This window comes from Anguilla anguilla, chromosome 5 (assembly GCF_013347855.1).
Source record: "Anguilla anguilla isolate fAngAng1 chromosome 5, fAngAng1.pri, whole genome shotgun sequence".
NCBI classification, from domain to species: Eukaryota; Metazoa; Chordata; class Actinopteri; order Anguilliformes; family Anguillidae; genus Anguilla; species Anguilla anguilla.
In genome coordinates, this window is record NC_049205.1 from 44,924,489 (window position 1) to 45,212,462 (window position 287,974).

Sequence of the window (287,974 nt, forward strand, 5' to 3'; positions counted from 1 at the left end):
TACTGACTACTTAGATGTCTTATTGTTCTCGCGAGAGCAGTACGTATTCTGGGAAAGGAAGTTTAAGCTGAAAAGTGGAACGGAGTCTGTTCTGAGGTTCTATTGGCATGAACCTGTTTTTATACGGTCTATGGCCTGAACCAAAACTGTAGAAACGTCTAAACCAATGACTCTAGTGGCAGTGTAAATGTGTAAAAAAAGAGAAAAGAACTGGCTGAAAACCATACCAACCTTTCACCAATCTTGTGGTTATGGAGATATATATTCCAAGAGAATTACGTGTTTTCCAGGACATTTAGGCAATTTTCTCATTTTCCATGACTGGAAAACTGTATGAGGAATTCCAGGTTTTCCAGGACATGTGGAACCCTGCATATTCATCCCTAATCATTTAAGTTAGTAGTTGCTACACATACCAGGGACTACGTCACAACAAAATAGCAAGCTGCACACACTCACATAACACACCTGCCATTTTCTCACATATTTCCCATGTTGTGAAAGAAAGCAACATTGACTCAAAAGACTTTATACATGTCTGTTTCTGTGTACACTGAATCCGTCATTCAACAACCTACAATTGTTTTGAGACATTATATCCCATATCGTATCTGTATGATTTATGTGATGCCAAAATATATATTCATACGCTCTAGAAAGTGAAGTGAAATAAACATACTGACTACTTAGATGTCTTATTGTTCTCGCGAGAGCAGTACGTATTCTGGGAAAGGAAGTTTAAGCTGAAAAGTGGAACGGAGTCTGTTCTGAGGTTCTATTGGCATGAACCTGTTTTTATACGGTCTATGGCCTGAACCAAAACTGTAGAAACGTCTAAACCAATGACTCTAGTGGCAGTGTAAATGTGTAAAAAAAGAGAAAAGAACTGGCTGAAAACCATACCAACCTTTCACCAATCTTGTGGTTATGGAGATATATATTCCAAGAGAATTACGTGTTTTCCAGGACATTTAGGCAATTTTCTCATTTTCCATGACTGGAAAACTGTATGAGGAATTCCAGGTTTTCCAGGACATGTGGAACCCTGCATATTCATCCCTAATCATTTAAGTTAGTAGTTGCTACACATACCAGGGACTACGTCACAACAAAATAGCAAGCTGCACACACTCACATAACACACCTGCCATTTTCTCACATATTTCCCATGTTGTGAAAGAAAGCAACATTGACTCAAAAGACTTTATACATGTCTGTTTCTGTGTACACTGAATCCGTCATTCAACAACCTACAATTGTTTTGAGACATTATATCCCAGTACAACACCCCTGACCGAAATCACCTCTCAAATGTACCTAGAGAACAATAGAACATGCAAATGTTGAAATTAGTAAGGAGTTACTTAAATAGCCTATATTTCCCAGTCATGCATGTGTTTCGATGAACACAACATGCATCTCTGTAAGTGGAATGTGAAAATCCTCTATCCACATGAAATGGATATTTATCTTTCTGGGGTTTTTTGACATGATTTTAGTCAGAGTGTATGTTTTGTCTGAGCCAATTGCCAGAACTGAAATATTATAAAATTTTAGCCATTCAGAGAGGTTTGTGAAGACCTTTGAGTTTCTGAAGACCTGCAGGCAAAAAATATGGCATTCAGGGGTTCATAGTCTAAAGCAAGAAAATAAACTTTAAAGTAGGCGGACTCCAGAGCAGCTTGTACAGCAACATACAGGAGTAACACAAAGTTATATTTAATATGTTACAATTTTCAAGTAAAACCCCAACGCTGTGCTAATGACTGCTTTCTACCCAAAACATGGACTTGATTTTCTCAAGAAAAGTGACACGCTTATCCTGAGTGACTTGTGCAACTTTATTTTTTTCACACTATTCATCTATAGCTGAAGTAATTTGGGTAAAGTATCTTGCACAAGAGTAGAACACAGGACATCTGGGAATCAAATCCGCAAGCTGAGAGCTGCAAGCTCCCCTCCCTAACTATTATTCAGTACTGCCACAAGTACCACAAAACTTCGACCCTGGTGACCGTTATCCCGTTAATTTTGCTTTAAAGAGCTTTGAGATTATGCAGGTTGCATTTCACTGTAACTGTACTCACATCTGTTTGAGAACCAGAGTTAACGTAATTGCAATTATTGGATTAAATTGTATTCATGTTTTTATTTTTTGGCTATATATTCATAAAATTTATCTCCCTAAATGGTAAATTTGAATGTCATATTTTCATTGTGCATATTGTATATTCTAACCCTTTCACATCTGTATGTTGTTTGAACTGTTATTTCACCTTGCAGTTTGCTAAAAAATACATTCATGCATTTATGCTGCATTAATGAAATGAATACCAGTAAAACATAAAATAATGCAATTCCATCTGTGTGATGACACATTGTTCAGAATTCTAGTTAAAGGTAAAATAAACAAGGTACTAAATGTAAGACAAAACCGCATCAGTCAACTGAATGACTTTTCATCTCAGAGCTCATTTGCACTTGTCTTGTGACATAACTGAATCCTATTGCACTTATTAAAAGGAGAGGAAAGAGGCTGGTGATCCAGAGACAGACAGGACACAAATAAGAGTTACCTAACTTTATTAATATTACTATTTTAAAACTAATATAAATCCCTCAGAAAGGCATCCTGGGGCCAATAAGTCTATGAATGCATGGACACCTGCCATAAGTACTGCATTCCAACACTCCAAAATTATTACAGTTTTTCAAAATTCTGAAATTCAGAGCAACGGATGGCCTCAATACACTTTTAATTATTCACAGACCTCCCATCTTATTCCTTTCACCTTTTTGATGTGCAAGTATATGCAACTTAGCTATTTGAGAATAATATTAGTGTTAAATTCTTCATGACAGCAAATAAAAAAACCGTTCTGCAAAGATACACAGAGAAAAAAAGATTGATAATAAATGGCCAAGTTCATAGAAATAACTGGATGAGCTGGCCATCACACAGAGCTGTTATTCCAGGCAGTCCGAGTACAGAATCAACATTTCAAATGAAAAAGAAAACATAAGTAGCTCAGGCTGCACTTATCGCACAATAAGCACATTTTCAGATTGCAGATTGGCATGAATCTTAATGTATCTGTTGGCCTGAGATCAATCGCCGTAGAAACCAGTTCCCCATGTCAAGCCCACATGAAGGTGCGAAGCATAAATAATCTGTATGCTAAGACCTTTTGCCGTGTTTCCTCCCCAGAATTCGGCAATTCGCTCCGGTAAAAAAGAACAGTCAAAACACAGAAAAGTGACATTCATAATTCTTTTTTTTCTTCTCAGACAGACTTGATGAAGTGCGTAAAGTCTGTTGACATCAAGGGCCGGAAGATAATCTGTGAACCAGTGTGCGCATGTTCCTGGTAGGACATGCGTATGGTTCTCCTCTTCAGGGGATACTGCACAATGGTGTACACAGACTAATACAGCAGCTCTTCACTGTGTTTTATACTCTTCCCCCCTCTAATAAAGGAATGTCTTGATTTTATCCCCTCCCCCCCTACCCTGCACAAAAACATCTTCCTTGAATCTAGCTGAGCACATAGTTTACACATAAACAAATCAAAATCATGATTATTTAAAATGAATCCTGCAAGGTTAGGAAATGGAGGTGAACATTCTATTCCAGTAAAGCACAGCATCACAAAAATGCTTCTTTACTACGGCAGCTATTCTCGCCTGCAAGTTGTTTGGCCATGATAAGGCCGTTTCATTATATGTGCAAAGAAATGCATTACGAAGAACCATGCAAAACAAAAAGACACTTAAGAAAATCAAAAGCTACATAAAAAGCTTCATAAATACAATAAAATTTAAATCTTTAACAAAGGTGTAATTTCTAGCAGTGTTGGTACTGTGTGACAGCTGGCACTCTAGGTTCGATGCTCCTTTTTGTTTTGCTTTTTTTTTTGTTTTCTGTTTTTTTTTTTCCATTTTGAATCTGCACAAGGTATTCATGCCATCTTTGGTTTGCCCGCAGTACTGAAGGGAAAAAAAGACGAACGAAACAAATAGAAACAAAACGAAAGGGCTGCTAAAAAAACAGCATCAACTCTCTGCCGACAGCTGGGCCTCGATGTCCACTCTGCAGATGGGGCATTTCTTGTTGGTGAGAAGCCACTGGTCCACACAGAGCTGATGGAACAGGTGCATACAAGGAAGCCGTCTGAGAAAAAATAAACAAGAAAAAAAGAAAGAAAATGAGACTGAAAAACAGTTTTAAAGACTAAAAGCAACAGCATCAGATAGCTCATTGGAGCCAATACAGCTGCAGGATTGGAAAATATCAACAGAGAATGAGCCTTTCTGTTGATAGCTTTTAGCCCAAACCACTTAGTGTTTCAACAGGTATGACTGTCAATGCATCATCTCCATATAAACCTGCTCACCCTTCTTTGTCATGCACATAAGAGCATAATTGCTAAACGACACTGTTCTGTAGTTTTCATAGGCAAATAACCAATTTGATGTTCGCACAACACAGAATTCAAATATCTCCTTTTAACATAATGACAAACACGCAAGCCTTATAGTGATGCCACAAGGGGATAGGACGTTTTATACTGAATTGAATATACTGAATATTTGATATCTAAATAGAATATTTAAACGAACACAGAAAAAGGAAAAATGTCAACGTTAAACATGCTTGTCTACTCGTGTTTCATGGAATTACATGCATTTCCCTACTTTGACACCAGGGGGCAGAAGAGTCAGAAGCGACGAGACCACACGAGCAGAAACACTCAACTCTAGCATCTGTTATGTATGGTCATTTCTGCCATCAAAGCAGTGTCTGGGTCTCTCCTATGCTGCTGAATATTATCCTTACAGTTTATTTAGATTCTCCAAAACCTAGCTGCACTTTCTTTAAACCGGCTACATATTATTACCACAAAGAAAAGTACAACAGCCTGCAATCTCCAGCAGTTTCTCATCATAAATATTAAAGTACTGCTACGGGAGGTCCTGCTTATTAACAGGGTGTGCATTAGAAGGGAAAAACAGGGAAAGGAAACCATATATTGGAGAAATGACTTATGAGTTTTACACAGTCAGAGTGTTTGCATATGTGGTGAAACTGTTCCAGGAGCTGACATAATTAATTTGCACATTTTGAGCGTTCTTGGGGAACAAGCCCATGTTCTATTTTGAGAGCTGCAGTCCGCACTCCCGACCCTTCACAAATACCATTTCACTAAGGCATGCATTTGTCGGCTACGTCTGGCGAACGAGAGAAAAGGTAAATCTGGGTAAAGCAGCGCATTGCACACACGGGCGGCTGAAGTGACACTACGGAGAAGCCGTGAATACAGCCGGGCTGTACCTGACGTCTTCGCCTTCCTCGAGTATCGACAGGCAGATGGTGCACTTCTCCTCCGTGTCTTCCTCAGCACCTTCGTCTTCCTCCTGCTTGCCGTGTAGCTTCCTCTGCTCGTTTTTAAAACACAAGGAGACAAGCGGGTTTTATGGTCGGCTGTACGAAATGACAACTCCGTTCAGGAAGAAAAGCCCATTAGGTGCGAGCTGACGGAACGAGACCATCTTATAGCACTTTCTGAGAGGTGTATTTGATGTCAGCTCTTACGCAACACTAGATACACTATATATTTCTGCATAGAAAACAGCAAGAGAATGTGAGAATGCTTATATGCACGTGCCTTTATATGTGTGTGTGTGTGTGTCTGTGTGTGTGCGTCTATGTGCATGCGTGTGTGTTTGTTGTGTGCATGTGTGTGTTTGTATGTGTGTTTTGTGTGCATGTGTGTGTGCGTGCAGGGAGAGTCTAAATGGGATCTTTGTCCTTGCTACAGAGAATGTTAGCCGTTAACTGCGTTTCATAAACCCTTGGGGGAGGGGGGGGGGGGGGATTGGTTTAAATCATTTCTTAAATTTGTTATTTTTCCAGTACATGTTTCTGCCAGTATTTCTGCGTTTCAGTTATCTGTCATTTTAACTAGCCAGCAGTATCTTAATGGGACATGAACAGACATGTTTCCTCACAGATTTATTTCATTTGTTTCTCATGGAATTTGAGGGTGCACGTGCACATATCAAACCGCAGTAGCTGCCCATGACAGTGCAGTAAACCTTTCTGAGTGTCACTCTCCTGCTTTTTCTTGCGGTGTGGGCTGTGCATATTTTTCCTTTGACAGCTCCACTGATGATGACTCTGTTTGAGGAACTCCACAAACTGGGATCTGATCTGGGTATATACCGGATGTTACACCAGGCTCAGAAGACTGTAAAACTAGTAGTCCTTGTAACAGGGACCCACCACCATCTCTGCACCAGAATGCAGTCTAATGTGATGAAGAGAGAAATGCGATTGGCCCTCTCAGCTTATGACTGGCGGTTTTGGGAGAGACAGGTGCACACACGAGCACGCAGAAACATCTGAACGGGACACACGGACGTGCAGAAGTGTGCGAGTGCACGCAGGTTGAGAGCTGACTCACCTTTTTGTACTTGTGTGGGTAAGTGCACCTCTCTATGGTTCCCTGAGAGGCACCGCGGTTCACAGTCCCCAACCGCTCCTCCAAATGGAGCAGGTCCTGGGGGGACAAACCATACAGGTAAGGCTCCACAAGATTCACATCACTTAGAATAACCATAGAGGTAAGGGACCACAACACTCACATCACTTAAAATAACCATAGAGGTAAGGAACCACAACATTCACATCACTTAAAAAGCCATACAGGTAAGGTGCCTTTTGACTCACGTCACTTAAAAACCATACAGGTGAGGCACCTCTAGATTCACATCACTTAAAAACCATACAGGTAAGGTGCCTCTAGATTCCCACCACTTGAAAACCATACAGATGGTACACCAGCTATCGGGTGGGTAAAATAATCCTCAAAATTGACTCCATAGTCATGAGAAACGTTTTTCCATACATAAAATTATTATCAATCAAATCTTACTTCATATGTTCGTCCAAATCCAGTCATTCTGGATGATATATAACGAATGTGAGGATAGGTCACTTCCGACACACCGGTGTGCTGTGAAGGGTAAAAAAATAAAATTAAATTGAAAAAATCAATGAATAAAAATAGCGCCTCAACAATTCAACTCACATTCACTTCCCCAGACAATATCTCCACATAGTACAGTATAAACATGAAGCACCAATTATTGGGTTAAGGAATATCAAATGTGAGCAATTCATTTCCAATCGCAACGTCGAGTGCTCGCTGTGAGCTGAACATACCGGCAACTCAACGCTAAAGGCTACTCACCACGAAGGGGATGGGGAAGTGGTGCAGCCGAGGGGGAGGGTGGTAGTGCGGCAGGTGCGGGTGCAAGTGTCCAGGAGGATACGGAGCCACGGTCACGCCGGCCTCGATGCCCAGCTCCCTGCGAAGAGACGGGGACGCACAAAGGGCTGCTCAGAGGACGGACATGTTCCCCGCGCGAGGGTCTCAGTGCGTACGGACGCTAAAGGCTAGCGGTGCAGCCGCCGACCGGCCCTCACAGGACGGACATGTTCCCCGTGCGAGGGTCTCAGTACGTACGGACGCTAAAGGCTAGCGGTGCAGCCGCAGTGAGGTACGAGCGAACGAGGCCTGGCCGTCTGAGGCCTACTGACCAGGTGGTCCTCTGGTCGGGCTGGCGCGGGTGAGAGGACATGGTCTGCGGCACGTGGATGTGGTGACCGTGGCCGTAGTTGGGGTGCATCCTGTGGGGGTGGGGCGGCGGCCTCTCGTGCGCTCGTCTGGAATGGGAAGCGGGGGGGGGGGGGGGGGGGGGGGGGGTCGGGAAAATTAGCAAGATTTCTCAGTAAAGCAAAAAAGAAAAAGGAAAACTGAAAGAGATCTTTCTCACGACACGAATGGCATTCAAGCACTTTATTTATCCCTCCCCAGGGGGGAAAGGTGTTAGCCCTACGCTAGCGGGTAAAACGAAGGGCGTCGGGCGGGGCTGGACTTACGTGGGGTGCTGCATCATGCGCCGCCGCTGCACCTCTATCCTCTGCAGCACCTCGTGGTGGTGCAGCCTCTGCACGGCAGGGGCCAGCGGGGGCATGTGGTGGGGCAGGGCCTGGTGCTCGGGGGGCAGGTGCTGGGGCAGGGGGGCCGCCGGGCCCGGCAGGTGGTGAGCGGGCAGGGCGGGGGGCGGGGCCGGGGGCACGGCGTGGCCCGGCGGGTGGAAGGCGTGCACCGGGTGGGGGATGACGTAGTCGGCCTGCGGGGCGGGAGGGGGCGGGGGGTTGCCGTGGGAGTGGGGGCAGGAGGACGGGGTTTGGTGGTGAAGAGACCGAGCCAGGGGATCTGAGAGAGCGAGAGATAGATGGAGAAGGAGCGGAAGAGAGAGTGCGTGAGGGAGAGAGAAGGAGATGCAGGGGATGAGAGAGAGTGTGAGGGAGAGAGAGGGCGAGAAAGAGTGAGGGAGAGATAGAGGAAGATGGAGAGGGTGAGAAAGAGAGTGAGAGACAGAGAGCAAGAGAAGGAGAAAGGGAGAGTGTGAGAGAGAGTGAAAGAGAGGGAGAGAGGAGAAGAGAGAGGAGAATGGAGAGAGGGTGAGATATACAGAGAGACCAGGAGAGAAAAGGGAGGGGGATTGAGAAAGAAAAAAAAAAAGAAGAAAGAATTTAATTTAAACTGTACCCACATTTCATAGGCCCACACAACAGTAAACGACATACAACGAAAAATATTTTTGAGCCGCTCTGCTCACAACCCCCATGCACTTTCTCAGACGTTTATTTCGTCGGCTGTGGTTTTCTACAGCCGACGCTGCAGTGCTGCGGAAACCGCGTCCGCAGGCAGCTGCCTCTGCGTGACACGCGAGCTCCCGACCCGAGTGGCCGGGCAGGCAGGTGTTTGTTACCGCGATCGACGCGGTTGTACACCACGGCAGCAGCCTCTACCGAGAATCCGCTTGCCCGCTAATTCACGCTCCAAGCGCTAGCCACGAGGCAAGTCAGCAATTAGTACCGGCATCTTTACCTGCTTTAAAATCAGTTGTTCCGCTTAAGTATCATAAGCTCCAAAATTTGAGTACAGTTTTCAGTTTTCATTCGAGCCGTGGCAACGGTCTTCCTCATGAAAAATGAATAGCATCTCAACAGAGGCACCAGCTACCGTCGTTATGCTTAATGGCTTAAGCACATAATAAAACATTCAATTCATTTAATAAACTAAACAAAAACAGGAGGACGATTTTTGCTAGCGAAATCAGATGCAAGATAAAAGCTATTTGCTTTGCATAAGGCCTTTATTTTTGCATGCTTCTCTGATGACTAACACATCACGCGATACTGCATTTGCCTAAAAAGACCGTGAACTAGGAGAAAGAAAACAGGGCACCGGGGCATCAAAAAAGAATGGAATATATATCTTACGGCAGAATGTGGTGACCGAGCCCACTCGAAATGCTGAGTGTGTACTAGTGATGCATGTCTGGGCTGATCGCGAGCAGATACGCTGGCCAGCCAAAGCAGGAAATTGAGAGAGCACATTCTCTGCAGCCCGCTGCTGAGCATTGCTTTTAAACTCCCAAAATCATAGCGTATGCTATTATCTCCCTCCCTGTTTCCACAGACCGAGCTCGGGAGACTCCGGGGACTATTCACTATTCAGCTCGAAGGACAAAAAAAATTTACATTCAACCACAAAAACATTAAAGCCCGTTTTAGCACCAAATATAAAAAAGCGAGTTACTTAAGCAGGTGCTAACTGCTGGTTTAACTGGCAGGTACTTTCACAAGAAATACATTAAAGTCAAATTTTACGAAGAAACTCAACAGGGCTCCGATAGCCTCTTTTCATCTTAGCTTTGCTTTATTACTTGGTTTCAAATGAAACGACATGAGTTTAATTAAAGCAATAATTAACTAGGCTCTAATAAAGCAAAAAGGCCTATTTAGGACACCACCAAATACCTCATTATATAGATAGAGAGAACATTCCGACCCATTGGTACTTATATAACCAGATCCGTTTCTAAAGTTAAAAAAATCTGGGTTTTTGATAATTCGTCAAGATAAGAAAGCTAAATTCGACATTATGCAGTGCACAATTTAAAAAAAGTTTCATTTCAGCATTGTATTATTATCAACTATCTACCTTTAAATGTAGAAACTTAAATCCTCTGTGTGCAAGTACAAGGCAAGTAGCTGAACACAATAACTGAACACAATGCCTCCCTTTAACAATGATGATCCCATAAACAGTAGCGCGACTTGTGAAGCACAGCAGGCTGTATATAGAGCTCATGTCAGCCGGCTAGACTGCAAAGCAGGGGACACATCATGGATGTAAATAAAAGCAGGATTTAGCAAAGACCACTGAAGATGTAACCGTCTCACAGTAAATGTAAGAGATGAAAATGCCTGATGACATTTAAAATAGCATTTGCTTCAAATGCACGCATCTAAACAAATATTTTTTTCAACACACAGGTGAAAACTTTCTTGTTGAACTGGACAGCTTCTTAGGTTCTCTGCATGGTGAATTTTATTGTTTTAAAAGTAGATTTCATTCAGTAATAAACTTGCATGTTTAAGTTACTCCCTCGAGATACACATTCAATCAAGCTATCTTTATTTTGCCTTAAACCAGTTACAATCAGAATGTCACAAAGTGCTTCACAGCAGGGAACCTTCTAGAGGGAATAAAAGACATTCAGCTCGTTTAATAGCAGGAAACGATTCCCCGATCCCGTAATAGCTGAACCAACTGGACTGAGGGTACACGATACTGAAATGAGGAAGGGTACTGCTTCTCTGTCTCCTCCAGCGGTGTGTTAGGTGTAGCCTTTGAGTACTCACAGGTGGGGAGTGTACTCACAGGTGGGGAACACTGTGTACTCACATGTGTGGTGTGTACTCTCAGGTAGGGTGCGTACTCCCAGGAGGGGTGTGTACTCACGTGGTGTGTACTCTCAGGTGGTGTGTGTACTCACTGGTGGGGGACATTGTGTACTCCTATGTGGGGAACATTGCGTACTCATATGTGTGGTGTGTGCTCATATGTGTGGTGTGTACTCTCAGGTAGGGTGCGTACTCCCAGGAGGGGTGTGTACTCTCAGGTGGCGTGTGTACTCACTGGTGGGGGACATTGTGTACTCATACGTGTGGTGTGTGCTCATATGTGTGGTGTGTGCTCATATGTGTGGTGTGTGCTCTCAGGTAGGGCGCGTACTCACAGGTGGGGTGCATATAGTGCCTGCAGGAGGAGAGCTGTGGCTGGGGCTGGTGTTGGGCCTGGGGCTGGGTCACCATGGCCGAGCCGTACGCGTCCACGCCCCCGGCCTGCCCGGGCCCCAGCGCCACCTGCGTGCCGTACGCCGGGGGCCGCGACGACGACCCCGGGCAGCAAGGGTCGAAGGCCGAGGTGCCGTGGAAACCGCCGCTCCCACTTCCCCGGATGCCGCTGTTGCTCAGATCCACCGGTAGAGTCTGTCAGAGAGAGAGGGGGCGTGATGCGGTTAATCATTACCTCTGCGTGTGGGTGCCCTTCACACCGCGGCTCATCGATAGTGTGTGGACACTGCAAGCGACCAGAGGATTTTAAAGGCGCTCGTCAAACTTGCCTCCCCATAGCCGATACATTCTCACTTGTTTGCCTATTCGATCTGTGAGTTCTCTTTGGCTTGTGTGAACATGCAAAAAAAACATTATTGACTGTCCATGGAACAAGGCGCTGGAACTGAAAATAAAAAAAACTACAACTGAACCAAGAGCTGGAGGCTGAACCTGGGGCGGGGGGGTTGGGGGGGGGGTGCTGTTGAAAGGCAGGGTTCTGAAGCGTGCTCTGAAACATTTGCGCTGGGGCACTGCGGAGGGAAACGCATTTCTAAAACGCAGTGCTTTATATTTGGATAACCTTGCAGCCGGGGCGGCTGGAAAGCAGGCCGGGGAGCACCGGCGGGGCTGGGGAGCGCCCCGCCGCCTCCGAGCTCCGCCGAGCGTCGGCGCTGAAGCCTCCCAAAAACCGCCAGGGAAGCGAGGACCCGAAAACGCCGCGCTCCGGGGCCGCGGCTCGACCCGAACGGAGGGAGAACAGAGGCGGGGTGCGAGGAGCGCTCCTCTCTCTTAACCTGTTAGCTTTAGGTGCGAGGAGGCGACGAGCCGCCCGCTCAGACACAGTGGGCCCCTCCCTCCTGAGTGCTAGCTGGGGGGCGCTGCCGCTCCTGGCCACCTCAGCGAAGGGCGCGGCGCTTTGCATAACGCGCCGAACGTGCAAACAGCAGCCTCGCCGCACTAAAACCCAGAGGCCTGCTTTTCTTCTCCCCAATGCGATCTCTCCCCTTCTGTTATCAAGGTCTCTGCGTTTAAAAAGTAACGAGAGAACACAGAAGAGCCCCAAACATCACTTTCTGACAGATCCCACCCCCCCCCCCCCCCCACACCACGATTTTTAAAAAAAACAACAAAAAAACACATTAGGCTTTAAGCCCCGCTGACACAAGTGCACTTTGCACAATGAAGATCAGCGGCTCCGACGATTAGCGCCATTCCCAATTATTCCGAACTGGCGTTCGGGCTTTGCTGCGGGAGAACGTTCCGGCAGAAATCCTCACAAGGCTCCGGCGGAGACGCCGCTCGTCTGCCAGCTGCGGTGCGCCGCGCGAGCCTCGCTTAGCGCCGCCAGAAACGTGCCGGCGTCCGGCTCCGGACGCCGTCGAAGCGCTTCGTTTTCAGACGGCGCTACGCCAAAGCTCTACCGGAACCGTTTCTGGACACAAACCTTCCGTTAATACTTCAAATTCGCTGCGCGTAGCTGCGGCCCCTAGCCCTCGTGCCAGAGGAATGACGCGCGTCCCTCGCCGCGTGTGAAACGACGTACACATGGGCACGTTCGTCTAGGTTTCAAATGTGTATAACTCCTTACTACGGTTTTACAGCAGGCATAAAGGCCATTTTACGAGCCTTGCTGAACACTTGAGTCCATTCCAGTTGGTTGGAAGTGCCTAATGTTTATTTGATAAGGGAATTCACAAAAGGGGCCCGAAAAACAGCCCAGTCTTGCAATCTCAGCTTAACGTTTGAGCATCAAAAACATCAAGCAATTAACACAGAGCTCAGGCCTCAGATTCATTAGAAACCGCGAATGTGGTCTGTTAAAATATGCACATGCTTTTATTTTAGTTTTTCTGAAAATGAACATGCAAGAATGCATGAAGCTGGAGTAACATGCACTGTTTAAAGGACCAGGGAAAATAGAACGGCATCCAAAGAACCAAAAGATTATACGGCTCTCTAAAGAGAAAGGAGAAATATATCGCTGAACAACAAGCACAAATATATCATGCTAGCTCAAGAACAAGAAGGAAAACCAGTTAAAGAATAAGGAGAAATATAACGTCATTTGAAAAATCAGGACAAATATAAAGTTGTCAAAACAGCCTGGTGAGCTTGTCAACAGCACTCCCCAATCTGTGCTGTAGAATAAATGAGCCGCATTAATGTCATTGTTCCCTTTTAGAAATGTCCCTTCTCACCTTAGCCAGTGAAGTGTGCATGTTAGCTACATTTAGCACTCGTACTGATTCTCTTCTAGGCCATTCCAGGTGAAAACATTCCCTGGAGAGCCAAAGGGGTCTGCTGACTTTTGTTTTTACCTTCAAATCACTAACTGTGTAATGAACTGCTCTCAAATGATTCGAATTAATTGCTAAGCAACAATAAAAACTAGCAGACCCTGTGCCAACTCTCTCCGTGACCAGTGCTGGGGGCTGCTGCTTGAAGGTGACTGCAGGTTGGATTGGAGGGGGGTGGGGGCGCCTACCTGGTCGAGGTACTGGCCGCTTGTGCTGCTGACCCCCCCGCAGGGCGCTGGCATCGCAGTGGGCCTCTCCAGGGGGCAGCCGGGCTCAGGGAAGGCGAGGGTTATGGGGGCGGAGGGGGCGTGGTGGTGGTGGAAGTGGTGGGCGTGGCTGTGCTGGGGCAGGGCCTGTTGGGGAGGTGGGCCCTGCATGCAGCTGGAGTGGGCGTGGCCAAGTGACAGGTGTCCTGGGGAGGGGCCGCCACACGGGGAATGCTGGGGGCAACAGGAGGGCAGCCGGGGCATGGCAGTACCCCCGCTCTCTCCCGAAAGCCCAGATGAGCCTCGTCTCGCATCATCTGAGAGGCACCAAAAAAAAACATTTTCACATGCCTTTTCATATTCATAAATTAAGTACTATAATAATAAATCACTATATACATATTAAACAACAAAAAAAACAACATTTTCAGGATACAGAATACATGACCATTTTTGTGGGTAGCATATCACCACAAGCATCATATTCTTTTAGGGGACCCTGGATTTAGATAGCGGGCAAAGAAGCTTTTTGAACATACATGATCACATTATGACCAAACACCAAAGTTGATGAGATGAGAAGTCCTTCCGCTTTGTAGAAACAAACTGAAAGCACCGGTGAGTGGACCCCAGAAACAGTTCCTTTTAGATACATTATTATTATTATTTTTATTATTATTAGTTGTGTTATATTATATTACAGTAAGTTGACATACAGAAAACTGTATACTGTATTTGACCTGTATGGGAGATTGCTGCTATTCCCGTTCTCATTTGCCGGTAAAGGTTCATTGTTAGGGGCTTTCCTTACCCCCTACTGAGGCGCCTGCTGTGCCGTTGTGCGCCTGCATTCCCAGTATGCTGTCGGGCACGGAGCCGCTGCTGGAGGGCCCGGGCCCGTCGCGGGGGGGCTCTGAGGTAGAGGCATTGCGGGAGGAAGAGGGGGAGGCGGTACCGACGAGCCGTGGGCGCGCGCTGTCGGAGGTGGTTGGCACTACTGAGAGATCTGAGCGCAAAATAAAAACAACGACAAAAAAATTAGATAAAGACAAAGAAAACACGGCAGAGATCAGGGAGGTATAAATAGACCGGCCTGCCGTCAGCACCCCACATCCCTAGCTGTTGGTTCGCGGTAACGGCCGGGTGGCCGCCGAGGAAGTCGTCTCATTTGCATTCCAGCGAGCGCTTTCAGTCTGCTTTTCTTAATATGCAGAAATTAATTTCTCCCCCTCAAAGGAATGCAAATGCCGTGTTCGTTATATTTGGGCTTCTGCGCTCTTGTATCATCAATCGTTGACTTAGGGGGAGATCATAAAGGGAAAGTACTGAAAATGAATTAGTATCGCAAATGCTAAAAGCGAAATGAGCGGGCAAGACTGCAGGGCGGGTCTCCGCGATGTGGTTTATTTAGAGGAACTGCTAAATCGCCACACCTGAGCGATGCTAAAAATAACCTCAACGGAGCTCGCTGTGTGGAGCCTGGAGGAACATATTCCATTTTTGTATCAACAGCATCTACACGGGAGAAGTGCTTCCAGATGTACCGTTATCGCAGCTGCTGTGGTGATTTTCACATTATATTAATTTAGCTAGCTTTCTTATCCCAACGGACCAACAAACGAAATATATTAGTGCAAACAATAAGGTTTTATGAGCAACGGTAACTACAGAAAACAGTATGATAGCTAGAATGGCACAGAACCCGAAGTACAGCACGACGTCCTGGAATCCTTAGGAGGCTCAAATTATTATCAGATTTCAGGACTTCAAAATTGGAATAAGCTCACATTCATTATCCATGTCTTAGCTTTTTTAAATGAAGCAGATTATAAAACTTCACCAGAGGCGGCAGATAGACTTCAGTTTATTGAAAGGAAATGGATTTTTCATTATTACTCATGCTGACGTGCACACATTTTAAATAAACTGTCACATCTGAGAAACGTTAATTGATTTTTTCAAAGAAAAAAAAAAGAAATATCAGAATGGTATGAATGTAAGTTTAATCCTGCTAGAAAATTCTGTGTTGGGGTAAATGAACACATTCAGCGCAATCCCTAAAATTTCCAAGCCCAGGCCATGCTAAACTGGAGAATCTGACAGGCATTTAACTCACTTAAATCACAAGGCGGGGAGGGGGGGTATTAAAATATTGTGTGACAGCACAGTTATTCTGTTGGGATGACTGTGAAACCAATTCCATTTTACAATGTGGCTGATTTTCCACACTGAATTACCACTAATCCGTTCCCTCTCAACGCTTCAAGTGAGTCTGACCTGGGCCCTCAGTCTCTGCCATAGAAATCACACACTACAGTAACGGTGAGAAATATCTGCGCGAAGACCTTGGGAAATGAAGGAGGTAAGAGTGTGTATGTGTATAGTGTGTGTGTGTGTGTGAGCGACTGCCCAAGCAAAGGTGTGAAAGGCATGTGTAACAACGTGTGTGTGTGTATGTGTATGTGTGCAGTGCATCTGGCTTGGCATACTGTGTCTATGGGCACAGAAGATACCTGCAGATAGCTGCATGTTCGGCTTTGTTACTGAACTAGCTAAGTGGGAATAACATGTGCAACCTCCATTGTGGCTCTTGTGTTGCAGTAGATATGTTCATTCCACGTATCTGTATTTAACAGGTCTGTGGGAATGCACAGGTAAGCTTTAACAGCATAGAATTCATGTAGATATAGTACCGCGCATCTATGTGAAATGAAGCTTATTGAAGGGATGGGATGAGTGTTCCAGAATGACTAGGTGAAATCAGTTCTAGTCTTGAAAGTCTCAGATCTTTGTATCGTATTCTACACCCGAGCCTGAGAGCAGGTCTGTGAACGTGTGCTTTTAGCCTACAGGAAGTGCACACGCGGGAAATGGCCGCCTAAGGGAGGGGTATGTGCCCGGTGTTGCGTGCGAGAGCGTTGGGCCCCGGCGTCGGCTTCTCGGCCCTCACCCTCCTCGTCCACGGTGAGGTCCACCACCTCGCCGGCGCTCTGGCGGAGGGGCTGGATGACGGTGGAGATGCGGTGGCGTCCGCGCGGCTCCTGGGGCCGGTTCTGGGAGCAGCTGGGCCCCCAGTGCATCCGGCCATGGCCCCCCACGGAGCGAGGCCTGCGGAGACAGACGGACAGACGGACGGGTGGTCAGATCAACAGGAAACCACCTGATGAAACGGACGACCAGGGACGGCCCCAGACAGTGCCTGATACCAGGGTTTACAGTGTTTCTACAGCAAGACTTCTGAGAACCTTCAAAAAACAGACTACTGAACACACTTTTCTTCACACTGTAACTAGTTTATCAGGACATTGTTGGAAAAATGGAAAGCACATTTCATAAAGTTTGGATTTTTATTGTTCATGTATGCAAGAGAAAAAGAAGGCAAGAAATTCTAAAGCGAAAGCTGCATAAACCAATATGATATTTTTCCCACACTCGAATCTTTCGCTCACGCTAACGGTTTCTCCTGTGGGAACCATGGGTTTGTGATTGCTGGGGGATGAGGCGACAAGTACGGAAACCAGGGCCAGGCATTCCAAGTCATTCTACAATCAGCCAACAGCACACCAGGTCACTGTACAATCACTGAGATACAGAGCCACCCAAAGACAAAAATCACGCTTAAGACTGGACTCAAGAAATGTGAAAAGGTTAAGCGAACTGGAAACAAGTGCCATTTTGACCAGCCAATGGATGACCGATGACAAGCCAAGATGGGCTTCACTGCCTTTTCTCCTCATCAAACATTCATACGTTCACTGATCAAAAGGATGTTGCCGTATTCCACATAACAGTAAAGAGTGGGTATCAACACACATTTAATTCAGTTCATCCAGGAAAAGGTACCCAACCAGTTCAACTCAAAAACAAAACTTAAATAGGTTTTTCCAATCAAGCTTCAGTGATGAAGACTTTCAACAGAGAAGCAAGTGGTGATGAAGGACAGCTGCAATTTCTCACACATGAACTCGTGAGAACGTTTGACAATCAGGTCAATCAGCTCAAGTAAGGTTCGTTATTTTCCTCTTTCTTAAAGCACGGCAGGCAGTCCGCTCTCCTTTCGCATGTTTTGCTCCACGCAGAAAGAGAGAAAGCGCTTAGGTTAGGCATTTAGAGGAACAGCAATCTCACAAGCAGAACAAGAGATCATTTAGGGCCTAATTCACAACTCCTGCTTGAGTATGGTTAATTCAGGAGAGCACGTCGCCTCCTGTTTAAGAACTCAAGTCAGGCAAAAAGAACTCATATTGGCCACAAATACCCATCCGTGTGAACACAAGCATTCTGTATGTGAACATGTAGTTTTTTTTCAAAAGGCTTAACACTCTGGCATTCGGGTCCAGGTTATTCCACATGACATTTCGGATTTCCGTATCGCGAGCGCAAATCGGCTCGGCTCAGGGAGCGGCTGAAAGCGGCCGCTGGAATGTAAATAACAGCCACCTGCGAGGAGAGCCGCCGCCGCCGCAGCAGATTCACAGAGGGACACACAGACAGAACCGCACGCGTGAACTTCAGTTTAACACCAGGCCACACGTCTCCCAGGCATTCAGATGGCAGCCTCTCTGGTGCGGCATTGGCTGTGACACCGACTGACACACGGATGCAGCCAATGGCAGGCCACGCCGTGCTGATCCCTCCCCCTGCCCTTCCGCCCCACAGGTACAGTGCAGCCGCAGCCGCAGCCGCGTGCTGGTGTGTAATGTGGATCCCCTCGCTCTCCATCTCCATCTCCATCCCATCCCGTCCCCTGAGGCTGTATCCATGCGCTTCCCACAGAGCCGTATCTCAGGCTGAGCTGTGGGGAAGAGCTCTGGGAATCCACCCCCCCATTCACGCTCACACACACACACACACACACACACGCACTCACGAATGCACACACACACACACACAGACACCAGAGACGCACACAGGCACACGCACGCACACACACACACACACACGCACACACACCCAGACACACGCACAACACCCACACCCCCAGACACTCACACACACTCACACACACACGCACACACGCCTCCCGGCGCCAGGCTCTAGCCCCTTAACCGCAGATTGCATCATTAGCACATCATAACAAAATGATTAACTGCCAGCGTGGCTGGCGTGGGAAGTGTGAGGGCAGGTGAGCAGATCTCCCACAAGCCCCGAGCTCGTGACACTCCCCCTCCCATCAACACCTCGACTCTTTCTTGACATTAACAATTACTGGCAGGCTGGCTAGTCAGCTGCACACGGCAATGGCAAAGCAACACAGCACACGGCTAGGCAAAGCAGAAATGAATAAAAATATTAATTAAAGTACTTACTAATAAAGAACAGCTGCGTATTCATTTCACCTGAAAATGCCACCAGGGCCACTCTCTGCTGTGCACTGAGGGGTATTAAGAAGTAGGCTACTTCTGTAGTCGTGAAATGCACCCCGTAGTAGTACACCTTTAAAGGTCCACAATTCAATTTTTAAGCAATAAATATATATTATTCCACGAGGACTACCAAACACCTAAAGGGTTTTTTTTACAAGTAAAAATGACTAAACATTAAAACATATTAAGTGAGTTTCTCCCTTGAACATGCATTTTGGGAGGGTGCTGCAGGTTTTTTTCCCCACAAGCTGTGCCTTGATTGGCTATCTGACTGGGAATGGCTCCTCCCATCTCCTGCCTACACAGTTCTTGTGCCAAGTGAGCACGGCGTCCTGGCAACCATACATCTTCAAAACAGATTCCGATCCCCTCCTTTCAACATCAGCCTTGCTTCAAAGCCAGCATTGTACTGTGCTTTGTTTATGTCTGGTGCACAGACACCACAAGATTACTGGTCCCTCAAATATAAATTGCAGCCAACCAACCCATTGACCCCCCCCCCCCCCCCCCCCACCTTTGGAATGCTGTGTATTGTGGAGTTAGCTGACCGGCAACCAGAGATAACGCATCTAATGTGACTACCAATGACATTCAACATTTCACTAACTCTCTGATGGTAGGTAGTAGTTCACTAATAATGCGATGATGCTGAGCTCAAGGTTACGAGGTGTGTGGGAGCGGTTACGTAAATACTAGATCAAAGATGATTAGCGGTTTCGATTTCTACCTCAGATCTGAAGCCAAATATAACTGGCTTTTGTCCGGTGATTTTTTCTGGGAGCAAATGTGGCGTTTTACAGATTTCATATTTCACCAGCTTAATTGGGACACGTTAGAAAATGCAAATGGCCAAGTATTTCACAAAACTACAAGCAGAAAATGATTCTCCAGTATATATCTGTGTGCTGCTCGCACCACAGCTCAGAAAAGGCTTAGAAATGTTGATATCACTCCGCTTCTCACCCTGAAAGTCTGTCAGGAAAATGTTGAAATCACTGCTTTCTCACAGCGAGTGTTGATATTATTTTTGTCCTCACACCAAAGCTGGGTGTGAGGAGTACTCTGACAATGCAGGAAAACGTCCATTTGATAGCGCTGCCAACCAGAGCTCTGACAGGCAAAATGTTGATATTTTAGCGCTGCTCGCACTAAAATTCTGACAGGAAAACGTTGATTGTTTTTTTTGCTGCTCACGTAAAACTCTGACAGGGACACGTTGACATCACTGTGCATTCAGCACTGGGTGCTTGTTCTGATCACACATCCCGTTCGGTTCCTCATTTGGACGTGCTGTGCGCGTGCTGATAGGCAGAGAACGGCTTCCTGCTCTGTAGGCAGGGCCCAGTTCGCCCCGGCGACACGCGGCGGGCGAATTGGGCGGCTGCCTGGAAGCCAGACGCGGGGGGAGCGCCGCGCGTGATTCACAAACCCCACGCCGCCCCGCGCGCGGAAACACGCTTCTCTGCGCGCCTGCGGCCTGAGAGGGGGGGGGATTCCCGTCGGCTCGGGGCGCCCTCCCCGTTTCCTGTTAAAAGGGAAAATCTAAACAAAAGGAAACAAACACAAAAAAAAACCCCACTGAGCTCAGAGAGAGGCTCAGGCGCGCCCACGTTGAGTTCAGTAGGTCAGCTCCTCCGGGCCTTTCCCTTTCCGAGAGCGGGAGCGGGAGCGGAGCCGGCGACGGCGACTCGTAGCCAGGCTCTCCTAAGCCCCGCCCCCGGCCCCCGCGCTGCTCCCGAGCGCCCAGCCGCAGCCCTAATTGGCCGCCGTTCGCTTTTCCCACCGCTGCGGCGCTGTGCCGGGAGACGGGGTGGGGGGGGGGGCACGCGGGGGAGAGGCTCCTCACGGCCCTCTGGCAGAGGTGGGAATATTTTGGAATACCTGTTTACTACAGGGGTCTTCTGAGGGGAGGCCTGGGGGGGGAAAGGTGTAAACATAAACACGCAGCTGCCAACCTTCGGCAAGCTCCACGCCGACCAGCCCGGCAAACCGTACGGGAAGCCCCCCTGGGGGTGGAGGTGGGGGGGGGGGGGGTTTCCATAGCACAGCAGTGTGAAGAAGGGAAAGAGGGCTGGGGTGGTCATGCAGAGCGCGTTGGGGCCGGGGGTTGGCAAGGCTTGTGTTTATGGACTCTCTCCGCACACGGGGGTACGCAGCGGCACCGGGGGGACCGCGGTGTGTGGCAACCGCAAGCAAAACACGCCAGCCGCTCGGGTAACGCGGGGCAACGGTGGGGAGGGAGAGTCCGCGCGCTGTTCATTTCAATTAAGCGCCAAATGCCAACCGCGCATCACTCTTGCGTGGAATTGCGTAATTAAATATGAATTATGTACGAGCCGCGTGAAATGCACCGCTGGCAGTTCCCAGACTTTTTAGAAGAACAGTTACGGAGTGAAGATGAAGAGCCCCGGATAAAGGTGGGCGGAGTTTGCAGGGCGGGACCGAGGGCTGTGGGCGTTACCCGGGCCCTGACTGACAGAACGGCGCTCCAGTCCCTCAGCTGAGTGGGCGGGACTGGGAGAGGCCCCGTAGCCCAGTGACCCTGTGCACACAGCACTGCTGCCAGAGCTCAGCTCAGACAAAACCACACAGAGGACCTCATCACGTACACATGCGCTCGTGCACACACACACATACATACACACACACACACGCACACACAGACACGCGCACACATGACCTCATATACATACACACACACACGCGCACACATGACCTCATATACATACACACACACACGCACACACATGACCTCATATACATACACACACACGCGCATACATGACCTCATATACACGCGCACACATGCATACAGGCATGTACACACACACACACACACAAACGCACACATTCACACATGCATACAGACATGTACACACACACATGCACCCCCCCCCCCAACCACCACACGTATGTGCACACTCAGATAAACACACACATAGTACGTTCTAATGAGGAACTCAATGGGATTAGTGATAAAAACAAGCGCGCTATTACTCAATGCTATGCCGACAGCCTAACCTTTGGTGAATAGTAAAAATAGCTGGGTAACAACAGACGTTTCCATCACCCAACCCAATAAATGTTCAGCCTGATGTTATCGCAGTGGAATTTATATATAATCATTAGTTTAGGAAGGGGGCAATATGAAATTTCTTTTAGGAGTGAAATGCATCATTGGTAGCGTTGGAAGCCAGCACTTTCTCCCCCTTTACGAGAGCTCTGTGCACAGACTAATGAGCAGTTTGGCTGAGAGAGGCATCTCTGCCAGCCTGGCGTACAGACTGAACCAGAGCACGATGCTGAGGCCCAGCTTCCCCATCAACCCACACCTGAAAGCGCCACACAGTCTGAAAGCACTGCGTCATCCACAGCAGAGAATTCTACACAAACACACACACGAGTGCACACGCAAACACACAGACCACACACACACACACAAGCACATAAGCGTGAATGCATATACAACTGCAACCACACACACAAGCACACACCTATATGAGCACACACGTGCACACACGCATACAGAACACACACACATGCAAACACACGTGCGCATGCATACGCAACCGCAACCACAACCACACACACACACACACACGTGCATATACACATGTACGCACAGACACACACACAGTCTCTCTTGTCTCTGAATTGTAAACGGATCTTTCAACGGAAAAACCGTCATCGCTCATCCTGTTGACCTCCGACCCCCTCCCCCCCCCCACGCCCACGGCCCCCTGGGAAAGCGGGCGGCCCCAGCCTCGGCCGCGCGGTCGGGAACGGGCGGCCGACGACACCCCTCGCCCCTCCGAGCGCACGGCGTTCATTCACGTCCAGAGCCGCCCCCCCCCCCCAAAAAAAAAAACACACTCAGGGAAGGAGGGGGGAGGGACAGAGACCCAGAGAAAACCTCATCCGATCACTATCTCACTCTGAGGGGGAGAGAGAGAGAGCACGGACAAATTAAATCCATTTATTTCCAGGGCTCCAGGATTTCATCTGTATTCATTATGAGGCCGATAGTTCCATTTAACTCCTCTAGCTCACAGAGGCATTCCAGTCCAGTCATTCTGGTTGATGTACTGCAGTCTACTTGCGTTTAAGTAACATGTTTTATCTGGTCATTTAGGGGCTGTGTAGTAAGCGGTCACGCTCTCAGGGAGTGAGTGAGTGAGTGAGTGAGCGCGCTGCCTGGCTGGCTGGCCTCTGACCGGATCGCAGGGACGGCGCCCAGAGTGGAATGGGATGAACCGGCTCCACCAAGAGATGACTAAACGCCAACAGAGATCCGGCTCCAGCAGGCCTCCCCGCCCCGCCCCTCCCCTCCCCTCTCCGTTCCTCTCCTCTCCTCTCCTTGCGTCTCCTCTTCTCCCCTCCTCTCTCCTCTCCTCCCCTCTTCTCTCATCCCCTCCCCTCTCCTCTCATCCCCTCCTCTTTCCTCTCCTCTTCTGTCCTCTTCTATCCCCTCCTCTTCTCCCCTCCTCTCTCCTCTCCTCCCCTCTTCTCTCATCCCCTCCTCTCTCTTCTCCTCCCCTCTCCTCTCATCCCCTCCTCTTTCCTCTCCTCTTCTGTCCTCTTCTATCCCCTCCTCTCTCGTCTCCTCTTCTCTCCTCTCCTTTCCTACCCTCCTCTCCCCGCCTTTTCTCTCCTCTTCTCCCCTCATCTCTCCTCTCCTCCTCTCTCCTGTCCTCTCAGCTCCTCTCCTCTTCTCTCCCCTCCTTTCCTCTCCCCTCCCCTCTCCTCCTTTCTCGTCCTCTCTCCTCTCCTCTGCCAGGCCCGCGCTCTGCCGTTGAAACCCCTCTCTCACCAGCTCTCTCACACACAACATCTGCTCCTTCTCAATTCATCACGCCCCTGCTTCGGCAGCTTTCCCTTCCCCGCTCTCAGGCCTTCTCATTATTACTCTTCCTGTCTCTGCTAACTCTCTCTCTCTCTCTCTCTCCCCCTCTCTCTCGCTCTCTCCCTAAAACACACACAGCCATATTAAACATAAGGTCAAGCTCGGTCTGAGATGGTTTCTCCTCAGATTAAGTGCAGATTATTTGGAAGGACAGAGCAGGTCTATTGGCCCTGTTCTGTGCATTCCAAAGAGAACGCAGAGCCCTGATCCGAGGCAGCTAAGCCCCCCGCTGCCGGGGAGGAGGAACCCCACAGGAACCAGCCACCACCCCGTCCCTTTTCTGAAAACAACGAGGACACGGCTCTAGCTATATTTGCGAGATGCGCAGTCTCAAAAACAAGTCTCTTCGGTTTCCGCGCTGCCGTTTCTCAGGCAGGAAGAGGAAGCGTTTGCGGGTTAAACAAACAAGTGGAAACGACGACTATCTCGTCAAGGTGTCGGTTCAGCTGCCGTGCGCCCCACTCATTGCGAAAGTCCTCTGGAGGGCGGGACAGGAAGCGGGCCTGAGTCAGCTCAGATTTCTGAAGAGCTGAAGATGCTCACGGGCGAAGCATCGAGCCACACCGCTGCCGACTGTAATTGTTGATGTCACAGAAACGCAGATTTTTCTGCAGCTTTCCGTCTCGCCCGCTCACCCCGACCCCGCGAAGGGCAGCGTCGCTCTCGGTGCTCCTCACACTCGGGGGGTGAAAACACAGCGCACCTGAGAGCGGCTAACCGTCCCGTGGGCTCAGAGCCGCACCCACCCGCCTTCGCTACGACTGCCAGTGAGAGACACCTGAAACCTAACGGGCTAGCTGGCGCGCTTCTCCACCGCTGCCAACGAATGGGGAGACAGCAGCCCGATCACGGCCCGGCTCAGGCTCAGCGCAAGCAGAGGGAAACCAAAGCCGTGCACCCGCTGTACTGCCATGGGGCAGGAGCCGGGGCCGGGGGCGGACCCAGGGGGGCCGGCCGAAGCAAGCCCCTCCCCCCCCCGTTCCATTGGCAGGAAACCGTGCCTCCGCCCGAAGTCAGAATCCCGGCGCCGCGCAAGACGGAAGACAGCGGGCACCGCAAACGGCGGGCAATTAATCTGGGTCGACAAAGTGACTTTGCTGGCAGGGGCGCGGAGCTATTTCGGGAAGCAGCGAGCGGGATAATGAAATCAAGCAGGTGGAAATGATTTTGGGCGCCGCGCACCGAGGCGCCCCGATAACAATTAAGAGAAAGGGGGAGGGACAAAGAAAAACTAACGGCGTGGAAAAGACGACAGGTGGGACTGGGAAAGCACAGATAGCAGACACCGCCGCGGAGTCGCACTGCCAATGACACGGCGGCGCGCGCACAAGGTCCCCGATCTGCTCCTCTGTGGCAGGCTCCGCCCACACTCACCTGACAGGTAGCACCGCGCTGAGCTGAGCTGTGGCCCCTCATGGCACTTAGTCCCAGCTCATGGTGGGCTTTCGTGCTAACGCTAACAGAACCCTTCACCGTACTGAGTCCCAGCTCATGGTGGGGTTTTGTGCTAACGCTATCAGAACCCTTCACTGTACTGAGTCCCAGCTCATGGTGGGCTTTTGTGCTAACGCTAACAGAACCCTTCACTGTACTGAGTCCCAGCTCATGGTGGGCTTTTGTGCTAACGCTAACAGAACCCTTCACCGTACTGAGTCCCAGCTCATGGTGGGCTTTTGTGCTAACGCTAACAGAACCCTTCACCGTACTGAGTCCCAGCTCATGGTGGGCTTTTGTGCTAACGCTAACAGAACCCTTCACCGTACTGAGTCCCAGCTCATGGTGGGCTTTTGTGCTAACGCTATCAGAACCCTTCACCGTACTGAGTCCCAGCTCATGGTGGGCTTTTGTGCTAACGCTAACAGAACCCTTCACTGTACTGAGTCCCAGCTCATGGTGGGCTTTCGTGCTAACGCTAACAGAACCCTTCACCGTACTGAGTCCCAGCTCATGGTGGGGTTTTGTGCTAACGCTATCAGAACCCTTCACCGTACTGAGTCCCAGCTCATGGTGGGCTTTTGTGCTAACGCTATCAGAACCCTTCACTGTACTGAGTCCCAGCTCATGGTGGGCTTTTGTGCTAACGCTAACAGAACCCTTCACTGTACTGAGTCCCAGCTCATGGTGGGCTTTTGTGCTAACGCTAACAGAACCCTTCACCGTACTGAGTCCCAGCTCATGGTGGGCTTTTGTGCTAACGCTAACAGAACCCTTCACCGTACTGAGTCCCAGCTCATGGTGGGCTTTTGTGCTAACGCTATCAGAACCCTTCACCGTACTGAGTCCCAGCTCATGGTGGGCTTTTGTGCTAACGCTAACAGAACCCTTCACTGTACTGAGTCCCAGCTCATGGTGGGCTTTTGTGCTAACGCTAACAGAACCCTTCACCGTACTGAGTCCCAGCTCATGGTGGGCTTTTGTGCTAACGCTATCAGAACCCTTCACCGTACTGAGTCCCAGCTCATGGTCGAGTTTTGTGCCAAAGCCATCAGAACCTAAGCAGTGTACCCATTCCAAGTTCCCACTGCAGCTCTTTCCACTGAGACACTCCCACAACCAGGCCCAGCCAATCATAAAATGCGAGGTACCTTATATCTTGGACATGATGAACAACATTTAATTATCTACATGCATAGGCAGCAAAAACTAATAGAAATTCTTGATATCCTTTCTAGGCTGTTTACTGCATTTGAATTTCTGTTTGATCAGTCCTCATATTACCCAGATAAAATATTTCCTCATAAATAGTAGATGAAAATCTGATAAAATACTAAGATAAACATACTCAATACCAGAGTGGATCCAAACACAAATTTCACAAGACATCCATTTGCGCATCTCACTACTTAAGCTGTCACCCTCGGACAATCCTCCTGCTGGGCTCAGGCATTGGTTACCTAGCACCGGCTCAGTCTTACAGCCACAGCAGCAGCAGCGGGGTCTGCATCACGTGTGCGACAGCTCCACACGCCGACAAAAAAACGCTGAAAATGAAAATCCCACGATTCCACACGTCTCCGTTTCTGACCACAGAAAGGCCCGTTTACAGCGCCGACCGGCGGCGTTCACCGCTTTCAGGCCGTTCACGCCACGGAAAGACTCACACAGGTCCACACGGTTCTGTTTCCTCCACTGCGAAAAAAAAAAATCAAAAAACCTTACCCAACTTCCCCGGTAACCTGTGAGCAGCTGGCATTTATTCAGCACGCTGAAGCAATTATATCTGTTAGCGTGACCTTGCCATGACCAGAGGATACGGAAAACGGGGCTGAAAAGAGAGCCCACCTGGATTCGGTGCCCTGAGTGTTGTTGTCGATGGCTGAATGGGAGGGACCTTTCAGTCGGACCCCCTTTCGCCCGACGGGGTGAACAGAGAGACCTCCGGGGGGAGGGTGGAGGTCGGGCAGATGAATGGGCTTTGTGCGGCGACTGTTTTTTTTAAATCCTGCGGAGAGTCCCGCCCGTGACTGCGCGGGGCTCGTCCTCAGGAGAAGGAAGCCAGAGCGACAGCTGCAGCCGCCCGGCGACGCTCAGGCTGAGCGCTGACGCTCAGGCCAGCCAGCTTCGCCTCGGCGCGGTCTGGACCCGGCTCGGCGTCGCCGCCACGTTTCCCAGAGGCCTCGGCTGCGGCTCTGAGACGTTCGCGGGACCGAAACCAGAACACTGGTGCCCTTGTGAGGCACCCTAAGCTCGTGTGTGGCTGATGTGCTATCAATACAATAACGTCCAGGTCTAGTGTGCCTCAGCTGTGCTCAGCTACACAGTTTTGGGGGGGTGGATTGTGGTCGTGGATTGGGGGTGGGGGAAAAAAATCTTTAACCTTTCTTTAGCCTTGCTAGCTTTCAACATTACACTATAAATATTTTCCAGGGCAACTAATTGCTTTCCAGCATGGCCTTAACTATGGGGCCAGTAACACCTTGGGACACAAGGTAGTTCTCAGAAAGCTCCTAAATGAGTGAATTCCAGGCCTAGAAAGAGTAGGAAACGGTTGAGTTCCATCCGCCCAAGGACGAGTAACCCAGCGCGCTCTGTGCAACACTGTCCTTGGTAGCACAAGGCAGGGGGCAGGTCTTACTGCCCGTGCTCACACACACCGAGGGCGAGCTACTGACCTGTAGCCGTCTCCAACGGTGACAATCTCTACCTCGCTGTCGGTGGAGGTGACGTTGATCTCCTCGCTGGCTGGCACCGGGGGCGCGGGCGTGGCCTCGATCACGACCACGTCTTCGTCCAGGGCACCTGGGAACGAGAGGCGACGGCGCACGCGTTTAAATCAGGCAGGCAGCGTAAACGTCTGAGAACCACCGGGATTACACAGCGGGTTCGAGTGGCAATAGGCGTGACTGAAGAAGCTTTGGTATACGGCATCATTTTAGGAATGTACACTTTGAAATATCTGTGCCAAGGTGAAAATATCTTGCTTGCAACACGATAAAAAAATCAATTTCCTGCAAAGAGCTTACTAAAAGTGTAAAAAGTGGTGTCACGCGTAGTATAGCTTTATCATATCTTTATATTTGCCACACTGTACCACTTATAACACCCTTTGAGGCTCCTTGTGATTTGTGCTCACTGGCACTCTCTTTCTTCAAAATGTACTTCTAAATGTCAGGAGTGCATGTAATCACTACAGCATAAAGAAAAAACGATTTTTGGATTTCTTTGCGGTTTTTCAGAAAAAATATGTCCCGAATGTTTGTCACTTTGGTACAAACAAGCTCTTTATTTGAGCCATGTAGTTTTGGAGATAATGGGGTTTATTTAAAGCGAGGGGAGGATTCTTACAAAAAGGTTTTAAGTGGGTTATAAGGGGTTAATATTCTGTGAGGTTTATGTAATTGGGGAACAGTGACATACAGAATGCAGTGTAAAGGAAATGCAAGGCAGTCTTGCATACCGCTTTATTTCCCAACACTCTATCCTGTGTCGTTTCCTTCCTCTTTCTCTTTCCTCTTTCAGCCTCTCCGTTATCAGCAAGACTGTATCCTCACTGTCACCTCCGCCAAACGCAACTAGCGGACAGGGCTTGGGCTGAGTCCACCACTGAATAGTTAAGTGTTGCAGGCCTCAGATTAGAAGCAAATGTAATTCACAGTGTGTGTGTGTGTGAGCGCGTGCAGGCCCTGTGCGCTATGTAGGTCAGTCAGTGCTGCGCTGTATGGGAGTTACAAAGGGCAGGCCGAGCTCTGCCTCCTCATTGGTCCCCTGGACATCACCCGCGTCCAATAGAACACCTGCATTTGGCATTCACGACCAAGCTTACGTGCGCTGTCAGGAAAAAGCACGTCGTCAAGCAGCTAAGGCGGAAAAATCCCAAAGATCTGCGTTTTTCATGGTTATACCATGAACCAATAGAACACCAGTTTGAGGAATAATCTTGGTATAACCGTGCAAACAAATCTCAGGTCTTTCAAGCCCATCCCGTTTGAAAATACAGCGATACATTTATTAAAATGAATAACACGAATAATGAATTATACAACTTACAACGCCCCGCAGAGTTAGCGCAGTATATTAGCGCTGCTCACAAACGCTGCAATGTGCACGTGTGCATGTGTGTGAGCGAGTGAGTAGGTGCCAGTGCCCCTGGAGAACACCGCTCCCCTGGGTGAGTTCTATTCAGGTGATCCATTGGGTGCTGCTGCCTAGCACCAAGAAGCAACCGGTAAATAAGACTCCGGGTGAGCGAGCGCGTGCGGGCGCACCCTTTCATGCAGCAAACGCAGGGACCGCACTCCTCTGCAGCAGAATCCGTCCACAACACTCCGTGAACTGCTTTTCCACCTGGCAGATGAAGCTGAGCTACGGTGAGCGGGAGACAAAGCAAGGCTGACCTGGTACAGCAGGTAGGACCGCCCGACGAATTACTCGCAAACTAGCCGTAGCTAAACCACGAAACCCACAGTCGGGGCGGTTTGAATACGCGACTGACTGTGGCGGCCTGGGGGGGGTCGCCGCGGTTCAGCGCCGAGTTTTACCTGCAAAACCGAGTTTTACCTGCAAAACCGAATTTTACCTGCAAAACCGAGTTTTACCTGCAAAACCGAGTTTTACCTGCAAAACCGAGTTTTACCTGCAAAACCGAGTTTTACCTGCAAAACCGAGACTCCATGTTATAATTCTGTCAACCTCTGGCTGTGCACTGTGACCTGCAGTGGCAGCATGCATTCTCCATTTCGCCACTCTCTGCTCATCCGCTCCATTTTACACACAAACATGCGCCGGAGGAATGTACCAGCGCAGCGTGCCGACTCCGCCCACAGCTTTGCTGTAAGCGGGCCAAAACCTGCAGAGCCAGTGGCCAGAGCAGATAAGGCCGCAACCTGAACTCAGCAAGCCAGCACAGCCCAGCCCAGCCCCGGCTCCGGCTCCAAAGTACAAAATAATTACTCTGTGAGATAAAGGCACTGAGCAGCTGCGCTACTCATGCAAAACACAGCACAGGAACGAAGACGCTCGAACCGTGTGCAATCCGCCGTCCCTCAACGGACGCCCTTCCCTTGATAAACACTGTCCCGTCGGCCTAACCTGCAGGGCTAAGCGCTGAACTCCTTGCTCTTCTAACAGCAGCGACCGAGCCAAAACATTCTGCGTCACTGAGAACTAACTCTTCTGAGCCTACTTTTGGGGAAAGAACACTGAGTGTGAGGATGGCTAGGAGAAATAAACAAAAACGAAATGAATTAACAGACATACCCTTTTTCCCTTCGACATGTTTAATCTTATGAAAAAGCACAGTTAGGCAAGGCAGACGAATCCGTCTTGTGCAGATTTTGGCACAGGCCTCTTGCAGACCCTCCTGACAGCTTCCTCTTCTCCAAACAAACGTGGGCACAGCTTTGGCCCCAGTGCTGCATTCCACAGGGGACTAAAGCAGAGCTCTGAGGGGGCTCATTCTCATCCACCTACCCACTTCCCAGGGCAGGCTTCTCTCTCTCTCTCACTCACTCTCTCTCTCTCTCTCTGTTTGTGTGTCTCTCTCTCTCTCTCACTCACTCTCTCTCTCTCTCTCTCTCATTCTCTCTCTCTCTCTCATTCTCTCTCTCTCTCTCTCTCTGTGTTTGTGTGTCTCTCTCTAGCTCTTTCTCTCACTCACTCTCTCTCTCTGTCTCTCATTCTCTCAGTCTCTCACTCTCTCTCACACCCATTCCACTCCTCCCAAGGCCACAGGAGCAGAGCGGCCTCCACGCAGCCAATGAACACAAAGAGCATGTTGTCTATTGTGAAGGAGAGACTGGAAAAAAAAAAGGAAGCATGTACGCCATTCCTATTCTCCCTCGCTGGCCTCGGCGCGAGCGGCAGGTGCTGGGGTTGCCGCGGTTACCGCTCAGCCAGCACAGAGCTCCACCTCGGGGGTCACGGCTGGAGCCGGAGCCAGAGCTGGAGCTCGCCCATCCGTTGTGTGAAGCGGTCCGTCCTAACCCCCCATCCCTCAGCACATCTGCTGTGCTGCTCCAGAGCGGTCTCCTCTGGCGTGAGGAGCAGTCGCCTCCGAGCCTCCGGATGGGAGGAGAAGGGGAAGGGCGCAGCCACAGGCCGGAGGGAGGCAGGGAGGCTCAGGTAACGCGCAGCAGCGCTTGCAGCCGTTTGGCGAGCGCGGTGAGGATGTGGTGTGGTGGTTCGGCCCCGCCCTTCCCACTAGCACACGCCCTCTCTCAACCGACCCCATCAGCACTATCTGCTCAGCAGGCTTGTGTAGCCTGAAGCTAGCCTTTCAGGAGGACTGGACAGCAGGTTACCGGCTAGGTTGGCAAATCAACTGCAGGTTACCCGATGTGCAATAACACTTGCCCAACGGACTGCATCAAGTGAGCTTGGGTAAAAGTAGCACTGCTGAAGAGGCCCTTGCACAAAGCCTTGCTGCATCTGTATCCCAAAAAAAGTCCTGAAGTTCTCAGTCTGGCTGCAATCCCTGTACATCAGCCACAGATTACAATTCTTTTTAAATTCATTTCCTCGACTGAGAATTCAAAGCAACAGATGACAGTTTTAAGAAACACAAATTTTTTAAATGAATTTTAAAATATTAACTCAACCAGCCCTCTGTGTAATGTTGTATCCAAGCAACGGGGTATAAACAGTATGCTAACAGAAATGCTAGCAGGCTTAACCCTGACTCTGCGGGTAAGCAGATGCGTGCTGGACTTTGGCTCAGGCCCTTTGAATGTATTCCATTGCGCTTCAGTGATGGTCAGACAATCCAAACCCCAGCAGCAACCCCCGATGCCACGGGCACCCTGAAACGGCACAGCTCCACAGGCCGCTGAACAGAGCCAGTCTCAACAAAACACTGCAGGCCCAGACTAATGTGGTTAGACATGGCTCCCACAAGTGCGTGCACACACACACACACACACACACAAATACATAGACATACATGTACACACACACACACACACACAGACACACATACATACATACACATACATACATGCACGCACACACACACACACACACACACGCACACACACACACACAGACACACATGCGCGCGCACACACACGCGCACACAGAGTCACAAGTATCCTCACTGTATAAACTCCTATTCGTCACGAGTGATTAATTGAGCTTCCGTAGAGCTGCAGTGCACCATACAATGGACCAACTGTCTGCTTCCTCAAACCACCACCAAAGAGTGAGAGTTTAAATTACTCCACGCTACTCTCTCTCTACACAAGTGGTGAACAGGGCCACCCACTACAAAAAATACAACTGTCCTTCCACAGGGCCACCAAACAGAACCACCCTCTACAGAAAATACAACTGTCCTTCCACAGGGCCACCCACTACAGAACGTATAACTGTCCACCCACAGGGCCACCAAACAGGGTAGATCGCTACAAAAAATACCACTGTCCTTCCACAGGAGGGGGGAGCAGAACTGAATGAAAAACCAAGTAAGACAGACAGACAGACTCCTTCCCCCCCTCTTCCTCATTAAGCCTGCGAGCTGCTCGCTGGAATGACCTCACACTCGCGCGTAGCACTGATGAATGTGAAGGATAACATTCGGTCCCAGACCGAGCGCCTTTCCCAGCCGCAGAGAGGCGCCCGGTGAACTATCGCTCAGGACGGCGACGCCGCCGCGATGCGCGGGGAGGACCGCGGCCGAAGGGAGCGACGGCGAAGCACAACAGCTGTCCCCGCCTGCGTCTGAAAACCCCGCCCTCGTCTCCTCTCCCTCCAGGTCCGCTACGGAGGAACAGCCGGCGAGCTCAAACGGACCCAGCAGCTACCTCGACCGGGCCCCCGAGCGGCCCAGGCCTGTCACCCGCCAACGTTTCAGAACAACCAGAGCGGCCCGACGGGGGCGAGAACCCCCCGGAGCAGCCGGGACGCGCGAGCGTGGGGGGCGGAGCATGGGACCGAGACCTCCCGGTGGCTTCTGGGAGTTTAGTCACTCGCTCCCCCTCGCTTTAAGAGTAGGACCCAGTTTGTTCACAGCGCTGTGTGTCGGTCAAACACGCACGTCAAAACCAGACGGATGCAGAAGTGTTACGCAGTCTTGCGTTGTGTTTTCTAAATATTTTATGCACGCAAATCTTATTGCGATGTCCTTCCTGTCCTTGAGGAAAAGTTTTGGCCTTCAGAAAATCCTTGCTGAAATACCCCTCGCAATTTGGGTGTGGAAACTGCCGCTCGACTTGTAAGCAAACGCTTGATTTCCACAGCGAGGACTAGTGTTAAATCCATGGGGCTGTGCTGTACGCTAGTGCACGCTGCTGTGCTACGTGCTCCTGCACATTGCAGTGCTGTACGCTAGTGCACGTTGCTGTGCTACATGCTCCTACACATTGCAGTGCTGTACGCTAGTGCACGCTGCTGTGCTACGTGCTCCTACACATTGCAGTGCTGTGCGCTAGTGCACGCTGCTGTGCTACGTGCTCCTGCACATTGCAGTGCTGTGCGCTAGTGCACGTTGCTGTGCTACGTGCTCCTACACATTGCAGTGCTGTACGCTAGTGCACGTTGCTGTGCTACGTGCTCCTACACATTGCAGTGCTGTGCGCTAGTGCACGCTGCTGTGCTACGTGCTCCTACACATTGCAGTGCTGTACGCTAGTGCACGTTGCTGTGCTACGTGCTCCTACACATTGCAGTGCTGTACGCTAGTGCACGCTGCTGTGCTACGTGCTCCTGCACATTGCAGTGCTGTACGCTAGTGCACGTTGCTGTGCTACGTGCTCCTACACATTGCAGTGCTGTACGCTAGTGCACGCTGCTGTGCTACGTGCTCCTACACATTGCAGTGCTGTGCGCTAGTGCACGCTGCTGTGCTACGTGCTCCTACACATTGCAGTGCTGTGCGCTAGTGCACGCTGCTGTGCTACGTGCTCCTACACATTGCAGTGCTGTACGCTAGTGCACGCTGCTGTGCTACGTGCTCCCACACATTGCAGTGCTGTACGCTAGTGCACGTTGCTGTGCTACGTGCTCCAACACATTGCAGTGCTGTACGCTAGTGCACGCTGCTGTGCTACGTGCTCCTGCACATTGCAGTGCTGTACGCTAGTGCACGTTGCTGTGCTACGTGCTCCTACACATTGCAGTGCTGTACGCTAGTGCACGCTCGTGTGCTACGTGCTCCAACACATTGCAGTGCTGTACGCTAGTGCACGCTGCTGTGCTACGTGCTCCTGCACATTGCAGTGCTGTACGCTAGTGCACGCTGCTGTGCTACGTGCTCCTACACATTGCAGTGCTGTGCGCTAGTGCACGTTGCTGTGCTACGTGCTCCTACACATTGCAGTGCTGTACGCTAGTGCACGTTGCTGTGCTACGTGCTCCTACACATTGCAGTGCTGTGCGCTAGTGCACGCTGCTGTGCTACGTGCTCCTACACATTGCAGTGCTGTACGCTAGTGCACGTTGCTGTGCTACGTGCTCCTACACATTGCAGTGCTGTACGCTAGTGCACGCTGCTGTGCTACGTGCTCCTGCACATTGCAGTGCTGTACGCTAGTGCACGTTGCTGTGCTACGTGCTCCTACACATTGCAGTGCTGTACGCTAGTGCACGCTGCTGTGCTACGTGCTCCTACACATTGCAGTGCTGTGCGCTAGTGCACGCTGCTGTGCTACGTGCTCCTACACATTGCAGTGCTGTGCGCTAGTGCACGCTGCTGTGCTACGTGCTCCTACACATTGCAGTGCTGTACGCTAGTGCACGCTGCTGTGCTACGTGCTCCCACACATTGCAGTGCTGTACGCTAGTGCACGTTGCTGTGCTACGTGCTCCAACACATTGCAGTGCTGTACGCTAGTGCACGCTGCTGTGCTACGTGCTCCTGCACATTGCAGTGCTGTACGCTAGTGCACGTTGCTGTGCTACGTGCTCCTACACATTGCAGTGCTGTACGCTAGTGCACGCTCGTGTGCTACGTGCTCCAACACATTGCAGTGCTGTACGCTAGTGCACGCTGCTGTGCTACGTGCTCCTGCACATTGCAGTGCTGTACGCTAGTGCACGTTGCTGTGCTACGTGCTCCTACACATTGCAGTGCTGTACACTAGTGCACGCTGCTGTGCTACGTGCTCCAACACATTGCAGTGCTGTACGCTAGCGCACGTTGCTGTGCTACGTGCTCCTACACATTGCAGTGCTGTACGCTAGTGCACGTTGCTGTGCTACGTGCTCCTACACATTGCAGTGCTGTGCGCTAGTGCACGCTGCTGTGCTACGTGCTCCTACACATTGCAGTGCTGTACGCTAGTGCACGTTGCTGTGCTACGTGCTCCTACACATTGCAGTGCTGTACGCTAGTGCACGCTGCTGTGCTACGTGCTCCTACACATTGCAGTGCTGTATGCTAGTGCACGCTGCTGTGCTACGTGCTCCTACACATTGCAGTGCTGTACGCTAGTGCACGCTGCTGTGCTACATGCTCCTACACATTGCAGTGCTGTACGCTAGTGCACGCTGCTGTGCTACGTGCTCCTACACATTGCAGTGCTGTACGCTAGTGCACGCTGCTGTGCTACGTGCTCCTGCACATTGCAGTGCTGTACGCTAGTGCACGCTGCTGTGCTACGTGCTCCTGCACATTGCAGTGCTGTACGCTAGTGCACGCTGCTGTGCTACGTGCTCCTACACATTGCAGTGCTGTACGCTAGTGCACGTTGCTGTGCTACGTGCTCCTACACATTGCAGTGCTGTACGCTAGTGCACGTTGCTGTGCTACGTGCTCCTACACATTGCAGTGCTGTACGCTAGTGCACGTTGCTGTGCTACGTGCTCCTACACATTGCAGTGCTGTACGCTAGTGCACGTTGCTGTGCTACGTGCTCCTACACATTGCAGTGCTGTGCGCTAGTGCACGCTGCTGTGCTACGTGCTCCTACACATTGCAGTGCTGTACGCTAGTGCACGCTGCTCTGCTACGTGCTCCTACACATTGCAGTGCTGTGCGCTGGCGCACGCTGCTGTGCTACGTGCTCCTACACATTGCAGTGCTGTACGCTAGTGCACGCTGCTGTGCTACGTGCTCCTGCACATTGCAGTGCTGTACGCTAGTGCACGCTGCTGTGCTACGTGCTCCTACACATTGCAGTGCTGTACGCTAGTGCACGTTGCTGTGCTATGTGCTCCCACACATTGCTGTGCGCTGGTGCACGTCGTTGTGCCGTGTGCTGGCGCATGTCGATGTGCTGCGTGCTAGCGCGCGGTGCAGCTATGTGAGGAGGTTGCTGGCCTTTCCGCCCTCGCTCCTCCTCCATAGTAACAGGGGCTGAGTGTAAACAGCTGGGAAACAGAGCGGCAGCCCTCAGCGAGGGCGCTATCTGAACCATTTCACTCCACCCTGCCAGAATGCCAAAGGGTTCCGTGCCCTCTGAAACACATCAGAGTCAAGGTGTTTTGTAATGGTAAATGGTAAATGGTAAATGGACTGCATTTATATAGCGCTTTTATCCAAAGCGCTTTACAATTGATGCCTCTCATTCGCCAGAGCAGTTAGGAGTTAGGGGTTAGGTGTCTTGCTCAAGGACACTTCGACATGCCCAGGGCGGGGTTTGAACCGGCAACCCTCCGACTGCCAGACAATCGGTCTTACCTCCTGAGCTATGTCGCCCCTTTTGCAGTTTTGTGCTGCAGTTCAGCTACTCTTGACCATTTCCCAGTACAGTGGCTAAACGATTAGCGTCCTTCCCCCAGGACTAGAGGAATGGGGTGCAGTAAATCCATCATACAGTGTATAAGTGCGTAATGATGGGCGCCATATATGACTGCGGCTCAGAGATTTGTATTCCTCTGACAGCACCCAGCAGTTTGAGCCAGATCTTTCTAGAATTAAAGCGAATGGGGCCTGCCTGATGTTGCTATGCTAACAGGCTCGTGGTAAGACCTGGAGCGGCTCCAAATGCAAAAACATCAGGGGGGTAATTTTCATCCCTGCTTATCAGAAGGCCCGGTTCGGGTTTGGGCGTTTACCTGCGGCCATGGAGGCGCTGCCGGGCTGGCTGCTGGCGCTGCTGACGTCCACGTACAGCTCGTCCTCGCCCTCCGTGGAGGAGGCGGAGGAGGACTCGCTGCTCAGCTCCTCGCTGGAGCTGCTGGTGCTGTGGAGGAGGGCGTACTTCCTGCGGGCGATCACCTCCCGCTTCCTGCGCTGGAGCTGCAGGCGCTCCTTCTGCTTCTGAGTCCGCTGGGCGCCGGCCCCGGCCCCACCCGCCCCGGGCCCCGCCTTCACGAAGCGCTTCCTGTGCGGCGGCCGCCGGGCGCTCAGGCACGGCCGCTTCAGCAGCACGGGCTCCGCCTCCGGCCGCGCCCACCTCGCCGGCCTGCCGCTCCCCCGAGTCCGGCCCGCCGCCGGGCGCAGCCCCACCCCCACCCCGCCCCCTCCCGGCACGGCCTTCCGCCGCCGCAGCGGCTCCGCCCCCTCCCCCACCACCGCCCCGCCCCCGGCCCCCGCCTCCTCCTCCTCCTCCGAGCTGAGCGTGTCCGAGTCCCCGAAGCGCAGGCTGGAGGAGGGCGAGGAGGCGCAGTCGCTGAAGGACGACTCCAGGTGGCGCTCGTCCTCGCTCCGGCCCTCCAGGGCGCCGGCCCCGCGGTGCGAGGGCGCCAGGGGCCCCCCGGCCAGCCGGGCCTCCTTCAGCGCGCAGTCCGAGGGCCCCGCCTGCTGGCTCTTGCGCTTCTTGCGGGCGGGGAGGCCCCTGTCGGGGTCCCTGCGGGCCCCGGGGCCCACCTCCCGCAGGGGCCGGTGCCGGGCCTCGCCGCAGATGGCTGCGAACTCGCTGCCCACCTTGCCGATCACGTCCATGTCGGCGGGGAAGCTCTTGGCGGCCTCCATCGGCTCGGGGTTGGCCAGCGCCCCCTTCAGGTGCTCGTGTCTGCCTGGCGAGTCAGACGGGACCTCGCTCTTCATCGTGGCCGTCCCCCGCGGAAGCAACACTCAGGACAGCAACGCCGGCTCTTAGGGGTCCATCCAGTGCTCCGAACTCCACCCCAGCTATGGGAGAACAAGAACAAAAACCAGACATCAGACAGATCACTGCAGGGTGCCTGAATTCACCTATCAGAAAAAGAGTGCAGAATGAGGAATTAACATGTCAACCAGGCCCCTGGTTATTATTAACATGAGCAGACAATGCCACAGCACCCCATACATGGATAATGCGAGCACAGGCCCCTCCCACCATTCCGGCTCTCTGCTGCCCTGTCTCGTACGGTGTGAACTGTGCTCTGGGCTTCAGCATGACTCCATGTGCAGAAACGAAACAGGAAACTCAATTTCCAAACCAGAAACAACAGCCTAAGAAGCGGCCTGAAGCTGACAGGGCATGACTCATTACAGCAGTACACTAGTAGGTCCACAAAACTCAAGAGTTGGTAGCGTGGGTGATGTGCAATGTTATTTTTAATTATGGGCCAAATATTCCACAGTACGTACTTTTTTTCTTTTTTTGTATTGTTGCTGTGTTAATATAGCACCCTTTATTGCGCTGCCACAAATAAAAATATTTCCTTCAGTCGGTACCAACTACAGCACTGTGTCATACAGCAACAGCCAATAGGAAGGGTCTGGTCTGTAGGTGATCACAGCCCTATGCAGTTGTCACACTAGCCCACAGAATGCTGCAACTTGCATTCATTACTGTATTTTTGCCATAATAACAACACAATAAAAGTATGTCAGTCATAATTTTCTTATTACACGTGCAACAGAAGTGAGATGAAATGGCGGGATTAGCTGGAAGAATTAAGATCAAATAAAGTTTTGGCGTTCTGATCAAAATAAATTTGTCAGAGGCTAATAATATATTTTCAAAAAACCGTAGGAATGATTTCTGTTCAGTTACTCATGTTGAGCAAGACAGCTAGAGAGAGACATCTCGTTTTCCACTTTCAATTCAAATTAGGCTAAGCGCTTTCTCTTTGAATCTCACAATGCTACCAACAACTGTGTAAATACTATGATCAACAAACAACATAGCCTAAATGTCAGACAGCGAAAGACAATTGGCTCAAATAAACAGGAGCAATTATTTTGTCGTGGTTCAAGTCTGGGTCATCAGTCAGACGTAATCTTTAAAACAGACCTCAGAATATCTGCGTTTGTAGTAAAAAGCAAAGAATCCAGCGTGCACGTGAACACTGCCCATGGCCAATGACTGGGGAGAAACAGAGGACAGGAAGGTTCCTGGCTCCCACCCTCCGGAGCCAAACACGCATGTGCACTTCCACAGGAGCGCGAGTCGCCTACTACTAAAACAGGTAAAACAGTAGTGGAAACATTGGGAACGTCAGCTAAAGTCTGCTGGCCTGACGTGCTAATGGTTTCTTAATTAGCTACATCGATACAAAGCCGGAACGATGAAGGCCAGCACTGAAAGCTTTTTCCATACATGCGAAATGGCCGTGTCAGTTTTTCCACACAACACACAGAACGCACCCGCATTACTTTTCCGGACTGTTTACGCACAGGAGGACTGAGGAAATGGAAACACGGGGATTTGTTATTCCATGTTGTAATGTTAAACACGGCAGACTGCCCCCTGGCCTGCACCATATCAGACAGGGAAAGCAATGTGGAGGGCAACGCCCCTGCTTCGGCACAGGTGACGACTTCACTCCACTCCAGTCCTTCCGGACTTTTCTGACATCGCCAGCACTCCCACCTCGCTGGGTTATCATCGCAAGTGAGTTTAACTGAGAAAGTATTCAAACAGGGCTTCTTCACAAACAAATGAACCACTCATACTCTCTTTTCCAAAAACTTTTTAAAACCCCAAAGACCGAATTACGGTATACTCCAAAGACACTGAAAGGTCTCAACAGAAACTACAGATGCATTAAAAAGGCAGCTTTGCAGACCTTAATACACTAAACTTTGTGCACACAGAATTACACTCTCTTGCTTATGTGCACAAGCAGGCACACAAACACTACCTGCATTGTTAAAAAAAAAAAAAAAAAAAACATCAATTTTTTTTTTTTTTTTTTTCTAAAGCCACACACTTCACTTTACTGTGTAATTCCCAGAATGGTACAAAGGAGATAAGGGTGCAGCGGCTCCATCCTCTTACCTGCCCTGTGGGTATTCCGATAGTAAAAGCACAACAGAGAGAGTAGTGAATAAAGGTCAGAGATGGTCCAAGTCGAAGGTCACTTAACCACAATTTCCTTTGCGGACTCTCTGTCAAACACTACAACTACTGTCCCTACAGAAATGATTCTCACCGTGCACCCTGTTACAAAGGTATTGCCTCAGTGAAGCCATGGTGGAGAGGCAGGGGGGTGGGGGAAAGGCAGGGGGGTGGCGGAAGGAGTTGCGTTACACAACAGCAGGTGTGTTTCTTTATGCCGGGAGACTTTGTGTTAGCAGCTGCGTCGGGGTAGGCAGCTCTGGCAGCACTAACAGACTAACAGCGCGCGCTTAGCCTCCACACCTTCGTTAGCCTTGCTAATGCACGCAGCCCATCTACGGCAAGCAGGGAGGGACATTCTGCGCGGCGGCAAGCCTGAGCTGGAGTCCCACAGACCGCAGACAGGGGCCCCCCGGGGCTGACACAAGCACGGGCCCGGCGTGCCTGTCCCCCCCCCCTGCCCCCGCCCCCGCCCCCCTCCCATCCCCCCCCCTCGCGGTGAATGTCATACCCGGGTGACCCACATACTGGCTGAGGATGGCTGAAAACGGACAGGAACAGGAGATACCTGCTTTCTGCAGGCGGCCCGTCTCTGCGAGAGTCACACAGTGAGGATTACCGACGGCTCCCTGCTCTCAGGGGGCCATTCGTCACAGCGAAATGACCAAAAAGCGCAATCCTGTTTACCCCTTTTCTGCTGATGGGACTGGGCGGTTGACGTTTTCCCTTCTTAGACCTTTTTGGCCAGACTCGCTTTAATGTAAATTTCAACAGCAAGGCTGTAACATACGACACCACATCAATTTTAATTTGAATGAGAAATATGCACCGTCTAGCCTAGCTAGTTTTTTTAAAAATGTTCGAGCCAACAGCTCAAAAATGTTCGAGCTATTGCTTGGGAGAAAGCAAAACCTGTTAGCAGTAGATTTACCACACAAATATACTCAAGCTGAGCTACATTTTATACAGACATCATCCTGCATGTGTAGTGATGGTTATCAGAATCTATTAGACATGTAGCCCGCATCCCATAACGCACAACCGTCACACTGTGCACCTGCAAATTTGTGCAATATGTTCAGGGGTGAATAAACAGTAGACCAGACCTCCGGGGCCACCACTTCCCAGACTGCTGAACAAGGACTCTCCAAAGCCAGGGGGGGCTATCAATACATTCCCTTGGTTTTAAGTTTCTTTTTTTTTGGTTTTACTTTTTTGGCCATGGATGAATAAAAACATACCTGCGGTTTAAATATCTGGGGGTTTACCTCATTTGACATACAAAAAAAAAAAAAAAAACATTACTAAGCTGAAAAAAAATAAACTTCAAGCGTATTACAAGACCCTCTCCATCAGCCCAAACATTTCAGAGCTCCATGTGCGGTGAGTGTGACAATCTACTGCCTTGCTATAAGTAGCCAACAAAACATTTAAGAAACAGCTAGCCTAATCATATGCGATGAATAAGTTGTTGCAGGTTAACGTCTGGCTAATTTGACAATGTACCGAGCGAGAGACTTTTAAAAATTCTAGCAGACAAAACAATTCCTTTTTTTTTTTTTTTTTAACATGAAGTTATTACTACAGTACCTACACATTGTTCCAGGGCTAACATTGCTGGTGGAAAAGCCATTGTGATGGCTCACTGCTCATAACGCTGCCATTAGCATATATTACGTTAATGGGCATGCATCCCAAGAGTCCATCCATATTTCTAGTAATGCTTCTATACTTTTAATTATATGTTGAAAACAAAACAGTACTTTGTGACCACCGACAACTGTATAAAGATTGAAATACAGTGCCGTGAAAAAGTATCTCCCCCCTTCCTGATTTCCTCTGTTATTGTATATTTGTCACACTGAATGGTTTCAGATCTTCAGGCAAAATGTAATATTTTTGGGTAAATGAGTAAACACAAAACCCTTTTTTTTAATCATTTTATTTAATGAAAAAAGTTATCAAACACCCATAACTGCCCCCTTAGTTACTCAATCAACCAATTAACCAAATTTAATTTGGAATAACACCCAGCTAATTGAACACAGCCAGGCTTGACTGCAGCCAGCCCTGCGGAACCTAATTTTTAAAAGATTACTGTCTGCTTTGCAGTCTTATGAAATCTTGTTTTTAAATTGTCAACTAAATTAATTCATTCATTCAACTTCACTCATACTGAACCTTATCATCAGAGTGAAGTAGTCATCACAAAGTTTCTACAAGCACACTATGCCATGATCAAAGAAAATTCCAGAAGAGATGAGGAAAAACACTGTTGAAATATATCAGCCTGGAAAGGGTTACAAAGCCATTTCTAAGGCTCTGGGCCTCTACTGAACCATAGTGACCACCATTATCTCCAAATGGAGAACACTTGGAACAGTGGCTGGCAGCCATACCACCATGCACCCTGTCCCTGCTGAAAGGCTGAAGCCAAGCAAGTGTGGGCTTGGTTAGTACTTGGACAGGAGACCTCCTGGCAAAAGCCAAGTTGGTGCTGGAAATGGTGCTGGTGGGCCAGCAGGGGGCAATCTTACCTCTGGTCGAATAAACCACAATGCCCCAGTGCAGCAATGGGGACACTGTGCTGTAGGAGATGCCATCCTTCAGATGACACGTTAAACTGAGGTCATGACTCACTGTGGTCATTAAAGGTTGCATGACACTCGTTGCAAAGAGTAGGGGGTTCCCCAGCGTCCTGGCTAAATTCCCAACCTGGCACTCTCGACCTGCCACCTAATCATCCCCTGATATATTAGGATAAAAATAGTTCCCCCCCCACATTAGCTAATGTGTGGTAAGCATTCAGGTGGGTGCTACACATTGGTGGTTGGTGAGGGGAGTTCCCCCATATCACTGTAAAGCACTTTGAGCTTCCGGAAAAGTGCTAAATAAATGCAATGATTCATTCATTCATTCATTCATTCAGTGATGAATCAACCCAGGAGTGGCTGGCTTGCAAAATCTCTCCAAGGGGGGACGACAACGCCAGGAATGTCACAGAAGATCTCAGAAGAACACCCAAAGAACTGCAGACCTCTCTAGCCTCAGCTAAGGTTAGTGTCCATAACTCCACAATAAAAAAAGAGACTGGGCAAAAAGGAGATTCATGGGAAAGTAGCAAGGCGGAAACCACTGCTCACCAAGAGAAACATCAATGCTAGTTTCACATTTGCAAAAAATCACTTTGATGATCCCCAAGCCTTTTGGGATAATGGGCCATGGACAGAAGGGGAACTTTTTGGATGACACGGCTATGATATTGTCTGGCATAAAGCAAATACTGGATTTCACAGTAAGAAACAGACAAACATGGTAATGCTATTGTGATGGTGTGGGGATGCTTTGCTGCCTTGGGACCTGGACGACATGCCATTATTGAAGGCACCATAAGTTCTACTCTGTATCAGAACATTGTTAAGGAGAATGTCCAGCCATCTGTCTCTGAGCTGTAGCTGAAGCATAACTGGGTTATGCAGCAAGACAATGATCCAAATCACAAAAGCAAATTCACATCTGAATGGTTGAAAAGAAAAACAATATAAGTTTTGGAGTCAGCCAGTGAAAGTCCAGACTTGAATCCAATAGAAATGCCGTGGCAGGGCTTGAAATGAGCAGTTGGTGCTCAAAACATTGCCTTTTGTGTTTCCTTGGGTTTCATTCTAATTAATATTACATTATGTCTAAAGATCTGAAACCATTCGGTGTGACACATATGCAATAATAGAGGAAATCAGGAAGTGGGCAAATACTTTTTCACAGCACACTAGATGGAGTTAACTAGATTAACTAGAACTCTGAGAAGAACTAATTAGATCCATGCTTCAAAGCATGCTCCGTAGAACACAAGAGCAGCCAGTAAATTTTGATGCATAGTTCATTTCATGCGCTTTGAATCTCTAACAGTAATACAATACGGCAGGCACAAACCTCTTCAATGGGTGAAAACCACTAATTTAATGCACAAAACTGTGGCATTAAATAATTAATATAAGACTTGGCAATCAAGCCAGGCAGTTGACGATCATGCCAACTAGCTAAACGTTTATTAATCTACCTTTGCTTGGTCTGTAATATTCTCCTGTATTAAAAAGCTTCATCCTCATCTGTCGCTATCATTGTGTTCCTATGATACAAAATCACATATGAAAAAAATCAACGAGTAGCGGAAATTCTGCTAGGGTAATGCTCTTTTACCTTGGCTAATTCGATCACTCATTGTGACCCATTAACAACACAGCAGTAGCAACTATTCAGTCTTCATCTGAAGAGTCCTAGATTGACTAATGTCACAGTCACATGACTTATCCTGCATGCTTACTGAAAGTGAAATTGGACTCTGGTTCACCTACTAAATTCACTCCCACAAAAACAGCATGTTCACCATTAAAAGAAAAGGTAACCAGGCAGACACAGAGGGACTCGAATGCCCACAAACTGGACGGTCTGGATTTTCAACAGCCAGCACCATACATGAGAGCCAGGAGTCAGGCTGGACCAGGAACCTAAACGGACGTGGTGCCACCGTATCCAAACCCGACAGCAGGGCGAAACGGGAACCTTCAGATCAGAAGGAGAGGAATCTAGATGCACAGAGGAGAGGGCACTGGAAAGGAGGTGTGCTGCCGAGAGCAGGCTCCGGGGAACAGGGGGGTGGGGGTGGGGGGGTGTAACTCTGCAACCGGCTGCCCGCCGGGACACTGTCAAGCAGGAGCCGCGGGCGAAGCAGAGCCCCAGCCCGGGCTACTCTGGGACCGCTCCCGTGGAGCTCCGACGAGCCGCTGCGCGGCGGCGCGAGCAGCCCAGGCAGCTTCTATGGGAAAATGTGAGCGCTAGCCTAGCGTTACAGTATCCCCCGGCATCCACGAAACGGATACAGATACGGGGAGAGAGGGGGGCGGGGTGGTTTTAATTCTGTCCCTGAGCACGATAGCCCCGCGGTGCGGGCGAACCGCTCGGCGAAGCCGGTCTGCTCTCTTCCCGCCTTGTTTGCTGGCAGCGGCGGAGCGAGGCCGGGAAGGGGCTGCGGATTCCTGACGGCTCTTCTCCTTCGCTCTGCCTGGCGGCCTCACTCGCTCTTGGCACTCCCTGGCATACATCTCATCTCGCTCCTCGGCCAAACGCACGATATGTATGTTCCTGCGTGACCTCGCGCGAGCATTGATAAAATGTCCTTCTTTAAAGGTTAAATCATATTTAAGACTGCTGGACAAAAACACACAGACACAGATTCAGACAGACACACAAACGCACACACACACACACGTTATCTTACCCAAATAATATCAACAGACTCAGCTACTCTGAAGCTTGCAGGTCATCCATATTCACACACTTTATATTGAAGGCTCGGTATCTGAACACATGGTAAATATTACAGCAAAGAAACACTTAAATAAAACTTACATTTTGGCAATATTTGATCTGATTGCCAAAAGAGCACAAAAATTCATGGACTATAGTATAATTGCTCAATGTAATAATCTTAACACAGCTTTTTGTTGAAATGGTCCATGACAGGAAGCCTGAAGCTTACAGAATCAATCAATCCTCATTATGGACAGTGACTTGTATTAAGGCAAAATTAACAGGAAAAATATGGTAAAAGGTTAATAATCTGATTGAACACCAGACTAGGTACTGCCAGTAACTACAATACAGTGTTTGCCCCTCACTGGTTCTACCCACCCACCCACAATAAGAAACTGTATTTAGTTGAATAACATCAGCCAATTTTTGTCAAATCTGATTTTTGAGATGGGTCACGCCAAATGTTATTTGAGGCAATCACTTTTGGGGGAGCATTAATTGCATGAGTAACATGCTCTTGGAAGACAGTGAAGAGTACATCCAAGGTAAAAAAAAAACAGACATGTGCAAGGAAAATACCTTCTGGGTTACAGTGATAAAGCTATTTTCGTTTTGTTTTTGTAGTGCATTTCAGGTCAGCGGGGACCTATGAGAATGAAATAAAAAACTTTTCGACTGAAAAGGTTCAATATGTGTTCTGTCCTTTGCCTCCCTTATTCTGGCGTGTACGTAATTAAAAAAATATTTTACAATGCTATGCTGTCGACATACTATCACTATCTTTGCAAAGACAGCAATCCTGACCTTGCCAGTGCACTGTGGTTGTGAATCCTCTGGGTTACACAGCAATAGCCATGGCGTGGCTGGGTTGGGAGGGTTCTGGTCCACAACCTTCCCCCCTGCTTCAAAGAGCAAAAGTATAAATGCTCAGGAAGAGCATTCAGTCTTAAAACTATATAAGATGTTGTACCATTGGGATTGGCCTTGAAAAAAACAAATGGGCATTAAAAACTGGGAAAAGGTAAGAAATAGGGGGCCTAAAATTGGTTTGCAAAACAAGACATGCCCTACTATTACAAAATGAGCTAACCAAATTTATGTCTTACTGTAACTTGAATCCCAAGTTAAACTAAATCACTCCCATTTAGAATAAAGTGGTGCTGTGAAGCCATTTTCACAGAAGTGATTGTATACATACATGTGGTCACACATTCTTGTAATGAAGAAAGCTGTCAAACGGATTCAAGATGCTCTAGTCTAGAAAGTATTGGCAAGTATATCTGCTCTTGACTGCATTATAAACATATTCAAAATGGAAATGACTGAGAATAAAAATACTGAAACATGCGCATTAACCCCTTAAGATGTAAGATCAAATATGTGATTAGAATGTTCTTAACTGAACATTCTAATGCTGATGAAACAATCACTGCTGGTAATGGAAAGCAGTTGAGTTCTAGAACACGAACTTATAAATTTGAAAAAAAAAACATTCGAAAAAAACCCTGCTCTTCAAAGGGTTAATATTATCATTATTCAACAGCTGTACGACACCAATCCGCATTATGGCATTCCTCTGGTTCCTGGGTGTTGCCATAGTTACAGGGAATGTGTATGAATACACAACGGATTCTATTTCTGGCTCTTGGCTTTCCAGTCAATCAGGAGGTTATCTTTCCATGATATTTTAGTCATTGGTTCTGAAATTATCACAGTCAATTCCAGTATTTTACTTGACCGTGATCCCTCATTTATACATTTATACAATTTAGGCTACATATTGCCCAGATTTTATTGAACCGTTTGTGGTTCTGGGCACATGCTTGGTATGCTATATCATTTGAACATGTCAAAAAGTTTCACAAATGTAACCGAATTACATTCATTTCATTAATATTTACTAGATTATGAATCATAAAACAAGTGTTGCAACACATTCCTTCCTTTGGAAAGCAAAATTGCTAAACATTTTTTCACATCTAGCAGTGATAGGCCTGATGGCTTTTCAGACAAAATCTGTAGGATTAATAAGCAAAGATACATTTAATATGATTTAGGCAAATTGTAACAGTTTAGCCACGGCAACAAACAACATATTTTCAAAGCCAGTCCCAAATTAATTGTCCACATATCGCTGCTCTCACCATTTTCAACTATCAGCACGTCGGAAATTGTCTTTAGAAGCCATTCCATTTACGAATTTGAGAGCAGAATTACAAACAATACACAAGTTATGATAACAGGAAAAAGAACAATAACAGGTCAGGATATCTGTCAACTACCCATGCGGACAGACATACACAAAATCATTACATATTTGGGTACACATGTGGTATAAACACAGGGCCAGCATACACATGTGGTACACACACACAGGGCCAGCTAGTTACCTCAATCCTTGCACAGGATTTGAACTAAACGCCCAATATATAATAATATGAAATATTGACAACGTTCAGTTCAAAACAGTGGTAACGGCAGGACACATTTGAAATAGATTTGTAAATACTTCTAGCCTCTAGCTAGCTAGCCCTTTCTGGAAACAAAGCCACGAACATACGCATCTAGCAAGTGAGGCAGCTTGTTTACATATCCAGCTAGCAAGAATAGTTGGTAGTTGGCTACATATTTCAAATGACTTGCTAGCGGGATAGCCAGTGGTTGCGAATGCGTCATTGAAGCAATAGAGCTACCAAAGAGGTTCACTACATTTTATCTAACAAAGCTCTCGTTCACTGCTAGCTAACATAAGCTACAAAACATTACGTCCATCTTTTGAGGGGATCAGACCTCGATCTTGGGCTGAAAAATACACATTTCTTTTGAGCTTGGCATCTTTGCACTTATCAGACTTGTTATCAGGTAACTAACAACTAAGTTATACAACATTGTCCATACGCAGTTTAACCAGTTATTAAATTATTACCTAGCTAACTAGTTCTCAGAATATATGGGCGCCAGAGCAGCATTCACGAAATCAAAACAAAACCCAACCTGCCCATGACAACCACTCTGCCAATCCACTAACGTTACCTTAGTAGTTAGTAAGCTTGGTTACGACGTTCAATTGTTTACCTAACGTTAGCCTTGATAGCGAACAGTCTAATGAAACACTGTCTGTTAGCTTATTAGTGACTGCGATGGGGGATACCATTGCTCGTTTGACTGATCAAAAGGGGGCGATACAGCCATCATCACAAACAATTTAACATAACTTAACTGCCTACAGCTAATGTAGACTATGGCTATCACAACTGCTGGCTAACTGGTAAGCTTGCTAGAAAACTAGCTAGTTAGCACTAACTGCTAACTGACGATCATACGGATACAGCCCTAACTGCTACCGGCTAGCTAACGCTCACAGCGATTCAGATAGCATTAACTAGCAGACGTTAAATCACACACTCACTAGCTAGCTAGCTAACTAAGAAATTACATTATCGTTACGGAGAATATGGGTTAGATAGAGAACTGTTTTCACTTCTTTAAGAGGGATATTTTGTTAGCTGCCTAGACTCCTACTTACTGGACTCGCCCTCCCCCTTCACCATCCTCGAGCTGTATGTTAAGTGAAAGAAGCCAGATGAATAGCAAACAGATCTGAAATACCAATTTATCCAGCTGGACACTATAGAAACTGATGAAAACAATGGTTAGCCGAGTAATCTGTCTGGAAAAAGAAAAGTAGCAAGCGGTAGGTAGATACGTTGTAAACTTACCACTAAAGGTCAAACTCCCCTTTCGGATAGAAATCGCTATTGATGAGCCGAAATAGGGGCACAAAGTAGTGTTACAAAAAAACGTCAGCAGCCGGGTTGTGAAACTGACAACACAATGCCAAGGCCCGATACTAACGTCACGGTGAATGGATATAGCGAGACAAGGGCTTTAAGATAAGTTCTTATTTTTATCCTGATTACAGCGAACGACTCATATAATAACGCGTTACAAAGAAGGCTTCATATATTTCCTAAGTTAAACAAAAAAAAATTCGTTTGCCACTGGGGCCCACTATCAAGTCCCCATTTCTGCCTCATCCAGACGTCCGTTTCTGCTTAAACAGGCGGGCTGCCTTCTCTCACTGCTGGCGCTCGGCTTGATCTGTTTTCCGCAAATCCCCAGAGCTTTGCCGCTGAGAGAGTGAGAACTGTTTTACGACACTTTCCGACGCTAGCAGGTACTTGACGACTTTTATGTGAAATGCTCTCCTAACAAGGCATATTGTGCCCACTAGCGGACAAAAATCGTTATTATTTTCTATTGGACTGATAAAACTAAAGAATGAGAAAAAAATGTTAGAAACATAATAATAATAATAAGAACTCAGTCTTTACTGCCGTCAAAAAAGGCGAGGGACAGTAACATCATTGTCTGGGAGCTGGTTGAAAGCTTGAAAGAAACAAAGCTTGCTTGGTCTTGGGCAGAAGATTTTTTGGAATGTTGGCTCATTTAGCCATGTATGATTTAACCATGTATGATTCAGTAGTAAAAACTATGTAGTAGGATTGTTGAGATGACTGCGAACACGGGCTAGTTGTATAGTAGCAGAGGATGTTGCAGTTTTTCTTAGGTTTGTAAATTTACTGATTGGCTATTGCTCACCATTAAATCTGTGCAACCTGAACAATTCATGTTGATAGGTTACAGGCATCAGGATGATCTTGTTAACTTCAATCCTCAGTTTTTTTTCTGTTCCAGATAACCAAATTAACTTGGACATTAACTCAGGGTCTGTTCAAATTTTAAGTCAAAATTTTCCTATGGGTTGTCAAAATAACCAGCATTGTTTCTCCTTTCTGCTTGTGATCTTGTGTGCCTTTTCTCAGGACATCGGAGGGAATGGCATCATTGATACAATACACCATTTTGCCATCCTTAAGTTATTGAACAAGAATGAATTTTACAGAGCACACATCCTGCATAACAGCTAGACTGTGCTCCATGGGGAAATATCTAATATTGAACCAATTTATGTGGACCCATCCTGGAGTGCTGCTGTCTCATGCATTATTGAATGTACCTGCAGCCCCAAAATAACTACAAGACTTTTCAAGTTGGGAAACTGGGCCCCCTGACCTTATAATAGCATTCACCATTCAACTTAGCATTGCTACAAATTTCTGTCTTTAAGAGGACACCATAACAACAATACGAAACAGGTCGTAATTAAAATGACACATTTTATAAATGGTTTGAACTCTAACAAATAAGAAAGCGGTAAATATTAGCGACAACAAATAGAATCCAATTCACTATTGCATGTAATAAACAACGATATGGCGCAAGAACCCGATATCGGGACAGTTAACCTGAACAAATGGACATAAAATGAGCACTTCATAAATAAAGATTAAAATGTTGCAAACACTACAATGTTTTCTTGGGTTAAAATATGTAACGCGTACTGTACATGATTGTATTATGCAGACATTATTTTCTGCCATTGAAAATCTACGGACTCTTGCAGGATTCAAGCAAAAGAGCACTCAAGTCAATTCTGCTGCGTAATGACGTAGAACGCTGTTTTTTCATCCGGGGCATTGCGCAGAACCATTTATGCTTTCCCCAAAGATTCTCATTCAACAAGGCAAAATGGCGTCGAGTGCCATTCCTACGGAGACGAAGAAAGTAACCGATTTACGGGTTATTGATCTTAAAACGGAACTTAAAAGAAGGAATTTGGATGTCACGGGAGTGAAAAATGTTCTAATTGCCAGACTGAAACAGGTATGCTTCTTTATTTTTAGACATCGTATTTTTAATCAGCTATGCGTGATATGAGGCCTTTATCGCATGCAACCGAATTGTCTTGCTAACGTTAGCTAATCCGTGCAGATAATTAAGACACATTTTCGTAGGTTAGTTCATCGTAAATTTTTTGTCTTATTAATATAGGGAAAAACTGTGCATGTAAACCCTTCAATTAATAGCGTTTGTTATGCAGTCCAATTGCTTGTTAGACTGAAAATTAAATTTTTAGACTGGGTAAGTTGGCTGGCTAAAAAGCCCAACGAAGGTAGTTAAGTAGCTAGCGTTAGCTTTCGAGGTAGTTAGCTACATAGCTATGTTTCTGACTTGTTATTTTCCCGAACAATCTTGCAAATACATGGTTAAATAACGTCAGCAGCTGGATTATTGATGGCAATATTGAGTAATTATATGATCAGCTAACTAAAAGAGCTGTCCGAAATAGTCAGTCTAAGGATATCTATTCGGTAAACAACATTCACGATAGTCTACATGCTGAAAAATAACGCGGGGTACCAGCTAACGCGTTAGTCGCTAAATTGACCAGTTTAGTGGATCGAAACAACCTAGCATTAAGCCAGTTGATATTAACTATCCACCAGTTCACAGTATATGTATCATGCGTTTAATAAAGACGGCATTTGTTGTTATTTTTTCAGTTGTGGTCTCAAGCTACCTCACACGGCTATTTACAACAGGATTGCTACCGAACTGATCGTTACTAATTTGGCTCCGCTAAACTATACATTAGACAAGCTACTAACTTGGCTACTTAATTTGGTTACACAGCAAAACAATAGATTATGTTAGCGGCAATCGACAAAAAATGTAGACAATTCATTTCCAGCAGATGCTTGAGTTTACTTGGTTTAAAGTTTAGCTAACGCTGGCCAGGTAACGTTAACCAACTTCTTGAATCATTAGCTAGCGAGTTTGCTTGCAAGGCGCTTTTGAATTACTGCTGTACGCTACTATAATACACTCCCGAGCTTGCGCTTAAAGCCCACTTGATAAACGTTTAAAAAATCTAAAATACAAACTTGGCGAACTTGAGTGAAAAATTGCATGAAAATATTTGCCATTGATGAACTGCAATGTAGTCTTGCACGTCTGTTTTAGGCCATTGAGGAGGAAGGCGAAGACCCTGATAACATTGAAATTCCGCAGTCGGCTGACACGCCCACCAGGAAACACGCTAAATCAAAAGGTAATTGGAGCGATGCGGCTGACTTTACCATTTGAATTGCATATCCAGTTGTGCACCATTTTAGTTAAATATTAGCCTTTCTAACGTTATTTGTTTAACAACAAATTACAAGTGTAATTGTTCCACAATAGGAAAGAAAGTGGACTCGGACACGGACAACACAATGGAAGAGGAGTCTTATTCCAAGGTAAGTTACATAATGGGTGTACTCTTGAGCTCAGCTAAGATAATTGCTGAGCTCATTATTTTCTTTTCTTACTGTGCATACATATGGCCTTAACGTCAGCGGTATTGTGCCTATTGGGACTATTTAATGTATTTTTTCATTACCTGAACATTTTGGGCTCAATAGCTTTTAGTAATATGGCTTATATTAAATGTTTGCATAAGATACAACAGGATGATCCGGTCCAAACAGATAAATGGCCAAGAAAGACTTCGTATTAGTCTTCATCTTTGGTTTAATGGGTTTTGACAGATGGTCTTCCATTTATAGTGGATAACCTAAGGATTGTCTGCACAGCAGGATTTAATGTAACAAAGTGCAATGAACTGTTCTGATGAGGCAATAAGTAAACAGATATAATTTCCTGAGAAACTGAACCAAAATTGTTGTTATATTTTCAATAGTAGTTTTCTTCTTACTTGGTCCATCAGTACCATTATGGGGTCTTTATTTTTCTTTAAATCAAAGAATAGGATTCTCTGAAGGCCTGCTATTGTATAAAATAAATGCACCTTTTGTCTTTGTAAATTGTGGACTTTTTCATTTAGCAACCTATACTTAAGTATATTTTCATTGGACAGATTACATTTGTTTCTACTGCTTCCATTTACAGGACACAGAAGAGGACGACCTTGATAAAGGTATGTTTGTTATTACACCTTGCTGGTGTTAACGTCTTTGGGTTTTGCAGGTAACAAGGTTGGAAAACCATAGCGCTTCCCCTTTAAGGCTTTTCCCTTTCAGCACCGCATGCCTCGTCTCCGCACATTCGCTCACTCAAATCGAAAAACAACGGCACAGAAATTCTCACCCCATGGAGCAACGCATGGAGGACACAGACTGGACTCTTGCCTGCACCGTGCATTAAGACACAGCCTTTTCTGCCCCATTTTAAGAAGATGGAAACGATGTAAAAGACGACTCCAGAGGGGAAAGACGGAGGTCTCGGCCGAGGCTCAGTGCCGCTCTTGCCAGTGACCACTGACTAGTCCAGAGGGCTTTGAACAGCCGATGTCCTTCACAGCTGAGGAGGCGGATGGAAGATGGCAAGCGGCTGTGGCGAGAGCCGGTCGGCTCCGTTGGATGACTGTTCAGACGAGGGCTGGAAGAGCTCGCCCATCGGGGCCCCATTCCCGACCTTTCCCCCTTCCCTCCTATCTGCTCCAGAGTGCAAGTGAACAGGGACCATTCAGCACTGAGCTCTTCTGGAACCCCTACAGGAGGACATTCGGCTTCAAATGGACAACCTTTCACAATGGACATGGCCCAACGGGGTCTCCACACACGGACTGGACAGTTTGTGGAGAGGATGATGCCTTTTTGTTTTTTGACACCCTCCCACGCCTGTTGCAAGATGAGACGTGCCGCATCGGGAGGTAAAAGATGACTGAAGACACAGTCCTGGCTTGTTGACCGTTTTCGCGAACCTGGGACAGTCACAGATGGCCATGAATTTGGACTTGATTCCCATTCATTTGGATTTTTTCCCCCTCCCCTCCAAGGACAGAGAATTTCTCACATGCACCTCCAAGTGGAATCCCCTTCCCCCCATTCAGAATCTATTTCCCTTTGCACCACCTTTTAAAGGATATGGATCATTTGAGTTCTGATGGATTGGAGCTTCACCAGACGAAGTGGGATTGCATATCCATCACTGTAAGGATTGTGATAAAAGATTTGGTGGTTAAAATGGCTTGAAGATTGTTGAATCGCACCACTTTCTCTCTCAGTGAGGAATGTATGTTTTGTGTACACCTTTGTGGTTCACTGAGCGCTTATACTAAACTTGCTTTCTATTCTACTTTCTCTAGGTCACGTAGCACGGGAATTGTAAATGTTAAACCAATGTGTTTTTTTTTTTTTTTGCCATGTTTTATCCTTGTTAAATCCCTCAGATGTAACTGATACTGATGATGGTACTCGTGAAAATTCTAAACATCTCCCCTGTGAAGATGGCCTCGCAGAGGCTGAACATGTGGCGGGGATGGAAAGCGAAGCCTCTGCCCACGAAAAAGAAGTCGAGGACGATAACGCATCCGTCACAATCCAGGCAGAAGATGCCATCACGTTGGATGTTGATGGCGATGATCTCCTGGAAACAGGTAAACATGTGAAACTTCCAGATTCAGAGGCAGGCAAGGGCTGTGACGAGCCAGAGCCCTCTGCCGAGATGAGCCTGGAGGAAGACATGAAGCTGGAAGCGAAAGAGGGCCATAAAGATGGTAAGAAAGATGACGGACTGAAGACTGACGCCACAAAGAAGGAGGGCAGAGAGGCCTCGAAGAAGGCTGAAATGGGAGACAAAGAAAAGGATTCTGGGAAGAAAGGCCCCTCATCTACTGGGGCAACGGGTCAAGCAAAGAGGTTTGTCTTTCTATGTCAGTTCTTTAAGATACTACTACCACGTTCCAGCTGTCGCTAAGAACCCTGCATTGTGCGTAGCCTCAAGATTTTTTTAAAAGAAATGTTCATTGGTGTACCTAATCCTGTCATTGGTTACTTTTCGTTTGTTTTTTGAAATTGAGTAATTTATGCCGTAAACCAAGAGATGAGAACACGTCTGTTTACTTTTCACGGTTCCTGCACTTTTATTGCCTTTTCCATTTCCCACTTAAGAATGGTTTTTAAAAAAAAAAAGTGAAAAGTAGTCCCTGTGATGTCAGAGGTTGTCAGAATCCTATGAGATGATTTGCAGAGAAGTCCGTTCCACTCCTGAGGATTTCAGTTGTCCAGGGAATAGATTGGCAGAGAACCTGTCCCACTCCTCACCTGTGGAAAAGCAATGAAAGAAGCCATTATTGGAGTTTTGTCCAAGTTCAAGCCTTGCCTGTGGGGATTATTTTTTCTTTTTTGTAAAGCACAGAAGGTTTTGGTTTTTTGTTTTTCTTCGTTTTTTTTTTTTTTTTAAATGAAGGTGTTTTATGGTGGTGAATTTGTCATTGTGCGCATGTGACTTCATGTACTGGTGCTCATTTCCTCGTTTCTGTTTTTATTGTTGCAATGTTTGCATTGTAGTTCTTCAAAAGACAAAGATGGGAAGGCTACAAAGGATGAGAAAGGTATGTCAAGTTGTTCCTCATCAAGATTCCTTCTGAACAGGTTCTGCTCCATGCAAGCAGTTGATTTGGAATTGAGCACATTATGCGATGACTCGATCTGTGAAATAATTGAAAATCACCATCCGTAATCATATGATTACTCATGCTTTTCTGGATTGTCTGTAAATTAGCCTATTAACAAATATACCGTTTTACTCTCGCCATGTTAGCTTTCCTTGATAGTCAATAAATTACCCAATTTACATATAGACCACTAACATTTACGTACATGATCTTTCAAAATATTTTGGTAGCATTGTTGTTGGCTGATCCTAAATGTAGGCAAAGCTGGCCGACTACATTTTGCTGTCTGACGTTTACGTACAAGCTCTAGGTTCTGCCAGACCATATAATCATAAGTAATTACCCACTGCTTAGTACATGCTATTCTAGCTAATAAACCTTAATAGAAGTAACCATGTATTGCTCCATTTAAAATTTTCCATTTGGCAAGCAAACCGTTGCTTCTGGTACTGTGGTCAGAATTTTATTTTGGATTGCTTGCTAGCTTGCTGTGATGGCTGGCTAGCTTGTTAGCTAACCAAATGTGAATGTTTTAATGGCTCACATGATGGCACACACAGCAAGTCCTGTAGTCTTCAAAATGGCAGACAGAAAATATCCAGTTTCCCAATTAACCTCAGTAAGGTCATCTTACGCAGCTCATGTGTGTTTTAGCCATGCGCATGACGAATCTAAGATTATAGCACTCGCACATCTTCTCTTGGCTAGATGGAACCTCGATACTGCATCCGTTTCTTCGGTGCACTTCTCGGTCTGTGTAATGTTCGTTTGCAGTGTTTGCGTTCGTGCGCGCGTTATTTTTGTAATTTCTGCACCGTTTGAGCAGGCACAAGCGGCGGAAGCACTGGGAGCTCCTCTCGCAACCTGTGGGTGAGCGGCCTGTCCTCCAACACCAAAGCGGCTGACCTGAAGAACCTCTTTGGGAAATACGGAAAGGTAGTGTCGGACTGACTGCTTTCACTAAGAGTACCGGTGTCTGTATGGAATGTGGACGGCACCAGCCCTAATGAGCATCACCCAGAGAGGGAGGGATTCAGTTGGCTGGGAAGAATGTGACTTATTACTCACCAGCGACCTCCAGTGGTTGGATCGGGTGTCTACTTGTCTTGCTCGGCATCAGAGTAATGTAGTCACACCGTGATATAACTACATGATGCTGGGTGTTGTGTGTATGCGTCTAAATTCTATTCATTTTTATGGGAGAAATTTTTAGGGCTGCCCCCTACCAAAGATTTTCCTAGTCGACTAGTCGTCGCACGTTTATGATATTAATTTAATTATTGAAATATATATTTTTTGGGGCATCAGAAAATGGTTTGAGTTCCAGGGCTGAGAGAGAATGTTATAAGTAACACTGTTAAAGGAGTACCATGGTGATTTTCACACTTTCTCGGTTTTATGTGCTATTTGCACAAGAGGCATTGAAGAAACACAATGAGTGAAGTATTAAATATGTCCGTTCTGTATTTTTGGAGAAATATGCGTTTTAAATTTATCGTCCTATTTTCAACCGGTTGAGAAAGTTGTCAACTTGGTGCGTCACGAACACAGTAACCACTCCCCTTTCCACGCCCCGTAAACCCATGGATAACTCGAGACCCATAGTTTGCGCCGCTGGCTTACGGGCAAGACAATGCAAATATTTGACTAACGTTAGGTTCACTTAAATTAGAGTGCCTTTTAAGGACTATTAAATTATTTCTGGTTATATTAATTTAGCTAGCTAGCTAGCTAACGTTAGCTAGCTAGGTAGTTTGCTTTCATAAGGCAATGTTATTGATAACGTTAGCTAGCTAGTTTGCTTTTATGAGGACGTTATAGTTGTGCTTTTATCTTAACTTGGCTAGCTAGATAGCAAAAATTATAATTGGATATAAGTCAACATCCTTACCTTAGCTATCTGTCGATACTTGATATACTACTAAGCTAGCTAGCTTGTGAAAAGTCTCCCAAAAAGAGCGCTTATCATGGGGGTAGCTATGGTAACGGGGCGCGGTCTGTCAATCATAGCTAACTGACAGTTCTCATTACCACGCCCAGACGGTTCGGGTGAACTTTTATAGTGGGAAATTTAGGCTTAGAAAAATACGTTTTAAAGTACATTGAAATGACTGAATAATAAAAAAATTATGCACATTTGTTTTGTTGTTGCCTAAAGACGACTGGGAAGTGTCACGTTCAAACACCATGTTACTCCTTTAACACTGTGCTACATTACAGAGAAATAAAAAACCGTAGTAATGAGCTGAATGATTCTGAATGTGTCGGAACAACCAGCAAGGAGACTGAACATTTTAAAAATTTATTTAACACAGTATAACATCACACAACGTATGAACTTGTAACACCAACACAATAGCTTATAAAAACAGCCTTTTGTTAAAAATCTAAATTGAAAAAAATATTTTCGTTTCTTTTTAAAATATAGTACAGCAAACTGAAACTCTTAAAAGAGAAATATCAGTGCAAAAACAAACAGACCTACAGAGAAGTAGCCTCAACATGGAGTGAAAACTTTCAATTTTTTCTGAGGTCAGAATGCAAACAAAAATGTAGCTAACACATTTAACGACAGCAATGTTGCGGTGTATGATTTGTTTCATGTTTATGGCCCTGACTTTGAAATGGCTATCGAGTCAGATAAATAGAGTACATGGCCGTAGCCCTAACTTCTCTGTCATTTGTGAAATAGATGGCCGTGCAGAAGATTACAGCATTTTAAATTCGTTCTTCTACCACGTTAAGCGCACACATGCTTTGTATGGCGAATGGACGTCCGCCAGCAAACCGGACTCCAGGGGCCGAACTAAAGCTACGAGACAGAGAGTAAAAAAATACCTACGTTGCAAACACATCTTTGCATGCAGAGTTTGCATGTTATCTTCTTGGGGTCCACACTTGAAATGATCCCACATGTTGGATTATTTCCTGCCCGACATAGTCTAATAACTTCTTAACGACAAGGCGCAGCCCCCGAATGGAGTTTGAGGGGTTTTTTAAAATTGTTTTAATTTTTTAATTTTTTTTTTTTACCTGCAACTAACCGACCAATGAAAACTTGGTCGACTAAGACTCTTCTCATCGACTAACGGTTTGGTCAACTATTAGGGAGCAGCCCTAGAAATTTTTATATGTTGTGTGTTTATTTAGTTTTCGATTCATTTTTTGGAACATAACCGTGGCATATAAGGAGCCTCCCCCTCTTACTGTTGTGTGAACAGAAGCAGCTGCTTAACATTGGGAGAGAGCAGACAAGCATGTGCTCTGTTGCAAAACACACAAATTGATAGCAGAGGTTGAAAGGTCGTGAGCAGGGCTGGTGAATGCAAGCATGGCCTTTGAGATCGGGAGGAAAAACGGTTTTAAAAGCCCAGTAGTTTCAGCCTCTGTAGAAAAAATAAATCCGCAAATGAATAAGACTTGAATAAGTTTACAGTGAGCAAGTCATCGTTCTGCTATAAGTTAAATTGAATTTTGCCTTTCTTTCCAGATATTGAACGCTTATTGGAATGTGTGGGGTGTGTGTGTGTGTGCGTTTTTCTAGTTTGCTTTAATGTGGTAACCAGCATCAAGAATTCGGTAAAATTGCAGCACTTTGCCTTAATGCATTTCGCATTCTGTTGTGGCTCATTTCAGGTCATTAGTGCTAAGGTTGTAACCAACGCCCGTAGCCCAGGAGCAAAGTGCTATGGACTTGTGACAATGTCATCCAGCGCCGAAGTGGCCAGGTGCATTTCCCACATCGACCGCACTGAACTCCACGGACAGCAGATCTCAGTTGACCGGGTAAGCTGTCGCCTTAACGCCCTTTATTTATTGAAAGAATATACATGTATTATATGTGTGTACTTGCGTTGTGTTTGGAGTAATCGGACACACCTGTAACAATAAACAGAAACGTACATGTGGTGTGCGTCAAGCTTTGATTGAGGCAGACTTAATATTGGTTCCGATATGCTGAACGACCTTCTTGATGTGCATCTGCTTTTTTCAGGTTAAAGGCGATCCGTTCAAAAAGGACTTTTCCAAAAAAGAAGCGGAAGAAAAATCGGGCTCCAGCAAGACATCGGGAGAGAAACGTTCTGCCCTCGGGATGAAGATGGCAAGCAAGTAAGTCTGAGGAAAACACCAATTCTAAATGAAACTGCCAAATCACATAAACAAAAAATAATCTTTTTTTCCCCTCTACTATCTTTTAGAACACCAGCATTCTCTAAAAAAGAAGAAAAGAAATCTGAGAAGCCGTCCGACAAGGATGGCAAGGAGGCCTCCAAGAAACTGGAGGCCAAGGGCGTGAAGGTGGAGGCGGCGTCGTCCGGGGCCGGCCTGGACGCTTCCAAAAAGGAGGAGAAGAAGCACGGACGTAAGTGGCCCCGCGACAAACCCATTTTGGGCGAACCCGCCTCGGGTGCAGCCGAGCCGAGCTCACCTGTGTTCCCGCTCTCCGTTCTGTGCAGGTCCCAAGAGTCCGGGGAAGATGGTCGTCATAGATCAGACCAAAATGGACCCGGGCTTCAATAAAATGAGACCACCGTTCAGGAGGGGGCGCTTCGATAAGGTACTGCTCACTGGTTCATTTTATTTCATTCATACCCCAAATGAATTGTCTGACAGTCGCAGGTCAACAGCAGTTACTGGTTAGAATGCGCTAACGTGCTAACGTGTTTATTTTTGCTTGTTTTCCATGTAGCCGTGTTTTCCCAACATGATGCCTCGTCGGCCCAGATCCTTCATCCCTCCCGAAGAGGTCTGTTTACCCCACGGGCTGTTACTTCAATACTGAACCGTTCCTCTGGCCTCCCGTAGCTTTACTCTGAAGCATTTCTTCTGCTCTGAAGCATTTCATCTGCTCTGAAGCATTTCATCTGCTCTGAAGCATTTCTTTGATGTTCCCTTCAGATGGAGATGCTGAGGAACAAAGGCAGAATCTTTCCCAACAAAGGAGGCGCCAAGGAGATCCTGCCCTTCGAGAAGATGAAGGAGCAGCGGATGCGGGAGCGGCTGGTGCGGCTGGAGCGCATCCGGCGGGCCATGGAGCTGCGGAGGTGAGCTTTCTTACGGACCGCCGTGGGGGTGGGGGGGGGGGGGGATCTCTGCCCTCCTGAGCCGCGGGTCTGACCGGCTGTGCCGACCGTTTGGCAGGCGGAGGGAGATCGCGGAGCAGGAGCGGCGGGAGAGGGAGCGCATCCGCCTCCTGCGGGAGCGCGAGGAGCGCGAGCACCTGCTGAGGGAGCGGCAGCGGCTGGAGATCGAGCGGCAGAAGCTGGAGCGGGAGAGGATGGAGAGGGAGCGGCTGGAGAGGGAGAGGATCCGCATCGAGCAGGTAAACCCCGCCCCGTTTGGCCGTTTGGAAATCACCTGCTTTACCCGCCATTACTCACCTGAAAGTCCCTGAGCCTCCTTAGCTACCGTTGCTATGGCTGTCGAGCTTTCCACAGAATATGTCAATCAGGTGTCATTGTCTGCTGCAATTGGTCAATTGTAGATGTCCAACCACTAGTAAGAAGACAAAGCGCAGCAAACGAAAGTTTTGAAAGGCATAAATACTGTTCCTCTCTTGCGAAGCGGCACATGCGGAGCGGTTGCCGATGGCAGCGAACGGTAACGTGTCCTCTCGCTGGCAGGAGCGTCGTAAGGAGGCGGAGCGCCTGGCCAGAGAGAGGGAGGAGCTTAGGCGCCAGCAGGAGCAGCTGCGTCACGAGCAGGAGAAGAGGAACTCGCTGAAGAGGGGGCGGGACGTGGACCACAGGTGGGGAGGCGACCCTGGCGCTCACCAGTCCGCTGAGAGAAAACCCATTACTAGGCTTTTTACACCATTTTGTTCCTTGACTCGACCTGTTGAAATACCAGCAAGGAGCAACTTTGCTTTTGTTGCATGGTGGACTTCATTTCAGTCTTCTGCTTTAGTCGGGACAGTTTGCAAGCAAACTTTTAACTACGCCAGATTGCGGAGGTATATCAACCTCCACATTCCGGCTTCGTTAAAAGTTTGCTTGCGAAAGTGTAACCACACACATTTGCCAAACCAGTTCTTTTCATGAGAACCGTGTGTGACGGATGCTTTATTTGATTGGAGGTTTCTCCAGCAGGGTTGTGTTGACAGAGTTGTCAAAATGTCAAGGTAAAGAATCTCTGAAATTTTGCTCGTCCATTTAAAAAGAGCTGCACTGCTCGCTGTCCTTCCCGCTGCCCCATCCTGATTTGACAACATTCTGGCTAGACTGCGCGTGACCTCGCGTTACTCTGGCAACCGGGCCTTTCTTTCAACGCGAGAATGCGAGTTATGCCGTGGATGCCCGACTTGCCGGACCGCAGCCCCGTGTAACGTGTGGCATGGGCTGGGAGAATGCGCCGCATGGGAGGTTCAGAGGCCAGCGAACAGGCACATTCATGTCAAGGCTATTAGGAGACAACTCGGTTACAGCCCGTTTGTGCTTCTTCCAGCAGTATTGGAGACGCATGCCATTCGGTGTCTTAATTTTAATGGCAGACTGTTTTTTAAATGACTTTCGTTGTGAGGCATAATGAGTTTGGATATCTTTTGTTGGTGTGAAGTGTGTTGTCTTGATAAGCAGAGCGTTTATTGGGCTTCACATTCTTCACATTAAAACTCGACACAATCGCCTCGTCAGATAACTGCGTTTATGTAATGGCTGTATTTTTTTTCCCTGTGGAAAATGTACGCGGTGTCACACAGACTGAGGTGGCATGCAGTCGCTGATCAGCGTGTCGGTCTGTGCGTCTTTACCCCCCGCAGGAGAGATGATCCCTATTGGAACGGCAATAAGAAGATCCAGCCGGAGTCGGAGGGCAGGCTGAGTCAGGGCTCTGACTACAGCCGCCAGCAGAACCGCTTCAACGACTTCCCGCCCAGGGACAGGGGCCGCTTCCCGGAGGGGTCCTCTGTGGAGCCCAACACGTTCGAGAGGTACGAGCCTGTCCCTGGCGAGCCCCGCCCCTTGCCCAGGCTAACGCCCGCGTTAGGTGAGCAGCTGCTGCTCTGCCCCAGGCTCAGCGTTTAACTCTCCCATCATGCTCCGCCGCTCCGCAGGCGCAACCGCTTCGACAGCGAGCCCGACGCCAAGAAGAGCCGCCCCCCGGCCCGGAGAGAGGGCTCCGGGTTCGACCGCTACCCCAAGGGGTTCGACGCGCCGCGCCGGGCGGAGCCCCCTCCCCCTCCCCGCGGGGAGCTGCGGGACACGGACCGGCGGGAGATCCGCGACCGCGACGAGCGCAGGACCGTCACCATCCCCGAGCGCTCGGCCAGGGGCCGCGGGGGGCTGCCGGGCATGTCCCACGCCCGCTCCCCCAGGGAAACCGGCCACGGGGCCTGGAAGAACGACGGCGGGATGGCGGGCAGCAAGGGGGACATCCGGTGAGTCTCATCCAGGAAGGGCGGCGCGATTCTGTTAGCGCACTGCAAGTACCGTTTGGTCCTGAGGTTCCCAACCCTGTTCCTGGAGATCTACCATCCGGTAGGTTTTCACTCCAGCCCTAACAAAGCGTGCCTCGTTGAACAGCTAGAGATCTCATTGAGCTGCTAATTGGCACAGTTAGGTGTGTCAAATTATGGTTGAAACGATATCCTATAGGATGGCAGGTCTCCAGGAACAGGGTTGGGAACCACTTGTTTTGGATACTTAAATCTGGCCCCCAAATCCAGTCCAGGTTTTCTGTTCTCCCATGCAATTAACTGAACAATTAAGAGCTACTGATTCAGCAGTCTGTCTTCATACCTGACTCCCAGGTAAAGGGAGGATGGAAAACCAGCAGTTCTCGACCCTCGAGGACCGTGATTGGAGTAAATGGGGTTTAGCCTTTGCTGAAGGAAATAAGTGTGAGGTTCAACCCCTTGCAGTAATGCCAGCCAAGCAGTCAAGGGCTCTCTCCTGAATCTAACCGGTCTGCCCTGTCTGTTGGTGTTAAGGGGAGCTGTGCGAATACGTCCAGAGCGATCGGGCAGGGAGGGTCCCGGGCCGGGACTCAGGGGCGCCCCCTCTGGCAGCCGGGGGAGGTCCAGCTTCAGCGGCCGAGACGGGGGCCGTCCCATGGTGATGGGGGAGCCGGTGAGCAAGCACAGTCCACAGCTTCTCTAAACAAAGCATTGCGTTTGTGTGAAGTTGTAAAATTTTAGCTGTGCATTGTGGGTGTTGTATTTCCCCATCGCTTCTTTTGTGTCCAGTGAAGCACATTTCCAGTCAGAGCAGATCCAGAACCCGTTTGACCGTTATCGTTTTTGCCCGCAGCATTTCAGCACGGGCCGACAGGTGGTGGTAGAGCGGCACAGCAGGGACCCGGGGCCCCGCAAGGACTGGCACTCGGGGCCCGGCTCCCATGGCGGGGACTACCACGACAGCCGGAGACTTGGAGAGAGCAGAGGCAGCATGATGGCTCCACACTCCAGGTACCTCCTCCAGCATAGCGTGTAATGGAACATGCCGCAGAGCTGGCTGTTATTGATGCTCGGAGACATTGCACTTGGGATGACTGATGTTTGCTTGTGTGTGTGTATTGGATACCGATGTCTACAGTGAAAATTCCTCAGGGGAAAAGACTACAAACATGGCGCCTTTCTTTGTGTTTGCAGCCATTCCTCGTCGGGGATGAACCGAATCGTGCAGATCACCAACAGTTCCCTCTCCGGAGGGAGCGGAGGCTTCAAGCCCTTCAAAGGGGCCCCAAGGAGGTTCTAGTGCCCACGCCAGGTGTCCAGACAGTTTGCAAAATATGACAAAAAAGTAATTTTTATATATTTCCTTTTTTTAATTTTGAGTAAGTGTTTTAGACGGCCTGATGATGGCGGAGAACGGTTGATGTAAAAAAGAAACCATTTTGTTTTGTATAGATGCGTGTAAAACTTTGTGTAGGTTTTTTTCCTAACTGTTCCTGCTGTGAAGACAAAAAAAAAAAAAAAACTGATCCTTGCACATACGTGTTATAACTTCCATTCAAGAAAGAATTGTACAGCTTTAGTTATTTGTAACAAGTTTTCATATGTAGTTTCAAAACTGCTTTCCTACCCCCGGAGGAAGTACTCTCCTGTATGTATAGTGGCTGTATTACAAAGCATTCTTTGAAAACTTGTCATTTCATTACGCTCCCCTTACAATGCTTTTGAAAGTTGTTGATATTAAATTATACATCTTGTTCCGTCTCCGTCCATTCCTCATTCAGTACAGTCAAGTCAGTGCTAAACTGAGCAAAAGGCACACACAGTTTCAGTGATTAAAAAGTAATGTATGAACAAGGAAAACAAACTTCTTTTTTTAAAACTGTCTAGGTACTTTAATGTTATCAGGCTAAATGTCCCACGTCTAAGGCATTTCATAACAAACTTAAAATGCAAGTGGAAAACAAAAAAAAAAAAAAACTGAAGAATGACCGGCATCAACATTTTCTGTGACAAACTAATGAAGGCTACATACATTATTTGGTCACATGTACATAGGTAGAAACTGGAACCCTTTGAAACAATGACCTTTTTATCTCCAGAGCTTCCCAGGTTTGATAATTGCCTTTCATCAGTAGTTAAAACATTGCTTTGTGAAGCACATTGGCATACAAAGGTTGGAAGATAGTCATGGGTTGACGGGTACCTGTCGTCCCCATGTTACATTCAGCATTAAATATGCATGCATTACATAAAATATCATTGGGGATTTGTGTAAAGAAAATGCACTCCAATTTAAGACAAAAACATTTTAAATGTCAGATTGCCATGGCACTTCCCATCTTATCCTGACAGGCAAGATGTTTAAAAGGGGAACTAGATAGTCTCAGCATTAAAACCCAGGTGTCCGCTTATTAAATCTGTAAATGTGCTGCACCCCACTCTCCTGTGAGACTCAAAATTCAGTTCTTAAACCATTTAAAGAATGTGCCTTTTCACGAGTGTATTTATGTGCAGGCTTTTCCACTGCAAATCTATCCGTCAGCTCTGTGTAGAAATTGCATTTTTCTCCACAGGCAAACTGAAGCAGGATTTTTCCCATGAGCACCCTTGGTGTGCACCTCTTATAACCCCTGCTTCTAGCTTTGTGCTCCTTTCAGGGTACCAAAGAAGTCCTTTTGAACGTCGATCTTCCGATTTTGTATAAAATGAGGTATTTCTTTTCTTCTTATTCTAGTGCATATCCATATTAACAGTGCAAAACCAATTACAAGTTCAAGGACCATCTTTGTAGTGAATTATGCCATTTTACAAAATTTGCCTCAAAACCAAAGAGCCAATTTGTACACACAAATCTTACTGATCTGATTAGAATAGGCGAAGATGAAACATTACAACAATAAATTGGTGAGCTACTGTAATTGTACATCATCTGAAAAACATGAAATGTCAAGCATGAGCCAGTATGTCTGATTGCCCAAACAGGGCTTTTGCGCCTATCAATGAGATGCTGATCGTGAGGCTTCATCCTTCATAATTACTGTAGTGACCTTTAACAAACCTTTTTGTACAATATATTAGTATAACCACGAGTTTTGAGTGGATAAGACCTCTGCACATGTGCATTGGATGCTTTGGAAAAGCTTTGTCCTGTGCTAAAAGGGTTGACTGGATTAAAAGAGAACGCCAGCACTAATCTAGAAAAATTAGCAAATTTCCTGGACATAATAAATAATAGGTGTGATGCCCATTGATTTCGGCATACCAGTATTGTAAAACACGATATACATTGGGAAATAATGTATGCATTGACATGAGGGAAGAGTTTCTCCCCCAGAGAATTACTGTTCATTTCAGAGTATATTTCGATAGTGTTCTTTCAAGCTTGGAAGGTATTTTACAGGAAGAAAAAAAAAAATGAATGCAGCAGCTTAATTGAAAATGGCAACATTTCACTGGGCTATAATCCACAATCTACACAAATGCTTTCAGGTATTCCTTAAAACCTGCATCCTTGGCAAGCTTTCTAGACTATAAAAACTAAACGTATGACTTTAACGGATGAATATTAATGGCATTCAGTAGAACAGCCTTCTGCATTTTCCTACATGAAAGTATGCACAACCTATGTGAAATGTTAGCTCCAACCAGCCATATGTAGAGGGACAGCGTTTTTCTTTTTGACTGTTGCTTTATATGCATATGCAATGCCGTCTTCAGGGGGAAACCCAAGGAATATAAGACAGTATATACAGATATACTAACAATTCTGTTGTCAAGGCAGCTATCACACACAAAACAGCCTGCAAAAAACACCCAATGCTAAGTCCCTTTTGAAAAGGCCTGAGAATATGTCTAACATGTCTACATTAAATTATACAGATTGTCTCAGTCTGATAACGTATCTACTTTGTCCTTAAAAAACATCCTGTTAAGTTGTAAGGCTTAATTTTATATACAGAGTAAGTTAGGCCTTGGGGGAACTGGCTAGGAACAGACAGGTGAAATAACGCTAACCTCCTCAGGTAATGCACACGTGAACACCCTAACATCTATGTGTGTCTAGGTTTGATCCGCTAAAAAGACTCAGTCAAGGCAGTCATTTGGAATGTATAGATAAGGAGACACTAATTGCTCGGTAAGAGGCAGTACCATTGAAGATGTTGCACACCGCTACTCGCCAGCTTCTTTCTGTTACAGTGAAACGCTGGGACATTTATAGAAATTAAGCCACAGCAAAAGCAAACCTTCAAAGTCAAACTTGGGAGGTAACCTGACGGATGTCATGCCAAAGATGATGTAAATGGATCTACAAGGGGTTTCTTAAGTCTGGTGTACAAACTGGCATTGTTGGCCAATGAATTCCCTGCTCTCTTCTTAGAGGAGCAGGAACGTCGGGGGGGGGGGAGATTTTGCCATCAAAATGACTGCACCAGAGGAAATAGAGCTGGGCAGATGGCTAAAGTCAGACATTACACGCAGTACCGTCCTCTCGCGGCCTTCACAATGGTTTCATTCACTTGCTGGCCAGTGGTCAGTCAGTGAATACCATCCTGGGCTCTAGATGCAACGCACAAGTGCTGAGGCACTTGAAACAGTCCTCTCAGGCTTAACGGCCTGTCCCACACTGGCCAGAGTGCCAACAGATGAGCACTAAATCATCATCACTACACTGTTACTCCACCATTAAGTGCTGTCAAGCCATATGCTTATGTTTATAATGCTTATAAGCAATGGCGTGCATACACACGCACACACACACACACACTGAAAGGATACAGAGAACAGAATCCCAATTGGTTCTCTGAAGTGGTGCAGGTGTCAGAGTAAGGCAAACCTGGTTCCGTCAATCTCAGAGATTAGAGTCACCAAGGGTGACATCGACGCCTGTCATAAGGGCGTCAAACGGGCACTGCAACCCCTCATAGGTTAAAGCAAGAGCAGTCCGTGGATGGAGGATATGGATATTCTGTAGCAAAGATTAATAGTGAGGGATCTTAAGATAGCTTCCCATTAGTAATGCACACCAAACCCTTAAAATATAGAAACTTGTAAACAGTCTGTTTTTGCCACACACAAAAAAATACCACAAAAAAACAAAAAAGAAACAGCTGAACACAATGGCTAGCAAGACTTTAGCCATTTGAAGAGACATGAAATCATTCTTAAGACAATGCCAAGGTATTATACATGTCATTCCCTACACCAGATTTCACTGTCAAGCAACCCACGTCTGTCCTTATTGAAATGACCTGTTTGTCTTTGCCACAAACAAAATTTTGTGGCGAGCAAGTACTCAGGACAGAGTTAATGTTTATTTTAAGTACTATTCAGATTTAAAAAAAAAAAATTAAAAAAAAACATAACCAAAGAGGAATTAATCCATATGGGTGCTTCTAAATACATGTACTGTATATAAAATAGCTTATTAACTTAGTAAAATAAAAATGAAGACGGCTGTCTTTAGAAAACAATATGGTGATGAGAACTATGTGCGATTTTACACTATTTACTTTAAGCTTCTTTTGTTTTATTTTTTTTTGTTGTTTTTTTTGTTTTGTTATAAATATTATTAATAACCCCTACGCACAAGACCCTCTGTCATAAATATAGTGCAGTGTGCGACATAGCAAAGTTTGGCCAGCTGTATCAAAGATGCTGTAGTGGTTGTAGTAGCCACCTTTCTTGTCTCCTTGTTAAAAAACAAAGGGGAAAAAGAAGATGCGTGGGAGGCATCAGGCACAGGTGGCGTGTTTCTCGCTCTCTCTCTCTCTCTCTCTCTCCAGTCTTGTCTTGTTTCATCGTCCTCTCTTCCAAGGGGGCTGTGCGTTGGGTGTCAGGTGAACATAGATTAAATGTTTTCCCTCCCCCTTCCCCCGCTGTTACAACAGGACACACTTGTCTTTGTCCTTAACCTCCTTCTTCTGTTTGCGCTCGCTGGCGCTGGGCTGTTTCCCTGGACTGGGCGTGGCAGCGGCTGCCCCAGCTGTCCTGGCTGCTGCCGCTGCTGCTGCCGCCGCCGCTGCCGCGCCTGCCTCTGCATCGCCCCCTGCTGGCTGCTGCTGTTCCTGCTTCCCCGGTGGAGAGAGATGAGTAGAACAGTGTCCATTATTCACTCATGACCTTCAATGATGCACTTTTCTAGACGGCCAGCCCTCTAAAGGATCTGTTTCTAGGTGGTATTATACAAACATATACTAGACGCTGGCCTGATATTTACCTCACTCCATTTGAGGCAAATTAGACAGTAAAGGACAGCAGCATACCTATTCCAGGCAAACTATCATTTCAGAATACAGCCAATTTCCAGGTCAGTATACAGAATCGTAGTTAGGATGGATCCTCTTAAAGATCTTTTTATGACACAGAAGGAATTTACTTCTGTCTGCAAAATCAATTCTTTTGTGGTTCAGTGGGTGACAACGTATTCTAGGTCTGTCCATTAGCAGGTTTCTGAAACCTCACAATCTTCCGCACAGGCTTGAACGGCAACTACAGCCTCTGAAAACTAGCAGAATATTTTATTATCTTATCTGAATAAAGCAGTCTCAAGCCATCTGTAAAAAGTAAATATGTTTTGGAAAATTACACACTGGTTAAGTAATGGGGTGGATATGATAAACACACCGAGAAGACAGTGTTTCTCCGCCTGAAAAAAAATCACATTAATTGATTCTGTCATTGTCTCTTGCAGTGATTTAATTGCTGCTGCTGCTATGCCATCATTGCTGATTATATCCAATATGACAAGTGTTTTCTTTTTTGTTTATACATTTGGCACCCAACATGGGGCTGAGCATCTCCAATTCCCACCCTAATTTGGAATGGCCAATCATCTGAAACCAGAACTGCGTTCGTGCTGCGTTTGGGAGTGTAGACATCCATGGTTCTCAAAAAACATGCCAACTGACTCTTTACACACTGCAGACTACACCTAAGCTTGCACAAAGTGGAGTCAGAGGAAGACCTTTCATATTTGGACCATAGGTGCCTAATCAACCAATAGGAGTCACCAGATAGTGATGCAATTGTGCATTGGCGCTATGGAGCTACTGGACAGTCAGCACTGGCATGGTCTGGATTTTATCCGAAGGCCGTGAGGCTCATCTGTGCACCACAGCGTAAGTACCTTAACCAAATCAGCCATCCCGCAGCCCTAGAGTTTTTTTTTCCACAAATAAAACGTGCTCCTGAAACACTGAAATAAAAGCTGGGATGTTGAGAGATTGAGTAAAGCAGATGGTCCAACCATACACTCTCCCAGGGTTTACCTTTTTATGAGAGTCATTCAAGGCAGATGAGAACCTTGGCTCATGGTTTCAGTTTGGCTGAGAAGTGATGCGATTCAGTAATTCTGTTGCTGTTGCTATGCGTGATGAATCAGAAGTGCGTCGCAGACTACAAACTCGCACACCCCCGCGTGTGGACCCGCGGTCCCTCACACACCTGTGCTTGTGCGGCGGCAGCCGCCTGCTCCTGCTCCTGGTAGAACTGCGAGGCTCGCCGGTCCTCCTCCTCCTGGAGCTTCTTGGCCAGCTCCAGGTCGCTGATTCCCTCCGGGACCTGCTCCCAGTTCAGCTCCAGACTCTGCTGCTCTTGCTGAAGCGACAGGGCCATCAGGTAGTCCTGTGGGGGAGAAAGCACGCCTTTACCCCCCCAGTTTGGATTCAGCAGTAAAACTGCTCTCACAGGTGAAGCGCTCTCCCCTGCACGTGCTTCAGTGGGATACAATTGGGGGTAAAGCCAGATGCGTCCCGTCACTGTTCATTTCTCAAACCAGCCATGTTTAAGCTATGGGGCTCAGCCTGTGCTTGCAGTAAAAGCCTTTACAGACCAAGCCACTAGGGAGCACCTCCATTTTTACTGCAAAAAGTACCCCTATAATCAGGACTGTTTCCAGTCCCATCTCTAGGCTCACACAATACACTGTGAGAGGAGGGGATAACAATTTTCTCAATTTTGCATGGGCTCCTCACTGTGTTTTAATATTAATGTCCGGCTAGCCCGATTGTCCTTTGCTCCACCTCCCCTGGGATAAGGGCGTCTGTCCTGGGTGCACATAATGAACGGTGATAGAGACAGAGTTTCGACCATGCTGTAACCCCCCCACTGGGCGAGGCTGGACCCTAAGCCGCGTCTAACGTGCCAGCGGAATTCTGGGACGCTGTCGGGCTGACGGAATACTCAGGGGGCTCGAACAACATGCATTATTAAAGAGCCAATCTGGCCAGAGAGGGGGGGGGGGGGGGGGGCGTCAGATGCTCAGTCTAATCCACCGGTAAGGCATTCAGGCATGCAAATCGAGAGAGAGGAGCGCGGTGAGGACGGGGTAATCCAGCGATACGCAGGGGAGGCTTTTAGCATCTATTATTGAAGACTTTTTTTTCCCATCTCTGCAGGATGTGTGCCCGGTCAAAGCTGGGACAGAGGAGAAGGGGGAAAAAAATGGCGCTGTGGCTTAGCTGCGTTCAAGGTTTCTCACAGTGCTGTATGTTCTCGAGCAAGACGTGTTTCACTAACGAATACAATGTGTCCACAGAAAGACTACATGGAACACGGTTTTTGGTTGCGTAGCTCGAATAGCAACGATTTAAAGAGCACCCAGGGCTTTTCTCCCCGGCGCTAAAATAATTGGAGCTTGAAATTCATTTGAAGTTTTCTGGAAACAGAACGTCAATAAGTATCCGAAAATGAAGCCTGGGGCCAGTGTTAAATTGGTGGTGTCCAGCGCACACCACGTAAACATCTTTTCATAGAGGCTTGCTTCATCGACCATGTTTTAGTTCTCGTCTTAATAATTTAGCAATAAATAACTGCTAAAAATAGTTAATGATATGGTTCAATCCACCACCACGCAGCACTGAAACAAATGAAAAATCTAGACCCAATTTGCTGACAATACGTAAATTTGCTGTCACTTATCTTTTTACATGTGCACTCTATATAATCTGGGCAGTCGTCTTAGATAAGACCATCTTTTAGTAAAGTGACGTAACATCCTTGCGGATCCCTTTGCACACACAGAGACAGGAAGCGACCAGCGCAAAGCCCCAGTCCGACCGCGGGGTCTGACCTGGTCGATCTGGTCCTGCTGACCGCGGTAGACCGTTTCGGGGTCGGAGGGCGGGCGCAAGCGGAACTCGGAGTCGCAGAAGTTGCCGTCCCCGTCCACGTTGTGCAGGCTCTCCCACACCACCTTCTCCTCCGTCAGGAAGCCCTGGTCTGTCACCAGCAGGTACAGCTGGCCCTGCCGTGAGGTGAGAGAGCGCCCGGTCACAAACGCCACCGAGGGCGGAGTCCGCCACCCGCCTGGGCGTGTCACAGCACACACTGTCTGACACCGCGCCACTACCTTCTCTACACAGAACCCCAATCACAAATGTGTACACTGTTCGACGGTTCTTTAAAGAACTCTTAAAAATATGGAACGTTTTCAAATGTTGTTAAGAGGTTACAGACAAACCATTCCGCGGCAAAGAAAAAAGTCAGAAAGACTTAGTTGTGGCTAGAACAATAGACAATGCATCCAATTAAAGACCAGCTTCTCTGCAGAGGATAAAAGCTTTTATCTTTGATTCAATGCCGGAGGGCATTCATCACGATGACACGTGGAGTAAGGACATGTTCTGGGAAGATGAGCGGGGGGGTAGGGGGGGCGGGGGGGGAGTGTTGTGTGCTTATCAGGGACCTGTGCTCGTCTCGTAGATTAGCTCACAAAAGCCAGAGTGTACAATGGCTGGCTCAGCACTTCCTGCCAAAGATAACAGGAAGAACCTGTCCCTGAGCCTGTGCTAATGTTTATGGAACCAGGAGGAGAGGTCGGGACATGGAAATGGCGGTGGGAGGTGTTTTGATGCGGGAGAAACATGGACTTCAGCCCCTTATAACTGGCTCTATAAAGGGAAAGGGTACCGGGACTAGAGGACAAAGCACATGATTTATTCATCAGAAAATCCATCAGCACAATTATAGCTTCCTCCTGGGAGTTTAACAGTAGCGTCTGTGGGCGTGCCCCTTTGGCCACTTGGGATTCAAACACAACACTCAGGTTTGTAGCCCAAAGCCCTAAACACTACTCGTGGAAGAGAAGTCCAAAGGTATGAGGATTTTTTATATATAGAGGTGAAGCAAGTGTTTACATGCAAACAAAGTTCAGTTAAGCCGCGTTTCCACCGCAGGAACTATACCCCGGAACTAGGAACCTTTTGAGGAACTCAGTGCGTTTCCACCGCAGGAACTAGGGTCTAAATTTAGTTCTGGGGGCTTTGTTTTACCCCCCAAAACGTTCCTGCTCGGGGGGTAGTACTTTCCGAAAGTACAGGAACCTTTTGGGTGGAGCTTGCAGCGCTGAACATTTCTGATTGGTCGAGTACTCGTAGCATTTGTGTTGTATTTATTTTCCGCCATTACCCGCCATGTTTGAAAATATGCAGCGGCAAACCAATTTATTTTCTTAATAATAACTTCAAATCAAACTTGTATGTTATGCGGCGCAGTAGCCTACTTTTGGTTATAACCTGTCAACGTCTTGGAATTATAACGTGTGCTCTTCTGTTCTTTTCTTGCGTTAGTATTCGTTTTATAAAATGCTAAGCATTCGTGCTGGGACAGCATATTACGTAGGCTACCAAAACATTCAAACGGATTAATTCGGTTGCTGAATATTTTCTTCCGGATTTTCTTTGTTAGCCCGTTGTAATTGACTCAAAACGTTTGATACAGTTATGTGAGGTATGCGGTAGTTCTGCATAATTAACATTGGTGATACAGTACAAGCAAACTGGAAATCACCTTCCGCACTTTTTATCCGGGTAAAATAACAGGTTAATTCTAGTAATCTTCGCTTTAGCTTTTTCAGACTGCCGTAATTTTACTCAATTTTACTGCCATTTTTCAATTCCACGAAAAGACCAGGAAGACTATGGACTCATTTATGGTGCATGGTTCGCATCTGGAGGGCACACTTCGCTGCTCGGCTAGCAGTAACTTCGAAGGAAAGCAAACGGTGGCTGTACCACTACTAATTTACATTTTCACGCAAGTCCGAGTTTTCGTTCTATTCTTGTCATTTTGCAACTAGCCTCTATGGAATTGACGACGAGAAAGTAATAAAACAGCAAATTGTTTACAACGTGTGCATGTTTTCTGCTGTTAATGAATGTGTTTGAGAGGATATATGAAAATCAATAAATACAAAAGTAACCATATGTAGTCATTGTTGGTAACCCGTTGTATATAAGTGGAATAAACCCCTCCGGGCTGTCCCGGTTATTAGAAAATAATGTAGGCTACTTTGGTGGTAGTATGGGGTTACAGAAGAAATCATATGACAGATGGACCGACGACAACGTCAGTGGGCTAATTTGCCTAATCTTCGCGGTACTTTAGACCCCGGTGGAAACGCAGACAACCATTGGCTGAAGGAACCTTTTAGTTCCTGGTAAAGTAGTTCCTGGGACTGAAAGTTCCGGGTAATTTTGGTGGAAACGCGGCTTTAGTGACTTATGGCTGAGGCCAACAGAAATCTTATAAGACCTACAAGCTATGTACGTTTTAACAGACAAAAGCTGTTCCCTACTGCTAAACCCTACAGTTGAAATAAAGGAGCAAAATGAAGTTAATGTTCAGCAATATCATTTAAAATCCATAATTGGCATTAACTGCTTAAAAAATAAGGTCAAAATGCATTGGTAGTTACATGTGTTCCTAGGAGACACCAAAAACAATCCAGAACAATATTAAAGCTACAATTTAATATGATATAATATATATATATATATAGATTATAAATTAAACATGTAATATAGCTACTATATGAGACATTTGTAACCCCTTCTTGTAACCTTGTGTCCACCAGAGGGCCTTTCTTATCCTTTCACAGAAAGACTTGATGTCAAATAAAACAAAGCAGTTCTCAATAGACATATTTAGAATAATCAGGTGGGGCTCCAGTGGTTCACCTTGAATTTGGTCATGGTGCTGAAGTGGTTGTTCCTGAAGAAGACGCAGAGCTCGCCCTCCTGCACGCTGGACGTCAGCTCACACAGCCCGTGGTACGTCAGCTGGGTGGCTGTGCTGTTCAAGAAATGCTCCGCCACGTAACCTGCAGGGAGAGGAGGGAGACGATGACTGGAGCAGAGACACACGCAAATATGGACAAACACACAGAACACAGAGACACACAGGCACGTACAGACAAACACACAGAACACAGAGACACACAGGCATGTACAGACAAATACACAGAACACAGAGACACACAGGCATGTAGAGACAAACATACAGAAGCACACACACACAGGCATGCACAGGTAAACAAACAGAAGCACAGACACACAAAGGCATGTAGAGGTAGACACACAGGCTCATAAAGACATATTGTGGACCCATGCAGTGACAATGGGACAAACATGAGGCTCACAGAGACTGAACATGAAAGAACCCTAAAGACAAACAACTGAGTCAGATAAACACAGGCACACAGCAGTGAACAGCAGGAAACATACACAGGCACATAAGCAGAGACAGACACAGACACCGATACACTCACAGGGTCACAGGTAGACACGTGTGACTAAGAGACAGTCGCAGACACAGACCGACACACTGAGACTGAAGGACAGAGCTCCCTCCCATCAGCTGCTCGTTCTCACAATGATGGATGTGCACAGAGAAGCCACATGCAACGAGCGTGCACACAGACCAGCCCCAGTGAGAGCAGGCCAGGGCGAGATTAGATCTGGCCAGGTCTGGAAACACGAAGGCTCCGAGAGTTAGCCTGAGCTCGGGTCCTGGAGGGACTGTGTGTCCGCAGGCCGTCCTCCCAGACAGACGTTAAACCGCCCGATTCGACTGATTACCCGCCTGATTGAATCAACGCGGTTCCCCTCTCTCTGGTCCTGAGAGGGCTTTCGCTTTAATAACTGAAAAGCCCTCCGGCCTCACGGTTCCCTCCAGGGCCGGAGCTCCGCAGCTCCTGGTTCGTCTGGTCGGGAAAACACGCGACGGAAACGGCGAAGGAGGAAAAGGAGGGGCGCGTCGTCTTTTTTTTCGTTTTGTTTTAATTCGGGCTTATCGAGGGGGCCTGCGCGCACCGTCGCTGGGAGAGGACAAAGGAAAGAGGAAGAAACAAGCGCGCTCGCAAGCCGGCCCACCTTCCCCGGCCAACTGGCTGCTCTCGGACTGCTTGCAGGAGATTATCTTCTCCACCAGCTGGTTGTAGCTGCAGTTCCCCACCGCCCTCACGATGTCGTCCATCTGCGGAGAGAAAGGGACGCAGCAACCGGTAAACAGGACCGACCTGCCGTCCTGCTGGATGTCTGCTCTTCATCGGCACCAGCGGCATGCCACTATCTGAAGGACACCGCTCTCCTTCGTCCTCCAACGTGATCTGGATTCTTTCCCCATAATACTACACAAACAGACAAGTCGTTAAGTTATAATTTATGACCGCGTGGGGTAATTCGTCCTCTGCATTTGACCCATCCTAGCTACGTAGGAGCAGTGGGCAGCTGGGGACCGACTCCAGTTCTGAGGCCAGTGCCTTAGTTAAGGAGTATACCTAACCTAGCATGCATGTCTGTCAGTGTGGGAGGAAACTGGAGTACCCGGTGGAAAACCCACACGAACGACAACCCGGGACCTCGTTCTTGTGAGGCGACAGTGCTGACCACTGCGCCACTCTGAGCCACTACACTGCAAAACGCTCTGAGAATGGTATTATGGGGTAGAATGAAAATGTTTTGGAAATGAAGAACCCCGCTGAGAAATGGAGATTAACATTGCGGACAAGGAGGCATTGTCAGAAAGAGGCAGACGCTGCAGGACTCTGTGACCCACCTGGGGGTCCACCAGCCAGCCGTGGTAGAGCGGGATGTCCAGCAGGTCGAAGACGATGCACTCCGGCGTGTACTCAAACACCCGCACCCCTGTGAACTTCACGTTGACGTCCAGGCCGGTCTGGAGCTTGTGAAGGACCGCGATGGCGTCACTCATGTTCTAGAAGGACAATAAAGAGTGGGTTAATCTTCATGAACAGATTCATTATCATCAAAATTACCACTGTTAACATGATAAAAAGTCTCCAAATTTCTTCCACTACCATGCCATGCTGACAGTCACACACAGAAGGAGAACCATCTCCCATCACAAGGAGCAGGTAATGGAGATTACAGGGCAACTGAAGGGCAGTGCTGCACAGCGAAAGCTAGCAGATGAGAAGTCGCTGTGTGAGAGGATCCATTTTCAAGCCCTGGCTCGAGGCACTGAAATACATTTCCTCTGAGCTACAACCCTTTCGCACTCCAGCATCCTAAAGAAGACCAGCCTGCATCTGACTCCTGGAGCTGTGTGTGTGTATGTGTGAGTGTGTGTGTGTGTGTGTGTGTATGTGTGAGTGTGTGTGTGTGTGTGTGTGTGTGTGTGAGAGAGTGTGTGTGTGTCTGTGTGTGTGTGTGTGTGTGTGTGTGTGCATGTGTGCATGCGTGATAGTGTGTGTATTTGTGTGTGAGAGAGAGAGTGTGTGTGCGTTAGGATTGGGCGACACGTCAAAAGTTTTCTATCGGCCATTGTCACCCCTGCAATCGGTGATTGCCATGTATTCGTCCTGTGGGTGGGGTGGGGGGTACAGCTCCATGTGGTGCAGCTCCACATCGTGGCCTATTTATTCATTTATTAAATTTGGCATCTGAAATCCCACTTGAATTTGTAATGTCCAATTCCCAAACTATTTACAAGCATACTCACACCGCCCTTGCTACCAGCTCGGAGGAGTGTAGATAGATTGCGGTTTGCCTCCGAAACGGTATTAAAAATACACCTGCCTTTGACTTAAGCTATGACATGTGATCTTTCTTTCCTGATCTTTCTTTACTGAAACAGTATTCCAGCTCTTCTCCAATTAGACAAAATAAATAACCTTGGGATCTTTACAGCCTATGGGTTTCAGGGAGCGCAGCAGGGACAGGCTGAACAGATGTCCGACACAATTTGAAAATAAGTCCTCTGATTAGTCACCTGGTTCATTTCTAAGGTTAAAAAAGCCCGTACTAGTCATTCGTGATAAGCTGCGTCCAGCTATGGGCTTACGGAGAGGTCGCAACATTCCGTTGGAAAATTCCGAAATTATTCATTCCAGACCAGTTCCGTACTGGCTCTATCACTCTGGAAAAGCTGCTGTCGGCTGTGCTTTCTTTTCGGCGTCTAGTCGAAACGCACACAGGTCCCATGGGGTTTCAGAGATAGGCAGGTACACAGTATGTAGATTAGATAGCGGCACCTCACTCAGCCAGCAGAGTCAATACTGTGTGTTTGTGCACGTGTGGTCGAACTTGAACATTTTGTACAGACTGACCTACAGAGACTGACGGACCCACAAAGTGGCTGGTTGCAGCTAAAAAAATAAAGGACTTTAAATCGGCGAAAAACTAGTAAAAACAAATGCAACATTGATGGATTCAGCCCATTGCTGATTCGCGATGTATTCTTCCAATCGCCTAACCCTTGAGTGTGTATGTGTGTGTGCGTGCATGTGTGTGCATGCATGCATGTGCGTGTATGCAATCATGCGTGCAAGCGTGTGTGTGTGCCTGTGTGCATGTGATTGTAATTGTGTGTGTGCGTGTGTGTGTGTGTGTGTTGGAGGGGAGTCTGCAGCTGCCTCCGGATACTCAGGGCCAGGGGCTAGGGGCAGCCCCTCTGGGTGGAAGCATACAAACTATTGTGTTTTTCATTCTGCGTTTTCGTATGAAACGCTGTGTTGGGAGGGCTGGGAAGGTGCAGACTGTCCCACTCCGCACCTCACCGAAAGGCTCTGTCCACAGCCTCTTACCACCACATCCGTTTTGTGTGGATCAGGTGTCAGTTGTTGGGGATTAACTCAACATGTGCCACAGGGCATCACTGCCTGCACTTGACAAGACTATCAGATGATGTCACATGAGTGGGAGGTGATCTGTAATAACTGGATGGCTCTATCCAGCTGTTTTTGCTCGGGTTTCAGGAATCAGGAGCCCACTCACCTAATGACAATGATACTCTTTCTCTTTACACATTGTGCACTCCTGGGCAAAAAAAATGGGCCAAGCCCAAAATGGCAAAAAATTAAGCTTTTAATGGTCTTAACATTAATCATTGGTCAGAAAATGAGCAAGAATTAAACAAATGCACTCCTGAGACCTCCTGTGTCACAATTTGCTCGTTTACTTTTGCTGCAGTAAACTGTTTGGGGAAAAGCTAGAAACAGGGAAATTCACTTATACAGTAGACAAATTAACATAATGTCAAATAAAAGAGTCATGTTTTGTATTTGGTTGCGTATCATTTGCATGCCATGACTTCCTGATGTCTGTGACCTATCAACATCATCAGAGTCTGGATATCTTATTTTCAGGTTGTCCTACAAGCGATACAAAAACTCTTGGATCTCTATGGGAATGGGGGGCGGGACTAGATTCAGCTGTAAATTATGCTGATACAGTACAGAACACATTTGTTGGCTAAATGGCTTTAAGTCATCAAGGGTCCAAGGTATCAAATGACCCTCAAACCACCGTGCTGCTGCCAGATATGCAGTAGATACTACAAGCATTGTTTCTCCTGATTAATTTTCCTGTTGAACACACTTTCTTGGAATGAAATGATTGCACATTCTTTAGGCTAATTAGAAACAAAATCTCAAAGTAGTCTTCTGTTTGTAAAAACTGTTTGCAATATTAGATGCATTTAAATATCAAAGCAAAGGGGAGGTCTTTATACACATCTTCTTAGGGTATTAGTTTCCAGACTTTCCAAATTTATGCTGCATATCAACAGTATGCAGCTTGTATTAACATACCATACAGAAATCTGGCATTACAGAAGTTTGGATATGAAGCAGAGTGCTTTGCCCGCTAGCTATAGCCTTCTGTATTGCATTGGTGGGGGGTAGAAAGTACACATTACAGTCCTTTTGATGATGTAAAAAGAGGCAATTCACAGCACAGAACACTGGGCTTCAGTGCTCAGCACAGTACATTGAATACAGATATCTAGTGAAGTGATTGCTCTTTCAGTTAGCGAAACCCCATCATGTTTATTTAATGCCCGTCCCCATTGTGGTCCAGCTGGCACCCAGCCTGGTATAGAAGCAAGCTTGGCACTCAGACATGGTACAGTTAAGTGGCGAACAATGTAAAGGCATATTCCTACATCACAATTTTCCGTACTTGAACTCAAACAACAATCACTAATTTATATCCAATACAGAATTTTTTAATATTAAAACAGTTTTAAGACTTTAAAAGCCGGAAGGAACAGGAGGACAGAGAGAAAGCTTTTCAGACACACGGACAGAAGCAAAAGTGTGAGTCAGGCCCAGAGCAGCAGTACCGCCAGACCCCGTCTCCACAGACGCGTGCAGTGAACTGGCTGGGGACACGACGGGCTCGGCACTAAGCAGTGTGTCCCTGCCTGGAGACACTGTGATATTGGAAATGGCTCTCCAACCATAACCCCCCCACCCCCACCCACCCAGTATTAGCCTTGACCCCCAAACCCACCCCCACCTCTGCCTGGCCTTGCTTTGTACCCACACTGGGGCCAGCTTTACTTCACAGCTTCTCTATTCTCCACCCACCACAATGCACCTCCACCTCCACCGCCCCCCCCCCACCTCCACACACAAAGTCTCTGTGCTCCCCTTTCCCGCTGATCTCTGCAAAGTGCTACTGCCCTGTCTCCATTCACACTCTAGTGGGTGAATATAACAGTCATCATTTTAAAGAAAAACATAAAGCCGGAGACACAATCCCCATGTCCCTCACCCTACCGCTTACAATTCCATGCTTGTTCGACACTAACTTTATACATGAATGCCCCAGAACTGGGCAGCCACTATATTCATGGAGGCCTGTTTTCTTCACCCTGAAGGTTTTTAGCTCTTGGCATTAGTCCAGAAGGCCAGCAGCAGCGTTAGAATTTCCAAAAAGCTTCCGTCTTCCGCCTTCATGTCCGGCCATTTTCTCTTATCGGCTATTTACTTACTGCTGAGACATCTGCAGAATACCACTGATCAGGATTCAGTGCTCAACCATGTGTATCAAGGGTGGGTTTGTTAAAATGAAAGTTGACCACAACTTGCCATTTCATTTTAAGCTTTGGCAATTTGAGCTCCTTGATGGATTTTTCAGGCCCTTCTTCCTGTCACATGTTCCTGTCTTTTTTTTTTGGGGGGGGGGGGGGGAGCAATCTGGACTTGTAGTCATCACTCATGGCTGCCAATGGAGAGTCACACACAGTCTGGGCAGGACTGGTCTGTGACTAACACCAATCTGCTCATCCAATACCCACACCCCCCCCCCCCACCCCACCAAAAACCACTTCCATACTCTGGCTGCCTAGCATTACACAGGGATTGAATGGTGTTACCCTTGGAGTTTCCCATCCAGCTTATAAATAGCCCATTAAACAAGAGGCTCTAAACTGCTGGGTTCCAGGCAAATCCTCATTTTAATGAGTTCCATAACTTCAGCTTTTCAACATCGCTTCATTTTGCCACAAAGGTAACCTGCTCCTATCAGAATATTCTATTAAAAAAAGACAAATACTAAAAACATACACGACACATATGTATGTATGCTTTTAAGGAACATGAACGCATTTAATCTATTTATTCAATTTAGGGTTGAAACTCATGAGGAATTTTCTCCTGCAAAACATCCTTGATTGAAACATTATGCAACTGTAGGGAGCAAACTTCTTTTAAACATTCTTTTATTCTTACCCATTTTTTGGTCCTGCACTCACCACTGAAAATGTTTTGCACTCAAAATGCCCTCTGGCTCATGACTGTAAACTCTGCACACATAAATACTCAAATTCGAATGTCGTAAAAACGTATATCTCAAACAAATTAGTTCATAATCTGCGATGGCTTCCTTTTATGGTGCTGTGCACGTGCAAATGGAGCCAGCAGGAGCTGGCCGAGACACACCGTTACAAAAGCATTATGCAATTTCAGTGCCTGTCCCATTGGCCCGCTGGAATACTGGTGCGGGAAACACCTCAGTGACCCGACCCAGAGTTCAGCCTGCCGCTCCGTTCCCGGAACCCCCCGAGGTACCGGTTGCAAAACACTGGAAACGTCTCGCACATTCAGACAATCGGCACTACAGCAAGGCAACAATGTGCGGCGAACACAGATTAATGCGCAAATAGTTTACACATTAGCTCACGTTCTAGAAACAGCTTGCTCCCTAGCGATACAATGAGCAATCTGTATTGGCAACGCCACTATCAGACCGATGTCATATCTTTACAATGGAAGAGCTGCTTGAACATTGTGGGCTAGGTACCCAGGTCAGTGTAGTGGCCTTTGACTGCCTTTCTGAACTGGACAGTATGCATGAGTAAGCTTCTCCTGTTAGGTTCCCAACATCATTTCCATGCCTTCAGCCCTCACCCACACACTCCTGCCCGCTGTTCCACTGCGACCCTCTAATCCAGCGCTTCTCAAATTCGATCCTGGGAGACCCCTGTGCATGCTGGGGTTTTTCCCTTACCACAACTGCACTCCCAGAATTTTAAAGAGCTGTCGTTTTTTCTTAATGATGCTTTTTGTAATTCATTTTGAGGACTTATTACTCTCTTAAACCATATTATATCATAAATATCTATGCATGGTATGAAGAATAAAATTCCCATATTCACATTTATCTTATTTTGATACATTCCAAAAGACTGCATAAAACAGGTTTAAAAATGAGTTAAATTACTGATTGAGGTAAATGAATAAACTCCTAATAAGTGAAAGTGTGTACACCTGGCCACTAAAACTAACCATTTGGAAAACTCAAGAACTCAAAGGCAAGGCAATGATAAGGAGCCAAACCTGCATTCTGTTAATAAGACGGAAAGGAACAATTATGAATGAATATAAACGCGTGTTCAACAACCTTAATTAAGCAAGAGATTGGCTGCAAAGCATACAGAGATGTCCCTCAGGACCGAGTTTGAGAACCACGGCTCTAATCGCACCCCTGAGCTACTCTACGGTCTCCTTCACACTCCCCGCCACGGAAAAGCATAGAGCGCGAGACGCACTGCGCTCGCGTCCACAGAGAGCGCCTGAAAAAAAAAAACAAGACGGAACATCTGCATCATCGCCGGTCTAATCCAGAATCCGCCGTGCAGCGGATGATTTTTTTCTGACGCTGCCATTCGGGTTTATAAATAGACGGAGAGCCAACGTTCGCGATTACTTCAATAACATAACTGCTGCAGATCGTGCTTTCCCTGACTGCTCAAATGAATAACAAGCGAAATGAAATCCACGCTTTTTACTATCCGCTTGGTTTTGTTACTCGCTCAGTTCCCGACTCCTACGAAGGCAGGCTCTGGCAGCACTTGACGCTATAAAGATACATCATCTTTCTGACTTGGCTATGCTGACGCAGGCTAAACAGGCTATGTGGAGCCAAATATCTCATAAGATGATGAGTGGTTTGTTTCTGCAACAACAACAACAGTAATAGCTTCTGCCTGAACTCTAACTACAAAAAGCATATGGTTCGACCTATATGGCCCTGGGAGACCTCTGCTATACAACACATTAGTGACTCTGAGTGTAAAGCCATTAGCCTACATCATGATGGAACAAGCAGTGTGCGAACCTTGCAAAGTTAATCTGTAACCGGGCCTCAAGTTTCATGGTCTTACTGCTTTTTTCAGCTCGTTTCTAAGCCAAAGCTCAATAAGTATGGAGAAAAGAAACAGGAAAAGCAATGCTCCCACTATCTGAACATGGAAAATGACTGACAGGAATTTTAGGCTGCAGTGAATTCTATGGTTTATGCGGGGAACATTCAGTATAATAAATATGAGTGCACATTAGCACACTTTTTTTTGTCTGCAGACTCTGACGTGAGGACAGTCACAGATGTTTCGGTTTATGCTGTAGAAACGCTGAGATTGGGGGCAGGCGGGGAGGGATTGAGCGCTGCCCCTCCCACATTCTGCTCATAAACAAGGTATGAAAGCCCAGGAACAGCGGCTGTCCCGCCCCCGCCCCCGCCCCCGCCTTCTCCCGAGCCAGGCTCCGGCCTCCATCTGAACCCATCTGTGTAGTCCTGAGCACAGGCAACAGTCTAGTATGACAATCTGAATCCTGAGTTCCTGACCCTATCTGACAAATGTTATGTAATTACGTATGTGGGGCTAAGGCCCTATGTTCCCTTACATTAACATTTCCTCAAAATGCTTCTGATCATGTTCTTTAGCTAGGATTTCATGCTGAAATGCAAACTGAAAATATACAGCGAGTTCCCTAATATTTGGGACAAATATATTTTTTCTTTATTTAGCTCTGTGCTCCACAATTGTAGATTTTTTAATCAAACAATTCACATGTGGATAAAGTGCACATTCTTGGCTTTTATTTAAGGGTTTCATACACTTTGATTTCACCGTGTAGAAATTACAGCACTTATTATACAGCACTTTTACATAGCTTACATAGCCCCCCATTTTAGGGCAGCATAATGTCTGGGATATATAAAAGTTTTGTAAATGAAAGTAGACATGTTTAGTACTGTCAAATATCCTTTGCTTTCAATGACTGCTTGAAGTGACTGTGACCCATAGACACAACCAGGTGCTGCTCTGCCAGGCCTGTATTGCAGAAATATTCAGGTCACAAACAGTACACAAACATTATGGAGCTCACAGTAGCTAGTGAAAAGTGAAAGAAACCACACAGAGCACCGGGTCCACTGGCGAAACGCAGGCTTTGCTTTAGCAAATAAGTTAGCGTTGTTGTTTTGCATAATGCTGCGAATTGCATAAGCGCAGCTACCACACGGGGAAGATGGGTGGGCAGTGATAAAGAGGGCATGATTTTCAGGGACTGTGGATGTGCTGCTCTCACACCTAGGAGGTCTCAAGATGTGCTGTCTGGCTATGAGGTAGGAAAGCCTGGTCCTGGAGACTGCAGGTTGAAGTGGCAGCAGTCTTTCTGATTTTTGTTCCGTACAGGCTCTAGAGCACACGTCTTAATCGGATATTGAGTGAGAGCCTGACTGTTCAGTCTGAACAGTGAAACAGTGAGAACCACCTGCACAGGGTCACCAGTGTTCAGTAAGCCTGATACAGAATGCAGAGCAGAGAACGAGCTTGTATTTGAAGACAGAAGAGACAAGGTCATAGCGGGTAGCTGCAGCCCCCTACCTGCTCATAGTTCAGCCGCTGAGCCTCAGAGATCTCTTTGGGTTTGGCATCTAGAATGTAGTCGCCTGCAAACAGAGAGCAACAAAGAACCACCAGTCATCAGGAGACATGGTAATACCATTCTGCGGCATTTAAAAAAAAATACAGCAAACAGGTGGTGAGGGGTGTAAACCTTGTCGCTACGCTATAATTTACAATGCCGTGCCATTATCAAACTGCTTATTTTAGCCAACTAAAAGGTGGAGGAGGGTTTTTGTTTGAACGCCTGGTAAGAAGAGCGTTGCATGGAAAACGCGGGCCAGCTGTTTGCAGGAAATGCCTGAGCTGACGAGCAGGTGTGAGCACGCGTGGGGAAGAGGGCGAGGGGGTGCCGAGAGCTCCGAGAAGCGCGCAGGCTTTGCGCTGCCAGGAGAGGCGGCGGCAGCGGCAGCGGCGGTGAGATCCGCGGCAGGAGAAAGCGGCGCTCCCGCTTAATTGCGGTTTGAGCCGAGAACAGCAGGCCTTCCCACCAGCGCTGGGCCGCCGAGTTCATCTGCATGCACCTGTCACACCCCCACCCTGATTAACATTCCATTCAACTGCCCCTCCTGAAATCAAGAGCAGAGCAGAGGCATACCCTGCTGAGAGCAACCTCACGCTGCCATAGAAAAGCTCACAGAAATATGAGGCCCATCTCCTGTAACACAGAACCTCGCTGTGCATCATGGACTATTTCCTATGTAAAATGGCGAAGGATTACAGCACATCCACTCCTCAGTGGATATGCCATATTTTTTAAAGGCATTTTTAGCATTTTGACATAAGAAAAGCGCCTTGGTGATATTTTTCAAGATTAGCGAACCCTTTCCAAAAAGCACCTTTGACGCCTGTTTCGACTGTAGCACCCATTCCAACAGCCCTCTTTTAGCTTTATCTTTGTAACACAACCTCACTGTTACATAAACACCTTCCCACATTGCAAAATAGAGAACCTCACTGTAACTGTAAATTGAATGCACCTACATTTGTGGGATGTGTAGTGAAAATGTTCTGCTCTCGCTGACGGTGTTTTATGTATTTAAATGTATTTACTTGTCAATAAAAATGCACAGTTATAACCATCAAAATGGAGATACAGCTGTATTAGAATTCAGTTCTAGCAACATGTTAAATTTGGCCCATTTGGCCCTGAAGAGGACACAGGAAAAGTCATAGTCTCACTCCCCCCTCTGAAATAATGCACCAGCAGACTTTTCAACTCACTGTTACACTGTGACTTATCACCCACAAGATCCCAGTGCAAAACATGAGAGAGGAAGTCTGTCAGCCGTTAATTCCGAGCGGCAGTGCTTCGCTCCATATCGAGCCAGACTCAGAGTCTGAACCCTGAATCGCCTGTCCGGTTTCGGGACATTTCATCACAGGGCTGGAGAACGCGGGCCAGCCACGGCGCTGTCCCGCAGCCGGGCTTGGACAGCGTCTCCCTGGCTCCCCGCTTCCCATCCAGCTGATCTGTCAAACGCATCCCCCCCGATTCTCAAAGCCCTTATTCTCCACCCACGCTGGCACCGCTAACCTTCAACACGCAATGAATGCTCTCATTTAGCCCCTCTCTAAAGCTGTCCTGTATGTGGCCCCGATTGGGTCCAAGTGACTCTTTAAACGCGGCAGAGGCTGCTGCGCCCCAAATCTCTCTGCTAATATGCCCTGCAGCAGTAGCTAATTCAGTGTCTTAAAGAGCTGGCAGTAAATATGTTCTTATGGGCACTTTTTGCACAGATCATTGATTTTTCCTGGTGAGGAAACAATAACAAGTTTATGAAGTGCAAAGTCACGGAACAAAAATTATCTGCTCCCCTGGACATTACCAAAGATAAATGCCCACGCTACACTCCAAACCATTAATTATGTCCTTTCAGCCACTTGCCCACGTGAGAGATTTCTGGCTTCACATACTCACTTAAACAGAAATTTATGGGCGCACCTTTGAGGGCAATGATATCACAAACGCCTCTCCGAGCACTTCTGTGCAGAGACGAACCAAGCCGACAGGCACGAATAAAGGTCTGCAATTTACAGCTAGACAATGGCAATAACCGTAATACCGCAACATGGAAAATATACGGTATGACAGATGCCGAAAATTGGGGAGCATTCGCAGGGGAATAAAGCTTAAAGCTCCTATTAAGTGACTGCTCGTAACCTGCGGTTTTCACTTTGAACACGGCGTCCCACAGAGAAGCCGAGGCTGGCTTCAAACGCCAGATGCCGCTTTGTCCCGAGCCGACGGTGTGGAGTGGAGCTGTAATGACGGGTTACTCAGCCCTGCCCACGGCGAGAGGACCGCGAGAAGAACAACATTAAAGTGCCCGTCACCCTGTGCAGGACAGGCAAAACCCCAAATTTGTCTGAAGCATCCACTGGAGGCTCCCCTCAGCCATGGATGTCCCAGAAACAAAGTATCTCAAGCAGGCAACTCATCATCCCTCAGTTAAATGGTTAGAGATCTGGTGGTGCCAATGGTCCTCAAAAATAAATGGGAAGGTTTGGCCCTCTCAATATTCTTATTACAGAAGAACGAGCTTCTTTCAAAGTGTCTGAAACATTATTTGGGCTTTAGTTCAGACTCTTAGTTTCAAAAAAACCTAACATTTCCAGGACAAATTAATACAGGAGAGGTCTCCTGTCTTTCGTGGCGTTTTTGGTGAAGTATGTTTTTATCCATTTGTTGTTCACAGCAAAATGGGTCCTCTTTTGTAATGCGTGCCTTTTGATTGCAATTAATTAGCCATGGGAACACTGTGTACAGACATCACAACTGAAGCTCCGCGAGTAAACAGGCACTTTCGTTCACATTAACGGCTAAGTGATAAATATTATGCGGATATTCAATATCCAGCTTGGTACATGTTTTCGATGGTTCGCCTGCTTATTTGATTGCCTCCTAAGCGATTACATTAATTGCACACTGCATAATATAATCTGTCCCACTGCATGATCTCAGTGAGAATTTGCTGACTGAATAGCCTGAGTAGGCTATATATGGCAAATGAGTAACTGGTGTGCACTGTTATTGCACACCAGAAGGTAAATGTTTATGTTTATTATCTCTAAGAAAACATTTCTGGATTTTTTTGTAACACCTGGGGAAAGTGAGGCTCCTATGATGTTGTAACTGCCTGCACATATACTTTCCTGCCACTTGTCCACTTGCGGTAAAGGCCAGTTCTATCCAGGCACACAAACCCCACCATCTTGCCACAACAGCATGAGTCTTGTCCGGCCACTGTGAAATGTTCCCTTTCCAGATGCCAAGTGTGCAATTTTACTGCCTGCTGTCACAGTAACTCGGCTTGCTAACATCCATATAATGCATCTCCACTTTCACTTGAAACTATTCACTGGTGATTGGCAGTTATTTGTGGCGTCTTGAGGAAAAGCATAAATTGGAATGGCAGTGGGTTGCGGGTTTGGAGGACGTCTACATTACAGGCTGGAACATGAGGATGGGCTCAAACCACTGAAAGTTAACAACACACTCATAGCATGACCGATCTGGATCCATTTCAGGGCTCGTAAGCTCTCGCATTACTCAACAGCCCACGCTTCATATTTCACTCAGCAACACTTGGTGGGCTTTGCTTTGGTTTGTTCAGGGAAATTCCAACTGGAAAAACTGAATGGAAATGCAGTCTTTGAGAAGCTTTCTGTGGCTTGTGGCTATGGGCAACAGTGGTTGAGGACTGAGGACCGAACTTGTACCGTCATGAACCTCGTTGAGATATGGCAGTGTGGCTGGGCTGCGCAAGCGGCCATCACTGGCGGGGGGTCTTGGGGGTGTCTGGTTGCACGACAGATGGACGTCTGCGCGGCGTAGGTGGACAAACATGCCGCAAGGAGGGGAGCAGCGGCTCCAGTTTCTCATCTGTCAGCAAGGGTTGCGCCGGGGTAGTCCCCAGGTCTGGGGCAAGGCCTCGGTCCGTGCCCCAGCACACTGCTCCCACACCTCAACACTAGGCCTAGCACACGGGCTGACTCAGCACTCACATCCCTCTGCACTTGATGCTTTCAATCAACAACGTCAACTAAACTCTATCAGGGCAGAGCTCCCCTCCCCTTCCGTCAACTTCAACATTTAAGTCTGCGTGCACGTCAGTTGCAGGCACAAACCCAGTGTTGGCAACTCGCTGATTTTGTCTGCATATGGAAAGAGTTTAACGATGCTCTAGCCTCGTTAACATTTAGAGGGCACTAGATTAGATTTTGTATCTTTACCAAGTACTCCAAAAATTAACAACCAGTTAATGTGTTTACCATACCAATGTACTTCAACATGGAGGTCATGCAGAACATCAACTTTCCTGCTGGATAACATCCAGCTGTACCCCTAGCTGCAGCCTGTATTAGGCTACTTTTTTGTTGTACATCTGGAGACTTTTTTCTCTTTTACAAAGCAATCCAGCTCCAACCAGTGACTGCAGTATTAAATAAACATTAGGAGATAAAATCAAGGTTTGTATAGGCAGGCAGCAAAATAACAAATAAATAGAATATTTCTGAAAATTTCTTTTCTGAAACATTTTACAAAATCTTGCTAAATAATAATGGCGCCAGTTAAGGGATGGTTCTATAAAGGGCTTTGTAAAGGCTGGAACAAAAGTCTTTACCTAATTTGAAAAGTCATGTAACAGAGCCATCCCCCTAGCATGTCTTTGTCATTTCTGTCCAAAATCTGTTTCCTATAATCAGCAATGCATTTGGGTGTTCATATGTCTGAGCATTAGGACAAATTATAGGAACATATTGTACCATAATCCTAAAATACAACTTATGGATGTTTAAACCTTAGAAAGGCATAAATCCTAAAAGATGTGAAAATATATTGAATTGACTGGACAATTTGAGAGCTTTAAACAAACAAAATAATAACCACTGCCTAATTAATCACGGCTTTATGCTTTAGGCTCACATGTTAGAACACTGATTTTTCTGATTTGCAAAACAGATATTCCACCTCAGTCAGGTGCTGAGAGGCAAATGGGCTTGTAGTGTTTTGCATTCACTTCTAAGTATAAATCATACTTCAGACATATAGTGTACAATTCTGTCATGTTTCTATTGAAAATATTCGAAATGATTATTAAAAATAATCTCTATTCCTTTCCTAGAGAATCACAAAAGAATGATTTGTTGTTGAAAACCTGTTAAGCTAAGAAATACAGTTCATGATTGCAGCCATGTCTTATTCAATCCACGAAAGTAAAACAAAAATTAATTTCTGGAATTAAGAACAGGTCATCATTTCACATCTTAGCAAATAGATACCCTGGCAAATCTAACCTTGGACCTTCTCGTTCAAAGTATTCACTGGTATGGGCTTTTAGTATTCCATCTGAAAGTTTAGTTTGCCAATGCAACATCAATGTAGATTTGGAATTATGAAGCTTGTATTATCACAATAAAAGCATTCATATACAGATGTACAAAGGGGAGGAGAGATAAGAATCAAATGGCAATTGATAAGTATGGGTTTAATTAAACAGCCAAATCTTGAAGATCTTAATCTTAATGCAATTTGTTTGTTTTCTTTAGATTAGCTACGTTGCTCATAATCAATTACCCATGTAGACACAAATGAACAATGTTATGAATTTATAACCAATGACAATTTACATCAACAACCCCCCACAAAAAACTCCATACAGTATAGCCAAGCTGGCTTCAACTTCAAGCAGGACTAACAAGATAAAAACCTATTTTACGGTTAGAACTTTTCCGATGCCATGTTTGACATTTGCATGCAAGTCAAAACCTCAGTTATTGTTGAAAAAAATAAGAACATTTCATGTAACAAGAGTGATCAGCCATAACTTGTGTGTCCATAATTCTCAGCCATCCTTTATTACGGCCAGACTGGGCTTACTGAGCCAGTCGGCAATCTCATTTTGTGATGCAGTAAGTAAGCTGCTGTACAGATATCTTCACTGGAAAAAGTACAGCATATTATACCTACTGTACTCTATTGAAGCTTAACACTCAGCCATGGATTTACTAAATGGAATTTATGTGGCAGGTCAGTTTTGAACTGAAACCCAGATTTGCCTACACCAGAATGGCAATCAATACCTAGCCTCACGATTGAAAGAGAACACTCATTTTTTATGGCTAATTGATAGTTACACAGTACATACATTAAAGGAATAGTTCTCTTTCTGGAGTTTTTTTCCATATTAGCCTACTTTAGTTTTAGTGTTTTCGATTGGCCCAGACACTGATTGTGTGCATTGAAAGATATTTTCCATTTACATGTTTCCTGTCGGCTTGGTGACTCGTTGGCTTTACAACAATAAGTAGGCTATAAGGCATTTGGAGACGTGCAGTCTAAGGCAAGAAAGTACACTTCAAGTCACTCCAAGGCATAGCTCCAGAAGTATGTATGTTTATTACCTGACTACTCTGCAAAAAAAACTATATTAATCTTTGGTGAAGAATAATTTCCTATGGTACATGCAACCTGGCTCAAGGAATGAAGTATGGCACAATATAAAAACTGATATTTACTTTTGAAATAGCGAATAAATACTGAATAAATACACTGTACAAGCTACTTTGATGTTACCTGAAGTGTATTTTTCTTTATTAGACCACGAAGCCCTGAATGCCCTATACCTGCTTTTGTAAGGCTGACAGGCTGGCAGGTAATCAGAAACATCTGTGAATATCTCAAATATCCTTCAATATCCTGCGCATAAAAACCATCTGGGACAATAAAAACCATACAAGCCCATAATATTTTTTAAAAAACCCAGAAGGTGAACTATCTCTTCAGTCGAATCTAAACTTGTTTTTGCCTATTTTAAATGGAGATGGCGATACACTTTGTGCACTCACCCAAATATTCCATTAGTTGTTCAGCAGTTATAATCTCCATCATTGGTGGCATCTTTACCTACAAGACAACCAGAGGCACCATTCATTGGGGTTCCATGCAAACAATGGGAAACAACAAATTACAAACAGATTAACACAACACGAAGCCAAAATGATCAAGCCACAACTGAGACATATTTTCTGTTTCTTGTTCAGGTCCATGGCATACCATACAAAACATTTGAGTCACATGCTGCCATGTCGGCATACATTTCTGTTCTGGACACTGTTTTTGTATAACTCAATTCAAATTCTGTCCTCAATATGCCATTTATTTTCACAAAGAACTGTCTGATTTAATTAACACCCTGCATGTACCAAAGACAGAGGTGCAACTGGTGAATCTGATGTTAAAGAAAAAAGATGAACAACATCAACTAACCAGTCATCCATCAAAGACTGTAATAAAAAAACTTTCTGGTGTACATAAAGGAAGTACAGATTTTAAAACACTGGCTGAAGACTGATTAGGACTTGACAACTAACAATAGGTGCTGAAAGAAAACAGCTGTCAAAATGCATGATTCAACCAAAAATTAAACATAAATTCTGATAATAATGGCTATAATGTTCCAAATGAATTTGTGCCGTATTGCCAAGAAATAAGAAACTGAATGGAGAATGTCAAGCAATTTAAATTAGTCATGTTTTCAAGATTCAGGAGCAATGTTCAAGGAAAGGGTGACAGAAAAATGATTAAGGCTACGTGTTTACAACATAAGAGCCCAAAAGAAGCTGTCCCCTAATTCTGATATCTTCCCTGTGGCGACACTCTGAGATATCTGGAGGGTCTGGATGTGTCACAATGCTGGAGAGCAGGTCACAGACGTAAAGCGGAATAAAAAAACGATCATTTAACAAAAGCCTCCTGCTCCTTACCGTTATTCAGTCACTGTAAGTTCATAGGGTTCGGGTTTAAAAAACTCATTTGTTTTCTACACATTTAGGGTGTTGTCTTAGAACTCAGAGACAACTTGTCAACTTTTCTTCTCTTCTGCGTTTTTTCTTTACTCATACAACTTGCAAAGGCCTTTCCCACTAGGTTGCTGAAAGTCAAAAGTAAAAAGCTGAGCATGACTGAACTGACAGGCTAACATCAGAATTGTGTAAATGACTCACTTATGAGTGATCTAAATTCAGCTTCACCCTATATCCCCCACTGGCAAAAACCGAGTATCTACCATAACATCTTTCACAGTAGCAAAGATTGCTGTATTTGCTGGATTTACACCTAGAGGGCAATACCTGAAATATGAACAAAAATAGTATTTACAGGACAAAAGACCAGGACCGCATCAGAGCTTCACCCTCAGGCGGCCCACTGTGCATCAAAAACATCTGACTATCCCCGAGAAGAACAACTGCCGAAGCAACGTGCTTGAGACGGATTCCATGAAGAAAATGATCATGTCACAAGCAAGAATTTAACACAACGTAACAAATCCCTTTCACTACACATTCCCAATAATTGCTCATGACCGTCACTGCCGTTTCACATCCTCCTTTTCACTAAGGAGCACCTTCACAACTAGTTTGTAAATGATTTGATTTGAATACCAGTCTAACAGTTTGGTTAATGGTACATCTGACATTGAGAATCAAACGAGGATGCAAATTACCTTTTTTTAAAGAGGAGCTTGATTCTAACAGATATCTGATTCAGATAGTTTTGAACTTTGTATTAAACCTGCTAATTATGAAAGACCACAACAGAAGAGTGTTTGGTCTTCTGGGGCTATTTAGAACTGAAATTGGATGAATATCTACACAAAATTTGAGCAGTCTATGAAGATTTGCCTCTACTTAAGGCTCCTCCTCCTCTCAGTTTGTTTCCGCTAAATTGTTTCCAAAAAGACAGCGTCACCCTCAGACAGACACAGCACTCAATATTAGGCTATACTCAATTTGAATGGCAATTTATTTTAGTTTTTTGAAAAACACACCAAGTACACCATGCCTGTATTATTAACCATACTTTCTCATTCTTCAGTGAACATCTGCAGCAGGTGAACCTCTGGTAGTACAAGCACAACTCAACAAGTTGTATTGTAAAACTAACTGAACTACAGCCGGCATCTTAAAGAACCTGGATTAAAATAAACTTGACTTTGCTTGCCAACGAATGTGTCCACTCTTCTTGGAGTGAGCAACAATGGCTCATTGCAATCTATAATAAACTAATTGGTAAAACTGTTGAGGAATGACAGAATAAATGATAAATTACATATAATCTAAATTAGGAATTTCTTTTTAACATAAAACCGTTCAGTATTGTTTTTGAAATGATTCTGAACGTGTAACATGGATAAAGTTCCATATTATCTTTCCATATAAGACCACAGTAGCTTTCAAAAATGCAGCAAATGTTGTAACCTAATGTCTGTTCATTCCTCATTCCTTTCATGATTGTACCCATTTAGCGTCATGGTGCCATCTAGACAAGTCTAATCGGGGCAATTGATTATAAATCATTAGGTTACCTACTTTCTCGTGCAGGCACGTTCCATTTGAGATGGATTTAGTTTTAAAAGCACGGCCTTGAAATCAAGGCAGGAATTCCCAATTTAAACTGAAATATAAATAAACAAAAAACAACTTATTCGTTTGGTCTTTTTAAAATTTCTTTAGGAAATTGGAGCATTAAAATTGGGAAATCGCCTTCAAATCTAACAAACGAATTCTGGAGAGTCAAAGAGCTTATATGGACATGCGGAAAAAAAATATTTGTCTAGTCATTAAGAGTATGTTTTCAAATATGATGCCCAGAGAATCGGAAGAGGCGTGTCTGTTCTATTGATTATGTTACTGACGGGCAGGTTGCTTAGTACATTTAGCCAAATTAAAGCTCAAATCCTCATCGACGCCTACTCGAATGTTTAGAGGAAATGTCACTTGACTAACTCAGTCAGCTGTTGTTTTCCACTTCCACTGCCCTAACAGTTTCACTGACCGTTATATGATTACTGCATATGTTGTTTGGATCGCAAAAGAAACTACAATTAGACCAAATTAAAGAATTAAGAACAAAACTTTACGACAATGCTTGTAGGCAAGTAGCCAACTGTATGCATAACGCTTGATATACATTTCTCGAACTTGGCTTAAATGAAGTTATCAGTTAATTGTGCCAGTTGTTTACCTTCCACGCCAGCAAAAGGACATTCATAATAGCCAGCAATGGACACGGTCCGTTCTCGTTCTGGGTAATGATAGGCGTGTTTTCTTCGTTCCATTTGATCCACTTGATGTGATATATAGATTGGCCGGCGCCCCGATCCTTGCTACATGAGACTTTTGCTTCATCAGCCCCATACTCGTCGCTTTGCAAAGCAATAGCCAGTACCCTGTCCTCCATTCCTTCACTGTTGAGGTCAGAACTGGGACATGAATTCAGATTTGAGAAGGATTCCAATGAATCAAAGCTCCGGGATTCACCCGCGGGGCTGGGGTCACTCTCAGTCGGTGGCCCCTCGGAAACAACATGATCACTGCAATCCAACCCCCCTGGTTTGGCGCTTTTCAAACTTGTTTTGTTCGGGCACAACGATGTCGGTGGAGATATCTTCGCCGGCTCCTGCGACCCACACTTTGCAACCCCAGCTTGTATCTTTGTAATCCTTGCAGTCGATTCTTCCATCATAGAAGGTGGATCGCCATCCGCTCGGTTGTTTACCAACTTTGAGGTGGCACCCTCACCGTTTCCTGGAGCCAACAGCAGGCTGTGCCCCATACCGTTGCTCAGCTGATCTCTCAGTTCCGATGACGACGTCTCAGAACAGTCGCTGGGCTTGGTGATAATATTTTGAACCGGGAGAGGTCCGGCAGTTTCCAATCCAACGTCTGATTTTGTCTCACCAGTGACAGCATTGGCAGTGCTTGCTGATAAGGGACTACTGGCGCTACTACTGACCAAAGTACTGAGCGTAGACGGCTCACTATTCTTGCAGCTATCGGTAGCTCCTTTCACTACTTCTGTAACCTTTATTCCGCCCGATTCCCCGCTTATTGTGGAGCACGGAGCACCTTCCCCGAGATCCCGATGCAGGTTTGCATTTTTCTCCATTTCGGACCCCACTGATGCTACTCTTTATCTAGATTGCGGCTCCTGCTTCGCCTCCAAAGACGCCATGACATCTCTAGCTACCTAGCTAACTGACGTCACTGTAAGTGGGACGCCTCTTCTTCAGGTCAAGGAAGGGCAATATTATGTAGAAAGTATTTTAAATGCTGCTTTCCGTTAATCTAATTAAATAATAATTTACAACTGATATCTAAGCGGTAGGAAAATCAACCAGATAAACTGCGTTGATTTTTATTTAGGTATCTTTTCATATGAAGAGGAGGTGCTTGATTATCATATTTATCTTTATGAAGTTTTAGGAACAAATTGAAAGTCTACGCGTTTTCCACAGACCAAATGATCATCACTTTTAGGATTAATGTAATTTGATAATTAGCGTGTCTTGCACTGGAAAGACTTTGCAATATTGTTACTGTCATTGATGTCAACTCTTTTCCATCATGTTTAGCTACGATAAATTAAAAAAAAAAAGCCTACGCAAGTTCCGTTATGTGCCCGTAGGCCTAGCCTACCCTTAATCAACAAATTGACAGCCCTATGATTATGAATCGGATTGCCTATTAGCCTACATGTTGTTTGCGAATATGAATATTTTAGTTTAATTGTGAATATACTATCGATAATTTATTCTCTATCTATAAATGAAAACGTGTGTGGTTGGGAATAATGATGGCTATTATCAAAGTGGTTTACATAATAAAATAGCATGCATGAACCACGCCCAAATAGGAGACAATAAAATGGGGTTTTCGTTTTCTTTTATTAAAATGACCCGTTAAGCTATTTAGAGTAAATCAAGTTATATATTTGAAAAAAATAATCTAAGTATTTCCCACGCCCAATCTAACATTAGACTCAAACTATAATCCATGTACGTAAACAGAAACGTTTGTGTGTAAGCCGATGTGTAGCCGATGTGGAGTGGAACTGTAGCCTAGTGGCAGTTCGTTTGTCTTAAAAACATACAACTATTTCCTTTTAAATATTTCAATCCTAACTGTTTAAAATACTGTTTAAAACGAGTAGGTATTTCCTCACGTGCGCCAACTCATCGTATTTTTTTTATATATATTTGAGGGTAGGCTAGAACTGCAGAAAAGGCAGTAATTACACTGTTACCTCGTGCTGTTTTAAATTATATTTACTTTTATTTAGAAGCCTACAATATATCTTATTTTTGCAGTTAAATGAAAACAGTGGATTATTTATCTACCTTAGAAAAGATAACATGGAAATATAGGGGAATATATGTCAAAATTTATATCAAACCTTTGAGGAGTAGGTTTTTTGGAATTTATTTATTTATTTTCAAAATTCTAAGTCAGTGTTCTAGATCAACTTCATTGATGTAAATTACCGGTAGTGATTGTTACATTTAGCATTAGAAAGTTCAGTTAAGAATGTTATAATCATAAATTGTGATCTCCAAAAATACAATACAAAATTAATTATAAATAGAATAGAAATATGATGTATAGCTTACTTATAGCTTAGTTAGTTCAATATAAATACAAATTCAGCAAGCACGTATGTGACGCAAATTGCAGTACTACTTGTTACCACAAAGGGGCAGGCGATGTACAGTAAAGTGGTATGTTGAAGTGGCATTTTGGCTTCATCTAGCAAGCTTTGTTTTTCTTTTTCAGATGAATATTTACACTATTGGATTTATAACACTATCATCAGACATTATTATAGGGAAAGGGTTTTAGTATAATTTTCAGCTGTGTTTTATTCTGGGTTGGGGAAAGGGTGTGAATCCAGCATGTTTAATTCCCCAAGCTCTGCATTCTATTTAACCAAAAACACTACATGGCCAAATGTATGTGGACACCTGACATCTAAAATCTCATCCAAAATGATGGACATTAATAGGGATTTGCTTCCATTCAGCCATTAGTGAGGTTAGGCACTGATTGGCCGATTAGGCCTAGCTTGCAGTTGGCTTTCCAGTTGATCCCAAAAGTGATGGATGGGGTTGAAGTCAGGGCTCTGTGCAGGCCAGTAAAGTTCTTCCACACCATTCTTGACAAAACCTCCCTGTGTACCCGAGGGCATTGTCATGCTGAAACAGGATAGGGCCTTCCCCAAATTGTTGGGGAAGCGCAGAACCGTCTGGAATGCCATTGTATGCTGTAGCATTAAGATTTGTCTTCACTGGAACTAAGGGGCCTAGCCCAAACTATGAAAAACAGCCCCAGACAAGGGGTGCCCAGATACTTTTGGTCATATACTGTATGTTAAACAATGAGTCTGATAAGTAAATAAAGGGTTTTCATTCCATTGCATGAAAAGACCTGGTGTCACCCATGACTGATAGTGTGTTTATGGGAAAAGCCCATGATGGCAGAAGAAATTACGTGACTTTTTGCCAGGTTTTCTTTTTTTGTTTTGAAGTGAAATAGGTGCTGCTGAAACACCTTACTCCTTGGGTACTGCAGGCTGCAGCTATGAAATGTAATGGAGAACAGACTTCACCAGTGACACGGTGCATAAATTATTCCTTGGCACAAATTGCTTATCTTCAATTAGTTCTGTTTTTTAAACTAATATTAAATTGTTTTAGCTAATAATTCATATATTTATTTGAAGGAATAATTTCTTAGGGAATTCCTTTGTTCTATAAGAGTATCAATTTTATTCAGCAATAAATAGGCTATGTAAATGTATAATATTCTCCCTGTGTTTCATGAAAATTTTAAAATGTACATGGGAGCATTCCTTTTCACATGTAAGCCAAACTCTGGGCCGTGCACTAATCATATTTGAACCTATATTTGCATTAACTAGGAATTAAGACAGACCGGCAAACTCGGTCCGTAATTTGTCTTAGATCCATAATTACACCATACCAATTGCATGTAATATACCTTCGCAACGAAAACTAACAAATGAAAAACGGAACACATACTGCCTTTCATCATGAACGACATCAATGTATTAAATGTCTACGACTATTTGGAGGGCAGGGACGATGTTTGGACCTATCAGCGCTCTGTTTCGTAGGCGAACCAAGGGTAGGTCTGGATGGGTTTCTTTTACTTGAGAGTGGGGGAGGGACCAACTTTGCCTGCGCCTGACGTCAGGCCGTTGGAGACAAGCGGCGAAAGGCCGTGGAGTAGAGCGAGGGAGCTGCCATAAACAGAGGGCGTCTGCGCCTTTAAGAGGTGGAAATCGAAACAATAAACCGTTCGTGGTGTCAATGTTCTAACAATGAATTTAATCGACATGGTCTTGATAAAACTCTTATTTTTGTTTCACTGCATACGAAACGCAGATGGTAAGTAAGATGTATTTCATTCTATGAACGAATAAAGTGTTTGATCCCTAATCGGATGGAAGAAACGGGATAGAGGAGGGAGGGGTGACTAGTCGGCGTTAGAACGAGCTGCCTGGCTAGCTAGATAACGCTACCGGGAACCTGCTGTTCGGAAGTAAAATAAGAACATTACTGGGACGTTTTTGAATCGCAACTTTTGCGATTGACTAAACGGCATTAATGTTATGTCTCAAGGGAGTCTGGCATATGTTTATCAGATCAAAGTTAGCGAGCTTGCTAAGTTCGACGCGGTAGACATTGCGAGCCTGCCAGCTAGTAGCATATTAATAAGATGGAGGGGACCGACTATGCTTTCTTGTACCTTAGTTGAAGCTATGACAGAACATCTAACGTTAGCTTGGTAGCTGTTTGCTGCGAACGATTGGGGTTTTGTGATTGCTTCGCGTTCGTTTTGTTTACACGTTAATCTCAAAGCATTTTCACTCAAAGAAAGCCACTTGTGTGGCTTAATTAGCACACTTTCCGTATCCATATGTATAAGCGACTAGCTAACTGGTTATCCACGATAAACAGCCCTTGGTTGCTGTATTGGATCGTCAGCCAGATCGTTTTGAATGAATAAGCTACTATTGTTAGCTAACAGGCTACCTTGTACGTCGTTGATTGCGGTTGACTATGGGACAAATCTTGTGTTAAACCAGTTAATCCATTGTCTTTGTGCGCACGTTTGTAAATAATACCTTGACATTTCAGTTACAGTGACATTTGTTTACTACCAGTTCTCTTAAGCTTACAGAAATTACCAGATGAGCTTGCGAAGCGAACTCATTTAGATATACATTCAACGGCAGCCAGCAATCTTGCCAGTTTCCTGCGAGGTGGCTTGTTTGGTCGTGGACCAAAGTCACAGTATATTCAAGCGAATGACATGGGTAGTGACCTGGCAAGAATAATGGCTAGTCTAAGGCATTCGTTTAAATTACTGTCGCACAAATGAAGTAACTTCAGCAGGCTGTAAACGTCTCGGTTGAGGCCCAAAACCACACCGTACTTTTGGGGAGACAGACAGACGTCCAAGTCAAACTAGAACATCCACCTACTTTAACGTTACCATTGTTGCGTAGCTCTATGAACAAAGAGCGCATGTACGTTGTTGAATGTATGGGCATCAAGCTAATGGTCTGTCAGTCCTGTTCGCTTTGACCTCTTTCATCATATACGATTTTTAAAATTTCTATTAATATTACCACAATTTTATTCATTTTAATGAGTAGCTAACATTTTAGTATTTGGAACAGTGTGTCGTCAATGCACGCTGAGTGAAAATTCAGTCTTTATTTTAAATACATCAGCTGAGAACACGTGCACATCTGCAGTAAACCATGTTGTTTCACAGCAGTAATTCTTGTTTTAGTTAACAAAATAGAGTTTGACTGAAAGCTGCTGCATCAAATCAGAATGAAACATTTGGAAAATAAGAAGGCCAAGTGGTGAATTTAATAGATCTCTTCATGTATTGTAATGAGCTGTATATCCTGACATTGCTCATGTGTACTGATGTAACCCTAGTCTAAGAGCAAGGTATGTTTAGTTATGATTACACTCACAGAGTAGGACGGATGACAGAAAAGTATGTGCTGGTATTTCAGTTTGAGAGAATATGTTTGCCTCTTGAGAGAAGTAGCTGTTTGCAGAGGTTTCTGAACAAGGCTCTGAGTGTATGGTCGTCTTGAACTTCCCCTGTCATTTTTGCCGGTGACCTGGGGGCGTTGAGCCCTTTAATTACAATATTCAGTGTAAATTAGAGCACAGCAAAGTTGGCAATGAAAGGTAGAATTCATGAGAGAAGCCAACATCATTTAAAATCAGGGGGGTTGTTTGCACACTGAATGAAAAAGGCAATGTGTTACATTTAGGGCATACAATATGAACAGGATGAGTGTGAGTGGCTTTTGAGTGAAATGAGCAGGGAATCTTGAGGGGCAATGAGCGCCTGCAGTCAGTGTGTATTAAGATATGACAGCTGATGCTTTGCAAACAGAGCAGACGGCTCCTTCTGTACTGAGAAAATTGGTTTGAAAATGTAATTGGAAGTGCAGTTTCCAGACAACATTGGGAGATGGAAGGGCTGTCGGCAGCCATCTTTTCAAAAGTGGTTTGTTTCTGGAACAGAAAATCAAATGAAAATGAAATCTTTAGGAACAGCAGTACAAGTAAATACCAAATAGTTTTTGCCAAAGAAAATGCTAAAAGATTGTGGGTTGAACTTTCCTGGCTTAATGTACTGTAAGAGCCATCAAAGTCGCTGGGTGTATTGCCTGTTTTCTCCACTGTTCATTGAAAAAAAAGACATCCCAATGAAGTACAACAGCTTTATTTTTCTGCTTTAAAGATCCCAATGAAAAATTGAACAGACAGACTTGAATATTTTATGCACTTTATGGAAATCAGTGATCGAGATGCTGGAATAAAAGCTAAGCCTTCTTGTCCTTCCTCAAAAATATCCACGCATTTTGCATATTATGAGTTTAAATTTTTTGTAGATCGCCCTTCTGCAGTAAAAAATTGTGTCGAAGTCTCCTTCCTGTATGGTAGGCTATAGGTGAGATGAGTGAGATTTCATTTCTTTTTGTCCCACACAGGTGTGTCTCATTTCTGTAGGGAAGCTTATTGTAAGAAAGTTGGCCTCTTTGATTCTGATCCCCCTGGAAAAACAAACCATTTGTGAGAGAAATTCCCTTAATTACTCAAGATATTTGGCTCTTGTGCCAGAAATTGTCAGTAGTGGCATGTGATCAAAAAAGGAAATGGGGAGGGTGGGGGAATGTGAATGTTTATAGCTATATAGAACTACCAAATATTATGCAGTACCTTTTTCACAAAAAACAATTGCAGTGAAGTTGGATTGCCAGTGAATTTGTTCTAATATCATTAGGTCTCTTCATTCTCTCTTCCAGGCTACATTAAAATAGTACTAACATGGTAAACAGCACACCCACACAGTGTTTAAGAGCAGCTAAGTCTTGCTGCCTAGTGAAGTAAATACTCTTAGATTCCTGGAAATTCTTTGAAAAGTGGGTTTATCCAAGTTCAAACAGAAAAGTAGGCCTATCCACATAGCTAATAACCACATTACTATATCCACATTACAAATCATTTAAGCTTGAATTGTGACCATTTTGGCTCCACTCCACATCTGCAAATGCAGGGATGGCAAAATCCCAGGTATACATCTGACTCCTGTTATACTGTAAGACTTTTCATAAGTGTATGTAGCCTATTGCTTCAGTTCTGAATGGTTTTGGTTTGTCTGATACAATATAGCATTTCTTTGTCGCCTGATTTGAATGCTGTAGCAGAAGCTCAACTCAGAAAATAAAAACAAAATGAAGCAATACCCTGTATCTTGTACTGTTCTCCGACAGTGATTGACAGCAGGCTCATATTATCTGTAGAATTTAAAAACATTTAGCGCATTCATAATTCCAAAGAACTGGGTGTTTAGTCTTGGCGTCTTCCGATGAATTCAGGTTAAGTGCATTTAAGTGGTAAGTGGACTTCTCATTTGCGCTAGTATGATTTCTGGCTTTGATAAAATTTGCAGCTAATTTAAAATGAGTGCGCTCCTAGCGTTGTTATTGTCTGCCTCCGTTGGAACCCTGGAAAGCGTTATCAAACTCCTCACACCCTGGCTGCTGGGTGGCTCGTCCCGTTAAGGCACTGTTCCTGTGCATGGGCGGGACCCGTGCCAGAGCCGATTGGGTCCAGCAGCCCCACCGGGTGGTGCATGATTGGCAGCGGTGTCACCCATGGAGGGTTTCAGCCGGGCCGGATGACGCCCCATCGCGGTTTGGGCTCCTCTGACTCACGCCTGTGTGAGCTCGACTCGGTGACTTACGTGTGAAAAGTAGTCATGAGCGTGAATGAGCTCTTTTTCCCTGTAAGTCGGGGTGTGATTTAGCAATTTCTACTAAATGTCAAGAAAAGGGGAAACGCATAAAGGAAATAGTCCACCCCACCACCCCCCCCCCCCCCCCCCCCAAGGTGGCTGTAAGCAGTAGCCCATTGGTTGTTGAAAGCATCACAAACTCAAAAACTGAGGTGATTTTCTTTTCTTTAATAGCGTAAATGCAAATCTGTTGTTTTTTTTTGTGTGCATATATGGATAAATTGCAAACTGTGCAGAATATGAATCATTGTGTGCAGTGTACCAGATGGATGCTGGAGCACTCAATCACTCATAGTGTTTTTGTTTTTGTTTGACATTCTGGCTGCGTGCACATTCTTTCCTCTTTGTTTTAGCAATACAAATTTTATGAGGGTTACAATTATGAGGGTTTTTATGAGGGTTACAATTAAGCACTAATTGTACGATTGGTTGTGTTATTGTGCTTATCCAGTGTGTCGGGCAAGGTGCTTATGGGGACCCCAGGAGGGTATCAACTGTGTTTCAAGTTAAAATTCCTGTGGGTCACATGCTTTAGGCGCTATGGACGCTAACTGATTTTTACAATCGAGATATCATTCCTGCAAAACCCTGTTCTGTTGTGCAAAGTGGCATCCAGTCAGGGATCCTCTTGACAATCATGCTGAGCTCTACCATCCATCTTTATTAACCAGCAGTCAGTCCAGTAATCAAAAATGTGACGAGGCCTTTCATTTCTGTCTCAATCATTCAGTCCACAGGGGTAAAAATACACTGATCCTGGCAAGCTGTGGTTTTGAACACTTATTAATATTCAGTCTTTGCTCAAATATTCTCTGCTTCAGCCTGTTGATAGAATCATAAGTGGGTACACTTCACTGACGTGAGGTTTACTGAGGCCAGTGCGCAGTCCCCTCTCCCCTGTCGGGTTTTCGTACAGTGATGGATTTAATGGCTTATTTTTATGGTGTAGCGCCAAGCAAAAAAAGTCCCACTGTGATTGGTGGGCGTTGAGGCAGATGTTGCCGTTCTGAAGAAACCCCTTGTCCTTAGCTAACCCACCAGAGAGAATAATGTGACCTTTGTTCATTGAGCTTTTCCTTATCTGGGAGCAGGCTGCAAGGCAACACTGGAGTGGAATTGCTCATGGAATTAGTTTTATAGATCACAGAGCATGAACGGAGTCTTATTTTTGAATGGGTGTGAGAGTGCGCGTGCGTGTGTGTGCGTGCTTGTCTGTATGGGTGCCCGTGTGTGTGTGTGTGTATATGTGTGTACCCATGCATGCATGCATGTTAGTGTGTATGGGCTGCTGGTATGAAGCTGTGCACTGACAGGGCTGTATTCAGCGGAAACTCAGTTAGCCCGGACGCGCGGGCAGCAGTGGAGCTCTTACCGCTCTGCGCCTGCTCTGCCCTGAGCCGATCGACCCCCCTCCTGCACCCCCACCCCCCGCCTCCTCTCCTGCCCAAGATCAGACGCACCTGCCGGGGCCCCGTGACGAGGCCCTCCCGCTGGCCCTGTTCATGGTCGTTGCCCAGGGCGCCACACTGCAATCATCACCTGCCTCGCTACTGCCAGGAGAGGCTCCCATATCCCCAACGGCCCCGTCCAGAAATCCCCAGGCCTGGTCAGGGGGATGTTCTCACCGCATGCGCGGCGATGGAATTCCTCCATTTGCATGCAGTGATATACTGTTTTTTTGTTTTTGGTTTCTTGTTTGTCTCTCCCCCCGCCCCCCCCCGCCTGCCATGTTTGCTAATTTAAACCTTGAGTGGATAAGCCAAGATTAACCCACAACTGCATTGCATCATTCTTTGTCAGTAGAAGTATTATCCTGGTGCCAGCGGAAATTCTAATTCCTTTTGTTGGCCGCAGCGATACAGGCGGTGCAATCTGCGTCCTGACACGCGTGGCAAAAAAAAAAACACTTCCTGCGTATTGTACAGTACGATTTCTTGGCTTGCAAACCAGTGTTTTCATTCAATGGTGAAATTGTTGGCGGTGTCCCAGGAGTGTGAGCGTGTGTGTGTGCGCGTGTGAGAGTGTGTGTGCGCGTGTAAGCGTGTGTGTGCGCGCGTGAGAGTGTGCGTGTGCGCGCGTGAGAGTGTGCGTGTGCGCGTGTGAGAGTGTTATTTAGTGATTTTCACATTTAGTGCAAGGCCACATGGCCCTTTGAACTGATTTAATTGTTTTTGTATCAGTCTCGTAGATTTGTACTTTGTGGTTATTTTTGGTTTAGCAATTCATTAAGGTCTGTTTTTTTCCTTTTTATGTCTGAGGTCTCTGACTGTGATTGGCCTCATGTCTTCTGGCAGGTTTATAACTAGTGCTGTATCACATGATTAGTCTGTAAAATGAACTTGTTGATGAGCCATGCTTTTGGGTTGGTTTATAGACTGTGGTAACCTTGACGATTGTGCGTAAGCAAAACTGTTGCACGGTAACAGTGGGGGCGGTATGGAAGGCACCATTAACTGCAATGGAATGCGACAATTGTTTTTGTTTTTTTGTTTTTTCCTTGAGTTGTAAAAATGGCCCATTGGTGTGGAAGGCATGTTAATTGACTGGTAGGCCTGCTTGCTGCAGCTCGTCTGCCTGAGTCTGGAAGTTTCTGGAAAAGAAGAGCAACAAGAGAAGACGCCCAGTTTCTCTAATGTGAAACTGCAGATTTATTGTTGTTTGATATTCCCCGTCGTATTGGTCTCAGGCTCGGCTGAGCACTGGAATATGACTAATGGTTGCATCTCTGGTGGTTTGAGTCATAGGCCATATTTAGGCATAGCCTATCTAGGCTTATCATATTTGTTTTTGAGTTTTTTGACCGTTTTCTTTTCAAGAGGATGGAATGAAATAACATTGAAATTTTTCATGTTCATCTCACCGTGAAGTTGGCAGCTAATGGAGGGCTTTGTGTGAAGGCAGAGCAAGTATACCTGCTCACATCAATATGCACTGACACCACAGCCAATTACTTTTTTGGGTGTAAAATTGTTCTCTTGAGTTTATTATGCTGCAGCAAATTACACCATTTTCCTCCCTCTGGTTCCATTTTTGACAGCAGTCAAAGGACGGTCCTATGCAGAGTTGGTAGGACTGGTGGGTAGATGCTAGGTCTGTTCTGGTCCCTCTAGCATGTGCGGAAGATACCTTCTGGTGTATGTAGCCACAAGGTAACCTGGACCGTTCCTTTGTATTTCAAATAACCTCCCCCTCTCGGCGGACTAGATGTAGATCTCGCCACCGAAGCGGCTGCCCTCACAACATGGCGCGGCTCTCCAGTCCAGCACAAACGCGCACTTGTTTCAGAGACGTCCGCTGCGGCCCGTCCGATTGCAGGCCCTTCAGAGACCGGCGCAGGGCGCCGCCAGGCTAACGGTCCAGTCCCGCGATGCCCGCGGGCGCCGTTATTCAAAATGACCGCCGGTCGCCCCCGCGCCCCGCTGGCAGGGCCGCAGCTAGCCGCCGCCGCTCGGCACGACTCCCTCGCCTGCGCGCCTCGAGATTTCGGTCGCGGATCTCCCGAGACGCCCCTGGTGCGTCGCCGTTCTGCTGGTTCCGTGCGCGAGCTCGGTTCCACTCCGCCCGCGTGACGTTTCCGTACGAGAAACCCGACGGCTTTGAAAACGTCTCTCCGTAGCCGGCTGGAACCCCGTCGAGCGCCGATGCGTTTTATGGCTTGCCGGTGACGCGGTGGCGGCTCCGTGGCCGCGCGGAAGACCGAGGCGGTGTGAAGATAAAACCCCGGGCGCGCGGTTCTCTCCCGCCGCCCGAGGTTCAGGCGTTCGTTTAGCGCGCCGCGATCACAGCAGGTCTCCGCGTGATAATGGAGCTCTTCTTAAAGGGCCCCAGGAACTGTTCTCGCTTTTCTCTTTAGAGAGGAACTAAGATTCAGCTCTGCTCGTTGTCTCCCTGCATGCTGCTCCTGAGGGCGCAGCGATAACAAGGTGTCGTGTAGGATGAGCAGCACTAGTCTTCTGAATCGTCTGTTTACGTTTTTTTTACTTGTAAAATGTAAGTGAAGTGGTCTGGGTTATCAGCTTTGGTCGGGGCCTTATTTAACCCCTGTGTGTACACAAATCCATATGTAAACAGTGCGTACATGCATCTCCACTTATTTTTCACAGAGTTGTGATTGATCTTGTTTTCACATGATTTTAACTCGAAGTTGTGTTGTACCTCAAATGAAATGAAATGAAAGATTGCACATACAGGCTAGTGACTGAAAATACTGCAGTACCGTTGCATACTGCATTGTATTCTACTGTACGGATTGTATCGTGGCACATATTGGATTGTGAGGCACTTGACAATACCCAGTCCTGATAAACACTGCATATTTATTGTGTATTTAGGTTTAAAGATATACGCCTGTATGTAAAAATGCGGAAACTAAATTTCTAGCCTGCTTGATAAACGAGGCCCTGGGTCACAGACGTTTCGGAAAGCGTCTGTCGTCGGTCTGTCTTCCTTCCGGAAGGCCCGCTTCCTCGTCCTGATCCCGCGTCATCATCCGTTCCTTCCCACCCCCCCCCCTTCGCACGACTCAACATCTGGAGCCGCGCTGTCCTGGCTTCACCTTCACTCTTCCCTGTCGACGGTTTTTTTTTCTTTGTTTGTTTGTTTTTTTTTGTTTTGCGTGAGCAGGCTCTCGTCTGCGCCTCTGAGGGAGCGGTATTTTTACTTCTGAAATAAAGCGCGGTGCTGGTATCGTGTGACGTTGCCTCCGGAGTACCGGGGCAGCGAAGCGACTCGACACCGGTGTACCCCCCCGGGCCTTTTTCGGTACCGTTTCGTAGCGCTCGCCTGAAGCAGCGGGACTCTGACTAGGGCAGAAGCGTTGTTAGTAGTCCTGGAACAGTAGTCCTGGAAGGCTCACTGTCTGCGGTAGCTGGGGGAAATGGTGGCTCTTCATAGATTGTTCTAGAAATTGAAGTAAAGGAGACATTTTGCTCGTGTTTGTGTGTACAAATGAAAGTGTTTTTGTTTCTGCTGAGATGGCAAGCATCAGATTCACTCTTTATTACGGTGGGCATCTATTGTAGTTTGGGGTGGAAAGTAGTCTAAAGACTTATTCACGCGTGTTAGACATGGCCTCCATGGAGGACAGCTGGGAGTAGATTATTACGATGATGATTGAATGAGAGAGTGCGTGATTGGTTAAATTAATCTCATATCACTGCTTCCAGTCCCACCTAAAGTAAGCTCCTTTTTTTTTTTTTTTGCTTCCTAGAGGATAAAAGCATTTGATTTAATTGTAGGTCGTACAGCTTCGCATTTTGTCTTTTTTTGACCGCAAACATTCCACCGGTTGCCATGTTGGGCAGCCTTTGTACTTGTGCCTTCCGCTCAGAAAGCATCATTCCACAGCGTAGCCGCATTCAGTTTTGCACACGCAAATGCTTTTCCGCGCGCTGCTATTCTAAGCAAATATTTGCCGTAGTGGGACGCCCTCGGAAGAGCTTTGTCCTGGTGGGAAGTGGATTAAAGCGGTGCGGGCTCTGCGCCGTCTGCCCGCGCCGCAAAACGCCAGCACAAAGGACCGCCAGCGATTCCTGACCGATTGATCTCCAGTTTATTTATTTATTTTTCTTGTCCTTGCAAATAAGGCTTGCCCCTTGGGTTTAGTGCGTTGGCACATCAGTGGTTTACAGTGCACAGAATGAGATTCTTTGTCATTTGGGGGGGATGTGGGTGTTGGCATATTTTCAACCTGACTCATTTTTTTTGGCTTGGTTGCTTTGCGGCGGCTGTTTTGGGCGTGGCCGGGCCTCCTGCACGCCGGGGCTGCTGAACCGATACAATACGCCGCGTTGTGCTGGGGTATCTGCCTCTGAAATGGGCTCTGTCTTCTGCACAGGGCCTTGTGACTTGTGAGTCTTCCTTGTTTTGTGTGTGTGTGTGTGTGTGTGCGTGCGTATGCGTGTGTGTGGGGGTGTGTGTGTGTGTGTGTGTGTGTGCCTGTGTGCCTGTGTGCGTGTGTGCGTGTGTGTGTGTGCGCGTATGCGTGTGTGGGCGTGTGTGCGTGTGTGCGTGTGCGCGTGCGTGTGCGTGTGCGTGTGCGTATGCGTGTGTGTGTGTGCGTGCTTGTGTCTGTATCGGTCTCGTTGTTTTGCTTTATACTTTCCTAATTGTTTTATGGTTTTCTGACCATTTGAAATCCATAATTCAGAGTTAGTCAGGCTTATCCTATAGTAGTACAGTACTTCAAGAACTGAAACTGCATTATGAGTTTCATTATTATTTCATTCAATCTATTTTTCTGCAGAAGCGGAACTAGAATGAAGTTAAGAAGGAGAAGTGAGGTCAAACGTGAGAATTTGATGCACCTTATGAGCAGCCCATCTTAAAAATGGACATTTGGGTCCATGCCTTGTAAGCCAATAGAACCCAACTCTTTGTTGTCTTTCGTTGTTGCGTGCCAGCATCAGAGGGAAACGGAGTGAACTGAAATAAACCAGACGAGTTAAGACTCCTACACTACGGGAGACAGCTGCAGCTGAACCAGGCCTGCCCATGCTGCTCATGGGGGATTTAATCAGGGAGAAAGACAGTGGGAGGGAAAGGGCAGTATGGGTGCACTCAGTGAGGTGACGCAGACAAAGCCAGAACAAGAGATGACGCTAGCACATTTTGTTGAAGTTTATTTACTCTAACTGAGTTTAGAACAAACAATGCAAAACTTCACTGTGACAGAAGATTAATGGTTCTGTCTGTACATGTGTAAGGAAATCATTTGATGTATTTTAACTTCTTGAGGCAGTCACTATTGATGTTGTATGAAATAAAATACTTAATTGGATAAAGCGGTTATTTGCTAGCTGGCCGAACGCATGGCGCCGTCTATAGGGCGGCTGACTGTGAGCCCATATCTGAATCCCATCTGCGTTCGATTACCCACCGTGGCTCTTTGTGCCCTCTGATCTCATCTGTTTCTCCAGCCCTCTCTGCTTTTACCCCTGCGTGAAGAGAGAGAAAAATACGCAAGGATGGACTCGTCTGCTCTCCAATAAAAACGTTTATTTGTTTGCAAGCGTGGTCACCGTCCTGTTTTCACTTCATAGGAGATTTAAAAAACCAAAAAGTAATTAAAATGGAGCCATTGCTGGGAACCAGTCAGAACGATATACTGTCGTTACCAGTCTAACCTGCCCTCATTTGTTCTCTGAATTTTGTTTGGACCTGGTTTGTTGCGCAAGAGACGGATGAGACCATAAAGATGTCAACAAAAGAGCCACATCCTGAATTGCCTGAGATATTTGAGCACTGTAAAAAAAGAACCTGCCATTGTTGCATCATGACAAAGAAAAATGAGCCGTTGGTGCAGTTTTTTCAAGCTAATATGTGTCAGACCAGGCTAAGGCAAATTTTTTGCACTTCAGTTTAAATAATTACCTAGTTCTTTAAACGCACCTAAGCATACATATTCTACCTGAGAAGCTTCAATTCTCAGTTCATTTTAGTTTTAGCACCCTTGAGCATCCTAATCATTTTTTAACATCTTTTTGGATTGTATTTTTGAAGCCTTTTTAATATGCCAGGAACCATTTTGTTTTTATAAGGCCTTTTTTTAAGCACTGAGTTTTAACTTCTAGATTTGGTCCACTGGAGAGCATACTGCTCGTGTTGCCAGTTCAGTCACGACTTTCTCACATGGTTGCAAAACTAGATGAAGTACACCGTTTCACACTTTTATTTCTTGTGGCAAGCCCCAATAAAAATGTTAAATTTGACATTTAGCGTTTATTCCGGCATATCGGGTAAAAAAGCTCTGCGTTCAGGTGTGTTTTGAGATATAGCCTACACACACTTCTAGAAGCATCTCATAGCCTACTTTTTGTATAATTGGCACAGCTCTCGATTGTACTGATGTAGAAACGAAGGCCGGTTGATTAAGCGTGTCATAAGGCCATACTCAGACGTGGTGTTTGAATCATTTCATAGTAGCTCTGCTCCAGTTTTGTTTTACGGACTGCAGAGCGTATGTGGATCTGATGCAAATGAGAGCCTGTGATGTTATTTCTTGCCGCAGCCCGAGCCTTGATCTTATCCAGCGTTACTGTTTCAGCAGGGCTCGGGTCTCTGCATTCAAACTGTGCTCTCGTACGCAGTTGCCTGGAGATAATTCTGTTCCTTTTGTCTTCGCGAAACTTAATTGAAAACCGAACTGTAGCAAGGCTCCATTTTTCACCACCCGCCTAATGCAGAAACGCGCAGATGGGTTAGGCTTTCGCGCCTTGGAGGCACGACTGCCAAGGCAGCACGTACTTACGGAAAGGTCAGCGCATATAAGAGTCTAAACGTACGCTTACTCCTCTCGTGTCCCCGTGCAAATTCGCCCGGAGTTTCCCGGGCGATGCGGGGCCGACGGCCGTGTTTTGGGATGCGGCTGGATGCGGTTTGGTGCTCTCGTCGGCCGCCGTGGGGAAATGCCAGCCGGTCTCCTTTCCATCTTCATTAACTGCGAAGGCATTGAGACGGACTGCCAGGGGGCTCCGGCTCGGCGTCTTAAAGTTCCTCAAGTGCCGCCAGAGTTTAATGGAATTGATGGGCTATGTCTAAATCTCAGCTTGTCATCATGCGAGGGAGCAGCCCCTCTCATTTCTATTTTACCTCCCGATCCTTCCTCATTTGTCTGGGATAAACTGTGACGCCACAATCCAAAGCAATGCTACGGCACCAGATGAAGGCGATTGATTTGCCCTTGTAAAGCGTCTTTGCGACAGTTCTCTGTAAAAAGCACTATACAGATAAAAATGATTTGCAATGCATTGATTGAGGAAATGGCTGATTTTTGTAAATGCCGGAACCTTGAAAGAGATCAATTTTGTCCATTTTCTTATCTATATACCTTCAACTTTTTTGTATGAAAAGACTTATCTTCTTTTTTGTTTTGGGCTTGTTTTTTGTGTTTGTTGTATCCTACTGATTTGATTATTTTTTAAATCCTACCAATCTTCAGAACTGTCTTGAGGCTGTCATTTCCAGCTTCTCAGGGAAGAAGAGAATAAAAGAAGAGAATAGCCTAGATTTTACTTCGATCCTTTATGATCTGCGTTCTCACATAAATGACAATTATGATGTGATTTGGGTTGAACTTGTCAGCAGTGACCTATTTTTATTTTTTATTGATTTATTTTTGAAAACTTCCTTTTTTCAGCATATTTCATGACGCTCAAGACGGCTAGAGCTGAAATAGCTCTGTTATTGTGCAAAACCGATTAAAGAAAACATAAAGAGAGTGTAGCGTTGCCAAGATGTTGTCCTACATGACTGCTGGATTCTGTCTTCCTTTTGTTTTGCAATCGTTGTGAGACAGCCTCTCTCCAATCTGTTGAGGTATTTTTGGAGCACAGGGGTTAGCTATTTCCTTATTTGCTTTATGAACTTTCTCCAAACAAGAGGTTATTTTTATTTACTGTGCTGTACTGTGTTATTCTTCTCCCACAAACATATTTCTCCTTCTAATCTAAAAGACATGTATCCGTGTGCTTGGATAAAGGAGTTTTTTTTAATCACATTGCCATTTCCTTCAACCATGTGGAGGTGCGAAGGAGGTTTTTGCCTGTCCAGTCCTTGGATTCACTCTTTTTACAGAAGATGGTGGTGTGCTGTTTATGATGCATTTTTAAATCGATTGGCCGGGCAGGACTGTGCAGCTCTAAGTGTCTTCACACTTGAACGTCCCGTGACTCTCTCCCATTGCTTTGCATTTATAAAAAATTCAGTCAGACCCCGCAAAACATGCATTATGCTGCAAAATGCTGCTGTATTTAATAACTGTCCCTCAGAATGAAAAAGCATCTTTTCTGCTTCTTCCTGTGGAAAAACAAAAAAATTCATCAAACGTTCTGGTGAATTGCCAGTGATAAATAGATGGATTTAATGGCTGCCTTTCACACTAGGGACCGATGCTACGTCAATGCAGGCGAATTGCCGGTGTTTTTATGTTCACGTCGCACTTGGCAGTACATCCTTTAGCCCCATCACGTGCAGTGCACATTCGTATGCAGATGGTAATGTGTACTTTAAAAACGGCAGAACCTTTTGGCTTTAATTTTCCCCCACATCGTTGCGTCTTTCAGTCTCTGTGGAAACAGTCGATGCGTTACTGCGTTGAGAAGGGTCCCTGCCAGTTCTCCCCACAGACAGCTTATAGCTTATGATGCTAGCGTAAGCCTTCTGCTGTGGCCTTTGGAGGCTGGCTTTAGCTGCGGAACAAAATGGTAAATAACAGAAAAGCGTTCATGGAACACAGAAGATTAATTTACTTAATTAACCACCCCAGTAAAAAAAGAGAAAAAAAATTAAATTCCCCTCTGGGGTCTTATTTTGAACCAAATAGTGTTGAAATAGAAGTGGTATACCTTTTCGATGCAGTTGTTGGATGGCCTAATTGAAATGAAAAGGCTAATCTGATGTGATATTTTGTGAATAGTGTTATTATGTAGCATGGTACAAGAGCACATATTGATAATACGGGGGCAGGAGTGCAGGATATCTTCAGCAGCATTATTGAGGAGGATATGGAGGTTATGTGAAGGTGCAGCTTGAGACCTTTAAATGGCTAAATCAAAAGCCTATTTTGAGGATAGGGCCCTTGTTCAGACTGTAAGGACTGGTAGTTAAGGAAGTACAGGTGGCCGAGCCAATGTTAATTCATGGGCTCCATTTACCCCCCGTATTCTCCTGCTCAGAACCAGGCACAAATCATCCCAAGAGCCCTCTTCACTAAGACAGCTTGATCTCACTGTAGGCCTCACTGATGGACAAGGGTTGCAGGCAGCACCTGTGGACCACTCTGCACTTTCAGCAAGGACACTTGCGGGTTCATTTCCTCCTGCGGCCACTTCTGACAAGGACACCAAAAATCTCTATGGCAACCAAACCAGAAACGTAAAATAGAAACAAAAAAAAACCACATCCTACAACCCCTAGATTAGGGCCCTGAACCCTGGCCCTGGAGAGCATCATGGTCGACTAATTTTTGTTGTTACTCACTTAATGTATCGATTAAAGTTGTTAATAACACAGTTCACTTGCCTCATCTGGGTCTGCATGGGTTGTTGATTTTAATGTGACCCTGTAGCTGTCTAGGATTGACACTGGTTAGAGCTCGAACCTCAAATTCAAATCCTGGAGGGCTGCAGTGTCCGTACGCATTTTCTCTGTGTTCCTGCGCTTAAAGAGATGGTTTGCGGACATGTCCCTGTACTAGCTTTTATGGATTTCCTTGAAGTGTATTTTCTTGCTTTAGATCGCCAACCCCCAAATGCCTAATAACTGTGTTTTTAAAGATGGCAGGTCCTCAGGAACTTCTCTAAATATTTTAAATATGCTTCATCACACACTGAATCAAGACCACTGAAACCCCAGAGACTGAACTATCCCTTCTAGTTCTTAGTTTGTCACTGGGCTAAAGAGACCACATATGTCCTGAGTTGTCTGCTGACTGAAAGTAAACCTCAAAAACCTGCAGACACTGTGGCCCTCAAAGACAGGTGTGTGAGACTCCTGGGTCAGATTATTGTTTTATATTGTGCCGTGAAAACGTATTCGCCCCTTCCTGTTTTCCTGTATTATTGCATATTTGTCACACTGAATGGTTTCAGATCCTTAGACAAAAATGTAATATTGTATAACGGGAAGCTGAGTAAACCCCAAACGATTTTTTTAACTTACGGTTTCATTTATTTAATGGAAAAAGCGTTCCAAAACACCCATGTGAAAAAGTTACTCAATCAACCAATTGGCATTGATAATTATATTCAACTGATTGAACACAGCCAGTCTTGATTGCAGCCAGCCCTGTTGAATCTAAACCTCTCTCTTTTAACCTTACCATCAGAGTGAAGTAGTCACCACTAAGTTTCTATGCCATAATCGAAGGAAAGGGTTACAAAGCCATTTCTAAGGCTCTGGGACTCAACTGAACCACAGTGAGAGCCATTATCTCCAAATGCAGAACAATTGGAGCAGCAGTGAATATTTCCAGGAGTGGCTGTACTGTCAAAATTTCACCAAGCTAAGAAAAGACAGTGTCTGTTTGTCCCACAAGCAGTCTCAGAGGGATCTGGACCTTAGGTAATGCTCTTATTATTGAAATTCTTTGGAGTATGGCAGCGGTACTTCTTGGGCCAACTGGGCGAGATGAGTATTATAATAATAATATTAATAATAGCTTTATTTGTATAGTACCTTTCATACAGAATGCAGCTTGAAGTGCTTAAAAGGAAAAAATAAAAGAAAAGGGAATAACACAACGATCATAGTCAATTACAGGTTAAAAACATAACACAAGATTAAGAAAGGGAATAGAATATTAATAAAGTATTAAAATGAAATAAGTAATGAACAAAATATTAGAATGAAAAAACAGCTAAATATTAAAATGAAAGTATAAAATGTGAATAAGCAATTAAACACAGAGCCAAATAAAGAAATCAGTTATAAAAACCAAATTAAAAAGGAATATTTTGAGCTGCTTTTTAAATTGCCAACAGCTGTTCTAATGTTTTGTGGGAGAGTGTTCCAGAGTTTCGGTGCGTAGTAGCAGTGGGCACTTTCACCACTCTTTTATGCGTTTAACCACAGGTACGCCGCCTAAGCCCGTTGTGGACAATCTTAAGTGCTCAAGTTGGCACATGAAATAACAGGCAGTCTTGGATATAGAAAGGTGCCAAACCATTAATAGCTTTACAGACAAGCAACGTTACAATCCGTTCTGCAAGATAGCTGTGTAGTTGCCTTACTCCATTCCTTAGTTCTTAATTTAGGCCTGGATTAACATGGCAGCCAAGGTGAGTCATTCGGAGCGTCGAGGGGAATGCTGTGTGGGAATGCGGTGTCCTCTTCCTGTTTTTTTTCCCCACACGGAGCGAGACGGGAAAACCCGGCGCCGCCATATGGTGTAGCCCCACGCAGGGGTCTTACGAGACCTGCTCTATTTTCAACGGTGGAATAAATGAATTAATTAGTGATGCCCTCTGCCTGTTTTGTTTGCATAATGCGTCGCAGTTGCCTTTTTAAGAGCCCTTCAGTGCTTTGCGTTACCCCCCCCCCCCCCGCGGTGTTTTAAGCGCTGCAGCGCCCGGGCTTCGGCTCGCACCGTTAAAACTCAGCCATACTTCACGTTAAACTGTGCGCTGGCATCCGGACGCGAGCTGAAATCTTACACTATCGGTGCTGTGAAAGAACAAGGGGGGCGGAGCAAGCCGGTATCTCGCGCTATCTGCACTGTGGGAGAAGGAAGGGGTGAGGTGAAAGAAAGCATCACTGGTATTTATACGTTGCATTAAAATGCAGGATGATGGGTCTTCCATCTTAATGAACAAGCACCGCAGCCTTATTCCCCCCCCCCACCCCTCCACCCCCCCCCCCGGCAGAGTGAGAGGAGCCGCCGGTTTATCACAGCTTTGCAGGTGGAACCCAGAGCTTCTCTGCCAGCGGGCATAAAGAATTGAAATTCTCTCTTTAAGACCTCAAAGTTCCTTTTGGGTCCGTACCGACCGTGAAGGATCTCTTTTTAGTCTTTCGGGAAGAGACGCGCGCGGGAACGTCGGATAGCGCCCCCCCCCCCCCCCCCCCCAACGAGAAGGGGTGTTTGAGGTTCACATCGCTGCCGGAGGCCGAGATCACAGGCCCATCATCAGCACTGCTTTTCCCATCATGTGGGAGCGGGAGTCCTCGTGCGCAGTGCGTACGAATTCTCCCCAGACATAAAGCATTCCAGAATTTTCCCTTGTTGCTGTGTATGCGAAGAACTGGGAATACTTTAGAGTGTGTTTGCAGGTGCATAGATTTTATTCGGGTGTCTTGTGCTAAATGCTCCTGGGCATTCTGTTGTTGTTTCGGGTTTATTTTATCTAAGTGGATAGACGCGTATATCATACAGTGCTGCTGCTGCTCATGCTTGAATTTTACTGAAGTATAGTGATTGAACGTAGGGCCTTTGGTAAAGGTTTGTCTGGCATGTTGAGTGTTTTCAGCCATTTATGAAAGTTATAAATGCTTAAGAGGTAGTTACATGCACATTAAATAGTGTGCAATTCTGCTTTTTTAGGTCACGTTAGCACAATGTGGTGGACATGTTTATCTATTGTGATGTTGCTCTAACCTAAATTACACACAGCATTTAAAAATGAGCTCAGTCTTACATGAAACGGTGGGAAATGCTTCCACCCGTATGTCTGAGGTGAGCGGTTTAGATTACAATAACCATGTGAGTTGACATAAGGGGAGATGAGTCCCAGTGCAATATTGCACAGTTTGCAGAGATGAGACCGGGAAAGTGAAGCAAACACTGAAAATTGATGCGAGGTTGTCATTTCGTTCATAAAATGCTTTGTCCCCATGAAGTCAAATGTTTCGAAAGGCAGGAAGTTGATAGAGTAACTGCGGGGTGTTCTAAACTGTGGGACGTGATTTAGCTGTAGTGTAGTGGCACGCTGAAAGAACGGAGTGCTGCGATATGGTGATTTTGAGAAGGACTGTCCTTTCCAGCACTGAGCTGCGAGTGTAGCTCGAGCGTGTTTGTCGTGTTATCGTATCACCCACCCCCTATTCCTGGGTTGTAGCTTCCCTGCAGTGGTGTACATTGTTCTTTGCTGGTTGCTGAATCGCCAGTTCAGTTCAGTGTCTGTTTCCGGAGTTTTGTGCTGGGGGCTTTGCTATATGTTGAGCTTATTAGCGTAGCTATGGGAGAGTGAGGTGATATTAACCCCAAAAGGGCTGGAGGTTGAGTTCTTTTGAGTGATCGATTCTTTTATGGTGCTGAGCAAAACACTCGATTCATATCAACAGATTCTGCATATGGTAGCCCCACCCATTGTGGGATGTCTGAAGCCTTGAGTGTAGGACTTTAAAGCCCAGGTTTCTTTTTCAAATATCAAAAAGTTCCGTAACATGTCCTGTTAAGTGAGGTAGTCACCTATATCATCATTCCTACATTCTGCAGTTCTTCGGTTGCTTAGTTCTGCAACCATGAATGCTTACGCAATCAGCCTGCAACAGTTTTCCATAGTATTCCAGTGTCGTATTCCTCGTCCCTTTAAAATGTATTCGAACAGGCCTAGTGGGGACACCACTGCTCATGTCTTCTTGTTCTCTCTTTGAACAGGTGTATACGGGAACCCTCTGACCAAGTACGTCCAGCACTATGAGGGCCTGTCCTACGACACGGATGCCCTCCACACCAAGCACCAGCGGGCCAAGAGAGCCCTCTCCCACGAGGACAAGTTCGTGCACCTCGACTTCCAGGCGCACGGAAGGTCAGTCTGACGAGTCGAGAAAAGCTTCCGGAAGGTTCTTTTTTTTGTAGTTTGTGGCTTTTGACATCATTTTCCTCACTAGACACAGTGTCAACATCCATAACGTAGAGATGGTCAGTTGTGGTTGTAGGGCTGTCGATATCCAGTGAAGGAAAGTCTCATTCTCATCTCGCAAAAGACCCGTGAGTTAGTTTATCGGGCTGCGAGTCATCTGAGTCTGTCTCCTGTGAGTTTTGTTTTTGCTTGACTGCGTCTCTCTTTGTTGTGGAGATATTGTTTTTCTCTGTGTGGAGGCTGCCTGACTCCTCCCAGCATGTGGTAGAAGCAGCACCCCACTGGGTGCCCTTGAGGTAGCTTCTGTTTAAACTTTTATTTAAGCTGCAGTTAAGAAGGCAAGTGTTGACATTTTTTTGGGAGAGGGTATAGGAGGCTGTAAAGGCGGGTGCGCCGATACCGCCCTGTTTTCGAGGCCGGAGAGCAATCGGACTGGCTCGTATTCTGTTCTTTGCTGTAGAATGTGGCCTGCCAGACGTGGAAGTGATGAAGCCCTTCAGCGGACTTGTTTGCCTGGACTTAAAACAGAGGCTACATCCCTCAGCTTCTTCTAGAAGTACCTTCTGGGATTCTGTCCAGGTTTTTTTTTTCTTTTGAAGGGACTTTATTTTATTTTTTTTTAAGTTCTAAAGCCATGTTTGGGCTGTGCTCTCAAGGCCAAGCTCCATGAAGGAAAATCAACTGGACAAAATTAGATGCGGTTCTGAGCTCTGAAATATTCTCAGCCCATATATTGTTTATGGTGGTGGACGGAGAAATTGATCAGGTCATTGCTTACACCACAGTTGGTGGTGTAATACTTCCTTTTAAGTCACTGTTTTGTTGTTTCATTTGAGAATTCTCTTTCTGAGTAATTCACTTCCTAGGCCTATAGATGATTCTGTGAATCATGAGTCACTTTTATGGGCGTATTTAGTATTTTTTCACACCCTGCTCAATGTTCTTATCGTGCTATTCACACTCGGTGTTGCCAGAGGCAGCCACTGCCACGCTTACCACACATTCCATGTGGGTGGACTGCAACAATATTCTATTTATTTCGTCACTTTTTATTAGTGCTTATGTTCTGGGTTCTCCGTTGACATGGTCAACATGGGAAAGGGCATTTTTATCATAGCATTTTACCGCCTTTTGAAGACTATGTTAAAAAGGGAAACTGATATGGTCCCTTAATGTGAAATTTGCGTGAATGTCTCGCATGACATTCCTAAACTTGGTGCTATTTGCAGGAGAGTTCAATTTGCTAAATATTGCCCTGCAGAGATTTTAACCGAGATACTGTCCCATCTGAGGTGGTAGATGCTGACTTTGCGTAGTTGAAGAAAGCTAGCATTGTGCTAGCTCTTGGGAAAATCTGAATACATTGCCTTCCATTAGAAAGAGGAGTATAGTATATTTAGCCCAATTGTATTCTAAGACTATGGTCAGCTCAGCCTGGAGGAGTTCAGCTCTTCCTTTTTTCTCGGTGGTAATAACTTTCTCTGTGTAGTGACATTTTGTTAGAATTAAATATTTACAGAAGGGAATTGGAATCGACTGAATGTAAAAGTGGTAGAATAGCTGGATAGACCCTAGCTCTAATTGGTACAGTTATTATTCTGTGGACTGCCTGGGCTAATCTGCATTTACATCTTGTTGTAATACTGTTGTATTTCCATGTTGAACCCTTGACTTTCTGGTCAAGTCCATTCCTGCTGCAGTCATATGGTTTGGGTACATTTACTCATGATGAGTGTGATCAGTATTTCTTTATAGAGGTTTCTGTCGACTGATGACCACATAAATAGTTTGAATTGTTGAGAGGACAATTGGCTTTTTTAAGCTTTTTGTTTGTTCAGACTGTTTCTTTTTGAAATGACTCTTAAATAACCCTGGTTGGGGATGGGAAACGAGAACTGGTTCCCGTTGAGAACCGGTTCCAAGTTGTCCTATTCATTGGAATCGTATGCCTCCGAGCTTATCAATTCTGCTTATCGATGCCAGCATGTTTTTATGACATAACGCCTTGGGGGAGGCACGCAGGCAGCATGCTGCCTCTCTCAGGTGTTTGTTTTGGATGGCAGCTGTCACAACAAATTTGATCCGAGCTGCAAAAATGATCCGGGTGACGTACTGACATTCCAAAACAGCTGTTATACCCATCGTGACGTACTTAAAGTTTCATTACAGCGTCCATTGCTATGCGGACACTGCCAGCCTTGATACATTCTGTTGCGATAAAGATTCTAAGACAACTCAGCAATTTCTCTGGATTAATGGGTTACTTTCAAGTCTGAAATGCGATCGTATTACTAAATGTCTACACGTCATGTAACGTGCAAGTAGTTTGCTATCTCCCTGGAAATGTAAAGTAAATGTTTTTACCAATAAATTATAGGCCTAATGATAAATGCGATTTTATCCATGGAAATAGCTATACAAAAAGGCAAAATAAATGTTGTGGTTGCGATTGCTGTCGTAGATGTCAGAAGGAAATGTCACTGACAAAAAAAAAGTTTGCTCTTTGCAGTGGTTTTGGCTGTAAACGAGCTGTAAGAGCGGGATATGCACAACACTGCCTACTGATTGTAGATAAGATCGCTGTGAGGATGCTTTCCATAGAGGATTTCAGCTGCATGCTCCCATATTACTGAAAATGCTGTAGCGGTGGCTAGCTATAAGTGCAGTGTATGACGAGTGCTGTGTGCGTTGTGTTGATAGAAGCGTACCGCTGGCTAGCGCTAGAAGCTAGCTAATTGTTAAATAGTCTACTTACACCACTATATCACAGAGGTTCAGAAAATGTAAACCTGTGTTTGGTTAATTTTATTATGCAAATTAATTTAACTGAAGGTTTCTACAACGGCGATCGTGACCACAATATTTATTTTGCTTTTGTGTATAGCTATTTTTGTGGATAAAATCGCATTCATTATTTTATTTTCTGTTAAAAACATTTAAGTCATATCCACGGAGATAGCCAACTACTTGCCCGTTACATGACATGTGTAGCCATTTACTAATACGATCGCATTTCAGGCTGGAAAACAAAGTAAGTTGACGCTGAAAACTTGGATGTAGGCCTACTCTTTTTACACCCAGAAAATATATCAGGCATCGATAAAGGAATTGATAAAGAATCGGATCAATAAGCAGAATTGGTAATGGAATTGGCATCAGTAAAATCTTATCAATTCCCATCCCTAACCCTAATTTTCTAAGCTGCATGTAGTATTGTCACATGCATAAATATAGAATGACCTAATATTTCAAAGTAGAGGCATCTTGAGATTCTGTGGCTTCCCATCACCTGGTGATGGATTTGCATGTGACTGTTGACACAGAAATGTGGTTTGTCATGCACAGTCACCCTTGTCTGCTGGTGTTTATACACACACCGCACACGCGCTCGCACGCAGATCATTTCTTGTTGCTGTGAATCTTTTTGACAGTTTTCTTCAGTCAGTTGTTCAGCTTTTTCACTGTGCGTAATCCCAGGGAGTCCATGTTGCTGGCAGCAACGTCCATTACTGCATATTTCTCTCTCTCTGTCTTTCTCTTCTCTCTCTCTCTCTCTCTCTCTCTTCTCTCTCTCCCTCCCCAGCTGGCTTGGTTTGGAAGCCTAAAAATAGCCTACATGCCTACAATTTCCCACAAGCTCTCATTCTTCGCCATTGTTCTCGCTTCACCTTCTGCTTCCCTCCTCTCTCTCTCCCTCTCTCCTCTCTCTTGTGCTGTTTGCTATCTTGGGTGAACTGAGCAGAAGGGTTTGTATGGTAACCTTTGCCATCCCCTTTGCAAACGGCGGGGGTGGGAGGGCGTGTGGGTGCCTTCACATGTTCTGCTAAATCCTGCACGTTGCCACAGCAACGGCTAATTTAAGATATTTATAAGGACGCGCCACATGTGTGATTGTCAGCCCTGGTGTATGTTTGTCTGTTATAGTCGTGTCACGCAGTTGCGCGCAACCTGTTTCTCAGTTTAAGGTGGCGGTGTATTAATGCACGCCTGGGCACAGGCGAGTCCTGTGTGATGTAAGTCCCACCTTAAAGCACTGGAGTTTCCCTTAGCTATAGCAGTAGAACTTCACCCATGGGCAAAAGCACAGCCCAGGGCATGGAGAGGGCAAAGAGGGGGCATGAAGAGAGCACATGTGGGGCATGGAGAAGGCACAGACAGGTCATTGAGAGGGCACGGACAGGGCACGGACCCGGCACGAACCCGGCACAGACCCCAGCAGTGAGGGTGACTTGCTAGGGTGATGTGTATGCCTTGCAAGCTCCATCAGCATAGATGTCTGTTTGGTTGTGTCCCCTTTTCCTGGTCTTTAGTGAGGTCTGTGGTTTTGTTTGGGAGGCTCTTTGCCCCAGGGCGCCTTGGTCGAAGGGGGCACACAGAGCCAACCACCATGAAATGATGTGAAAAATCCAGGCTATGTGCTCCTATCCTCCATTTTGGTCATGGTTTTGTGGGTTTAAACCGCCTGCTCAGAGAACCAAATCACTGCTGCCTTGTGCAAGTTTTCTATTTTTATGAACAAAAGAAATAAAAATCAAAGCAGTCCTTGGATAAATTGGTTCAAGACATGGCCATAGAAGTCCTTGTGAGTGAACCACTCACGTGACTGAATTGTGGATTTTGGAGATAAAAGTGAGAATATTCTGTAGTTATGGATATCAGAGGCTTTTTCATACAGCAACATTTCCCCCTCCGCTCCAGGCCTCCGTGCCCGCTCTCTATCTCCGGAAGACAGGCTCTGCTTTATTACTCTGGATAGATTAAATCTTCTGTGTAACCAGCTCCTTTGCCCTCCTGAGATTTCTGGAGATCATGTGACAGTGAAAAATGGTAATGATACCATCACCTGGCTGGAGTGGACATTTAATCCCAGTAGAGTAGTAGCCTACTTGATGAACGCTCTAGTTCCTGTGATTTGTGGAGGCCCCTGCCGGATACAGTTGCCCTGATTAATCCTAATGCTCGGATTCCTCTGTAGATGTAGTTAGGGTAAAATCTTAAGATATCTAAATGAGCTAAATGAGCGTGCTTCAGCCAAAAACACCACCGTGCTAGATTGCAGGGTGATATTGAAGATGTTTGGCAGCTTATTGGTGTTTGAGGTGACTGACAAGCCAATTGATATTGGGGCTGACTGATGGCCAATTGTTGGGAGATGACTGGCAGCCGATTGATATTGGGGATGGCTGGCAGCTGATTGATGTTGGGGATGACTGGCAGCCGATTGATGTTGGGGATGACTGGCAGTTAATTGATGTTGGGGATTACTGGCAGCTGACTGATGTTGGACATGACTGGCAGCAGATTGATGTTGGAGATAACTGGCAGTCTGTTGATGTTGGGAGATGACAGGCATCCAAAAGCCCATTTCCCAAAATCACGTGTGCCTGGATGCCTTTTGTCGTCTACCAGGTGCTGAGAAGAGACCTTCACCACTCAGACAACTTTCATACTGTGTGAGAGAGAGAAGTGTGTTTGTTTGACCATATTAAGCTATGACTGTTTTGATTGCAACAGGAGGAAAACCAAAAGACCACATAAAGACAAGGGAACTTGTGGTAGTGTCCCATTCATTGTTAGCTAATGGCGCTCACTAGGCCCAGCTTGTGATGTCTTGTCTGTGTGGCACCTGTGTTTGTTGAATGCCTCTTTTACCAGCTGAGCCTCTCGTGGGCCCAGATGTGACCTTTAAACATCTGTCACTCTCTTGTTATTTTCCTGGAGAATTTTGGCCGGCCGCGTTCTCTGTTTTGGAAGGGGGCCCATCAAAGGTTTCTGGCTGTTCCCCTGCCTGCGATCATCCTGGTTACCGCTGGAGCCGCACGGTTGCCACGCAGCGGCACTGCTGACTGCGTCTGTAGTGGCAACCGATGGGGAGCTCGCTGAATTATGCATGGATCAGCCGCTTCCATTCTGCGTGTCTGAACCCAGTCATTTCAGAATGCCCTCCTTTATGTGCAGCAACACTTTTTTTGTGTTCGTTTAGACTAGGGATGGGCGATATATATTTTCACATTTTATGACAATATAATATTAAATAGACATATCCTGATATTTTGCACTGTTATAACGATGTGATATCGAAATATAGACTTTTAAGAATTCAGAATCATACCTTGGGTTAAACAGAACCAAGAAGGTTAAGACAGGACTCTATATTTGTGATAATATTTTTACTGTGCAATTCTTTAAAACCTGTACCAAAGATAGCATTATTTTATTTCCTTATCCAATAAAAAAATGCCAACAGAAATGGACAAATAGTGTAAAGTGGTTAGTATAATATCTTCTCGTAAAATAAAATTTTACGGTTGTCGACTTATTTTTCAGTTCAGATTTTTGCCTCTAAGTGCGATGAATTTCTAACGAACTTGTCCGCTTCAGCTTTGAGTGCTGACTGATCATGTAACCACATTACCACCAGCACTAAAAGCCCTCTCTGATGGAGAACTTGTGGCGAGTATTTTCTTGGCCAGACAGCTTAAATGTGGTGGCTGTAGGAGTCCTCATTAGCAGACATTTTACACAAAGCAACAACAAAATTACATTGTAGCAACACACAGGACCAGGACGTGGCCTCGTATCACAATATCCGCAGCCCGTGGCAAAATCTATATTGTAGCACTGTGTTTTCACATTAATAACGGTATACCTCCCCACCCCTAGTTTAGCCTCTTATCTTTTGTGGCTCCAGCTCGGCAGTTGTGGTTTCCTGCTTTGCTTTTCTGTCCTTGAATTAGTCATGGAGCTACACTGATGTCAGTTTTGGTCCCCAGATGGACAATGGCAGGGAGCCTTTGCAGTGGAGCCTCTTGCATGTGACTTCCTGAATGCTCCTCCCACAGTGCACAATTCAGAAGGAGTGGCTTAGTAGGAAATAGTGTACAATAACACTGATATGCTCTGCTGTGAGGTTTATATACGGTATGTCACTGCAGGGCATTGTAGCAGTGACTGCTGATTCCATGCCACAGAGACTGATTAGCAGCTAAGATCTCACTGTAACTCGATCTCTGACCCTTTAAGCCTTATCCCTCGCCCCCGGACTCAGTCTGGCCCTTAACTTTGACCCTGTTCTCCGGGGCACGCGATACACTAATGAATTGCCTGAATCACTCCAAACTGGAAATGGTACTAAATTCTAAACTGACCATCCAGTTTCATACTTGTAACTGTGCTAAAGCGTGTGCTTGTGTTTTATGTAGGCTACTCCTTCAAGGAAAAACTGAAATTTAATACGAGCATAAATTAATTAGCTACCTAACTGCTAATAATGTTGGAACTGTGTCATAATTGGAAACCTCATATGCCTATAAATGTAGCCAATATATAAAATTGCAGACATATTCATCTCAAACACTGACAGCGAATGTTGAATCTTTTGCTCTGCTGCAGTGAAATGGGCAGCCAGCCTACGTCCGTAAAGCGCTTGTTTCAGTTCTGTCTGTGGCCACCAAGATGGCCAACAAATAGGCCAACTTTTCGCCATCATGACACCCCCGCAGAACTAAGGAGGGACTACCTGTGAAGTGAGCTCCAAAATGGCAGTCACTGTGAAGCTGACTGCCGCTTCTTAGCCATGGCACTCCAGAACATTCTGAAACGCTTTGGATATTTAGGACTTTCCAGGTCTCTCTCTCTCTTGTTCCCTCTGTTCCTTTCTGGGCCTTTCCCAGGGCCTACTGCTTTCTGCTGTGGGACTCCCGTAGCGCCACCAGCTGCCCCGGGACTGTCACCGCAGGCACAGTATGTCCCAGACTCCTGAAGGATCCAGTCTGCTGCGTTAGATTAGTTTCCAGTGGCTGTCCCTATAAATAACTCGATCTGACGCTATCTGGCCTGGCAGCAGCCTTCGACGGAGACGGTCCCCGATTCCTCCCGTTTTAGGTCACTGCTTTTCTGTATTTATTTATTTATTTATCGTTTATTTTTAAAGTACAGCCGCACACCTGCACTGATCAGTGCCCCGCGTGGACGCCCTTCTCAAGGATGACCCGTTTTTCGGCTGGGTGGGTGGGTGGTGCTCTCGAGGAGCTGAACGATGTAAGCGTCTCTCTCTTCTCCCTCTTATCGGTGCTCTTTGCCTAAACGGCCGCTGGTCGGGAGAGCGCCCGAGGAGTCTGGATGTGTGGCGGGTTGGCGTGTGGCAGTGGCCTCCGGCGCCTAGCCGCCTAGCCACCCAGCCCAGCTGTGTGTGGCGGAGGAAGCGGCGGCACCGCGCTGCAGTCACTGCGACTCGTCAGCTTGGCTCCTCGTGCTGCCGTCTCTGCGCGTCGGCCCTGCCAGCGCGCGCCTCCCCTTGTTGCTTAATTGATGTGGCCTGACCCAGGCTGGCTGCTGGCCCACGCTGGGCCTGGCCCGTCTTGTTATCGGAGGGAAGTGCGCGGTGCGCTAAAGCAATACTGAGCGCAGTTCTGGCGGGGTGAGCGGAGGAACGACAGACGGACGGACGGATGGGAGAAGGGTGAGCACACACCTCTGCCTCCCTCCTTCATTCCCTCCGTCTCATTGTGTGCGCTGGAGGAGTTATTAATAGGCTTCTGAGTCTCTGAGAGGCTCAGGAAGAATTACCTCTCCTTTCTGCTCGCTCCGTAGGTGTCACATGACCTTGAGTGACAGTGGGATAGACGGGTCAGTGCTATTGGCTGTGTCGCATTGTACCGGACTAGCGGGGATACACAGCTGTTCTGAGAAATGCAAAAGCTTGAAAGTACTTGTAACAGCAGTGATGCAGTATACAGGAAGACCAGGAAAACAAGAGAAGTGGTTACACAGCAAAACAACCAATGACTCTTCTCTGGATTATTACAAAAATTCCTTTGACGTGTTTGTTGTCACAAATTGCTCTCACCTATAGTACTTTTTGGTTCATCAACGCAGTTCTCGTTCCAGTTCCACAGCCCACAGACATGGTTCTGTGCCCAGTGGCTGAGACCTGAATCATTGGTTCTCTCAGAGAATAGGGTACCATCCAATTGGAAAGCAGTCTGTGTGGTCTTATAACTGACTCCACCTCTCACCTCCTACCAATCCTCTTTTGATTGGTTGCGCTCAGGTTAAAGGCAGCCGCAGGAAGACCGAGGCTGGCTACGTGAGAGGACAGTCCCTCGAATCTTCACAGTCAATAAGGCTGTTGCTGGGCAGGCTGTGACTAATCGCTGCCCTTGTGCTTGAATTACTGAGACTGCAGTGCAGGGATTATGGGATGTGAGAGGTCCCGGGGCTCAATAAACAGCACCGGGAGGGAAAACAGGAAGCAGTTTGGAAAAAAGTTCCTGTCAGTTCACAGCACGACTGCGATGGCGACGTGGCTTCCTTTGTGCGGGGCCTTAACTCACACAATGGAAACGCGCCATCCTGCGCTCGCAGGGATTGGTTAGCTTGGAGCAACAGACGTTTTCGAAACCGTTGAAGTCAGTGATTCTTTTATTCGTTTCGGATAGAGCCAGGTCCTCGCATTCATTGAGCGGCGCTGAAGTTTGGCACATGTTCAAAAGGAGCCATCATCTTTCTGAAGGACCTGTCATTTTCCTGAAGTGTAAACCAATTTAAAACAATTTAAAAAGCACTAATTTTTAAATTGCGCCCATGAAATTCATTTCGCCGCAGTAGTTGGCGGTCGCGTTTCCGAAGCGGTCGCGCAATTGAATTATGTTCTGTGTTCAGTGTTTCACATCTCGAGCAGTTTTTTGTTGTGAACTTGACTGTAGCGACACACTTCTCGGGAACGCTCAAGGGCACACAGTGCTGTGAACAAGGGCACCCTTCTTGTCATTTCCTACTTTGGGAAGCACCGATGACTCACTTCCTGGCATGAAAAAAAAAAAAAAAAAGCCTTTACTAAGACCCAGCAAGGTGAATGCTTAAAAGATTAGCACGATGTAAACCTGATAGAAAGGAGAAAGACCACTTTGCATGTCATGTAAGGAGGTGGATGTAAAATGGGTGCTGTAGTATTTCAGGTGGGGGAGGGAATTACACGTTCATATCTGGCACAGGTAACCGCGCATTTCAAGATATGTCGATTAGAAATAATATATGAAAACCGTTATGAGAGCGCGGTGATAGTGGTGTTGTTGCGCACTTTGGTAATGATGGCTCGCTTTGCCCCTAGGGAAGCATGAAATATGGCGGGCACGGCGTCTCCGCTGCTCAGCGCGCGTTCTTCCATTAAACGCTGGGCGCAGCGTTTGTTCAGGGGTATCGGGTCTTAGCAGCCGTGGCGCAGATCGACCAAATCTCTAAATCATCTGGATTTTCTGCTGCTGGGCCGAGATATAAGCCTACATTGATCTGCGGATTGGAAAGGGGCCAAGTAGCGCCTGCTAAAAAAACCGAACGGCCATGACCGGGACGTCGCCGGGGCGGAATCGACCGGATTTTCTGCCTCCCATTTGCGGCGAGGCCGCTTCGCACATTTTTATTGCGGGATTATTCTTCCCGGCGTGCTGCGCGGTGGTATTCCCACGCCCCCTCGTCTGGCACACACCACCCAAAGAACAACTCCAGTGAGCTTCAGAAGTCACCGGAAAATACAGACCAGAAATACTCCAGAAAGGATGTATGTATGTAGGAGAGGTGTTCAGTGCCACCGTTGCTGTGCAGTGCTCCCTGGAACTGTCACACTGCATCCGTATGACTGTAGTACTGGAGGGCCGAGGTAAACGCATGGCATCTGTGCACTGAGAAACAGTTGATTAATATGAGTATGTGTTTATGGGAGTGGGTATGAGGGCGGGGCTGATGAAATGGACAGGGATTGTGTGTGTGTGTGTGTGTGTGTGTGTGTGTGTGTGGTGCGTGCTTGCTGTTGCTATTGTTGTTTTATGCATTGTGTACAGCCCTCCAACAAAAGTACAGTACAGAAAAATGGATTTCGCTGGAACATTGGTCATTGGATATCTCCCCTATCAGTTACTCTTTTTGAACACGTGAGACCCACTGAAGTGTCTGTGGACACTGTGTCCCAGTCGCTGAGGTTTCTGGGAGCTGGGACAGTCACACTGCTCTCACGTTTTGTTTTCTGCTGCTCCCCCCCCATCCCCCCATCTCTTTTCTTTTTTACCGAGGGCTTTGAGATGAAGAGGATTACGGGAGAACTCCCACGTGTTGAATTACAGAACCTTGTGTTTGCATGACTGAAGAGCTGCCACCCACAATGCTCAGCGGTGGGGCCGGAGCCCGTCTCCTGCTGGGGGGGGGGTAAAGGGGACACGCCTCCCGTCCTGGCGTCTCTGCACCTGGGACAGCCCCCGCGGGACCCACACGGGGGACCTCACCTGTTCTCTGCGTTCGGGGCCCTCCCGCGGCGACGCCTTCAACTCGCCCCGTTAAAGCGGCGGGAACGCATCCGGACCGCCGGCGCCGAACGCCAGAGATTCGGCGGGGGGGGCCTGTGGGAGAGGCGTGGGGGCGGGAGCTGGAGGCACGGCAGCATGCGCACAGAGCATGGGATGCTACTCTCATGTCTCAGAACTCACACGCAGAAGTTCCTGTGTAATTCTTTCTCTCTCTTTCGGTCTTTCTCACCATCACACACACGCACATACACGCGTACACACACACGCGCACGCACACACGCGCACGCACACACAGAATCACTCTCGAAACCTAAATGGCGCCCTTTCTCCATTGGCGTGTTGACTGGACCCTACCTGCACACTTCCTCTTTCTGTAGCCAGTCAGAATGAGAGCCCAGTGCTGAGGGGAAGTTGTTTTTTCTCAGTCCTGGAGTGCACAGAGGAGAGGGAGGGGCAGGATGGGAGTAACGCTGTGGGACAGGCAGGCTGTTGCAATGCCAGGGTGGGGGGGGGGCGGGGCTAAAATAAGGGAACACGCGAGTAAGCAGCGGGTGAAATAGTCCCCCCCGCGCCGGCGTCAGCAGGGGCTCGCCGCGGCTCGACTGCACCCTGCGTCCGCGCTCGGGGCTTTAGCGCGCGGCCTTCCGGAGTCTTCCGCGCCACCGCTGTGCTCCGCGCTCACCTCCTCTCCTTTCGCAGTGGATCTGGTGGACTGTGCTGTAGTATGACCTCTTCAGCCAGGTGGCGCTGTGTACAGACACTGATGGGTTCCGGAACCCTCACAGCAGCAGCATACGTCTATGGTATAGAATAACAAGGCGTAACTTGGCGGGATGGCATACCTGCCATCCCAATACAATATGATACAGTGCATAGTGTATTGTAGCTTAATGCTATAATATAGACCTAATAGTGAATAGTGCTGCATGCTATAATTTAACAGCATGGTATGCTGTAGTGTAGGGTACTGCTGTACACTATAATAAAGTGCAACGTGGGATACTGTGGTTTAGTACTGTGAAATATTTACTGGAGAGTAGTCATGTATACTCTAGCATAGTGTGGCATAGTGTACTTACAGTTACTTAACATGGTATGCTATATTTTGAAATAATTTTGGGGTACCATATTGCAGTATTGGGGCAGATGCTTTTCAGTCTTGCCTTTCTGCTGCAAATCTAGCCAATTTTCTAGCTCGAAGTTCGCTCATTCGCCCGTACTTTGAAACGGCTGCTTTGTAATCCGTGCATTAAAATGTGAGCGTCGTATCTGCATTATCAGGCTTTTTTCCCCCTCCTTCTTTTTGAAGTGCTGCGTCACGTGATGTCAGTGTGTAAATAATGCAGAACGCCGTGGGTTCGCGGGGCCCCGCGCTGGGCTGATTGGGGCGGGGGAGGCGCGCTGCGAGAGAGAGAGAGAGAGCGGGACGGGAGATCTGAGCGGGAGGGCCGTTTGATCGTCCTCCTCAGTCGGCTGTTGGGGGGGGTTTCTGGGATTGGGGAAGGCACAGAAAGGATACGCTGGTAATGCCTAGAGACCGGTTTGAATAACACCCCGTACGCTGTTTTAGCGCGCAGCGCGTTCAATTGCGTGTACTTTCCGTTTTTTTATAGCTCGTAGTTGTCCCTGTAAGTTTTATGGTAGCCGTACAGGTGATGCTATATGGAGCTGTGTTTCTGTTGTTATTTTCACCTTTTTGGCTGGACCGCAACAGCGGGGCCAGCCCTACAAACCTGAATGTCTGTGACTGAGTGACTGAGCGAGTGATGAGGTTACACCATTGGTCGGCCGAGTTATGAGGTTACACCATTGGTCGGCCGGGTGAAGTGTGTTAGGTCCAGCCATATACTAGGTTTTGACCTGGTCCTGTTAGCTTTTTTTTTAGCACAACCGCATGTAGGTTTACACAGACACTGTGAATTGTCTGGGTCATAGCCACTAGTAAATGAAGATGTGCACAGGGAGCATTGAAGCGCCGTGATTGGAGCTTTTAGCTTTTAGCGTAGCATAGCTGCGCTGCCGTCGCAGGGAGCTGTAGCAGCGGACAGACTCGTACATCTTTGACCAGGCGGCAAGGAGGCGCTTGTCCTTTTGTTCATTCGCGGTCATTTTGCTTGTTTTCAACCCTCAGGCCCCTTCCATGAAACCTTTCATTCCCTCCCTCCCCCTCGCAGATTGTAACCTTGCTCCGTGGGCTGTGTTGTGTGATTGAGAAGCCACCTGCGAGTGCCCTCTCTCTCTCTCTCTCTCTCTCTCTCTCTCTCTCGCTCTCTCTCTCTCGCTCTCTCTCTCTCTCTCTCTCTCTCTCTCTCTCTCTCTCTCTCTCTCTCTCTCTCTCTCTCTCTCTCTCTCTCTGCATGCGCACGGCTCGGAGATTACAGAGGGGTTCGAATGCAGCAATTTAGATAAAGAGGGTCCTTTTCCTGCAGCCAGGCCTACTTCTGTCGTAACTCTTACCCAGAAATTCCTGTCTCATAACTCGTACCCAGAAATTCCTGTCTCATAACTCGTACCCAGAAATTCTTGTGTAGTGTGCGCGCTCTTTTTCTCTCTCCATCTCTCCCTCTATTTCTCTATTTCTCTCTTCATCGCTGTCTCCACCTTTCTCTGTCTCTCTTTATTTATCTGTCATCTCTCTATCTCTCTCTCTCATGCACTGCGTGTGTTCCTTTTCCAAAAAAGGAAAACAACTTGATTTAAACTTCAGTCTTTAAATCTTTTTTTAAGAGGGAAAATAATCTATTGTCCCACGCTGTTGTGAGGTCATGCAAAATCAATACGACCACCAGTCCTCATTTTTGGAGCTCGATACTTGAACCTTTACTGCCAGGCAGGTACGCAGACACCTGGCCAGGTAGGGACCGGCGGGATTTCACCGGTGGAGGCGGAGCCGTGGTGCGATGCAGGCGGTGAAAGGAGCGTCTTTTTCCAGGTTTTTTCATTCTGTGTGCTTTGGATTGTCTTCGATTTGAATGGGGACGTTTAGTGGACTCAGACTTCAGACACTCACTTCAGTGGGAGGCATAGGAGTGGAGAAGAGTGCAGTATTTCCATGGCAATTCAGAAGTCAATTACCACCCCACCCCACCCCCCCGCCCGCCACCCTCGGTAAAGAAACGATTGGATGGATGCCTGAAGCAGGCAAAGAAATGCCATTGTCCTAAATTTGAACAAACTTTAAATGGTACACAAGCCGTTTAGGGGCAGAATATCTCAGTCGCTCGCGCTGGTGTGCCTTCTGTTTGATGTGAATTACGTGTGGAATTCGTCCAGCAAGTCCTGCGTCGAGCTAAAAAAAAATAAAATAAATGGACGAATAAAACGGAACCCTGGTTTTTTTTTTTTTTTTTGTTTGGGCTGTCTCTTGCCCTCGCTGGATGAGCTAGACGCGCGGATTTGATTTGCCGAGGCGCGATGGCGCAGAAGCCAGGTGACAAGCTTAATGTGGCGTATTCCTACCAGCCTTCCGCACAGATTAAATATTAACCTCCGGCTCCCTTATTCGCTGAGAGCTTAGCGGTAAAGAGATATTTGCCGTTAAATAATGCAGATGCATTACGGCGTCTGAGCGGCGCGGAGTGCGGAGGAGAGGCGCGGAGGAGGAGGAGAGCCTCTCGAGCGAGGGACACCTGCGCCACAGAGCCCGCGGGTCAGGCTGCCCGACCGTTTGTCACATGGGCGTGCGCCAGACGGCCCTCCCTCCACGGCCCCCCTGTCTGAGCTACGGGGCCGTTTGGAATAGGAGGAGTAACAAAAAAAAGAGGGAATGCAGATGACAGACAGTAAAAGCCCTCGTTTCTCCTCCTTTTCCTTGTTCTCTCTCTTCGCCCAGGCGCACTGTTAAGTACCGCCAACTCCTGATTAACACCTTCCTTCCTCCATCCCGAAACCTCAGGCTGTGAGGGTGGGGTCTGCGCTTCTCGCTCCGAAGCCTGACGGCGGAGTGTGTGTAAACCCTCCGAGGGTATGTTTCGCACCTGAAGGACGTCGCTTTGCACGCCGGGACCGGGCGCGGCCGCTTCATACGCGGCTAGCCTCCCGGCTCCGGTAGCGCACCGCGGCGTCTGCCGTCTCCCCGCCTGCAGCCTGCAAGTCGGAAAAGCGGAGCGAGCTAAAGAGACGGAGGGGAAGGGTGGGCGGGGGGGACGGGCGGCGGTGGGGGGGGGCGGGGGCGGCGAATCAAACGGCAGCTGCCGGCGGTGATTTTTATTGCGCTTTTGTTTCCTTCCCCCGTCTGGCAGCGCCTGTTGCCGGGGTAATCCAGCGCGGCTCCGGCGGCTTCCTCCCGGCTGTCCCGCGGCTCGGCGCGCGGTAAATTAAACAGGGCCGGAGCCGGCGGCGGGCGCCGCCGCCGTTCCGCACCGCAAAGCACCCGAGCTGCGGGCACAGGGGTTGGTACCACCCCGTCGCCCCCCCCCCCACCCCCGGCGACGCCGCGTCCGTTAATGACGCCGTGGCGCCCCGCCAGAGCTCCGGAGAGGAGGCGGAGCTTAGCGAACGGCCACTCCGCCGTGTAATGGCGCGCCCTGGGCGGCGTCCCCCGCGCCTTTACTCACGCCGCTAACAGAGCGGGTGGCTTCCTCAGCTCCGCCGTCGCGGTCCGTCTCCGGTGGACGCGGAAGCGCTTCAGGCCGTCGAGCGAGGGAGCGTTCCCATGTTCAGCGCGTAAATGGAGACGCCGGAGGTCCCCTCGAGCGGCCCCTCCCTCCCTCTCTCCCTCCCTCCCTCTCTACATGAATGGGAAACCCAATGAGCGGGTGCTGTGAGGGGCGAGAGATGGCCAGATTTAATGACAGCATGCAGCCACTGTGTCTGTGTGTGACTGAGCGGACGCTCAGCTCGTGGTAGCCCTGCTGCTACTGTTCTGACCCACTTGAACTGGTAGTGCTGAGATTTCATCTCTCTCTCATTTAAGAACTCTGTAAATCAGATTTTAATCATTATTATCACCTTTGTGCTCATCCACAGAGCTCCAAACTAGCAATCTAGCTCACCTGGAATATGTATTTTTTTTCTTTATTGTAATTAAAGGGGCATCAAAGTATCAGCCTCTCTCCCCCCCCACCCCCCCTTCGCTCTCTTTTTCTCTCCATCTCTGTCTCCCTCCCTCTCACTTTATCTTTCTCTCTCCCTTCCTCCCACCTTCTGTCTCCTTCCCTTCTGGGCATATCAGGTAATGATGAGCAGTCACAAGGCGATGATGTAATGATGTATTTTGGATGCACTGAAGAGGGTTTTGCGAGCAGGAATAGGGAGGTTATTCATCTTTGTGCTCTTCGCTGTGTGCTGTCCGCCCTCCCCTCCCCTCCCCTCCCCTCCCCTCCCCGCAGGTAGCGGCCAGAAGCCTCGGGAACGGAAGCCGGGGCTTCTCGGCCGCGGCAGAGACCGCTGATTCAATTGCGCTTCCTGGCGTTCCGCGCTGGTTGTGTTTTTGCGCTGGGCGTAATTTCATTGAGTCAGAAGCACCCCGCCCCCACAATCCCCCACCCCCAAAGAGAGAAAAACAGTGTGGATAAGGATGGCGTTTATTTGGTGGGATTATTGAAAGGCTAATTGGACGTGCTGTACGCGCAGTAATTTGATTCCTCTGTCCCCGTAAGCTCGATACGTTCGCGTCGTTAGGGAAACGCTTTTTTCTTGCGTTCGCGCGGGGAGCGCCTCCGCTACGGCTTTTTCTGAGCTTTGTTGTCGAAAAAATAAAATTGTCAGCCCCCCCCCCAGACGGCGTCGCAGTTGAAAGTGGAGCCGTTTCTCGCTAATTAATCGTTGAATAAAGTCAGTTTAGTGCGGTTTTCATTTGCATGTTTCAGCGAGCCCTCTGAAGGTGTATTTTTTCCGGTTTCCTCCGGTACATTTACGCGAGTTCCTCAGGCCTCCAGCGGGTCCCCCGCCTTCAAAAAAAAATGGCCGTGTCCCTTTGCAGAAGGGTAGTCGCTCCTCTCGGGCCCGGCCTACCCTGCAATGGGCCATCTGGTGGGGAATTTGGCAGTGGATCGCGGTCCCCGGTTGCCAGTTCCCTTTCTGTGTGCTCAGATGTTCGTTATGGGCATTATCGTGGAAACGGTGTGAAAAACGAACCGAAATGGCTCGCACCAACACAAACAAACAAACGGAGAAATGGCATTTGGCGAGCGGCGCGGGGGTCGTTTGACAGCGGCATTCCATTTGTTAGGCCTTTCACCAGTAGCGGTTTCTGGGATTGGTTTACGGAGCAGAGCAGGGGAACAGCCCCTGAGGCATTATTGAGATAATTGTAGTAGCTGTGCTTTTTTTTTACATGTTATCTCTGACATAATTTGTTCTAGATGCTTTTTGCTTTTTGAAGATGGAGTGAGATAGCTGTGAAGCATGTCTGCTACAGACCTGGGTCAAATACATGTTTGTTTTGGATTCAACTACTTTTCTGTGCTCTATTGATCTTGCCTGGTGTAATTGTGCCTGCCAATATGACCAGAAGGCGGGGTTTGCACTTTCTGAGAGTATTTCATTAGTTCCAATACACCAGGCAGGATCAGTAAAACGTAGAAAAGTATTTGAATCCAGAACAAATATGTATTTGACCCAGGTCTGGTCTGCTAAGATGTGTGAGTGAACGGTAGGCCTAAGATAGTAGCTTCTGTCTCATATCAAGCACACACGCCTGGCTTGCGGCGCCCTTTTGTGTGGTTGCACTGTGGCAGTGTTACACTCCACCTCTCCACTGGCCAGCTGAAGATGTGTGCTCTATGGCAGACAGCACAAAGGTGGCGATTACTGATGTTTCTGTATCTGGGAGCTTGAGATTCAGCTTGAAATAACAGCGACTGGGGATGTGAGGGATGTGACTGACCCGCTGAGCTGCTTCGCCTGCTTCGTAGTTCAGAGCCCTCGATGTGACGAGCCAGGCTGTTCCCCTAGCCGCATCCGTACAGACCGACAGCAGAGACCCACTGCACGTGCACTTCCCCCCCCCCACAAGCACAGTAATAATGTGGATCTGTTTTTTGGTATTTTGGCATTTTTGGTGCGAGGGTTACCCGTGTGCTTCTTGTGCAAGTGCCTTTTTTCCGATTGTGCATCGTCATCTCGTCTGCTGAGCGGGAAGAATATTATTCTGCGACAGCCGTTCTCATCATTTTTTGTAGCTTACTCCGTTTGTTTGTGGGGTGTAATTTAGTGTGGATGTTATCTCTCAGGAAAGGCTCCTAGCAGCCTGTTCTGAAGAGGCAGCGCTGGGGCAGCAGGGTGCTCTCTGAGTCGCGCTGATGAGAAAATTCCACCCTTTTTTTAGCTTTTTCTCCCAGTTCCTGGCTCTAAGATCGAACACTCCAGAGGAGGAAAGCACATCTGAGATTAGTTAGATTCCCCCAGGTGAATCTCATCATTTTCAGTTTTACCTTGGTTTGAAGTTGCTTTAATCCTTTCTGACTCTCTGTCTATCCAGACACCAGCTTAGGAGGTGGTGACTCAGAGCAAGATTAAAAGTCACATCTGTTTTTACCAAAATTTTTAAATAAATCAGTTTTTTCCTGATTCAATTAATAAATGGACAGCAGGCAAAATGTAAATGTATTAGAGTTGGCTGTTTCTATACTATTTTTGTCAAGAAGCAATCAGTCTTTATATAAGTGTTTTTGTTAGTCTGAAGTTAATATGTTGTTGTTTAGAGCTAGCTTCGGCAGAACTGTGGAGCGACTTTAAGAGACGTATAGGCAGAATCGTCTTTTATCCCAACTGAACAGAAGCAAATTTGGCAAATTTTCCTTGACAGAGTGGAGGGATACCTTTCTTCAGAACTGTTCCATGCCATAGGTGAATACCTTGTGCCTTCAGAAACTGTCCTTTGAATGCAGAAGTCAGTTCGAGTCAATTAAGGAAAATCAATAGTTTCACGGACACTTGTAATATACAAACTGGGTAATTAGCTTCTGACAATTAACATGTGAAATAAAAACCAGTGAAGTTGCAGAACATTGCAGATTCAAGATAAGTTTCACATTATGATCCAAATCCAGTCATGCATATGGTGATTATTTTTATGCAAATTATCGCTATAATGTATTTTGATGGATTTATGAACAACAGCATATAAAGATTCCCACTCAAGATGAAAAACCACTGTTGGACCATTTCTTAAAAAAGACGTTTGACATTTTTATTATTTTTATGTGGCAAGCACGGGGAACAAGAACACAGACATTTTATGGATCATAAGCATAAAGAGGGAAATTTGTGTTATTAGGGTGAATACACTGGCAAAGAACTTCATAATGTCTGTGTTCTTTGAGGAATGCAGTGGCAGTTTATTTTGATAATGGCTGTTTACTGAGCGTTGTTCTATCAATTGCAACTAATTATCCCCTCCATGTGTCTGAAAAAAGAGTTTAACACTTTATATTATTATGACAAACAAAAGCCAAATAGATAATGTATGGACAGAATCTAGCTATATGTTGTGTAAATGAATGGCGTAAATGACTGACTGTTTGCTTCCCGTGCTTTTGAGAAATATATTACTGAATCTGTTTTAATTCAAAGTAGCAAAAGCTTGCCATCTGTGGGATGATAATCAACAAGAGGTTACGTTTTCCCCACATTCATGTGTATTGAGTTTAAGTTGGATGAACACAGCCCCGGTTTTGGTTTTTACTTTAAAAACTTTCTTTCCTTAATTGGTACTGATGTTTATATCTGCATAACCGTATAAATAGACCCTTAAAATAAACTGCGAACATTGGAAAGTATCACTGTATGTAACAGCTTCACACTCTTGCTTTTTGCTAACATTTGTGAACACTTGCCTTTACCCACGCACTGCATTAAGTGTCCCCTAGTTATGTAAATTATTCTGATGATGAGTAAAAGTACTTTCAGTAATGGATTCATTTACAACTACTGTAAGTAGTTTCCATCCATCCATCCATCCATTAGCTATACCTGCTTATCCTGGGGGCACTGGAGCCTATCCCAGCGTGCATTGCGAGAGGTGAGAATACACACTGGACAGGCTGTCAGTCTATTACAGGCCACACACCATTCACTCTCCATTCACTCACACACACTCATACCTGTGGGCAATTTAGAGTCTCCAATTAGCCTACCTGCATGTCTTTGCACTGTGGGAGGGAACCGGAGTGCCCGGAGGAAACCCACGTGGACTCAGGGAGAACATGCAAACTCCACACAGAAAGGCCCAGGCCGGATTTGGAGCAAGGACCTTCTTGCTGTGAGGCGACAGTGCTACCCTCCGCACCCACAGTAAAATTTTAAATCTGCATTTTAAGACTGACGGTCCTGTTTCTGATATTAGGACCTTTTTATACTAGAGGATTTCAGAGAGTAGGTCATGTCAAGAGTGTGTGTTCTCTGTTAAATGGTAAAATGGTAAATGGACTGCATTTATATAGCGCTTTTATCCAAAGCGCTTTACAATTGATGCCTCTCATTCGCCAGAGCAGTTAGGGGTTAGGTGTCTTGCTCAAGGACACTTCGACACGCCCAGGCCAGGGTTTGAACCGGCAACCCTTCGACTGCCAGACAATCGCTCTTACCTCCTGAGCTATGTCGCCCCGCCCCGCCCCGATGTTGAAGAAGAAGGATTTAATAGCCCCCATTCATCAATTCCTTCATCATGAATCCATAAATTCTTGTGTGGCTCTGTGCATTTGGAACACGTCTAATGTCACTCTTGTTTCTGAACAAACACTGCTCCTCAGAGCGAAATGTTTCCAAGCCTGCGATTGGTCAGCTCATCTCTCAGTAGTGGTTTAACAGTTCATATCGATACATTACTTTGAACATAAAGATTGTGCTGCATCAATTCATTGTTCATTTCATTGAGTTTATTTCAATTTATTGATTGTAATTCAGTGTAGTTTGGCTGCAAAAATCCCTGCTTGGACTACGTTCTATCTCCACTCAGCATTATTAATCCTGATGCACAACCCATTATCCCTGCCCCGCCTCCTCCCATGAGCTGTGAACGAATCATTTGTGGGTGAGAATGGCCAGCCCACCACCTCCAGCGATGCCCCTCCCTCACACCACAAAATCACTCGCATGGAATCATTTTGTCAAATATGTGAAACAAGTATGTCTGAAATTAAGGATTAATGTAACAAAAATGGTATGGTGATGTACGAGAGGGCATGGAACAGAATCAGCGTAAGCAGATTGCTTTTATGATGGCCAGCTTAGGCTCTTGCGCTAGATTTGGCTGTTTGTTCGTTGTGCGGGAAACATGTATTGGGCTAATGGCTGTATTTCCTTCTGAAAAAAGGACACTTGTTGAGTGTCTTAGTGTCGACCCCTTGTTCATACATCTCTTAGTTGAAGTTCAGTGATTACCACCACCAGTCATTTCATGTGGAATGGGCGTGATTCCTGGTACATTAGTTTCACAATATCAGGTCGAGAGCTAGAAATGTAGCTTTCTAAATTGCTGCCGCAAAGTAGATGTCTCTGTCAAGCAAAAACTTAAGCGAAAATGGTTGCAGTGCATTAAAACCTATGCTGTAAGATGTGGGAGTCACACCCACACTATAGGTTACAAGTAAGTTATCTCTCCAGCAGTATAGACCTGGCTATATCATGTCCAGATTGGGTAGATGTTTTCTCACATTTCAGCAGCTGTATCATCTAACAAAATTGACAGCTCGAGTTGTCATGGCAAGGTATAATCATCCATGCCCAGTAATCCAAGCAAGAGAGAAATGCATTCCCCCCCTTTGCGATGAGCTAAAGGGAGGCGTTGGGCTGTCTTACTGCGCAGCGAGAGGTGATATCGCCGCAGAATGGCAGAGCTCGTCTTCAACCGGTGCCCGGGCCTGTATGATCATAGTGTCAGGCTGAACCATGTAGAATTATGTCCTTCAAGTGCACATATATAGCATCGTAAAATAGCCCATAAAGTAGCAATATAGCCTACCATCATAAAATGGCCCATAAAGTAACTTTTGACTTTTTACATTTTTCTCTCAAATATCAAAAAATAACTGTGAGAATATATTAAAAATGAGCTCAAATGCATGGAGTATAATTTTAATGGCCAATGTTCAAATAGTGCTGACTGAATCGGTTTCTCAATCACGTTTGTATATTCTACTATTTTCTTTTTATTAGTTTGTTCCAAATTGTATTATAGTGAATCAGATCATTGTCACAAAAAATGTTTTATGAATCATATAGTTCAAGTAGTCAATATTTGATGTCATTGTGAGGTCAGAGGTTTGCTCTCTTCTTATACAGTACTGACTGAGGTATGTATAATACTGCAATGTACATTCTTCGGAAATGACTTCCGTTTAGAGCTACTAGCCCACTGTGCTCTTGTTTTGTTTGTTGATTTCAGCTCATCATTTAATACCATTCAACATCACCACTACTTATGAAGAAAAATTTTATATGGCAGTCACCAATGTTGTATTGGTCTTTGACCACTTAAGTGGGGCTGCAGCATGTTAAATTAAGCTGTACGGCTTCGTCACTGATAATTATTACCCTAAGCCATGATCCCCAAGGCTGTGTTCTATTTCTGTAATGAGTGTACAAGCCTGGACTTGATTATCACATTTTGTGAATTCTGAGACTATGCAGATAAATTGGCTCTTCAGGGTGTCCTGGCCAGTTTACCCACGCAGGAATGAATAGCATTTTTCAACATTATTTTATTTATTTTTAAACTGAAGGAATGCTGATCCGTGTCCATTCAACAGCCAGGATTGAGTGTCCTACTACTAATTCTGAGATGGTGGAGTTTTCCTTTGGTCATTAGCAGGATATTTTTAAATACCAAATTTTTAAATATCATGGCATTACAACTCATTTAACCAGCATTTTAAATCTTATGTGGACCCAGCAAATGTATGTAGTTTCTAGGCTGCGGTTTCGCTGCCTCATAAAACCTGCTGCAACCAGCTAAAACAAATTGTTTAAAATGTCCAACTTTGGGGTTGGGATTGGACTATCGGTTTGGGACGCGAGAGGTTTGGGTAAATATGTGCATGTATAAACTGTTTGCTCAAAGTGGAACGATTGGGAGGTAAATTCTGACAGAGACAGATATGCGCAGAGAGTCCGGGTGCCTTGGAGTTGCCTGTGAGATTCCCGAAACCGTGTTTGTGTTTAAACGCTTAACTTGGCCCCTCCGTCAGTATTGTGTAATTGAGGTAGGCGGAGCGTGAGATGGCGGGGGCGGAGAGCGACGGTGCGGCTGGAACACGACTGCCTCCCGTTTGCCCTCTCGACCCGTCTCGTCCTCTCCCGCGTCCCCGCCAGCTTCGGCCAACGGGGTTTATGACGCCAAACAGATGAGGATTTCCAGCCGCTTTACTGAAGATTTACACAGCTGAGCGCGGGAGAGAGATACGGGTACTGTGCGCATAATGGAAAACGTACGAAGGCTCAGATCTAGATAATACACCGCGTCCGCCTATCCATCTAAATTACTGTTCATTTCCATTTCCCTTAGACTTGTTTAAGAAGCTGTGGCGGTAACACCGGATGAGAACGTCCCCATAGCTAGTAAATAATTTAAAGGGGCAACGCCGGTTAGAAGTGCTGCGCGGTTAATTACGGCATTACAGAAAGCTGATGGATAAAAAAAAGAGGTTCTTGGCAGGAAGGCCCCCACCCCCTTTATTTTGGACCGCGTAATGAAGTGTAACTCCATTTGGTCTCTCAGCGTGCAGCGTTCGCCGATAATCGAGCTCGTTCTCATAAGCAGGTGTCATAAATGAAAGCGTTGCGTAAAAGCCTCCCAGGTCAGCGCTAAAAGACCCATTTGCGTAATATGGGCTGGAGCGATTTGGGGAGGGAGGATGCGGATGGCTGGATTGCACACGGTGCAGTTTGAGGGGTTGGCGCTGTAAGGAGAAAAAAAAGGACGTCTCTCAAACGTGATTAAAATATACAGTTCTTTTTCAATACCGGCAGTGACAAAGTGCACGAATGACACTTTGGATTCAGCAGAGTCCGACTGAACCACGAACCTTCCCAGCGGCTGCTTCTTACTCGTTTTCCAAGCTTTGATCAGGAGTGTTGAATACACGTACTAGGAAGGACATAGTCAGTCCTTTAGTACTCATATTTAAATGCTTGTGTGCACATTGACCGCGGTGGTTTGCTGATATGAACCCACGATTGCAGAAGAGAAACAATGTCCATCATGCTAAGGGTTTACCATTACTTGAAGTGGTTTGTTATTCTAACATTCCTGCTAATGATAAAGTAATATAAAACTAACTTTAGAGTAGAACAGTGTTGCTACTCTGACAGAGTGTACTGCTTTAACTTTCTAGCAATGGCTCTTAAAAGGTGACTAATTCCCCTACGATGACACAGTACGTGACAAACTTGGAGGAAATGTTGCAGTCTGAATTGTAACCTAACTTGCAGGCCATTAAATATTAATGTCTCCAAGTTGTTTTTTTCTTTCCATCTTTTTGTTGCTATAGTTTACTGTGATCAGCTTCTTAGAAAGCTATTGTGGTGGAATAGTGAATCTCTGGTACCCAAGGGAATGCAGTAGGAGTTTGGGAGGTGCCTTTTGTTCCAGGAATATCAGGAGAAAATATGTGTGTGATTTATGTGCTTTTTCAGCAGTGGAAATGGTTTTAGCTTTGATCATCTGCAATGAGCTCCACCTGCTGGTGGGGAGGTATGAGTTATAAAATGGCTCTTGTACTTGCAAATTCATCAAGAAATATGATACTGTACGCCGTGATATTTCTGCTTGCATTTTGGGATGAAGATTGTGAATACAAACTCAGTAAAAAAATGTGCCTCAGCAATATCTCATTTGCCCCTGTTCTTTTTATGAGGTCAGTTGCTGCTACCGTAAGCGTACTTACTGGTACTCAGGGGCGTGAATGCCAGGCATTGTTTTTAAGGCTAAAAGGCCTGTAAGAAGCGGTTAAGGCTCTGCTGGAGTGATCGCTGATAATGTGGCAGGCGACTGCTGGAGCACTTTTCAAAGGACGGATAATGCAATAATGCACGGCCCGATCGCTTCGCAGCTCGTGAAACGGGCCAACCGTCCGATGCCCAGCCTTCGACGTCCGAATGTCTTTTCTTAACTCTGACGCTCCTCCCCTGCTTTTTCAGAGTAGCGTAATTCTGTTGTCTGTGTGTGGCAGCTGTGCGGTTTTTTTTTCTTTTTTCTTTCCTCCTGCCTTTTGGAAAGACGGAGACGCGGCGCTAAATGGGATTGAGGTCCTGAGAGAGTCCAGATGCTCGCATGCTCGCCGGTCTGCTTGTTAAAATCCAATTACACCCAGAACACGGGGCGCAGCATCGGGTCTGTCAAGGACTGCGGTTAATTAGAGGAGCTGAAGGTGCCCCCCTGTTCCAGCAGTCACCCTGTCTGAGGACGCCCGCCCTCGCGCCTCGCCTGAAACTCCGCCCACTGTCTGCATGCGGGCCGCACAGCGATCCACCCCCTGACTCCGCCCATCCACCGCATATTTCAGTCTCGGTGGATGTGGGCTTTTTTAATGTTCTCTTTGTAAATGTGGCACTTGACGTGGGGCTGAACATTTCCGATTCCCACCCTAAACTGGAATGTCCAGTTACCTGCCACCCCTGCCGTGGACGTGCGTGAACTCCACTGCCGATTTGTAAGAGTGTAGACGTCCTCGCATTTCCCTCCAAAACATGTGGTGTCACCAGCTACTTCTTTTCACACCGCAGACTACAGCTAAGCACGTACAGAGCGGAGTCGGACGAAGACCTTCCATATGGAGCAGGAAGTTAGTTGACAAGACCAGTGGCAACGACACCAGCTTGAGAGCGATGAAACGCAGACCCCTAACCGACGTGAACCCGCCCATATCCTGGGCGATGCAACCGCCAGTTGCGCGTAGCCTGGAGCTACTGGCTACAGTCGGCACTGGCACAGTATGGATGCGATCCAGGACCTTGGGGCTCATTCGAGGATATGGGGTTTTTGTTGAAGCTTTCCAGGCCAGTCGCACCAGACCCTTTCCCATTCCGCTGTCTTCCCTTCACAAGCATACCCAGAGAACAGAACACACAACGGCAATTCATCATCCGATTGGGTCGTCACGGAGTCCGTCTCAGCAGATGCGCGGAGTGCAGTGAGGGCGGGTTAACTGGGGACAAAGGGATGATATTATGGGATGTTTCGCGTGTGGCCACAACACAGGGTTCCTTTGAGTCTGTGGCCTTTTCACACAAAGATCTTTGAAATGGAACCCACGCCCCCTCAGCATCGCTGGTATGAGTTTTGTGATTTTCAATGGCGTGTAATCCTCACTGCAAATTTGCTTCGATTTCAACAGATGATAATCCATTTGCTCTGTGAAGTGGAACAGCTGACAGAATTTGTTGATTTAAAATGTATATGAAGCCACATAAATGTAAGCCCAGTGTGCTGGGAAAAATGTAGCGTGGGAGGCATCTCGAGCAGCAGATCGCAGGCCTGGTGATGTCAAAGGATCGTTGGCACCCTGTGTGCATTTGCTGGAAGCTGATCGATTTTTCTCAGGCTGAAATCGCATTCCTCCTCCAATCAGCGATTGCTTTAATACCCAAATTGTATCGCATTTTTGGTACTGGAAATGTTTCTCTATATGTTGTGCTCAGGTGAAAACACTGAAGGGTAATTTTTTTTAATTTTATTTATTTTTTTTTTTAATTAAATGTAAATGTGTTTTAAGAAACAGTTGTTGTTTACAATCTTGTTTTTGTGGTTGGTCATACAGATTTTTACTGAAATGTTGGGGGGAAAAAAATGTTAAAGGTGGCCGAAGAAGTGCCCTTTGTGTAATCTGCTTTTCTTCGTGTTTTTTTTCTTTCCTCCCAGATATTTCAATCTCCGCATGAAGAGGGACACCACCCTGTTTTCACAGGATTTCAAAGTGGAGATGTCGGGAGAAGAAATGCATTACGACACCTCCCATATTTACACAGGAGAGCTCTTCGGTGAGTCTTTCTAACCTTCACTTCCTGCTGAGGCCTCGCCTGATGGGACTGGTGGAGACTCGTTGCTGACTTAAGCTTGTGACTCCCTCCCCCCCCCCCCCTCCCTTGTGCGGCTGGGGGAATGGCGTGAGGGGGGAACAGGTCTTCCTCTCCCTCTCACATTACCGCAGCTGATACTCAGAACCTGTCTGGTGTGGACGGGAGGGCAAACAACCACGAGGCGTGTCTGGTCACGTGACGCGCGTCTGCCTCCGTCTCCGTCTCTGCGCTAAAGAGCGAATTCCCTGCAGGATGCTGGCTGCGCTCCGCCCATTCATTTCTGCCGAATTAGAGGTGCGATTCAGGGCTGACCCAGCAGACAGGGCCGGTGCGAGTTTCTGTCTGCTGAGAGAAGGCAGCACTGAGGTCAGCTCCGCTCCTGAATTATACATGTGTTCAGCAAGGATGGCAAATGGTGGTTAAAGTTGGTTGTGAAAGTAATGTTCGTGGATATACACAGGAAGTCCAGAGTTGCAGCCATTGGGGTTACAATTTAATTGCAAAGCATCACAAATATACCCTGAAAACCTTGCATGGACCTTTGTAATTATGTGAACGAAAGTGAGAAGTAAAATGCACGTGACTTTGGTTTGGTTTCACTTGGAAGCTGAAACTGCTTATTTAAGATATCATAATAAAGATATTGTATTGTTTTTACAGGAATGACGAAATGTAAAGTGAATTTTCAGTTGCAAATTAAAATGTAGATACATTTTCAGGATTATGCAGTTCCCGGGGTGTTCATAATTCAAATTATGCTGCCAGAGTAATTATAATAATTATTATTATAATTGTATTCAGTTTCTGAGAATCCAAATTTTTTCTTGTTGGTTGATTTTTGGATGTTTTCCTTTTGAAAAATTATTAATGTGGTTGTAAGAGACAGACTGAATGTGGGTTTATGTCAAGCCTAACTCTGCGTAGTTCTGTCATTGATTATTCCTCCCCCTGGTATACCCCACCCTGGGTTGCTTGCTAGACACTTCTGTTTCCCTCCTCCAAAATGTTTATCAAAATTTCCCATCTGACATTGATTCCTATTGACTCCTACACTGTCCCTTTAAAACTTACTCTTTGGATTTTTGGGATGTTGTTCGTTCTGGTAGCCTTGACATACACCCACTCTGTCACCCACCCTCCTCAGTTCTAAAATGAAAAGCACTCCTCAGATCCTTGCATTGATAAATGTAATTGCTTAAAAGTGCTCTGAGTTAATTGCGTAATAATTGCTATTGCAGAAAAGCTGTGGAGTTCGAGTTGAATAATAGAGGAAACTTCTGGCTTTAAAAAAAAATACATCTCAGTCTTTGCTAAATTGTTTTCTCTGCTCTTAGTGAAAATATACTGCAGTTCTGTTTTCCTCTAATAGTACTCAAGAGTATCAATAGCCTTTTTGAAACTTATATTGCCTTCACGGCAAATAGTCTTTTTTGTCCCATTTTAATGCTTGAGTAGGTCATTGACAATAGTATTTCTTCACTTAATCCTCTGGAAAATCATTGAGTGGTCTTTATCGAAGAAGCATATCCACTCTGCTGCTATGAGGTATACATGCAACAATGGAGAAGTGATTTCTACAGTGGCAGTATTCTGTCTAGATGTCGAAATTCTTCCTGGGTGTCAGCCTGATTATAACATCGGCTTTTCAGGTTAAACTGGGATATTGAAAATATTTGCCTACATTTTTGCAGGAGGACTGGCTGGCCGCAGACAAGATCAAGTCAGTATTTGAGGGGCATGGGATTGAAATAGCAGTTTTCAGACAGCTAGAGTACTGTGGACAAATCAATGATTCTGATTTGTGAAAATGAGTGGAGTTAAATTCCTTTTTGGCGGGATTGAGAGGCACTCAAGCTGACCAATGAAAACATTTTTGGCAAGGCGTGCTGTGAGAAGCCATGCCGTTTCCCGCATCGCCTTTGCCTTCAGCAGCAGTAATGCAGCCGCTTGGTTCCCAGACAGCACTGTCTACATTTTGGCTCTTCTCCTCTCCGTTTTGGCTCTTCTCCTCTCCTTTCCTGTAATGACCCGCCTGCTTGTCCTCTGTTGCCTCGAGCTCCCAGTGAGCCCCCCGCACAGCTGCTGGGAAGCTAGCCTGTGAGGTTGGTCTCAGGGTACATGAGCCAAGGGTGGAGGGAAGTGCCTGCTCTTCATTTTTCAGTCAGGTAAAATTTAAATGTAAAAATGTAATGTTTTGAATCTGGTATGTGAACAAACGAAGAAGGATGTTATTAGGAAGTTCAGCTCGTTGGAAGTGTGGGGATGTTCAGGATGTGTTTGTTGTCCAGCGGAGAGAAGTGGAATCTTGAGAGAAGACCTTTGGCCTTCTTTTGCCGTAGCCAAGGGTGTGACTCATCAAGTCGAGCGAACATAGAATGGTGGGGAGGTTTCTGTGAAGCCTCTGGAAATGCGCCCACTCCCGCAGTCACACACAGCGGCTCACCAGACTTATCCGGACTTGCGTCTCTGCCAGCCCGGGATGCTTCCGGATTATGACTGGGGGGGGTGGCTTTAGGTAAAAGTGAAATCCCAAATTCCGTCCAAGTTGAATCTCATTATATGGCTCTTCTCTAAACTTGAAAGATCGCCCACTCTCTAAAGTTAAAAGGAGCTGAGTTGATGGAGGGAGGAAAGAACCATTCAAATACACGAAAAGGGAAAATTGAACCTTCCGTGATACATTGAATCCAACTCTATGGATGTAGTAAAATGACAATTACTGTCTACTTTTTATAAGATATGAGCAGCAGGACATTTTATAAGCTTAATTGCCAAATGTTCCTGTAATGGTACAGGCAGATAACTACCAATCTCACCTTGAGTCTTTTGTTCTCGATTTGAAAATGAACAGTATTTAACCATGACACTGCTCAGCAGATGCATTGGGAGCCGAGCCATATATTCACAGCATTTTTTAATATATGGTCTCCAGAATCGGTCCTCCTTGTGCACGGTAGCGAAATTAGGTGAAAATAATGTACCAGCTCTCCCCATGTCTCAGATAAGCCCTACAGGCGCTGCTTCTGTGGGGGTTATATCCCTCAGACTCGCCCTGAACCTACAGGTGGCTTCTCGCCGTTTGTCACTGCTCTGATCCCGGCCCTGATCCCGGCTCGGTTTGTTAGCGTAGCTCGCAGGCGCGCAGCGGTGAAGGCCTCTGGACTTCTCTAGCGTTACTCCTCTGACTTCATCGACATCGGCCTGCTCAGTATGCAAGTCCGCCATCACCATCGTTCCTAGCGGTCTTCATTACAAGCGGCAAGACTGCATGAGCACAGAATATTTTGTGGGTGTGATTAACTCCTTCAATCAGGGCAGATGGAGAATCCGGACGGTGGAAGCGTTCATGTGCTGCAGGAAATCTCTGCAGTCCCTCTGGAGCAGTGGGCCGTTGAGCAGAACTCAGATGGCACTGATGCTGAAGTTGAGGAAAATATCTCTGTAATCAAGCGCGGAGTATTTCCACGTGGAAGAATATAGTCGAGGCGTACCGGTGGTACTCTTTAACCAACTCGTGCCAGGACTCAACAAATTACGCAAAGATTTTTTACGGCCATCTTGAGCGGGAAGTTGGTTAGCTTAATTTAGTTGTCGACGCCGTTCTGTCAGCGGCAGCAGCGGCAGCAGCAACAGCTGAAGAGCCGTTCTGCCCAGCCTGCTGGAAACACAGGCCCTCACATGAATTTTTATGTGGGCAGGAATAGCGAGGAGGCATTAGGGATTAGCCGAACCCTATTATGCAGAGGGAAGTGAAAGGCGATGTTGGGAGGGGATCGTGCGGATGTCTCCGGAGCCGTGATGAGTTTGACTGCGGTGTGTTTTGGGCGTGTCTGATGAGGCAGGGAAACCGTATATCTGTGTTCTTCTCCGACAGCCATTCTTTTTGGTCTGAATGAGACGGTGGGTTCCTTGTGGGGGTTGGACAGGGCAGAGGAGGCAGGTCCCAGAATTCCAAGGGCCTCTTCTCTGACCACAACCAGCTGGGTGTGGTGGAGTTTGGATGTGATTCTTCTGTATCTGCGCTACTTTATGAACTAATTACAATTACCATGAGTGAAGCCACAAAATTAGTTGCAGGTACATAATGTAGGTTGGAAAGCAATTAGCAAGGACTCAAAGTCAGTATTTTATGCTCTGGTTTCTTGTTTTCTTGTTCTTTCATATTCTGGTTCTTTCTTTACTGACTCATCTGTTTAAAGAGAGTACTGTGTTGGATCTTGAATGTCTGTTTTTCTTTTTCTTGCCTGTCTCCCTCTAAGACTTCCATTGCAGTCTGACCAAATGCTCATTTTTCTCAGCTTTGCTTGGGTATTGTGTAAGGGCGCGTTTGAACCCTCTGCGGAAAAAGCCCCTTTGTTTTCCATGACCTGCAGGCCTTTGATTATTGCTAGCATTGTCCAAGTCTTGTTCTTATTAAAGAAGTAATTATTATCAGCCCTGAAGGTCAGAGTACTGGGATCAGAGAGTTATGCTTCATGGAAAATGGTAAGAGTACAATTCCTCCATGGAATGGCTCCATTTTCTTTTTTGTTTGGCCTCCAAGGAATCTTGATGTCTGCTCTGCTTTGTAAAAAAGGGTACAAAGCAGGCCTTATGTGGCACGTCCATGCTCCATGGTCCTGTGATGTGATCCCCATGGTCTGGAAGTAGAGTTGGGGGGGCAGTTGAAAGGGTCTTTGCACCGGAGTGGCTCTTCTGGTGAACTCCACCAGCCGCTTAAGAGATGCCGTCGTCCAACACAGATTGTGCGTCGGCTGGCGCTCCGCTAGCTGCATGCGTTTCTAACAGCACTCCCTCTCTCCAGCTCGTATGCTGCGGAGATGGGGTGGGCTTGCAAGTGCGACTAGGCCTGCCGAATAGGGCGAAAAGCAAAAATACGGGGTCTAATGATACCGGCCCAAACGGCGTGTTTCCCCGGCCTCGTTGCGGCGCGGTTCCCCGCCGGAAAAAAACGCCGCCTCTCTCCGTCACCTGACCTCCGGCTTCCTGTCCGGTTCTCCGCAGGCGAACAGGGCAGCCTGAGCCACGGCTCCATCGTGGACGGCAAGTTCGAGGGCTTCATCCAGACCCGGCAGGGCACCTTCTACGTGGAGCCCACCGAGAGGTACCTGAAGGACCGGGACGTCCCCTACCACTCCATCATATACCACGAGAAGGACATCGGTGAGTTTGAGCCCGCCGGCCCCTATGTGCACATCCATCATTCCCCCCCTCCTGTCCCTGATTGAATATAATGTGTTTTTCCATTATCAGTCATCTCAGATTGGACTGTTATGGGCAAAGGCGGAACTGGGTTGGGATTATATGATATTTTTAAAAGGAATGCGTTGCCAGTGTGTGTGGATGGATAGGTTTGAAGTGAGGAATGGCTATTTTTCTCAATGAAACTGCTGTGTGATGGCAGGACTTGAATCATATTCTGCAAGACTAGCTGCACTGCTTTTTTAAAACCCTTTGGATGTCTTCGCATGAAAAAGGTTATCTCTGTGCATGCATCCTGTTGCAGTTGTTTGATTTGTGTTGGCACGCACACGTTCGAAAAGGCGCGATCGGGCAGAGGCGCGAAATCTCGCGTAGCGGCTCAAAAACACGCCGTAGCGGAAGAGCTACGCTGAGTCTGCGTTTAATCACATCTGTCTACGGCCGTCAGGCGCGGTGAGTCATCGCTGCGCGCTCCCCGCCTCTTATTTCAGCCACCTGGCCTTCTCACGCACGCAGGGCGTTACGCCTCCGCCCTCATGGCCTTCGCTTCAGACGTATAATCGTGTGGAAAGTTCTCGGTTTTTTTCTTCCCGAGCGGAGAGCTTCTTTTAGCCCGTGGCCTGCTCCGCACTGTCCTGCCAGACTTGACATTAAGCGAAACATCCGCTTAAAAGATCTCCAAGAAGAGCAAGCCGCCAATTGCAGATCAGACGTCTGGGTCATCGGTGTAGAGGCAGTTCGTATATGACTGTTACGACACACCCGCCAATCAGTGCAGGTTTCCTCTGGGGAAAAGCTTGTATACGACTGTTCTGACCAACCAGCCAATCATTGCAGGTTTCCTTTGGGGAAAAGGTTGCATGACTGTTCTGACCCACCAGCCAATCAGTGCTGGTTTTTTCCTCTGGGGAAAAGCTTGTATGACTGTTCTGACCCATCAGCCAATCATTGCACGTTTCCTTTGGGGGAAAGCTTGCATGACTGTTCTGACCCATCAGCCAATCAGTGCAGGTTTCCAGTGGGGAAAGGAGTTAACTGTTGATTTTGCAACCTTTGCAGTTTATGCGTTTCAGGGCTCTTATTTTTATCCTTGGGACAGTGGCCTAAATGGTGCGTCTTTTTGTTCCTCCTTGCGCTAACAAAGGGAGTCGAGTGTGGCCACAGGGTCTGTTTGCGTCAGCATCATTCTAATTACAGCTTCTGTTCTTTTTTTTAACCTACTTTTTTTCCCCTTTGAATAGCAGGTTGAAAATGTGCGCGTGGCCAATTCATTTCACACCGCTTGAACCTTCCGGCGTGACTGCGCTCACTGAGCCCTGTGTTAAGGCTGTCTAATGTAAGCGATTGGGGCAGGGTGTTGACAGTCGTGCGCGAGCTGACGGAGGGTTTGTTTGTGCCAGATGTTCACACCCCATCGTAGCGTGACTCGAACTGAAGTGGCCCAACAGGGGCTCTTAGATATCTTTAAAAAAAAGCGCTGGTGTAAATGTTTTGAAACGTGGGTGCCGAAGCACGAGTGTTCAGAGAAAAACGGAACTCATCTGAAGCGGTTGTGTTTCTGAGGTCAAATTCATTCCACATGGCAGCTGCCAAAGCGGCAGCATCCTGTTTTTTTCTGTTTTTTTCTTATTTTTGCTTCTCCTTTGCTCTCCTCTCACTTTCAATATAGTTTTTGGTTGGACCGCAACAGCGGGGCCAGCCCTACAAACGCGAATGTCTGTGACTGAGTGACTGATGAAGTTACACCATTGGTTGGCCGGATCACATGTGTTAGGTCCAGCCATATACTAGGTTTTAAGCTGGCCCTGTTCAATATAGTATTTCCTGCAATACAATATAGTCTTTAATGCTGAACTATGTAATGGTAGCTTCCGATTTTGCATTCCCGTAATTGTGTCTGACTCGACAACAGCTATTTTGAGTGCCGGTCAGCTGGCTGTTATTTTTACCAACATCCTTTTTCACACTTTCGTCTTTGTCATCTATATGGTCTCTCATTTCTGTAGTTATGGGTAAATAAGATTACTGTAAGAGCTGTTGGTAATTGTTCGTAAAGCGGAATCTTTATTATGTACTCCTCTAGTATATTGAAGCCATCTCTGCTTACTAATGTGTGACCAAATGCACATTTGAGTATCCGGTTTTGTACAAATTTGCAGCACGGCCATACGATGCCAAAATAACGCTTCCATTTCATTTGACCGATGTCACTGTGCTCTTTAGCACCTCCTTGTGGCGAGTCAGGATCACGCCCCATGGTCCACTGAGGTTTTTGACATCTGTTCTTTTGTTCTGCCGTGTAAATCATGTTCAAGCTGACAGCACTTAATTATTGAGTTATTATGTCATGCAAATTGTTCTTCGGCATCATCCCTTTTGTCTAGACTAAGCTCGACAGCCAATCATTTCTGCTTTATACAATATTAGACATATAAATCAAGGGGAAAGGATGAAGGCAAATTGGCTAGGAAAAATATTTCTAATATGGAAATAGTATGGCTGCATATGCTCTTGTAATGAATGACACTTGTGTTATTCATTGCTGGTTGTATATTACTGTGTATCATTTCACAGAAATACCTGACGGTAATAACTTGATAATTCATGGCAGCATTCCTAGATGTATTTCTGTGAAGAAAGATCACAGTGATACCAGCTTTTAAAAATAGGTAGAGGCAAATATAGTCTATTTTCTTTATTATGTTAACCTTAGAGCCTCTATACCAGGCAGAGGAGATTAATTCAGACTTGACAGTTGTGTAGGTTGGAGAAGCTAAAAGGAGAAACGGTTGAAAGTGTGGAAAAACAGAAAAGAAAACCGAAATGGTCTCAGACCGGGGACTTGCACAGGCACTCACCACTTCAACTTTTCCCCCTCGTTTTTTCCTCCTTTTCTTTTCTTTTACGACTGTCAGCAATTTGCATCTCAATGAGGTGGCTTTCAGCGTGGACACAAAGGGAGCTTTTTGTGTGGAATCGGAGAATGCGTTGTCAGTGATGAATAAGTGCCGTTGCTGCCCGTACCCAGTCAATCCGGTGGGCAGCGCAGGGCAATTGTCCTGCCGTGACCGTTTGTAACAGTATGACCCCCCCCCCCCGTCCCCCCTCCCTCTCCCTGGCAGTCAGCCATGGCAGACCATACGCGATGAGTCATCTCTGCTCGTTAATGCAGATGAGCTCTAACGTTTCAGTGTTGTTTTGCACTGATTTTTAGGAAAGCGATCCTTGCCCAGCGCTTCTGTGCTGCCATTTATAGACACCACCTACAATTAAGCTGGTAAACGAGACAAGGCTGAGCTGCCTGTGGGTGTTCTAATTCTAGAATCTTCTCCAGGAACATAAGCGCAAAAAAAAAGAAAAGTATCTTTGAACTCCTCTCGGCGGTGGGCATGTGTGGAAGCGCAGCTGGGTACCGCCGCCCGGGGTCTCTCCCTCGCCGGGCGACCGCTCCGCGTGAATAGCGGGTGCCGCGGGGTTTCCGCCTGACCTTCCCAGGAGCGACGGCGGTCGGTGATAAACGAGGGGGGCCGCGCTGTTCGCTCGCCCTGGCAGATGGACGCGTCGTGAGAGAGGAGCCCTTTCAAAGGGAGTCGCTCGCTACGGCGACCGTCTCCTTGGCGCAGCTGCCTGCCGCCGGTGACCGGCAGGTTACTCCCGCTCTGATTCCGCCCCGCTGACCGAGCCTTCCACGACCCCCCTTTGGCCCAGCTGACCCGCAAAAAAGGGCAGGGGGTGGAGCCGGGCATTCACTACTGGAAACACACTTGGGCCTGGAGTGTAGGAAGCAGGGCTTATTTACATACAGGAGTGCGTTTGCTTGAGTGAATCGTATCGGATTGTTTTTATTTACTTTTCAGACCAGACGGTCCTCAGGATGAACCGTGTTGTTTATGTTCCTGCACAAAGCGGTGTCATTCCCCGTTCTGTCCCCTGGTTTTGCGTTTTGCCCTCAGCGTGGAACTGCTGTCGGGTCCACGGCCCTGTCGCTGAACCCTTCAGCCATTGGGCGGGCCTCGGTTGCGATGGGTGAGGCGGGGGTGCGGCGTAAGAAGACAGGGTGCGGTCGTTGAGGGAAAGAAGCCTGCCGATGGCCCTGCGTGTGGCTCGTCTGCTCACCTGGGGCCCCCCGGGGGTTAGGGGGGCACTCAGGCTGCCAGCCCTGAGGTGGGGGGGGTGACAGCACCGTCTCTGGGTGCTCATTAGCTGTGGCTGGGCCTGCAGACAGGTTTGATATTCAGTCGCATCACTACGTGCTTCCGTTTTTACTTTTGTGTGCACATTTGTGCGTGTATGCATTTGTGTAAACGTAATATATAAACGTGTTGAGGAATTTGATTAATTCACACATTATCTCAGTTCATTCCTGTTTAGGTGTTGCGGTTAGTTCCCTGTAGCAGTTTGTACAGGAAGGTAAATGGGACCGAGGTTTGTCTCATATTTCTGTGTAGCAGTACATAAGAATAAATTGTAGTACAGTATTTTTTCCACAAAGGCGCCTCCTTGGTTTTAAATCGTTTTTTTGAAAGATCATTTGATCAGAGGGCCGCAGGTTGTTGAACAGGCCTTGTATTTTACACCAGTGGATTTAAACCCAACTTGAGATTAATGGCACTTGACACTTGGCAAGTTTTAATTATTTATGTCATTGTGTTTTTACTTTCTCTGAACTTCCAGTGTTTCTCTTTGGCTTCTCTGCATCTGCTTGTTTTTTCTTTTTTTACACAAATCTTTCAGATTTTTCACAAGCTGTACCAAAACCAAAATATTTTACGGAATGCGTCTAACTTATTAAAAAAACGAGTCTGTGCCTCCAGTAAGACTAGTTTGTTCTTCTTCAGGCTGTCAGCTGAAGCTGCCAGCTTCCAAACCGTTTCTTGCAAAGTCGTCTACAATTATAAATAGCTTCAGTGCAGTGATGCAGTTCAGTGGCCTCCAGCCCTGTTTCTGAAAAGCTAGCTTCCGCTAGGGGCAATCAGGGGTAACCTGCCATGGCTCACAATACACACTGCACCATTAATTGGTGTAGAGAGCACATGTCTCAAGTCTAGGTGAGTCATAGGTAAGGTAGGCATGATTTGTGTGTGCACAGAAAGGCAATCTGAGTTCATGTTGAGAGCATTTAAATTACAACACCGGAATACATTAACACTCCGTTGTTTTGGCTGTCTTAAGACCGGTACGTGCAGGGACTGCACGTCAGGTGGTCAGCACCAAAAAAAGGCCCTGTTTCCATGCTAGCCTGTCCTGCTCGAGCAGTCTCTCAAGCTGTTTCCCTGATAAGGAATCTCAGCCTGCTATCGATTTTAAACAGGCCGAAATCACTGAGCCAGGCCGAGAGCAGGAGAGGGTGACTGGCGGTTGATTGGAAGGAAGTAAATATTGTAGCAGGATTAGTGATGGTGGAGGAAACATTTTCAGTCCTCATTTCACCTATGCTAAAATTAAGGGAAACATCTGCGGAAGATCAATCAGAGCAGCTACTCTCTGGAACCTCCTCAATTAAAGTATTGTCCTAGCAAGAACGCCTTGGTGCACTCATTTGAATTTCCCTCGTTTTTAGCTTTATCCACTTCTGTCTCTCTCTCTCTCACACACACACACACACGCACCCACACATGCAGACAAACTGTATTTTAAGCAACAGATGTACAGAAAGCTGGGAAATTCAGACGAGTGTGCCATGGAACCACTTTCTGTTTTTGTTTTATTCTTTCCTGTGTTTTTCTTGTCTGTTTGTATTTATTATGTCATTGCTGTATGATTTGCACATTATTTTAACATCATTTTAATTTTCTTTCAGTTTTCAACAAAAACAAATTGACCTGTACGGAGGGGGGGAGGTTTCTGTGCAAGCCCATTTGTTTTTTTTTTGGTTTGTTTTTTTTTTAACCTCCCCTGCACTTTTCTCTTTTTGTTCTGTATGTCTTCTGTTTAACTTGTCTTGATTGTGCAAGTAAATTAACAAAGAAAAAAATTTACCTCCAGATGAACCAGAAAAGAAACAGAGGGAGCCTCATGGGGAAATGTTAATACGGGTAGAATTGGCAAAATATACGTGTGGCTCATTGAAATGCTTTGCAGTTTGGGTCTACCGTGAATCAGGATTATGAACGCCTCCCAGCCTGATCTATGTTTTAAGCCTTCCCAAGGCCATCCTGGCCTATAAATTATAGAAATCTCTTTATCAGGTTATTTTCCCCTAACCTTTGCCGCGATCGATATCTGTGTACCAGTTGTGTGCCGGGCGGGTGTCCCCAGGGATATCTTTGCTGGAAAGGAGCTGGAGTGTGTGTGTGTTCGTTTGGGCTGCGGTGGCGGTGCAGCAGCTGAACTGTGTGTCCTTTCCTGGAGCCTGTTTGTGAGGGAGGCGGAGGCTCGGGTGGAATTGCGGGTGGTGCCATCCAGGCTGATTTTGCGCCCTCCGCCCCGGCCCCGCCAGTCACCGTGCCCCCGAGCGACCGCGCCCTGAGCGACCCCGACTCGGCTGTCTGTTCCCGCGGAGCCCGACCGGAGGGCCGGGTCTTACGGGGTCGCGCGGTTCGTCTCCGCCACAGGGGGGCATTGTTCCCGCTGAGGGACGGCCTTTGTCTCCCGCCCCCGGACCGCGGGGCCCTCCGAGGACGCGGCGCGAGCTTCCGAGGCGCGGCGTGTCAGGGCGGGTGCCGTCGGGACTGTCCACAGCGCGGGGTTTGTCCCCCCCCCCCCGATCCGTTTAACATCTCGTTACCACCGGGAAGAATATTGAAATGCGTTCAAACAAACAGAAAGTCATCGTACTGGAAGACTTCTGTGGCAATTCTGGAACAATGCTCTGTACGCTGATCGCCTACAGTATGTCCCTCCTTAACCTGTGACTGTGATGGGGCAGGTCAGGCAGTTTGCTCATCTCTCCCTCTCTCTTTGTTCTTTGCTCTCTAAGAACGTTTGGTTTGGCCGGGACTTGTCCTTCTCCCCGAGTGCCGGACGCGTTCGTGTTTGTCTGCTTCTCACCGAGGGCGAGCTGGAGATTCTCCTTTCAATTAGCGGCGGGATGAGAGAGGGGGCGGGGCAGCGCCGGCCTCCCGTCCTGGCGGATTAGGGAAATCGGCGTCGTCAGTCAGTCCCGGCGGCGTTAGCGGCGGCGGCGCCTTTGTACGGACGGACGAGACGAAGGATGAAAGAACCGTCTCATCTCGTTCCGGGGCCCGTTACGCACCTCCTAGCCGAAGGAAGCGCTTTCTCTCCTCGGGTATAATGAGCTGCGCGAGGGCTTCTGAAAAAAGGAGCTCTCTCACCGCACCGGCGAGGCTCCGCTTCCGAGTTCGAGGACACCGTATTTTTCTGTCAAGGAAATGTTCCTGACAGGGAAGATGGCGCCGAAGGGCAGAGATCAATAAGGAGAAAAATGTGTTGCGGGGGGGGGGAAGGCGCGGCGGCTACGGCTGGGTGTGCTTGAACGCTGTCCCGCTCCTTGTCTCTTGCAGTTTATCCCCATAAGTACGGGCCGGAGGGGGGGTGCGCTGACCGCTCGGTGTTCGAGAGGATGAAGAAGTACCAGGCCTCTGCGGTGGAGGAGCCCGCCAAGGTGAGCCGCGCAGCGCGCACACTGAGAGTGTGTCTGACTGTGTCACTGCACGCAGACTACTCACACACACTTACTACACACGCACACACAGACTACACACACACACACACACACTCTCACTACACACGCACACACACACACTCTTACTACACATGCACACACACACAGACTACTCACACACTCACACACACACTGACTACACACGCACACACACACACACACACACACACTCTTACTACACACACATACACACACACACACTCTTACTACACACACACACGCTCTTACTACACACGCACACACATACATACACACACACACACACACACACACACACTGACTCCACACACACACTTTTACTACACATGCACACACATACACACACACACTAGACATATGTACACACACACACACACTGACTACACGCACACACACACACTTACTACACGTGCACACACACACACACACACGCACGCACTGACTACATAAACACGCACACAAACACGCACTGACTACACGCACACACACACACTCACATACATTCAGACACACGCATAAAACAGTTGCTGAGCATCAGGGGACACTCCGCTGAGACCATGTGCATCTCTGACTCTGTGACAGCCCCAGTCAGAGGGGGCGCAGGCAGACTCCCACGCACGTTTAGCTTCCACGCGCAGCTGGTTCTGTTCCTGGCTCAGAACAGCCGCCCGCCCTCAGGTTCACCGCTTTGTTTCCCGCGCTCCGCCGCCGCATGAAAGCCGTCCTGGGGACCCGGGCGCGTTTCTGATGTTTCCGTTTCTGAAATTCAAACCCCTCGAACGCCGCGCTCCTCCGACAGGGGAGGCCTGTCAATCCCACGGCTTGACAGATGTGGTCTCCCTTCAGTAAACAGAGGAAACGTTGTCGCGTCTCCCAGCCTGAGCCTGTGGGCCGATCTGTATCTTACTCCCAGGACTGGGTTGAGGAAGATATCTGGGAGAAAAGGAAATTGAGATAAAGACGGTTAAACACAGAAAAATCTGTTACCGGGAACAAGTGAACACCACTGTACTATGCTCTGTTCTCAGCTCACAGACACGTGTTTTTGTGTCATCGTCAGCACACGTTACATTGCAGGCATTTAGTAGAAGCATTTACATTTATGCAGCTGGATATATCCTGAAGCAATGCTGGTTGTACGTTGTACCTTGCTCAGGGGTACAACGGCAGTGTCGCAGGAATCGAACCAGCAACCTTTAGGTTACAAGACCAGTTCCTTACCCATTAGTGCACTTCCCCATGTGGGAAAAAATATAATGTGGAAGTAAACCTGAAGTATACTATTTTATACTTAAGAATTTTTGTTTATTTAAGTATAATTAAAGTTTATATCAAGTATGCTGAGTGTACTATTTTTTCACGAGGCAGGTAAAGCTTTGTCCTGATGAAAACACTTTTAGAGTTTTTTTTTAAGGGAACAGGTGAATTGATTTGTTTTATCGAACAGGGCTTCCATGCTAACGGGTTTTCACTAGATTAGAAGACATGAAGTTAGCATTCCACTGTCATGGTCAATGGTGTGGTCAAGGTCATCTTGCCTGTCTAATGGAGCCTTTTCCCTGTCCTGGCTTGGCTATGTGTTCGTCCTTTGTTTCCCGCTTTCTGCCCCGCTCGGAAATCTACTCACGCCTCAACCAGACCCACCCTGAAATGTCACCGCCATAAAATGAATTTTGTTTGGGGGGCCCGTGTTCCTCGCACGGTTAACGCGCCAGTAAACACAGCCGTCCGGAGGTTGCTATGGGGATGTCACCTGCCCTGCGCGCCGACGCTGACGGACCGCGGCTCCCCGTGCCGTTGTTGAAGCCGGTGATTCACGGGCTCTCCTTCGCCGCGCTGAACGTGTTTAATGATGATGTTGGGCTGAAGGCTCCAGGCAGTAAATGGAATTCCCTCACGCCTCTCCGCCGAGGTAAATTAATGAAGCTGGTGATAATAAAACTTGTTTGTAGTATTGCGTGTTCCTCTGGTGCCTTTCCACGGATGATTACCCACTCTGTTGGCGTGTCACAGTGTAAGTTCTAAATAACAGCTGGAGTAGTGCTAATCTTTCTCAGATCGGTCGCGCGCGCGGTTTTACGCCGCCGTGGAGAACGTTGGGTTAACCGTGATCAGGTGATTACGGGCGTGCTTTCCCGTCTATTCTACCCAGCGGTCCTGAGGATCCTCTCGTCCTGTGTCTGTCTGTCCTGGTTCCCACAGTACGCACACAACATTTCTTTAGCCCTTGATTTTCCTCTTTTAAAGCTGCAGTAGGGTCCGCCCACAAAGAAAGAGACACACCCCCCCACCTCCCCTGTTTTTATACATACATTGTCATGCATGTGCATCAACATTCCTAACTACACCTGTTCGGGAAACTGGATTGCGGGACTACATATTGGCCTAGCTACACTAAAAATGTCAGCACTGAGAGGCAGCTTGCCGCGTCTAGGACGATGACCAAGAACTTGGGCCACATTCCTGATTTTAGTACTCAAAATCTGAGGGTAGGAAGAACAGTGTATGGTGCTGGATTTCTCTCACAGCAGCTGTTTTTGTGATTGCTACCAATTAACCTACTTGTGCTTTAATTGCCCCTGTAAGTTTGACAAGAGTTTCGTGGTAAAATTTGGTGTGTTCACACTCAAAATCATACCTCAGTTTAACACCTTAAATACAGTTTAACGTCCCCACAGGAGACCAATGAGGTGGTGGTGGAGGAGGAGGAGCCGTCCGACGGGCCGGTGCTTCTCAGGAAGCGGCGAGCGGCCCAGGTGGAGAAGAACACGTGCCAGCTCTTCATCCAGACGGACCACCTCTTCTTCAAATACTACGGGACCAGAGAGGCGGTCATCGCACAGGTACCGCTAACAACCGAGCCGCACTCGTACGCGGGTCAGAAAAAATAAGCCCAGTCTCCATTAAATGAAAAGTGTCCTACGAGGGTATGCACATTAGCTCTCGCTGTGGACTGGATGTGTCTCCCTGGGATACGCTCTGTTGTCTTTGGGCTTTGATGACTAATAAATCAAGAGGGCGAGGGAATCGCTGAGCTCGGCAGAAGCGGGCGAAGTTCAGCGAGCGGCGACGCCAAGCGCGGACCGAAGGCCAGCGAGGCCCACACACGTAGAGCGGCCGAACGAGCGGCCCCTTTCCCAGCAGGGGGCGACAGAGAGGAGGCGGGGGGGCTAATGATCGCCGCTGTGACGGCGGTAACGAGCATGTGCCGCACTCGGAGGCCGTGTCCGGCGGTTTCGCGTCGCTGATGTGTAGGAGGAGTTCAGGATGACGGTCGCTGATGATCCAGGTGCGCTCCGGCCCAGCGTAATCGGCGGCTTCAGCCCGTGTGACTCTCCCCAACCCCCCCCCCCCTACCCTCCCCAACACGGCCCTCGTGAATCAGCCGTCTCCATTGGCGACGCCTGGGCTGATTATAATTGCTGGGGGAGCAGCGGGATAATTGGAGTTATAGGGGCTGTGGCGGCGAGGAGGCGGGGAGCAGGCTGGGAGATGGGGAGGCCTTTTGTTTGAGCGCCGGAGAGGAGCGGGCCTGGTGCCAGGCCCGGCTCTGGAGCCGCAGAGGTGATTAATGAGAACCCGAAAAGAAAGCGCCGCTCCTGGGATATCTGTCCCCGCAGAACCCGAGGAATAAGCTAGTTCATTATCGCCTGCTGAATAAGAAGTGTATTTTTATTCTCCTCCCGTTTCGTTAGGACTTCATTAAAAGATCAACAGGCAGGTGCTTTTTTTTGCGCTGCGTATATTGCCTTTTTTTAATGATCCGTGGAGGCGGTGGGACGTCTTTATGCGTTTAGGGGTTTTATAGCTGTATATATATATATATATATATATATATAACCTGTGAGCTTTTTTCCCCTCCCGTCGTTCCAGATCTCCAGCCATGTGAAAGCCATCGACTCCATCTACCAGACCACAGACTTCCAGGGCATCCGCAACATCAGCTTCATGGTGAAGAGGATCCGGGTGAGTGTGTGTGTGTGTCTGTGTGTGTGTGTGTTTGTGTGTGAGAGAAAGAGAAAAAGAAGAAGAGATGGAACTGGAGAGACTTCCTTTCCATCTGCAGTATGCTGCGCTACTGAAAAAACTGATGAAATGCATGAATCCTCCCAGTGACTGCCTGGTGCCTTTTTACTTTGGTAGCTCTGAGTTTTCTCAGAATTCAATTTATTTCTCTTCTGAAGAGGGGTGTCTGTTGGAGTTGGTAACCGGCTGGGTTTTAATTGGAATCATTTCTCTGTCTGGCTTCTTTTTGTGGCCAGAGTCCTTTTGCAAACAACAAAGAAACGTAGATGCGTGAGTCTTGCCTGAGGTGCGATTCCTCAGCCCTCAGTGACACCTGTATCATTATTACTCCACCCCACTCTGCTCTTACTCTTTGCTCTGTTCTCCATACCTCAGTTCTGCTCAGTCCCCAGATGTGTGCTACCTTATTTACCTCGTTCCTTTGTTTATTCATTCCTGCGGTCCCTTCTTCCGTTGTTTCCAGATCAACACGACGAGCGACGAGAGGGACAAGTCTAACCCTTTCCGCTTCGCCAACATCGGGGTGGAGAAGTTCCTGGAGCTGAACTCGGAGCAGAACCACGACGACTACTGCCTGGCCTACGTCTTCACGGACAGGGACTTCGATGACGGCGTGCTGGGGCTGGCCTGGGTGGGGGCCGCTGCAGGTACCAAAACCCCTGGCCGCCCCCGAGGCCAAAAAAAATCCATCGCCTTTCCCCTTACTGTGGCTCCAGACCGCTACCGGAACTTTCCAAACCCAAGATACACTTAATGAGTGAATGCATTTTTTCGGCACCTGTGCTTTTTTAAAATAAATGTAGCCTGATGTATGTTCACACACGTAAATGAAGTGCGGATCAAAAGACATGCGTTTGCACTTGCCCCTCGACCCCTCTGAAGAGCCAGTAGCGGGTCACACACAGTTTGGGAACTCGTGCTGTAGAGCTGAAACTGCTCTCGGGTGTGGAAAACGGCAGCATCCGTTTTCCACAAATCAAAAACGAGCTGCTGACTCGTTTTTGATTTGAAATGCTCAGTAGACTATTTGGTTTTGCTGGGCTATTGCCCTTCCTCCTTACCTAAATTGGTCTGTAGTAGTGGGAGTGTCTTCGGTTCCGCTGTTTGCGGTCTGATAAATATCAGCATCGCACCCCACTGTATTTCCATTAACCCTGGAACACGACCCTCTTATTGGCCTTTCTCCCATAGCCCTCCCATTGTAATGTGCGGCTCAGACTGCCTCCTAAGTCCCAGCGCTTGTGGGGACTGTGTTTAGCGAGTGCCCGGTCACCCGCAGTTTCGGCTTAATGCACGCGCGCTACGATCAGCGCTTACGGCGTCGCGTTTTTTACCTCCGCCGCTCGTCCTCGAGCGAACCCGACGTCCCTGCCGCATTTCCCCCCCCCCCCGCGCAGCGTAGACCAGGACCCCATTAATGCAGCTTCCGTTCCTGAACGCCGCTTGAGACGAGGGAGGGAGGGAGAGAGAGAAATGTACGCGCACGGTATCGCCGAGCGGCGCTTCTCTGTTAGCGCTCCTCAGAAGCAGCCCGCGCGGCCCGCGCGGTGGTCACCCCGTCGGCGTCGGAGCGGGAGCCGCCCGGCTGAGAGGACGGGATCAACGGGACGGTAAACCCAAAGGGCTCGCTGCAGTCTTTCCTTCGGCAGGGCGTGGGTGTGCCGACGGACAACACCGCTTCACCTCGGTGTGTGCCTCCGCAGGCGCGGCTAAAACCGCTTCACCTCGGTGTGTGCCTCCGCAGGCTCGGATAACACCGCTTCACCTCGGTGTGTGCCTCCGCAGGCGCGGCTAAAACCGCTTCACCTCGGTGTGTGCCTCCGCAGGCTCGGATAAAACCGCTTCACCTCGGTGTGTGCCTCCGCAGGCGCGGCTAAAACCGCTTCACCTCGGTGTGTGCCTCCGCAGGCGCGGCTAAAACCGCTTCACCTCGGTGTGTGCCTCCGCAGGCTCGGATAAAACCGCTTCACCTCGGTGTGTGCCTCCGCAGGCTCGGATAAAACCGCTTCACCTCGGTGTGTGCCTCCGCAGGCTCGGATAAAACCGCTTCACCTCGGTGTGTGCCTCCGCAGGCTCGGCTAAAACCGCTTCACCTCGGTGTGTGCCTCCGCAGGCGCGGCTAAAACCGCTTCACCTCGGTGTGTGCCTCCGCAGGCTCGGATAACACCGCTTCACCTCGGTGTGTGCCTCCGCAGGCTCGGCTAAAACCGCTTCACCTCGGTGTGTGCCTCCGCAGGCTCGGATAACACCGCTTCACCTCGGTGTGTGCCTCATCAGGGGCGGCTAAAACCGCTTCACCTCGGTGTGTGCCTCCGCAGGCGCGGCTAAAACCGCTTCACCTCGGTGTGTGCCTCCGCAGGCGCGGCTAAAACCGCTTCACCTCGGTGTGTGCCTCCGCAGGCTCGGATAACACCGCTTCACCTCGGTGTGTGCCTCCGCAGGCTCGGCTAAAACCGCTTCACCTCGGTGTGTGCCTCCGCAGGCGCGGCTAAAACCGCTTCACCTCGGTGTGTGCCTCCGCAGGCGCGGCTAAAACCGCTTCACCTCGGTGTGTGCCTCCGCAGGCGCGGCTAAAACCGCTTCACCTCGGTGTGTGCCTCCGCAGGCTCGGATAACACCGCTTCACCTCGGTGTGTGCCTCCGCAGGCGCGGCTAAAACCGCTTCACCTCGGTGTGTGCCTCCGCAGGCTCGGATAACACCGCTTCACCTCGGTGTGTGCCTCCGCAGGCTCGGATAACACCGCTTCACCTCGGTGTGTGCCTCCGCAGGCTCGGATAACACCGCTTCACCTCGGTGTGCGCCTCCGCAGGCTCGGATAACACCGCTTCACCTCGGTGTGTGCCTCCGCAGGCGCGGCTAAAACCGCTTCACCTCGGTGTGTGCCTCATCAGGGGCGGCTAAAACCGCTTCACCTCGGTGTGTGCCTCCGCAGGCTCGGATAACACCGCTTCACCTCGGTGTGTGCCTCCGCAGGCGCGGCTAAAACCGCTTCACCTCGGTGTGTGCCTCCGCAGGCGCGGCTAAAACCGCTTCACCTCGGTGTGTGCCTCCGCAGGGGCGGCTAAAACCGCTTCACCTCGGTGTGTGCCTCCGCAGGCGCGGCTAAAACCGCTTCACCTCGGTGTGTGCCTCCGCAGGCTCGGCTAAAACCGCTTCACCTCGGTGTGTGCCTCCGCAGGCGCGGCTAAAACCGCTTCACCTCGGTGTGTGCCTCCGCAGGCGCGGCTAAAACCGCTTCACCTCGGTGTGTGCCTCCGCAGGCGCGGCTAAAACCGCTTCACCTCGGTGTGTGCCTCCGCAGGCGCGGCTAAAACCGCTTCACCTCGGTGTGTGCCTCCGCAGGCGCGGCTAAAACCGCTTCACCTCGGTGTGTGCCTCCGCAGGGGCGGCTAAAACCGCTTCACCTCGGTGTGTGCCTCCGCAGGCGCGGCTAAAACCGCTTCACCTCGGTGTGTGCCTCCGCAGGCTCGGCTAAAACCGCTTCACCTCGGTGTGTGCCTCCGCAGGCGCGGCTAAAACCGCTTCACCTCGGTGTGTGCCTCCGCAGGCGCGGCTAAAACCGCTTCACCTCGGTGTGTGCCTCCGCAGGCGCGGCTAAAACCGCTTCACCTCGGTGTGTGCCTCCGCAGGCGCGGCTAAAACCGCTTCACCTCGGTGTGTGCCTCCGCAGGCGCGGCTAAAACCGCTTCACCTCGGTGTGTGCCTCCGCAGGGGCGGCGCGGCTAAAACGGAGCTGCGCTACATCGCCAAAGGGCCGAGGCCTAAACGGGCCCCGAAGCCTGCTCTTACACGGCCCCGCCGGGGCCCCAAGCTCCGGCCCCTCCACCTCCTCCTCGCCGGACGGCCCTCCCGTTTCGTCTAAACGAGGCCGGCGGCCCCCTCTTCATCGCCGCGTCCCGACCGCGCGGTCCGGGGCTAATTTCAGGCCGGGGGTTTAATTGAGTGCAGGGACCCGGGCGGGCTCCGGAAAAACAAGCGGCGCGGAAATCGATGCGAGCAAATTAGCAGTGTTCTTATAGCGCCGCGCATCGATCCTCAAGGTTTCCCCTCTCTCCCCGATCCCGCGCGTGATGCGTTTGGGGAAAAAACCTCCCCGTGACGTTTACTGGAACCGAGCGCTAAGCTGGGGACGCCGGGGGGGTCCTCCGGCCGGGCCCCCGGTAACGGTCTCCTTATCGGATCCGGCCCGTTGCCGCCGGCACCGGGCCGCAGGGGGGTCCATTCCACACCGGGGCGCAGGGGGGTCCATTCCACACCGGAGCGCAGGGGGGTCCGTTCCACACTGGAGCGCAGGGGGGTCCATTCCACACCGGAGCGCAGCGGGGTCCATTCCACACCGGAGCGCAGGGGGGGGTCCATTCCACACCGGAGCGCAGGGGGGTCCATTCCACACCGGAGCGCAGGGGGGCCCATTCCACACTGGAGCGCAGGGGGGTCCATTCCACACCTGCGCTGTCGGGTGGAGCGCGGCGAACGGGGCGGCTCGCTGGGCGGGGGCGCTTTAGCGGAGAGTCGTTACCTTTAAACTGGCCGCCCCGGGGTGGGGGGGGGGGGGGGGGGGTGACTGGCACACTGGCGCGTGCGGGCGCGCCATCTGCTCTCTCTTTGGCACGGGCGCCGTTTGGCCCTGATTGATGGCGGGATTAAAGGCACTATTAGCTCTGCTGCCTCGCTCGTGTAGAATGTGCTGATTCATTGGTTCCTGCTAGTAAGTGTAGGAGGGCGGTTTTCCTTCTCACAGAGCAGAGCGTTAATATGACCCGCAGCGGGCCGGAGCTCTTTCAGCCCCAGTTCGGTGTTCTCCCATGACTGCAAGTTTGGACAGGACCACGGTACCAGACCCCGATGGTGCTGACTCGGCTCTCAGCCAGGCCAAATTAGGTGTACACCCACCTCCCCAATTGGATTCTGGGCTGGTCTCTTAGCCCGTGAGCGCAAAAGAGGGGAGAGTGTGATGTTTCTGAGAAGGTGAAATCCCTGATTCTGTCCGCATGGAGTTTGAACGCTCCACAGAGCCAGAACTGAGGACCCTGCGGCCTAGCGGCATTCTGCCAGTGGAAGCCCGAGAGAGAGAGAGAGCAGGGAGAGAGTGAGAGAGAGAGAATACCGGGAATGAGTGAGATAGAGAGAGAGAGCAGGGAGCGAGTGAGAGAGAGAGAGAGCCTCGTCTGAACTCAGCCAAGTTCCTCTGTGCCACTGCTCCTCTCTCCACTTCTGACTCACTCTTTCTTTTTTTTTTTCTTTTTCTTTTGCAAGTCAAATGAAACGTTAGATCGGTGTAGCTAGCTGTCCATCTTCCGAGTTGGAGCGAGCGAGCGGGCGGGCGGGCGGGTGTGCGGGGTGAAGACGCCTCCTCTCTGCACCCTCCGCTGCGCTCAGTCTGTTTCTCATTACCCGCATCGCGTATCCAGGGAGCGCTTAGCATGGGGCACCACCTGGCTCCTCCCACACACTCCTGAATGGCTGAGGGAGCGAGCAGTGGCCCGGAACTTTCTTTTGTCCTTCCCTTCCCTTCCCTGTCCTGTCCTGGCCTGACCCGGTCTCATTTCTCACGGCCTGGCGTAGAAACCGAGGACCAAAAAAAAAAAACATTAGCACGACCTCATCGTTAGCACGATTCGGAAAGCGCACCTGCTTGTCTTCCCACTCCACAGTTTATGATGTCATTGCCCTAGAGTTGCGATCGGGTATTCCAAATTAAGGATTTAAAAATGGGTCACAAATGGGGGTGTCTCGTGGCATAGCCTGTAGAGCACTATCCACGTGCTCATTGCAAGCCGCGATGTCGCCGGTTCGAGTCCATTTGACGCACGTCTCTCCCTCTCTCTTCCCCTGTTCTTCCTGTCTCTCTACACTGTTCTGTCTAATAAAAAACCCAAAAAATAAAATAAAATTTTTAAAAAATGGGTCACAAATGTAAGCAGAATCTGAACAAGCACACGGTGCTCCAGAAGCTTCCACGGAAGCTTGCCCCCTGAATTGCCCTCTGGTTGAGCCCTGTTATACTTTCCATCTTAAGATGTTCCCTCGGTAACGATGGGGCACTCTCGCCCGTGTGCCCGCAGGAAGCTCCGGGGGGATCTGCGAGAAGAGCAAGCTGTACTCGGACGGGAAGAAGAAGTCCCTCAACACCGGCATCATCACCGTGCAGAACTACGCCTCCCACGTGCCCCCCAAAGTCTCCCACATCACCTTCGCCCACGAGGTCGGCCACAACTTCGGCTCTCCGGTGAGTGCCGGGGTCTGGTGCGCCTGCGTTTCGGACGCACGCAGAGGATCCTGGGAGCTGGTGCTGATGACTCGGGGAAAACCCGCTGCTCCGTTGTGTGGGAATGCGTATTTCCGATCATTTGATATTTGAATGTTCTGTGAGTCCCACGATAGAGAGCATTTGAACACTCAAACCCTGGTTTTCCCTTAAGTGGAATTTGAAGCTCCTGTTCTTATTGCGTAAACAGCGACTGCACAGAGATTTGTGTACTCTTAAGCTTTCAGACAAAGACACGAATGATGTCAGTAAATTACGTGAAGGAGGGTCCCTGGCTCTGCCTCATGAATATTAAAGAGCAGTGTTTTTGCTTATCAATAAGAAATGGAATAATGAATAATAAGGAGTCAGTGATTTGTGAACTTCAGTTATTAAATATTCAGTTATGTATTATAACTGTGATTGAGCCATGTGCCATTCTGACCCTTATTTTATTTTTGTTGTGTGCATTTAACACAGCTTATGACAACATTATAACCAGAATCTCTAATTGTTCTGAATAGTTCTGATGGCCATCTCAGATCATGCACTTTCTTCTGGTTAGCATTAGCTGTTTGCTATTAGCCAGTGATGGCTGTCAGGAAACAGATTTGCATCCGGGCTCTTGCTTAATGTGAAGGGAAGGCAGAGTGAAGCAGCAGTCTGGCTCTGTTACTTGGACAGCTGGACAGGAAGCAGAACGCCCACCCCCCCACCCCCCCCCCCCCTCCCCATTCACCTGATTATTATTTAATTTACCCCCCTCCGCTCACCCCAGCACGACTCGGGGACGGAGTGCACCCCAGGGGAGTCCAAAAGCCAGGACCTGAAGGAGAGGGGGAACTACATCATGTACGCCAGGGCCACGTCCGGAGACAAGCTCAACAACAACAGGTTCTCCATCTGCAGCGTGCGCAACATCACCCAGGTGCTGGATAAGAAGAGGGGGAGCTGCTTCGTGGGTAAGTGCAGGAAGCCGGAGACGCCCAGTTGGCAGAAGCACCTGGAGCGTGTCGTTTGTGCTGCCGTGAGCCGCGTCGTACAGTGATGTTACAGTTATGTGCATACGTACTGTGTGAGGGTTGAAAGTGTGCTGTGCAATGGAGTCTGTTGACATCGAGCTTGTTGCCTAGTCATGAGTCACAGGATCTGAGTGAAGCAGTGTGAGGCGGAACCAACAGCTTTAGAAGTGGACTGGTGTGAAGTTGAGTTCACACTTTTGTGTGTGTGTGTGTGTGTGTATGTATGTCTGTGTTTGTGTGTGCGTGTGTGTGTACGTGTGTGTGTGTGTGTATGTGTGTACGTGTGTGTGTGCTCTCTCAGAGTCCGGTCAGCCAATCTGTGGTAACGGCTTGGTGGAGGACGGGGAGCAGTGTGACTGCGGCTACAGTGACCAGTGCAAGGACCAGTGCTGCTTCGACGCCAACCAGGCAGACGGCAACAAGTGCAAGCTCAGGCCCAACAAACTGTGCAGGCAAGCAGCCGTGCTGCGTCCGGCCCACGTTCGCACATGGAGCAGGCATGTTCCGGCATGTTCCGCACAGGCACTGGCGTAACCGACTCTCTCCCCCCACACACAGCCCCAGCCAGGGCCCCTGCTGTACCAGGGACTGCGGCTTCAAGACCCGGAACGAGAAGTGCCGGGAGGAGTCGGAGTGCGCCCACCAGGGCATGTGCAACGGAGCCCAACCCCATTGCCCCTCCTCCGAGCCCAAAGCCAACTTCACAGCCTGCCACGGAGAGACGCAAGTCTGCCTCAATGGGGTGGGTGTTGTGTGTTATATGGGTGTGTTTCTGAGTGTGGGGTTTGGGTGCTGTGTGTTATATGGGTGTGTTTCTGAGTGTGGGGTGGGTGCTGTGTGTTATAGGGGTGTGTTTCTGAGTGTGGGGTGGGTGCTGTGTGTTGTGTGTGGGTGTGGTTCTGAGTGTGGGGTGGGTGCTGTGTGTTATAGGGGTGTGTTTCTGAGTGTGGGGTTTGGGTGCTGTGTGTTATATGGGTGTGTTTCTGAGTGTGGGGTTTGGGTGCTGTGTGTTATAGGGGTGTGTTTCTGAGTGTGGGGTTTGGGTGCTGTGTGTTATAGGGGTGTGTTTCTGAGTGTGGGGTGGGTGCTGTGTGTTATATGGGTGTGTTTCTGAGTGTGGGGTTTGGGTGCTGTGTGTTATATGGGTGTGTTTCTGAGTGTGGGGTTTGGGTGCTGTGTGTTATAGGGGTGTGTTTCTGAGTGTGGGGTGGGTGCTGTGTGTTATAGGGGTGTGTTTCTGAGTGTGGGGTGGGTGCTGTGTGTTGTGTGTGGGTGTGGTTCTGAGTGTGGGGTGGGTGCTGTGTGTTATAGGGGTGTGTTTCTGAGTGTGGGGTGGGTGCTGTGTGTTATGGGGTGTGTTTCGGAGTGTGGGGTTTGGGTGCTGTGTCTTATATGGGTGTGTTTCTGAGTGTGGGGTTTGGGTGCTGTGTGTTATATGGGTGTGTTTCTGAGTGTGGGGTGGGTGCTGTGTGTTATATGGGTGTGTTTCTGAGTGTGGGGTTTGGGTGCTGTGTGTTATAGGGGTGTGTTTCTGAGTGTGGGGTTTGGGTGCTGTGTGTTATATGGGTGTGTTTCTGAGTGTGGGGTTTGGGTGCTGTGTGTTATATGGGTGTGTTTCTGAGTGTGGGGTTTGGGTGCTGTGTGTTATAGGGGTGTGTTTCTGAGTGTGGGGTTTGGGTGCTGTGTGTTTTAGGGGTGTGTTTCTGAGTGTGGGGTTTGGGTGCTGTGTGTTATAGGGGTGTGTTTCTGAGTGTGGGGTTTGGGTGCTGTGTGTTATAAGGGTGTGTTTCTGAGTGTGGGGTTTGGGTGCTGTGTGTTATAGGGGTGTGTTTCTGAGTGTGGGGTGGGTGCTGTGTGTTGTGTGTGGGTGTGTTTCTGAGTGTGGGGTTTGGGTGCTGTGTGTCATAGGGGTGTGTTTCTGAGTGTGGGGTTTGGGTGCTGTGTCTTATATGGGTGTGTTTCTGAGTGTGGGGTTTGGGTGCTGTGTGTTATATGGGTGTGTTTCTGAGTGTGGGGTTTGGGTGCTGTGTGTTATAGGGGTGTGTTTCTGAGTGTGGGGTTTGGGTGCTGTGTGTTTCTGAGTGTGGGGTTTGGGTGCTGTGTGTTATAGGGGTGGATGCGTTTCTGAGTGTGGGGTTTGGGTGCTGTGTGTTGTGTGTGTGGGTGTGTTTCTGAGTGTGGGGTGGGCCCTGTGTGCTATTTATCTGGACTGCATTTCTTCAGATTCAGCTCATATCGGATCAGCCTTTGCTCTAAAACCACTGGAGGTGTGATGTCATTCTAATTCCCAGCTATGGTGATGTCACTTGATGAAGGCTCATTTTCATTGGCTAGAACCTCTTAGTTCTCCTATTGTGTGTCTAAGGCCAGTAGACCTGGCTACATTCTGATACAGTGGTGGGGTAATCCAGGAAGGTTTGTTTTGGTTTGATTTAATTGCTGTGTGTGTCTGTGTGCGGGTTTGTGCCTGTGTGCGTGTGTGTGGGGGCGGAAGGCAGCAGGGATATTGATGTAATGAGAGTTTTGGAGACAGCTGTCCAAACCCCGGATGCGTATGGGGGTGTGAGCGTGTGTGTGTGTGCGTGTGCGTGTGGACAGATGGTGAGGATGTGTCAGGAGCAGGGCTGCAGCTTACCTCCCGTATGTGTGTGTGTGCGTGTGTGTACGTACGTGCTTGGGTGCGTGCGTGCACACGCGTGTGCGTGTGGCGTCCACGTGTGTGTCTGAGTGACTGTGCAGAGGGCGGTGGTGAACATGGTGTGTCGAGTACAGGTCACCCCTTTATCTTTATCTCTCTCTCTCTCTCCTGACAGGGCTGCTCTGGCTCCATCTGTGAGAAGTATGGCTTGGAGGTGTGCACCTGCGCCAGCTTGGATGGCAAGGATGAAACCGAGCTGTGCCACGTGTGCTGCATGGAGAGGAGTGAGTCTGACTACCCTCACTACACTACACCTCACACTAAACCTCACACTACACCTCACACTGCACCTCACACTACACCCCACACTGCACCTCACACTGCACCTTACACTACACCCCACACTGCACCTTACACTACACCTCACACTACACCTCACACTGCACCCCACACTGCACCTCACACTACACCTCACACTACACCACACACTGCACCCCACACTGCACCTCACACTACACCCCACACTGCACCTTACACTACACCTCACAATACACCTCACACTGCACCTTACACTACACCTCACACTACACCTCACACTACACCCCACACTGCACCTTACACTGCACCTTACACTACACCTCACACTACACCCCACACTGCACCTTACACTACACCTCACACTACACCCCACACTGCACCTTACACTACACCTTACACTACACCCCACACTGCACCTTACACTACACCTCACAATACCTCACACTACACCCCACTCTGCACCTTACACTACACCTCACACAGCACCTTACACTACACCTCACACTACACCCCACACTGCACCTTACACTACACCTCACAATACCTCACACTACACCCCACTCTGCACCTTACACTGCACCTTACACTACACCTCACACTACACCCCACACTGCACCTTACACTACACCTCACACTACACCCCACACTGCACCTTACACTACACCTCACACTACACCCCACACTGCACCTTACACTGCACCTTACACTACACCTCACACTACACCCCACACTGCACCTTACACTGCACCTTACACTACACCTCACACTACACCCCACACTGCACCTTACACTACACCTCACACTACACCTCACACTACTCCCCACACTGCACCTTACACTACACCTCACACTACACCCCACACTGCACCTTACACTACACCTCACAATACCTCACACTACACCCCACTCTGCACCTTACACTACACCTCACAATACACCCCACACTGCACCTTACACTACACCCCACACTGCACCTTACACTACACCTCACAATACACCCCACACTGCACCTTACACTACACCTCACAATACACCCCACACTGCACCTTACACTACACCCCACACTACACCCCACACTGCACCTTACACTACACCCCACACTGCACCTTACACTACACCTCACAATACACCCCACACTGCACCTTACACTACACCTCACACTGCACCTCACACTACACCTCACACTGCACCTTACACTACACCTCACAATACACCCCACACTGCACCTTACACTACACCCCACACTACACCCCACACTGCACCTTACACTACACCTCACAATACACCCCACACTGCACCTTACACTACACCTCACACTGCACCTCACACTACACCTCACACTGCACCTTACACTACACCCCACACTGCACCTTACACTACACCTTACACTACACCCCACACTGCACCTTACACTACACCTCACACTACACCCCACACTGCACCTTACACTACACCTCACAATACACCACACACTACACCCCACACGGCACCTTACACTACACCTCACACTACACCACACACTGCACCTTACACTACACCTCACAGTACACCTCACACTGCACCTTACACTACACCTCACAATACACCTCACAATACACCCCACACTGCACCTTACACTACACCTCACACTACACCTCACAATACACCTCACACTACACCCCACACTGCACCCCATGCTGTACCCCACACTACACCTCACAATACACCTCACACTACACCCCACACTGCACCCCATGCTGTACCCCACACTACACTTCACAATACACCTCACACTACACCCCACGCTGTACCCCACGCTGCACCTGCCTCGTGGTCCTGCTGTCTTTCACACACAGGCTCGGACTCCAGATGGCCAAGATTCCTGTGTGATGAGGCATTTTCATGTGAAGCTGTGGGTTTAAAGTACCAGAGTAACACCTGGTTGTTGCTTTTTTAAACATTGAACCCTTCCAAAAGGAAGCAGAGACATAGAGGACCTTAAAGTAGGAGTACTGTGGTGAAAGATTTGTACAGACATATAGCTCCAAGTAAAAAGTACTCTAGAGGGAAAGAGAGAATGGTACAGTCTGTAATAAAAGCAACAGGAAGTGAGAGCTTGTTTGAGTGACGGCCCTGTGTGTACCTGTACCCCCCCCCCCCCCCCCCCCCAGTGAAGCCCAACACCTGCAGCAGCACAGGCTCGGAGAAGTGGGCGCAGTTCTTCAACAAGAAAATCACCACCCTGCAGCCCGGGTCCCCCTGCAACGACTTTAAGGGCTACTGCGACGTGTTCATGAAGTGCCGTCTGGTGGACGCCGACGGGCCCCTGGCCAGGCTGAAGAAGGCCATCTTCAACCCCGAGCTCTACGAGAACATCGCAGAGTGGATAGTGGCAAGTGGCAAACCCCAAGCTTAAATGCAGATCCTCACCTAATCAGTACAGGCCTCCGATAGAATCTGTTGCCTCGGGTATTTTTATTGGAATTTAAAATGTGAAAATATCTGTTTTTGGAAGTTGGCCATAATATCGGTTTAATTTTAGCCTTGTAACTTGTATGAACATTGTAATTTGTGGCATGAATATTATGCAGCTTCATATTACACTGTCTGTCCTCTATTTTAGATAAAGCTCTTCGTCCTTTGGGTTTTCAGTATTGAGGCTCTTTCTGTGTTTTTGTGTACGTGCGTGTGCGTGTGTGTGTGTGTGTGTGTGTTTCTGTTTCTGTGTGTGTGCGTGTGCATGTCACAGGCTCACTGGTGGGCAGTGCTGTTGATGGGCATCGCCCTCATCATGTTGATGGCCGGCTTCATTAAGATCTGCAGCGTCCACACCCCCAGCAGCAACCCCAAACTGCCTCCACCCAAACCCCTGCCTGGTGAGTGCAAACCGGGGAGGGAACCGTTGTGCTAAACTGTGTCTGAGGCTGCCTTCAAAAACCTGAGTTAAAGGTGCAGTATGTAAGTTTGGAGAAGAGAGCGAGAGAGAGCTTAATTTTGAAAAAACAGGTAACATGATTGACAGCTGGTTGGTAAGCCTCCTTGCAGAGAGCTATCCTGATTGTTTGTTAAGATTCAGGCGCAGTGAAATTTTGGGGCGGCTGGGTCTGGGGCAGTCCGAGAGACCAGATTTATTTCTTAGAGCTTATAATTTATGATATCTGACGCAATGTGAAGAAAATTTACAAAAAAAATTATTTAAAAAAACATACATACTGCACCTTTAAGTCTAATTTAAGATGGCGAAAAGGTAGGTGTTCTGTCATCTACTCTGCAGAAATGCAGAAGGTGACCTTGTTCTAATTTAGAGTTAACCTGAGAAATGAACTAGGGAAAAGTGACTGAGGGAGTCTGATGATGAAGAGAGACTGAGATGAAGATATAGACAAAGAAAGTGGTCGATAAACACCATGAAAGAGAGACGAAGAGACTGGTGGAGAGCGGCGTCCGTCCCTGAAGGACCCGTTAAAATGAAAAGGGTCTTAACGTGGCCTCGCTTGTCAGGCTCTTAACCATAAATCACCGTGAGCCTGGACACAGTCAGGGACGAGCCAGCCAGCTTTTGGGATCTGAGATACTGAAAAAAAAAAACAATGGCTGCCTTCTTCTTTCTGACAAACCGTGATATGTGGAGGCAGCGATGCAAGCCAATGTCCATTGACCTTTTATATATAACGGTGATTAAACGTGCTACGACCAGTCCGATTTCAGGATGCTCTAGGGAGATTAGCTCTTAAGGTAAAACAGGAAGTAGACTGGCGGGTGGTTGAAACTGTTGAAACCTTGATCCGAGCTGACGCGGTCGGAGAAAACCAAGGCCGCACGGCAGCAGGCCGAGCTGGTGTGGGTTTATCTGGCGCTGATGACGTCACTGTGCGAGCGTCCTCGAATGACCTCGGCGTGTGTCCCCCCGTCCTTAGGCACCCTGAAGAGGAGGAGACCCCAGCACACCAACCCCCAGCCGCAGCCCCAGCGCCACCACCGCCAGCCCAGAGAGAACTATCAGATGGGCCAGATGAGACGCTGAGGCCGGACTCTCTTTGCCTTGGTTCTTCCTAGTGCCTACAGTGGGAAAACTTCACTCCAAAGAATTACCTGTATCAGTCGTTGCCCAAATCCCCAACCCCCAACCCCCCAACCCCCCACCCACCACCAAACGCCAAACCCACCGGCCGTCTCGAACGAACCGCGGCCGAATTTAACCGGAGAAGGTGAGCAGAGAAAAGACAGAACGGAACGGGCGGACGTCGCTGTTCTGAGACGGCAGCGGAGCCCGTGTCCGTCTCCCTTTCTCAGCGTCTCTCAGAGGAGCAGCCAGAGAATCCCGGCGGCCATTTTAATGCAGTCTCAGCTTCTTCTCCCAAAACTTCCCTACTTTTTTCCCCTTAATTCTGGAAATGTCCAGTCTGCAGTGGTGTCCTCGTGGGACCTTTTTTTTCTTTTTACCCCCCTCCCCTCTAAACCCCCCCTCCCCCCACTTTAAAAGGGACGACGCGCTCCTGATTGTAACATCGTGACTCGCAGGTGACAGGGGGTTTTTGCTGCTGAGTAGGGCCAGGAAGAGAGACCACCTCCAAGTGGAAGAGACTTCACATTGCCAATGTAATTAACATTGTTTAAAAACGAAAAAAAAGCGCTGGCTTTTTATTTCTAATGCATACGCGTACTTTCTGCGTGCAATTGTACAGATATCGCAATATAGTTTTTTTTTCATTGTATCATAAAAGAAAATGGATCCTTTTTTTTTTTCTTCTTCTTTTTTTTCCTGCTGTTTGATGAAGATGACTTACTGTTTTAATTGACACTCTCAGGATTTAAAAAAAATAAAAATAAAAATACAAAAACAAAGGAAGGGCCTGGAAGTGAGGGAGGGGCTGAGAATGTTCCGGGTGCTTTTTATAGCAGCTGCGAGTAAGGATGGCTTACCCTGTGGTGTTAACCAGCTGACTTTCACATGGCATGCGCACATGTAACAGCTGTGAAAGTGTAAACTGCGTTGGCTGTTAAAATAACAGGGCATGCAAATAGATCGATGTTGGCTCATGTACAGGGGCTGCTGGGTAACGGGAGGGAGGGAGGGAGGGAGAGAGGGAGGGGGGGAAGGAGGGAGGGATGATGGGATGTATAGATGATTGAGGCATAGCTCCTTGGTGACATTTTAAGAAATAAGCCTGAAAGATTGTCGAGACCCTAGATGTGGTAGTTTGATATTGTTTGCAAAGAGTACTGAGAAGCTTCTCTTCGACTTTGCGGTTTGCTGGTGAGAGCATGTAGGAACATAGGGATAGGTGCGATTTTTGTTTTTTTACTTCAGACTGCATATACTCATTTTCTCAACTGATATTTAATTGCTCCCCACCCCACCCAACACCTCACCATACCTTTATGTTACTCAACAACAAAAAACCACTAATCACAGCAGATGATGTGTCTGTTGATCAATCCCACTGTGATGAAGGGATGAGAGAGGGAAGAAAGAGAATGGGAAGCCTTGTGTCCAGCAGAGGGGGTGCTCGCATTGCACTTTCAAACGGTTTCAGCTCGTGAGGCTGCATCATATCCACCCAATCACACGATCCTGACTGGACACATGTGACTGGAGGACTAGAGATTTAGGGGGGTGGGGATTGACCAAAAGAGGTATTGAAAAAGAAAATGAGGCAACTGCCGATAGTCCTGTTCATAGACAGACTGACCATCTCCTCTCACAGGGTAGTATCTTGTAGAGTGGAAACATGACCATGCACCCACTGAAAGCGTTGTATGCTACAGTGAGTGGAATGCAGTTTTTAAGGACCAGCTATGCTGAATTTAAAAGCATTCTTAAAAAAATGTAAAAAATTCCAGTGTGGAAATTCAGCGTAGTGTAATGCATAGTGGAGTACTTTACAAGATGATAATTTCCAGACAATGTTGTTTTACTGACTGAACCTCACTTAAAATCAGTTGCTTTTTATGATTGCGTTTCTCTTTCTCTTGTTTTTGTCGATGCAGATATTTTGTATATATAGGAGATGTTATTGATGGAATGTAGAGTTTGCTACCTGTGTTTTAACTGCGGTGAGAAGGGAGAGTCCCTCAGTGGGTGTGGCTTAGATGCATGTAGTGTTAGGTTTGAGACGGAACAAGGCAGCCAGTCAAAGTCCAGACCTTTCACCCTCCCACTCCCAGTCTCCCTAGTGACCTGTAGCTCTTTCCACTCATCCCAGATAGGCAATTAGTGGATTTTAGGTAGAAAATGTGGGTGAAACCAGAGGGCTTTCTCCCCCAAAACTAAGCAGCGGTGTTCTGCTCGCGATTGAAGATGTGAACTACGTGCCTGAATGGAGAGGGGAGAGAGATACTGCCCAGAATATCCCTGCCCAACACCCCCCCCCCAAACACAAATTGACCATATGCCTGATCTGACCCAACAAAGAGTCAAAGGGAAAACCAGTCTAGCGGGTGACAAATATCCACAATGATGTATCAGTTTCTGATTGGCGTGGTCTCAGGAGCTTTGGGTCAAAGTACCGGGAAAAGCTGCTCTGTCCCCCCCCCCCCCCCCCCCACCCCGCCCCCCCCAAGTAAAAACACGCAAGGACCTGTGACTTAAGAGCTCAAACGGCTCCACAGACGGTTGAACTTCACTTCTGTTACTGCAAGACCCAGCTTGACCAAGAGGCAACCGAGGCCACTGGCCCGGAGGAACCCTTCTCTTCTCCACATTTTTCAGCCATTTTGAATTTTTATTGCGTTCTGTTCCTTTGATGCTCTACGACGTTACGCTCGTTTTAATACTGGGTTCAGTGCTTCTGAATCCTCAGGGAGTTCACCTGGAGGGGACACTTTGAAGGCATACTAAAGCCATGCAACTCCACAGGGCACTACCACCTGCATGGTTTCCTCATATCCCTGTACGGTAGTACATGGAGAGTTTGCTTTACTTTTGGAGATAACAGCTGTTTTTATACATGTGTAATGTCCGTTTTTTTTTTTTTTTTTGTATTTGAATTCCAGAGAATAATCGTTTCAAAGGCAAGTTCAGTTTACCAAATTAAAAATTCAAACAGAATGAAAAATGTATAAACTAAAAGCTCCTTTGGTTCTAATTCTGTATTTCTGTTCTGTATTGTGCTGGTTGGAATGGGGTTCGTGCTGGATAATAAAGTAATGTTTTCATCACTTTCGTCATTAGTAAACCTCCTTTGAGTGTGGTAGATTTAATATTTTTCCCATGTTTGTCCGTTTTTCCTGTGGTCAGTTCAGATTTAAAAGTGTGGAGGGTTGCCTGAAATTTTAAATTCTGTTTATGAAGCTCAGTAAAATTCTTTGAGAGAAAAGTGCACTGAAATTCCCAGTTTGAGTTAAAATGTGGTAGGTGATGTAAGCAGATGAAATAATGAAAAAAAAGTCTAATACTACTGTCTGATTTTAACGTCCGCTGTGTTTTATACAGTATCTACGTTTTTTTTTTTTTTGTTTGTTTGTTTGTTTGTTTTTTTGTTTTTGTTCTTGTTGGGTTCACTTTGGAAAATTTTTACTAAAAAAATGCAAAAAGTATTGTGCAAAGGTATGTAATTTTTTTTGAAGTACTTGAAATGCATTAATAAAAATAGAATTGATCAAAATAGTTTTGAAAAACTTTGTTCTCAGAGGTATGTATGTCTCCTTGAGATGGAATGTTTTGGCTTTTTTATTACAGTGCATAAGGTTTGCTGCTGAAAAGTCACCTGGAAAGCCCATCTCAAAGTGAACCTACCTTAGTAGGACACGTTTCCTTTCACATGAGAGGAACCTGAAGCTCTGAGGTGACTCCTCACCTATCCCCTATTTAGAATCTCACTGGTGTGCGTAACTGGGACATGCATACACACACACAAACACTCACACACACATTCACACTCACATTCACTCACACACACACTCACACAAACGCGCGCGCACACACACGCCTCTTAGGTGTGCTGCACTCAGCAGTTGTTTTCACAGATGGCATTATAGCTCCAGCCCAGCTGAAGACATGCCAGAGGAAAAAATCTGCAGGATTCTAACAGCATAGCCAGCTCTCAGGAGGAGGATCTCCTGCCTTTATTGCTGGGTTTTTTGCTTTGTGTATAAATTTCAATGTTAATGATGCAGTAACCAAACATATAGGGTTTCTGAAAATGCTGGACTACCTAAATTTTAATTTATCTGTTTGGGGGGGGGGGGGGGTTTCTCAATTATAATTAGACATCGGTGTGAATTATTGATGAGTGATATCTGTGGAAGCTTTTGTATTGACTAGTGATATCTGTGGAACTGCTTTCATTCCAGATTTATAAAGATTTCTTTGGAGAATTGAACTCCCAAGACAACCACAGATTTACCATGGCGGCTCCTGCTCATTACTCTGCCTATCTTTTCCTGTTTCTCAGCTGTGAAAAGTAATGCTGGTAACCCCTCTCTCCAAACGTCCACCCACTCTCAGCATCCAAGTAATGAACTGCTTTTCTTATTTTTGCAAATCAACATGGCATCTTGTTTTTGCAGGCGAATGCTCTTATCTTATGCTACAGGGACCGCTCTCTACAGTTTTTACTCAAATGTTAAATAGGCCTCCTTGAGCACTGAATACATTTCACTGCTTGATTTGTATATCAAAAGCTCTTGCATTTGTTTTTGTATCCTGAATATCTATTCTGGTCTGATTCCTGAGAACATTGTAATGCAGCAACGTGCAGATAGTGGTCAGAAAGATGGAAACATTTGTAAAATGGGGCATACAGAGTATATCGAAAGCAGGTGCTTTCTCATAAGTGGTACCTGAGTTAATTACGCTAGTAACATCCCATCATGCTCAGTGTCATGAAACAAATACTGGGCAGGTTTGATTGCCAATAATTATGGCTTGTATGGCTATAATACAGTGATTCTGAAAGAGGGGTGATTGTTGGAACATGTTTGGCAGTGATTAATGCAGCCCAGCATTGTCATGTGTTATAAAAAAACTGTCTAATGTGCTGTCGGCTCGAAAGTCTGAGGGCAAGATATTCTTTGGGGGGGGGGGGGGGGGGGGTGTACATACCTTCTATTGTTATTCCCTGACATTTCGTGAGTAAAAGTGTGATCCCAAATAAAAGCAATGAAATGGATGCTGGTGGTGTTAAATGGAGGGATAGATTTTTCCGCGATTTATGGCTTGTGTCCAAAATTAGTCTGCCACTGGCATTTGGAAGGGTTACTTTCTGGGCCAAATATCAGCAAATGGTACAAAATATGAAAGCAGCGACCAAATAACTAACCGATAATCAGAAGGCTTGTCAACTGAGAAGATGGTCTCCGTTTATTCACTCTGACTCAGTTTACTGGTGGTGTACGTCATAACATGTCTGTCCTCTCAAAAGTGCAATATTGGCAGTAAAGTAGACAGATATGATTCTGTTGTGGAGTCTCTGTCAAAATAAGGCGTTGCTTCGAATTTTTGCGAACTGAAACTTTTCTTAATCTGGGATAAACTATATGAAGTTTCAGGCATTAAGACCTTCCAGCACTATCAGTGACGTACAGCTCAGGTCCCACCCAGACGGTTCTCTTTGGCTGAAAATAATCACGCTGTGAAATATCATAGGTCGCATTTATAAAGCATTTAGGAACATTACAGTGGAAAAACATGCGTAAACTACATACATTAAAAACGAAAAAGGAAAAAAAAAAAAAAACCAATGACACAAAAAACGTTTAGTGGCCACAAATTAGAAATGTATTGTCATTGTCCCTAATGATGTAGGGCTAACAGCCATTGGGAAACGTACTTTATACCATATATAGTTAGTGTCTGTATTGAAAGAAAACAGTTTTCACGTTAGCTGTGTATTCGCTTCCTTTGTTGTTTCTGACGTCTCGCTTGGCAGCGCACAAATGTTATCTCCTGCGACGGTTGAAGATTAGTTTCATCGTTCGTCTTGGCACAAAATGACACCCTGCAAAATACAATTTTCAAAGAGTCAATGCAATGCAATGTCAACATGGCAATGTCAATTTGTTTGTTACGTTTTTAATTTAATCTTCATTGGAAAAAGGATAGGCCTATTACTTTGTCCCGCCATTTATGGATCTGCAATGCGAATGGAAATATAAGTGTTAGCCTACTCTCTAATTTAAGTTGCAAATCCTTGTTATCAAAATAGACAATTTGTGCAATTGTAGAGGTTATTCACTAGAGGGTGCTAATGACATAAAAAACGTGATTGTTGGTATCCTAGCTCAGTCTATTTGCCAATTGCTCATTTTAAAAGACGTGACACCATGAAAAATACGCTATAACCCTAATTGTTTTATATAATTATTTCAGGTTTTTAAATGGCTCTGTTTCAAAGTAAAATGTGACACTTTTGTTCTTATGTCAGCCATTGCGCATCAAGAGATGCACATTTGGATGAGCATTTGGATGAATTCATGCATAGATGAATTTCCAAGCTCATGCATGGCAACTAAAGGCTCAGTGGTTCTATGGTGTGTTTCATCCGTCTCTCTCTCCTCACTGGCATCTTAACGTATCCCCTTCCCCTTGTGTTTTGTTGTTTTCCTCAGCAGGGGCATAGTAACAACACTGTAGTATAACTTGTGCACCATTCAGAGGCTAATCTCATATCAGTCTTTTGGGGTTCAAAGCATTTTACAGTATATGTAACCATTTTAAATCACATTTTATAACTGAACTTACTGCCCACTGCAATAAATATTTTTGTTGTGTAACATTACTGTCCAGGGAGGGCTAAACCCCTTGGTCTTTCAAAGCTTGCTACTCAACTATCAAACCAATATATTCCCTTAATAAATCCCTGTTCCTAGCTACCCCTAGGCTACTCCTCTCATATTCATAATCGCACATTTGTGCTACTTACTTTGTCTGTGTATCCCCTGTCTTGATACGTATATTGCCTAAGTTGAGTCCTGGCCTCTTCCTGTCTCTACCCCAGGGGATAAAGGTCTGCATCGTGTTCCACACGGTGGCCAGGACTGGCCTGCCCTCCCAGTGGAGCTTGAACAACATCAGGTCACCAATATCTGAGTCCAGGGTGACCAGGAAGGTGTGTGTCTTGTTACCTGCTACCCCGTCAACACTAAGAAAGGAAAAAAGTAGACGGTGTAAGGATTTCAATGTGGTTAGCAGGTTGAGCTGGATTCAGTATTCCACACAGATGTTGGCAATAATTAAATACTAACAAAAAGGAAACAGACATTTTAAATGTGGGTGATTGGAGAGGCAGCTGACCCACATAGCCTCAGGGAAACAAGACCGAACAGACTTGCATCTCTCACTGTAGGAAGATGGGCTCTGCGTAGCTCAGTTTCTACCCTCCACTGCAGCTTGTGTATGGGAAAGCAGCTAATAGTTGGGTGGAATACTGTCTATAAGAGAAAGGGCATTCTTTTACCTACCATACTTGAATTATTAATGTTTACTCTTATACAGGAATCCTCTCATTTGCAGATGCATGAGTGCTCCATTTGCTCACGCTTCAGCTGTTATTTTTCTTTTTTTTTCTCAAGTGTGCTGAAATTTCTCCCCTTGTAATGGGGGACTACTCAGCCTCTTTCTCCAGCTGTGTGTTTCAAACGAACGTGTTAGAGGGGAGAACAGATGTGTGCCTCGGCTGTAGGGAGAGAGATCAGAGGGAAAGAGAGTCCAAGAACCAGCATCTGTCTCAGAGGGGCGATATACTCACAAAGTGAAGGGCATTTTCTCACTCTCTTCCTTGGTACCAGTGAGAGAGATGGTGAGGGTGGGTTTGATGTTCTCCACCTGGTTTATGAATTGTATCTTCAGTTGATAGTGGTAGACTACAGATGAGAAAGAAAGTACATTGGTTTTGTTTAAATAACATTATCTACCCTACTTTTAAAAAGAACAAGGATCCTATACCACAGAACCCCTGAAGTCATGCCTGGTGTTACAGATATTGGGAATATGGACATCATTCAAGCCCCGTTCTCAAACAGAATGCGTGCTCTGTCCTGGAGAACAGTGAGCAGTATTGGACGTCGTTAAGATTCAGTGATCTGTAGCTGCTACGCAGAGAATGAGTCAACAGGCTTTAATGGTAGAGCCTTTTTAACGCTGCTGCTATGGGCTATGGTCCATGGTCCACAGGGAACAGATTGTGCCTTTTTCAATCAAGAGACCATCTCAGCTTTCCAAATGCCTTTCCTTCCATCTTATTCCCATACATATTCTCAGTGAGAGCCCAGATCACTTCAACCAGAAATGCAATAATATTAAATGACTCCATTTTGAAAAGTTTGCGTTAACAGACGTCTTTTGTAGTAACAAGGCTTGCTCATGTAAAAGCATAGCTAATCCTCTTATCCCCCCCCTCCCCATTTATGTGAGAGTACATGACATTTCTATAAGTAGTTTTTGAGAAGTTTGGAGGTAAAGTGACACCCGCAACCTTTGAAAAAAATGAAATCAATTATCCAATCAAACAAACACTGAATAAGGACCACTCATGTAGGAAAGGTTTATGCAGCTGTTTCTCTTAGGTTAGGTTTCATCTGGCATTTTGACAAACATAAATCCAAATTCCATCTGCTAGCGTCACATAACGATGACTGTGCCCGCTGGTCTGTGCCAGAACCTGGGTTTATTTGGTTAGCACGGACGGTAATGACTGTATCAGGAGCATGCACTCCGCTGACCTTTGTAAGGCTGGTGGGAGCGGGTCTTCAGGTACAGTTTCTTGCTGGTCTTGGTTTGCGCCCTCTTTATGTCATGGCCCAGTCTGTTGCAGCGGTTCCTGCGGCAGTCCAGGCAGGCGCCCCTGTTGAAGGCGCTCTCGTCCTTGCACCAGTAGGCCGTGCTCTGCTTGTCTCTGTTCAACAGGGAGTCGATGAACAGGTAGACGGCTCGCTCGTGAGAGCATTTCACTGACTTTTGGAAACCTGCCCCCAAAAGAAAAGGTCACTGAGGTCAACAGGCTTGGTAGGCACTTTATTTACTGTCCTCTTTCTAGTAGTTGCAAAAAAAAATCATTAAATCTGGCAGGATAAAAGATGTGCAAAAAAACAAACAAACAAAAATTCATGTGCATTTGACATGATTCCAATGCGTATTTATATAAAAAGGCTGAATCCAGTCAAGTTGATTTTGATACATAAAAATTAATGCATTAGATATGAGAAATTCAATCAACCAAAATCTTTACATTTGTCCATGCCTAATGACTCAGTAATAGTGAAATTGAGTACATTATGTCATTTTGTGACAGCTCTGGTATACTGTACTAGGCAGAGACCAATGAAGCATCCCATCCCTTTGTAGTGGTGGACTGGTCTTTTGGGAATAGACAGGGATATATACTGGGTTCTGCTGTTTTTGTATATCATCAGTCCTTTGATCTAATTTAGATATTTTCTTTTATTAAGAACCTGTCAGAGAATACTGTCAATCTCAAAGGGAAAAGAACATTGCCTTATCTCAACGATGTGAGGACTGCCTTTCAGGCAGACTATTGTGCTCCGTGATTTCCATGATGAGATTTCATGCCCCTGAGGCAGAACGCACAACAGAAGCAGAGGAATAATCCACATAATTATCCCATAAGGATGACAGCTGCTTTTATGTGCTTGTGCCTTTATACAGAACGTGCGGTTTTGATTGGTAACATCAAACTCTATCTCTGGATTACTTTGCAAGGTTCCAATTGAAATTCAGCCCCGTACAATAATATAGTTTTATATTTATAGATTCAGCTATACTTAATAATAATATTCATAAGTACTTATTCAGCCTAGAGTATTATGCTGTAGGATACTCTGGGTGTTAGGTTAGCTACAGTTTCTAAGGCATGATACTTTTTGTGTAAACTAAAACTAAAATACTAGATTTAAAAATAAACTCATAATCCACTGTCAAGCATTGCCTGAATGTGAGTAGGAGCCCATTTTTCAAATGTGGGATTTCTCCAAAAACTCTAATTTGTGTGTGTGTGTGTGTGCCTGTGTGTGCACATGCATTGCCACTATTAGCAACACGTGTTGGTAGATGTATGCTGCTATGTGTACATTTGTTGATGTATTTGTACATTTGTGCATGTATGCGCTTGCATGTGCTTGAGCATATACATATGTGTTTGTGTTTACGTTTTCACTTGTACGTGTGCATTTGCACACTCTAGCCAACCCACCCTTTCACACGTACCGCCTAGTCCATACTGTGACAAGTGAGAAAATAGCGTGCTTATATCACAGCCCGGTTGGAAGGCTCCTCCGTTGGGGTAGAAGTCAAAGTGCCCCACTGGCTGCTGGATGCCCATGCTCAGTCCCATGTGCTGCTGGGTAAAGGTATGAATGGCATCTACAAATTTAGCGTCATCAGGAGACAGCCTATCAGTGTGGGACATCCCCTCAAACGCTGGGCCTGTAGGGTCCAGTCCTGGAAAAGGAAACACAAACTAATTAAACATGATTTGAACATTTTAGAGCTTCGCTTCCATGATTCAGCTAATTTCTGTGTGTGCTTCCTCTGGTGGTCTACTTGTGACTCTATCAAAGTAGTTACTGTATCAAATAGCTAGAGGTTAATGGTGTTGAGTATAACCAGTGTCCGGGGAGGACTCGGCCAAGAGCGCAGTGGTCCTTGTGCTCCTTGCTTCAAAGCTGTGTAAATGTAACAGTTATGTAGGCATAGTAAATATACTGTGGTATGATCAAATGGAAAATCATTATATATTTATAGTTTGGGCATTTAGCAGGTGCTCTTATCCAGTGCAACTAACACAGCTTACATTATTTTACGTGCAATCCATTCATACAGTTGGAAATTTATTGAATCAATTTAGGTTAAGTACCGCACACATGGATACAATGGCAGTGCTCCACCAGAGAATCAAAGATACAGTTTAAGATTATGATCACAGTTCCCTGATCAGAGTGCCATGCTGTCACCAAATAATTATCATTTCACCCTTATTTGATATACAGAGAGCTTCTGCAGTATAATGTCACCCAGAAGGAGTAAAAGACATGGCTCTTCCTGTCTTAAATTATTCCACTATTTCTCATCTCCTGAATCATAATCACAGAGCAAGGATAGGCAGACTCAAACACAGCAGAAGAGAATTAGAGAACTTAAGGGTACAAATTAATTTTTTGATGAGAAACTGTATATTCATACTTAATGAATATAAATAGCATAATTATGTTCAATGCTATTGAATCACATGGTTATGTTATTTAAATTAATCAAATATGAATATACAGTTTCTTATCAAAAAGATAATTTGTACCCTTTTACATCTAACAAACAGCTGTAAGTACATGAGAGACATTAAAAAGAAATACAGTATTAAGAATCAGAGCTCCTCCCACCTGTGATGCGTCCAAGCTTTCTGGATCCAGTGAAATAGCTACCAGCGAATCCTGAAGCATGAGCACCCAAGCAATATCCAATCAGATGGACCTTGTCAGGGGGAAACTGGGAAGACTCCTGCCGTGCACACAAGGAGCAGTTCAGCCTTATTGACGTCGCCCTGATGAAGTGTTATGGGTTTGTCTGAGGTAATAAGGATGCCATGATAACTGTTCAATTGGAGACATGCTGTATGCTTTCCTTTCTGTTTTCACTTTTCAGCCTAACCTTTCAGCCAGAGAAGGAAACTCAGCTAAAACATGCAAGCTTGGTCAAATTTTTGTAAGGATAATTTACATTCAAAATTCCAGAATCATATAAGAAGCAGTAGAGTTAGGGTTAGAGTCTATGGGAGAAGATCTGACAAATGTGTGCTTTGTGGCTCATACTACTTGCTCCCATGTAAAAGGACTGTTTCAGCGCTTCCTGATGTTTTCTGTTGTTTTGGTCTGTCAGTCCGTGATGAGGTCAGTCAGTGTGAGTCGAGTAACAGAGTCTCCATCAAAAAGAGCCATTAAAGATTTTGTTAACATAAGAAAAGCCTTTTCCTCTCATTTAGTTCTCTTTTAATAGGCTTCGGCAAGAGAAAGGCAGAAGGTTCAGCATTCAAACCATCATATAATATAATGAGAAAGTTCATCTTCTGATTGCAAAACCTATAACAGTTCTGAATTCAATATTTTTTTATTCACCAGTTCTCCTTTTAATCAGGTTGAATTTCTGGTCTTTGAGTGTGAGTCCCTGTCTGAGTAGTACTGAGACGCCTCCTTTGTCAGAGACAGCAGTCCTGATTGGCTGTCTTACCTCCAGCCACTGCAGCAGGTGGGCCACATCCCGCCCTGCCACCCGGGTGTTCTGTGCAGCAGTGGGGTAGTGTCGGTAGGCCAGAGTGAGCCAATCACAGATCACCACGTTGACGTCTCTCAGGGTGGACTTCAGAGCTACCGCCAGCTCGTGCACCCAGCTGTCCATCCTCCCATCTACCTGGAGCAAGAACATTGAATCATCTTGCCAACCTGGTTCAGGTAAGCAGGGGATTATGGGTCCTATTGGTGGAACTGGAACATCACATGAGTGGTAAAATGCACAGGTAATCACATGTGCAGTAGTGTGTGTGTGTGTGTGTGTGTGTGTGGGGGGGGTGTGGTTATATTGGAATGGGCAGTTATAGACTGCTTCTTGGTTTGTCTCTGCAATGCAGCAGTCTCCAGGTTAGCACACATGCTCTGATGCTCACAGCACCAAGCACCTTCTTTTGAGTCTAAAGTCATACCTACTGTATGTGTGAATATCTTTCACATTAAATCTATTGCATATTAACTCATTTATCTGTTGTTATCTGTTGTCTGTCATTTATCTCCCCAGTGGTGGAACAAACTCCCTGTCCCTCTCCGAACCTCCCCCTCACTACCCATCTTCTGCCGTGGCCTGAAGACTCATCTCTTCAGACTATACCTAGACTAACCACCACCACGCTATATATTTCACTCTAAATCCCCCACCCCCCCTTTTTCATGACACTTGTTACATGTTGCCCCATCCCAGCACTTTTTGGTAATTTGTATTTGTCCTAATACTGTAGCTTATTCTTCTGCCTAGTTGGCTTTGCAGAGGTTAGGTCCGAATAGTGTTCACTGTGTGAACTAAACTGTGTTCTTGGCTAGAAATAGCTGTACAAAATAAGTATTGTATCTTACTGAACCTGTGTTTAGTAGTTGTCTATGACCATGAAATGCACTTTTTGTACGTCGCTTTGGATAAAAGCGTCTGCCAAATAAATGTAATGTAAATGTAATGTAATGTTGTCATTAGTTGAGTTGCTTGTGCTCTTTTAACTTTGCCTACAAATATACAAATAATTGATTTCTAAGCAGCAGTACATGCAGGGTCATAAGAATATACTATATTTACATACAGTATCATTACATTTAATTCTGTGGAAGTGGTTGAGCCTATCTATAATTTAATGGAATAAGGCAAAGGACTGAATCATCCTTACCGTCCACCCGTGGATGATGATGATCAAGGGGTTTGAGGTGTTGAACCTGCAGGAGTGTAAAGACTGTGGAACGTATGGCTGGAGAGTGCAGGCGTCTTTTAGGGAGCCTCCCTCTGAATACAGCCGGAAGACAGACTGTGGAACGTATGACGCCTTCACAGTGTCTGGTTGTGAATTCCACAAAGAAACAAAAAAGAAACAAAAGGCAGGTAAAAAAAAAAAACTAGGACTACAATATTTTAGGACATGACGAGGCCTTTCATTGATATCCTCAGTGTGCATTTTGGTGATAGCGTTCATTCCCCAGTTGTATAACAGATAACAGGTGGACTAGATCTATGATACTGTAAGCAAATCAAAAACAGAAGGATCTTTTTTACACCAACCTTGACATGGGTTATGTGTACACTCCCCCCCCCACCCCCGCCAATTTCTGCCGCTCTAATCGATATTATATATTGACATCCATGACCAACGTTAATTAGACATAAAAAACTTGAAAATGTTTGGTAGACACCATGCTATGGGCACAGAATGACTCAATTAAATGTGTTGCATTTCACCATTGACACTCAGTCCGGCCTATAAATACAACACATTTTTAACTTGAAGAAAACTATAATTTATTTATTTTTGCCCTAAATTCTCCTAATTATATATAGTTCAAAGTCCAGGTTGGAGAACACATGGACTGGCTACACAATTATTTCCTTTGGTCATCTGATATTGCTAAACATTTAAGTGTCCCTGTTGACGTATTACATGCTATAGTTGTATAATGCATTGCACACATTCCTGCTTATGTAATAGTCAAGGCCATGTTGTGCAAAGAATCCGGACTGAGTCAGGATCATGACGTTCTGTTCCCTGTCTTTAATAAAGACAGACACAAGTAAGCACCCCTGCTAAAACCACATTTGTACAACACATTTTGAATCGGAAAACTTGAGCTACTGTCTTCAAAGTCACTGCTTTGCTCACTGAACACCCCAGTTCTTAGTTTGTTGGCTTATTGTTTATTTATGTTTCACGGGGAGCAAGAGATGCTTCTGCAGTGTTCTGAAAGCAGCCCAACACAAAAATTGAGCCGATGTGCATTTGATATAGGGTCATATGTGTGACCTGTCCCTCTTCATCCTGTTGTACATTTTTAAAAGGCTTATGCTCCTAGGCTTTTAATCAATCACAAATGGAAACACGTGACTAAATATTTTTTTGTCCTCATGCTGTTTTATGATATGTGGTACAGTGTGATTTATTAAACCTGATAAGTTGATTTGTTTTTCAAAATATTTTCAGCTTAGCCCAATCATGACAAATTGCTAATGTACTCAGACCTGTAAACCTTATCTTCTCTTTCATCAAACAGTCAATTTTCACAATCCACAAAGTGTCTGTACATTTCTTTTATGTACAGAAAATGTGAAAGTGCTTAGGCAATAAAATTACCTCCATATCATAGTTAATCATAGAAATTCTCTTCTGGCAGAAGTGAGGTTCTGCCAAGAAATCATAAAAAACTACGTCCAGAGGAAAAATAAAAGAACGTTCACTTACCCGTTTCCTTTCTTCCTGTTCTCTGTCCATCACTGAGATGGGAAAAGATCAGCAAGCAAGCCAGGATTTTTATGACTCCCATAACATTCGTGAGAACAGCTAAAACTTGTATGAAAAAGGAAAGAAAACGAGACAGGAAGGTGCTAGATACTTGGTATTTATAGCACTACATGTGATCAGGCCGCTGATTATCTTGATGCCTATTCAGTCCAGAGGTGAGACGTTGGGTGTCGGTGGGGAGTCTTATTGCCCGAGTGTGTGAAAGGCATGGCTTTACAGCCAGGGTAGGGGGCCCGGGGAGGGATAGAGGCACCTGGGAAATTGAAGCTCTTTCTGATTGGCTCCAGCCTTTAGTAGGGCCAATTGGATAGTGCTAAAAATGAGAAGGATAGTAAATAATAATAGTAACTAATAATATAGAGGGATAGCAAAGGGTTAACTACAGCAAGAGAAGCAAAAAGAAGTGAGATTTCTGAGGTTATGGATCTAGGAAATCTCCTACTTATATTTAGAAATATTTACTAAGTAAGAAGTAAGTAAGTTCATATACAGCCATGGAGGGATATTGTGTGTGTGTTGGCCTTTTAATTGATTAAGTCTTGATTGAACAACTAATTGAATTTCCAATCTGAAAATTGGCATCACTAAACATAATCTACCTTGAAATATCTTCGTGAGAAAGTTTCCATGGGAGGCATGTTTGTGTTAATGTGAAATGATTTATTTATTGTCGCTAAATTGTGCCCAATGAACAAATCTCAGATAAGCTAAATCAACTGTTTATTGCTTTGTCTTGGCCCCCGTGAAACAGTGAATTACTCTTAAGAAATAAAACCCTTCTCTATTATCAGTTTGTTGATATCTGGTATGACTTTAGTCCTTCACAAAAACATTTATAACAACTGATATTTACTATCACTATCCAATTCCCATTTATAATCATTACGTAGAGATAATAAAGCAATTAACAGCTCAATCGCTCCAAATTCATCTTATGCTCAGTAGAGTAAAACCAAAAGACTAGAGTACACAATATTAAATAGGAGTTCACTGTTCTTCTTGACACAGAGCAAATGTTGTTTTTGACCACATGTTACTCAAACAGACCTATGTACTGTGTCTACTTTAATGTGAATTTCTTTGCAGAAGACACAGTTTAGACTCCAGTATGGCACTGCTCTATTTTTTGGTGTTGCTGCTGTGTGTTTCTGAGGTTTAAGTAAATAGAATGTGGGACTCTGAGTCTTGCCAGACACAACTGGCCACATACTGGGCCACAGACCTCAAATGATGCTTAGGTTAGGGCTACTGCAACTGTGTGCTTCATAATTGGAACAACTGCACATATTTCTCATAATAAATGTAACTTCAATATGTTTGATTCATTTGATGTTCATTGGTAATGTTAGAACAAGCGCGAATCCGCAATAGCTGCGACCGCACACGTGCATGCATCCATGTGTGCATGCATCCACACACACACCCTCACACAAACACGTGACTTCTTCTTTGGCTCATGACCAACCTTTTCACAAATCTTTGAATCCATTCAGGAGTTATGCACCTTTTTGTGATTTATGTGGGGGCAACGCCCATCGTCACGCCCCCTCTTGGTCAATTGGTCTTGAAAGTTACTCAGCTCTACCTTCGGTCATGACCAATGCCCATGCCAAATTTCAGCCTCCTGGGGCAAAAACTGTGGCCGCTACTGGGTGGGACACTTTTTCAATACTCACTTTGTCAATATAAAGAAGATAAATTGAGTTAAATAAATGAATAATTTCAGAGATATGTTATGGCCCTTGGGAAGATTTATGTTTGTGACAGCAGTGCATAACTACCATCATGTTTTGTTAAATTATGGAATTTGATACCTTGATAATACTGCATTTGAGTAATCTGTGTATTTAGCATTGTGGCCGAAACATTGAAGGACTTACTGTTGAATGGGAAAAAGCCCATTTAACACACTACATTTAATGAACGTTGGGGTCATATCCCTGCTTAGGCACCCATTTGGTTGTGAGATGCTGTGATTAGAATGTTCCTCAAATAGTTCTAGAACATCTTTTGTCCCAAAACAAAGTTCAGCCAAAATTTCAGAAAACATTATAGGAATGTTGCATGCAAAATTAATAGTAAGCAGAGCTTGAAGTGGGCCCCGGTCCACGATAGTGGCAATACCAGTCTTGTGAATTTCTTTATTACTGGGTACCTATTGGAATTCAGCAACTAACCTTGAGAATGTTTTGCAATATTGAATCTTTTTTTTGCAAATTTGTCTTGGTTCACTGCCCGCTCACACAGTGAAATATCTGTTTGGTAATTGAGCCTTACTGTGGTTCACGAAGGCCGCACGTGCGGGTGAACAGTGCACACTGTGATCTGACGGGAGTCTGGCCTTTGATCATGAAATGCAAATATGCAATCGCCTGTTTTCCTGGAGGTCAGGTCCCAGGAAATGAAGGGTTTGCTGCTTTGGCGAAGCTGAGATGTCAACATGAATTATAAAACTGATATGAGACAATAATATCATACTACAGCCTGGACGATTATTTTTGACTTTATAGCTGACGCTGTGTAGAAATGCTATGTCAGACGATATTTCCCCTTTCCGTAAATATTTGTTGTAGTACATTATTGTGCCTGGACAAAATTGTGTTTATAAATACAATCCTGTGAGAACTTATAAACTATACTGTATACTGCAGGGTAGTGTACCCACTGATGGTACACATAATTATAACTATAAAGAACAAAATCTTTTAGGTCCATATGTGTCCCTGGACTGGGCAAGCCATTGCTCCATTGCAGAAGATTCAGGAGAGGATTAACAATGCAGAGCTCTAGATTGGAGAAAACATATTAGTACTCAGTTAATCCTCTCGATGTGGATTCCAATACACCAGCCTGTAAAGGTGGGTTCTCAATTAATGCACACTCCTGCATACCAAATATCCTTCATTTATGCTGTACGTGCTCACACTTACGTTTCAATTAATTAGACATTTAGCTGCCATTTGACCAATTGGAGATGAGCTCATGCTAACAGAGATGTTAATGGAGATCACTGTGGGACTGGCCAAACAAATATTGATAGAAGGCCAAGCAAATATAGATAGAACAGTACGCAATTCATTACGAATATATAACAGTTCATTTACCTTTCTTGCAGTTGACATAGGTGTGTGTTGGCGGGACAGACAATCTGGCATTTAGTCTGCCAGCAGGAAACAAGAGTGAAAGCCTAAAACTGCACACCTTTGGCTTTGGTTGCCATAGCCTGTTTAGTTGCCTGTTTAGCTTCCTGCCCCTCACACACCTTCTGCTGAGGGAGGAGCACCTATCACAGCTCTGGATTCTGCTATGCATATCCCACAATGCACTGTGAAACAAAGTTGGGTCTGGATTTTCAAAAATATCTGTTATCGTTGGCTTGAATTTATATTTAACATTTTAACAATTATTTACCTTTTTGCGCAGTTCTGCATTTGGTGATTTTTAAATGTTTTTAACAGATGAAAGAATAGACTCCAGAAATGGCAATAGTCATCATTGTGTCCTCAATTTTTTAATTACCATCAGCATTTTTGCAGTGTGAAAAGGGAAAAGAAATCTTTACATTAAATGACATAAACTATCATTTATATAATATAATTCATATAGTATAAAAATTATTTATGCTCATCCAAATCCAGGTTTTTGGACTATGTACAGCATGGAATTGGTGGCCAATTAGTTTACATGTGCATAGAAATAAATTATAGTTACATTGTGAGCAATACTACCCTTTTGTGCTTCTTCATTATTAAATAGGATTGGGCCTTGCTTGAGAATGTGATGAAACGTGCCATCTGACGTACCCAGTTACAGATCATAAACTTGTTGATAACAGCAGAGCTTCTTATTCAAACCATGCATCAGCATTGCTGTCAACACCTGTTTATCTATTTGCTCCCACCTGATAAACCTCAAGCCGTGACTTGAAAAGAGAACGGGCTGTGACTGAGAGTATACTGAATACATGTCAGATTCAGCCAAGTACAGGGAGAATGGGTCAAACGCACAGTGAGATGGTACTTTGAGCTGTAGGTGAAGAACAGAACAGAGAGTCATTGCGTCATGAATCATGAATCTCTGTAAGCATGCCTATGTGCTCTCCGGCTTAATTGCCTCTCTTTCTCTCACACACATACAAATACACATGTACACATGTATGATTGCATGCACGCACACACACACGCACACGAACACGCACACACACAAACACACACACACTCCACAAGCCTGACAGTAATCACTAAGTCTTTGTCTGGGTTGTGTAGAGTGAGGAGTGAGTAGCATGGACCAGTTTCTGTATGAGCGTAGAGAAGGTACCAAAATATTTATCAATGTGAGCATTTTTATTCTGCACAGCAGAACTACATGTCAGATACTGCAGTGGCAGAAGTGACTTTATTTTAAAGGGCTCATTGCAAGCCAGCGAGCCAGTTCTGGAGGATGACATGAGCTGCTGAGTGCAGTCCCTTATCCACGGGATCCAGAGAGCATGCAGGATGAAGGGGAATGGGGGGTTGGGCGTGTGTGGTGTGTGCGGGGACGATCAGGAAAGGATCAGGGGTGTTGGCGTTCACTGAAATGCACGCAGACGCATTGGGCCTGAAACAAAGGCACAGAAAGTCAGGCTTCATCCATTTCACAAGAGCATTACATAACCTTTAGCAATCGCTCTCTGAATATGTTTTATTCACAGCCCTCTGTCACGCTTGGATGAATTATTGGGGTACTCTGCAGCCACGGCCGGCTTTTTCTGCCTGTATTTGCTTCTGTTTTCTTTGTGAATTGTGAATTCATTTCTTTTTTAGCTGGAAGGTCTGTTTGAAAGCCAGATTCAAATACTTTCATTTATTTTTCTATTCTATAGATATTGTTAAATGTACAGTACATACAAAGCAATTATATTCATGTCAGCAAATTGTGAAATCATGACACTCAAATCAATGTAAATACAAGTTTCATCTTTATTTCAGCAAATCTACCACATGCAATTTTAATTTGGCGTTCATAACAAAGGAATTTTGCTAAATATGTTTAAATGTTTTTTCTCTAAATGTATGGAGTCACTCAGAGAGAACAAATATAAGTGAAAATGCCTTTGACATAAAAAACAAAAAGAAAAACAAAATGTACAATTAGTGAAGAGCATCAAGCAATTAAATTACATGTAAAAAAAAACAAAACAAAACAAAACAAAGATGTAACAAAACCAACCATGCAAGAGCTAAGTGCCAGCTAAAGTTTCCAATTTAGTTGCTTTTAGAGCTGCTAATAAATACTAATCGATTTTTATATTCAGACTTACATTGAGCTCACTGGTGGCACAGCAACAAAACAAAAAAGGGCATTACATTTTACAGCTAATGGATTTAAGGCTGGCTTGGAGACTCTTCTGGACAATGTGGCACAGATCATCTTCCCAGCCCGCCTCAATCCACCTTTCTGCATTACCCGTAGCTGAACAACTTCACCATGATAACAGGCTTCGGTTGAACGTAGCAATAACCTGCGAGGCATGCAGATTGTATCAGTGAGTGTCTGTGAGGTTCCAGTGGCCGGAGCACTGCGACAGGGCCGAGATAATCCTAATCTTCCGGTCTGGTGCAGCCAGCTAACCCTGCATCATACAGGCGGCATGACAGCACAAAGAATCAGTGCTCTGAGGAACATTTGGGTCTGTGCTCACTGCATGCGTGTCCCTACTCATGTAAACCTCACAAATAAATATGACCTGTAGAAGCAGAGTACCCTACTACTTTAAAAAAAATATTGGACATGACATGCATTATCAACTTCTATTATCAATCCCCCAGTGGGGCAGAGAGTAATTACGTAAACTGCCATGGTGAACTCCTGGCAACCATAATTGTTTTATCGATTTAAATTCTTTTTTAATTCTGTTGGTTCCATTATGTAAACGATATGCTCATGCATAATATATTCCAAGACGGTCTGCCTTCGTGTTTTCCACTTCCATTAAAGAAAATGTTAAAGTTAATTAAATGTGATATATGTATGATACCTTATGTGTAGCGGGAAGTGCAGCTCTAAGCTCAAAGTGTAAAATGAAGCGGATGTTTAAAGATGTCTAGCTGACACACATTACGGATGATTTCTCTGAATTTAAAGAATTCACCAGGGCTTGTCCAAAATACACAGAGTAGAAACATCCATTTGCTTACACCAGTCTTGTGAGTATTGGGTCATTCATTTCAGGAAGAAATGTTGCCAAACCTGTGAAATATAGAGGGTTGGCTGAAGTGTAAGATGGAACCTTCTAGAAGGACAATGATCGTGTTATTACTGTCCAGTGGGTCTAAACATATCTTTATTCTCCTTTATCATAAATGCTTTGTGAAGGTTTTTTTTTAAATACTTCAGAGAGGTTCCTACATACAAACAAACTTGGCAGCTGCAGCAGTGGGTGGAACATTATGTGAAAGTTTTACCTGTTTGTGGCCTCAGAACAACCTGCAGATTTAGAACTACATTTATGTTCCTGCTGTCCAGAGCTATGCTAACATAATGCTTAGTGTGAAAACCAGGGAAGACATAATAGCCTATACTGTAGTGTTTTATCAATGACTGGAGCCTGGTCATGGCTGGCCAGCGGCCTAAAATTCCCTAGACAGCACACTGAGGATGAGGCCGGAAGGAAGGTGAGAGAGAGGATAACTCAAACAGCAATGTCTCAACAATTTAGTCTGTTTTGGTCCTGCAACATGAAAGGGGAAGACAGCCCGACCTTTCACTGTACTCTTTAGCTCATGGTGATAATCTCGTATTTGTCCTTGACGTTGTTCTCCTCCTCCTGGTGCTTCTCTGGCTCGGTGTGGTGCAGCTCGATGAAGAGGAGGTACACCACCGCTCCCACCACACCCCCCACCATGGGCCCCACCACGGGAATCCACCACCAGTGTCCCGCCGCACTGCACAGGTAAGAACAGACACATCAGTAAGCAGTCAAAGCTCTGCCCTCCATGCTCCAGTACCACTCCACTTCTACCTGCTTCTATAAATGCCCATCGTAATATAGTTTTCAGTCCTGCCATTGTTCTATACATTCTCTTGGCCACATGTTAGCCTAACATGAACTATCAACACAACAATCTGATCTCTACGCAAATCTGTGTCTCCACAAAGTGCATTATATTCAACTGTTTTCATTTTATGATTTACGATCTCTAAATTGCGCAAGTGACCTGGCTTGATGATTAGTTGGGGGCTCACCCTTGTTTACAGTGCCCCTCATTGACTGTTCCCTCAGCTGTTTCCTGTCCTGCATGTACTTAACCTGTGCTGACCATAGCAGTCTCGCCACATTGCTATATTCTCTCCCTGAGACCTGGCGAAATGGGATTAGGCTCCGTTTGCAGTGATGGCGATCGCCAGCCATTACTCCGAATGGGGCTGTACTAATAGTGCGACAAGAGTAGAGACTGAGCTGTGGTGAGCTGTCTGTGGCTCTTAAGAGTTTAGGATCAGTGTGCTGAACAGGATGGAGGTGGGCAGATTATGGACTGTAATCTCATGAGAGCAGTCTCAGGGTCAGGGTGACCATCCCTTCTGATAAGGGTGTTATTATGCATAACTGACCCACCCCAACCTCAACACCCCCACATAGCTGTGGGATCACCACCTGTTACCCACATCAATTTGTTCCTCTCCACTGGAATAAGCTCCAGACCAGGAAAGTCTTCCGTCTTGTCTGTGCGAGCTGTTTCTCAGTGTACTGGAAATGTACTGATTTGTTCATCTGTACTAAGTGTACGTAAATCTATATGTCAAGATTCTTACTCTGTGCTTATTGAAAGGGACTTAAAGGCTTTCATGAAATAATACATGGTCTAAAGAAGAAGATTAAAGAAGATCTGACACACATCTGTGATGTAAACTTTAGCGGTAGCTCTTGACCACTCTATTTAAAGCGATTCCCTTATATATCTTCATAATCTCTTAAATCAGATAAACATCTGCTGGAGTGGTGTTTTTCCTTCTCATGAAAGTTAAGCGGGATATCGGTAATGTGAACACTGGCCAAAAGGGGACAGGGTACCTGACTGTCAATGTCAATGGACAGGGCCCCGGAACAAGAGGTGCTCTTAAATATGTTTTGTTGCTCTCTTTATATGCATGCTGTCCCGTAATTGTACGTGTATCTTCAATCAACAAATGAATCTGCTGACCCGTCTGTTTTTCCTCTTGGCTTTCAGGCAGGGCAGACAGGAGGAAAAACAGCAGTATCTGATGAAAGAGGTGAGTAAACATCTCCAAATAAATAGAGACAAATGCCAGGGAAAGCCTCAGGGGCTTCGGAGGCTAACCCGCATTATGAAATTGGCTGTCCTCTTCACCAAGGCCTGGGATATTTATGCACGGGGGTTTCTCCCTCTGCCAGCGAATGGGGTACAGCCTTCCAATATGCAGGAGATATGGCATGGTGTTGAAAATTTCATTTGGCTTGTCAGGAGAGCAAAGATTGCCCTCAAAGCTTTGCTCTGCTGTAGAGAAAAATGAAGGATGCCTCCATTCTTACCTTTACACACATTACTCTTACTTCCCTATACTTCTCTCCCTTTGGCAAAATGGCCAAGACAATGTGCCCACATCGTAGGTCCAAGCACCTTTGCCCTATCATAGGGTGGATTCTTCCCTTTAAATCTATACAGCCTCTCTTTATGGTAAACATGCCTTTGAGCTGAATATAGGTGTAATCATTTAAATGTGTGCAGCCTTTTCTTCTAGGCTAGGCTGAGGTGTGTATGAATGTGTGTGTCTTTAAATAACAATTTACTTAGGGACCGTTCTCTGCCTTTGGGTAGAATGCTGTAAAGGAGCTCCACAACAAAATTAGTCTAACTGTGTATGAACCTCCCCCATAATACCCTTCTCTAACAGGACGGAGCATCCCTTTTCTGATGGGTCACCTGAAGACTTCTCTGCCCCACCCAGCTACGGCAGTGAAGAGCCTGGGGCCCAGGTCCCTGGCAGGGTTGATGGGATATCCGCAGTTGAGACCCATGGACACCCCGATCGCCATGATGATCAGACCGATGACCAGGGGTTCCATCCCCCTGGGCGCCCCAATGTTCTTCCCATCAAGGATGGCCAGGATGCACATGACTAGAGAACCTGTTCCGATAACCTGGCCAATAGAGAAGGTGACAGGTATGTGATTAGTTTGAATGAGCATTCTGCTGTGTCCTGTAGAAGTCTAGAACAAGGTTTAAGTAAATTACAGTGAAGGTGAAGAAGAATGTTAGAAGATTTGTATAATGTTTCTGTGAGTGACACACACAACCCAGTAGACACCATAAAATCCACTCATAAACTGATTAAGTGAGGCAATCAAACAGAAGAAAACAACCTTTTCCACCATTTTAATCAGAATTTTAATATCTGTGAAATTTTAAAATACCAATTATATTTGTAGACCCATGTAAGTCATCTGTTGTGTAATCACCACCAAGAAATATCATCTTAAAAATTCATCTAGAAATGATGAAAAAAGAATAACCATCCTGTGTGATGTTCTGTAGGAATCCTAACCTGGCCTGTTCTTATTAGTTAAAGCCTATAATAGGGCTTTCCCTTTCCTCTAATTAAAGACTGGATGAGTGCTCAGTGTCCATATGGCATGACCCAATTTCCCTTGGCAGTCTGAAGCTTCTTTGCTTTAATGTACATGAAATTCACACTTTTTCCTTATCGTCTAATTCTATTTTAACTTAATCATTTTCGTGAATACAGCAGAGAACTCCTCAATGGATTTGAGGTTCATTTTAATTTAGCAGTTAATGATTATCCTCTTAATCTACACTTTTCTGCCCATATATACACTGCGACACATGCAAACACACACACACGTGTACGCACCCACACACACACACACAGTACATTGACCTGGCACTTGTAAATACAAGTGCCAGGTCAATGTGGAGGGGCATAACCAATTGCCCCTCTGGGGACAAATAAAGTTCTACTTGACTTGACTAGACCTTTCGGATGTAACTATGCAACAATACAAAACATTGGAGGTTGTTCACCTGGTCTACGAATCCATTCAGGATTGATAAGTGTTTGGCTGGATAAGAGGCAAAGATGTTAGCTGTGGCGTTGCTACCAGTCACGGTCAGGACTCCACCGGAGTAGTCCATGAAGGCATCTAAAGAAACAAGATCCGTAACTTTAAAAGTCATCACTGTGCAATTCTGCTTTCTTATCCTGCAGCACCGGGGAAATGCTCGTTATTATTTTTTTCCCCAAAGATCAGAATTCTGTAGCTAATCCTGCAATCTCACGTTCAGTCAGCTGCGAGACGGACATTCAGCTGACTGCCTTAGGCAAACACATAACAGTCATTAATTCTGAAATGTCTTATTTATCCAAACTAATGATGAGCACTGGCATTTAATGGAGTATGATTGCCTCATTGCCACACATCATTCCCCTGACTGCCACTCCTGTGGTTCATTTTTATAAAACCTCAATAAAGCACTTAGAGCTGTTTGTGTTTCATACAGCCCACAGGAGAAGAACTTAGAGCTGTTTGTGTTTCATACAGCCCACAGGAGAAGAGAGGTTAACTGCGGCTTCTGATATCGTTTTGATGTTCCTGCTCAATGGCTTTGCTAGAGTGCGTGAAGAGTCTGCTTACTGAATGTACTATAGCCTGCTGAATAGCCATTGCTGATGTTATCTAGGGTCAACATTAGCATCTAATGGGAGACTATAAATATTGAAGTTTGTGATGATGATGATGATGATGCTGATGAACATAGCAATGAGTATTGCAATGACACACACAATAATAATAGTGATGATGAGGGTAATGATGATGCTAATGGACACACTGATTGCAATGATAATGTATACAGTATGCAGATGACAGCATCATATTATATGACCATACCCACCATAATACATCCCAAAGACTGCTGTGGCTCCAGCAAAGGCACCAAGGAACTGTGCTAGTACATACACAGGGAATTTTGCCACCTTCAGCCTGCCCAGGACAACCATGGCTAGAGACACAGCAGGATTCACATGGGCTCCTGGGAGAGGAAGTGATAAACACAGATTCATAAGGAGTGCACTGAAATATAATTTCTACTATATTTTACATTGCATTTTCCTATAGAGTGGTCTGCACTTTACTTAGAGGCAACAGAGCACCCAATACGTCATTTTCCTATTAGTGATAACACCAAAGGCACCTCAGTTAATTCAACCCAGTTTTCAGTACCGGCGAGAGTTCTGCCTTATGAGATAAGTTGACATTTCAGAAACCACACCCATGGGAACAATTTGTAGTGTGACATGGGTATGGCTGCATCATTTTGAATTCATACCTTCACAGGATAACTGGATTAAGTCACCATCACTGTTGTTAATAGAACTGTAGAACTGGGGCAGATTATATGAACAGTTCCTTATGATATTCCTGATATAAAGTAATATTAATGTGGACATCACTTGGTTCAGTTTAACTACATTTCAAAATCAATTTTCACAAAATGTTTATTTGAAGCATTTTTGGTTTGCTCTGTATTTTTAAATTTGAAACTCAAAGAATAATACATTTTCAGCATTTCATGAGATACAGGCTACTCTCCATCTATATTCTGTCCAGGAAATATTGACTACTCTCCATCTACATTTCATAGAAACAAGCTGTATTTTAACTGCAGTGCAGAAGGCTGACACGCAACCTCTTTCCTGACTCAGAGCCTTAATTTGGTCTTATCTGCTAAGTGATACGTGGGGTTCAGTAAACACTACCCAGGATCAATGAAGCCCTTAGGCCATTTGTTTGACACCCAAGGTTAACAGCAGCCTCTGTACAGCTGATACCACCGGGGCACCACACTGACTGAGAATTAATCCACAGGCCCTGTTCAAAAACAGACGGCTGAAAAAGCCAGTCAGAATTGGGTCTGACATAATCTGTCTGAATCTGCTTAAGACCGCGGGCGTGTCGGAAATGACATTGTAACTGTGATGCTTTGAGGAACGCCCATTTCCTTTGCTCGGACGATATCATGGAAAGAAAGAGGAGGGAAAACACACTCCTGTGGGAGAGTGCGACCACACCTGGCACCCAGACTCCTTCTACGCTCAAGGGAAGCCTGCCCTAGAAAAGCACATTAATCCCATACCTGAGAGCATCCTCACAGATGAGCACCGAGCAGCATGTAATCATCACGGGGTCACATGGCCTACCCTGAAGAGCCCAGTCATATAGTAGAGACCATGTTATTCTTCCAAACAATACTGTTCAGTTTTTCCCAAGCTCACTGATCTATATCATGTATTCTGTGTATGTTGAGTTCTGTTTAAGCCTCCAGAGCAACTTACACAGGTTCCTGTTTACAGCTACCATGCCTAAACACAATTTGGCATAATATAAAAGGTAACAGATAATTGTCCAAAAAAGTGACCATAGCTGTTTGAGGGTCCAAATTCGAGTCTAGCGTTGCATCAGATCTGGAAAAGTAAACCTTATTGTGTTGATTGGCATAATACATTTTCAAATTCTAGGATGACTAACTTCACTTAGTCACAGTGAATTATCTAATCACTCCATTTATGTTTGGCTGCATTTCAGGTCCAGGACAGTAAGGCTTGGTCTTGAATACTTTCAGTAAAGTGTTCAGTAATCAGATCATGCTGTGATGGAGGAAAAGGATGAATTACTGGCATGGAAGATAAGAAAATGAGTCCATTCATTCTGTAATTGTTTTTTCCACAAATGATTTAAACATGAAATTAAGTCCATGTTTGGCGTCCCAATTAGAATCCTCCCTTTCATGTTCACCAAGCCCACCAACATGCCTTCGTGATTAATTGTGGATGACTCCCAATCCTTCTGCATCACTCTGCCTGGCAAAGCAGTATAGGTCTCTTTTTCCAGTAATCCCCAAGGAATGTACCCAATAAAGTCATCCAGGACATTGCAAACCACAACTTGGCCTTGTAAGCCTAGCCTGCACACTGAGACTCAATGAGGTATCAGGTGATGGTGAATTCATCTTCTCATAAGGCCTGCTGTAGTGATACCCATTATTAATGGTGTATGAAGTGTTCAATGTGTGCCTAGAGTGACAATGCCCCCTTTTCACATGTGCAAAAACTAGTTGTCCCACATTTGGATCAGGTGCCCAATATCTGTTTGACAGGGTTGAGAATGCCAGAAACTTCTGGTTTACGTCTTTGCCTTCAATTTCCCTTCCTAAAATCCCTGTACAGAGGTGCCACAAAAATCGTAGACTTACACTTAAGATGGGGTAGATTGGGAGTGGTTCAGGCACTGCAGAAATCATTATCTTAATAAACAAAAGCCAAATACTGGTTAGAAACGTTGACTGAGGTCGCACAGGTACTGTAATTTGCTCATTTAAAAAAAAAAAATCTTTACCTCAATGTCTTTACAGTATACTGGCTGGCCATGTGACTTCATCTGTTCTATCTACCAGTAGCCTATATAGGATCTCTTATAGAATGTTAGCACTCAACAAAGAATAGAAAGTAATGTCTATATTTGGGAACTCAAATAAATATCTTCATTCAATTCATAAAAGAAAACCTTAAAAAGATGCTCCCGGTAGTTAATTTAGCATCCTGGACAAAGATAGAAGACTCCACAGAAGTGAATGATACATTCAAAGATCAAAGCAAGGGAGTTCTATCTGTGACAAACAACCAAACATGACCTTTGAGTCCTCATCTTGTTTTCCCCCACAGCTCTTTTCTGCAGAAATGGTATTTCACTCTTGGGTGACGCATTGCATATGCGCTTGACCCTCCTCTTCAACAACTTCTGCCCATTTGGGCTGCTTCTAAACACAGATAGACTGTGGTTTACTGTCTATGAACATCCAACTCATCCCACTCAAGAAATATAAACCTCATGAATTTTCTTTTAGCGCTTTAATGTTGTATTGCTCTGAGCTGGGATGCACCACTCTTATTGCCCCAAAGCAGGGACTCCATGAGACATAGAAACAGAGCTGCTAGACTGGAAAGCAACAGCAATGAGTACATGGAAGAGGTGAGCAGCAGCACAGGACCAACTCAGTATCGTTGCCCTGACTTCAGTGTAATTCCACACGTGTGCCAGAAACAGCTTAAGACCACTTGCGCGCTGTCCATTCAGTACGTCAGGATGAATTTTAATAGTCGAAAATCTGATTGGACAAAGCTTTGGCCTCTGCACACCATAAGTGTATTGGATGCGTGTAGAGGGGACATGGTGGTTACCTGACACCCCCCCTGCAATGTAGACAGCCATCATCACTCCCAGAGTGAAGCCAATGTGAATGGTCAAGAGCTCCCCCTGTGTCCCACGACTCAGCACCGTCTGGGCAACGGATCCACACCCAAACAGCTGGGACAGGAAGGGGGAAAAGGCAAACAAACAGAAGAGGGGGGAGAACCCAGTGTTTAATTTCCTTTCAATGATTGCGGAAATTAAAAATGCAACAAAAAGATTTCTGGTCTGGAACAAGCCTTTAAGCAATATGCGGAGACAAACAAACAATAACAATCCAAACATGTAGAGTTTAAATAATTTTTTTTTTTTTTTTACATTTACCCTTTAACCGATCATAAATCCAGATTAATTAAGTTCAGACAGAACTTCCGAGGTATTCTGAAAAACAGGTCAGAGACAGTAAAACACATAGATGTCATGAGCATTGATACTGATGCACTGATGATCCTATACTGATACAATATACTTGGTATGAACTTGACATGTAGCACCAGCCACTAGGAAGCACTTTGTCTAAAACTAAATTGTATGAAAGGCAACATGAAAATAAAGAGTAATATTATATTATTAGCTAGACACACATATAATATCAAAACACAATAAGACCATGGCAAAAAGTAGGACATGAACACATAGCGCTAGCAGGGCAAAACGTATTACATATTTATACACTTCATATCATTAGCCTACTTGCTTCTATGGTGACAATACTAATTTACTTTATAACATTATTTTATGACTATATAATTATACAGGTATGTAGGGTGCATACACATTTGAAGCATAAGATCTGTGTACAGGGCAACATGCTAGAAATGTGTCATATCCTGGGCTATTAACAATCTGGTGCTTGTCCTATTGCTCAATAATTTTCAAGTTCAACTTCAATATCTTCAAAAGACTTTCAAAAACTTCCCGTTCTACCGGCCTTTGAGTGATTTAGGGTACATTCACTGCGATTTCTAGAGTGATATGAACTGTTATTTTTTCTGTCGTTTTGCAGTATATTTGTTTTTATGGTTCAGTTACAAATATCAAATTTCAATACCATCTCGTGTCATATCTCTGCTTCTTATCCCTAATTTTATGAACGTGTCAAAAATAGGCTGTAAATCAATAAGCAGTGTCCAGATGTGTGACAAGATGATTCACGAGCAAAGAGAAATTAAATAAAATTAAGAACAAACAGTCACTGTTTTATGAATATATTAGTCTTTGAGTATATAAGTCCCTTGAGTATTATTTTTGACACATGCAGTAGTGTTACTTCAACTGATACAAATACAAGCAAAGTCGTGGAATGATAATCACAGAATACCTTAATTTGAATAAGAATACGTGCACGGGTACTCACAATTAATACGAATGTCCCGAGAAATTCTGCTAAAAATTCTTTGGCGATGTTTCGCCTCAGGGCACAACGCTCTTTCAGTTTCCTCTTGTTTTCTATCTCCATATTTGCGCTGAAGAATTATGCCTCACTCTTGTCAGGACAAACAATTGACGAGCTTTGTGTGCTACTGTTTATGTGCTTCGAGTATAACCTCCGCCCCCTGGCACTACATTAGTTTTGTGCACCCTGTCATACTGTCATCACATTACGTCCCCTCCATCACCCCCCCCCCCCCTCCCCCCCCTCCCCCTCCACACACACACACACACACACACCTCGATTCTACTACGCCATATCAGAAATAGCTCTCAAGGAGGCTTATAGAGCCTAGACACTTTGCTCTTCCGATCACAGTCCTGTTTAATTATTTTTAATAGCACAGTTCTAGAAAAGTTTAGTGTCTTTACATATGTTCCCGGGATATTAATGAAAAGCCATAATTAGGCTGTTTTACTGTTTATCCTGGAGTTGCATCCTCTAAAGATATGGTAGATAGCTCATGGGACTATCCCCACATAAAGGCTTCAAGATTATCAAGCAGTAGGCTCTGCGACAACTTGCGTTACAGGACCAATACTTCCACCAAGCATATTAAAATTTTAGCAAAAAAGTTTTTAAATGTATTAGGTTATGCTAAATATGCGTTGCCTGTGCAGTAACGAATATCAACCATCTAGCCTACTTTCTTATCATCCGTGTTGACAATGCCATTAATGGAGGAAGTGTGGAGATTCACCATGAGTAGGCTACATTAGCTAACCACTGCCCTCTACTGAGTGGTCCAGGGTTATCGCCAAGTTCCACGACTTGACTCGGCAGCGGGCAGTATGAGGGCTTTCAGTCACTTTTCGGAGGCGGTCAACCTTTACAGCCATTGTTTTCCGAATATACAGCGTAGGCTACATTTACCTGAAGGTTTTAAAATATTTAATTTCACATCAGTATGAAATGTAGGCTAATTCCTGGGCTAAATCCCACTTAGAGGCTAATTCCCTCGAAAATACAAAATAGGAGCCTTCTATATTTGGCGACAGATGACTTAATAGGCGCTGACTTATTTTATTTTATTTTTTTTATAGAATCCCGTTAATGTGGGGCTAAGTATGTTATCTTATTGTGTAGCAAACCTAAAGACGCATCTCACGTCGAAGAAAGCCGCTAATAGTTTAATCTAATATTTTATTGTGACTAAACTAGATAAATGTTATTATTATCCTGGAACTGTTTCAGTGGGCTACTTTTTGTTAAGAACTGCACCACGATATGCCTCGAGATGCCCCATACAACTTATGTTATTGTTGATTTGTTACAGACTATGAACTTTGATCAACAGATCTGGTTATTGATTTGTTCTTGTTTTTTTCTCTCTCTCTCAATTGCAAAACATTACCAAATTTAGGCATGTTGTATCTCAGCATGAGGTGAAAATGAGTAGCCTCATTAATTTATTTCATCTTGCCTGGATTATTATTACTCTCTTTTTACATTACATTACATTACAGGCATTTGGCGGACGCTCTTATCCAGAGCGACGTACAACAAAGTGTATAAATGTAACCAGTTACAAGTGCGCTGAAAAGACTAGAGCGAAGTACAGTTCCAAGTGCAGGTAGCAACCGCATAGTTTAACTTGGACCCTGTAGGTAATCTTGTTGACACAACAAAAAGTAGTCTATACAAATAAAACAGGCAGTAGTTAAGTGAGTACGTAACTAAAATAAACTAAAAAACAGCTTACCTAGCTACATTCCTAAGCATACATAGTCAATTGGATGCAACAGGGAGGTAGGGAGGGGTGCAACCTGAAGAGGTGAGTCTTCAGTTGCCGCTTGAAGGTGGTCAGGGTCTCTGCTGTTCTGACCTCCACAGGAAGGTCATTCCACCATACATACCTTAGCAAGTCTTCCCTGGACCTTGTACAATGAGCCAGAATGCTGCTGCCAGCAGCACATCACATCAATCATTACAGGGGCTTCCCATCAAATTTACAGTTGAATTTAAAATTATTGTGATTACCTATAGGACCCTGCACGGCCAGGCACCTGCATATATTAGGGCCTAGTCAGTTCCTCTGTCCTTACACCACCAGTAACTCTTCTGATCAAGGATTGCTGGCTGCCCCCGTCAAAACTAAACTAAAACGGTATTGAGCTTTCAAAACAGTTGCTTCCAAACATTGGAGCCCCACCCTTTAGACATAATATCTGCAGATAAAAAGCAGCTAAATACCCATATGTTCATATTGGCCCTGGTCTAGTTCTATTTTTCTTGTGTTGCACCTGTTACTGTGTTTTTCTGTGATATTTTTATTTTATATTACAGTTATATTGTTTTTACTTAAATGCCCTTGGTGTTGGTATACTATTGCTACTATACCCACGTTGTAAGAAGGCCCACGTTTTTGGCATCTGTAAGACTATGCATTTCACTTAATTTTGGGATGCAAATCGCCAGAGCTGGAAATCACCATAATATCCCCTTCTGCTGCTAAAAGAATGCTATCAGGTCAACACACAGAAATCCGAATCTTTTGAATTTGAGGACTTTTTTTCCGACAGAGGGAGCTCCATGAATATGGAATAAATTAGACATTCTTCTCAGCACGCACCAGCAAGAAAGACAGTTAAGTGTAATGCAGTCTGAAAAGGAACGACAAGTAGTGAAGGAAATGTTTTCGGTAACATTAATCAGTGTCACTTTTTCAGAAGTGTCGTCTTTGATGTGAAACAGACACTATCCGAGAGTTATCCATGCTGTGAAGAAAGGAATCGTGGTGATGGAGAAAATGCACCCTAGTGGGTATTTTTAAATTATCACACCCCGTGCACTTCTTGTCAGTGAATCTACGTCTCATACACTTATCTTGGAATTAGTTTGCCGGTCTCTTTTATTTTAAGTTTAGTGCCACGCGTCCACAATATATGCTATTTAATTTCATAGGATGTTTTTTAAAAATTAATATTGCTTATCAGGGTGTATTAACACATGTTTTGCTTCTTATGGAATATGTTACGGACAGATTTGCTCAAGAAAAATGATGCACATTGTTTTTTTCTAACATTATATCAAATCAAACAGACTGCACTTCTCGCTAAGATATTTACAGATATGCCACGTTAGCCTACTATTATTGCGAATTGCGTGCATTTCTAACTTGCATTTCTCACAAGACACGTACAAACGTCCGAAGCGACCAGAGCATGTCTTTATTGGCCTGATTCTGGAAAATGTGAACTTCTAATGTAGTTTGTTTCCCTCTGTAATAATTAACCTCAATTAAACATGCCAAAGTCTATTTAAAAAACTGCAACATTTAATTCTATGTAGCTATAATGCAATTTTGCAGTCAACTGGGGCTGGAATAGATAATTCAGCTAAATTGCCTCCAAACATGCACCTTGTGTTGTTCCTCTTGGTTTAGAAGTGTGAAGCCGTTTACAAATCTGATAAGCTACCATTTAAGCCTAAAATGTGCGAATAGTTGCACAGCTCAAACACAATGTAAACCTGAATTGCTGGAGTGTGATTTTCTGTGGAATTCCAGAAGTCGAGGCTGCCGCTAAGTGCTGCAGTCGTCTCGCAATCCTGAATGTTTATTGAAATTTCTTGGGTAAATGAAAAACTTAACACCGTGAGACGGATGTCTCTCTTCATCAAGCGATAAGAAATTAAGTGTGATCGCTTGATGTCAGCACTTGAATAACATCCTGAGGATGTATGGAGATGAAATAGAGAAGTTCTTTAAATGTGTAACAAATGGACATCGGCAAAAGAAAATTCACACTTACAGAAGTAGCCTAACACCCACAGAGCGCATTGTGAGAAGGTTATCTGGTACGGTTAAACAGATTAGTGACGATCTTCTTGGTGATATTAACAGGCGTATACTTTAGTAGGCCTACATAGATATATGAATTATGGTGGCCTGATGTGTCATTATCATCCGATATAGACTTGGCATCTTAGTCGAAAGGGATGTGCAGACATTAGGCTAATCTTACTAAACGTAAGTCTCAATATGCATTTGGTAAAGCATAACTAATAGCGACAAATTTAAAAAAAATAAGTGACAAAATGAAAGCACATGGTTTGCAAAAATTTTTTTAAAAGGGGGTTCTTATTGGCTACACAAGTGTTGATGCCTCAATGATAGAACCTAATATCGAATAATGTCTGATACTAGTGTTTACAGTTTGCCTCAAGCACCTTGTTTTGATTAAAGATTGTCATTCAGACAGATTTGCGCTAGAACTGGGGTGTTAGTTTTTTTGTAATTAGAATGTGTAAATCCCAGGTTTCTCCACTTAAACATGCATTCCAACACCTTTCACTTGTGTCCCCTTTGCCAGTGATTTATGTACGCGGACGAAAAAAATAAAAAATAAAATTAAATAAATAAATAAATAAATAAATAAATAAATAAATAAATAAATAAATAAATGAATGAATGAATGAATGAATGAATGAATGAATGAATGAATAAATAAATAAGCATCTGGTTTAAAGGAATTTCTCGTGAAAGTTCCGTGGTAATAGTCTCGTCCATTATCTGATCATTCCGTTTGTTTGGAATAGTGGGTGGGGGTTGGGGGGTTCTCCTTTTTACGGTTGGCTAGAGCGGTTTATGTTAATGTTCAATTTTAATTATATCAGGAGGGCGGCCCTGTTCGCTGCCCAATAAAAACGAGTCTTAGCTGACACCTGGTTATAAACACAGGAAGGATTCCAAAGGCTAATCAGAAATCAGCAGAAAAAAATCAACGGACACATCTGTAATAGACGAGACCCAGGCGAAATGACTTCAAGTGAAATTGAGCTCCCAGGTGAAGTGAAGACTGACGCCGCTGCGCTCATGGCATCGCTCCATTTGATGCCCTCGCCGGTCCCCAACCCGGAGATTAAATACACCAAGGTTTGTGAGGAAACTTCTAAAATAGTTTTTTTTATTCTTTCGCTCTGTCTGTATTTAGGCTATGCCGCTTCTTTAAATACTTATGTATTTTACATTTCTTTTGTCAGTATAATTTGACGTGTTTATATGGATGGGCATCAATGCCGAAATTCTAAAGCTGAGCAAGAAACGCCAGATAGTATTTGTTTAAATGGTCTTTTTTTTTGGCCGCTACTCAAAACTTACACTTTTTTGTCCGAAGTTTGCTTTCGGTTTGTTTTGTTAAGCTCACACAACATGTTTATTGCAATATGTAAATTTGTCGAGATTTATCTTAGCATATTTGTTTCTTTAAAGTTTCATTTATGATATTTGGTAGCGTCACTTTAAGTAAATACAGCAAGCATCCCTGAAGTTTTATTAGATGACAAACTGCATAATTAATTACACAAATAAAGTGCGTTAGGCGACATAATTCTTGCAGGGTGCGCACTGGCTCAATTATTATTTTCCATCGGTCATTATGCCATTTTAATTAGAACCATTAGCAGCAAAAATACAGACCAATGATGTAGCTATGCGGGCAGTTATGTACGTTTTCGTTTTAACGTCAGTGGCTGCACATATTTAGCAGAAGTAGGCAATCTTTTGAATAACTTGTATAACATGTTATACAATTTTAAAACAGTTCATGTTATGCAATGTTGTTATCATTTAAAAAAAAAATATTTCCCATGCTGTCAAAGTCATAGATAATATTCCGCTCATTATCAATAGCCTACACCATACTGATAGTAAATCTTAGCAAAACTTGTCATATTTACCAGTTGGTGTCTAAGAATCTTTACAAGTCGTAAAGCATCTACTTTCATTTTTACATTTAGGCTACTCTCAATAGAAAAACATATTGAGATATAAGATTTAGTACAAAATTTAAAATCTTTGGCTATAACATTTAATCACATTATTCCTCAACTGTAATTGAAGTTATACTTAGTGAGAAGTTCATAAATCAGTGATTCCGGGGTATCAATCTTCCCACATTGACGACGTAAAGGTTTAACCAGTGGGCGTTTCAAAAGTGTGCACCTCCAGACCAGACGCAGGTTCAAATTAAATTTATGCCGCCATTTATAATGCTATGGCATTCGATGTCATAGTGTTCCTCGTATTAAATTTATGTCATTTTTGTTGCATGTTTGTTTTAAAACAAGCAAAAGCAGAGCCGTTCACCCAGGACCTGTATTGTTTTACTGTTTTACAAGAGAGGTTTTAGCACTCTATAAAAGCATGCAGTAAACCTTTGCTAATTTGGAAGCTGATTTTATTGTGATTGATTTATCACGCTTGTAATTAGGTATGCAGATCTGTCACAGTCGTCAGTCTCAGACGACTCCCGTGGAGTGAAAATTACTTATTGATCATATTCAGTTATATGCATGCACATGCATCATCGAACATTACGTAACTTTAAAAAAATGCTGCACGTGCATTATAAAATGTTGCAGAACTTTAAATATATTTTCAAGTATGATATAATTATTTGGAGTAAAATAGTATTTAATCATAGCTACTGAATAAGGGCATATCCTAATTTGCATATTTTGTTTATTAATTTAAAGCAAATCCAGTCATTGATTAAGTTGGCAGATTCTTCGGATTTCTTTTGGAAAGTTCTGTGCCGCTGGGCAGTTCCTGTCCGGCAGGCCCTACTCCGTTTAATATACTCAAACCATGAACCACTTTTTCTGGCTTCATCATAGAACACTCGCGATCATTTGTATTTTGTAAGCATAAAATAATAGCTTTATTAATGCTGTTGATTGATTGCTGTTGATCATAGCTGTTGAATGGCAAGCAGCGTGAAGGTGGTCATCATATATATATATGATTTCCACCATCACTCTGTTTATCATTGAGTTCACCAGCTTATGCAACACCTCATCTTCCATGTCACTCCAGCACCTCCAATTGATGATGTGTGGGATGTGTGGAATGTCTGGCTCTTACTCGATATTTGGCCTTTTGAATCAGGAGAAGGCTCCCATAGATATTCGATTGGGTTCAGGTCCAATGACTGCTGTGGGAATGCCATCCTAATAAGCTCCCCTTGTTCTCAGTGGTGTGTTCTCAACTAAGAAGTGTAATTAGAGTGTCATAATTGCATTATTCATTTATAAATAATGAAAACAATCATGAATGTGTGTGTGTGTGTACTTAGCTTTGACTGTTCATTACAATAAAAAATCCAAAAATAAATTCATTAATAGAATGTATTCCCATATTACTAAGGTTCTGTAGCCACTTGCATTAGTATAACTATTTAACAAGGGTTCTTTACAGTTCAAAAGCATTTATCTCATTGCTACAAGGTTAAAGTGCATTACAGTAAAGGAAAGCTCGATTACAGTGCAGCAGAATACATGTTGGGCAACCACTGCTTGTAGACGTTTGTTTCATTGCTGAGAGACTAAAGGGTACAGCATACAGACAACATCATCGTTACATTTAGAGTAAGGAGAGAAATGCGTCTCTCACCATCAGAGGTTTAGCTGTAAATCAAAAGCAAATAATGTAATAGAAGATATTGAATGATTTTTTGTTGTGCTGGAGCATTCCCCCACTTTTCAATATGTTCCCATCCTGTTAAAGACTAAATGCACGAAAAGGGTTTTGGGTGCCTGCTATGTTAGGGAGGACAGGACTTGGTGAATTAACCCCCAGGAATTTAGGCAATCTTCTCCCTGCGGGGGGTGCAAGGTGGAGGTGGAGTGGGGGTGTTGATTTATTGGCAGCTCAAGTAGCCCTGGTGTTGGCTCCTGCTCTTCCCTATCTGGTGCCCAGCAGAGTAAACAGGGAGGGCAGGTAGTGCAGTAAAGCAGAACTCACTCACAGGAAGGCGTGTGCACATGCACATGTTCACCAGCCACTTGATCCATTCATTCCAGTGCTACGCAGTTACAGGGATCAGTGATCAATACAAAATTCATGTGCTTTTCCCCTTTCCAGCTGGAAGCTTGGCGGTCGATGAATGCATTCAGTTTAGAGACCTGCTCTTTTTACAACTGTGTTGGGCGAACAACAGTCTGTGAATAAATTGCCTTTGATATAGCTGTAGACACAGCATGTTTCCTGTAAGGAGAATTACTTTTTTGCCATTGATTCTTTAGGTAGAATCAAGAATGCCAGAAGTGGCCATTGGTTATTGCTTCTGGTCAATATGGTCTGAGGCTAATGCTTGGCATATTTGTAGAGTTAAAGAAGCAGAGGGTGAATGGCAGTTGTGAGATAGTGGTGTTAAAAGTGTGAACGTAACAGTCTCCAGTTTCCCTTGTCCCCTTCCTCCTGAGATTTATCCAGCAGAGCTCACTGCTCAATCCTCGGTTTCTAACAGGTAAAATTGCACAAGTCGTACATCACTCTGTTTGAAGCCCTGAGTCTTTGACTCCATTCAATTGCTGTAGCCCAGGGAACAGATGATCAGTTTTTGTGCTGGACATCTCCCTGTTCCACTCTCTTTGCCCAGACCAGAGGACAGAGGGGGTTCTTTGTTGTCTACCCCCTGCCCCCCTCCAGCTGTTTGTCTAAATGCTGTTTAGGGAGAGCTCAAACCGCTGAACCTGGAATAAAAACATTGTGTTTGACTGGTCACAGGAGAGGGGAGCAAGAGCTTAAGGAGATCCCAGACTGGGAACTGTGTCCAAGGGGCTGATAACAGCACTGAGGAAGCCATAAATTATCCACCGCCGATGGCTGTTTATTGATATTTTACACTTTTTTCCCCCCAAAGAACAGAGAAAGAAGAAAATAAATGCCATGGGTCTGTAATGCCCCATATGTTTTTGGTCATTAGTAAAGGCACATGCTGCCACTGGCTTTGGGGGGTCTAAGTGAGCCTGTGTTCTGGACAGGACAGTTACTGCCAACGTTTAAGTGATTATGTCATTAAGCCAGACACCTAGGTGAATACATCCAGGCCTGTAAACCAGGGGTGTGTGTGTTACTCCTCAGCAAGAGTGGAGGGAATGGGAGTTGGGTGCATTGTGCTTTTTGCTTTTTCACTTACAAAATGGTGTCTAATAATGACTTTAATCAATGATACGTGTGCCCTCGGAAATCATAACCGTGCTCTGGTGTTTTTTTTTTTTACATTTCTGTATTCCCTCTATGCCACTGTGGCAGAACTTCCTCCTGTTAATATTAATCGCTAAACAACATTGCTCAACTCCCACTGAGGAAGCTGATAAGTCGGTGCACACTGTGAGATGAAGTCATCCTGGCCTGCCATTTTGGAAGGAATTTTGGTTGTAAACTGAAAAGGGTTTAATTTTCAACTGTGGTATGTCAAGTTAAAAAAGGGAGGGGAAGGGGGGGGGGGGGTTGTTGTTTGCGAATACCATTCCCAGCCTTCAAAATGTCTCAATAGGCAGTGCTTTCAGCCACCTGCTGTCTAAACGGTATGCATGTGTGCATTCATCTTTATCCTACTCATTTGTACCATTTTACCTTTCTTGAATAACTTTAAATTTAGGAACAATTAGAAGCCTGTCGATTAGTGTGAATCTTGTTGGAGAGTTGTGAGAAATAAGTTCACGGAGGTTGAGCAAATGGGAAAAGTGCCATCAATCCGCCGCTGATTGAGATAGTACAGAGGGAGCCAGGGGGGTCCTGAGGGTTTTGTGCCATCCGCTAGGGTGTAATATATGGCCCTGCTCTACTGTGCGGGTCAGTGGCCCTGCCTTGCGAAAGTCTGACCTGCCCAGATCTGGAGTTCTTCACTTCAAACCCGGGGCTCTTACTGCAATTCAGATCAAACAGCACCCGAGCTAGAGGACACTGTGAGCTGGGTGATTTATCACACCCTGCATGAAGAGAGAGAGGGAAGAGGGAAGCGGGAGGGAAAAAGAGGGAAGGAAAGAGCAGGAAAGAGAGGAAGAGATAGAGAGGAATATATTTTACATTTATTTCTCTCTCTCACCTCTCACACACGCGCGCACACACACACACACACACACACACACACACATACACAAGACATGTGCTGTAGACTGCCTCCACCAATCTGATAATCTCCTTGTATCTCCCTGAAAAGAAGTCTTTAGTGTGAGCTCTCTGCTCCAGAGATCCCCTAATTAAGCAAACAAATTAACCTGCTAATCCTCTCGTTTTAGTGACAATAACACACTGGGACGGTGTTTGTGCCACTTCCTCTTGGAAGAGGGAAAAGCAGCCACCTCCTCATGTCAAGCTGTGTGGGGGTTCGCAAGTAAAACACAGGGCCCCACCCTGGGATCCTCACCAGTGACAAACAATTAATCAACACACTGTCAGCATTTCTGGGCAGATTGAGCAATGAACACGGTGTGTCTGCCTCCTCCTGGTCTGCCTGTTTAACACTGTGAGTTGGCTGCTTGTGAAGACGCCCACATCTCAGCCTCCTGGTTTCTCGGAAATATTAACAGTTGCAGCATCACCGCTCTTTCTGTTTTAGTGTACTCCTTAATATAGCCTAGAGATGCCAGAGATTTAACAGATCTGTCTCATTTTTACTGTAGTTTTGAAGAGAACTGGCCCAGAGCATCGTACGGTTGTGTTTGTAAGAACAATCTCGCAGTTTGTCCATGTTTGGCCAAGCTCCTTCCCTCCACTGGAAATGTCATTTCAAGGAGTCAGTTGTAGAGTGCATCTGCTGTGTTATCTCCTCCAAGCTGGAACAGACAGAATATGTTGTTAAGAGACAATATTTTCTCTTACATCTTACTAAAACAAAAGTGAGAAGGGACAGTGTCATATATCTCAGGACACAGATGCAAGCAGTGCTTCCAGCCCCTGGTCCTGAGGGAGTGCTGCATATTGTACTTCTGTTCTGTACTTCTTCTAAATCATGTTTTATTGAGCTGAATGGATACTACACTGTTATTAAGTAGCTATGAATTATTATGGACCAATTTTTATATCACGACAAGTTGTATAGTCCGTAGATACAGTGACATTTTTTATTATGCTATATATAATTATGTTTATTTTATTGTTCACCTGTAACCCTTTCCAGACCTTGTGAAAACATGTACAAATATTTGTTGTGTGATCACACTACATCACTCATTAGCGGTTTGTTATGGAAGCATAATGCAGTCATATTTAAAATTAAAATGCAATTCAGCAGTTGCATTTCATTTTCATTCATTGGCCCCCCCGAAGCCCTGGCGAGGAATAGGCCGGTTGGATATGTAGGGTGGATAGATATAATTTGGCCTAAGCAGAAAACATCCTTTTATATAACTGTGTAGCAGCCAGCAAGTTATTGTAAAATGAATACTGTAAAATATACAGTAACTTGTTGGCAGCAGCTAACTTGTAAGTTGCTTTATTACATTTCACAGAATGCTTACTTTAAATACAATTACATTACAAGCTAATTGCTGCCAAATTTTACAGTATTCCTTTTATAGTGTAGTTTAAAATCACCCTGTCCTCTTTAACAAGGTCTTGAAAATGGAGTTGGTATACTTTTAAAATATTTATTAGCTACTGACCCAAGGCAACAAAAATGACCAGAAATAAATTGATCTACTTTCACAAACACCTCAACCACAACCACTGTCAACGTAATAGGTTAATCAAACATGAGTAATGTAAAGTTTAGTTGTAATGAACCCCTTCCCAGTAATGTTGCTTGGGAAACACTACCACAACGTCTTTGGAAAGGAGAGAAAAGTTAGGCAAGGTGCCCTGGCCTCACCCAAAAGTTCTGTTGGGTCAGATGCATTGTGGGAGTGGCAGGCACTAGAGCACATGTGAGACTTTCTCCCCTCGCCTGTTACGAGAATAATTATAAATGTCCTGAAACATGTCCAGGAGTACAGTGGAAAACAGGTTTCTGAGATAGGAAAGAATATGAAACTTCCTGCACAGATGTGGATCCAGGTGCCCAGTAAAGGTCTCACTGAGGAACCTTGGCCTCCTTTTTATAGATGCATATATGTATTTTTTTGCATGCCCCCAAAGAAAACTGATGTGAAATGAGTGCCATTGAGTATCTGTTAACCTGTGTGTCAGCGATGAGGAGGCCCTTGGCGACAAAGCAGATGTTTTGCTTGCCTCGGTGAGTGCTTTGGCATCTCCTGTCCTGTCTCTCTGTCTCTGTGCGGTTGTAAGGACCCTCCAGAGGGGGAGGAATGGCAGATGAGAAATAGATCTCTGTGAATGGCAAAGTGAATGGGTGGAACCGGGGGAATATTCTGCTGAATATTTCGATTCGATCTTGTGGGACCAAATGTTATCCTTCTTCTTCCTGTGTCTTCCTGCAATGGGGAAAAGACTTTGTGTTTACCGTACATGTGAAAACAAACCTGTTTAACAATCACAAAACGAGTCCGGTAAGGTTTTTTTTTTTGCTGTATGTTTCTCTCATTCCTGGCAAGAGCCATAGTTTGTAGAAGACTGGTCTCATAAATGTATTTGTTCAACATATTAGTACTTTCAGTATGAACTGGTCACTGACAGCGCTTGCTGAACAGAGTTTCCAAATGTTTCTAGTTGTCATGGCGTTTAAGCCGAAAGACTTATCATACCCACGCACTGTCCAAGTCCCCTGGGTTCTAACATCTATATTGCAGAAGGAGGATCGGATGCGTGACTGCACTGGGAATACTTTCTCAGCCAACTTCTGTAATACCAAGCGACCTCTGTGTTTACAAACCAGCAGGAAGTTGTACAGCTGTGAGCATTTTTGGCGTAAACTGAAATAGATCAGTTGCATTTTTGTTAACCGATTTTGGAGTTTTGTTCCTTGTACATGTATCTGTCTAGAAAATTGTCTTTGAATTGGTTTCCGGAGCTTTTGAATATCCACAAGTCAAAACTTTCGCTTGCTGTTTTGACAAGTTGCAAAACCGTGATGTAGGAATCATTGTCAGACATGTCATTGATAATCTCCAGGTACACTTTAAAAACGAAGGCTTTGAAGCTCGCAAAGGATTCCAGACATAGAGTGGTTTATAAAGGAATTCCAATTGGGTACAAGTTGTATAAATGGATGATTTATGCGGCTGCGCAGTTAGCTGCCTATTAGATTTTTTCTCCTCACGTATGGGAAAAGGATGAAGAGGCTGGAGCAGAATAGAAAGGAGGTGGGGGAATAGATGGTTGGCCTATTTAGAGGTTCTGCACTTTTGCACTTTGCGGTTTCTGCCCGTTTTTATAAAGTAAAAAATCATTTTAGAAAACATTGAGGGTTGATTTACTGTGCAGCCTTGTCGCCTTAATCAACTTTCTCAATGGGACTAAACAAAAAAGTCAATAGCCCTTTCAGCGGAGTGGAGGGCGGACAAAGCCGCGGCTGATGGTTGTCCTTTTCTGGCCATGATTTAGATTCGGGGGTTCAGCTCGCCGATCTCCCCGCATTACCGTCCCTTGTTCGGCGGTGCCGTCTGAGCAGGGTTGCGTGGAGCGGAGAGCGACCCACCGACTGCATTCTTCTCTTCCTCAGACTGTCGAGCCGGCGGGGGGCTCCCCTGATTTAGGGCGTTCCACTACAGTGGCCCCTATAAATTTAAAAACTAATTCTGCGCTCTGTAGGGCTTTCTGTTTTTGTAGCGGGTCTTCGGTTGTTGTAGTCACTGACACTTTTATGAAGTGCCCTTAATGAGAGTCAGATTAAAGGCAGCCTGGAGCTGAGCGCCTGAGAAAGCTGAGCTGGGCAGGCTGAGAAGAGAAGGGCCCGTATCTGCTGCCAGTGGGGAAGCCAGCAACTAGCACAGATTAATTGGAGTGGAATCCGTCTTTGTGCGCTGTGAATGTCCACGGAGTGGTACCGGCTGGTACAGGACAACCTAAAACTTTCACACGCGAATTATTTATGTGTAAGGTTTTCCTTGTAAAGCGGCCAACTCGATGAGAGGGGGGAGCGGGCGGGATGGCAGGGGTGAGCCTTGAATCATTTCCAAATGAAGTTGTATTTTATACCTGCTTTCAAGTAAATGCCCTACAGTTTACTGCCAATTAAGTTGTGGTTAAGTCTGAGTTTATGTTCGTCAATATGCGGAAGGTTCAGACAAAAGGAGCACGCGAAACCCAATTCGGTGCGTCTTTTCCCTCTTTGTGCGCTTAGAACTACTGAAAGAACATGCGTAGATTTGGGAAATTGTTTCGTTTGGTTGTGTTGGTGTGTTGCGCTTCCTAAAAGTAATTTACCTACTTGTCTTCTGCCTTGACATTCATCAGCTGCCATCAAAATATTTTAATATATGTATTATGCCCTCTTCTTTTTTTAATCAAGCTTGAGAATTTGAAAGGCAATGCAGCAGTAAAACAGTCCGCTTAATGCGTCACAGAAATAAAGCGTGGCACATGTTTTAAAAGAGCTGTGTGATCTTGTGTAACGTGTGTCTGAGTGTGAGGGAGAGGAAGGGGGGGGGAGTCTCGTGTCTGATGAGAGTTATATCCCTGTCCCCCACCTCTTTGTCTCGCTGGTGGAGGGCTCCCCTGAGACCGTTGGCCCGGACAGCCAGGCATCCCGGCCCAGATTCCCATAGCATTCCCATAGCATTTAAAGGTGTGCTCATGGGGGAGCACACCTTTAAAGAGCCTAGGCTTGTGGAAGAAATGACTGCAGTCACTTAATGATGACACCGTCCCCTGGGTGTATTCTGTCAAAATCATCAAATTATCTAGTCTTTTATCTGACACCAGCGGGGGGCTGGGACCAACGAAAATACACTCCTTGATTCAGTCCTACAACGATGTGTAGGTTTAGACTGATTGCAGAGGTATATTTAAATTTATACCTCTATTAGGGAATTCTTAAATTTTATGTTTGTCAGACTGTGTAGGAGGAAAAGTGTTTGGTCATGATAGGAAAAATCCCAGATGAAACCAATGTTTGATACAGTTTTTGAGTTGTTATGGTTTTAACCTGAACAGAAAATAATTTTGCCCTATATATAAGAGACCAATATATTGCAAGCCTAGCAATGGAACAGTTTCTTGGTAATAGGTTCAGTGTGAACAAATGCTATTGGAATTTTTATATTGCATGATTGTGCTTAACTTTTAATTTATTATATTGTCATACTTATCATGTACAAAATCAGGTTCTTGAATCAGAAAGCATTTTTAAACCAGAGGTTTTGACTATTGGAGTGAAGGAAATCTGGCCTTTCAAACACATGGAATCATGCTCTCAAGTCTCTGTTTCTCTTTTGTGCCCATCCTTCTTCCATGTTTTCTCGTTCTCCCTCATGAAGCTGTTGATACTTCAGTAATGAAGGGTCCTGAAAGAAAACTAAATAAACACAGCCAATTTAGCATTAGTGAGTGCACACAAGGATACTGTGTCTGGGGTGTCAGTGTTCATTTTTGTTTTAATGACTCATTTTCTGAAGAATTAACTTAAATTTTTTTTTACTTTTCACAAAGCTCAGTTTTGCTCTGTACATTTTGGATGGGGCATTTTACAGATATTACAAAAGTCTGATATGCTTATCTGTTAAATTTTTAACAAAAAGATATGAGTAAGTAAGACGCAATTTCAAAGTGGCCCTGCATTGGACTGTTCATTGAAATGAACCTGAAGAATAGCTGAATGAACAGTTAATTGTGAATGACCGTGCCCCTTTGCTTCAAATGCCTCCATATAGTGTACTGAAATCTGTATCTTTCCTTATTGCAGATCTTCATTAACAATGAGTGGCAGAACTCTGTGAGTGGAAAGACCATCCCAGTTTACAATCCTTCCAATGGGGAGAAGCTCTGTGAAGTTCAGGAAGCTGATAAGGTAAGGTTTAAAGGTGGAATATTCCTTTGAAAAATACAGCAGGGAGATCTAGTGTACAGTACATTGAAGTGGAAGTGGTATTATAAGGGTACGGGTTTGATTCTCAACAACAGCACTGGTATTGCATCTTTGATGGAGTTCTCATTCTGAATTGCTTCAGTAAATATGTCCACGTGTAAGAAGGAACGGTACATGGTACATTTGTACTATATAATCACTTGCCATTTACAAGGGTATCTGCTTGGCAGTTCAATAACATAAAATACTTTGGATGACTCATCATTTTCTCAAGTAATATCTTAAAAAAGAAAGACACGCAGAAAGTCTATTGCGTACCTGAAAGAATCCTGCACGTCTGTCCGTCTGTCAGAGGGGATGCCTTACAGGAAGCGCGTGTGCACTCCACAGCATTCCACTGAGGAATGCTAAGCCATGTTTTTCACAGTTCTCTGCCCGACACCCTCTTATCGGCTGATGTCCAAGTACAAATGAATAAGCGGCCAAGTCGTAGTAAGGAAAACAAAAAGACAAGTTTAGTCTAATGCGCTTGGACGGGCTGGACGACACCTGTTGAAAGAATAGCTCTGTCGTTCTAACTCACCCGTTTCCCCCACCTCGTCTCCTTCGATCCCTGCGCTCTCTCTGCGCCCGCGCAGGCGGACGTGGACAAGGCGGTCCAAGCGGCTCGCCTGGCGTTCTCCCTGGGCTCGGTGTGGCGGAGGATGGACGCCTCAGAGCGTGGGAGGCTGCTGTTCAAACTGGCCGACCTGGTGGAGAGGGACCGCGCCTACCTCTCCGTGAGTCCCCCCCCCCCCCCCCCCCAGACTCACACCCGCTGTCACCATTCCTCACAGATACGCCGCTCATGTTCAATTACTTAGTCTGAGCAAGATTTCCATACATCTATCATATTTCATTGAGATTAGTCAGAACACCTCAAGGGTTAAAAACTGGCTGCATTGGCAACCTTAATGTGATTTTTTTAAAGGTGTTAGATCATAATGTATAGATTGCATTTTAAGGCAGTTGCCAAGGGTCAGAGTCAAGCTATTTGAAATAATGGCCACCATTATTGCTGGAAACTTTGAGCTTAATGCATGGGCCGTCTCTGATACTGATATAGAAATAACTACTCTAATAGCTACTATGATAGAAATGTCAGGAGATGATTATATTATGGTTGATGTTGCATGAAGCACTTGCCAGTTCCTTTATTTCATGTTCAATTATTTAAAAATTTTGAACACTGTGTGGATAAACCTTTTTTCTTTATAATTAAAACTAACATATGGATGAATTACAGAATGTTGGAATTGCAATATGTCTGGATCCAGGATCCAGGTGGTTATGATGGTACTTGATAACGCCCTAATCCCCCTCTCAGAAGGATTTGGTTCAAGGGTATTTATCTTTCTGGGATCAGATATCCTCCTGGGCAGGACATAAACCAACTGTTGCTTCAGCAACATAAAATTAGACATGTCAAAGTACACAGAGATCCAGATGTTTCTGATACACCTAGAGTATCAGTCATCCCATGAGTAATCCTGACCCTTCATGTAGTTTTTTCGGGCACTCACCTCCCCCCCAACTAATTTCCACACCTTTTCCCTCAGACGCTGGAATGCCTGGACAGTGGGAAACCTTTCCTTACGACCTTCTACGTGGACCTGCAGGGAACTATAAAGACGCTCAGATACTTCGCCGGATGGGCCGATAAGATCCATGGATTAACCATTCCGATGGGTATGTTCTGATATGACAGGGGTTAGGCCTCCACTCTGGAAAAAAAATTCTGAAGAGGGGTTAATGGCTTCCTTATAGAGCTGGTGTCCTGTGGTGGAGAGGAGGGACTTTTGAGGAGCTATGGAGACTTTTGTTATCACACTGGTCTTATTGGATATAGTGGAAATAGGGTAAAACTGTAAAACTTTTAAACATTGTTTCTGTTAACTTAGTGGGACATCTTGTCTATACAGGGCAAGCCTGGTCTATATGATGGGACAGAGAAAAGCTGGGTTACTACAGACCAATGCTCTTAGCTAAGAGAATCAATAATCAGAATCATATCCTTGTTCCGACACTAAGGAGCGAATATCATCATGTGCTAATCCATCCTTTTGCCAACACTGTATTAGCCTGTTTGCTAGCTGTCTGCCTTGTTGAGCTTCAAGTTGGTTGAGTAAATGAGGACAATCTTGCCTGTGATTTCACATGCCCACATGGGCATGAGGAGTAGGAGGAGCTCTGAAGAGGGAGTGGGTCGAGCTATTAAAGTGTTGTGGGTGGGGCAGTTAGGGAAGAATGGACATAACTGTAGGGAGAATAGTGGGGGTGGAGTTTGGAGTGAACAGTGGCCTGGAGAAGAGCTGTTGTGAGGGCAGAGGTGGTCCGAAAGTAAACAGATGCAGTCCCCAACCAGTTATAAATCTGAGTACTAATGGTCACCCTCCTGTTGAGACTGCCACCAGTGGAGCACAGTGACTGGGCCGGCGGGGGGTTTTGGGGGCTGTTCTGGCTAATTTAGCTGTTTGAAAGGGACGCAATGGGGAGCCCGGAGGCCGAAGCAACTCGGCTCTGATGTCACAAAGCGGCCGTTAACGGGGGCTTTGGGGGGGAGGCGGGAGGGTTACAGAGGGGCAGGCGCTCAGGGGCCCACATGAGGGCCAGATGGAGTCTGGTGGGCATCTGGTGCTCCCTGTCTCTCACATTCCTGAGCAATCTTTTATATCCATTTTAAGTTTAGTAACCAGCACTTACCCGTGTCCAGCAATGTCAAAATGTACTTTTCGGAAGTCCACCTGATATTCCTAGATGGCTCTGTGCCCGGTCTATAGTGAAGGTGGCCCCATATAGAAGCACTTTCAGCTCTGTTGGGCTCTGTTAGCTCATAGCTCTTTAATGTGCCTCAGTGGAAAATCTGCCAGCTGATTTAGATTCCAGGGCTTTGCTTGAATCCCCTCCTAGTCTGTAATTATTACTGTACAAATAAACAATGGCTGCCAGGACTGTAAAGGATATGAAGATGGTGGTGATGTTCTTATCTGACCACCAGGGTAGTTGTAGTGGGGTGGCTCTCTGGCCCAGCCTTCAGAGCACTACCTCTCCAGCCCAATGTTTAATCAGCTGAGGCCTGCGTGATCCTGCGGTTCTGCCACTCCCCGTCACACAAAAGGAATGAACAACGCACTTTCCCACTCAAAATCTTTTGCTTGAATGTCCCGAAAGTCCGTAGTCTGTGTTTATTTATCATATGTATTTTATTTTGCAATTGTAAAAAAAAAAAAAGATCAGAATTCACTTTCAGAGACACCGCGCGTATATTAAATTTGTTTCCCTATTATCAACGGTGGGAAAAATGTGTTTGAGCAAACAGTATGAAATAGTGTTTTGATGTCTCTTTGAGAAAAAGTGCCCTAGACCAGTGTTCTGCTCTTGACTCTAGCGCATGTTCTTTTCATGCGCTGCCAAACCCAACTGGACCACTGAATAATAATGATCCTGTGTTCTCTCTTCCTCTCCTTCTCTCCCTCCGCCTTCCGCTGCAGATGGAGATTATTTAACATTCACCAGGAACGAGCCCATTGGCGTGTGTGGACAGATCGTCCCGGTGAGTGTCTTGTCTGTTTATTTTCAATTCAAATCAGTAATATCGGAAGACAAATAAAAATTCGCTCTCACAGCTGCAAAGTTCTTTAGCAAAAAAAGTTGGGAGTGGGTGCAAAATTAAGACTCTGGGGATGGGGCGGGGGTTGGGGGGGGGATTGGAAGGGTGGGTGGTAGGTGGGACATTGGCGATCTGGGATTGAGAACAGAGCCAAACCCCTCTGTTGAAACACATTGAACAGTTTCCTGGAACTCTCTGACAGGCTTATCAGTCTGTGTATATTTGGGTAAAGATGCTTGTAGTCAGAGCAATCAGCTTGGTCAGGGATTTGTCTGGTGTGCATGCTGCTTAGAGCGATAGCATGAAAGCGGACCTTAAACCATCAAGTTATGTTCAGGAACAATAAAAGAGGACCTTTGTAATGTTGTGAGGAATGAGGAATCAATAGCATACAGTGTACACCACTCCTTTTTTAAATGAACAAAAAGCGTACAAAGAACGAAGGGTTTGAGCAAGTGGATGAGAGGGTGGCTGTGAGGAGACAATGGAGGGCTGGTGCCAGAAATGTGCCAACCGTGTGGTGCCCTCTCTGCCCTGTGTCCAGTGGAACTTCCCCCTGATGATGACAGCATGGAAGCTGGCTCCTGCTCTATGCTGTGGGAACACCGTGGTCATCAAACCGGCTGAGCAGACCCCCCTCACCTGCCTCTACATGGGGGCCCTCATCCAAGAGGTATCAGGCTGGCTTTTTACCTCCGCCACACTTGCTTGTCCTCCTAATGATTTTTTCTTTTCGATGTGCCGCACATTTTCTCCCTGGCTATTTGGAAGAAGGGCTGGGTCCCTGATTCTCCTTCTTTGTCTGTGGTTTAGCTTGGCTCCGGAACCTTCTCTTGTGAAGCTTGTTTCCTCTCGTATTGTTTTGACAGGCTGGGTTTCCACCGGGAGTTGTCAATATTTTGCCAGGATTCGGGCCAACGGCAGGAGCGGCCATAGCTTCACACATGGGCATAGACAAAGTGGCTTTCACAGGATCAACTGAGGTAATTTTTCTGAACAAAGACACAGCAGAAAATATGTGCCCATCATCACAGCCCCATTTTTGACAGTGGAAAGGGCATTAAAAAGGTGTGGCGACCCATGAGGGCAGACCAGTTCTGAAAGGAGGGACTGCTGTGGCCCAGGAGTGAACAATTAAGGCCTGTCAGTCTATAGTGCAGAAGGCATGAAATACAACAAACTGGGTAAAGATGTAGAAGTAAATACTATTACTGTATGTTTTACTGTAGCATTGATTTAGCAACGAGGTCATCTGGCACAATTTTATATATCCATGAGGCTGTTAAGTTATCCTCATTACATGCACTCAACTGTGCGCTACCCTGGATTAGCATAAATGCAAAACTACTGCAGTCTGCTCTACCTGTCTAGCTGTACATAGGCCAGCTTTTAGAACAGTAAGAGAGCCTCTCCCCGTCTCCATCCTGCCCGGTCCTAAGTACTGTGCTTCATGGCTGTCACATTCCTGTGTAATGAGCACCCACAGCCAGTTTAATCCCCTACCTGCCAGAGACTGCACTGTGCTGCCCCAGACATACCTGGACATTCACAAAGTTCTGAAAAGGAAGTTAATGGAAAACCACAAACAAGGGCAAACCAGGATAGAGGAAGAGGGCCTAGTGATGTTAAGGGTAAGATATAACTTTGGGCTCTTTTGAGTTACAGTCGACAGAATAGCAAGGAGCAATTTACCTTTCCCTGATTCACAAGCAGTCATTTCTACACACAATATTTATTTTATACAGTTTGTAGGCTGTCTCTGTCACCGAACCATGTTTAACTGACTGTGATTCATGTAAATGTATGCCCCTTGTAAATCTACTTTCTGCTGTCCCAAGTGCATGGTCTATCTGCCTGGCAGCAGGACAAGTGTACAAGCTCTGGGAATGTGTTTATTCTTGCTTTTGGACAGGCAGGGAGCAGGGGCACTGCAGGAGGGGCTGTTTGTGTGTGGTAATCTGCAAAATCCAACAGTGTTTCGAGCTCATAGACATTGCATACTGCCATTATCCATCAGGGCGAAACAGAGACAAAGCAAAGTTAGCTCTGTACAGGAGGCTTTAGAGCAAATGATGCAAGTTGTCACATGGCTTTCTTTTGCAGCAGAGAGACAGCGTTGGCTGTGTTGCTCCTAAGTGGAGTTCATCATGGTATATGTGAACAGACACAGATCAGTGGCTGAGAACATTAGCGATGCCATGCTCCATTCATCACTTCTTACATTAGCAGCGAGCTTGAGGGCTTCTCCTTTCAATCCGAAGTAATGAGCAAACGTTTCCTAAAAACCCAGCCTTTGTTTTTCCTCTGTGACTGATGTTGTCCCTGTTTTCCTGTGATCTGGAGTCAATTAAGAGCCGGGTAAACCTAAGCAGCAAAATTGTGTAAATACACAGACAGTGAGTCACATGGCTGTTCGTGGAAATGAAAGGGGGACAGGGAAGAGGGTGCTTTGAGGTGCGCGGGGCGCTGCAGTCGGAGGGCGGGTGTCAGAGCGGGGGATCATCACAGTCGGGCGCACGCGGCTCTGACTCTCCTGGAGGCGGGCAAAACGGCAGGTGGCCCCCGAGTGTTTTCTTAACTGCTAAATGAACACAGGCCCGTGATCTCAGCCTTAGCAACTGGACACAAGCGAGGGCCATCAAAGCGAACTACAGGAGAGTTTGCGGGGGAATGATTCACGCCAAACAAACGTTTGCCGACCCGACAGCTGCTCCACCACTTGGCCCGGCGGTTTCGGCAGGCCACCCCCGATCGATGTTCCTAACCGAGATTAATCCTAACTCAGCCTCGCCTTATTGTCGGTTCGGAGTCATCGTGGTCATTGAGTGAGAAGCAGAGATGCTCTCTTTCCACTGGGCTGTGGGGGAGGAGTGGAGGCTGTTCTCCTGTACGCAGCCCCTTCCGTCCCCGCCCGACTCACTATCTCCTGGAAAAGTGAGTCAGAAAACATTTGATGCTGGTAACTCCTCTGCAGACACAGGACCTTCAAACTTTTGCGTATGATTATGAGAGCTTCTCGTTGGTGCCTCAAGGTTTGTGGAGCACATCTCATATGATGGGGAGACAGGGAGGCTCTCAGACTCACTCCATGTGCCATGTCATATAGTAGTGCTCACACAGACCCAGCTGCAAGGGCTCAGCAGTGGCATGTGGTTCTGTCATATAGATACTGTATGTGCTGTAAAACAACTGGATGTATTGCCCTTGGAAATTTCTGAAGTTAACCAGGGAGGAGGAATGGAAAGAAACATGGAAATCAGAAGTGCTGGAGGGCCGCGGACACAAATACAGATAGAGCAGGGCTTCAAGTGAATTACAGAAAGTAGCTGGGTAACAGAACATCCCATGGTGTACTCTGGAAAACATTCCGACACGCTTTAGAATTTTCTCTTCTGGCTGTGAGAAGCCTCACAATATGGAGAGGCTGAGCTCAATCTGACAGCTTTTCGTTTCATCTTTTGTGCCTGTTTGTGTTAGCTGTGACAGGTCTTGATCACTTTAACACGTCTCCTCATTTGCACTCGTAAATCAAAGTACCTGCCCACACAACCTGCGGTCTTTGCTTCCTGTACTTTATTAAACCATTGATGCCTTTCAGAGGTGAAATATCAGTCCATCATCCCCGCCCCTCCCCAATTCCCCACAAAAGCAAACAAACAAGTGTAATAGATATTTCGGGTGTGTTTTTGGCACGCTGTGGTTTCGGAAGTCCTCCTTGCCTTTCTCCTGAATGGGTCTGCCTGACCTGCTAAGTCAGTTAATGGCAGCGTCCCACTGATTTACTGATCTGGCTGCGGGAGTTCACTCCAGGCCCACGGCTCCATGAATGAAAGCCCAACTCCTGCTTCCTCCCCAGGTTGGGAAGCTGATCCAAGAAGCAGCTGGAAGGAGTAATCTGAAGAGAGTGACGCTGGAACTGGGAGGGAAGAATCCCAACATCATTTTTGCAGATGCAGATTGTAAGTTTACATACCCGGTTTTTATTAGTTCCTTGTCTGTTCCTGTTAAAGCTAAGAGGTGGTCTTACACACATGCATACAGGTGCTTTCAAAGCCCGCTCGCTCTGCAACTGGTTTGCTTCAAAAGATACCTAGAGAGGGTCAATAAAAAAGAACCTGGGGGAAATCATTTGGTGGGCTGTGCAAAGATTTATGAATCAATCTGGTAATGACCAGTAGTTTTTGTTCTTGTCAAGATATGCCCAACTAAACGTGCTCATTTGGTGCTGATTTTAATAATTATTTTAATCATTTATTTAAATAGTAAATAGTGATTTGTTCCACAGTAAAAAAAATAAATAAATGAAATCCCTTTCAAATGTTATTTAAATATACATTTTAAACGATTGCACATGAGGCAAAATCGAGGAACTATGAAACAACTTAATAAACTACTGGTATGTTTTCAAAGAACGGTTACAGTTACTCTTCAAATTCTTGTTTTTTTTTTTTAGATTTATATCTTTTCATAACAATAGTCACCTCAGTCGGACGCAGATGAAAGAGCTGATCTCTGTGTGCCGGCTCCAGATTTCCAGCTGGGACGATGAAAGTGGGCGCGGGCCTGACGCAGAGATTTGCCAGTGTCAATAGAGCCCAGTGCGTCTCGCTTCCAGCAGTCGCACAGGCCCGGTGGATTAATGGGGCTCGTGTAGGTACTAAGTGGCTTTCCAAATTGGAGAATGGGTGCTCTCAGATGCTTTCAGCAGCTGCAGGCCCGGCTCCCCGAGGCCCGTAAATTAGCGAAATGGAGCCTTCCCCAGTTGTAAGCATCAGGCGAGGTCCATAAATTACCAGGCCCCGTTAACCCCTCCCATGCCACTGGAGGGGCTCGGGTCTCAGATTTCGGATGTCGGCGGTACGAGGGAAATTTTAACAGGGCAGAGAGAATTGCAGTGATATCAATTGTACCGCAAGCAGTATTGATCCCAGCACCCGGCTTTACTCCACGCGTGACAAATGGCTTTCTCTGAAGTGCGCATAAAAAATAAATTTAGCTGCCCTGTTACTCATGCAGCAACGCTTGTGGTGTTTCAAGATACTGTCTTTCCATATCCAGATTTAAACTTCTTCTTTCATATGAGGTGTATATATTTCCATGTTTCTCGCATTACATTACTGCAGTATTCACCGTATGTGATTGATTGTAAAATGAATTGATGTGCTTGAAAATGTTTTAATACTGACAGTGTCTTTCATGCAAGGTTTATGTAGCATGGTTGAGTCTGCGAGTGTGTGCGGTAACAGGCTCTCTTCCTCTTCCTCACCTTCCTCAGTGAACCTGGCCGTGGAGCAGGCGCATCAGGGCGTCTTCTTCAACAGCGGCCAGTGCTGCACCGCGGGCTCCCGGATCTACGTGGAAGAGCCCGTCTACGAGGAGTTTGTGCGCAGGAGCGTGGAGCGGGCCAAGCGAAGGGTCCTGGGGAGCCCGTTTGACCCCACCACTGAGCAGGGTCCACAGGTAAGGAGAGAGCAGGTCTGGGAGCTCAAGAGCAGAAGTACAGGAAGCACTCACTCACTGCAGGCTTACCGAATTGGTGGTGAATTCTGGGAGTCGGTTCATCTGTGCCACCTCTCTAATGGATTGAAATAGAATCCATGCTCATTTTAATTGGGAGAACATATGCTCACAGAGGGTGGCTGTATGCTCAGTGGATTTTGGTCATGCTGCATTCTTCTTTGGCCTCCGCTCAGAACAGCGAAACGCAAGCAAATAAATGACTATGGGGAATGTGAAGCAATGATTTGCTTTACTTATCACTTATTAAAGGCTGCATACTCATGTCATTCAGTTCTGCCTGTGTCATGTGTAGGCTTGTGTGTGTAAATGAGCCCTCTCTTCCTGACCCCAGATCAGTCAGGAGCAGCAGAGCCGTGTTCTGGAGTACATCCAGAGCGGGATCAGCGAGGGGGCCAGGCTGGAGTGCGGCGGCAAAGCCCTGGGGCTCAAGGGCTTCTTCATCGAGCCCACCGTCTTCTCAAACGTCAGCGACGACATGCGCATCGCCAAGGAAGAGGTAACGGCAACCTGGCCAATCGGGAGAACCTCGGCCTCTGCGCCAATGGGAATCTGCTTGTACGACTGGCTGATGTAAACCTAATCCTGAACTTGCATCTGGGTGACTGACATTCGTTCCACCCAACAGCTGTGGGCAGACATGCAGCTGGTCTAACATCTGCCCGCATTGCACCAAGCGACCATGCCAGGAGATCTCTGTGCCATCGCATTCCAATTACGACTCCATTTTTTCCCCTTTTTTTAACTCAAACTTCTTTTACCTCCTTCTGCAGATTTTTGGCCCTGTGCAGCAGATCATGAAGTTCAAAACTATAGAGGAAGTGATCGAAAGGGCCAACAACACAGAGTACGGGCTGACCGCTGGTGTGTTCACCAATGACATCAACAAAGCCTTGACCATGTCATCCGCCCTACAGGCCGGCACTGTTTGGTAAGGAACTCTTGAACATCCTCAAATTCAGCTCACTTTAGTGAACCACTTATGCCCAGGTTTGATCAAGTCTTTGGGGGTTTTGCTTTTATCACTGATCAACTGCCCCTTGTCCTGTGGCTTCCTCTAATAGGACAGAATTAGAGCACTAGAAGCACACACTGACATTCTAATTAGTGTTGTTTTTGCCAATGTAAATGACCCCCCCCCTCCCCCCTTTGAAAGCAGCTCTTAGATAGCATTGGTGGAAGAAATGACTGTAAGAATGATAAAGAGGAGAGGACCCACAGAGTGATAATGAATGCTTTGTGTACTCCATAGGATAAACTGTTTCAATGCTCTGAGCTGCCAGTGTCCTTTTGGAGGATTCAAAATGTCTGGAAACGGCCGAGAATTGTAAGTACCCCCCGCTCCCCTGTCCCTGCCCCCCAATTCTGGCTCAGTGACAGAGAGTGTGAGCCAGAGCCAAGCTGCTAATGCACTGGAACATGTTCCCCTCAGCCACGGAATGATCTGGAGAAAAGTTTGCAGTCCAAATCTGGAGCTCTTCTTTACACTTGACTTTGCAATGTGCCGTATAAATTTAAGGAGTACATATTTGAGTGTCTTGAAATGGACTATTTACCACGAATTACCACACTCTAACATGGACAATAAATATGTACACGCACGCACACACCCACACACATTTTGGTTCCTTTTATTAACATTGGTTTACAAACACTATTATGTAATTTTGATTTCATTTGTATTAATTTCATTTACTGTTCAGTTAGTCTTTTCTGTTGTCAGTGAGTTTGACATTTAGTTTATCGTTTTTAAGCACCTCTGAGTTTTTTATGGTCCGTGTATCAGAAGTTAATTTTATAATATTCTTCATTCTTGGATATTAATAATATTCTTCAATATTCTTGTCAATTTTTGTGCACAAATACCAATTTACTGACATACATACATATACGGAAATACACAAACACACACACACACACACACACAAATACATATTGTATATATATACTGTACTGTACATCAGTACTACCCTGCTTGCTTCCAAAAATGGTGATTATGAGGCAGCAACAGTACAGTGACAGGAGCTGTGTTTGTGTTTCAGGGGCGAGTACGGACTGAGAGAATACTCTGAGATGAAGACAGTCACGATGAAGCTGCAGGAGAAGAACTCCTAAGAAGTGCAGTGCCATAGGGGGGCTCTTCCTGCGGAGTGCACCACTAACCGTCCATCTCCACTAACTGTACTAAAGCACTCGGAGAGGAGGTCTACTGACCAGTTCCCCCCCGCAGTGGAAACACGAGACACACGCACTCACACTCACACACACACACACGCTCACACACACACACACACACTCACACACACACACACACATGCACGCACACACACGTACACAAACACACACATATGCACAAACACACACACACACACAGACACACTGCTGCCGTACCTTTGGCCACTGCCTCGCCCCCTGCTGTTAACTTATTGAAATGCGCAGAGAGGGAGTACAGCTGTGGAGATTTTTGTAAGCAATGCCCATCATCTGAAACCCCCAGGTGTCATTGCCTTAATTCTTCAGCCAATCATCCTTTGTTTTAGTTCCCAACTAAAACTACTGAAACTGCTCATCTAATTAAAAAAAAAACATTAACAGGAAAAATAATTAAATGCTATGTTTTAATGTTTGTTTTAATTGCTTGTGATTTTACGTATTTTACTACTTAACGCTGTGTATCCCCTTTTACCGATGTTTTAAAAATAGTTTTGACCGATGTTAAAATAGAAAGCAAATGGTTAACCTATAAATATCTTGCTTTACTATCTGCTGAAAGAGAAGTTGATCCATGTCATTCATAAATGATTCTGTGTTGGTGTTTGTTTGTTATCATGTTTATACAATTATGTACTTTGAAAAAAAAATAAGAACTAAGAAAATATAAAATTTACTATAGATTTTTTTTTCATTAAAACCTTTTTTTCCAAAAAGAGAAGAGGTCTGTGTTTACTTCTCAAGGTTATGAAATGATGCTCTGTGCTATGCATCAGAGCTCGGTTTCCTCATCCGCATCCGAGTTATCTCAGCTCTGACATCGCGCTCATGAGGTCACACAATTTACTGTTCGGTTTTGGAGGGAGATCTGAGAGGAGAAGGCTAGCCATGGCCTTTAGCCATGTCTCATATGTTACCATAAGCAGGGATGAAGAACACACCGCCACTCTTGCCATTGAAGAAGAAAAGCCAGCTGAATTTACTCACTCAGTGAGGCATCTGGGACAAGCCCCAATAATATTGGAAGGCAAAGCAGAAGACACCGGGTGTGCTGTATGCTCTTAGATGACGTAGGCAGTTTCTCCACCACGATTTGTAATTTGCTTTCATTTTGTTTGATATTTTAACCATAACAAGATATGGATGTGCGTCTCAGTGCTCACATACCCTTGAAATTGCAGGTTGGATGCAGCCGTGCCGTGGTAGTAAACAGACCATGCCAAATTACTTTCTGTGAAAGTTAAGGAGGCCACTAGTTTATTTCTATTGAACACTGGCTCCAGGGGGCCTTCTGGTGCACTTGTGCCTGGATTCTGGAAATCCGTGAAAGTGCAGGCACACACACATTTTGTGTTTTACTTACGCGGGCTCTTTTATGCCAGGGCACTTACATACTTCCAGCCATGCTTACAAACCCTTGCTACTTTGTAAGCATGGCTGGACGATTCACACTTTTAGGAGTACGCACATTAAAATATATTCCTCAACAAGCTGGAACAAATGGCACCCTGCTTGTGATGCTCACATGTTCTGGGTTTTTGTGAATGTTGGTGCGGGAGTGTGTGTGACAGTGTGAACAGTGTAAGATCACGCAATGAAGGAGGAGGAACAGACCAGATGTGTGCACCCTTCTCCAGAGCCCTCCCTTGGCAATTACTTTTCAGTGTCAAGAAGGATTTTTCCCACTATTCCCCGGCCAGTGACTATCTCTGTCCATACGCAAAAGGACAAGCTAAGTGACAGAGTACATGAAGGATGGCTGGGGAATTGAGAAATAACCCCCCAGGGTAAGGACTTGGGCTGAGGGGGGAAGTGCGCCAGCTGTTAGGACATTGGCTTTTCCGAGGTGATGCTCTTAATCTGTACGCTGAGTCACATGGAAGCCAAACGCGTCCATCGCCCGGTGTTTCCGTACCCCTCGCGGCCCAGCTCCTTCAGCATCCCCCCGCGGCCTTCCGCACAGCTTTGTGTCTCCGCCGGCAGTCGGTGCCCCGCTCCTTTCATCCGCTCTGAATGATCTATTCTTTACTCTTCCCCAATCCCCTCATCGGGAGAGTCTGCTTTAGCTCAGTGGCTCCGGCCTGCGCTATGCCGCAGCCTGCGTTTGAATCGAGACCAATCACGGCGAGGCGCACGGAGGAGCGAGCGCAGCGATACGAGGGAGGCCGGGCAGCGCTGGGGCCTGGAGGGGAGGCTCTCATCCCCACACGTTACGGGGTTGCGCAACAGCACTGCCTCCTCACAGGACGTGAGTCAAGAGTTTCATTAAAGCTTACAGCACGATCCATTCTGCAAGTACGGGTTGGGAAATGCTCCTATCTTCAGTTTTTCAGCACTGATCCAAGATTTTGGAGACTTAGATATTTTTTATCAAAAGCCTTCCAACATCAGAACGTTTATTATTATCTTAAGGGCAAATTCTTAGAATAAAAGGGGGGAAATTCACTTTCCAGTCACCAAGCTAGTGTTCAGAATCTGCTGAAATTCCCCCTAGTGACACAAAGAATAAATGTGCTCTGAAGATCACACAAAGAAATGGTTCAGTGTCACAGAGTGCTTCTCACTGATATTTTCATTTTTATGTGTTCTCAGTTTGTTTACTTCTCAAAAGAGAGGATAATATACTGAATTAAGCAAGAGTGCACGCAGTGGAAAATCAGCCAGACAAAACTGCACTGGAGCTGTTTGCACAAGCCACAATCATTCACTTTCAAAATCAGCTGAGTAATTGTCAGAGGTGGAGAGGTGTTTGCAAAGTCCAAATTTACTCATCTCAACTATCACTTTCTTGTCCATGTTCCATTTATAGCGCTAGCTAACGTTAGTTTGAAGGCCAGGAGATTAGTCTTCATGACAGTTGTCATGGTCGCATCCACAGTAATCGGCTAATGTGGTTGTGTGTAGTTATGTCAAGCGACCAAGCCGTGAAAGTTGAAAACAGCTGAGGCAGCAGAATGACTGAGAGGTTGCGGTTCACTTCAAAACGCTTGGTCGCAAGCATTCCACTGAAAACAGTAGCGACAGTTGCAATGACTGTGGCCTGTGAGAATGGCTCTTTGTGCTTCCTGTAACGAGGCTCATTTAATCACACCACAGTTTAACTGACTCAATAACCGCCCCCCCCCCCCCCAACCCTAACCCTAACCCCCCCCCCCCCAACTCCTCCATCTCAGCTGATTTGTGGTGAAGAGTCTAAGACTAAATTTCATGCCTTAAATCACACAGGTAGGTGGTACACATCAATGGAGATTGAGATGAGTTTACTCCACCTTGCAGTGAAGTCATTTGAGATCATGAGAGCTGTTACAAAAAAAATCCAAATACAAAAGCAATCTATATATTGGTTTTGCAGATATGAAAATACAGGTTGATATGTAAAAAAGCTCAAAGCTTGCACCCAGATAAATACATTCTCATTGACCTCTCACTCTCATTACATATGTGACTTCTGAATTTTTAGACAGTTGACTACTTTTACTATTTATACACATAATTCACTTATACATTGGTACACTTATAGATTATTGCAGAAAGGGTGTAGTGTTGCTTTTAAAGCATAGAATTAAATGATGAATGAATTGGTGACACACAGTGTAATGAGAAACATAAAGCATCTATTGCACTGCAAAATGTCATCCTTTAACATTGGTCAAGCTTTTATAGGAAATGTAATGAATGAGTTGATTTAAGCTGCAACTTGGAAGGGCTCCAAGGTTAAGTGGCAATTCTACATCTAACAGGATTTGAGATCTAATATGTATGTGCCACCTACTTCCTTTATTGGACAGAGCACTTACAGTTCCTCACACGTACCACACACTATCCATTACCCTATGCTCTTCCTAATGATTTATATAATTTTATATCTACAGGATGTGATGAAAGAGTCAATTTGTCTGCAAAATGACTCAAATCAATCTATGGGGCTGTCTTTACATAGACTAATTCTGCTAAGATGATGCATGAATGTTTCACACTTTCCTGGGCTCATATTGGAATTAATGCATGTAAGTCTTGTTTTAATGCTGGATAACTTTGAGGAGACTCTGTCCTTTGTCTCCTCAATATCTAGGAAGTTGCACTGTCCAGCATGGAAAGTGGTGTCTTTGGCTCATATGGTCTCACAAGATTACTGTCTCAAACAGCAGGGAGAAACACATCTGGATCCTATTATTTAAATCTGCAGTGACTGTTACCACTCTCTCCCACTAGAGGGAGGGGTCCTTATCCCTGATATTCAGACCATGTATATATTATGGGCTAAACTTACTGAAAAACAAGCAACTGAGATGGCAGGTATGCCATCCAGCCATCCAGCCAAGTTACACCTTGGCGGACAGCATTCTACATACAGTTCATTCTGAGATAGCATGTCTTCATGGGGTGTGTGATCACAATTAATGTGTGGACATTTTTTCTGTTGCAATATAAATTGTACAATAATAATAATTATTATACAATAATAACTCTGTTACAATTAAATTATTTTAATTGAAACGGCAGAAATGTATTTATTGTGTGAATTATTCACACCATTGTAAAAACACCAACTGCAATAGGAGCTGTCATTTGCATCATATCAGTAAAAATGCATAATGCTTTGCAGAGATAATGCTTTTACAATATTCCCTGAGGGAAATTCTAATGATATTAATCAGCTACATAGGAGTCCAGTTCTTAGTGCTATAAGGAAATATTTTGCAGCAAGCCAACGTCCTTGTTGAACCATCGTTCGTAATTTAAAACGAGTGACTTTAACTTTGAAGTTGTCAAGTATATTTTGCCCTTTAATTAAATGCTTAGACATGGCAGCAGGGTCTTTTTGGAACTGTGCCATGTTTGACAGAGGTAACGTATTGCATAGCCATGCACGCATCGCAGGAAGTTCAGCTTTAATCTGCAGTGAGTGCACTGCTGATCCATACGCCGTTTGTTATGTTTTGTCGGTGGGAAATTGCTGCATCATCTAACCAAATAAGACAAATTACCCATGAGGCTACAACTTTTAACCATTCACCCAGCTTGCATGGGGCCGAATATTTGTTTTGTTTGTATGAAAACACTTCCCGCTCTTCCTGCACACAACGATAATCTTTTAATTACAGACCAGTCTGTCAGAGGAAGGCTAGCAAGAATGGATTGTGTTCTTATAATTCTCAGCCCAGTTCCTTAAAGAGTTCTGCCTTTGTGACTCAAATTCTGACTTTTGAGCAAAGCGAGCCAAAAAGGAGGTCAAAGTCAATTCTGGCGACAGCTGGTGGCTGAAAGGCTTATCTCATTTTCATCCAAAAGCTAAGTCGGAGAAAAGCACATTAATTGCACAAAAATACACAGACACACAGCCAGCATTACTTACATAACGTTTCCGTTTGCGTTTACAGATAGCCCTCACAAACAGACCACTTATGCAAACCAGTAATGCATAATTCTTCTACTAGCCTGGCCAGAAGTGAGGTTTTTTTCTGTTAAGAACAGGAACACAATCACACACAGTTCAGTTAAGAATTGACTATCACAGACAGTTCAGTTAAGAGTGGACTAAGTTTCACTCTGTATAATATTAAAAATATTGGCCTAACTTTATTATTATTTCACTATTACTTTAAACTGGCTAATGAGTCAACTGAAGCCAATTCTTAACACATCTGTACATGATCAGTTCAGCTATCATGTTAGCAAGAGGGACACTACTGGGATATTTTTCAAGGAGGATAAACTACCCAAAGTAGGAACCTGATGCCATGTTAAATTCACACCGATTTTCCCTTGAAGACCATCTCAGTTTAACCTCCGGGGTGCATCACAGACGTGTCATCCTCACATGTCAAATCCATTAAGCAGCAGTCTTTCAATCAATCAATCTTTCCCAAGGTTTTTTTTTTTTTTTTGATGACCGTTGCACGCACGTATGGGATACCATAGGTATCATGACTTGTTTGAGGAGGCAAATGAAAAAACAAAACGAATTCTCTGGGCAACTGGCGCTAGCAATTACCGCAAGACTCGTCGGCTAAAACACCATCAGCGCGTGCAGCGCACGGCCACAGCTGCTTTTGCGCTTCACTTGGAGGGCGCAGGTAGCCTTAGCAAAGCAGTCGTAAATCAAATCGATGCTGAAAGCTAGGGAAGACGCGTTTATTCTATGCTGGCCACTGGATTTTTTTTTTTTTTTTTGTTATCTCCGGTTACCATAGGCATGACAAAAGGGAGGCAGCAATGAAAAATAAAACTTGAGCCTGAGAAGACGGTGAGATGTCACACTTTTATGGAATCTTGCACAGTGAAAAATTTTAGTTTGAAACAGTCTGTCGCACAACTTTTTATGAACATGGTTTCTTTAAATTTAGCATTGTAGCCTACTTCTCAATTTATCTGTAGCATTTTACAGATAACGTGTAAAAGCATGGGTCCTCAGTTAAATCATTAGTCCACTGGGTGTGCTTGAATTTTGAGACCCTGCTGTCTCATTTTATGCTATACGTTTTAATGAACTGAAATGCTTACAATAGATATCCTAGTGTACTTAGGTACTTTGACAAATTATTTTTAGAGATGCTCTGGACCCTGAGCGATTAGGCTTACTGCAATTGAGCAAAGACAGATACTTTAGAGAAGAAAATAAATACAGGGAAGCATAAATCAGAGCCATCCATTTGTCACTATTTCAGCCATTAATAAAGCTGTCCTCTGACAGCGGATATTTTCACAGGATATTCCTTTTGATAAAGCAGAAATCTGAAACCCTCAGCTGAGCACCATTACTCAATGCTAATAAATTACAGATAATAAGAAAATATACAACAGGAGGTGTACCTCTTTTCTGATGTGGGTGTAACTCATTTTTGAACAAAAGCATGGAAAAAAGAAAACAAGAGAGAAAGCTGCAGTCAATCTGGGCCCCAGCCAATTTGAATCTAACCTTTGCTCCCTCGGGTGGGAGTTAGCTAGTTTCCTCTTTCCTCTTACATCACTCCCAGGGATTCATACAAAAATAATATGGCCCCAATTGCATGACATTACAGCTTCCTTAAATGCACATGGGAGTATTCTGTTAAAACTCCCCCATAACTGTGGGCTGACTGCAGTTCCCAGAAAGCACCAGCTGTGTGACTGCCGTCCCTGGGAGAAACGGGAAAGGACACACAGATTCCGATCTATGGTGGCTGAAGGAAAGCCAGATCCCAGATCCTGAGGTTCAGCAGTCATGAGGTATTATACCAGGTGACTGTAGCGAAGAGAAGATACCAGGGAAATCCACTCTTCTTCATTATTATATATTTATATATAGTATTTATCATGGTTCCCATTTCAGTTGAAAAGTAAATGTAACTGTGTAAATTGATAAAGACATCACAAACAACCAGGATTTATCATTGTGATATATGGCCAAGTATAACCTTCTACTTATCCAAAGCACATTAGTGACCATATGTAAATAAATCAGTTTCACGAGAGGCAAAGCAAATGTGAGCTCTGACATTGCACTCTTGATACATTAGAAAACCCTCTATCTTAGCGTACATGTTTTAATTCACAAAGCAGTAAACCTCAGTGAGCTCTTAAAGTACGGTTTCTAGTATAAGGTTGCCTCTCAGGAGCCTGCTTTTGAAATTTTAAACAAATTTCTGTATGAGATCAGTGCTTTTCTCCAAGTAACAGATCATAATTTGTTGTTGTAGCCTACTTCAGAAATATGAGCCAAATGCTAAAACTCACTCAAAAAATCTGAAAAAAATTGCACCTTGCATGATTTTTAATAAAAGCCAGATGTGCGCAAGAACCATAGAAACAGGTGATGATAGCATTATGTTGGTATTGCACACAGATGGAAAAAGGCCCGGACCTATCCCTGTCTCAGTACCAAGGTCATAAATAATTTTCATCACAATGATGAAAACGGTTTCTAAGTGAATTGAGCTGGACCCGCTCTCAGCGTTGTGTAAACCTGGTGGGCCAAAGGGCTTCTCTCTGAGCTCCGATCTTTTCTCAAGAACAACAAATCATTCTTTTACCTTTTAAAAACTTGCATTAGTGTTGCACAGAAGATCTTCATGTACACATGAAGTGGTGCCTTGCTGGAGCATTGCTTCATCCAAATCATGTGTTTAGAACGATTGGGCTGAAGTTCAGACCCTCCAATGGAGTCTCGACAAATTCAATCTGTTGTAATGGCCCAGCATTTTCCTGCTGTGCGTCTTGCTGAGATATGTGTGTGTGTATATATATATATATATATATATACATATATAACCCACAGTCCTGTTCAATATACCATGGGAGATGGGTATTCTAAAGACTCTCAGTCATTGTTTTAACACTACCATTTGTGGGAGACACATCTGCATCCTGTCAGGTCAAATGAATCCACAGTGACTGTCAGGAGCAATAAGAGAGCGGGCTGTGGAGAACTGCTAGCTTGTCCATCTGGAGAGACGGGGAGAAGCCACTGTACACGTCCGACTCCAGCCAAGCAGAGAGCAGAGCTCTGGAGTCGGACATCTGAGACACATCTTAGACACAGTAATTATACCTCCAGTTCACAAAGGTCTAGCGTCAGTTCTCTTAATGAAAAAGACCAGGTTGCCAACATGCACTTCCTCTTACTCTGGCTTAAAATACTCCCTGACAGAGGAAATGCGACAATTTCATCGCAATACATACGTGCTCTTAAAGACCTGTCACGTGAAATGAGAATTTACCCAGCAAAGGTAACCAACCATGTTAAATACCTACTACAAGCACAAAACAAAACGTTAACGTAAAGAATAAAGCACCCAAGATTAAACACCTGTGTAGCACGTCAGTGAAGGGTCTCATAACAGTAATTCCAGGGGTCATCTCTCCCACCGGTGCGTTGTTGCTGTCATGGTTGTTCCCCATGCTGAGGTCTAGTGAAAGCAGGGAGGCGGAGCGCGGGTCCGGCTGGGGCTGCCAGGAGAGAGCACAGCTGGCCAGCCACCGGGCCTCACACCTCCCTTCTCCCGGGGGCCGCTGGTGACGGGACGGCACCGCGGGACCGGCTCCGCCCCCCCGCTCCTGCAGGTGTAAAAAAAAGCCAGCCTCTCACACACACACGGCCGCCGGAGACGCGGGGTCCAAATGGGGGCCGCTTATCGCTTGCGGATTGCAGCGCCGCCATTTGGAAGGCATGGCGGGGGTGTTTGAAAGCGGCGGGTCGCTTGTTATGAGAGATGCGTGGGAGAGCAGCGTGCTCACAACGCGGTGTGGAGCAGCTGTACTGCGGAACAGGTTAGAGCTCTCGCCAGACTGAACTAAGATCAGACAGACCTCTGCTACAACATCCTCACCATTACAGTTGTGGTGTTGTTACAGCAGCACTGCATACCGTACATCACAGAGCGAACACATTTATATCTTACCTATTCAGTAACCCAGAACTACAACTAGAAACTGAAGAAATAGAGATGGATTAATTGATAATTTACATGAACAGAGATTAATTTCAGGCCTAATGTCATCTACTATAAGATCAGGGTACCACCTCACCAGAGCCTTGTGCAATAGCTCCCATGTGACAGGCAGTCTCCCCATGTAGTTGAATTAATACATATGTTACCATGCTGCTTATGGGTCAGAATTCATATTGAAATGAACATGTTACAGGGGTGTGGCTTACAGCCAGACTGAACCACTGTCGTTGTCTTTCTCTACACCTGAGCTTTTGTTGGTACACCAGCAATAGGCACGTTAGTAGATGTCCTTGACTTCTTTGTCAGACTATAAACCAACAGCTAGGGGCTGAATGCACATGAAGATAAGCTCATTTCCTGAAATGCAAGCGAGCGAGAAAGAGAAAGGGAGAGAGAGAGATAGGGAGAGAAGGAGAGAGAGAGGCTTACAGAACTCATTTCTTTTCAATCAATGGCCCTTCTCCCTGCAGTCCAAATGTGCAGTGACTCAGTGCGATAATTGAGGATGTTGGGGTGGCGTGTGATTGGAGACAGCAGACCACCTGAACTCCTGTTGCTCAGGGACACACACAGCTGCCTGAAACCCACTAATTGCCTCTCTTTCTGATGACAGCAAATGCACGTGCATGTTCGTAATTTCCCCAACAGTTTTACAAATGTGTTTTTCAAACATTGTTTAACAAGCAAACACAAATGATATATCTTTATTTAATATACGCTACATGTGTACATGTTGTATAAAACAAAAATAAATCATTTTGCGTTTGCTTACGATTAACATTCCTCTGTACAGTATGTACATCTTTACTGCATTAGAAAGAATTTCATTCACCATGATTAAATATAATCCTCCTTATTATATCTGCTTGAAAAAAGAATGCATCACCCTGTTAAAACCAAACATTCAATATGATAGCCAAGGGATTTGAAGCAAGCTGATGCCATATGAATTTTATGAGAATATCCTGGCAACCTTATGGATTTTCAAACTAAACTGTTTATATATTCAGTCTGCCTGATTTACAGCGTTGTACTTTCTTCCATTCTTCTGAAAATACAGCTGTGGCACAATAAAAAACTGACGGAAATTTGATTTGACAGAGTTCTTGCATTCTTTCATCCTCAAAATAACACTACCTCCAATTTTTCATCTCGTACGGCTGAGGGGGAAGGAGGAGGAAGACAAAAGTCCGTGTTTATAGACGGAGGATCTCGGGCAGGAGAGGTGGCCAAGACAAGAAGAGATGGTGAAGAAAACAAACAGTCCCCAGCCGCCTCATTCTTTGGTGAGTGCAGGAATGCCCTGGTGCTCTGGCCACTGCAGTGACAAGACCCAGCTGGAGTGATGACACCTCTGATTTCTTCCCTCTGCTACAGCCCAGCTTTGACAAAGCCCAGATCCTCTACTGATTAGGCAGAACATCACTGCTGTGCTCTATATCACATCTCTCTCTCTCTCCCTCTCTCTCACTCACTCACTCACTCACTCACACACAGGGTGGCCATGCTGGGCCATTTGTTTTGTTAACAATGTGTTAAATGCTACAAGGTGATAATCTGGTCTCCAAAGTGGAGGCCTTCCCAGTCCCTTCCCCCAGTCCTGAAGGGACACACACCACTGCTGGGGTCCTTCCTGCTTGAACTTCAGCTTCAGGCTTCAGAGTGCTGCATGGGGGAAGCAGCAAAGATCAGGAGTTCCATCACAGACCTCCCTCCGCAACCCTCTACTTGGCAGCCTGTCTTTCACAGAGTCCCAATGTCAGAAGCTCAAGCCAACCAAATCAAACACTTTGTAATGAGAAAGAACCATCATGAAAATACACAGCCTCCATAATATCACTAATATCTCCAAGAAAAGGCCAAAATGTCAATCCTGAATCGAGCTGTTCTTCATTTATGAAAACTTTGCCCTGGTTCACATGATAATTTTATATTGCTTCAATGGAACAAATTCATGAACAGGCGATTTGGACGCAACAAAATCAATGAACACTCATGTTTTTCTTCTAATTTGCCTTTTCTTCTCCCTAATTCATCTTTAATTCATTATAATAATGAAAATGGCAGCTTTTGGCCTTATGTGAATATAACTGAGTGATCTTCATAGCTCCAATGGTTTCATCGGCTTGGAGATTTATCTCTGTCTTCCATACAGAATTGCCTTATTGTGCATTGCTTGCCTGTGAGCTAGTGATGCACAATATACCACAGGTGAGCTAGGTCTGACTGTAGAAGAGGCTCATCTGTCAATAATCAGTACAATAAAGAAATTGTAATAAACATCATACTCACATATTATCAAAGAGCTTTTGTGTGTGCATCCCAGTTAAAATGTTTTTTCTTGATTTTTTTCCACCATGGAAAAATGTTAATCCACCATGGATGACCATTCCTTACTGAAACATCCTTTAGCATACCAATAGTGTCCTTAATATAAATCACATTGGTCAACGGTCTGATGTTTACTTTTGTGACCACCAGTTGAATAATTAAAATACTTACCACATGAATTACATTGGTACAAGAGTAGAATTAAATATTTATCTGTCTCATCTTCTCTTGCGTAACAAGTGAATGCATTAGTGATGGTTGTGCTTTAGATTGTGAAACACCAGTTGAGGAGAATGCCATTTTTTGTGCTCATGTTTTTTTTGTGTTGTCTGAGAGACTGATTTTACACTGTCCATATGCATTACTCTTCAGATTGAAGACTAATCTTGTCACCCCACATTTTCTCTGTTACCGGGCCACCCACAACAGGCACTCCCCTCACATGTCGTCCCCCTGTGTGGTCCTCAAACAAGAATCTGAAAGATGAAGAAACGCAAGAAAGTGCCGATGACTAAAGATATTTCGAAGTCTGAGAATGTCATTTCTGGGAATAGAAAAAAGAGCAGTTGTGAGTGTGGGAGTCGTGCCATGGGATGAAAGCAGAGAGCTGGAATTGACTGTGGAAAGGCCGGCCTGCAACACGGTGAGCTCAGATATTTCCCAGGTACACACAGAGATGGGGAAAATTATATCCTTAAGGACCTCACAACTAGGCCAGGCAGCTGCGGATGCTTATTTGGGAGAGAGTGACTTTTCCTAAAACATGGCCTTGCGTCTGGCCATCCTGTCTCAGATTCAATGGGGTGTGTGCATATGTAGGTGTGTGTCTGTGTGTCTGTGTGTGTGTGTGTGTGTTTGTGTGATACCTGTCATGATATGAGTTATTTTTTCACTAATGAACACATTTGTCATTTAACTTACAGATATGACCTAATTATCACTATTATTGCCTCCGCCAAGAGAGTTGAAAGAGGTCATATTTTTGCACCGTTCCATCTGTCCATCTGTTCCATCTGTCCATCTGCCTGTCTGCCTATCGCCAGGATATCTCAAAAAAGTTCAATGAAAATTTATGGAAAGCTTGGTCATGAGGCAAAGAAAAACTGTTAAATTTTTCACAGTGATTGGCCAAAGGAAGGTATGGCAGTGGGCGTGGCTTTTCACAAAAAGGCATGTAACTGCTGAATGGGTTCATTTAATGCCACAAAACTCTGTGGAAAAGGTTGGTCATAACTTACGAACAGATTCACGTAAAAACCAGGAAACATTGCGTGCCTCTCAGCCTGGGGGTGCCGGAGAAATCATTTCCAGCCACTGAACAAATATCATGCTGACTGGCCACATGGTGGTACAATAACTGACTAAAATGCTTAAGAATGGCTAAAATTTAAACAGGCATATCGCATGGTCGATTTGAGATACAGTCATGAAAATCCATGCAGATCCTGATATGAAGGGCATGGAAGAACTGAACTTTTGTTGAATATCTGACATGTGGAACTAGCATATCTTGACAATTGCACTGTGCTGGCAGAGGTATGTGCTCCACAGAGTGCCATCTTCTAACCATTATTGTTGTTGTTGTTGTTATTATTATTATTATGCACATTCATATATTGTTATTTAAAATAATAATAATAATAATAATAATAATAACAACAACAAAGCATGATAACTGAAAAGGGGAAAAACTCGAACGTACAGTTACAGGATAGTTAGAGCCAACTTTATAATGCCTATGATGTTATCCCCGAGTATTATTTCTGGCTTTCGGGATTAAAAGGAGAGTTTCCGGAACATGCGCTGGAGCTGTAATGGCCCTAAGGTGTTTTGTGTCAGTAAAGCTAGCACAGCTGGCAGTGATTAATAAACAGGCGCAGCGTCGTAAACACTGCAGCCGCTTCGTGATTAATGCCATATCGGGCGGCGGGGAAGGGACGAGGAGGGGAGCAGAGACAAACAGTCCGTTCCAGCGCGGAACACATCGCGCCCTCCGTCGCAAGGTCTCCTCCACGCCTCCACGCCAAGGGCCGCAGAGTTCTTGAGAGGCTGCCTGAGCGTCAACCTGAAAGTTCACAAAAGTGTTACCGGAATGTTTTGTCAATGTTATAACGTTGTTGATGCCCAGCAGTAACATTGTGAGAATGTTTTTTTTTGTCTGATGGGTTGTTCACCAAGAACATAAAAATGCATGAGGGGCACGCCTGGTACTTGTGGGTTTTGGATCAAGGGGTCCAGATTTTTTTTTTTTTTCTTTTTGAAAAATCACGTTAAAATCTGTGTTAACATCTGACTGATCCTCATTTTCTGACTAAAGAAGACATGAATGAAATCGAAGCATTCTTCAAAAACATTGAAAGTACTGAAAAATCAGAATACAATCTAAACGGTGAATTTCATTTGGATAGGAAACTGCCAATCACAGATTTGTTTTTTTACAAATCACAGGTGACAGGTGACAGGTGTCTGCGCATGTGGTCTGCACATCACCACTCTCCTTTCCCATGCACGTATCAGTACCATGTTACCTTCATGCCCTGCTTGCATTGACCATGTTCAAGACACCACAAAATACAGACTATGAAGTTTGTATTCATACACATGTGAGCGATCCATTTGTATACAAGCAAACCGGCATATCCTTTTTCTGGCCATGGAGGAATGTTGTGGCTACAAGAGGAAATGGAGGCCAACAAAGCCATCCAGTAGGCCACAGGGAACGGAAGAGAAGAGCTTACAGTAAATACAGACTTTTGGGCCAATCAGAGCTGCTCTGAGGAACAACATGGCAGAAAGACTTTCATGGTGAAAAATGAGAGGTGCGGAACCATGCGTCAGGATTTGTAGGGTAGCGGATAGGCTAGCACAGGTACTCCACACTACGAGGGCATCGACGGGGTGAGGACCTTTTCAAGAGTGTGGCTCTGTACCACTGTTTCCCCCTGAGACTGAGCGGTTCAGCTCACAGATATGAAATAATAATAATAATAATAATAATAATAATAATAATTTATTTGTATAGCACCTTTCATACAGACTGCAGCTCAAAGTGCCTAACAGGAAAAATGAAAACAAAAGGCAAAAACAGGGAAAAGCACAGCAATCATATGTGATGAGACCTGGTGAGTCCGGCGTGGTCCAGTAGCAGATCCCAAAGATAATCATAGCTAAGGCCAGGCAGTGTAGAAATCTGCATACCAGAATCATGTGCATGTTTGCCCTCACAAGCTGAGATTCCATGAAGGGGAATTTTTTCTATTGCACATTTTACTGTTATAGAACACTGAATAGATGATTATTCCCCTCGCTACCCTATAAGATAATCATGATTTGAATGGTGATTCGAGGATGTGAAATAAGCCATTAAACACAAGCTATGCTTCCATTTCAGTTCATTTAATAGTGCTATAAAACAATACATTTTTCTTGTTTAGGAAACAATCGCCAAGAAACGTTTTTCCAAATCGCCCTATCTATGTAAAAGTGGTATCACTTGATTTGCACACATCCCCCGTAATTAATTAATCTGTCATTCTGAGAATGACGGATCATTTAATGCAGCCAAGTTTTGGTCAGTTTAGTGCCAATTGCAACTGCTTCCATTTGCCTTAATGTGCATTTAGGCCATTTATTTTGCACCATCAAAAATACTAAATAATTATAAGGTCTAGCACTTTTATAAACATGGCTTTTATTTAGACTTTTCCATTTGGCAGGTACAAAATTTGCACAAATTAATGGGAGATCATAAAGTAAAGCTGCTAATGGAAATGCAGCTGCTGATACAGATGAATGAATACAGCACAATAAATACTCAGTAGAGCTGTGAGGAAGTCATGGCAGTACTCCAAATTGCACTGTATTGGTAATAAGTGCACCTCTCTAAAGCAATTTTAACTTGATTAAGTTGAAATGACTTTGGTCCTTGCCTTAAGGAACAATAATGTCCTTCATTCAGGAAAAGGTTTTTTTCATTCACGGAAAAAGACACTTGACAGCTCTGGTAACAACAGTAAAAATACAAAGATCATAAATTAAATTGCATGCTATTGGCTGTTGGATGGCTGGATTCGGTTAAGGCACCATGCTGTGTTGCATGGATGAGCCTCATTGAGCCGTGGATCAAATCCAGACCGTGCCATTGCTGACTGTGACTGGTAGCTCCATAGGGAAACGCACAACTGGCGATTGCATCACCCAAGGTATGGGAGAGTTCAGTTGGTTAGGGGGTCCATGTTCATCGCTATCTAGCGACCCCTGCTGGTTCAATGGGCACCCATGGACTGCATGCTAAAGCCGCATATGAAAGGTCTTCCTCCAACTCTGCTCTATGCAAGCATAACTGTAGTTCTTCGGTGTGAAAAGAAGCATCTGGCGACCCCACATGTTTCTGAAAAGAACTGTGAATATCTACACTCTCCCAAATCAGCAGTGGGGTTCACACATGTACGTGGCTGTGGTTGTAGACGATTATCCATTCCAAATTGGGGTGAGAACTGGATATGCTCAGCTCCACATTGGGAGCCAATTTATACTTTTGTGGAATACTTTTCCATAATGATGAGCTGAAAAATAGTCCACAGCACCCTCTCAGCATTGACTACGGTTGTTACAAATGGTGAACTGGGAGTGTGGGCCACGAAGAAACAGACCGGTCTGCAAAAGCATCTGTGCTGATCTGTAATTCTATGCCACACACGTCTGTGAAACTGATATTTGATGTTGACAGCTCCTCTTTATCCACCCAAATACACACAGATGTGTTTTTAGGTGAAGAGAAGCAATTGAGCCAGGACAAGGACTGAAATAAGACAGATCTCTTCCTCATCAATGACTGTTAAAGACCAGACAGCATCCAGAGCAGCACTTTTCAGGTCTTCAAAGGAAATGTCGTGAAGCATTAGAACACCAGAGTCTGCTCTTGCAGGCAGTATGATAGCAGCACTTCTGTGCTCATGTACAGAGACAGAATAGCACTAGCATTATTCATAAAGGGAATGCTGTTTGACTGAGGGGTTTAAAAAAATACCATATTAGGGATGCCATCTGGAAATTATGTGAGTGATTCTGGGAGGTATAATAACACTAAATATATAAAGAGCACACAATACAAATACACCAAATTCTGTATATTTTAAATACTTATTTCCATTATAAATTAATTATTTGAAAAGCACATAATCTCTATTGAGAGCTTGTTTACTGCCCGTTTTGTTCCCCAAAAAGTTATGAACACTTAATATCCTTGTTCCAAGCAGTAGTATCAGTTGTTATCTTAATTTATTTCGTAGATATCCATATCTAGGACAACTTGCAATTTTGTGGACTATCTGTTTATATAGGTGGACATTTTTACCACATAAAACACTTCAGGCTGAGAGCTTAGCTCATGTGTACAATGGTAGAGCCTGGATCAGTATTTAAACCAGCAACATTCTGGTTATTTATAGTTTCTGAAGTGCAATGCTGCAAGTACGACTTTAATTAATTGGAATGACTTCTGAGGGCAGCATTACATTTGATTTGCTCTATCAGGCATCCAATCAGAAAAAGGAGGAGGTGGGGTCATTTGCACTAGGAAGTGCAAGCCTGATCTCCCATTAAAATGTAAATATATTAACATTTTACATTTGCTTTTTTAAAATATTTGTTAGAAAAGAGACGTCGCTATAATTATAATTAATGAACAAAAAATATAAAACAAGATTATATTGTTTTATATAAAATTATATTGCTTACCCCCAAACCCCCTTGTCTTGGACTGGATTGAATAATATCAAGCATCTGAATGTGTTATTGTATTTATTTATTTTTAAGTCAGCAAAATAAAGAGAAAAAATATGGGGAGCCTTAAATCCAGGTTTCCAGCAGGAGAGACTATCTTGCTAACCACAACATTAAACCAGCAGAGTGCAAAAGCCATCACACGGGCATACAAGGCTGCTGTTCAGAATAATGACCCCACCTCCTCCCTCTTATGATTGGGTGCCTGATTGAACCAATCACATCCAATGCTGCCCGCAAAAGGAATTCCAATAAATAAAACTCCTACGTGCCTCCAGAGCACACAGCACAGGCACAGTAGAGCAGGGGGGCGTTCACCACATGGAATAGCTGAGAGTGAGCACAGGGCAGGAGCACAGGGAACTGGGAGGAGTCCTTTGCGCTGGAATGGCAGACAGGTCCAGAATGCAGCAGGCCTCACCTCCACCTCCACCTCCGCCACACTCACTGGGTACACACAGGCCTTCCTCTATCAGCAGTGAGCGGAACCGCCCTGCCAGTGAGGCTCCCAGGCCTAGTTCTGGCCGTACGCGGTCCGACGTTGATGATGTCACTCCGGGCCCTCGTGGGCCTGGCGCCACAGGGCATGGGGGTGGGGGGGGGGCAGGGTACTCTTGGGTAGACTGCAGGGAGTCGGTTTAACTGCTGGGGATCACTGCCCAAGTGAGCTCCGCACACTGAGCCCGCTTCCCTCCTCCTGGAGAGGTGTTAATTTTATTCCTCCATGTGGTTTCGGTTTTGCCCCCATCGCCGACACACATCGGAGCCTTTATGGGCACTGCGTGACAGACAGCACCAGAGCCTGGGCTTCATATCCTGGAAACGCAGGAGTAATTATGGGAGAGAAAATTCAGTCCAATGACCAATTGGCTGGTTATTATGTTTACATAATGGTCCCCACTACCACACTCAGGGGAGCGAGGAAACAAAGAGTGAGCTTATTTAACAATGACATAGAGCATTTCAACATCTTGCACGCTATTCACACAGAAAGCATTTAATGAGAGGCATTTAAAAAATTGAATTGCAGATAGTGCACCGAGGACAAAAAGAAGCAATATGTAATTTTGGGTGGGGGGCTGGGGCCAGTGTGGGGAGGGGGAGTGTTTCGTACATAGCAATAGGCATCACAAACTGGCGATTACTTCATAGTTTTAGCATTTGTCCTGAGCATGCATCTGTACTTGTTTTGCAAATGTTTTCTCAGAAATCCTTTTTGGTTGTCTGGTAAGGTGAGAGCAGAGTCTTTAACTGCAGGGGTTCGTTTTTTAAAACGCATCTGCACAGCTCTAGTGATGGACGGGGCTGCGCTCATTAGATTAGACAGGGTGACAGCTTAATCCCCACTTAATCTGCCCCTCCCCACTGTGGCATGCTAAGAGCCCGTACATCAGCGCTCTCTGCCAACTTCACTTTCCCCCGCAAAAAAAAACGAACAAACAAATAAACTAGCAAGTCAGAGATATGGAAGCATCAAAAATACTCAGGAACTAAGTGTATGCATTTAGTGTCCAGTCCAACTAAAGGACATAAGAAAACCGACGAGCACACTGTAAGATACGAGGGTGCTCAACCGGAGAGGATGACGTGCGTCAATACATAAAAGGCACACAGCTGAGCTAATTTCAGCGGCTAAATGGTGTCAGTTTGGTCTTCAGAGATCTTGCTAATGACCGTCCGGGTGGATTTTGTTTCCCATCTCCAGGCCTGCACGCTGTTTGTCGTCAGGCACACACAGGACTAGGCCGGGGAACTGGACTCTTTCAACCTTCCCTTGCGGTGATGGACGACACAGAGTTAGAGGGCAAGAGACTTCAAATGCCCAGATAAGGTCCAAGCGCAGCGTTTCTCCGCCGTTTGCCAGCCAAACAGCTCCCCGCGCGGCCAGGCGGGTCCCCGATCGCGCCCCGCCCCGCCCCACGAGCTCCCCACTGTAAATCTGGATGAAATAGCTTGCAGGTGTCGGGATTAACGAATGCTCGCGCGGGACCCCAGGCCCAGGCCCCAGCTGGGTCCCTCCTTTGCCAGTTTCTAGTTGCTGTTTGGTTTGTCTCAGAAATGTGTCTAATAGCCGCGGTGAAAGGCCCAGGCCTACGCCAGGCCGGAGCTACACAGTGTACGGGATGAGTAAGGGAACAGATGTTCCCTCGGCGCTCTCCAAGTGTTTAGCATACCTGTCTCCTCCAGTTAGACAGCAGAACGTTCGCACGTCTTGGGTCAGCAGGCCCCTCGCCAAGTATCCTGGGATCAATATCTTCCCCTGTCAGTCTTGTGCACGGCTAAAAAAAAAAAAAAAAGAATAAAGAAGATGATAGTTTTATAGACGAAGAGAAAAGCTACAGATATGTATTGTCAACCCTCACAATGTCATGTTATGCCAGTGCACTCTTTCCATCATGAATTACCTGGCATGCACACTTGGGGAAAGACCTGAGCGCAGTTATTCAGTGATGTGCAGGTCTTCAATCAGTCAATCAATCAATCAAACTTTATTTATAAAGCACATTTCCGACAGCGGGTGCAACTCAACGTGGTCTTCAGCCTCTGTTCCGGTACAGGCCTTGTTTCATTCAGCCCCCAAGGCTCTGTGTCTCAGCCTGCGTTTTCAGAGAGGGAGAGAGCGAGAGAGCGAGAGAAAGCGACGGAGAAGAAAGCCTGGCGCTCTCGCTCACTGCAGTCTCGAGGGAGAGCGCAGCAATGAGCCGGGGGAGCCCTGAAAGAGAAAAGGCAACAGTCGTGGCAAGCTGTGTTTCCTCCACGGTTTAAAACGCTCCAGACGCATTTTCAGCGAAATTCCCCCTTGCAAATAACTCATCCGCCTGCGTGCCTGCAACCGAAGCCGTCAGAGACAGAGAGACGGTTTGTTTTATGGGGAATGACAAGGAATCCATTACCAAAAACCTGCAACAGTGTGAGCCACTTCAGACACACCCCATCTGTCAAAGAAACGACTGTTGATCTTCTACATTGGTGGCAGAACGCTGCAGCATATATCACAAAAAGGCTGACAAAAACACATGCATGCTTCAAAGAGTATAAGGTAGCAGAAATGGGATGTATGGTGCCTTATTTCTATATAATATTTAAATAACTAATTCATGTGTCAAAAACCATTTCCTTCAAAAGCCCATAGCACAGCTAGAATGTTTTTTTTTTTTTTTTTTTGATGGTCAGTTTACATGTATGTCAGCGAACGTGCACCCCATGGTGAGCAGGCATTATGTGGCCGGTGATATTTCACAGAACCCAGCCTCTCAAAGCACTTGCAGTAAAGAGCTCAGTGGGTCAGGGAAGCAGAGAAAGGAGCGCTCTCGTGTGGCCCATTTCATAATGGCGGTACCTTCGGGAGCTGATTGATAGACGCTGTCAGAGAAACACAAGATCTCTCAAGAGCGTTGTCAGACCTGTCTGAGTCAGGAGCAACCAGGAGACATTTTGTACAACTCCCAGCCAAAGGATGAACACAGGTTTCTGCCAACTGCCAGACTGAGATACCCAGGCCGCTTGGACCGAGCGAATGAGTGTTTTTCATTTGCTAGATTTATATCGGCAGCAGATGTACATTCTAGAAGAATTGTCCCCAGTGGAAATATTAATCTTGCAGGACTTGAATATTATGTTGTGTTATTAAAGGTTTTTCAATAACTGTCAATGTTGATGTATTTCTCAGAAAAAAGGGTGGGGCGTGCTATTTCTAAGAGAAAAAATAGTCTCAGAAAAACCACGCCCCACCCTTTACCCTTTACCACTGCTGAGGAAGTCATTTTGAGGAAGTGTGTTCATACCACCAGCTTTGCTTCAGCATTTTTGACACTACATAGAGAAAAAAGACAAATGGTGATTCAGTGATGGCATTTCTGTTACTTTGGAATCTTCCATTACTCCCCCAAGCGCTTGCTTATTTTATCCACAGGAAATGAGCGCGATGCGAAGATTAATATCGCCAGGGCTACACGGGTGACATGGCCTGCCTTTCGTGGCACGCAGCGCACCGTGTGAAACATCGGAGGCGGGACGGAGCACAAGTTTCCACTTAGAAACACTCTGTTTCCTATTACCCAGCGCTGTGGCACCTGTAAAGAAGCAGGAAAGGAAAGGAACAGGCATTACAGTACACTCCTGAGGCCATGCACGTTTGCCAAAAAGCCATACATTCTTTATTTGTCACGGTCATCTTTTTTTAGTTTGTGTTGTTTCGCGTTGAACAAAGCAGCACGGCAAGACCAACGGCCTCCATCAGTTTAGCTAAGCGAGCTGGCAAATGTCCCTGCTCCTTCAGCGTGAATCACCACCACTCCCCACCCACCCCCGTCATAAGGAGGGACTGCAGCCTTCCTCGCACCTCCACTTTCACACAATATCGTGAGTTAGCACAATGCGATTTGAGGATGAGAGTCTGTCTGGTATTCTGACTCACAGTTGAGCACATTCATGAGTCAGCCATATTTTAAATTTACGTATTTCCATAGCAAACGCCCTTACCCAGTGTAACACACATTTCATATCAGCAGATGACACCACACGCTATTTAGCAATGCAATTAAAGTTGAATAATATGCTCAAGGGAACAACCGCGGTGGTCCTGAAGACTTAAAATCTCCAGCTGTCAACATGCAGGGCCCGTACTCATAAAATATATGAGAGTGGAACCGCTGATCTGGGACCAGATTTCCCCTGTCCATGTCCAAATCTCCTCCATAAACCTAATGGCCAAAATGATCCTGGATCAGTGCCCCAACACTGAGACACTGTGTGGCTCACCCCCATATTCACACAGTATCTGATATTAGTACAGATCTGGGATCAGTGCCCCAACACTGAGACACTGTGTGGCTCAACCCCATATTCACACAGTATCTGATATTAGTACTGATCTAGGATCAGTGCCCCAACACTGAGACACTGTGTGGCTCGCCCCCATATTCACACAGTATCTGATATAAGTACTGATCTAGGATCAGGTTTCCCCAGTCTGTATCCTAACCATATCAGATTATGAGTTAAAAGGAAAAACCTAGATCAGCACTTTTATTATAAGACACTTTCTGAATATGAACCATCAAATCTTTAAGCTCTATCTTCCACCACACTGCCAAGTGAAAGCAGGCCTTGCTTTTCTACAAGACACTTGTGACAATTATTTTCTCCGTTTTTACCATTGTGCTACCTGAAGAAGGTGAGGCATGTGCATTTACCCCCAAATATCTCCCCGCTGGCCAGCAATTATTTCTCACACTACTGTCCACACAGTCCAATTCATAGCTGATTGGAGAAGCACTTCTCTCTCTCTGGTGATAACTTCAGTGCTTCGGTGGGAGGGAGTGAAGGGTGCTTCAGTGGGAAGGAATGAAGCAGTGAACCCTGACTGACTTAAACCCACCCTGCCTCTGATTCATAGCCATAGCCATAACGCAGGCTTGATGGTGCCATGGTTATGGCCCCACTGTCATTTATGATTGGAGCCTTTATAGACTCCAAGACATTCCTAATCATTATATTTTCTTCCCTTCGGGTGGACAGTTACCTGTCATCCGGTTTCTGAATAAGATATGCAAACATCATTTAGATGTCTCATTTCACATACAGAGGACTGCATATTAATATATTTGAAAGTATTTGTACATTTAGAGTTAGAGCCTTGCAAAAATACAAATAAAATCCCAGAGGAATCCATCACAGGACTTTTTAGAGCCAAACATTCCATTACACTCAACTTCAGCCATTGCAACATCACACAGAGTTTGGATGCATTTACATGTGTCTAGGCAAAAAGTACTGTATGCCAGATTTAGCAGCACAAATGGATTATGATAGAGTAAGACAGGATATGATTGTTTTGGCTATATTTTTCAGTATTGTGCTGAATGGCAGAATAGGGTAGCTGGACATGATATGACCATTAGAGGAGCATGCCATGGTATGGTTAGGGGATTCCAGTGTGGTGTATAGTGCATGTGTATAAAGAATGCATTAGCTTTTCTTAATGTTCTCAGCTTTCAGTAACACTGAACATCTATCTCTTGCTCACGGTCACTTCAAGAAAAAATATTTACAATACCAATGGCCCCTTCTGTGACCCCACTTAAAGAGACTTTAGAGGAAGCCAGACAGAGGATTATGAAATGGTGGATAATATCAGTCACATTAAGCATGTTTGTAAGACATCAGCAAGATGTCTACAAGACTTTCCAGAGCTAAAACTCTAAAGTACAAAACAATTCCCTTCCAGAAATAATAATGACCACTATTACCTGACCAAATGCAATGTCTTTCATGCAGGATCATTCTCACCATGTGGCTGGCTCAAATGAAAACCGACCAACTAACTAGTCATTAAATTACACTAATAACAACTAAAATACACAATAAAACACACAAATGTAAATGGCTGCTCAGGTTTCCTTATAAACCTGGTTCTCATAATACAGTAGCATGAACATTGACTGAGTCCTTTAATGGGTGATTGCCATGTGACAGCAAGCAGGGAGTGTTTAATGAGTTAAAATAACGGGAGACCAAATGATGGAGAAAACAGAGAACTGCATAGTAGCTGAAAAAGTTTAAACAACAGCAATCCAAATAAAGGACAATTAAGCATCATTTGCTGTAATTAAAAATGACAGCAATGATCTTATTAAGAAAAGGTTTGCAGTGAATTTCGCCGTGTTCCCAGAAAGAAAAAAAAATTATACCACGAGCAGAGCGTTGAGGAAAAGCACCCATGAGTTTAGTGTTTTTTTTTTCGGACAGTTCTGGAATAAACAATAAAACAAGCAAGGCGGATCCCCTCGCGCGCCGTCCCCACAGACACACGTCACACATTTCCCCCACCTCAATTTGTCAGCGCGCGCCAGAATCGTGCCGTTAGGAGGCACGTTCCAATACGCTCCAGCTGCAATTAAAAAACAAGAAGCCAAAACGCATAATGATGGCTTGGCATGGAACAAACATTACAACACACACGCCTAAGCAGTTCCACACTGAGGCCTAGTAATCGGCATGAGCTCGACCAAAGACGACTGCCACTTTCCTACTGCACAGTTTTCCTGCTGATGTTAGACACACTGCGTAGAGAGCTTAATATTTTTTGCCGAATACTACACATATTACAAGATACAATATTCTTGGCAATAACGACAGCCCTCTTCCCATGTATAATACTGTACCATCCTTCTACCCTACCATTCGCCCCCCCTACATCAGTTTGGATTTGTACATGAAAAACATTAACCACAAGTCTATTGTTCATCGAGACTTCCCCCCAAAGCCTTCACACCTATAAAGTTATAGAATATGTAAACAATAATAGCCATTTGAAATTGTGCCTATTAAATTTCATGACCCTTTAAACAAAGTTAGTCCTCTCCATTTCTGTATGGCCCAATTCCCTGGGTAGCGCTAGTTGGGCATGATTTCACTTCAACAAAATGAAAATAATTAAAAACTGAAATAATGTTTGTGCTGAGCTCTATCCAGGGTCTCTCATTCAGACATTTCCATAAATACTCATTAGATCAATTAATTCGTTATCTCACGTATATCAGTTAAACTCTACAAAAAGCTGTATTTGGTATATTTTTAAAAACAAAGTTTGCAACAAACCAAAAGACAAGGGTTTGGATTATTTTATTCCTACACGCATGATAACACTGCATAATCAAATCCCAGCAAAACACAGCAATGGATTCAAGATAGGTCACTACTCTGGCATGGGAGCCAAGCGAGTCGAAACTAAAAGGTGAAAAAATGAATTCAAAACGGAGAGTAGAAAATTGGACAGCAGCGTGATGTTGTTACATTATTCTGACTACAAGAATGGGAATTTCCCCCCTCATTATAACGCAAGTTGCTGGGCAAGAGATTGCTTTCCCTCCCCTACCGCGTCCTGGCAACATCACGGTATCCCCACGGAGACGGTTTCCTTAAAGTGATGAGGTTTTGACAGGCATCGAAACTGCCCGCTTCATGCCCTGCCAGCCCAGAAATGGAGCGGCCGAGAATGCTGGCAGCTTCTTGGCTACCCACAGACCAGAGATCACAGTCTATTTCTTCCTTTTTAAAGACACTTTTGTCTCATAATTATGCAAAGTTCTGAAAGCAACCGTTATTGTGGGAGCCTCATATAAACGCAGTGACGATTTTGATGTTTAGGTTTCTTTTCCTTTTTTTTCTTCTTTGTAAAGTGCCGGTTGCGCAGGTGCGGCCTTTTGACCGTCTACTATGGGAGCTGCATAGAGGATGTCCAGAGTCAGCCCTGAGCATACACTGTCATACTACGATAATATTAATTACAATTATATTAGTTAATTAGGTTAAAATCATAACTCACACAAAAACCCCATTTATAAATCAAATGCATGGATTAATAAGTTTTCTTTTATTCCAAGGCGCACATTAAAGAAATCAGTTCGGCTATAGCGAAGGTTCACCTTAACCAACAGCCAATAGTTCTAAAGCTTTCTTGGTAATTTCTCACCGCATTTGAAGGTAATGCAGAGCACACATTGGTAGCCTCGCGAACCAATACCTTCAAAGCAGGATAAAAAGCTTTCTTGAGGCAGTCCGTAAGGAAGAAAACAGAATCAAACTACACAGTAACAATGCTGCCCCCTGGTGAATAGTCACGGTTATTACGTTGACACAATTGGCAGTCCATCTGCTAACTGTTGCATAGTATTAATTACTTTCTTATTCATTAGGGATATGGCCTACCCAGCTACTGTAACATAAAACACCTCGACAAGCATACTCACATGTATGGTTGAGAAAACAAATAGCTTGTTTTAGCATTAGAATTTTAACCAACTTGAATTTACTACCAATTCACCAAAGTAAAAATCATTAAATGCAAATTAGCACAAAAAACTTGAATGCAAATATGACATATTAATTTAGAAAAATAAACTTCCAGCTCAAGAAAATTGTGCGGCATATGTCCTATTCCACATATACCTGTGACAAATTTTCATTTCTTGCACGCACCCTGTACAAGTCTTAAGAAGTTGATAGATGGAGGCATTCAGACTATCAAATTTCTTTAATTGTTGCTTGGTCAGTGATCATCCATTTATATATGATGTTCAATCTGAAAAAATTACAAAAATCTCCTATCCCCAAAGCCACTCTCTTGGTTTTCACAGCACCTGAAAACAAGCACCTTTATCTTTATTGCACCCCATGTAACATGCAGCATTGCAATGTGATTCTGTCAGTTCAGAATATGATATCAACTAGCTTTTCTGAACCAGCCCTTCCATCTTAATCACATTGCGGCTACACCAAATTGATTGGACTACATAACTTAATTACTCTAACGGTTTCTTCCACTCTAGGACATTTCAATTCGCTGCTCCTGAAAGATGTAGGCTACCCCATACTTTGAGCCTGTCATGGAAAACAACCACTTCGCATGATTTGTGTGTCAACATTCAATGATTACAAGGTATGTGAATGTTATGTTACACCAATTATGTTAAACCAATATTTGAAATGACCCAGAAAATGATATCCAAATGTTCAGTTTTCTAGACTATAAAAAATGTAGTGACCAGCAAATATGCCACAAGCTGCAGTACGGCAATAATTTAAGGCTAAGGCCTGCCAATCTGTGTGGGTGACTTTATCAGTAAGCGAACAGTAGCATAAGTTCTGTAAGACTAACTCACTGCAAACAATACTGTCAGTCTAACATAAACACTGGTTTGCAACCTACTTTGAAATAAAGTGCCTACTTTGAAATAAACACGCAAGAACAATTGTGAAATATTGTCTCTCACGAACACCACAAACCAGTAAAAAACACATCAAATGGAGCAAAAATGTGAACGCACATTACGAAAGGAATATCAATCAAAATGACAAAATTGGGAAAACGCATCCCACTTGTATCCAAAACAGAAAGAGTTTGTTTTACTGGAGAAGGAGAGATAAACTAAAAGCGTATCCTCCCAAGTAATACTGAAACTCAGGAGTGCCAAATTATTTCATATCCTTTGCGGTCTGGAAAGAAATGACAAAAACAATAGATAGAAACAAGAAAAGCAAATGATCTCACGGTTTCAAACCGGGCAAACGCGACGGGGTAATTCTGCACATCGAGCGCCCAGCCTGTGACTTTCTTGGCAAGCCGCTTGGAGGTGCGTTGTTTATCATGCTTCATTTTGCCCAGCCCGTGCCAGAATTATGCAGCAGTGCCTCGGGGCCAGAGCTCTCGTGGAGCAAATCACTTGCAGGTGACCGCACAGGCAATTTTATCAACCTGAGGTAAGGGGGTGTGGGACCGACAAAAGTATAAACAACCCTGCAAACTAGCAACTCAAAGGCTCTGGCCACAGCACGCGTGTTCGGTTCCAGCTTGGCCGTATCAATGCTCGTGAATGATGGCAGGAACAAGGATGACAGCGGACACTACGGATGAGAGCTCATAAAAACTTTTAAAAATCCAGAGCTAAATTGGTAACAGTCTCTCTATTTACGTAAGCAAGGTAGACCTAATTAATACCAGCGCTAGGACCATCCATTCTGGACATTTCTGACATATTTATTATTGGAAGTCGGGCAGCGTTGTCTGGAGTCCATCAGGCCAGACGTCTAAACAGAGCGTCCAGATGTTTGTTTAAGCAGCCGGCCCCTTGCCCCCAACGTCCTAGTGCCAATTACCAGGGGTTATCACAGAGATCAACTGCCGAGTTCCTCTTACACTGCCCTCATTCCTCTCCGCCCTTTCTTCTTCTTTCCCTTCTAGAAATTTCCTGACAGGTATTAAAAAATAACATATGCTTTTAAAAATGAGAGGAGAACGCGATTCTGAGAAATGTTGCGCTGGCCCGTCCTTATCTGAGCAATCAAACTAAAACTGTGACTGCGTTCGGTAATCTCCGGCAGCTGCCAGCCCAACACGCTCTGCCAGTCTGCGGAGAAACATGATGCTGAATCTAATCCAGATGCAGGAACTTCCGTCGCTGACCTAGATACTTCAAGTTCTCAATATTTCACTGCCCACCTACAGACCTCGGATCCACGCCACTGATTTAATTACTGATAACGTCACCACATTGAAAAACACGTCCTCCCTGGTTCATAAAACTTACAAAGGAGTAGGAAAACATTCAAGGACAAAACCGAAATCTTATCTCTCACACACACGTTAATATTAAAGCGCATTAAATGTCCATGTGCTCATTCAAGTGAAAATGGAATAATGAATTTATTCAAGCATAATTAAATAAACATAGATGTGATACTGTATGGAAAGTTTTATTTTAAATAAGGAATAAAACATACAAAAATACGTTGACTCAGTGGTTTCATAATTATTTTCCGTGGTTCTTTGCATAACATCAGTGTTGAGAAAAAATCGTGCATATGCAATTTTTCACCATTTTGGTTTTTTTAAAAGCACTTTGAAAGTTATCTTCTGACTCTATGTACTTAGAGTTTCATAACTCTAAAAGTAATAAAGGTAAAAACCGCAAATGATAATAACCACAATGCTCACTAGCAAATGGAAAATAGAAGCAGTTTTTTGCTGTTCCTGAGGATTCCATTTTCTGGGCATATGAAGTTTATACATGACACTGAGGACATACAGCGTGGTCACTGGTAGTGCTTGTGTAGACACTTTACTGAAATGCGCTATAAAAGCTATCTCCTTCATGACTGACATTCGATGCGTCAAGTGCAGAGTATCGTTCACTCCTGGACGTTATAAAAGAATGCCTGACAATACTGCATGAGATTACGAATCACAAGGTATCAGAGTGAGGTTTCTGTTGAGGTTTAGGGACCAGCAGAGCAGGTCATCATTTCATGAGTCGGCCAAGTCTGTATGAATCTGTGCCCCAGAGTTGACATGCTCACTCAGTGCGTCTACCGTTACGAGCGCCATACCAGTTTTCCACGGCCATCCCAACCGCCTTTCAAGCTTTCGTTAAAACACTCCCCCTCTGGGACTGCCCACAGCTCTGCCCAATCAGCAGACGGGGAAAGCAGAAAGGTTCCGCCCACATTCACACTGATCTAATCCTCGTCGGAGGAGGGCTGGGCTCCGTCAGCGTGCGTCTCCCTGTACCCAGCAGCCTGGTCCACGTCCGGGCTGTAGCTCGTCATGCTGACACCCAGGCGCTCGCTCAGCTTCTGAGTGGCCATCTTGGCCTGCAGCTCCTGAAACAGAAAACACACAATGCCCACTCTGTGAAATGAGAAAAACAAATTCAGTACGCTCAGCTGACAGGCATGCATCAGCCAATCCTGCTAATGCCCAGGCAGTGGTTTCATGGTCTTCCATCTTCAGACTGAACACAAGGTTGTGTACTGGTATATTAAGGATGAGATAGAATACCATGCATATTTAGTCAGTACTGGCAGTCTGGATATGGTAACAGATCACGGAGCGCATCTACACACAGGAATTCAATACAAGACCAGGATAAGCTACCTAGCAGCCCCAAAACACATATTTTTATTTGACGACTGGCCAGGAGTTTGACCATTACAGGACCCATCATCACCAGAGTCAATATTACAGTATTTTCATAAACAATTCCACAAGCACAACCTAAGAACCCTACTGCAGAAAACAACAGATCTTAATATATTTTCCTGCATGAACACATGCGTGTGTGCAACTCTCTTTACAGTGAGCTAGTCACACAAAAAAGCAAGGTTTGTTTGTTCAAATATTCTACCTTGAAAGTGATGAAATATTCAAATGTCTTGAAATGTACATCCCTAGCCGTTAGACATGGGACCAGTAAGATAACTTTCCCATTCAAATCAAATTTAACAAGTACATGCATTTTATGTGTGAAGTTATAGATACATGGGTCCTCTAGGAAGTGGCTAAAGACACAATCAAAATTGAACTACTGATATCTGGGCTGTATGGCTCTCCACAGGCGACATAGCTCAGGAGGTAAGACCGATTGTCTGGCAGTCGGAGGGTTGCCGGTTCAAACCCCGCCCTGGGTGTGTCGAAGTGTCCTTGAGCAAGACACCTAACCCCTAACTGCTCTGGCGATTGAGAGGCATCAATTGTAATGCACTTTGGATAAAAGCGCTATATAAATGCAGTCCATTTACCATCTATATGGGTCTGCACAGACTCACCCACTGGCCCCGCCCACCAGCAGGCCAGAGGGCGTGACACGCCTCACTCACCTCGCACTTCCTGTTGTGCTCCTGCTGCAGGGAGACCGACTCCTCCAGCGACAAGAGCTGAGCTGGGCTGTAGTGGAGCGGAGGCAGTCTGGCGGCAGTGATGTCATCCAGATGCTTCCTGTCCCTCTCTCTCCGGGCATCGGCGGACAGGTGGGCCACCCCGCCGGGGGACCGGCTGGGGGAGGAGCCCGCCGAGGAGCCGTCGGTCCTCTGGAGCAGCCTGCGCAGACCAAGGAGTCACCATTACCCCTGTGTGCTCCTCCAAGTCTCCATGACAACAACGACTAGCACACACTACTCACTGATTGGGCTTGAACTTTGGCCTCCTAGTGGTCGGATTCGTCTCAGAATTCTCCAGCACCTCTATGTAATGCGGTTTCTTCTGCGGCCGCTCGCTGTGGGACGGACCGTCTCCAGCGCGGCCCCTGTGCTCAGCTGCTGACAAACCGGTGGGGGAAACTGCTCCTTCTGTCAGCGTGACCTTTTCCAAGGCCTCAGCGAGGTCTTTTTCTTCTGTCCTATCAGTGGCCACTGAGAGCCCCGCAACACCGTCAGACACCGTCTCCATGCTTACAGCAGTCTCGCTTAACTCATCCACACTGACAGTTTGGACCGCAGGGGGGGCTTTCAACAGAGAACCCCTCTGGTCGACCCATTCGGGAGTTGAGACTGTACCCTGCTGGGCTTTTTGGGAAGTTTCTGAGAGCGCCACACTGGGTGTGTCTATATGATTCCCAGGCTGCCGCTGGGACAGGGCCTGCTGATATTTGGACTGAAACTCTGTCCTCACAGATGACAACATGTTGCGCCTTTTCTCCTCCTCTTCATGGTGGGCTAGGGCCAGGCGCACTCTCTGCACAAAGTCTGATATCTTCCTCCCTTTATCGGGGAGGGACTGAATGAACCTCCTGGAAAGCCAACAGAGATCAATCATATTAAAACTAGCAAGCAGTAACACGTCACTAAGTTTATTACATCAGCGTTACATAGTAGCAATACACACACGTTCAGTGGAGTCAGAAAGCCACTAATTCTCATCAACTTACTGATCTGCAATTTTCTTGTACACTATAAACTATATAATTATTGACAGTAGTCAGGAGCTCAAGCAATATCTACAATGCCACACGGTATCAGGAAAGAAAAAGTATCAACGTTTAAATGTGATATTTACAAAAATAGCTAAGCGGAGGATAGTTCAAACTGTCTCTAAATGTACAGTTAGTTCGTTGGCAAGTGGGCGTCCAACTTACTTATTAGAAAGTAGTTTCTCCTGGCGTAGTAAAATTTCACAGAGCTCATCTTTACTCTTGCTTAGAAGATCACCAGTGTATCCCTGCCGTTCAGTCAACGATGAGGACATTACTTCATCCTTCCGAAATCGAAAACGAATAAATTCAAGTAACGTTGCCAAACCAGTCACTAATATAAGAGAAACGGACAGCTAACTTGCTGTTTATCGCGTTGCGCACTTCAACATCCAACTCCCTGTACCACCTGCATCTGCTGTATGGAAACCGGAAGCTTAAGCGGAAGTAGCGTCGAAAATATATTAACTCCGTGAGAAACGTTGTACGCGCTCTAGTGGTAGTCCTCCACTGGTCTGGCGAAAAGGTGGCAAATGAGGACGGAGCGATGGGACGTGTCTTCTCATTCGCTGACGTGAAAAGAAATTCATGCTCACATTCCGGGTGGAAATAATACGTTTTTGATTTCTTTTTCGCCGAACCCGGCCTTAGCCATGTCGATGTTGTTATGTTAGTTAAGGTGCATTCAGCATCAATATGTTTATTTTGGCTTCCAAAAGTAAAAATAAAACTACAGGACTAACATGACAAGGTATCTGTAAATGTGAATATTATTCATTGAATTGAGAAACTAAATATGGTGCATTGAACAGATACTAATATGAATATTATTCATTGAATTGAGAAAGTAAATAGGCTTATGAATATTGTGCATTGAACAGATACTGTAAATATGAATATTTTGCATTGAACAGATAGGCCTACCGTAAATATGAATATTGTGCATTGAACAGATAACTGCACAACTGTGTCTTTCTTTGTGTGTATGTATGCACGTACATTGAGCCTGTCGTAACATAAAGTGTAAAAATAAATATGATAATGAACAGTCTTACTTGTGGTAAGTGGGTTTTAATTGGAAGATATTGGAGTGGTGGATCTCGGCCTACATTTTGGAATAAAAAGTGATCTTGGGCTTGAAAAGGTTGGTTACCATTTGTTTCCTTTCTCATCAACTTCCGCAAGCCACAAAAACTGTGAAATGTGAAATTTGATAGTGAGGTACGTTGCACAGGAACACTTTTGATGTTTTGTGGTACCTTATTGTGACTTGTCTAGAAAGTGCAATTGCTATGTGGTTACTGTAAAATATACTAGGTTGCATACACTGCATTTTGACAATGGAAACAGAGCTTGTTTTTGACAAGCTGATTCAATCAGATCTCAAAAATTAATGCCTGAAATTATTAGTGGATCTGTTTTTACCTTTATTACACACAGCACAGGCACTGAATAGAAACCCATTTACATTCTGTAAAAAACAAAAACAAAAAAAGCAGGTCTTATTCAGGGGGTTCATGTATACAGACATGGCAGTGTAGAGAGATATAACAGTGCCATTGGCTCTGAATGGCAAGGCATTTCTCTTCTCTTCTCAAGAAGAATTATGACAGAGCATTATCATGATTTAGCAGGGGATTGTCAGTATGTTAATCAAAAGGGTAGAATATAAAACCTAGAATAGTTTGTGGAAATAATTGAGCAGTAATAAAATAGTACATTGGTCCTGAGCAAATGTAAAGGAAATACTCCATCACAAACATATTGCATTACAAATACAGCATATTCTTTTTTAAATTTTTACTGTTATAAGTTCAAACTCCATATCGTAAAACCTTAGCACTTCATTCTTTTTAAACAAAAACAAAAACAAAACATAAAGCATCAAAAATATCATTTTAAAGTACATATATACAAATTTATAACAAACTATTTACATGTATACAGAATGATTTCCTTTACCTCTATGCTCTGTGAGGTAAATAAGGCTTTAAAACTTTCAGATCATAATTTATTGACAAAATAACACAGCGTGAAGCTTATGAATAATACCCAAGATGCCATTAAGGACAGTTCTTGTAACATTTCACATACAAACAGCACAGAAGGTGCAAACTGGGGACCAGTACAACACAGGTAAATTCTTATTCTCATTCAGTGTTCATTTTTGGGGTCATTTCCAAGAGTTTCATGTAAGGTGTGTTTATTCTTGATTGGATGGATCTCGCTTGCATACTGGATACAGCTGGAGTGGAGCGTTCAGGACTCGAGGGGGCTGAGGAAGTCTGTGGTGAAGCAGACGCCTCCGTGCCGTTCTGGGCTGAGCTGGACTGGACTGGATTTACAGAGGAAGGGGGGGACTGTGTTGAGCTCGTCGTGCTTTTACTGAGCGGAGCGCTGTTGGATTGGAGCCACCTGCTGTACTGCACAGGAGAGTAATTCAGCAAACTGGACTCCACTCGACTGCGCGGTAGTGGACTCTGTCTGACCGGCCTGGACTGGGCTTCATCTCCTGCCTGCGTTTCAGTTCTGTTGCAGTAAAACAGGAAATGCTTTAATCCGTCAGGTTCATCACAACATTGATTTGATACTGAGCCATGAAAAGCAGGTGTTTACCTAAGAGGAAGGTCACAGCCCACTCCAATCTCTCTTGTGTGTACTGGAGCTGCACTCAGTTTCTGCATAGACACAAAATACTTCAGCTTGCTTTCTAACTCATTATTCTAGGGAAAGGAGGAAGCCAGGAAGGAGAGTCAGGCTTGGTTTTATGAAGGAGATGCTTGACACCCTAAAGGAACACCAAGAGTAGGTTGGACAGCCTGTATCACATACACACAAAATGGCAGTGTGACAGAAACGCTGCATACCTGCACACTAGAGAGGGCCTTTGACTCTGCCATTCTGTGAGTATATGATACGTCCAAGATATTAGACAGGTCTGAGAGAGGTGTAGTAATTAGAAGTTTTGGATCCAACCTCCAAAGTCCTACCTCACATTCAGCGAGGGCGATTTTATTCAACAGGTCCGCGATGAACATATCCTTCTGTACCATTTTATTCCGTAATGTTTCAACCTATATTCCAATCAGAAAAGGACAAAATACAGATGTGAAAGAGAGAGTAATTATTAGCAAGTTTAAGTGCCAGGATTTTTGCTTTTGTATTTAATTCCCTTTACTGTCTACTTAAAGTAAAATACCATTCCTTAGCTACAGCTGTGAGGGTCCTACTTAACCCATGCAAAAGTCAGGTGAAGCATTGTTCTGTAAGTATAGTTATACGCTCATCACAAAAGGTGCAGATTTGTAAGAATCAGCAATGAAAAAGAGTAGAGCTCACACACTGAGGTTCTATTATGCACCTTTGCTAGACAATATTTTGATCCAAGTTGAACCTCTATCAGGTCGAAAAGCATTGCTGTGTGAGTATTCATCTTCTGCATGTTACCGGAATGCTAGGGTTCAAGTGTGCAAGGTTTCGGATAACATCACAAATTATCTGTGAACGTTCGTGATGCCTGCATTAGTATGTGAAAATGCCTGGACAGTGAGCTTTTTGCTAATGTGCATGTGTATATGTGTTTGCGTACATACAGTAATTGTGTGCATTTTGGCTTTTGTGTGTTTGAATGATTTTTGTATGTGTATCTGTGCATGCAAATGCACAGTTTTTACTTGTTTGCATGTATACATTTGTGTATGTGAATGCATGCATTATTGCTTTTTCTGTGTATTTGTGCCTGAATACATGATTGTATGCATTTTACTGTATCTGCCTGTGTGTGTGTGTATGTGTGTGTGTATAGGTATGCGTGTGTGCTCCTGTGTAAATGCACGTGTGCACTCTATCCTCCTCACCTCCTCTATCATGCCCTTCACCTTCCTCTGCTGGCAGAACACCATATCATTCAGGTGTTTGATTCTCTCTTTGAGTCCCGAGGCCTCTCCCTCCAGCTTCTGAGCCCTGAAACAAAACACACTCCTGCTAACTCCTGTCAGTGCCACCAGGGGGCACCAGATCCAATATTCGCTGCACACCTGTACATACCTAAATATGTATACATTATATTACTTTACATTTATTTGGCAGACACTTTTATCCAAAGTGACAAACAAAAGTATCTATATTTTTATATATGTCTATATGTAAGATGTTTAGAATAGTATCTGCTATATTGATTTTTGCTTACCTCTTGGCTGTATTAGCATCCACCTGGTCAGTGTTTCCTAACCTGTGAAGACGTGTCACACACTCTTGGAGCTTCTGCTGCAGCTGACTCTTTTCCTGTCAAAGTGCAGACCAATTTTCACTTAGGAAACTTCAGCAATGTATCATTTCTCCAGAACACGAAAACCAACTAAAACAAGTTCTGTTGGTCAGTTAAAAATGTTTTTTTTTTAAACTAAAGCAGAGCTGGCATGTGGCTCATCCTATTAAGGCTCTGTTCCAGTGTATGGATGGGTCCCATGGTCTAGTATAGATTCTGGACCTTGTCAGTGCTGATTGCACCTGGCAGCCCCGCAAAACAATGCATTATGCTAGTGTCACCCAAGGAAGATAAATTCAAACCGGTACGGATGACAATGTTTCATTACGCACCAGTGACTCCCTTTGGTCGATTGGGTGCTTGCGGTTCACCTGCTGAGGGGTACATAACGTGTCTTCCTCCAACTCATGTCTGTGCGACCCTGACATGTCGACCGTAGTATGAAGAGAAGTGGGGGCAATTTCTCATGTTTCAGAGAAGAGCACACGCTTGTCTGTGCTCTTAAAAAATCGTAGAATGAACATGACTAGGCTTTCAAAATTGGGGAGAAAAGGGAGGAAGAGCATAAGAAACCTACTGTTCTGGTCTGCGGTACTGCAGTCCACAGCAGCATGTGTTTCTGGGTTCCTTACCTTGTCCATGCAGTCCAGGAGACGCTCCACTTCAATAATCCTCTGATCCCGCTCAGCGATCTTTGCCTCTGCAATCCTGAGATTCTTCTCGGCCTCTTCCAGGCGTTTCACGTAGTCATCTAATTGTGCCTGGATTTTAAACCAAAGAAGTTAGAATATACACTCCATAAGAACAGCATGCCGTTTCCTCATTAATAAATGGCTTTTTTAAAAATCTCAACAGCAATGAAAATGTCTAAAGCTGACCACTAGATGGAGACAATGTACTTTGTCTGTGATACAGTTACGCACTCCAGCAAGCAAATTTCAAAGGACTTTCCTATTGTTTTCCTATTGAGTCCTGCCTGTCTGCAATGTAACTAGGAGTGAGTAGTGAGAAAGGAGTAACTCAGTTAGTACCCGCAGTGCCTCGACCTCCTCTCTGTGCTTCCTCTGCTCGTTCTGCAGCCGCTCCTCGTACTGGTTTTGTAGTTTCCGAGTCGTCTCCTGCAGCGCCTGGGAGTTTGCCTCCTTGGAGACCTCCACCTAATGCACAAATTACAGCAAAATCAAGCTTAACCCAACAACTGATGCAGGCACAGTATGAAGTATTATATAGATATATATATATATATATATATATATATGGGAACAAATGATACTTGTCAACCACAGAAAAAAGCTTTCACAGTTTTCTAGTGAAATTCATTATTTTTCTTAAGTTTGTCACAGGGGTGCTCTCTTTTCAGACTGAGGGGTTAGAATGATAGGCTACGTGAGCTGTGGCCCAGTGGAAACACGTGAGCCCGAGCCCCGACGATCGACCGCACGCGGAAGAAGCGCTGACGAGCGGAATCAGGCCCGGGCAGAGGAGATCATCAGAACAGCAGGGCCATGAGACGCAGGCGGGGAGGAGGGCGGCTCAGGTCCAGCCAGCTGGAGGCCACATCAAAGCCTCCGCACGGCAAACTCAGCATGTTTTTACCCACAAACCCCTCCCCCAAGAACCACAATCGCATCTCTCCAGAGCTCGCTGCCTCTGCCTGCCTGTCTTGTGACCTGGCTTGTGAGGGTTATGTCCGTGACGGTATGACACATCAGTCACACCTGAGCCGCCGCCACAGTGCGTTTGTCAGGCGGACCCTTAGAGCTGCCAATCTCACGGGTGCTGCTCAAGACGGCAGCGCACACCAATATTTACATTTATCATACGTAATAAATGCAGCTCGTCTTACGGAAAATATTGCAGACTGCACACAGGCTTATGATCCTTTCCTCCCGTTTTGCTCTCAGTGAATAGCATTTCACCTTTCTCACGGGTGTGTATGCATACACGGTTAATCTCTTGCTATACAATTTGCAGGGTGTCGATATCCTGCTAATACTATAACGTCATGTCAGATGCTTGAAATAGTTTCCGAAGGCCAGGACTGGGAACTGAAACTAGTGTTTGCTGCCTCTTTCTCTCTCAGGTTCAGGTGATTCTATTTGTACTGTGCTGACTATGCACTGCCCTACCCGCCATCGTACATTATTCAGACGTAGCCGTTCATGTCCATAGCTTTTCCAGCTGTGTCAACTGTCCACCCCTCTCTCATTTAGCATAGCCCCGTGTGTCTGGATGACCCCTGGATTTCTCTTTGATACATTGTCACAAAGGCTTACAACCATGTTCCAGAATCCTGGACTGTACCATGTGAAGGCACACGCCAGGGGTGCCTGCAGTACCTGCAGTCGGAGGGACCGGTTCGCTGCCAGGGCAGCAGCCAGTTCCTTGTCTCTCTCTCTCAGCGTCTCCTCTGCCTGCTGACAGGAGCTGCACAAACTTTGAATCTTGTCCCTGGCATCGGCCCGATCCACACACTTCTCCAGCAGGGATTTCTGCGAAAAGACCCATTCACCTTTCAGCACAGGTTTTCAATTTTCAGCAACCAGATGGACAGAGATGACAGAATACTCAGTGTTATTGAAATGGCTGCACATTACGGCTCTGTACTAGTTTTGATTTAGTTTTTACTCTGCTTTCTTTCCTGCTGGAATGCGCCATACACTGTAAGGGGTTCGGGTGTCTGCAAATTAACTTTACAACGATACCACATTATTATAATATTATTGAACTGCGGAAAAGTGAATTCTTTAACCATTAAAATGATAACGTGCTTCTGAAGCCATTAAAGTGTTAACTTTGGACTAAAAGACTTAGTGTCCATCACTATGTTTATTTTTTCAACTGGACAACCAGATGAATGATAGATGCGTGCCTCGCTAATCAGACCCACACAAACGTGTCATAAAATCGGATCTACAAAACACTACCACAAATAAAACCATATGAGAGGATCACTAATCAGATCCACACAAGAGTGCCACTAATCAGATCCACACAAGAGTGTCACTAATCAGATCCACACAAGAGTGTCACTAATCAGATCCACACAAGAGTGCCACTAATCAGATCCACACAAGAGTGTCACTAATCAAACCCACACAAGTTTTGTTAATCACCAAGCAGACCCGCACCAAGATGTTACTAATCAGACTTGCACAAGAATGTCATTAATCAGACTAATAAGATTGAGACTAATCAGAGCCATATGAGAGTGCTGCTATTCAGACCCACACAAAAATGTCTCTAATCGGGGGCCACACCACAGTGTCAATAATTAGAGTCACACCTTAGTGTCTCTAATCGGGGCCACACCACAGTGTCAATAATCAAAGCCACATCTTAATCAGGGCCGCACCACAGTGTCAATAATCGTGTACCTGCAGGTCAATGTTGGCGGATATGAGGGAGCTGTTCATCTGCTCGAAGCTGTCCATCGCGGCAGTCCGGGTCTTCACCTCCATCTCCAGGCTCTGCTTCTGGGCATTGGCAGTCTAACGGGGGAGGACAGAGACACACCACGTCAGAGTCTGCAGTACCCTCAGTACCAGTACCAGTCGGGGTGGTGTAAAAGTGACAGAAAACTTGACCATGACTTCATCAAATTTGTTTTGTGATGGAGGAGTTTTCGTTTTTTTGTGCTACACGTGCTTCGCTCACCCGAATGTCCTGAGAGAGCTTCTGCATGGACTGCTGCATTCCTCCAAACTGGCCGTACATGCGCTCCCTCACCTTCTCCAGGGAGTCTCTGACCTGCAGGCAAGAGAGGCCTCCTCACATCACCTCATTCTCAAGGTAAAGAAGATATTGAATAGACAATGTTACTTTGTTATTAGTGTTTTAGTTAAAAGTGAATGGAATGTCTAGAGAATTATTGTTGTGCTGTGCATTGCATATCCATCCATGCTTCCACTCATCTACTCTCAGTAACACAGAGCAGCGCTGGCTGGGTCAGACTGTGCTTAGGCTGTGCTCTCAGTAACACAGAGCAGTGCTAGGTGGGTCAGACTGTGTCTGTGCTGTGATCTCTGTAAAACAGAGCAGTGCTAGGTGGGTCAGACTGTGTCTGTGCTGTGATCTCTGTAAAACAGAGCAGTCCTGTGTGGGGTAAGACTGAGTTTATGCTGAGCAGTGCTGGCTGGGACAGACTGTGCTTTGGCTGTGTTGGCTGTGTTCTCAGTAACACAGAGCAGGGCTGTGTGGGGTAAGACTGTGTTTATGCTGAGCAGTGCTGGCTGGGACAGACTGTGCTTTGGCTGTGTTGGCTGTGTTCTCAGTAACACAGAGCAGTGCTGTGTGGGGTAAGACTGTGTTTATGCTGAGCAGTGCTGGCTGAGCAGTGCTGGCTGGGACAGACTGTGCTCAGTAACACAGCTCATTTCTCAGGTCATTCTGTGATGAGCGCTGGCCTCCACTCACCTCTCGGATGTAGTTCATTTGGTCCCTCAGGTGATTGACAGATGACTCACGCGCCATCACTTCCTGCTGGCCGTCTGTGCCCTTCCTGTGCACCGCACCATACACCTTTGGCAGCCGCAGGGGCGAATTCTCCCTCACCCCATTGGTCACACCAGGGGGGTGCTGCAAAAGACAGGGTCATCCTGGTCAAGTTTCCAGAGGAATAGTGTAGCTGTACATGCATGCATAAATGTGTATGTGTGTTCTTACCCTGTCTGTGTGGTGCACGTGTATGTTTATGTGAGTGTGTGTGTGTGTGTGTGCGTGTGTGTAAGTGTTTGTGTGCGAACGTGCATGTGCTCAGGCATTTCCAGCAACGTTGCTGAGTACTCAGAACTGGAGACACAACAATGCAAGAAAATATGGGCCTAAATGCAGTGGTGTCATGTTTCTGCAGCCTAATAAAAGGGCTCCTGCTGTCTCGTGGGGATCATTTCCCTGCAAGCCTGATTTTCTATGAGTACGAAGAAGTGCATGCAGAGAGAGAAAGAAGCATGATTATGATACAGTAGTTTGCAGTTCATTTATTTTAATGTGAATTAATATTAATACACAAGGGGTCCATAGTATCTGATGAGTAATTAAAAGTTAGTTTTGTGATCTGTAATTAATTATTATTTACAATCTCATTTCATATACTGAACTAGGCCAATATAACAGGTAATGCCAGTTCCACATTTGAAATTCTAACTTAACTTATGATACGATTATTCAGACTTTAAAATATATTCTATGACACATGCATATAATTCTGAATTATATTTCATATACATTTTTTATTTAATATTAAAAATGTGTCATGAACTATATTTAAAGAAATACCGTCGTTTCTTTAATGTAATATTAATTAATGTATTGACATAAATCATGGTTGTCGGTTCGCATTCTTTGTCCTTTTAGATCTAAATCTAAATCAAACAGGATTTATGGGCCTGCTGTCCGTGAGTCGGAAGAAAGAAATCCACCCGCACAGTTAACAACACAACAATAGAAACTGAAATGACGTCTTTGTCAGTCTGTACGCTGACACCCGTTCTGGGAGTGGTGGTGTTGGTGTGGGTGTGTGCATATTTGACAATTTGGCAGCATTTATTGCGCAATACTATGAGGGAGGGAGGGAGAGAGAGCTTATTTTCTGTCAATGCTCCAGCAATACAGTGAGAGAGAGAGAGAGAGAGAGAGAGAGAGAGAGCACTTGTTTTCTGTCAATGCTCCAGCAATACAGTGAGAGAGAGAGAGAGAGAGAGAGAGAGAGAGAGAGCACTTGTTTTCTGTCAATGCTCCAGCAATACAGTGAGAGAGAGAGAGAGAGAGAGAGCGAGAGCGAGCACTTGTTTTCTGTCAATGTTCCAGCAGTACCTGCTCTGGTGGTTCCACGTAGCCATTTCTTCTCCTCTTCATCCCATTGGCAGTTTTCTCTTCCTGCTGTGTAAAAAGAACAGCACACAATTTCTCTGACATGCAGACCTTTGAAATCAAATTCTGAATATCAGAATGCTGAAAAAGAACTCATGTCTGAACTGATCTGCCTCAACCTTGGAATCCCCGCTGCTTCATTGTGTACCAAAATCACACATTGTTGGTTCAATAACTTGGTCTTGGGGGGTGTACAGTACCTGTAATAGCCTGCTTGCAATTGTGAAATATAAATTTGTTGTACTTCATAACATGGGCATAAAAGTTTCAGCTATGCACTCAGTCACTCATGTCTTCCCTGTCACCCATGTTTCTGAATTAATTCTGTTGTTACAATTGCTCATTAAAATTTGACAGTATACTGTAAATTGCACACTTGTTAAATGTACTGTTCACGCACACTGGATAAGAAACCAGTCATTATATTACATTAAATTTCATCACGTTACATTACATTAATTTAGCAGATGCTCTTATAAAGCGTGATTTACAGTAAGGGGAACAAGTGATTTCTGAACACCCGATTAACCAAACAAGCAGTTATGTAGTGCATACAGTATGTTTGTGCAAATGTGAGCTGGGCCTGCATAGACTGCTGCCTTAATGCTTTCGGCTTATTAAATCTTGTTATGTCTCCCATCTCTGGAAAGAGGTAAGACCTATTACATGGTGTCAATATTTGTGCCTTTTAGCAGAGGCTACTGCTTTGCACAGTCAAAATGAGAAGGCGTCTCTAGGTCCAGGAGAAATTAGACGGGGGAAACGATTACGTCACTCTTTTCACATCCTCTGAGCTGAGGGTTTTAATCACAGGCTTCCTCCCAAGATACATCTCAGCTTTTTTCAGTGTTTTCCTGTGAAAGACACTCAGAAAATACACCGGAGTTACTACTCGCACTCACGGTTGACCAGGGACCACTGGTTGCGGAAGACGGCGATGCAAATGTCAGCTATCGAAAGCGTCCTTCGTCTAATTGTGCACTCAGCTATGCAGGCAGCTATTGTGCAGTACTTACATGATGTATCATGAGTGAATGCACTGTACATGCATTCATCGAGACTTGATGACACCTCTTAACACAAAGAGGCCCTTTATCCTTTGTTTAATCATTGAATCTTAGTCCTGTTTTTCCAGAGTCCATGAGTCAACCACCTCAACCGTATTTATATGATGCATATACAGTACACGGTTATTTTCTATAGATGGTTGTTCGCATATACAGTATAACATAACTGACCTCATCTATGATATTTTCATATCAACATCATTGATATACATGAACCTTGCCTCAATTAACTGAAAACTAGAACAATGCTGAAGGCAAGTATGTTACTCATCCACATAATCTGCCATCGGTGTGAGGCAGTGCCACCCCGTTCTAAGCAGCCTGCTATATTACACCATGAGCAGTCGCAGCTAGGCTTGGCTTGCAGGAGGGATAGTTTTACCAGATACGCCCTTCTAATTCCAGGATCACCGCCTCCCTCTTTGTCGTGAATGAAACCGAACTCGCCAAGACACCCCTCTGCACTGCCTTTTTCTCCTCGGCGGACAAAGTATTCATCGTGGTGCCCTGAATTTCGGCTCGAGTAGCTCACGTGTAGTGCGTACAGAGAGCAGACCAAAGTTATTAATATTCACGACAGGCATGGCAGTCGTCCTGTGGAGAACATGAGGCCTGAATGTCTGTTGAATTAATTAGTCAGGCGGTTATTTATTCTTTTTAAGCGTTAGTATGTTCCTTCATTACATACATTAGTATGTTAATGTACAGCAGATGGAGGAAATGCTGTAAGGTGCACTATAGTCGCTGGCGCACAGGTGCTGTTGATGCATTTATCACAGGTTGGCTGCGCAGGTAAAGAGGGGTCCTGAGGTAATTTGCACCCCGGGCGTTCTTTCGTACTCTGTGTGCACAGGCATAATACACCTTCGCACAGCGCCGATCCGTCAAATAGCACAGAGTCAATGGGCTGTAGTAATTAATCCCGTGCGCAATGGGGCTGAGCAGCGCTCCGCCCTCAGTCCTGTCAGGTCAGAGTCGCTCGTTAAGCAGGGGGCGGGGAGGGGGGAGAGGTTCTAACAGCTGGAGGGCAGAAGGCAATGCGCACAGCTGGCACAGTGCTTAAAAGACTCCTGTACTGAAGATACCTGCCTCATGGCACAGCCTGTCATGTGTGAACTCCGCTGTGCTCTTACCAGTGTCAATTGCTGTCAGGGTTGTCCTGCTCCATCAGTGCCCAGCATAGAAAACCTCAAAAATAATACTGACGTATGTGGAGACACTACTTCCCCCATGGTGGACTAAGCTGCCCACTGCAGTCAGGTCAGGAGAAACTCATTCTGATAAAGACTGCGCCATAGCTCCCCTGAACCTTTAGAATCCACTTTCCTTCTTTTTAGATTTACTTTTGGGATAAGTTAGCAGTATGGTGGTACTTATGTTTGTTTATAACACTAATTGTTGGTTTGATCTGCAAACTTTATATTTATTGATTATATAAATAGGCCTCCTGTGCCTTTTATATGCAATGTATTTATATGATAACCATTCAGAACGCAGTTTTTTACAGTACTGCACGGCCTCAACTGTATTTTCTGATTCAATAACAAATTAAGTAAAGAACTAGGTTTCAGGGGCACAGGTGGGGTATACGGGGTAAAGGTTACATTTCAGGGGTACCGGTGGAGTATTAGGGGTAAATATTAGCTTTCAGGGGCGTACATGGAGTATTATGGGTAAAGGTTAGGTTTCAGGGGCACAGGTGGAGAATAAGGGGTAAAGATTAGGTTTCAGGGTCACAGGTGGAGTGTAAGGGGTAAAGGTTAGGATTCAGTGGTACAGGCAGAGAGCACAGGAATAAAGATTTGTTCTCAGTTTGAGTAAGGACATTTCTGATGTTCTCTGTAAATGACAGTAAATTAAAGAAACTCACCATTTGCTTTCCTGTGGTATTCTTGGTTTCATCTTGTCCAGAAGAGGGTTCACCTGAGTGTAAGGTCAGTCTCAGACGTTGAATCCTTCTCTGGGCACATGAGGAGATAGAGAACATCAAACACAGTTGGACACAAGTAGACAAACAGCTACGAGCTAGATACACATGGATACAAGCAGAACTAAATTTAAGGTAAATATAAAATGACACTACAAACTGTATATGCAACATTCTGTTCAAATCTTTATTTACATTTTTTCAAAAATATGGTTGTAAAATGATAATATTACAACTATAATAATTATACAACTATAATATTATAATAATAATTTAATATTTAAAAAACTGAATTCTTAATACTTAGTAGTACTATATTATTTCTTGGACAAAAAACACAAATTACATACAAGTCACTCCAGACGAAGTGTTATTCATAACATGAATACTTAATAATCGCTATACTCTTCTCCTGGTGAGACTCACAATATAAGCCAAGGAACATAACAGGTTACACCCAAGGCAGCTTCAAAACAGCACACAATTAAGGTGTCAGGATGTGTGTCTATAAAGATCATGTGGTTGTAGTGCTGTGGTTTGCTGAGTGGTATTGACTTCCAGGGCTGATTCTAGCAGGGAAATTGGCCGTAGCCTGACCGAACTAGTGAGGGATTCAGTTGGCAGGGTTCTCCCTGCCTTACCCACCACAGCAACTGCTGTGCCGTTCAGCTGGAAGACCACAGTGTGGCTAGTAGTGGCTACTGGAAACACACATTTACAAGTGTGCACATGGCTTCTGCAGTGGTGGGGTGGAACTACAAATCTGATTCCTCATGCCAGATATGGAGAAAAATAGGGAGTGAAAAGAGCAAAGTACAGAGAGAGTACCATAAAGCAGATCGTACCTTAGTACAGCTCTGTACAGTACAATACTCAATCAAAAAAAGTCTGTTGCCAAAGATTTTGTTTTCTCAACAGAAAGCATGAAATTATGATGATCACTAGGGGCTGATTATTATTATTATTATTATTATTATTATTATTATTATTATTATTATTATTATTATTAACTTTATTTATATAGACCTTCATACTATGAATTTGCAGCCCAAAGTGATTTACAGTACAGGTCAGACATAGAATGAACTATAAACAAAAAATATACAAAAATAATATAAATAAAAACATATTACAATAAATAAATGAATAGACCAAGATTAGAAGAATAGAATAAATATAATGAAATTGACTAGGTAAAATACATACATCATATAAAAGTATAGTCAATTTAAATTATAGTATTGAATTTCAAAAGCAGAAACAAAAAGCCAAAAAAATGATAAAATACAATTGATGACTAATGACAGCTCAAACTCATAAACCAGTTATTATTTTCTTTTTTGATTTCTTTCTATAATCCTTTCCTCCAGTTTGAAATGATATATATATATATTAGAGTCGGAGTTAGCCTTATACAAATCCCTTTCTGTTAAGTGTTTTTTAATACTAGGAAGTATTCTTCTGAGCAGGGTGGAGTGATAAAATAAACATGACAGAATGCCTCCCGGTGTGGTGGTAAACATGTCAGAGAACAATCATGAAAATTCTATCAGCTCACCAATAACTAGCAGAGAATTATTAGCAGAAATACAAGCTATTAAAATATAGCCACTAGCACACTGACATGCCAGACAGAGCCAGCAAAATTAGTGGAAAGAAAGGGAGGGGTAGTCGTAAAAGACAGTGAAAGAACTCCAGCAAGCGAACGTGTGCTCTGCCAATAGGCCTGGCTAGGCTAGGGGGCTCCCTCTGTCCTGGGGCCCTGGTGCCCGGCACTCCCAAACCCACACCGCTCCTTACCTGACTGGGCAGATCCTCGCTGGTGGTGGTGGTCACTGATCCCCCGGAGCTGTACTTCTGCATGTCTACTCCCAAATGTGACAGGCACCTCCACCCTGCTGCTCCCACACTGTCCCCAGAGCACAAACACATACACACGCGCACACACACTCACGCACACGCACACACACCTCTACCGCCCAATCGCTGTTCACTTCTCAAGGCACTGTAAGAACAAGGAGGGAGACAGAGACAGAGAGAGAGAGAGAGAGCGAGAGAGAGAGAGCACAAGTGAGAGAGAGCAAGAGAGAGAGAGAGAGAGCAAGAGAGAGAGCGAGAGAGACAGAGAGAGCACAAGTGAGAGAGAACAAGAGAGAGAGAGAGCAAGAGAGAGAGCGAGAGAGAGAGAGAGAGAGAGAGAAAGAGAGAGAGGCACAGCGTTCCACTCTGACAGCTATATGCAGGAATTCCTTCCCCAGCTGATAAGAGCCAGAACAATTGGTTGCCTTTCTATTCCTGTCAGCATCAGGGTCCAGAGCGCCACAGTCTGGCTCTCCCCAGCAGCGCATTATGATACCGTACCAGGGACACTGTGTTACACGATACCTGGGCTAAGGGAGCTGTCTGTTGCTCGGCAACAGAAACACCTCCTTGGGCATGGCTCCTGACCAGACCTGTCAGGCTGCATTTCACCCGCAATGCTTCCCACCTGCTGGCACAGGGACAAGTGCGGTTCACCTTTTCCCAGCAGCCAATTTAGGGAAAGGGTAAATAGTCAGAGAGCATTTACAGCAGGCATCTAGGTCACTTTAACTGTTTAAAGTTAAACTATTTAAAGTTTAAACTGCTCAATTGCCACAGGCTAATTTGGTTACAAGTGGGGCAAAGCTGGATCTGAGGTGACATTTTGGGTTTTTAATTACCCCCGCTAAGCCGTGCAGGCACACAGGAAATATTTGCAAACATGTGACAGTCCCACAATCTTAGAAACCGCCCTGCTCCTTTTATTATGAAAGGGCGTTAGAGTATTTGAACACACAATAACAATACCATCCCCATCCTGGACATTTACAGGCACACAATTTCAGGCAGTAAGTCCGGATGTGCAATCAAGCGCTGTTTTCAAGTTAAATCCTTCCTAATATGACAATCGTTTGACGCTCAGGGCATGAAAACATACTGCTTGGCCACATTCCTTGCATGACGCAGCCTCTTGAGTACGTAGGGTTTCAGCCGAAACTCAGAGACAAGCCATTAGGCTTGTAGGACAGTTCACTACACAGGACGGGGGGATCGGGTTGGCAAACATGAAGGAAGATGAGTTTGCTGGAGATATAGAGTGGGCATCTCCCATTCTTCACTGTGCTATTGCAGTTAGAAACGGCAACTCAGAGAGAGAAGGGAATGGGTTTTGAATCCTCAAATACCTATAGCTGTTCTTTTGAGTATTTATAGGTAGTTAGTAGGTAGGTTATAGGTAGTTACTGGGTTTAGTTTGTTAACCTCACAACCTCTCATTACAAAACTCATCCAGTGGCCGGAGCCAAAAGTCAAAACCTCCATCAGACACTTACAATAACAGCTGTTGATTTATATTTTAAAAAATGTATTATGGCATAGGTATTCTGCCATAACATTGTCTGTTTTCATCCTGCTGAAGTGCATTGTGAGTGTGCTACAGAATTCCTTGATTCAGGTTAATCATTTAAAATTTGCTGGAGAAGAAAGTTGATTATTTTCTGGTTGGGTTGAGGTTTGTTGCTCACTTGTTGGGACACAAACATGCACTCAAAGTAACAGCTCCTTTGTAACTGCCAGTTGTGGTTTGGCTGATTAAGATCCACCAGTGGAAACATTTTCTTTGTTGTACGGCCAATACATTTCAATTTGGATCACTTTAAACTTTGTGCTGGATATTTCTCCATTCTTCCTTTTTTCACAGTACTGCTTCGCCATTTTCTCTATGCTAGGCGTAAATATTTTCTTAAATGTTTTCAAATATGACATAAAACTTTGCATAATAATTGCAGCATTATACTGTATATTGTAGACACTTTTATCCCTCAATTCCAGTTAAATATAAATCCATAATTACGCCTTCAAATGAGTTCAATGAGGAGTTCAAGTTGGATCTAAAGGTAAATGTCTGTTGAACATATAATTTCTGGCCTTTACACATGACAAGATAAAATGATGTTTTACGAGATTTTAATACTGAAGGTTCCTTTTTCATAAGAAAAGTTTGCTATGAAAATTTGAACAAAAATGCTCTGCAGTAATACAGGAAAAGCAGAAATAATAAACTAAAATATTTATCTTCAACCTGCCTTATCCTTCAGTTATCTGATTGTGTTTTAGTACAGATAAAAGACAACATGGTCCAAGTGAAACAAAGCAACACTGTGAAACTGTTTGCATGCATTCAAATGAATATAAGAAATCCAAATCCAACCAAATCAACAATCACAATCCTGTGTACAGTATTGTAATAATTAACCCAAGGCATGGTTCTGAAACCCTTTCACTGTACAACAATCCCATTCATATAGAAGAGTTGCCATCTACCAGCTATAGCCATCAAAGCTTTTACTGGCAAAGTCACTAAATTATTGATAGTATGAATTTGTTAAAAATCTGGTTGTTTCTCTGATATTTCAGCTTTTATTTGGAAAGTTTCTCCTTCTTCAGGCTCACAAGAGCTGGTGGATTGACAAAAAAGCAGAAAAGCAGATGATTCCTCACCATTCCACTTCTCAATATGACAAAAAACACAAAGGGAACATTGAGCTCTGCAGGGATACTGTATGTAGGTGCTGCTGTATGTTTGTCACCCTGCCTGGACTCAGAAGTGGAACTCCAGTGAGTTCTCTCTGCCCCAGGCCTCCTGGGATATACTCACGCAACCTTCTGCTGTTGTTACTGACAACAGAAGTGACTGTTGATCCTGCATAGTCCCTAAGTCTGTTAACTTGTTTTAGTAATTTGGTCACCAGTTAGCTTACATTTGTCCTTTAGCAGGAAAGATGGGAATCTATCCTGCCAACAGCGCTAATGCTTTATATTCACTTATGAACCATGCAGTCTGGCTCACTGATCCACAACAACTTACATTGCTGCATCCAATACAAACAATTTATGCACCTAGACATTTACTAAAGGAATTGGAATGAGTACATTGCTCAAGGGTACAACAGCAGTGCCCCACCTCAGATTTTAATCTTCTGAGAATTACAAGCCCAGCTTTTTAACCTCTGTTCAACCCTGCTCACCAATACGCTCATTAATTCTCATGTATCTCAAGTATCACTCAAGGTTCACAGGAGGACTGCATGTTAGCATTAACCTGCAATGACGAATGATATTATTCACTATATTAACTGTAAAAACAGGAACCGTTCTGGGAGCTTTTCATCTCAGGCTTTGTATAGCTTTCACTGCATTCTTCCCTGCAAAAGCAAATAAAAATTCACAGAAAGACACACCACGCCATCTTGGTGGAGAACTCAGAATAACTACTGACACCATGAAGCCAGTTTCATACACAAATAGCTTGTGGGTCAAAAATGCGTGACCACTGAGCTTATAGGGAAGAAAATAAAATCATGTGTATTTCCTGTTCCGGCTCACTCTTCTTCAGGGAAAGAACCTAGGCGTAGTGCTTAAAGAATCCTATCCACCTCCCTGTCTCACCCTTACACCAAATAGATTAATAAACTGGATAATGCCAATGCAACTGAAAGCCTTGCTGGAAGGTTACACTCCACCTACATGTGCAAATACTGGGGATAATGTACCAAAGCCTGACTTTCAAAAGAGGAAGTAGGCAATTCTGTATACACAGTGTACAGGCATGTTTTCAATGGGTGACAAACTGAGATTTGTTGCGTTGTGATAATGTTTATAGTGTTTTAAATGATTTACTACATCCCGAGAAATAAAGGAACAGTGAATGTACATTTTTGTTCTTCATAAAGTACAATAATTTTCTATTTGGGTACAATTAAATACCTTTTATTAGCAAAAAGGTACAAATGAATTATGTATTCCTGGCGAGGGGTACAATTTTATTTACTGCTCCAGTGACAAGCATTTGTACCTTTATAGGAACTTTTTCATGCTTTTTTCTGAGAGTGTATATTACACAATCAATTTTTATTAAACAATCAAAACTTTGGTGGAAACTAATTCGACATGTATTTTCTATTCTGCTCTATTGTGTATATATAACTACTATAACACCCATTTCACTCTCTCCATATCTCAGAATGACTCTCCTGACAGACTCTCCGGAGTCCATAACAAACTTACAGTCCAGGCTCAGACAGGAGAGACCAGACACCATGTTGACATCATTTTTATGGCTTCTCAATTTCGTCACTCAGGGCTTGAAGTGATTTCAAACGCTTCCTTTAGGGGAGAAAATGGCAGTTGTGCCACAGCGGGGGAAACTGGGCAGGTGCTGAAAGGGGTCAATCTTCACTCTGCACAGGCACAGCCATGATGGACAGGGAAGATAATAATAAGGGCCATCTGCTAGGGATTGCAGAATGGCATCCATTAGCCTGCTACCACCACATCATTAGCACTCACCATACATAGGTATGGCTTTTCTGTGTATCATTTAACCTATTTGTCAATCAGCCATTGTTGCTGTTTTGTATTCTCTCTCTCTGCCTAAACACCCATCTCTGTAATTTATTGGAAATGTGATCATATTGCCATAGATAATGTGAGAGATGATATCATTCTATTGTGCCAGCTCACACGAATAGCAGTGTTCGTAATTGGAATTTATACCGAGAGCACTCTTTTGCCATTCACCATGTGCTGTCACATTTAAACATCCTTGTGTGATGTTTAGGTTCTCTTCCACTTTCTGAACACGGACTGCTTCTCTCACAGAGCTAGAGTTCCCCTACTGTATGTTAAGTGGTAGCCTCTCGCAAAAGAGGTTCTGCAGCTAATGAGCAATAAATGGGAAACAGTGTGAAGCAGATGGAGAATGAGAACAAACTGCTGCTCTAACTGCAACACATTAAAGACTGAGAAGACAAAGAACAAAATGGTTTTGCATTTTTCTTGTTCAATGTATTGTATTTTTTGGGTTGATTTGATAGTTTTTGTTTAAGTTAAGTTGCACTTTGTGTTTTTTTCCTCAATGATATTGGTTTAATAGTATATTATATAAAGGGCATTCAATAGAAAACAAAAGATTTTGATTCACTGCCAGCTCTGTCTGCCATGATCCAACTTCTATTTATTTATCTGAGTGGTAAGTGATGTATGGACTCTGAACCAAACAGATTCACCATTCACAGGGCTTTCCACTGGGAGCATGCATCTTTTCATCGGATGTTGTATCACTGCAGTCAGCAACAATTTTAAAAAAAAATTCCTTTTCAATGTTTACAAAATTTCACTCCTTGCTGAAAGTATAGTGGCCGCCTGAATGCGCTGTCAAGTGGTGTCTGCCTACTTTTTGTTTTAGAAGCTAGAGGGCAGCAAAGTATTTCAATAGTGACAGAAAACTATTCTGTGATACAAAGCACCATTTCTGATCACAGATGTCTATAGAATAGATTTGGGTTGTGCACAAAAGTGTAATTAAGCAAATGGTACTAGTTTGTATTTCATTAAACACAATGAAAGAATTAGAATGGTTCACACTATCTTATCTACACTATCTAATCTACACTATCTAAAAAAATCAAGTGAGTGGTTCATTTTTATTTCAGTTATGGCTTCACACACATACGCTGGAATTCTGACAAGCTTAGTTGTGACACAACCTATTATGATTATGAAGTATCATTAGATATCAGAAGAGCTGTATGATTGCACAACATTATATCATTATATTTTCCTAAGAGCATAGTAAGCTCTCTCTGGTGCATCTGAGCATTAACACTTGTATGCTCATCCAAG

General features: G+C 45.3%; 8 protein-coding genes across 15 annotated transcripts; 3 read left to right on the plus strand and 5 right to left on the minus strand.

The window, feature by feature from the left end:
- Nucleotides 1-2,566: 2,566 nt before the first annotated feature.
- LOC118227679 (E3 ubiquitin-protein ligase Arkadia-like) lies at nucleotides 2,567-50,069 on the minus strand. 5 transcript variants are annotated; one of them, XM_035418435.1, is made up of 14 exons: nucleotides 49,648-50,069; nucleotides 37,464-38,481; nucleotides 28,148-28,274; nucleotides 16,717-16,874; nucleotides 14,578-14,772; nucleotides 13,749-14,083; nucleotides 11,164-11,416; nucleotides 7,946-8,285; nucleotides 7,604-7,729; nucleotides 7,254-7,371; nucleotides 6,936-7,016; nucleotides 6,465-6,560; nucleotides 5,333-5,439; nucleotides 2,567-4,171 (listed from the first exon to the last, which is right to left on the minus strand). In XM_035418435.1, the coding sequence occupies exons 2-14, from the start codon at nucleotides 38,395-38,397 to the stop codon at nucleotides 4,054-4,056; spliced, it is 2,988 nt and encodes a 995-aa protein (XP_035274326.1). In that variant the 5' UTR covers nucleotides 38,398-38,481; nucleotides 49,648-50,069; the 3' UTR covers nucleotides 2,567-4,053. The 5 variants fall into 5 exon arrangements, with proteins under 5 accessions (XP_035274326.1, XP_035274331.1, XP_035274327.1 ...); XM_035418440.1 differs by having other exon boundaries at nucleotides 5,333-5,436; nucleotides 49,648-50,067; XM_035418436.1 differs by lacking the exon at nucleotides 49,648-50,069 and adding an exon at nucleotides 49,455-49,606.
- Nucleotides 50,070-51,483: 1,414 nt separating this feature from the next.
- Nucleotides 51,484-65,378, plus strand: sltm (SAFB-like, transcription modulator). Of its 2 annotated transcripts, none has more exons than XM_035416941.1 (20): nucleotides 51,484-51,655; nucleotides 52,796-52,883; nucleotides 53,015-53,070; nucleotides 53,723-53,750; nucleotides 55,005-55,473; nucleotides 56,125-56,168; nucleotides 57,058-57,167; nucleotides 59,868-60,017; nucleotides 60,226-60,341; nucleotides 60,431-60,594; nucleotides 60,689-60,789; nucleotides 60,922-60,978; nucleotides 61,131-61,276; nucleotides 61,374-61,554; nucleotides 61,856-61,980; nucleotides 62,989-63,159; nucleotides 63,283-63,606; nucleotides 64,159-64,297; nucleotides 64,478-64,635; nucleotides 64,819-65,378. In XM_035416941.1, the coding sequence occupies exons 1-20, from the start codon at nucleotides 51,485-51,487 to the stop codon at nucleotides 64,922-64,924; spliced, it is 2,904 nt and encodes a 967-aa protein (XP_035272832.1). In that variant the 5' UTR covers nucleotide 51,484; the 3' UTR covers nucleotides 64,925-65,378. The 2 variants fall into 2 exon arrangements, with proteins under 2 accessions (XP_035272832.1, XP_035272834.1); XM_035416943.1 differs by having other exon boundaries at nucleotides 55,062-55,473.
- On the minus strand, nucleotides 65,100-96,903 carry mindy2 (MINDY lysine 48 deubiquitinase 2). 3 transcript variants are annotated; one of them, XM_035416945.1, is made up of 9 exons: nucleotides 95,870-96,901; nucleotides 92,692-92,749; nucleotides 85,822-85,886; nucleotides 77,461-77,619; nucleotides 76,776-76,878; nucleotides 75,582-75,724; nucleotides 72,695-72,868; nucleotides 71,068-71,247; nucleotides 65,100-69,689 (listed from the first exon to the last, which is right to left on the minus strand). In XM_035416945.1, the coding sequence occupies exons 1-9, from the start codon at nucleotides 96,791-96,793 to the stop codon at nucleotides 69,504-69,506; spliced, it is 1,992 nt and encodes a 663-aa protein (XP_035272836.1). In that variant the 5' UTR covers nucleotides 96,794-96,901; the 3' UTR covers nucleotides 65,100-69,503. The 3 variants fall into 3 exon arrangements, with proteins under 3 accessions (XP_035272836.1, XP_035272835.1, XP_035272837.1); XM_035416944.1 differs by having other exon boundaries at nucleotides 65,100-69,692; nucleotides 95,870-96,793; XM_035416946.1 differs by lacking the exon at nucleotides 72,695-72,868 and having other exon boundaries at nucleotides 65,100-69,692; nucleotides 95,870-96,903.
- Nucleotides 96,904-99,891: 2,988 nt separating this feature from the next.
- On the plus strand, nucleotides 99,892-178,481 carry LOC118227666 (disintegrin and metalloproteinase domain-containing protein 10-like). The gene is made up of 16 exons (XM_035418405.1): nucleotides 99,892-100,091; nucleotides 119,135-119,285; nucleotides 146,439-146,557; nucleotides 151,601-151,759; nucleotides 159,262-159,362; nucleotides 162,080-162,244; nucleotides 163,275-163,367; nucleotides 163,891-164,074; nucleotides 169,494-169,657; nucleotides 170,454-170,637; nucleotides 170,999-171,149; nucleotides 171,256-171,439; nucleotides 173,511-173,619; nucleotides 175,804-176,024; nucleotides 176,382-176,508; nucleotides 177,550-178,481. The coding sequence occupies exons 1-16, from the start codon at nucleotides 100,025-100,027 to the stop codon at nucleotides 177,654-177,656; spliced, it is 2,286 nt and encodes a 761-aa protein (XP_035274296.1). The 5' UTR covers nucleotides 99,892-100,024; the 3' UTR covers nucleotides 177,657-178,481.
- Nucleotides 178,482-182,918: 4,437 nt separating this feature from the next.
- LOC118227151 (hepatic triacylglycerol lipase-like) lies at nucleotides 182,919-192,802 on the minus strand. The gene is made up of 9 exons (XM_035417316.1): nucleotides 192,562-192,802; nucleotides 191,005-191,168; nucleotides 189,810-189,989; nucleotides 188,966-189,083; nucleotides 187,797-188,030; nucleotides 186,296-186,538; nucleotides 185,323-185,437; nucleotides 184,498-184,716; nucleotides 182,919-183,573 (listed from the first exon to the last, which is right to left on the minus strand). Exons 1-9 carry the CDS (start codon nucleotides 192,641-192,643, stop codon nucleotides 183,456-183,458), a joined length of 1,473 nt encoding a protein of 490 aa, XP_035273207.1. The 5' UTR covers nucleotides 192,644-192,802; the 3' UTR covers nucleotides 182,919-183,455.
- A 4,762-nt stretch (nucleotides 192,803-197,564) lies between these two features.
- On the minus strand, nucleotides 197,565-208,444 carry LOC118228333 (aquaporin-9-like). Its single transcript, XM_035419790.1, has 6 exons — nucleotides 208,245-208,444; nucleotides 206,878-207,004; nucleotides 203,535-203,672; nucleotides 202,665-202,783; nucleotides 201,546-201,763; nucleotides 197,565-199,547 (listed from the first exon to the last, which is right to left on the minus strand). The coding sequence occupies exons 1-6, from the start codon at nucleotides 208,344-208,346 to the stop codon at nucleotides 199,379-199,381; spliced, it is 873 nt and encodes a 290-aa protein (XP_035275681.1). The 5' UTR covers nucleotides 208,347-208,444; the 3' UTR covers nucleotides 197,565-199,378.
- Nucleotides 208,445-212,965: 4,521 nt separating this feature from the next.
- aldh1a2 (aldehyde dehydrogenase 1 family, member A2) lies at nucleotides 212,966-235,781 on the plus strand. The gene is made up of 13 exons (XM_035416704.1): nucleotides 212,966-213,195; nucleotides 223,847-223,951; nucleotides 224,608-224,748; nucleotides 225,568-225,697; nucleotides 227,500-227,561; nucleotides 228,163-228,291; nucleotides 228,488-228,601; nucleotides 231,475-231,577; nucleotides 232,894-233,078; nucleotides 233,470-233,634; nucleotides 233,909-234,066; nucleotides 234,388-234,462; nucleotides 235,178-235,781. Exons 1-13 carry the CDS (start codon nucleotides 213,079-213,081, stop codon nucleotides 235,248-235,250), a joined length of 1,557 nt encoding a protein of 518 aa, XP_035272595.1. The 5' UTR covers nucleotides 212,966-213,078; the 3' UTR covers nucleotides 235,251-235,781.
- A 28,351-nt stretch (nucleotides 235,782-264,132) lies between these two features.
- polr2m (RNA polymerase II subunit M) lies at nucleotides 264,133-282,319 on the minus strand. The gene is made up of 18 exons (XM_035419514.1): nucleotides 282,071-282,319; nucleotides 280,214-280,303; nucleotides 277,220-277,285; nucleotides 275,822-275,983; nucleotides 275,063-275,155; nucleotides 274,783-274,896; nucleotides 273,745-273,897; nucleotides 272,437-272,562; nucleotides 272,038-272,166; nucleotides 271,328-271,422; nucleotides 270,996-271,101; nucleotides 270,129-270,212; nucleotides 269,755-269,816; nucleotides 269,295-269,667; nucleotides 267,304-267,494; nucleotides 266,353-266,958; nucleotides 266,051-266,270; nucleotides 264,133-265,054 (listed from the first exon to the last, which is right to left on the minus strand). Exons 1-18 carry the CDS (start codon nucleotides 282,200-282,202, stop codon nucleotides 264,911-264,913), a joined length of 2,946 nt encoding a protein of 981 aa, XP_035275405.1. The 5' UTR covers nucleotides 282,203-282,319; the 3' UTR covers nucleotides 264,133-264,910.
- Nucleotides 282,320-287,974: the final 5,655 nt, after the last annotated feature.

Excerpts from the sequence above, each read along its gene's own strand:
- LOC118227679 (XM_035418435.1), bottom strand. The coding sequence starts at position 38,397 with ATGAAGAGCGAGGTCCCGTCTGACTCGCCAGGCAGACACGAGCACCTG. Across the intron at positions 14,773-16,716 it reads CCTCACCGTGGACGAGGAGG|ATCTCTCAGTAGTGCCAACC; the intron begins GTGAGGGCCGAG and ends TTTTGCGCTCAG. Across the intron at positions 7,730-7,945 it reads CGCATGATGCAGCACCCCAC|ACGAGCGCACGAGAGGCCGC; the intron begins GTAAGTCCAGCC and ends TTCCCATTCCAG.
- sltm (XM_035416941.1), top strand. The coding sequence starts at position 51,485 with ATGCTTTCCCCAAAGATTCTCATTCAACAAGGCAAAATGGCGTCGAGT. Across the intron at positions 51,656-52,795 it reads TAATTGCCAGACTGAAACAG|GCCATTGAGGAGGAAGGCGA; the intron begins GTATGCTTCTTT and ends CGTCTGTTTTAG. Across the intron at positions 64,298-64,477 it reads CCATGGTGATGGGGGAGCCG|CATTTCAGCACGGGCCGACA; the intron begins GTGAGCAAGCAC and ends TTTTGCCCGCAG.
- mindy2 (XM_035416944.1), bottom strand. The coding sequence starts at position 96,793 with ATGGAGAAAAATGCAAACCTGCATCGGGATCTCGGGGAAGGTGCTCCG. Across the intron at positions 76,879-77,460 it reads GCTGGCTGGTGGACCCCCAG|ATGGACGACATCGTGAGGGC; the intron begins GTGGGTCACAGA and ends TTCTCTCCGCAG. Across the intron at positions 72,869-75,581 it reads GCACCATGACCAAATTCAAG|GGCCAGCTGTACCTGCTGGT; the intron begins GTGAACCACTGG and ends ACCTCACGGCAG.
- LOC118227666 (XM_035418405.1), top strand. The coding sequence starts at position 100,025 with ATGAATTTAATCGACATGGTCTTGATAAAACTCTTATTTTTGTTTCAC. Across the intron at positions 171,440-173,510 it reads CGCAAGTCTGCCTCAATGGG|GGCTGCTCTGGCTCCATCTG; the intron begins GTGGGTGTTGTG and ends CTCTCCTGACAG. Across the intron at positions 173,620-175,803 it reads CGTGTGCTGCATGGAGAGGA|TGAAGCCCAACACCTGCAGC; the intron begins GTGAGTCTGACT and ends CCCCCCCCCCAG.
- LOC118227151 (XM_035417316.1), bottom strand. The coding sequence starts at position 192,643 with ATGGGAGTCATAAAAATCCTGGCTTGCTTGCTGATCTTTTCCCATCTC. Across the intron at positions 191,169-192,561 it reads AACAGGAAGAAAGGAAACGG|ACACTGTGAAGGCGTCATAC; the intron begins GTAAGTGAACGT and ends ATTCACAACCAG. Across the intron at positions 184,717-185,322 it reads GAGAAAATGCCCTTCACTTT|TGTTGACGGGGTAGCAGGTA; the intron begins GTGAGTATATCG and ends TTCCTTTCTTAG.
- LOC118228333 (XM_035419790.1), bottom strand. The coding sequence starts at position 208,346 with ATGGAGATAGAAAACAAGAGGAAACTGAAAGAGCGTTGTGCCCTGAGG. Across the intron at positions 207,005-208,244 it reads TCGGGACATTCGTATTAATT|CTGTTTGGGTGTGGATCCGT; the intron begins GTGAGTACCCGT and ends TTCCTGTCCCAG. Across the intron at positions 201,764-202,664 it reads TGAATGGATTCGTAGACCAG|GTTATCGGAACAGGTTCTCT; the intron begins GTGAACAACCTC and ends TCTATTGGCCAG.
- aldh1a2 (XM_035416704.1), top strand. The coding sequence starts at position 213,079 with ATGACTTCAAGTGAAATTGAGCTCCCAGGTGAAGTGAAGACTGACGCC. Across the intron at positions 231,578-232,893 it reads CATTTTTGCAGATGCAGATT|TGAACCTGGCCGTGGAGCAG; the intron begins GTAAGTTTACAT and ends CACCTTCCTCAG. Across the intron at positions 234,067-234,387 it reads CTACAGGCCGGCACTGTTTG|GATAAACTGTTTCAATGCTC; the intron begins GTAAGGAACTCT and ends TGTACTCCATAG.
- polr2m (XM_035419514.1), bottom strand. The coding sequence starts at position 282,202 with ATGTGTTTGTGCTCTGGGGACAGTGTGGGAGCAGCAGGGTGGAGGTGC. Across the intron at positions 273,898-274,782 it reads CCGCCAACATTGACCTGCAG|AAATCCCTGCTGGAGAAGTG; the intron begins GTACACGATTAT and ends GTCTTTTCGCAG. Across the intron at positions 270,213-270,995 it reads TGAAGGGCATGATAGAGGAG|GTTGAAACATTACGGAATAA; the intron begins GTGAGGAGGATA and ends ATTGGAATATAG.